General features: G+C 38.7%; 1 long non-coding RNA gene across 1 annotated transcript; it reads left to right on the top strand.

Annotated features, from left to right (window-relative positions):
• Positions 1-86,392: 86,392 nt before the first annotated feature.
• Positions 86,393-275,106, top strand: LOC142059515 (uncharacterized). The gene is made up of 3 exons (XR_012661390.1): positions 86,393-86,543; positions 192,825-192,908; positions 273,871-275,106. It is a non-coding gene; the product is annotated as an uncharacterized LOC142059515 (long non-coding RNA).
• The last annotated feature ends 13,252 nt before the right edge of the window (positions 275,107-288,358 follow it).

Here is a 288,358-nt window from a genome sequence, read left to right as displayed (position 1 = left end):
ACCTGGACAACGGAAAGAGGAATTGGTGGGAATTTATTTATCCTGGAATTGATGAATGCTCTTTCTATAGGGGATGGATTGATGAATGAGACCTACGAACTGGGAAGCATTGACTTGTGCAGTTGCACAGTTTAATCAAATGATAGAGCAGAAATAAAAGCGTCTGCCTTAAGGATTGCTGTTTGAGATCTTGTTGCCTTGAAATTGATGTAGGAGTGGGATGCTTTGTGTGCTAACTACAGTATTTAGAAACTGATGTTTAAATGTGTTGAGTACTTGTGGTGTGAATGAAAAGTGTGTAGTGTTTTCTCATAAAATTCAGCTTATTTTTCAGTGCAGTGCTGATAGGCAGTTCCACCACCCCCAATTGTTTTAGTTGTGATAGGTGTAATAGCTTAAGTTTCAAATGCTCCTTGAACATTATGAATGCCAAATGGCTTGGTTTGAGCAGTCATATTCTGTTTTTGTGTTTGGGAGTGGTTGAGAAGGCATCTAAATGCAAAATAATCAGGTGCAAAGTAGTACAGAAAGAAGGTTCTCTGAAAATGCTGTCAGAGAGTAAGAGATTTGAAGAAAGGAAGGAATAGGATAAATAGGATGCCCTCTCGTGGCCGTGTTCTGCTGTACAGAAATAGGTTAGTGTGAATTAAACTGGAAAAAAAAATGCCTTTGCTCTGAAATTTAATCACTGTGGAAAAACAGAGTTAAAACCAGGTAAGTTGTAGATGGATTTTATCCTGCAGTCTGAAAAAGAAGCCTCCTTCTCCATGGTTTAACTGAATGGTTGTTTACTTACAGAAGATGCTCAAAACTATAATTCTCTGATTCTAAGATGCTCAAAACCTTCTGGGGTGTAGTAAGTATAATGATGACAACTCTGATGGTTATTTTGAAGCAAGTCATTCATATTGCTGAACACAGGTGTATTCTCCAGGTCACTACAACTCTGCTATCCTCTATACCAAATTGAATCCTATTCTTTTCAGCAGAGCAATTTTTGAAGCTAGTAAAGCCTATGGTATATGGAATTATAAAATAGAGTGTTTTCTTCCCTGTCAGTTTTCTGGTTTGCTCTTGGGTAGTTTGCTTGCCTTGTGGTTTGGTATCTTCCTGTTTTCCACGTGAAAGGAGCTACTCCACATGTGTGTACTCTGTCATTATTCAAGTAGCTGATATATGACAGGCTCTGAACTTTGCAAAGTTTCTTCAAACTGAAAACAAATACCATCGAGAACTTTGTTTCCAAAAGTCCTGGACGGCGATTTTCAAAAGTGATTTAGAACCACTCTTAAGTTATTTCTTTAGAATCCCCTGACAAAAATAACCATTAAAAGTTTTTCTTCTGTTGAAAGTAAAAAAGAAGGCAGAGGCAGCCCCAGAGCTGTTCGGTTGCGAGGCTTTGCCCTGTGCCCCTCGGCTGGCCAGGGAGGGGGGATTTTTGCCTTCCGGGACAGTCCAGCAGCAGTGCTGTGAGGGGCAGGATGGCAGCGCGGCCAGGCCAGGGCAGGCAGGAGGCCGCTTGAAGGCAGGGCCCCCACTGCGGCCGGCTGTCACCTCCCAGCCGGTACCTCCGGCCCTGCAGCTGCTGGCTGGAAAGTCCTGAGGCCAAACTGGAGGGGAGGGTGGAGAAAGGCAACCTTCTCCTCCTCCTCCTCCTCCTCAGTGTGAATGGTGGGCTTGCGCCCCACAGTGGTGACCGAGGGCCTCGATGGCCGCCATCGCCTGCCTGCACCCGCAGCAGCATGTCCGATGGTCAGGGAGCGTGCCCCGCAAAGAGATGGCGGTTCCTGGGTGTGGAGGGCGTGTGGAGAACGTAAGTATGGCAACAAAATTGAGTCCTTCCTCTTGCTATGGTTTTGGTAAGGCCATATGACAATAGGATGATGGTCACCTGAACAGTGAAGCCATGGGGAACCTGAAAAGTTGTTGCCAAAACGTGACAGCACAAAGTGGGAGCTGGGCATGGGCAGCCCTCCTCCAGGTGGCCTGGCTCTGCCCAGCTGTGGCAGTGCCAGCCCCAGCCCTGCTGCCAGCCGCCATGGGCGAGGGGCGCCCTGAGACTCCCGGCCTGCGCCCGCCTCTCCTCACAGCATCATGCTGAGACCGGCACAGGACTTTGGGTACCGCTGCAGAGGTTGGCACAGCAATGTCAAAAAGCATAATGAGCAAAAAAGCAGAGGCCAACCCGGGTTTAATTTTTACGTGTGAAAATGGTAGTAAAATAATGTCTTAATCAAGGATGTTACAAAGTTGCTGGCATTTAGGTTGTGACAGTAAAGAAGTCATGGACTATGATTCCACGTGGAATGTGATTCTGTGAGTGGATGGTGGGCTAAGATGTATGTTCCTTTGGGTTGTATTTGCAGTCCTGTGTATTTGTGTTTGCTCGCTTACTGTGTGAGCAAAATCTTAGCAGCAATAAATGGTGATGAAATGTACAAACCGGCAATTTATCTGGAGAGGGAGGATCTCTTTTCCCTAACAGCAAATCCCCACAAGGTATTTCTTCTAAGTAACTTGCATACCACGCCCATCAACCTTTTACTTGATCCAGAAAGTCTGGATGCAGGTTGAGTTCATGTCCTGTGTTGATGTTGTACCCCAACTTCAAATGATTTTGTTTTTTAATTGCCTGAGAGTATGCTGTAGCTGTAGAGGGAGTAAACCACCATTGGCATACTTGGACAGAAAGTCATCAGCTTTTGTACAAATGTGTATTTCTCTATAAATATGGGTATAGATTTCATCCAACTTTGGCCATGATGAACGTATTTTGGTAGTTGTATGGAGAACTTGGAAACTGTCTGATCAGGAATGGGAATATGAATAGAATGTGCATGACATGCAACAACTACAGAATGTCGGATGTTGAGAACTGGAAACAGTCGGTGCAGGGAACAGTTTGCATGAGACCTCTAAAACTGAAATATATAAGGAGTCACTCTGAATACTGCTGATGTTGCACATCAAATTAAAATATGAAATTGGTTTGTGGTTAATTTGGGGATGGAAAGATGATGAATTAATAAATGGTTCATTGTGGATACTTCCAGCTCTAAATATATTGTGAGCAATTTACTGCTGTGGAATGGGAGATGCAGTGTTGATTACTTTTCTTTTTAAAACAGCATTCCGTTTCATCAGTACAGAATCCAGATCATGTTTTCTCAGTCCTATGTGCTTTTAAATAATGAATATAGATAGGATGAAACGTGGCTGTAGTTTTATGCTTATTTTCTTAAGCTTTCAATTTATTACGGAAACAGTCAAAATTTCTCTTCCTCTCCAGGCCTTTGAGCATCCTTAAGTGTAACATTTTATCAGTATGAAATGGTGTTAAAAGAGGAAATCAAAATAACTGGTGCAATCTTTGAAGATTGCAAGGCAGTTCCTCGAACTCTAGAAGCCCGAGGGTGAGCAGAGGGACCTGTCAGGAGCCAGCAGCTCCTGCAAGCAAGGCTGATGTGCAGCTGATGCGGCATGGGGCGTTGCCAGAAGCAATGACGGGAGATTTAAATGGCCCCTGGGGAGAGCGAGTGACCAGGATGGGCAAACAGGGCGTGGCGCGTCAGAAGGGCGTGGCACAGCAGTTTGCGCAGGCAGTTTGCAGAGGCAGGGTGAGCAGGAGGGATGCCGCAGCCCACTTTTAGGTCTACAGTTCAGGGAAGTGCTTTGGTCTCTGGCAAAACAGTGGGCACTTGCCTCAGAGGTAAAACCACTGCTCCTGCAGCGAAAGCCCCTGAGATGTCAGACGCATCCACCCAGACGGATCTGGTAAGAAAGGAAACATCAATACAGGCAGTGGGTTGCATCAAATGGCCAAACCCCTCTCCTGACGAAAAGGTAAGTACCTGCACGAGGTGTGTACGTGTTGATGACCTGTTACGTCAGGTGGCTGAACTGCAGGAAACGGTTAAGAGGCTGTGCAGTATTAGAGGAGCTGAGGCAGAGATAGACAGGTGGTGTCAGAATCATGTTCCTGTGGCAGACATCTCCAAGAATGAGGCACTGTGGACCCTGGTGACTCACAGAAGCAGGACTCCACATCAGCCTGCACCCTGCACCATCACAATTGGAAACAGATATGAAGCCTTAACGACTGAGGACACCCATGAGCAAGGTCTGCAAAGTCCCCTGCAAGGGCAATCTGTACCAGCAACGTACAGTGGACATCATAAAAAGAAATGACAAGTGCTCATGGTGGTGACTCACTGTTGAAGGGTACTGAGGCACCCATCAGCTGACCTGACAGGGAGTCACAAGAGGTATGCTGCCTTCCAGGAGCCAAGGTTCGAGACATGGCCAAGAGGGTGCCACAACTCATCAGGAGAACAGATTACTATCCACTACTACTATTTCATGTAAGCATGAATGACACTGAGAGCTGTAACCTGGGTAAAATCAAGGAAGACTCTTGAGCCCATGGGGAGCAAGTGAAGAACATTGGCGCCCAAGTGATTTTTCTCTTCCATTTTGCCAGTTCAAGGGAAGGGGGCAGCCAGAAACAGGCGCATAATGTATATCAACTCCTGGCTACGTGGCTGGTGCCACCGTGAGGGGTTTGGCTTTTATAACAATGGGGTGTTCTTCAATGACTACAACATGCTAGGGAGGGATGGAATCCACCTGTCCAAATGGGGTAAGAGAATTTTCAGCAGTAGGATGGCTAACCTGGTGAGGAAGGCTTTAAACTGAAGGACTTGGGGGGTGGGATCTATTGTGAAAATGCTCACACCAGCACATCCAACGGGGGAGTAAGTCAGGCCAAGCAATGCGGTGACAAAGGTTCCTTAGCTGTCTCCCATGATGTGAAACAAAGAGTAATCACCTCAAGTGTATGTATACAAGTGCACACAGTCTAGGTAACAAACAGGAGGAACTGGACCTCAGTGCCTACTCAGAAGGGTATGACATCATAGGAGTAACTGAAACATGGTGGGACAACTCAAATGACTGGGGGATCTCAATGGATGATTACAGGCTCTTTCATAAGGACAGGCAGGGTAGAAGAGGTGGAGGAGTCGCACTCTACATTAAGGAAAACCTTGAATGTATTGAAGTCAACTATGGGGATTGTGACTGCTCTATCAAATGCTTCTCGGTTAAAGTCAAAGGTGTCATCTCCAAGCAGGACCTCGCAGTGGGCATCTGCTATCGACCTCCTAACCACGATGCCGATGCCGATGAAGCGATACTTGGGGCACTAAAGCAAGCTTCTGGCCAACAGACCCTGGTCTTGATAGGTGACTGACTACCCAGACATCTGCTGGAAGAACAATACAGTAGCTTGCATGTCATCCACCAAGTTCCTGAAATGCGTAGAGGACTGTTTCCTGATACAAATGTTAGATGTACCAACCAGGGATGAGGCACTGCTGGACTTGCTATTCACAAAATGAGAAAACCTGCTTTGTAATATCTCGGTTAGTGATAGCCTTGGCTGCAGTCTAGAGAACAAGTCTTATGAGGAGCGGCTGAGGGATCTGGGGTGGTTTAGTGTGGAGAAGAGGAGGCTGAGGGGAGACCTTATCACTCTCTATAACTACCTGAAAGGAGGTTGTAGCGAGGCGGGGCTCGGTCTCTTCTCCCTAGTAACAAGCGATAGGATGAGAGGAAGTGGCCTCAAGCTGTGCTGGGGAAAGTTTAGGTTGGATATTAGGAAAGACTTCTTCACCAAAAGGGTTGTCAAACATTGGAACAGGCTGCCCAGGGAGGTGGTGGAGTCTCCATGCCTGGAGGTAGTTAAAAGAAGGGTAGACTTGGTGCTTGAGGATATGGTTTAGTGGTGGACTTGGCAGTGATAGGTTAGCAGTTGGACTCAATGATCTTAAGGATCTTTCCCAACGTTAACGATTCTATGATTCTATGACCACAATATTGTGGAGTTTGGGATCCTGCTCAGTGTGCTGAAGGTCAGCTCTAAGACAAGGGTTATAGATTTTAGATGAGCAAACTTCAGTTCACTCAGGGTTCAGTTGCAAGGGTTTCGATGGGAAGCTTCCATGGAAGACAAAGGAGCTAGTGAGTGCTGGGAGTTCTTCAAGAACTCTCTCTTGGAAGCACAAAGCCAATTTATCCCCTACAAAGGAAAGAGAAGTAAGTGGAGCAGGAGGCCCCCATGGCTCTACCATGACCTCCTGGGTCTACTCAAATCCAAAAGAGAAGCATACCAGAGATGGAGATGTGCAGGATTATCTGTTGAGAGCTACAAGGGCATTGCCAGAGTGTGCAGAGATGAACTTAGAAAAGCAAAAGCCCAGCTTGAATTGAAACTGGCCGTAGATGTCAAAAATAAGAAAGGTTTCTTCAGGTATGTCAACCATAACCAAAAACAGAAGGAAAACATAGGCCCACTGTTAAACAGAAAAAGAGAGTCCATCACCAACAATGCTGAAAAGGCAGAGGTCCTCAATACCTTCTTCACCTCTGTCTTTACCAGCACTGTTGGGTCCCAGGCTTTGGGAATGAAATTGCCGATTGATCCAAACACTGACCCACCATCAGTGAAGGAAGAGTTAGTATGTGAATTAATTCAGGAGCTTGACCCCTACAAATCAACGGGCCCTGATGCCATCCACCCGAGGGTGTTGAGAGAGCTGGCTGACATCATTGCAAGGCCACTCTCCATAATCTTTGAGAAGTCATGGAAAACAGGGAAAGTCCCAGAGGACTGGAGGAAGGCAAATGTTACCCCGATCTACAAGAAGGGCTGGAGGGAGGATCCGGGTAACTATAGGCCCATCAGCCTTACTTCAATCCCAGGGAAAGTTATGGAACGAATTTTCCTGGGGTCCATCACAAGTCAAATGAAGCACGTGATTGGGAAAAGCCAACATGGCTTCACTAAAGGCAGATTGTGCCTGACAAACCTGGTGGCCTTCTATGACAAAGTGACTTGCCTGGTTGACATGGGGTGGGCGGTGGACATTGTCTACCTGGACTTCTCCAAGGCCTTTGATACGGTCCCCCACAGCCTCCTCCTGGAGAAATTAATGCATTATGGCCTAGACAAATGGTCTGTGCAGTGGGTGAGGAACTGGCTGACAGGTCGCACCCAAAGGGTGGTGGTAAATAGCTCCTTTTCCAAGTACCAACCTGTCACAAGTGGAGTCCCCTGGGGATCAATATTGCACCCAACGTTATTCAATATCTGTATAAGTGATCTGGATACCGGCATCAAGTGTAGCCTGATGAAGTTTGCGGTTGACACCAAATTGAGTGGGGAAGTAGACACTCCAGAAGGGAGAGCTGCTCTGCAGGAAGATCTGGATAGGCTGGAAGAGTGGGCCAGCAAGAACCTTAGGAAGTTCAACAAGGAGAAGTGTAAGGTCTTGCACCTGGGAAAGCATAATCTGTGAGTGCAGCACAGACTGGGATGCACCTGGCTGGGAGCAGCTCTGTGGAAAGGGACCTGGGGGTCCTGGTGGACAGGAAGCTCAACATGAGCCAACAGCGTGCTGCTGTGGCCAAGAAGGCCAACAGGATGCCGGGTTGCATCAAAAAGGGCATCGGCAGCAGGGAGAAAGAAGTCATTATCCCACTCTACTCAGCGCTTGTCAGGCCACACCTGGAGTACTGTGTACAATTCTGGTCCCTGCTTTACAAAAAGGATGTGGGCAGGCTGGAAGGGGTGCAGAGAAGGGCCACCAAGATGATCAAAGGACTGGGAAGCCTGTCATGTGAGGATAGGCTGGGAGAACTGGGTTTGTTCAGCCTTGAGAAAAGGAGGCTTAGAGGGGATCTCATCACCATGTACCAGTACTTAAGGGGCGGCTACAAAGAAGACGGAGACTCCCTTTTTAAAAGGAGTCACATAGAGAGGACAGGGGGGAACGGGCACAAGTTGCTCTTGGGGAGATTCCGATTGGACACGAGGAAAATTTTTCACCGTGAGGACAGTCACCATTGGAATAATCTCCCCAGGGAAGTAGTTGACTCGGCCACATTGGACACCTTCAAGAGTTGTCTGGACAGGGTGCTGGGCCATCTTGTCTAGACTGTGCTCTTCCTAGAAAGGTTGGACTGGATGGTCTCTGAGGTCCCTTCCAACCTGTGATTCTGTAATTTCTCTCATCCCTATTTATTAAAAATAACTCTAAGGATAACTTTAAGTGCTTTGCCGATGATACTAAATCAAAATAGAAATATTTAGGAATAAAATTTACAAGGAAGGACAATGTGGGAGGAAGGGTAGTGGGGGTCTTTAGCAGAGCAGGCATGGGCCTATGGTACTGAGGACCCTGAGAGATGTATGAGAGAAGGAGAACCAGAGCCAAATGATGTTGCTGTCTGTGGACTGCATGAGGAGTCAGAGGGAGAAAAGGATGGTAGACTAAAGACGTGGTATGGCCTATGAAATGCATGGAGTAATCCTTTCACTTTTCTTAGAACTGGTAAAGGAGTTGACCTCAAGTGATGTGTTCACTTTTGGACACAGAACCTCAATAACAAGGAGGAAGCTCAAAACTAAACAACCTAGAGTGAGATAGATTGCAGAAGAGAAATCTGAAAGAAGAGAAGGATTTAATCAAATGGAAATATGATGACTGTGAAAAAGAATGAAATAATCTCTTCTTCTTTATGGTTAGGACAAGAAGTAAAAAAGTAAAAAAGACAGAAGTTGACTATTTAAGAAAAAATTTGCAGGAGTAAGCCTAGTGGAATGGTGGAATGAACTGGTGGGAGGGGATCTCAAGTCACAGGCCTTCAGTGTCTTTAGGAACAGGAGATACAAATATCTTCCTGGGAGCACTGGTTGATTTATTTTTTTTTTTCTTTTAAACAAGATGATAAAGAGGTGACTTCCAAGTCTCTCTCATCCTTTATTGTTTTTTGATTTTGTAGAAATATGTTCCTAATATCCATCACATATACTGCTGGCATGATTCACGGTAGTCTCCTGGCAAACTAGTTGTGAATTTGGAAGCTTACACTTCTTCAGAGTTTAAGTCATGTACAGCTAGCTATATGATGACTTCTCATCCATCAAAATGAAGCCACAGAAGGGCTGGGGTTTCTCTCAGTTCCCACTGGAGTGTGCAAATATAGATTTTGTTCCTGGGCTTCTGCCAAAAACCTCCTCAGGGAAAAATCTATACTATCTTAACCTGTTACCTTTCATTACTTCCTTCCCACTTCTCCGCCCCCCGCCCCATTTTCTCTCTTTCTAAATAAGTTGAAATATTTTTCTGTTAATCAATGACAGCTCAGGTGACTTAAAAATATTGGCATGTGTTTGGAGGTTTCTTTTCTAGACACAGATTTTAGAAGGTGGCTTATTGCATCTCTGATCCACTATTTTTAGCAATTTAAAAACTTATTTTAAACTTCTTATTTAAACTTGTTGCAAAGTTTGGCTTTTCCAGAATCCAAAGGGTGCCTGTGAGTTCATGTGCATTTTTTGTGTGTGTCTGCATATAAATACATATTTTTTTAGGGGATTCTCATAAATAAGTACATGGGGGGGAAAAAGCTTTATCTCTGGCTCTCAAGTCTTTCAAGTCAAAACTGGGCTGGAACGGTATGCTTTGCTCTGTGGGTACTGTTCTCTTTCCTTGGGCCCTCCTAAGTGTGAATTTACAGAATTTCTTTATGTGATTTTCCAGCAGTGTTCCCTGTAGGGAAAGTAGTTTTTGTAATGAAAACACTTCCTTCCAAGATGAGATTACAGTCTGTCCTGTTAAATATTGATCTAAATTTTCAAGCTGTTAGAGCATTTATCAATTCAGTTCCTATCCAATCTACTGGGAGGGGTATAGTTTATCTGCACAAAGGTAGCCAAAGATACTGGTCATTACCTTCTTGAGATGTTAGGAACAGAAAATGACTTTTGCCAGTAGAATTAGGTGCCTCTTACTAGACACTTGTAGCAGCTGTCTTTCCTATTGGCAAGTTTTCCGCAGTCTGACAGAATGCAAATATGCTGCTGTAACCCTGGTGAGCCAGCTCTGTAAATCACCTATTTGTTGGATGTATGGAAGAAAAGAACATAAAGCTTTGGTACTTTAATCTGGTACTTGACTGAATCTGGTCTTTTGGTAGCATTTTAACACAGAAGTGAGGGATTGGTTTGGGAAGAGGTCTCCCTTGGTAACTTTTCAACCTGGGTTGATTTCAACAACGTTTGAGAGGAATGTGGAAGTCTCCAGATTCTACAGATTTCATGACAACATATGACCAGGTGGAGGAAAGAGATCCTCCAAATGCTCCATCCCTAGGGAAATTTAAAGCATGTTCTGAAGACACTGAAGTTGATCAGAGATGAGATAAAAAAGCACAGACACCAGGCTGCTTCACTCTTGAACTTAGTTTTTTCTTTTTTCTCCACCAGTAGACATTTGTCCATAAAGGTAGTGCAACTAAGCGTTTCCAGATGCGTGCCGGTAGTCTCAGCTGATCTGCTCTGAAGAGTGTCTGTAGGGAAAGTAGGTGGGCAAGTTCCAAATTATTTTTTTTTTTTCACACGGCAGTCTGCTTTCTTGGTGCCAAGAGAAGAAGCAATTTCAAACAAATCTTGCTGGGAGTGTCAGCAAAGTATTTGCATTAAAAAATGATACATGCCACTCACCTAATGGACGCTAATAGTACAGGCAAATGAGCATGGCCCTTTCACAGCTGTGAACCAAACTATGAAAAGGCTTACCTGCACCCTGATTGATAATCCTGAACTCATTCCGACATGCAGTGTCTGTCAGGAAGCTCCAACTGAGAATAAGTTTCCTCTGTGATTTTACTGACCACTGAAATTGCCAGATGAGTGAAGAAATGTCAATTCAAAATAAGAGTGCCTAGAGGAAAATCTTTTTAGTAATTCAAGTTCTACAGACTTTTACAAGAAGTAGTGAAAGGAATTTTAACCTTAGCATTCTGATGAAATTCCAGACTCTGTAATTACATTGGCTCTGAACTAGACCTGCAGTTTTAATATAAAAAGCTGTTCTGCTTCAAGCTGTAGCCTGCCGTGCAGCTATGCTGCTCAGTGTCAAACAGGTGCTGGAGTTCACCTGAGAGATAAATGATAATAGAATGTGTATAATTTATACAGTGCTTTGTTGCATTTTTCAAAGCCCCTTCAGGATTCCTAAGGATAAAATACACAACAGAAAAGAGATACTATTTGAAGGGAGACTTTTTATCAAGCTGGTTGATGAGTTAACTTTTTGGGGATATTAAATTTTTATGTTTAATTGGGTGTCTTGCTAAAACTTAAAACATAAATACACAATACATATGATCAGTACATATATATACACCAATCCAGCATCCTAGAACTTAGGTCGACTCTCCTTGTAAAAGTAGATCAGCAAAAAGGTCTTACTGATTGAATAGAGAATCTGTGCTACTCATTTAGGAGTGATTGCCAACTTCTGTTTGCTGGTCAGGTGTGTATGTGCTCCCTCTGCACAATTATGTTGAATAGAAAGGCTTTAATCCTGTATTTTGGGAAAAGACAGTGGAAAAAAAGAGGTAAACTGCAGCTGGATGGTGTCAAGCATGTGCCATGTCTCATTAGTACTTTTGTAAATGCAGGCATTATCCAGGATCTGTCATTCTGTAGGCAGTGGTGTAAGAGGGCTGGTCTGCATGGTGGATTCCTGAAAGGCTGTTTGGCTTTACCAGATTTTTACAGGTTTTTTTGAGGGTTTTTCTTCAAGGAGCCAGTTTGTAGTTTATGGTGCAGCAGAGTTCGGAGATTTGCATTACTTTCTAAGTAAGGGTTTGCTCTTCTGTGAATAGGGATTTACAAACTGAACACTATTCCTAACACAGCAATGCACAGGTGTTACAACATTTATAGCCTGAGTTTTGCCTTTATACTGGATGTGAAACATTACAGACTGAATTAAATTCTTGTGTGTAACTCAAAAATTTCATGTTGCCATAGACTGATAGTGGCTTACTCTGTTGGTTCTTCTCTATGATGATAAGAATGATAATTTCAGTTTCCTACTTATGATTGTCTTTTTAATGTAAATATTTGTATATTTAGTCATGAAACTGCCAGATGAGATTAGACCCCACTGCCATAATGCCAGTGTGTGTACTCTGAGAGATGACCCCGTTACCAAAATGAACTGGACAAAGTCCTTTGACTAGACAGTGAAAAAAAGTCTTGTCTGTTCCTCACCAGAACCTCTGCTATTTCTCCTATTGCCAATTTTGATGCTACAAAGTCTACAGTACAGGACCATCTTTGAAATGGTTGTATTTAATTTGCATCTTGCCTCTCTGATTCTTGCACCAGCAGTATCATATCATTAAGTTACATTCTTACTGTTAATAGACCAAACCACTCATTCTTCGGCTAGCACATACAGAAGAAAATGCTAAGATTTTTTTTTTTTAAATAAACCCCAAACTGTAATTGAATGTAGAACTGGTTGAAGTGACTGGAAGGCAACTGCTGAATTTAATCAGGACTTTAATGTACATTATATATTAATGTAAATCGCACTCCTTCCTTAAAGTAATTCAGTATTCTGTTAATGCTTGTGTAAGAAACCACTGTGTGTGTTGGGGTGGGGAGGGGGAGAATCAACGATTTGAGTAGAACTCCTGACACTGTAAGATGCTACTCAGTGTGAAATGACAGCTTCAGCCTGCAGGTGATGATTTAGTGCTCAAGTAACTTGAAGGAGGGAGTATTTTCCAGTTTGCCTTGGGCACTGAGGACTTTTGTGCTTAATGCATCTTAGAAATTGTCTCTGCAGACTTTTAAGGGCTGCAAGGTCTTTCTAGGGGCTGCAATGCCTTACCCTTGCTATTCATTCCTGCCTTAAGGTAAACAGTGACTGAATGCTCCTTAAACTGCGAGGAATAATTCCGCTTTGATCAGACATAGCCCGAGCAGTGTGCTACTGCTCTGTTCTTCTGCTGACTGTTTCTAAATTGGGCTGCAAACTGAGAGAGGTACCTGGAGTTTGATCATTTGTATTTTATTAAAAACTTAACATAGTACAGGAGGCTGTGGTTAGAAGCCTCTAAATGAGAGAAATATGTTGCCAATATCAAATGAAATTCAAAATTCACATCAGTGACCACACTGAACTGTGACTTCTTGTCTTCCTCCTCCCATTCTTTTTTGCATCTAATTATGATACAGATCATCAGTGTCCAGGTCAGAAACTTCACTGAGAGCGCTGTCCCACTTTCTGCATACAACATAGCAGCCAGCCACCTCAGGGTGTAAAAATGAATCCCCAAGTGTTTGTTCCACAGTATCATATAAGATATTGTTGCCAATAGAAATATGCCATGTTGGAGGCCAGGTTGCTCATCTGGGAGTCCTGTACTTGTAGAGTTCTTTCATTTTCAAAGGCTACAATCAATCAGGATCTTATGTTCTGTCACACTTAGTCCTGATTACTGGCACCACAAATCCCTGCTCTGTTTGCCGCGTTTTAAAAGATGACCCATCCACAGCCAGTATCATATTGATTATTATTTTCAGGTTGACTCTTTAAGAGTTTCACAGCATTAACTTTTATAAATTTTGCAGATGACATTCTAAGCAAAAATGAACGGATCAGTGAGAATTACCATAATCCATAAAGATGTGAAACCATGTCATCTTAAAGAAGTGGGAAGAGGAAATGTCTAAGACTCAGACTTCTAGCTAAACAAAATGACCCTGTGTTTTAGTCTGAGCTATTTTAATTTTTAACTTTAGGAGCTAGCTGCCTGAAGGGTGATATGCTGTCAGGTTCAAAGTGACAGAGTTTGAAACGTAAGGAGTCCGTCAACCAATGGGATCTTTATTGTGGAAGATCGGAATTTGTGTTGATTCATTTTGTGACTGATTTAACCTAGAGATTCTTCTCTTCTTGTGTGATTCTAATATAGCCTAACACTGTTAATTGTTTAAATGTGAATGAGTGATTTTTTAAAGGCTATAGTATCCAACAGTGTCTTTGCCAGTCCTGGGAAGAATCTTGTGTATATCAAGGGAAACATTCCTACTTATTTTCTTTATATCAAGATTTGTTGTGGCCGTTTGGCTCCAGACTCCAGGAATATAATTTGTTTGCTGTTTAACTGATGGAGCAGGGAAAATGTGTGTGTTTCTCCAGGAGAGGGTGTCCCATCACTGCAGGCCAGAAAGATCTTACACACTCAGGGCTTTACACATGCTTTGGTCTACATTTTCCCATGCTATCTGTCAGCCAAAAACAGCTTGAAAAAGTGTAAAGACAGCAAATCTTAGTGAAGGAATAATGTGTTTGAAAAGGTTGTTGGAGAGACTATATGTATGGCTCTTTCACTTCACTTTCAGGAATATCCATACTGACGAGACCTGTTAATGAGCATAGAATGTAGCTTGAATGGACTGGGGGCAATTGTGCCTATCACAATTCTTTTTCCTTTTCTGTTTATGTTATGATCTATCCTATATGGTGTATTTCATTAATTCCTTACTGAAATGTAGCACCTGATTTGTAGGCCATGTTTCTGATCTTGTCTGATTTTGTTTTCAGTCACAAGGTGTGTTCTGTATAGCAACTACTATATTAAATACACCTACGCTGTGAAGTACCTTTATTTGATTTTAGCTTCCTCTTCAACATGAAAGCAAGATGCCTTTTTTACTCTTCTCTTCAAACAGTGACTCATTATTCAAATACATGGCAGCTTTAATGAAAATTTGCATGAGGCTGTAGAATTCAGTCTAGCTGATGGTTATGGAATGATTATGTGCAAAATTTATTTGGGACTTCAAGTTCTTTGTAATAGTTTCAGTTGTTATTGCTCTTCCAAAATCCTGGCAGCTGAATGAGAAAAAGAATAAGCAGAGAGAGGATCGATAGCAGGAAAAATAACTTCTAATATAAAATGACAGCTTGACAGTAAACATATTTGGCATGAATTGCAAGTGCAGCAAAGATTGGGAACTGTAATCTGATTTCCCCTCCCCCCCACCCCGATTCTCTACCATTCTTTTATAGAATGTCTTATATGTGCTAACACTATTTGTGTCACAGGAGCCTTAATATAATCAATATTTGCAAAAACATTGTCAGGATAGTTAGAAGTATCTCATGCCTCCTCAGTGGCATTTGCAATTAATTTTTGCAGTAGTAAATGTTAATTTTGGGGGAATCCACGTAAGTTCTACATCAGGGATGTCTTCTGTACTTGACTGAGCCAACTTATAAGAATAGGTAATCTGAAGACTTCTGTTCTTTGGTGCTCAGATGTCACAGAAGTAACTTAAGCTGGTATTATTAGAACAGAATCAAAGCTTTAGCCCTGACTTGGCTCATGAGTTGTAGCTGCAATTAAACCCACACTCAGACCTTCAACTCTTTTGATTTAAAGGGATAGCTGATGGCAGTGTATGTGTTGTGTTCAATTTCTACGTTGTGTACTTGGCAAATGTGTTTCAGTTGTTTATACAAATGTTGTATGTAGTGTCTGGGTTTTTCTCCTGCTAATTCTAGCTCTCTCTGCTAGACCTGATCCTTGCCCTCCTTGTGTCTTGAAATAGCCACCACACCTTGCATCATGTGTGAGCATGAACATAGCTCTTCATGGACTTCTGTGTTTTGGTTTTGGGTTTTTTTTTCTTTCCCCCCAGCCTTTGCACAGTGAGTCTCAAAGGACCATATGCAGAATGCAGCTTCTGAGATTCCTACAAAACAACCACTAATTCTTTCAGATATTTCCCACAACTGCAGAGCATTCATTTGAACCAAATCAACTTCACTGAAAACTAAAGAAATATTTAGTTCTGAAGCAATAAAAGGGTGATTTGTCTAACCTAAAATAGGATTAGAATTAGATGTGGGTTTGTGGCATGAGCCTGTTTTACGTGTGAAACTTAACATTTAATAGAATGCATGGCTGAGAGACTTACCTTGCTGTGGTATCAAACACATTCCTATGCTTCCATGTGTCCAATGGAAAAGATGACATTTGAGGAAAATCAATGCTTGGCTGTGTTCGCTGAAATTTCCTAATGGGCTTTAGTACCAGTTTTCTGAGAATGACTTGCAAATCCTGTGTATTATAATGATTCAGATCTTCATTCACAGCTAAACCAGACCCATCAATTGTAATGCTACATCTTAAGAAAATGGTCATGCCCTCTGCCCCCTGCCTGGCTCTTTGGATATGGATCACAGCTCCTGTATTTGGACTAATTTTAATTTCTTTGGTTGGTGGAACTGAAAGATCATCAGCCAACTCATTATGAGAACCATGATGATGTCTCTTCCAGAGGTTCATTAGCACTCTCTCAACAAGGTTCCCCAGCATGCCTGTACTCTTTGGAAGTTGCAATCAGACTGCATGTAGGTGTGTAGTATGTGTCTGTCAGCAACATGAATCAGGCTTTAACAATTGTGATTCTTCTCTGTGAAAAATGAGTATGAGATTGCTTTACTGCTTTATGTCACGCACACTTTATAGCACTAACAATGCTTGCTGCACATAAGGAGTGTGCATTGGCTCTTCTACTTGCTTAAACAGCCTGAAATGAGACAGTGTTAGTGTGCTTGCTCATGTCCAAAGTTATGCTGATTATTGTGCCAAGTTAGAGACATGAATGTCAAGCCATTCTACAAGCCTAGAAGGGATAATAGAAGTATTTATGAATGTTACAGTTTTAACTGTTACATTTTTTTAAGACCTCCACATCCTGGACTGATTTATGGATGTTCAGCTCTTTAAAAAAAAACAAAAACCAAACATTATATACAAAAGAAATTAAGGAAGCCAGAAGCTATGCATTCAAAGAACTATCTAAAAATAAGAAGTACAGCTATAAACTTTAATATCCCACTGAGCAAAGGAGAAGGTTTTTCTTGTCTGGTTACAGGAGTGAGTGCAGTTTTGCTGAAATGTAGTTCTCATTTTGCTTTGTACAGTCTCTATGGCGGTGACCACTATTTTTATTTTAGACATGGGCTTTTTAATTTCCTTATTTATGTTTTAATTTTCATCATAAGGAATGTATTGTAACTGTTCTCTGCATTCTGCATGTTTAAGTCTAAGGTCTGACATGCAACAGCCCTGGGTTGAGCTGTGGCAGTTGGAAATTCAGTACAGCTGACATGCAGTCCCCAAGTCTGTAAAGGAAGTTGAGTCACAAAAATACAAATTTCACAACAGAACAAATAAAAAAAAAGTTCATAGAGACCAGCTGGTGTTGTATTATACCCACATCCCACATCGTGACTGTTCTCTGTGATTGTCTGCATGCTTTGTATTTTTTGTACTATTTTGGCTGTATATTCTCAGCTGGTGTGGCAAGGATTCGAGGTTACATCACAGGGGCCCAGATGTGAAAGATTTATGTCTAGTCATGGCAGTACAGAAATGACAGAAGCGTGTGACAGAGCTGAAAGGCACCTTTTGGTAGCCTAAAAGTACAATGGCTATGAGATGGATTCTGGAAGTCAATTAGAAGAGAGAAAAGCAAGAGAGTGAGAAACTACTTGTTCCCCTCAAACAGTCCGTGTTTTTGCTGATTCTCCTGAAAGAGTTTCCATCTTGGAGAGAAAAATTCTAGCTATTCCATTAAGTGTCTACCAGCTGTGTGAGGAAAACCTGATGAAAGTTTTGCTTCTTTTCAGAAACGTGCTTTGTTAAATTACTCCTTTGTCATGCTGATAGTCATGGAAGCAGTGGTGTGTGTGAGGAGAAATGTGAAATTTAATGTTAGTGTTCTTGGAGTTAGAGTGTAGAAAGCAATGGAGGTTTTTGTCTGGCCAAGGTGTTCTGGCACTGTTGAGAGGTCTGAATTTCAGAGAGAACAAAAAATGACTTTGTTAACAACCACTGAAAATGAGATGTCAGAAATACAGTAAACAGTATGTGTACCATTTCAGGTTAAATTTAGAATCTCAGTCCAGCAGTTTTAGCCTAATATGTGAATTAAATTACACAAATATTTATTTTAAAATTCTTTATTGGCAACTTGTAAGAGGCCAAATTCTTGTGATCATCCAGAGAAGATGCAACTCTCAGAAAATACCCATCCTGTCTTTTTTTCTTTATTTAACATGCCTTCTTCCCAAGTTGATTTGAGTGGCCTTAAACAAGTTGTTTGATTAACAGAGCCTGAGATCTGGATAGATTTATGTTGCTGATATGCCTGCTTAGTCATGCAGAGAGACAGCAGTATGATAGTTTGTTAATTGTCTCCTGGAACCAGTTTCAAGCATTTTGTCAATGCCTGATTTCAGCCATTGGTCAGAGAAGATGATAGGAAAGGGTTAAAACATCAGCCTCTAATTAAATCTGTTGGAGTTTTGTTTCTGGCATTGTTTTGTACTTGCCGTGTGTCCCAAAGCAAATACCTGGGTCTCTTGGAGAGAGGTGTTGTAAGCAATGCTCTACAGCACCCTGATGGTGTTCTAGTGGGAACCAGTGGAGTTCTGAACTTTTCTTCAGAAATACTGGCCAAACTCTGTTTCTAGAACACTTCCATGTCCAAGCTGTGCATGGATAAATAAAGTGAGGTTTGTCCCAAAAGAATGCTGTGGAATTGATATATTTGAAATGCTGAGGTACTGCAGTGGTAAATCCTAGATAAAAACTGTATGTGTAACTGGGAAAGAACAGAGACTCTTACATAGACTTGCTGCTTCAAGGTACTTCCAAAGGGTAACTGCATTTCATGTTCTCCTCATTAGTCAAAATTTCCATGGCCTCCTTTCATTTATCTTATTCCATCTGTCATATGCAGCAATAGAACATTATTCTAGGAAAGTGTCCCCCCTTTAGCCTCTTCCATGAAATACAGCACAAAAGAATATCTTTAATGAGATATCAATTATAGAATATGTACAAAAAATGAAATACCATAGACCTTACGGAGCAGGCTTGCAGACATCTGTCACTGTTGTAAAGGGAAGTGACAAGACCCCACCTTGGCAAAAGCTTTGAGAGAAACATGCCAGGACCTTCTCTTATAATCTCCTCTTCCCAAAGAAAAACAAAGACTTTTGGTTGACAACGAACAAAAAAGTTCTGTTACAACATAAGCTAGGATACTTACCTTTTTAAATAAACACAATTTGTAATGTCCAAGTCAGCCAGGATGTAAATAAAGGAGTTTATTTGAACAGTGTCATGGTTCAGCCTCAGTTGGCAGCTAAACACCACGCAGCCATTCGCTCACTCCCCCCACCCTTGTGGGATGGGGAAGAGAATCGAAAGAGCAAAAGAACTTGTGGGTTGAGATAAGCACAGTTTAATAATTACAATAAAATAATTATAATAATGATTTTGAAAATAATGACTATAAAGATAATATAATAAAATGGAAAAGGAAAAAAAAAAATCAGAAACACAAATGATACAACCGCTCACCGCCTGCCGACCGACGCTGCCTGTCCCCGAGCTGCGATTGCTGCCTCCCTCCCCTGGCCAGCCCCTCCCAGGTAACATACTGGGCATGACGTTACATGATATGGAATATCCCTTTGGTCAGTTTGAATCCGCTCTCTTAGCTGTGCCCCCTCCCCTCCCGGCTTCTTGTGCGCCCGGCAGAGCATGGGAAGCTAGAAAAGTCCTTGACTAGTACAAGCACTACCCAGCAACAGCCAAAACACCTCTGTGTTATGTCAACATTGTTTCCATGCTAAGTCCAAAGCACAGCACTATGCCAGCTGCAGTGAAGAAAATTAACTCTATCCCAGCTAAAACCATGACACAGTCATGTTCCCCACTCTCTGCCACTTTCCACTTCTGCCATGGTGGTGGAAGGTAGATCCTTGCTTCTATGCTCAGTTTAAATCATTTCAGTTGTTTTGTGGACTGCAAAAAACCTCTTCCAAGTCTCCCTTGGTCTCTCAGAAGGCTTATTAATTTTCTGTACATTTCTTTCAGTGTGCATTTGTTTGGTCCCTGTTTAAGCTTTCCAGCTCTATACTGTGACTTTCACTCAGAAGGCCGGAAGGACGTGGCTGTTGCACTCCGTATGTGGTGACTGTGAGCTGGTAGGATGCTTATGGAGAAGTGATTCCCACCCCATGGGTCCTCGTACAGCTTTTGCCTGGCAATATGGTAGGGAACAGCTTCACTGGAGGGAAGGATGTGGGTAGCTCCAGTTGTTTTGATCTTTCTTTAGAAACCTGTTCATATCTGTGGTTATGCCCATCACTGTATTTGCAATACTTTTATTTCTGTTTATTCCATAGTGTAATCAGAACACAACTGAGTATTCCACAGTGAAAGTTAATGGTAACTGATGCAATTTGCAATATTTTCAGTATTCATATCCTTACCATCCTTTATCCAGCCTCGAGTTTGCTTTCTTAAACACCTGTGCACATTGAACAGAGGTATCCATTGATTCATAGGTTTTTGGGTTTTCTTTGTTTTTTCCTTCCTTAAGTGGTTACAGTTGCTTTAAAACCCAGCCATTTCTGTTGTTCAGATGTTGAACTGCATTAGGCAAGTGCAGGCTCCTAAAACATTCAGTCCTGAAAACTCCCCCAGAAACGTAAATTGCACTCTTAAATCCCTTCTCCCCTCTCCCTGCAAACTGTTGGTAGTCTCCTCTGGAGAAGGCAAAAAGATCAAAACCATATGAATGCTCTGGAGAGGGGAAAGGCACTCTGCCATTCAGAACTGGATCTAAAGCACCATTATGGGCTCATTCGAACTGCTGATTATCAGTGAAAGCTGAGCCTTGTACCAACTTGCTAAAGGTACTTTTAAGTCATTAACACATCATCATAATTCTGTAGTAGTCTGAAAGGGAGAAAATAAACCACAGAAATAGTTTTCCTTGACTGTAACTTGATCTAGTGAACGACAATATGTTCTGAATGCTGTTTGTGTAGCTCTCATTATGATTGTGGCCTTAGATAATTAGTTAATTAACAAGGCTATGGCAAAGCCTATGTCACTGCTTTCTTCATAAACTGCAAGTATTTCAGAGGTCAAGCCTGAATGGCAGAGTCAATGAGGTCTCTTTGAACTCATTTGCCCCTTACTTCTTCCATGATCTTTAAATCTGTATTCCATTACCTCCAAAACATTTGCTCAACATGACTGTATCTTAGTTAAGATGCATATTTCTGGGTTCAAATAACCTCTGCTGCCCTCTCTTCCTCTCTGTGGCCTTGATTGGGTTCCACTTCAATGCATTTCAAGCTCTCCAAGATGTGGAAGTAAAATCATGCTGTTTCTTCTTTTGTGATAATGGCTGGCTTCTTGGGTGTTTTCTGTCAGGTCTTCTAGTGTGTCTGTAGTCTTGATTGTCCTCATTCAGCTTTCCTGGTATTTATGAGTTTCTTTTTTCTGTTTAATTCAGTGACATGAGTAAAACAGCAGAAGAAAGACAGAACTTCTGCATGATGATATGGTTAGTGTTTGGAGTTTGATCTGCAATGACCATTATTCATACTCTTTTCTTAACCTGATGATAAGTGATTATGTAGTGCTGATATTGCCGCTAGATCTATCTCCTTTTTTCCATGACCACATGGTATTTTCCATGTGTTTTTTTTTTAATGAGAAACTTTTGTTTCCTGGTAGTTTGAGGGATTTTCGTCTTTTCTGCATTTGGGAAGTCAAACCGAATGGGTTCTCAATCTCCCTATCTTGCGTTGTTCCTTGGTCATTCTTCTTAGACTGAGACTGTGTTGTGTTTTTCATCTCTCAGTCCTCCTCCTGTGTGTTGTTACTTTCTGGGTGTAGGCATTGCATTCTCTTCCTCCTTGGATTTTCATTTGCCATCAGTCCCATTTGTGCCATATTGTCTGAGGACTGTCCTTTTCTTGCATTCCAGCTACATCTCTAGCTGCCCCTTCAAATGATCTTTCTTCCTCCTTTCTGTCTGAGGGCAGCACAGAGAACCCTCCCTTTTCTTTGCTTCTTTTCAGTGAATAATCTTGTCCCTGATTAATTTCATTGGTGCAAGAAGAATTCAGTGACTATCTCTATGCTGAAGACTATTAGATTGGCCCATTTCAGATCTGATTCCTTAGATTCAAATGAAATCTTCATTTGGTCTCTTAGATGTTGTGAATGTCTAGCCCATCAACTCAGTTTCAGGAGCTCTTATGTGTGTTTGTATGGGGGGAGAATTTGCTGCACCTTTTCATGCCTTGCCTGATTGCTGACAGAGCAAGGCCTGTGCAGACAACTGAAGTTGTCCATGTTGCTTCTGGTTTTTCATTGTTTCTATGGATTCTCCTGTTTGTTACAAGAACAATTTCTGCCTGTTAGTTACATTAGGTAGGGTGCTTGTGTGTGAACCTTCAGAGGGATCTCTGTGGAGTCAGTTGTATTTGTGCTGGATTTTGTACAAATTTTTAATGTGTGTTTCTCATGTCTTTTTGTACTCAGCAAGATGTATTCCATTGTATTACAGTATCTGGGGCGAAGTAATGTGAGCTCAGGGAGTGTTTCTTTATAACACTTCTGCTAAGAAAACAATGATCCTCCAATTTTCCAGGGTCTTTCATTCTCCTCAGAAGATCAGTTGCTGGAGTTTGACATATCCAACTTCCTTTTTAGCCCTTTAATACTGATATTATTGGTAGAAAATATGAGTTCTTTTTCATCTTACATAAACTGATTTTACACCTGTATATTCCCACTAGCATTGCTTTAATTTACTGTGAAGTGAATAAAATCAGAATCAGGACCACTGAATGTATAAAACATACTTGACTTTGCAGGTATGATTAGCTGTGAAATGTTTCATGGTAATTTTGAGTGCAAGATAGTATATAATGACACACTGTTTGATACTCTGGGAGAGCCAGGGTTGCAGAGCCCACAGGAGACAGGCAACAGAGCTCTGTAAAAATGAGAGAGGTGACAGAAGAGCAAGTGAGAAGAAGAGAGAGAGAGAATGTGAGGACGGATAGAAGAATGTGTAAATGGACTGATGAATGATGAGAGAATGTGCAGCTGAATTAAAGAATGTGTGAGCTGATAGATGGGAGACTGGGCAAGCAAATAGCAGAACCAAGTGCATTTAGGATATTAATAAATGTTCCAAAGTGCTATAAAGAGGAAAAGAGAGTGAGGGGATATAAATATTAAAGGCTTCAAAAGACAAAGGCATTCACAATTAGACTGGTAAACATTACAGCAAGATGACCCTTTCCAGGAGAACGTTATAGAGCAATTAAGGAGAAAGACAGCAATGGCTTATATGAAAAAGCTTGACGGAAACTTCTGAGTGACACCAGTGTGGCAGAGCAAATCTCCTAATAGAGTAGGCAGCAAAGCTGTAAAGGTTCTTGCATTTTCAAAACAAAATTTAGGATGTGAATACTAAAACAGCAATAAATTCAAATCATGCTGTAAGGATTCTCTTCTAAGACAACGGTTTTTGAAATATGTTCCTAAAAATGCTGTTCACCCCTATTACATGTACTTGCTATCTATATGGTCTGCTAAGAACTTTGTGAGACACAATTACTTCCCCTTCGCTTGTGCATGAGTACACACATCCACATATGCACTACTAGAAGACAGACTAAGCTGTTGAATGGCTCTACTGAGGACTCTATGAACCTTTCTAGGCTTGATTTTTTTCTATGGAATGAGATGTTATTTTAGCCTGTTTTAATTTTCTTGGATTAATAGTCTTCAAAAGAATCCATGTGAAAAAGAGGCACAAATAAAAGTCCATGCTATTTTATTAAACTTTGCTCACCATCAGGATGTTAAATAGGCTTTAATCATTTCATCTAGGAACTGAAGCTGGTGATCAACAAATGTATGATCTTGGTTCAGAATAAACATTGTGAACAAATTGTGCTCAAGGGAGATGCATGACTTGAATTATGGAAGTGGTGTAGAGGTCACACATGAGATATGTTAGCAAAGGTGATTAGTTTTGGTACAGTTCTTAATATTAAGTTAACTTCTAAGTAGAAAGTACAGAAATCTTATTCTCATAAACTCTAAGACTTCTTTCTAACTTAAAGCCTGGTATTGTCACACCTTCTGTGACTTCTGAAAAGTGCCTGTAAAATAGCTGAAACAGACTAGAAAAAAATCAGTGATTAGAGTAGTTGTCCTTGCTGATCTGACTGGAAGGGAGGAAGACGTTACAGGCACTCTGATTAATAACCTGTACATCTTCACTAGTCATGCAGACCTCTATGGGCATGGAAGATTAAAGGTCCTGGCAAGGTTAATAATGGTCCCAGGCCCTCACTTGGTTTTTATCCAATCTATTGACTCTGAAGGATTTCTAAGGAGTACACTGACACAATTGCAAGTCAGTACTGTGCTGAACTTTAGAGTTAAGTGACAGGGAGAAAGCAGCATGAACTCAAACACCCCAAACTCTTGTATTATCTATTTATTTTCTCAAAGAGAGGAAGCTAGCACTATCTGTTGGACGACCTAGTGTAGGTTTTTATACAAAATAAAATGGCAGAGATAGATGGAAGTCTTATTGTTTATTCCTGTTAATTCTTCTCTGAATACTTCTCTGTCATGCTTTTACTGGGGCTGGTGTTTTATGCTTAGTGGTGTCAGTTACTGAGAACTTTAGAATGACCTGGTGAGACTTCCACCCTTTTTCTGTTCACTTAAAACTGTGTAAGCTGCCCCTTAATCCACAGTTAGAAGTTTTTATGGTTGGTGGGATATTTAGTGAAGTGTTCCAGAGAAGACCACAGTATAATTTTTGTCTGAGAAGCTCTTTCCAGGTTCTAAGCACAGGAAATGCACTGATGCTACTATTTCAGGGCAAAGCTCTGCAGAAATCCTGAGAAACTTTGCAGGTCATAGAATAACCTAAAGAAACCAGTGACTCAAGGCCAGTCATGCCACGTATTATAACTTTCCTGGTATGTCTGTACTGTGCACTACAAGACAAAGCAGGAAACAAATGTTGGAAACCATGGAGTCAGAATAGTCACTGAGAAGCAAATGAGCCCAAGGTAAATTAGGACATCACTTAGAGTACTGTACTGCTGGGAACAGCAAACCTGGCAGACATCCTTCCTTTCAGAAGCTGTGGTAGGCTCATCAATAAACTTTACCTCTCTGTCTCCCATCTCCAGTGGTATCTAGCTTTGCTCGCCAGGACTCTATGTTCAGGACTGTACTGCAGTACAGTCATGTGCCTGTACAGTACCCTTGTCCTGTCTCTTCCCCCCAGTCCCCTGCAGCCATAAGAAAAACCCAGCCTTGTATTCTGGGGGCAGATATAATTTTCCTGTATCTGCTGAGAATCCTTGAGTCAGCTCTAGAGGCAGGTTAATTACAGCACAGCACCATGTTGACACAGACAGACTGCTGCTGGGAGCAAAAATTAAATCTGTGCATTGCACAACAGACACACGAGCTCTTGTAGAGCTCCAGTGTGTATCTGTGGAGTAGTGTTATGCTGTGCTGTTATTTCCTATCAGACACTGTGCTTGAGCTTTGGGTCAGCACAATTCCAGCCAGGACAACAGTCAAATAAATTCTGTCATCATGGAAACAGCCTAATTGTCTGTTAGGAACTATGTATTTATCTTCTGAACTCTCTGCAATACTATGTTGATCTTGTTTATGTTAGATTTTGCCAATAAGGCTTCCTTTAAGCTAACACTAGAGACTAACTATACTGCTCCCCACCAAGAGAGATGTGAAACTAGCTCATTTGGTAGGCCTGTGTTTCTTCTACACACCTGCAAAGCAGGGCAGTAGTCAGTAGCTAAAAAAATTATGATGGATAGCAGCAATTATAAACCAATAATATACGGGAAGCAGAAAAGATTGCAAAGAATTTCCTGCCATATGCATTTAGGAGGCATCTGGACTACATCTGGGAAAGCACACGCTCAGGGAACTGCAGCTCACTGAAGGCGCATGTCTGCGCTATCAAGAATAATGATAAAATGGTGCTAGACATGTTTACTTCTTTGTGTGTTGAGGAGAGGTAAGGAATACTCAATATGAAGCATTTCTCCAAACAGATGGAGTACAATACAACATTAATTGACTGAGAAGTAGGGGAGATCACCTTGCGAGCTGTTTGCTCACTTTATTGCTTAATCATATTCAAGATGATTGATAACATTCCTTAAAGAGTAGGGTACTGGGATTGCTATTAGCATAAGTGGTGACATGTAAATATGACCGACCTTAACATTTACATTTTAGCTTATTGGCCATAGGGACAAGCTGATGTGTAGGAATGCATTTTGCTAATGAGTCATTAAAAAAGAGGAGGAATGGAACCCATCTGAAAGGTGTGCCTGCTGATACACCAGAGCAGAGTAATTTATAAAAAAGATTCGGATGTCTGCTGGGAAAAGTGTAGAAGGAAGGAAAAAATTATTTCTTAGAGTATTTTCTAGTGCATGGGAATTTTTTAGGTGTAGGTTTCTGGGTTTGGGGTTTTGGGTGTGGGGTGTTTGCGGTTTTTTTTTCTCCCCTCTTTCCCTGATCAAATTTCAACTCTTCCTTAAAGTTACTAAGCTGATTTTCTTAACGGCTATTGGAAAGGCTGGACCAACTACTCTCTTTAGTTTATATGCATATTCCCATAACGATTGAAACAAATGATAGTTGTCTGTGTGGATATTTAAAAAGGAAAGAAAAAAAAAAGGGTTCCTAATCCTACTGAAATCTATTGAAACAAGCTCTTTTCCGCTAGTGGACAGTAGTGTCTTATCCTGGCCAACTTGTACTGCCCGTCAAAAGAGTTTGGAAATGGCTTGAAGATAGGATGCCGGTAAGATTTTCAAAAGCTTCAGTGCATCTGACTTCTGGTTGCCTTGAGGGTCACCGTAAGGTGCTTCTCCCATGGCCTTTTAAAATGTTAACCTTCAGGTAATAAACGTGACTTCATAAGTATAATGGGGCACAATCATGACTTGGCTTGTATCTTTTACACAGGCCCTAGGCTGATTCTTTATTCCATCAAAAACTTATCTATTCTGGAGGTTACTGTAAAATACATTACTTTTTGATCTTCCAAGGCCTGCTATTAGTCTCATATTTTCTTTTGTGTGTATAACTGCACAAAGCCTTATGCATGCAATAGAGAAGATGCTTGTTTGAAAGCAAATTTATTTTATTGGAGATGAGCAATAATAGGTATCCAGTGGATGTGTTACATGATGGATTATTCCAGAGCTTCAGACATACCTTGTGGGGATCTAAAACGCATGTATGAGATTGGGGGCAAAATGCTGTGTACTGCAGTTAATCCATACCTGTCAAGAAATATCATTGGCTACACAGCACAGGTCAACTGCTGGATCCTTTAATAACCAAGGTGTTACATCAAAACTAATTATATCCAGTCCTTTCTATTCTGTAAGTGTCCATACCTGGAAAGGATTTAGAATAATTATGGACCTAAGATCCATTTTGAAGCTGAAACTGAAAGACTTTCTGCTGTAAGAGTAATTATTTTACTAGGTCTCCCTTAGGAAAAAATATCTTTTACATCTGAAATCTTTCTTTCATGGTCTAGAAGATTAAGTTACCATTTTTTTTCCTTGCCAAACTAGCCCCTAATCACAACTGGTTTTTAGTCAAGCTGTCAGGCTTGATACAGCTTCTCAGTTGTAGCCTGTCTGTGGGATCGCATGGTTGAAGTTGACTGGTAGGTGTGCCTTATTACAAACCTCTGTGGTTCTTAGGAAGAGGTAATATGATTAAAAGCCCCTCCTTTTTTTTTTTCCTTGCTTCTCTGTGTGCTGTTTCCATTTGGTAGAGTGTTTGCAGGATTCGGTAGTCAGTTCCTACTGAGTGCTTGACTGCACCTGAATATAGGTCAGGAAAGTCAGGCTGTATTCACTTCTCCTGCCTCTGCAAATGGGTAGCTGGACAATAATATGTTACTTCTTTCTGACTCTTCTGTTGTTGGAAAAGCCAGGTGTAGGACCACACACATTTGAGGCGCCTAGAGATTTCTGTGAGGAGCATGAGCTAGTTATTCTAGCTCTGCTCCCTACTGACTTGATGCTCTTTCTGGAGACTAAACTGGAAGTTGGTGACTGCAGGTGTTGCAAGTCTGTCTGATCCATCCCAATTCCTTGTGGACTTTCTGCAGAGGCACCTGCAGATTCTAAGGGAGAACAGGATTCTTCCACAGGTATAGTCAGGTCCCCTTGGCCATAAAAAAGAAGGTGGCTGGTCATATCTAAACACAGATGTCAAGGGTACATCATGCCTGCTAACACTTTCCATACGGCCTGGAGAATTACACAAAAGAGGAGGAATCATTGCTAAAAAGAAATGCAAATATTAAAAAATAAATTTTTCTGATTAAAATTATCAGCACAATGGGATATGCGTAGTCACCTAGAGAACAGATGACTTATTGTCATCGTAAGTGGAAGCACTGCCTCTGTATACAGTAGAATTTTTTTTCCCTTTCTTATCTTTAGGCCTGCTAATTCTTGTGTACTGAGGAAATGGACTCCATATAAACTTGCTTGCAAGTGAAATAAAACACTTAAGGATGTTGATGGTTCATTATTTCCTTTCAAAGCTTTTCCAACTTTTTTGACTGTGTTTTTTTAAACTTTTTTTTTGTTTGTTTTGTCCACATTCTGTTGTCTTTCAGCTGTTGGCCGGATAGAAAAGCGGGTGTAATTGATTAGTGAAGTCGTCTCCCATTGTCTCAGTTTGTTCTGTATAAGTCCCATACATTGATATAGGCAAGACCTGACACAAACGTAGTAAGTGGCAATGCCGTCAAGTAGGCTTAAAAACTGGTAATTACTCATGGATGGCTGGGCTCATCTAATTGTTTATTCAGTGTATTTTACAGCAGCTTAACAATTACCAGTCTCACTGAACTTGGCAAACAGAAGAATTGCTTATTAATTTGGAATGATTTTCAATGGAAGAGTTATAGTGAAACAGTCTTAACTATGAGACACAATAAGAAGCGGTACTTTTTCCTCTAATGCATACTAGTGCATTGACGACAGTTTTTCCCATGCAAAATTCCGTCAAGGGAGAACAAATCTTCTCATTAACTGCTGATATCTAAAATGAGGCAATCAATAAGCAGAGAAAAGTTTTATTTGCCTGCTTTTTTTTTGTTAAAAGCCAATGTTATAAGAAAATAATTCCTCACAGACATGACATTTAAGAAACATGAAGTAAAAGACTTTACCACATACCTTTAATAACACAGAATTAGACTGACTTACTAGCTAGTTTGTCTTCTATTTGAAATTGCAGCCACCAACACAAAACACATCCACCTCTTGTCTGTGTTGAATGATTTAATTTCCATTACAGCTGCCCATTATATTCTGTGATTACATTTGTTGAAAATCACAAATTTCTATGATGGAGGTACACAGCAGTAATTAATACTGTTTTCTCAGATACTCAAAATAACCACTGTAATCTGTATTGGTGAAATGGAGACCATTCCTTGCAACAGTAACCCCTCTGGAATCAAAGTGTATGTTAAGTGCCCTGCACTCTATATGACTATAATGGCCTCAGTTTGGCTTTCATGCTAGAACGCTGTTCACCGTCTCCTATGAGCAGAGTGGTGCATAAGTCAAATACTCATCCTCTGGCACTCTGTGCTTACAGGCCAAAGAAGGCAGTGACTACAATAAAGTGGTCTTCATATTTTTGTTACCTTTTAACAGTCTAACTAACAGTAAGTCCAAGCAATGTTATTTGTTGCAGTACATGAAACAAGTTTTTGTGTAAATCTGGGTCCTCCAAAGTTCCTTGATTCTAATGGCTTTTTACATGATGAATATATTTCTATGGCAAATTCACTTGCAAGTTGTTTTGTTGTATAATCGTTATCCTTATTCCAACTTTATTAACAAAAGAATATTTGAGACACTGTGTTATCTCATTGTCTCCCATTCCTGCTACTAATAGGCTTTTATGTCCTGGTCCTAAACATACCTCAGTAGTCTGCAAGATCAAATGTACTCTGTCTGAGCTACATAACAAGGGGTGATGTCTTGGTCTTGCTGAGATAAAATAATAATAACAAAAAGAAAACAAACAACAAAACAGTAGCATTTTGTGTGACTATTGGTGGCCTGTCTATCAAAGGTTTTTCTTCAGCTAGTTACGTTTCTTCATGGGAATGCTATAAATAACTGCCTTAAGGAAGGATTCACAAACAGGTAAGAGTAAGTATGGGTTTCTGTAATGTTGGGAGACTGAATTGTAAGAGTTAAAATTGGACCTTTTGGAAGAATTCCATCTCTGATTCATGCAGTTGTTTAATTACTGGTTTGGGGAGTTTGATACATCTGTAGACAATATATAATGGAGTTCTTTTGTGAGACTTGTGAAAACGTAGACATTTGGCAGAAGGATCCAGAAAAATGAATGTTCCTGAAGAATGTTTGTGAAGGCAATTTCTGTTTGCCTGTTGGATCTCACATATAAAAGTAACATCATCATGTGTTAATGTGCATATCTTGTTGAAAAGAAAGGAGCTGAAAAATGTAGTTTGATCCTAGAATGGGTCTTGAGGGTCTTGTAGTTATTGTGCTTTAAATAAGCTCTAAAAAAGAACTGAGACTTCTCCATGAGTGAATTTCTTTTCTTTCCATCTCTTTCAAGCTGGGGGGATAAGCTTCTGAAGGGCAAGATTCACAGGCCCTAAATATGAAGCCACTAGACAAAAGGAGTAAAAAAGCCAGTCAGTGTCCTCTGTTGGCCTACAAGGATGAGTCTTTCAATGATAGAGCAAGCTCTGAACTCATTCTGGATACTTCAAACAAACAAAAGTAATGTGTCAGACAGAACAAGGGCAGAAATTTTTTTAGCCCAAGATCAGATTCAGAAACTGATGTGCAAATTAAATTGAACTATAGGAAGTGGTAGGAGGGCCTAACTGTAGCTATTGATACCATTTCTGCTAACAAAGACAAAAAAAAATCTCAAAGCCAAAACCTGATTACTTTTCTGAAGTGCCATTACTGGATCTGCAGATGACAATATTACTTCAGGAGACACAACGGCTAAGGATACCTTCCTCTGTGTTTTCACCTTTTATTCTATTTTGAAGAAAAAGCTGTTTGTTTTTTTATCATGAGCTCTGTGTGGCCTGTAAACAGCTTTTGATGTTGCGCAGAGGATTTCTGATAGATCCACTGCTTCAGCACATTGTAATCTTCTGGTGGATCTTCCTTTGCAGGTTTGAGTTCCTAGTCGCTTTCCTCTATTGCCCAGAAACAGCTCAGCCTTTGAATTCTGAGCTGTCAGCCACAAAAATGTCAGAAGGAAAGAACAGAAATCAGCTCTAAGTGTGTAGGGAAAAAAACCAGGTCAAACGGAGGAGACATCCAATGCCGGGTAGCTATTGCCTTGCAACCACTTTGATGAAGCCACACAAGGGTTGCTGACTGCAATAAGGACTCATGCGTAATGCATGAAGGGTGTCAAGTGAAAAGAAGCAAAGTGTGCAAATGGGCACATCCTCCAGAAATGCTTGAGGTGCTCTTTCTTCTTTTAGTTTCATCTGCTTGCTTTCTTCTATTATCTTTTGATGCTTTTTTTTTCTCACGTTCTAGTTTATAGCAATTGTAAAAGTTAACATCCACCTTTTCAAAAGTTTAATTAGCATTACAGCTTTGAACACACAGTTGATGAGACTCCAAGTTCAAATGATCCCCTGAAATGAGGGAGGCAAACAGCATAAAACAGAACATGAACATTTGAAAACTGGCAAGTCAGTCCCACACAATTCATTCTCAGAACATAAAGAAAAGCAATAAGAGGTAAATCTTCCATGCTCTTCAGTCATTAATTTAATATGGCCTCTCGCAGAAAGCTGTTAGAATTTGAACAACATAAATGACATTAAAAATTGTGAAACGTTTTAATATGTTGTCTCAAAGGGTAGAGAGGTAGTGTAACAGTATCTGAGAACATTTAACATTTCCTTTTTTGTATCTCTCTGAAGGCTCAAAGGTGAAAAAAAACCAGTTACATTTTTTTGTTGTTATTAAGAATTAATTCCACGTATTTTCAGCCATCTTTGCACACACATGTCTGTGGAACACAGAAAATAGGGAATGGGAATAGAAAGGCAACATTATTTTCCTTTTGCTTAGTTCCACAACTTTAAGCAAATCCCATTTCCATGTATCTATTCTAGGCTTTAATTTTTCTTTTCTCCCCCACTCCCCCACCCTGCACCGTAAGTTGTGCAGGGACTCTCTCACCTGGTGTTTGTATTTGTTAGTACATTGACCCAACAGAATGGGTTCTCCATTACTGTGGGGATCTCTACATGCATTTTTACTCCAGAAAAAACATCCCAGTTGCACTGATATTTTTCCCCGCCCTAAGTCAATATTAGGAAGTCCTTAAGTCCTGATCTTCCATCAGAGATTACTGTCAGCCTAGGCACAGTTGAATTTTGTTGTCTCTCAGATTTCACCCTTGTAATAATACATGTATACTATACCCATTTTTTCCAAATCAAACAACCAAATTTCAATGTTTAAATGGGCATTTTGTTACCATTGAATTGCACAGAACTTTAAAGCATCAAAACATGTCCCAACAATGATTTTTTTTTCATTTTTTGGTTAGCTCTGTCTTCAAGATCTGTGGTGGTGCTAGAAATGCAACCTGTGTGGTAATACGTGAGCTGAAATGTGTATCTATGAATTATCAGATCAACCTTTCATAAAGAGTGGAGGATTGTTTAGTGTTACAATAGAAGTATCTTGTTTCTTGGTTTGTTTCCTAGTTACTGGGACAGTGTTATGTTACAGGCTGTCCAAGTTCAGGGACCTTTCTGGTGGAGGCAAACCTTCAGGTGCTTTTTAAGCAATGTGTGCCTTTGATCTCAATTTTTTCTTGCTGCAGGTGTCTCTTCCGGCAGCTAATTTCTGATCACATTTTCCCCAATTCTTTCCTCCTACTTGCTGAGGATGTGATTCATCCCTGCTCTCTCGGGCTTAACCTAACTAAACTTCTAACATCTCCCTGTTGGGCAAGTGGCTAGATCAAAACAACCCATTGCTGGAACTGGTCTAGTAGAAAGCCCTGATAGCTGCATAGGATAAGGGACAATAGAAATCCACCATCCTTTTAGAAATGGCCACCCATCAGTAGAGCAAAAGAGCATGGAGCAAACTTGTTCCATGGATGTTCCCTCATAGCAGTTACTATATCAGCATACCTCATGAGCATTCTCAGCTATGACCCATTTTTCGTTCCTGTTGCTCTTCTGAATGACATTTACTACTGTTTCCCCTCCATGCTGCAGGGATATTTTTCTGTCACCGTGTTTCTGTAGCATTTTGTTGTTTTCTTTTCATTAAGGGCGAGGGGGCTGTTTCTTCTGCCATTAGCCATTCTGAGTTGTGTGACATGCTGTGAGGAGCCCGGTCCTAACCTTAAGAGTACACTCACTCCAATAAGCAAACCTAGCAACACATTTCCAGACCAGGAAGGACATGATACATTGTTATACTATATTTTATAAATCTAATGCATCTTAAATCTTCCATGGTATTGATTTCCTATAGTATACCTTTTTACATTAATGAACTAAAGTAATGCTGTCTATGAAAGCCTGACCCTTTTGAAGTAAGTGCAAAACCCCATACTAATCTCATTGGATTCACACTAACACCCTGGTTTTTAATTGGAATTATATAAATAATATTAGAATAAGAATTCACAAAATGCATATTTTGCAATCCTGCATTGGACTGCTGGTTTTCCAGTCCGGACAGCCCTCTCTGCTAGTAGTATGAGAAAAAGCACTTCAGAGACCTCAGCTGGGTTTCATGGCCTCTGTGGGGTGATACCAGCCACACCTTCAGCAGCACAGCCAGCAGAGCAGACTGGAGCTGTTATGCTTTTCTAAAAGAATGTGTAAACAGAACCAGCGGGTAGCTATGCAGTGTTTTTTGTGGTCTGTCATGAAATCATAAAGAGCTCTACTGCTTTGCCCTGACCGTGCAAAAGTCTCAGGGCCTGGGCCAAGAAGCTGTCTAAAGCTATAGTTAATGTGGTAACATAAGGGTTTAAACAAAACAAAGCTAAAGATACAATCAGTGGAGAATGTACAGTGTGGATAGTGGCTTGCAACTGATGAGCTCAGAAGGGGCCCAACGTTCCTGTCTTTTTAAAATCTTCTTAGCACACAACATAACTTTCAAGCAGGTGTTGCCATGCAACAAATAAGAGAAATGTCATGGATTTTATAACTTTAAGAATATTCTTTCTCTTCTTTCTTCAAAAGCACTATTAAAATTATTGGTGTTAGTTTCTGAAATAATACACTAAAGCAGATCTTACACCATTCTGTTCTTTTTTGAGGCCTGGTTTTGATTGTTTTCCCTGAAGCCAAAATGTTTAGTGGAGAAGTTGCTAGCTGTTTGGTTTAGCCTAACCCCCACCAATTTCCCTGCACAGAGAGGCATGGCTGTGCAGGCTTCTCCCTCTGTTTATTGTTCTTGCAAGTTGCTGATCAAATTGCTACCTGAGTTTTGAACTTGTGACTGTCGCTTCAGGAGGCATAGTCCTGAAGTAGTAGCTGCAAGCTCGAAAGATTTTAAAAAATGCATTTGAATATGAATACGGTTCAAGAAGTCACCTAACTGCTTTATGGGTCAGTGGAGACTTTGTAGATCGCATTTTATGGGAAGCCTCTGCTATTTGGTTCAACAGTAGTGTATACCAGTCTGCTTCCCACACTTTGAGTTCTGCTGCACTTTTCTTCATTTTGTTGTGAAATCAAAGGGTTTTTTTTCTGTTTTTAAGCTTTACTTTTGACAAAAAAAAAAAAAAAGAAAGAAGCGTGCACGTCTGCCTGCTTTATATGATTTTTGCTTTTTCCACATGTAAGGCCACTCTGACAGAGGTGGTCTTTTTTGTTTGTTAAGAAGCAAATGACTTCACCACAGTCATCTGTTATGTATGCCATGTGCTTAATAAGTAGATTTTGTATGAGACTCATGCTGTTTTCTTCTGCCTGCTCTTAGGCCTGCGAACAGCCTTTCTCAACCAAAGGAACATTTTTTTGTGTCCGCTTGCTAGCATTCAAATTGTTTTTGTAGATTAGAAATTAGAGAATAATCAAGCACACACAGAGCTCTAAAAGCCTCGTAGAATCATAAAATCATGGAATAGAATCATAGAATATTTTGAGTCAGAAGGGACCTTTAAAGGTCATCTAGTCCAACCCCCCTGAATAAGCAGGGACATCTGCAACTAGATGAGGTTGCTCAGAGCCCCATCCAACCTGACCTTGAAAGTTTCCAGGGATGGGGCATCTACCACCTCTCTGGGCAACCTGTGCCAGTGTTTCACCACCCTTACTGTAAAAAAATTTCTTCCTTGAATCTAGTCTAAATTTACCCTCCTTTATTTTAAAACCATTACCCCTTGTCCTGTCACAACAGGCCTTCCTAAAGAGATTGTCCCCATCCTTCCTATAGTCCCCCTTTAAGTACTAAAAGGCTGCAATTCCCGCAGCCTTCTCTTCTCCAGGCTGAACAACCCCAACTCTCTCAGCCTTTCCTTTTAGCATAGGTGTTCCAGCCCTCTGATCATTCTTGTGACCCTCCTCTGGACCCGCTTCAACAGGTCCATGTTGTTCCTGTGCTGAGGAGTCCAGAGCTGGACACACTACTCCAGATGGGGTCTCACCAGAGTGGAGTAGAGGAGCAAGATCACCTCCCTCAATCTGCTGGCCACGCTTCTAGGCAGTGAAGGTAGGAATCTATTACAGGAGGCCTTCTTAGGAAGCAATGCTGCTGGGCTAGCTCATGATTTAGACTGTTTTTTCAGGAATGAGGAGTAAGGGCGCCCAGAAGCTATAATGCATTGATGGGGTAGAAGGGATGAGTGCTCATTGTTTAGGTTTCCTGAAATGTGCAGCTCGTTGGGTTTTGTTGCTCAAAAGTGAAATCTGCCACTGCATGAAAGCCCTTGATTTGAAGTATCAATATTTTTGTCTGCAAAAAATTATTTTGCAATTCACTCCAGTCCTTTCCCACCTAATTCTCTTCTCCTTTTGCATTGCTATGATAGCACATGGAAACACCTGCAAACACACTAAACTAATGCAATCCGAGAGGAACTACAGGCTCAGTTCCACCATGCATTTTCACTGGATTTACAGTACAGTTGCTCCTTATTTAAATTCCTAGATAAAGTTCACACTGCCTGGCAGGAAGTGTAGCCAGGAGACATGCTGAGAGGACAATATTGTGAAGTGTTTCACAGCACTGGGTGAGGACAAGAGAGCAAGCACTGAGTGTGATCTCCTACACTGGTCTGATATGCAGGTGACTTCATTCATCTTTCTTGAACCATCCTGATTTATGTTCCCACTAAAAGCAATTAGAATGAAACTGGAGACTGCTCTGCTTCTCAGTGGGAGTCTGCGCCAGGATCTCCTCAGGAGGCAATGACTTCATGGGCTGTGTCAGCAGCTCTTACTTCTTCGATGCATTCCAGACTCTGTGTCTTGTGCATTTGTCAGGTGATGCAGAATATTTCAGCCACTTCTTGGATTGAAATGTACACTGGTTTTTGTGTGTTGTGTGCTGCTGCTGTTGTTTTTAACTATTTTGCACTAAAAAGTTTCAAAAGATTGCCAGAGGCAAGGTTCACAGTAGCCTCTATCTGAAGTGTAGAACTGGAATTGCCTGGACAGTAAAAGCCTTGATTCTAAAATCATTGAAGTGGGTTGTCTCTGGAGACATGGTATCACTAGTCAACTAGTCAGCAGTGCCTTCTCCCTGTTTCCCCCATCTTAAATAAATGGTTAGCACTGATTTTCCTTTAATCACTAGGTATGCCAGACATTAATTTCTGATATCTCTGTACATGCCTTGATTTATGTCATTTTGTCCTGAAAACAGCCTGGGATGCTTCTCATAGGACATTATCTGCCACAAACACCTGACTAAGTTTTATACGCTATGTGCTACTTGTCAGTGGACAGGTGTGAAGAAATGAGTGTGAATCAGGGATTTTTGGAAGGTATTTTGCTGTTGCTGGTAATGATGACAGTGGTAGAAAAGAAACTCAGAAGTTGCAGCTAAATTTGTAAGCCTATGTAATCATAGTATTCTGGTCCCAGCTACAAAATTACTGAATATTTTCTAAGTTATTTGAAAGAATTGCAATATAAGGAAGTAAAAAGCAATGAAAAGGTAATGTATGCAACAGAACTTATGTAATGTGTGCAAGGGCCTCCATATGTGCATAGCCTCCATATGTTTTGACTTTTTAATTTGAATACTGAAATAGAGATATGTATTGTGATCTTTAGGAAGTGGTTGATATGTTACACTATTTATGCCAAACTTCAGCTTGGCATGGTGCTGACTCTACATGATGTTAAACTTCAGGGAACACAGACGACAAACATTTCTCTCTTGCCCTCTGTCCACATTTCCTTCTGTCCCTCTTTTTTTATTTTTTTTTTTTTTACCAGTTCCAGATTGAGAGTTTGGTAGATTGGATTCTGGCCAGAGATTTGGAATTAATTGTAATACTTAAGCTTAAATTCTAGCTTCTGCTCTAGTATTTTAATACAATTTATATTCTTAAAAGGTGAGGACATGGTTTTTGGTACCACCACATCTGCTGAAAGTGAAGGGAGTGTGGTAAAATTATAAGAGAATTCTAGAAGAGGATAGACTTTTCCACATTTATTGGTTTTCTCTATGTAAAATGTGTTTGGAAATTTGCATATATGCAAAATCTTTTTCAGCTAGATTTATTTGTCCTATCAAGATGCTTTTCTTCTTTGTTTATCTGATAGTTTGAAGTACGAGGGAGTTTTCTCAGTGAATGCAGTAAAGCCAGAATTTCTCTTGAGTTCCATAAACTTGAAGAAATAAATGGTTAAATTCTAGAAATTAAACACCATGAGAATATACCAGTCACCCCCTCACTAACGAGTGCAGGGGCTGCATTCCTGCTTCACCGCTTTCACTACCTCAGAAATGAATCTCATCACTCCTCTGATGTGAAAACATGAGTCTCTTGGTTTCATTGAAAGTAGGATCAGACAAGAAGTCCTCTGAGTAGGACATCCATTAGCAATGCCTTTCTTCAGATACTGAAAACTAGCATATGTTATGATGCTAGTTGTTTTCTCCCATGCTGGGAGATGTCTGCATCTGTGCTTGAGGTGTTCTCTTTGATACTGCTGTCCAACCTCTCTAACAGTTAATAAAACTTTGAGGAAAAATCCTCATGATTTGGAAGTTCAGGAAAGTCTTACTTTTGTTGCGAAGTTCTGTGTTTTCCATTTGAAGCAAGCAGGCATTTATTTCTGGAAAGAGCCTGCACGCATCTGATACCACTGTGCTCCGTTTACCAGGCTCCTAGAGTCAACTGGAGTGTCTTAAGTCACAGTGGTCAATTACTGGCTATTTGTGCTCAGAGATTTTCTGTTGATTGATGTGCAATTTAGTAAAAGTAACTGCTACTGAAGTAGTAGTAGTTACCGCTTGATTCAGATGCTGATTCGCATGTCTGAGCCTGCAGGCATGCCTCAGTGTGCTGTTTTGCCTGCCTGCGCATGGCTCAGACAGCTGGATCCCAACCATTGCCATGGAATAAACTGGCATACCCAAAGCATGAAAGAGTTGTTAACACAAGCAAGAGTGCAGGCAAACCAGTTCCTGTGAACTGCAGAACTGATGAAACTCGATTTTCTCAAGATTTATGTCCTCTGTGGGACCTCTGGGGTAGAGTACCTGATATCTAATAGTGGGCTACGATCCCTTTTCCGGTCTCTTTCTCCTCAGAACACTAAATATATCTCTCCTCATTCCAGCTGTTTTTTGATGTCATTTAAAGAAATTAACACTATTTGGATTCCTGCCTTTTTGTCGAATTGAAAACTGGCCAATAAGTTCAGCACTTACTAGTGGAGAGGCAGGTAGACAAATATATCTAGAATATGATCACAGAAACCTTAATTTTTTTTAGGAAATTAGGCTAAGAATCATTTCTGCTTTGAATGAACCAGAACTGTTTGATGCAGGAAAATCTGCAATGGGATCTGCCCTGGATGTCATTATGAATGAACGTGCCAAGAGGAGGTAGAAATACATAAACTCAAAATGGAGAAGGAAAAGAGCCTCATATATTACTGGATGTAGCTGTCAGTTCCACAAAGTCAGTAATTTTTACTCATTGTTGTATGTTACACTATTACAAAGAGCACAACTATGCGGAAGGTGATTTGAGATTAAACTTGCTTTTCTGAATTGCCTGCAAGTAAGGCATAATGCAGGGCACTTTTCTGCAGGGTAAATGGATGCTTGCTTCTGGGTTTGGTATATGTTTTTGCAGGGTACTGAACCGTGGCAATCAGTTTAAGGATATTATATTTCTGGAAGTCACTTAGAAGTACATTTTCAAGCATATTTTTTTACCCCTGTGTTCATCCTGTCTCTTTAGACTTGGGGAGATATATATATGTATATACAGGTAGATAAAAACCTTTTTTATGCCATTCAGAGCAAATGAAAATCTAACTTTGCTTATCAAACCTCCTTCATTGCAGAAAACACCTTCAGGTGAACTAATTTTATCAGTGAACAAAAGCTCATGGCAGACCCCAAAGGCATTATGCTAATATGGCAATGCAGCTCTAAAATGACAAACCTTTTGCTTTGTGACTATTGTTTATTTCCCTCTCGTCATCCAAACAAATAGTAATAATGAAAGACTGAAGTAATCAGTTTGCTTTTTTGTGCATGCATGTGTGTGCATTTAAAGACTACCTGGTGTGTTTCTGAAATTCCCACACAAACAGCAAAATGAAATTTCTAATGTTCACCAAGACTATGTACCTTCTATGAAAGTTAATTCAGTTCTAGGAGGTAGAAAATGTAAGGCCCTTTGGGCAGGGTTTTCTTTTTTCCTGTGGTGATTTCTTAGATCCTTTGTGTTGTTTTCAAGGTTTGTTTAAAGAAGGTTTCTGCAATAGTAACAGAAACTGCATATTTCACTGTGTTATTATTTGCTTTAAGCTGCATGCTGACTGTGCTTTCTGAGTGATGATCTTATTCATAGGGTTTTAATTCCAGTCTAATCCTAACATGGGCTTGAGTAGCACTTCTTTGGGTAAAATCTGCTCCCCCCTTCTCCCACTTGATTTTTTTTACTTGCATCTTTTAATTTTCAATTAAGAGTTCTTTAGAGAGTAAGGACCTGGACTAAAGCCAGTTTAAAGCCATTGAAAGTTGTTTCCTTGACTGCAGTGGGCTTCGGATGAGAGTGTAAGTATATTAAGAAATATTTATTAATAGGTTGTACGTATACCACAGTCATCTAACCCAATAAAACCAGTGGCCACCTAGTCCATAGGAGACTGAAATACTAACCAAAGGGAATCTCAGCTGGCTGCAGGAGATATTTTTGCTTTTGTGGTCTACAAAGAGATAAAGCTTTTCTTGTTAACATCAATGTAGTCTAGTAAATATCGAAACATCATATTGGCAGTTTAATTACCTTGACACAACAGAACCTTTATCTACAAGTACTCATCACAGCAATATACCTATTGAAAGGAGACGCTTGTGCCTGCATCAAACCATTTGCTGTAATACATTGGTGAGTAATGCTTAAATTACTACCTGTCAGAAGATGAAACCTGTTAAATCTCTTGTAAATCAAATGGTATATTACAATAATAGGTTTAGCTATTTAGGGAAAAGATACATTAATCTACAACACGATGGAACCTTTCATTTTAGGTTTTATGAAAGACTAAATGTATAGGAGATAAAGATTTTAAAGAAATCACACTGGTTAGTAGCTCTTCAGAGGTCTCTAGCTGTTTGTTAAGAAGCATGTTATTCTGCCCATGATTCGCTAGGTGGCAGAACAAGATAACCTTGCTCAGACGGGTGGTAAGGGAATAGGGTAATTTCTAGGGAGAGAAACAAAAACCTGGAGTTACAGTGAAATGGAACAATTTGGGATAAAAGAAATAAGAAACTGAAAAAGAGACAGAAAGTTTGTTTCCCCTTGGTAAAAAAATTAACAAATTTAGATTCTTAAACTGCCATTCCAACAAGTACAATAGAGTAATGGCTAAATTGCAGATGCCAGAGTGTAGAAAAGTGGAGTCTTTATTTCTGAAAGACAATGGAGCACATTATAAAGCAAATAGCTTGACAGTAATTTCTCCTTGTCTGTTTTTAGTGAAGACCCATGTGTTTGAATAAGAACTTTCTTCATTGTCTCTAGCAGCTTCTCTTTCAGATAACTCAGTGTATTCATAACCTTAAAGCTGTGTTGCAAGAAAATGGATCATGAGAAAGAGAGATGGAAATGGCCCTTGGGGTCATATTTTTATCTCAGCAACACTAGTGTTAATCCAAAGTAAGCGTGAGCAGAGTGTCTACCCCATTATGTAATACAGTTCGTTCCCTTGTCAACAAAGCATCATTTCCTGTAGTGAATTTTCTAGCCATTTGTCTAGCATAGTTTTAAATGTCACTAAACAGCTCACTTTCTGGCACTTACTCTGGAAGGCTAGTCTACAGACAAAGAAAATGCCTGTGACATGTGTGACTTCACTCCAGGATCAAGTACCAGTAAAATGTGCTTTCTACAAAACACATTTTTTTCCCCTCAGTCCATGAACATATCACTGCACCTGTATCCCACTCTTCACCTTGTTATCAGAACTGCTGAGAGGAATGCAACTCTCTAAACGGCAAATAGCTTAGCTGCATCAGGATTGCAATACACACCAGAGCACACAACCCCAGACTCAGGCAATGATATTATACTGTGAGTGTCTTTGGCTTTTTGAAATTGAAAAAGTAACAATTTCACAAGGCTTCCACAGAAATCATCAAAAGTTTCATTATGCACTCTTCCAAAACTCTGATCCACTGCAGTCTGGTCTGATTCCAGATAAGAAAAGTGGGTAGAAAATTAAAGATAATTTTCTGTCATAAAAAGTCTTAAAGTAGTGCAGCTGAGAGAAAAGGCACCAGTTAAACAAACAGCAAGATATGAAGCTATGCCTATCAAACTGATTTTATGTACCGTGAAGCTCTTGGGCCAATAGTCTATATTCAGTAGCTTTTGTGTTCCTGGAGCATCTGTGTATAAGGTGGAATTTGTAAAGCTGCACAGGAGTTTTGTATTCCTGATTCCCGCAAAAATGAAACAGTAGTCAGCTATCACCATTCTTTACCAAATGCTTTTCAAAGTTGGCTGGAATGTTGAGTTTCATGGTATTTCTGAATGCTTCTGTTCCAGTTGGAAGTGTGACATTTATAGTATGGATTTATTTATTTTTAGACGTAATCAATATGGGAAGAAAGGAAAAAAAAATCACCATTTCCAAGTAGGCTTTATCTACATATAGCTATACAATACTCTTCTGTTTGTGAAAATCTCCTTTGTCTTCATACATGAATACTACCACATATTTTACATGGAAGAAACAGGAGATTTGCCTATAAATTGCTATTTTTCCTAATACATTCAATTCTTCTGGGCCATACATAGACTGAGATTTAGACCATAGGTAGGAAAGCAAGCAGTTCAAAGAAAAAGATTTCTATATTCTGAAAGAACAAGGTGATTTTAAAATAAAGATTGACATAAATATTATTGGAGACATTTTCTTCCAAACTGGCTTGTAACAGTTCATGTAGTTCAACCTGTCTGGTTTGAATCCCTGAAGGACCAAGATACAGCAGGATTGTACTAAGGGCTGACAAATGCAGCTTCATTCTTCCACTGGCTAAAATAGCCTTTTCCACCCTAGTAATTCATGGATGTCCTCAGTTCTGCAATGACAAGTAAATACATTCAGTAATTGAGCTTCTGGTTATATGTTCTTAATACTTTGCAAACCTGTTAGTCTGCTAGAGGATGTCTAGGCATTGGTGCAGATCTGTCTTACAGGTTGTAACCTTGAAAACATACTTCTGTTTATTAAACTTAAACGTTGGAAAACTCAGTTTTTTTTATCACTTTAGAAAAATGTGAATGAGTGGAGCTGAGTAACATTCTGGAGTAAAGACAAATGACCTGTGACACACCACACACACCCCCAAAGGTGGCCAAGGGGATTGTAATGGCAGAAAAGTCCTCAACACTTCTGGGTAGCCATACCTACAATTTTTATTTGGCTATCAAATGTATGTATAAAACACTGTAGAAGTCATAAATGCCCCAGAATAACCCAGCTCTGTCAGTGAAAAAAATTTTTTTAGTTATTTGAGAGAATTTGATGAGGCAATGGCAATCCAGCCCTGAGTTTAGACAGGTAGCTTGCTACTGAGGTGGCAAGAGATTTGTAAGCTTCCTAGCAGTCTGCTGCGTTGGGTGCAGTTAATGGGGTGGTGGGATTTTGGCATGCTTGCTCTCCTGCAAAGCAAATGAGTGTAAAATTTTTTGCCAATGCAAGGAACAGACTTGTAGAGGAGCTGAAGCAGAAAAGAAAAGAAAAACTAGAACACTTCTGAAGTGAAAACTTTGCACATCCCATTTGAATCTCAAATACCAAGAACAGGCTTAATGGCCTACGAAAAGTGTGTCCCAGATTGAAAGGAGAGGTTCTCATCTACATGTACTTCATGTTTATTTATAGTCAAATGCTTAAGTGGAAGTCAGAATTTGAGTTCAGAATATTGACCCTGTATGAGTAGTTATTTCTACACAAAATCACCAGTTGCTTCTATTTCTTTTGTATACGTGGATCTGAAAACTGTTCGGCTAACTTCTTTAACAGGAGGCTGTGCAGTACCATTTCTAATAAAAAAAAAATGCTTAACACACCCTTGCTTTAATTGTGACTAATTACTTGATAACTGTACTGTCATCCTCTTTTTGCTCTATTTTCCTGGATGTTTGTGGTATTACTGTTCATGGATAAAAGTGAATGTCAGAATGATGTATATTAATGTTTTGGTCTAGGCATGTTTCCACAAGTTATTCTGTTTATTTAGATATGTAACCTCAAGAGCAATGGACAATTTTTAACTGAATTAATAGAAAACAGTCAGAAGTACTGAAAATAGTTCCAATGCTGTGGCGGGAGTGATTTTGCTGTATGATAATTGACAGGAACTATAGGAGAAATTATACGGAATATTTGTTACAAAATGCACCATTATGCAAGACTGTTAGGTTATATTGATGTTCAGAAGTAGTTTATTTTTGTTCATAGGCCTACAAATGTTTCAGCTTCCTCAGATCCAACAGGGGCCACTTTTTAACATGCGGGGGAGTTTAAATTTTGTTCCACAAATTTAACAATGGACTTTTTTGTTGAATCTGGCTTATAGAAATGACTGTAGAGATCTGGCATATGAATAACTGTCATTTTTAAAAGAAGATGTAATTTGGGAAAGTCTTGGTCAAATTAAGACCAAATTTTTATAATATACTGAAGGCCTAATCCCTTATATGGCATAGCAGTTCTGAAGGTAATGGAATAAAATTTGTGAAATGTTGGTAGTAAGTTGTCTTGTAACTACCAAAAATTAAAAGGTTTAAAACTTTATTTCTCTGGAAATTTCTAATCTGATCAATTAATTATTTTAATTCAATAAAGGAGTTGTTTTATGATGATTAAATAATCAATCAGAAACCCAGCTAATAACTGTTACTTTTACTGCTACGCACCTACATGGATACCAGCATGCTTTGAAACATCAGTTCCGAACTGAGAATCTACTGCACTTTTTAGGATAGGCTGTCACTATTCTAATTGCCCAGTACACTGAAGTATAAACTCATGCTAAAGGTGAACAACAGGAAACTGAAGATTAAAGAACACAAAAACATAGAATTTTTTAAAAAATTATGTTGTCATTTTCCTCTGTAAGTTCTGTCTGCTCCCATATCTGGCAGGGCTTTTGAGTGACAGGGCTAATATGGTTCCAACTCCACCCTATCTGGGACCAGTCTTAAGATTTATGGGAATGTAATTACCTTTGAAACTTCCACACCCTTTCTGTACTTGGTTTAAATTAGTTAGCAGATTGAAAGACTATTGGCAGGAATAGACAGCACAGTCACACAAAATCTATTTCATGAAGAAGTCAGGCTCAAAAAAGCTAGCAAATTGACTTAAGCCAGTTTAAGAATGTAACCGAAAGATAGTTTATAGGCCTTAAAGTTAGAGGATATAAAATCTTTATCCTTTTCACTTGCTCTATTATCCAGCTTTTTTCCTAACAGAGCTTCCTTGTAGCTTGCTCTAGAGATTAACAAAAAGTTATCTCTGCTAGGATGTATCTGGCAACATGATCTAGCAGGAACATGGAGTATCTTGCTCCAGTTCCCCTCTGCTGTGAGGAAGCCACTTTACCTCGTTTTCTCCATTTGCAAAATGGTGATAATGGTTGTGATGTCCATTGTAAATATTTTATTTATGGCAAGTCCTTTTTAAACATCAAATATTGTATTGTTCATAGAGAAGGCTATGGAGCTCCATCCATCAGTATCTACAGTTTTTGAGAGGTTAAGAGACATGTTGTATGAATGTAGGCACAGAAAATCCTGAAGCTCCTTCTAAAATTTCTGTGCATAATTTTGTGATTTGATGGCAAAAGAAAACAAAAAAACGCCTAAGTGAGAGAGCAAATCTGGTAAATGCAGACTGCTGGCCACCTGGAGCTTACAGGGTCAGATTCTCTTGTTCTGGCTGGGTCAGGAATCCCCTGCCTTACTTTTTCTGTCTTGAAGTTCCAAAAGGCCACAATCCATCACTGATGTGCAAGACCTCTTCTACTTGAAGTCATGTAAAAGAAAGAATACAAGCTGCTGAAATGGCTGTCTTTATGGGGTTATACGTTGCCGTTGTTCACTGCTTGGTGATAGATTTGCTGTTTCCCCACCAGGGAAACCTCACAGTCTAAGACTCCCTTAGGCACACTGGCCTCCAGGTGGGGGAAAAAGTGGGACACTGACTATTTCCATCTTTGCAACCCTTCAGTAGTTTCTGATTTTCTTTTTGTTCACTCTCCAGGAGGTCACATGGTTGGAAAGAGAGAAAGAGAGTTTGCCTCACAGCTCTATTTAGAACTAAGCCTGGTTAGTAGAAATAGCATTCCTCAGAGTTGCAGGATAATGTAACATCATAAATAGAGCTATCAAGATTGTCAGGCAGCCTTTGTGGTTGTCAGAGCAGTGATGTTAAAAGAAAAGGGTTTTTTTTTGTTGTGGGTTTCTTTTTCCCCCCTAAATAGCTCTCCTCAAACTGTCAGGAGAGCACCTGGTGAAATGAAGCCTTGCTTTTGCTGTGTAGCTTTTGTTCCCAGAGATGGTTTAAGTAATAAATATGATGAAATAATTACATAGAAAAATAACAGCTTCATTTCCATCAGAACACTAAGGGGTGGTTGTGATTCTTCAAAATGTCTTGAACACTTGAGGAAATAATTACAGCGGGGCTACAGCTGAAATACTTCATGCAGTATCCCTATATCTGTGGATAGTAAAGGCTGTGTAGTACCTGAAAAAGCAGGGGGAGTGAAGGTTAGATGCTCATGCTAATTACTCTGGAAATGGTTGATTGGGAATGAATCACCTCTCATCTCATTAGTATTCAGCAGCACAACTGCTGGATAAAAAGGAAACAAACGCTTGCAATTGCAAGGAGAAGCGAAAAGGGCCAGTTTTTCTGTTGATGTAAATCAGGATGATTTTACAAGGAATTCCCTGGAGCTTGGAATGATTTATGCCTGCTGAGGACCTGGCCTTAAGGAAGCAGCTGGAACAAAGTTTAGTTCTTAAGGGGCTGTGATGTGTCCCTTGGATCTCTGCAAAACCAAGCACTGGGTTTTTGGCTGCTAGGGGCCTGTCCACATCTGTATCTGATTTATCAGTAAATAGATCATTTGGTTATTGTTTTCTACAAATGTGAGGGAGGAGGACCATAAGACTCTTCTTACATAATTTGCCTTACTGTTAAATCCCCAATCCTAGCCCCAGAGATATTTATTCTAAATTCTTCCAGCAGGAGGTGGTTGTGGCTAAAGAAACAGCAAAGGTAGAAACATGGTGCTTAATATAATTGCCATCTGTTTTTGCTTTATTGTCTCTACCGCAGGTTTTACATTTTATGAGGAAGATTCTTGCCCCTTCCACCCTTTTATGCTACCTCCTTCCTGCTGGCCACAGGATGTCAGGGGAATGCAAAGCTAGAAGAAATTTCAAGACCAGTGTTAGAGCTACTGTAATATCTCTGGAATAAAGGTACAGAAAATATTAGGATAAGTTTATTTCTCTATGACGCAGTTGCCTGCTGGTAGAGCAGGTTCCCAATACTAGGGACCTCTTTGCCTTCTACCCCTTGAATGGGTATGGAGGCCAGAAAAAGGTCTTGCTTTGTGGATGGAGCTTGTGCCTGATATTGTGAGTATCAATGAATGAATCTCTCACTGTGACCTGCTGCTCTTAGGCACAGTTTGGTGTGACCCAAAGAATTTGTAGTATGCTTAGAAGCAAGAGAAATCTTAACTCTTTCTTTTAATATTACTCTGTGGTACTTCTCTGTTTTCTTAAACTGACTCAGCAGTGAAGCCCTCTGGAAGTGTGTTTTGGGTGACTTCAAGTAGTTTTCCAGTTCCATAACAGCTATTCTCAATAGCCTAAAGACTAAGATCATTTGTGGACATTGTACACCATAGAGTGTTGCTATTGGCATAAGATACAGCAGTGGCATAAATCTGGTTTACAGAATCAAAGGTTGTAGTGAAGGACACAGAAGTATGGCAGGCCTCATTAGTGTCACAGGAGAAGTCTGTCTCTGCAAAATTTATGGTGATCAAGGTTTTGTTAGCACAATATGGAACACTTACTATACTAGGGTAAGACATTTTTTATGGATGTCTTCTTGATGAGGAGAGAGGTATGATATATGTGTACACTTCTGGAGGAATGGTCTTCTCATTTCATGAGTTCCAAGTAGTTTGTGTGTGACTCACAGAAGACAGACAGTTCTGCTCTTTTATGTCAGCTATGAAAAGGTTGAGAATAGCTCATACTCTCAGCTCAAATAGGCCTTATAGAGTAGCCACTAGCCTCTAAAGAGGGCAGTAGCCCACAAACTGGTAAATTAGAGATAGGTGAAGGCAGTTTAGTGCTTTGCACATTGGACAGTGAATGTGGAGCCCAAAAGCTTTTTACTGGGCTTTCTTATTTTCTCTAATAGACTTTTGTTTGCTGTCCCCATTCCACAAAATCAAACCTTGCTTTCTTTAAAAGTCACACGTAGTATAGCTAAGCACTGGAGATTTGTAGGTTTAGCAGTATTGTTGGAGACTAACACAAAAATGTCAGGAACTTAATAGCAGGCCTATATTAAGCAGACCTGTAAGTGATATGATGCCTAGGACAAACACTATGACCATTGGAATGCACAGCAACATCCTAAATAGAAACTGTTAAATTGGTAGAAAGGTGAATTAATTCAGGTGTCAACTGATATTCCAGGTTTCTGCTGTTAAGTTTTACCAATAGTAACTAGCTGTAATTTAGTATAAGGTACTGGAATGAAAGTAATAAGATATGAAGGCTCCTTTCCATCCTTTCAACACCCTTCATGCTAAGGTCAGTAAAGCAAGTGGGTTTGTAATTACGGCAGGGAGGTATAGGAGTGAATGTATTGTGGTCATGTTGATGTTTTGTTACTAATTTGATGAATCAAAGAGGCCTTTCTTAAAGAGTAGGAAATCCTTTCATGAGGATATATGTTCTTAATACAAGAGAGGTATTAGGGCATTTTCCTCATTCCTCCCCCTCTTTTCCTCCTCTCCTCTTGTCCATCCCCTGCCAAATTCTTGTATGCCATTTTTTTTTTGTCTGAAAACAACTTCCTTTTAATTCAAAATACTTATTTCAAGGACCACTTCCTCTGAGCTGAAGATCAGTGCATCTCCAAGAGGAAGAAGTCAGGCAGAGGAGCCAGGAGACCTGCATGGATGAGCAAAGAGCTTCTAGAGAAAATAATATAGAAGGAGGAGGTTCACAGTATGTGGAAAAAGGGACTGTCCACTTGGGAGGAATATAGGAATGTTGTCAGGGTATGCAGAGGTGCGACGAAGAAGGCCAAAGCCCACTTGGAATTAAATCTGGAAATGCATGTCAAAGACAACAAGAAGGGTTTCTTTAAATACATCGACAGTTAAAGGAAGACTAAGGATGCAGTAGACCCACTGCTGAACAAGGAAGGGGCCCTGGCAACACAGGATGCAGAGAAGGTGGAGTTACTGAATGCTGCCTTTGCCTCGGTCTTTACTGCTAAGGCTGGCCCTCAGGCATCTCAGCCCACAAAGAAGAGAGGACAAATTGGGACAAAGGAAGACTTACCATTGATTGAGAAGGATGGGGTCAGAGATCACCTGTGCAAACTGGACCCTCGCAAATCCATGGGCCCCAATAGGATGCACTCACAAGTGCTGAGGGAGCTGGCAGGTGCTGTCACTGAGCCATTCTCCATCATCTTTGAAAGGTCATGGAGGACAGGAGAGGTGCCTGAGGACTGGAGGACAGCCAATGTCACTCCAGTCTTCAAAAAGGGCAAGAAGGAGGACCTAGGGTACCATAGGCCAGTCAGCCTCACCTCCATCCCTGGAAAGGTGATGGAACAGTTTGTTCTGGAGGTCATCTCCAGGAAGTAGTCAACATGGATTCACCAAGGGAAGATCATGTTCGACCAACCTAATCGCCTTCTATGATGATTTGACTGGCTGGGTTGATGAAGGGAGAGCAGTGGATGTTGTTTACCTTGACTTCAGCAAGGCAGTTGACACTGTCTCCCATAATGTCCTCATAGGTAAGCTTAGGAAGTGTAGGTTGGATGAGTGGACAATGGGGTGGACAGATATCTGACTCAACAACAGAACTCAGAGGGTCATGATCAATGACGCAGGGTCTGGATGGAGGCCTGTAACCAGAAGTGTTCCCCAGGGGTCTGTGCTGGGTCCAGTCCTGTTCAACATATTCATCAATGACCTGGACAAAGGGCCAGAGTGTAACCTCAGCAAGTTCACTGATGATACCAGGCTGGGAGGAGTGGCTGATACACCAGAAGGCTGGGCTGCCATCCAGTGAGACCTGGACAGGCTGGAGAGCTGGGCCGAGGGGAACCTGATGGAATTCAACAAAAGCAAGTGCAAGGTCCTGCCTCTGGGGAAGGACAACCCCATGGACCTGTACAGGCTGGGGGCTGACCTGCTGGAAAGTGGCTCTGTAGAGAAGCACCTGGGAGTGCTGGTGGACAGTGAGTTGGCCATGAGCCAGCAATGTGTCCTTGTGGCCAAGAAGGCCAACGGTATCCTGGGATACATTAAAAAGAGTGTGGCCAGCAGATCGAGAGAGGTTATCCTCCCCCTCTACTCTGCCCTGATGAGACCACATTTGGAGTACTGTGTCCAGTTTCGGGGCCCCCAGTTTAAGAAGGACAGGGAACTGCTTGAGCAAGTCCAGCGGAGAGCTACCAAGGTGATCAGGGGACTGGAGCATCTCCCTTATCAGGAAAGGCTGAGACACCTGGGTTTGTTTAGCCTGGAGAAGAGAAGACTGAGGAAGGATTTCATAAATACCTATAAATATCTAAAAGGAGAGCATCAGGGTGATGGGACTAGGCTCTTTTCAATAGTGCCCAATGACAGGACAAGGGGCAATGGGTACAGCTTGGAACACAGGAAGTTCCAGCTAAACATGAGAGAAAACTTCTTTCCTGTGAGGGTGACAGAGCAGTGGAACAGGCTGCTCAGGGAGGGTGTGGAGTCTCCCTCCCTGGAGACATTCAAAACCCACCTGGATGTGTTCCTGTGCCCCCTGCTCTGGGTGTCCCTGATCAAGCAGTGGGGGTTGGACAAGATGATCTCCAGAGGTCTCTTCCAACCCCTACCATTCTGTGATTCTGTGATTTTTCTGAATGAATCCTTGATGCCAGTATAACCTTGATTTCCACCATTTGGGTTGGTTAACTTTTGAGAAAGGAATGGGAATTTGAAGGTGATTGAAGCATTTTAACTGGGCAGAGAAAGAAGAATCAATTTTAAGGGCTTTCAGAAGTAATTGAGCTGGTTTGCAGTTCAAAACACCTCCCACTTGATGACTCAATGGCATGAAAAACACCTGTTTCAGAGGAATACTACCTACTTGACTGCTGTGTAGGTTTTCTTTGCTGCTTGTAGAAATCATGGGTTTAGGTGCTGCACAGACAGAGTCTTTCTTTCTTTCAGATATTGCCATTGCAGCTGTAGAGCATTTGTGGTGTTCATCTGTGGCTGCAGAACAATGGTTTGTTCTAACATGCGTATGTAAGAGGAAGACAATTGCCTTACCATCAGGTGTGTCCACTTGTTTAATGCATATGTGCGCTTTCTTCAGACATGTATTTGCAAATACGTATTTGCATGAGGATCATTTTTTCCTTGGATGATATTTTTGTCCCATTTTATTTCTTGTCTATGGGAATGGATGTGCACAATGTGTGTGGAGAGGTGAAGTAACTGACATAAATGAAGGAGAATGGGTCTGGCCTGATCCTGTTGGAAGTGTTCATACAGATGTCATGCAGATGTGGAGAGGAGCTTCTCTAACCACTTACATGTCATGTCTACAAATAAGCAATATATGTGGCAAGACAGCAACCCACACAAGAGAACTTGAAAAACTAAAATGCTGTTTTAAAATGAATTGGGTCAATCTGCCTCTAAGAAGAGAGACTGCTCACACAGAATTGGCTAAAATATCAGATAAATTGTTCAGTGAAAATGTTTGCCCTGCTCTAGCCTTCTTTCCTTGAGCATGTAACTGCCATTAATGAATTTTTCTGAAAACTTAATACACATTTATCAATGAACATACTGCTTGAACCTGGGGTTTGTTCAGCAGGATGCGGTTTTAAGGCATGTCAGTTCTGGCCAGTTAGCTCTGCCCACTTCTCATCATAAGATAAAATTCTTATTCCTTTATTTATTAATCTGCACATTACATGCTGGTGCAAAACTGTCAGTTGTTCACCAATGAGAAACAAGGAGAAAAAAAGTTGACTGCAAATAGTGTTATTTTATTGACAGGGAAGCAGTGACTTGGATTCCCAACCTCTGCTATCCTTCTTTTCTTTTTTCTTTTCCCTTGTGGCTATGCACAACATCTACTGCCCCTTTAAGCTCCGCAGGGGAAATGATGAATGGTGGGTATGGAATTCACACTGGATACATGCTGCATCACAAAATAATAGAATGGTGGTGGTATGATGAATCGGATATCAGGGTGAAAATAGGGAGACCGAAAGGGGTTGGTCGTCTTTTGAGCTTGTACAGAAGGTGTGTGCTGTAATCATTAAGGTTTAGTATCTCAGTATTTAGGCACTATTGCCTTATAGATCAGACAGTTAGTGTTTTAGCTGTGGTATGCAGAGTAGGTGTCACAGTGCTGAAGCCAGGAATTAGCAAACTGGTGCCTGGTCAGTAGTCTGGGTCTGATCTAGTCAGTAGACTCTAAGTTAGTAAAGTAAATATACACATGTTCTTTCCCTGTTATGGTTAAATAGTAAGTAGCAGAGGGAAACTCAGTCCCTGTCACCTAGGTGCAATTGCATTACAAGTAAGTAGTGAAGCACATAATCTATTTTTTGTTTGTTTTTTTTTCTTGGTAGATCAGTTTGGTATTGTAGTAAAAACTGCAAGGACAGAAATAAAAATGTTGTAATTTTGCAAATATGTGGAAAACTAGAAACACTGGAACATTATACAGTTTAAGTTACTTTAAACCGACTCAGTATTTGTTGCTCAAGGATTTTGCTGAGCTTGTCAAAAAAAAGAAAAATGATGTTTAAAACCTTAACAGTGAAGCAGCTGGAAATTGGTAGGCAACGTAGTGGTTTCATACATACTGTGTCTTGTCACTTTAATGTTTTTTTTTTAATCAGAAATACCCTTTGAGTTCACCAAATCAATTTTGGAGTTCCAAACAAACTTAAACATGGCAAGGTCATCTTTTGTTGCTGTGATTCCAAAGAATGTTTTCCTACGCTTTAAATTAGTAGTGCATGTAATTAATGAATATGGTATGGGGTAGAAGGTATCCTTTGTTTTATTCCACTAAAAAGGGGAAACTCTTTGTAGTGGTTTTTTTTTTTTTTTTGGGGGGTGCTAATAAAACATCAGACTTTATAAATTTGTTAGGAGAATAAAAACTAGTCACTGAATGCAGCAAATTTTATGCTGCACTTGAAGAAACATTTAATGACTCTTGAGAAGGATGTGAAATGAAGCATGGTAGGGTGGTTAGCTCAACGGACTGAGTCAGGACTCTTTAGCCTCTATTTCAGAGTGACAGTAACTTTCTCCCTGACCTTGGGCCACTTGCTTGTGTGCATGAAATTAGGTACTTGGAGACTCTACTCCTTCAAGGTCATGTGTATTGATGGACTTTTGCAGTCACTCATGGCCCTGCAGGTATCAGTCCTCATGGCATCAATGTGCAGAAAGGTGTGTATTTTGTAGTGTTTCTTACTCTGTAACGAACTGCTACCAGCCAGTGCTACCCATGTCTGTATTACACTTTCAGCAGTGGGCAGTCGAATAAGCAGATGGCACCGCAGAGGAGGGGGAGAAAATATTAATACTAAGTTATAATAGGCTTAATGTCCTAAACTTTGCATAACTAAAATCTGGTTTTTATACCTATATATACCTACATATACTGCATATGTTTTATAGTTTCTGGGTTAGACTGAAAACCACTGGACTCAATTTGGAAGAAAAAAAATTCAACAAAATTCATTTTATTAGCTTTGGAAGGCTTCACATAGACTGCTTCACAGAGAAGACACCCTTTATAGCTGCGTGTCTGATCTAGGAGTTTTGAAAACAGTTCAGTCTTCCCATTACTTTCAATGAGGAGGGCTGAAGCCCCACATGCACGGTGGGATAGCTCTTTGTGCAGACAAAACAATATCAAGCTCTGGGATCCTAGTCTTGCTGTTTCACCATTAACTTAAATCTTGTAAACCCATCTGTGTGGGAGGAAATGGTACAACACCACTAAACTGACATTTCTGACCTGATGAGCTCCACATTTTACAGCAGTGGATCCCAAGCTAAAAGTTACACCAGTTATTTCAGATGTGTGAGAAATAGGCCAGAGGTAGTTGCTGAGAGGACAAATTCTGGTGCAGAGTGACTAGAGGCTATCCTCTGAAAAGGTAACAAATTATATGGCTGAGAGCACCACCCAGTTTAGTTCCCAGTTTGTGTGCTGGGAAGAGGGTGAGAGAAGAGAGAATGCTGAGAATTGCTGTTTTAGAGGAGGTACTGCATTTTCATCCTCTTGGTAGGGCATTCTGAAATTATGTCAAAGCCCAACAAAGATTGACAGTATTGACAGTAACTTGCAACAGCACCACCACCAAGCTTTCCGTTCTGACTCAAATGTTTTCATAACTGCAGCTCTTCCCGAGTCATAAGAAATGTGTAAAATATATGCATGGAAGGCCAGCATTTGAAAACACATAGAGAGAGCACCATAATTATCTGAAGATAAACTGCCAGATATTGTGATGGAGTGTTTTAAGTAGACTGAGTTCCTGAACTGACAAGCCTAGGTTGCTGATCCCATTTACATGAGCATAAAATATGAATGAATGCCTCCTGTCCAAACTTACACATCCAGAATTTTATTATTTCAGAAATGTGCCATAAGGTCCCCTGGGAAGGAACATGATTGAACTTTGTCCTGGGACAAAACACAAAGCATTATCAGCTCCTCTTTGAAAGGTTTCACTAATCTCAAGACTTCAGCATAGAGCTAAATTTAGAAGGTCTGGATGCCAGTGAAGGCAGTTCATGTTTTCTATAGAAAGTGACAAACAGAATATTCTCAATCACTCACCCAGGTCAGAGTTCAGCTTTCATCATCGCCTCTGGTCAGAGGCTGGATGACATCCTGAACAACTGGCTCCTTGTGCTTTATGATGCCAACTGACAGTGGAGTAGTTTATTATATGATCTACAGCCTCTAATTGTCTGGAGAGACATGGAGTTGATAATGTTTGATAAGCCAGTCATGATAAAAGAATAACTGCTACAGAAGAATGGAGCTGAAGAGGTGACAACACAGGACACAAATAGATGTTGTGTTTATTCTGAGTGCTCTAACTGTTTTTAAGTCTGACCTGGAGGTGCATGGTAAAAAGAATGAGAAAAAATAGAAACATCACTGGCACTCTATAGGTCCCTATCAAAAGGAAACCCAGTTTTTCTGGACTTTTAGGGAAAAGCACTGTGCTGAAATTGAATACTTAGAGTATTATCTTATGAATTAACTTTCCTAGTGTGAGCAAGCACATATGTGTATATATAAATCAGTAAGGAGAATCAACATTTGCATAGTATATGATGAACATGAACTAAATCTAATAACTACATAAAGTCGAAACTAAAGCAAAGATGTTGAATGTCTACTCCTCATTTACACTAAAGCCACATTCCTGTCCCAGAAGTATTGATGTCAAATTTAGTGCCAAACAACTTGTTTTCAGTGTCCTTTATAGCATCCTTGACTTTCTTGTTACTCACTTTGCCCCCTTGGTAGCAAGAGGTTATGTTGACTGCTCAGGAGACAAACTAAACATCCACAGGCCAGCAAAGAGCTTCCAGTAATTGTAACAACAGCCATAGCAGTCCCTGAGACACTTTTGCTATACTTGAGACAAACTGGTCTTCAGTTGTATGAAACCTGAGACTTTCATCAGTTGCCTGATAAGTTCAGAGGGCAGGTGTTCAACCAGAAGGACTTTTACTATTAAAGAAATACTATAAGAAGATTTCAGACTTTGTGGTGTTCTGGGCTGATCTTCAGTTTTGTAGGGGAACCCCTCAAAATATTATTTAAAAATCAAATATTACCTGTAAAATTAAAATCATGCTAAGAGTTGACAAATGGCTGTAAGCATAGAAATCCAGGTCTGTGCCCTTCTGTTTCTTAAGAGAAGAGGTAGTTTTTTCTCTGAGAAATATATTAGTTTTTAATTGTAAATCCTCCACAGTGGTTCAGAGATTCCTTTCCCCAGTATCTGGCATTACCCAATGGCTCTGACCTCTCATTGGGAAATCTGGCTACAAAGCAGAGAGGCATGGAGGGAGATCTAACTGGTAGTGTTTTCTGATTTACAGCTTGTCCCCATTAAAAATGCTTTGGGCAGGCAGGGTTATAACGAAAGAGAAAGAATGCTGCCATTCAGTGTAAGTATTGCTGAAGAATATCTCTGACAGAAAACAGGAGATTTTTAGCAATGATTTTGTGTGTCAGATTGGCAAGATTTAAAGCAATGTCATTACCAACAGTGAGCCTGAATGTGGTTTCTCTGAAATGAGGTTTTATCATTGCATTGAGTTGGATGAAAATTACACAGAAGAGCTGTTAAGGAGAAAGGAGGATCTGCAACTGAAACTGTTTAGTGGGAGTAAGATTTCTGCCCTCCTTTAGCAAGACGTGGATTTCATTGCATTGTTTGTGCAATATCAGTGAAGTAGGGTGAAATCCTGCTTTCTTCCACTAACGCTCATAAGACATTCAGAATGAACTATATCCTTTTATGTAGAGTAGAACTACCATTGAGGTCTGGGGATCAAAAATACAGAATACATGGACCAAAATAAATAAGTGATGATGAGTGCATTCTTAAATTCTACTCTTGAATATTTATTGAGCCTTTCCTCTAGATCTGAAGGTATATGCATTTGAACACAGGTCAGATGTCAGAGGTTTTTGTAAGTAGTAAAAGGTAGTAAAGGAGAATCATGACCCAAATTTTGGCTCTTTTTGTCATAGCTTGTGGGAAAGAAGGGCTCTGTAAACCTCAGACCTGCTTGAGCTCTCATGCAGATGCTGCATGACATAGCATAGCTGTGTTCCAAGAACTGCCTTGACTTGCTCAGTTTGCATGTGCAGGGAGAGAAAGGCTGTGCTTCAGAAGATGTAACTTTCACAGTAGTAAGCAATGTTAAGATTCTGGGAAACCTTCCTTTCCTGGACATCCAAAACAGACTGCTGTAACTCAAGGCTGCAAGAGTGTCTCCAGCTTCTGGATCAACCAACAGCCAGTGCTGAAGCATATGTCTGCACAATCCTCTCCAGACAGATGCAAGCTTACTCTGCCAAGAAGCCATTTCAGTGCATCAGCCTGGGTCTGATATTAAGCTAATAAGAGAGTCTGCTGAGAGGTAGCTTTATTAGTGAGAGAATTAGTGCACTAGGACTGCTTAACTTCCAGCAGGCTCAGAGATTCGTGAAACAACTTCACCTTTGTCTTCTAAAGCTACTTCTCCCCATTTATCTTCTGGGATTAAACTGACCTGTATCCTGAAAAGCGTATCAGCTGGTGTGTGTGTCCTGAGCAACTCTAGGCATTCCTGTTAACATTTCTTCTTTAAGTAGTTTTCATTCTTCCCCTCCCCTGCCCCCATCCGATTGTTTGCAATCTGAGAACTTTAAGATCGTAGCCAAGATCTTCACATTCTGAATTGTTGCTGTGAACAAACCTCAGGGACAAAAGATACTCTGTGCTTGGAAGGGCTGTTTTTTACATGCTTGTATTTTTTGAAAAATAAAAGAAAATGCAGAACAAACCCAATGGGATTCAGGGCAGAACTAAAACCAAAGACGTTCCCGTCTGAGAACATGAACAATAAACTTAAAGCAGGGTGATGTGCAGGTCCATATCATGGCAAACTTTTAGCCACTTACCAAACATTTTTAGCCACTGTTTGAGCCTAGCACTTGCAATGTCAGTTGCACTTCTTTCCCCAGTGAACTTAAAATATTTCACAAAGGCAGGGAAGTGTTATTCCTATTTTCTGCCTGATGCAGAGAGATGAAGGCTAAGGTTTTTCAAACTTGGGTCACCCATGGAAAATCTCCTGTGGGAGCTGTAGATGCTTAACATTTCAGATTTCTTCAGATGATGTTCAAGCCAAAAGCTGCTAACTTGCTTGAGCGTTAGAGCAGTTCTTTACTTGGGTGCTTCATAAATACACAGTGGAATAATTTGATTGAAGTTTGCTGTTCCAGTTCAACCACCTTCTCAACTGAGCTTCATTCCTTTCCTAGCAATGGCAAGTATTTCCATTATTGAACTACAAAAGGCTCTATGTGCCATCAGACTTAAAAAGTTGGTAAAATGGGAGATGCTTACATTAATGAAAATCACCTGGTAGCAATTAAAACAATACTTTCTAAGCAGAATAGCTGAACATGCCGTTGATTTAATGATCCTTGGCAGTGACTGTTTAGCTGGATTTACAGGAAGCTTCACATGACATTTCATTAGTATCACAGTGAATTAACTTTATAGTGGTGTAGTGCTTAATCCAATTTAGGCTTGGTATTATTAATGATACTACTAGGGAAATAGTTTTTAAGGCAATTAAACAGCAGTATGTAATGTTGCCAAGCATCACTACTGATATCCGATGGCATCAGAAAATAACACATTTTAAAAAGGGATTGAAAACGGAAAGATAGCACTTCCTGGTGATTTAATCCTTTGCACTTGGAAGGCTACCAAGCCACATAAAAATCCATTCTAGAAGATTGACTTTTGAGGGAGTGTAAGTAAATACATTCATCCTTCTGCTTGCTAGCAGCTTGAGCCACATGCAGAGCATGTGTTAACTCCAGCAAATGTTGCTTTGTTTAAAAAAGGGGGGAGTACTCTTGACTCCAGAGTCAAATATAAAGGCAGATTAGGACAAATCAAGGCTGTACAAACTGAATATTGTTAAATATTAGAACACCTAGGCTCAAGCTCATGCTGGTATAGGCTGCTACGATCTCACAACATTTGTGTAATGACTGCATACCTGTAGATATCTGAAGTCCAAAAATGATTAAATGCAGGGAGGAATAAAGCCTCATCAGCAGAGTGTATGGAGCGTGTGAGGCTCTGACTCATGATTTCTAGAGAGTCACTCTGAAGGAATGTAAAAGGCTACTGTTCATGGCTGTATGTCCTTCATGAACTTTGCTTTCCCTGCAAAAAGGTGGTAGTAAGGCTATGGTTTCTGTTCAGCAAGTACAGTTCACTGCTTCTACTAAGATGAGCTGAACTGATGCTGATTTCAGTTGATATGCTAAACAGTGAACTTCAGTACACAAAGATGCTGACACATTTTCCTGTCTGTCACTTTTTCAGCAATGACGGTACCTGAAAGCAGGTGGGTTGGGCAAGTTTGGACCAAAAGCTTCTTTAAGCACCCCACCTGAATTAAGAACTGAAGACCACAGTTGGATCTCCACCCTTCCCCTTGTTTTCAACTCTCTCCCTTTTTTCCAACTGATTCAACAATATGACCATCTTAAATCAGTCCCCTGGACAGCCAAAGCACTGAAGTGTCACCAGCTTCCCACATAAAATGGGTCCTTAATATTTATTTTCTCTGTTTCCCTCCCCTCCCCCTGCCCCCCCATTTTGTCCATGTAGGTAGCTCTGTAAAATCTATTTCAAACTTGGAAGTAAATAGTGACCTCAGAATTCAGGAGAATATCTTTGGAATAAAAAGATTTGGCTTCTTTACTTTCATCTATTAGCGTTGCACAGTATGAAGTGCATGTATAAGGCTCAGCCCAAAACTCACTGAAACTGGTTGAAATCCTTGCTGCTGATGTGAGTTTCTTGGGATCAGGAATGGGAACAGGTGGGGTTTTGTTGTTGTTCTTTTGTTTGGGGTTTTTTTTTCCCCTTTTAAATAATTCTAGAAACAATTTATATGAAGTAAAACAGGATGTGAAACTACAGGATGTCTTTGACCAAAATGCCTACTCACATCAGTTGCAATTTTGCCTAATACAGGACAGCACCCATAATTACCCATAACAGCAAGGAACAATGAATTGGACCAAGTGAGGAGACGAGTGCGTTTTAAGAGATCATAAAATTCCCATTTCCGGGCATCATTGTGTTAATACCCCATGACCAATAACCCATATAATCATACACAAAAGTATTATTAAACTATAATTTATGAGGTGGGCTGCATTGTATGGTGGGCTAGCTAATAGATCCTGCATTTGTATGTTGTCCTGGTTATGGTCTTTAATTTTGCTCACTGCCTCAGACTCTTCTATTTGGGTTCCAGGAAAAACACCCCAAAACATGATGGGTAAGTGTGTAAGACACTTTAATGTCACAGTTTTAAGCAACAAGCTATGGCTTCTCTTGAGACAGTTTCTTTTATCATCTTGTTGGGTTTAGGTTTGATTCAAATTCTGTTCCCTGTTACTGTTTGACATATAGCATGCTACAGATATGTTTAAGTGATACATTCATTCCAAGGACGATTTTTATGCTAATCCTATTGCTTGTTTCTCTCCTTGGTATTTATAGTAATGACAAAATACCTTTCATTTTATTTTATGGCATCAAAATGTAGTAGGGAAAGGAAATAACATGTCTGCACCCTCTATACTGTAGTGTTTTACTGCCTACACTGATGTGCCAAGGACATGTCATACCATTTAATTTTATTTCCATACAGTGGTTTTCCATATCACAAGTGGATGTGCCCTTCTCTGTTTTATTTTGTGTAGGCACACTAATTTGTGAGTGTGTGTTTTATTTATTTTTTTTTAAATTAAGGGACCAAATTTGCTTTTATTATTTAATATCAATATGCCCAAATACATCACTTCATGTGCTGTGACTTAAATCTAGTAGCTCATACTAACAGAAAGTTATATAACTGAAGTGACAGGTTCAAAACAAACAGTGGGAGTTATTCCCATAATGTGATGTTAAACTGTGGCACTCCCAACTGAAAGGTTCAGTGGCTACGAGAAACTACATGGTTTAAAAAGGAGATTGACTAAATTCATGGAAAAACAATTTCTCAAGAACAGCCAAAATGCAAAGGAAGTGCCTCAGACTGGAGAGTCCTTGCTGCGCAAATCACTGTGAGTGTTAGAAGATGTTTCGATACATGATTTCCCTTTTTCTGTACGGTTTTGTGGGCATCTATTGTGTTTTGGACTGATCCGATCTGTCAGCTCATATGATCTTACAGTTTTTATAATGTAGCTAGGCTGAAGAGGGAGAACGTGTGAAATGTATTTAAGCCAACATGAACAAAACTTACTGTTGGAGACTAATGAAACTGGTGGTTCTTCCCCTTCCCAGTTCAAAGGCCCTCTAAAATCTCATACAGGCTTTGCTTACCCTTGTTAGGCAAGTATGAAGTACAGTTATTTGAAGATTGTTGTGGTCTGTACTCACTTGTACTAATGTAATCGATGACATAAGCTCTAGACCTTAACAATGAACCCCCGAGGAGACTGAACGAAATACTTGGGGGGTGGAGTTTCTGCTCATGAAGTAATATTAAGGGGAGTGAATTTATGTACAAACTTCCAAGCAAGGGATTCTAGGAGGGCCTACTTCAACTCTGGACCGTGGAGATGCTCTCTTCTGCCCCCAACATACAGTGTGTGTTAATGAGGAGTTTGTTGTGGAGGGGTTATTTTGTAGAGAGAATAGGGGAAGTAAGGAACCTAACAAACCCCTGTAACCGACAGCATCTTAAGAGCCCATAAGCTTTGTTAAATTACCCTCTCTTATGCGTTAGGGCTGGGGGTATCCCTCCACATAAAAGGGCAGAATTTTACTTTCTAATCCCCCTTTCCTCAGATAAGCAAAGTCTACACAGCAAAAGGTTGACCCGAAGGGTGATCACAATTCTATAATGAGTTGTAAAATGTCTCGCTTTCCTTTGTACCTCTGAAAACACAGATTTTATTGGGATAAAACTTGTCATATTACAATTACAATCCTTGAGTGAGGTTAGATAAATATTTTATTAATAACGTTCAGTTAATGTATCAGTGGAGCACAATAACTGTATCTGATTTTATATCAAAGAAACACCACTTCCCATCTTTGTAAAATGCTTCCTTTCTTTTAAAGTCAGAACTTTCATGTTGAAGCATTGACTGACATACTGAACCCAAACTGTGCTGTTAAACCCCGCATATATGATCTGAGGATCCCACAGAAATGATCTGGAGGATGGAGCACCTCTCCCAAAAGGAAAGGCTGAGAGAGTTGGGGTTGTTCAGCCTGGAGAAGAGAAGGCTGCGGGAAGACCTTATTGCAGCCTTTTAGTACTTAAAGGGGGACTATAGGAAGGATGGGGGCAATCTCTTTAGCAAGGCCTGTTGTGACAGGACAAGGGGTAATGGTTTTAAACTAAAGGAGGATAGATTTAGACTGGATATAAGGCTAAAATAATTATTGTAAAAATAATTTTTTACAATTTATTTTTTACAATAAGGGTGGTGAAACACTGGCCCAGGTTGCCCAGAGATGTGGTAGATGTCCCATCCCAGGAAACATTCAAGGTCAGGTTGGATGGGGCTCTGAGCAGCCTGCTCACTGCAGGGGGGTTGGACTAGATGACCTCAAAAGGTCCCTTCCAACCCAAACCATTCTGCGATTCAGTGATTCTATTCTATATATGTGTTGATGTCACTGGAGGTATATGGGATGTATCTGAGGACTTGGACTCAGCAAATTATCCTCTTGTAACTTTAGTTCTCAGGTACACTAATTCCCCTGTACTTTTCCCAGGGAGGTCTGTGGTCTGTAGTTGATTTAAGGGTTGGAAATTGTTGCAGCCTGTTACCAATTTGGCCATGGAATTTATTAATATGGAATCCCTGAACAGTTACAGAATCCTAGAAATTACAGATGGGAAGGGACTATGAAATATCATTCAAATACACATGCCAAAGCAGGATTGTTTTGAGTAGTTAATTCTCCAGTGTTTTGTCCAGACGTATTTTGAAAAGCTGTTATGTGATGTTCAGTCAGTGCTAGGGAGTATTGTATTCCTTGACACTTAAGTATATGCTTCTTGAAATTTGTGGAAAAGCATGTATCCATGTAACACTTGTATTTTTCATATGGATGAGCCATTTTTCATGGCTCTTCAGGAAAACGAAACACTTTTCTGTACTAACGAACTTCTCCCAGGCACCAGTTGTAGGCTGTGAAAGTTAAATGATTTTTGAAACTGAGAGCCTTGGAATCTATTTACACTCAAATGATCATTTTCATAGAGTATTTTAAAGCCTCTATCTCAGAATCTGAGATTGTGATCCTTTCCTTAGGATCCTAATCCTAAAGATCCTAAACCTAAGGAAAATCCTAAAATCTTAACCCTTTGTCCTTCACAGTTTAGCGCAGACTTAAGAAATGCATATGGGGGGAAGAAGAGAGAGGTGTGGGCTACCTCTTCTTCCATAGCCTGTGTCTTGGTGGTAGAAGTGGATGCAGGACAGTAGAAGTGGATGTTTTATGTAGGATACTTTTTGGGAGTAGGAATAAAATTTCAGGGGAATACTCTTGCAGCTGTAATTCTGTTTGAATCCCATCTACCTCTGCAAGTTTTGTATGCCTAAATGATAACTTGGATTTAACGTTCTCTGTCATTGATGGTTCTGAGGCTGATATTGTCAAATTCACTAGTCTTGCTTTTGGTACAAAGACCAACAACTTCCTTCACCTAGCTAATATTGTCCCTCTACCATCAAAAGAGGAGCTCTAATTTTTTTCCTGGAATATATGTATTCCTTTTTTTGTCTGTTGGGTTATTCACAAAGGTGTTAAAAGTCCGATTTTAAACTTTGTGACAACCTGTCCTGTTACAATAGAACTCATCTTTGCGGGTACAATATTTTGCAAAGTAGCAGAAAAACCTTTTTAATTCTCTCCTTCTCTAAAACCAAATGTCAGTGCTCAGATGTTGATTTTTTTCATGTGCCAGGTTATTATGAGCTTCTGCTTCACGTGAGTTTTCTAGCTGTTCAGTTAACACAGAAAATGCTAGAAGACACAGGTGCTGTACATGGAATCAGTAAATTAATATGAAATTGTCTTAACTATTAAATACCATTGTCTTCAACTAGATTTTAGTTGGCTAATTGCTAAATGAATACACATAGCTGAACCCAAATATTTAATCAGGTAATATTAGTAAGATCACAGTCCCACAAAATAAGCATCAGATTTCTGCATTTGTCCATGGAATACCTGAATTACTGACTTTTGTGGTTTCAACTAGACTTATAATATGTAAGCCAGACATATTTTTATTGTATCAGTAGGTATTTCAATGGAAATGTGGCCTTTCTAAGGAAGCTTCGGTTGGTGAATAACTCGGTGGATGAATTTGGTGGAAAAAGTGTCATATATTAACTAGCTGGAATAATATATGTACATCTTTGCGCTGTATAAGAATGCATAAAAATAAATTGAAGACAATGAGATTTGGCAGATTATTTCAAGTGTTTCTTGCAGGGACAGCATGATTTGCTCATACTGCTTTTGACTTTGCTATTGACTGTTGTACATTCAAAAGCAGACCCAAAAATAACTATGCAGGAGCCTGTTCTTTTAAAATTTGCAAGATTGGTTGTATTGTTCCTTGTTTAAGAGAAACAAATTGTCTCAAATATTTAAAAAATTATTTAGAAGAGGAAGGATTGCTCTAGGGAACAGTTAGTGACTAAGTAGGTAAAGTAATTTTTTTGAGGATGTTGAAATAGGAAATGTTGCAAAATAGTTACTGTACTCTTTTGATTGACTCAGGCTTTTTTCTGATACAGGATGAGTTAAGAGGAATTAAGGTAGTGATTAGGTTCTTGCACATTGTCCATAGGAAGAGGCCAGTACCTAGTCCTCTGCGCAAATTCAGAGAGGACAAGAAAACTTGAACTCCTGAAGCCAGTGAACACTTGAGAACAGTGAGCCTGAAAAGAGGAGAATTGGTAGAGTTTTTATAGTTCAGGGAAGTCCTGAACTGAAGAGGCTAGGAGCAGAAGGAAAACATGGAAGCCTAGATAAGCACACTCAGTTCCTGACCTGAACGGAGACTGCTTACTTCAGCAGTTCCACTGATGTCTGGAAATCCCAGGACATGGAAGAGAGAAAAGATATTATGAAAAGGGCTTGCAGTAATTTCCTGGAGAGGTGGAATTTGCTCTGAGGTCTCATGGGTGTCTGTCATGGCCCAGGAGCAAAGGCACAAGCAGATTGTGCGCATGTAGGATCATCGCTGGGCATAATATACCCTGAGGCAGCTTTTATCCTGAGAATATATTCTACTTGAGTAGAGAAGGAACGGTATAAAGACATATTAAGCTGCATCATGTAAAAGAAGTTTGTTGTCTAGACCCTTATTTACTTGTCAGCCTGCTTGCACTATAGTGTGTTCAGAAACTAAATCTCTGAGACAAAATTCCCACTGGTGTCCCCAAAGTATAGGATCATTTTATCCAAGACTCAAACCCTTTGCATGGTGTTAAAAGTAAAACACATGTTGTATTTTACAACACAAAGCACAAGTTGTACAAGACCTCCTGGTCTCCTTGGATGCTGTAAGCTCCAATTTGGAGAGGAGAAGCTCTCAAAAGTGATAGCACCATCCTCTTACATCTCATGTATCTATTCTCCTTTCAAGAAGCAGGAACTAAACTGACCCTGACTGTAAACATATACAGTCCATACAGGTTCTGAGATCACCCCAAACTGGAAATTTTATAACTTAAGCATCAGGCCTGATGAACAATGTGGGGGAGAGGGAGAGAGAGAGGTGTTTCAGAATCGTACTTATTTCTATGCCTTTCCTAAATGCTGAATTTTTGCTCATTAAATGCACTGAGCTCTATGAAAATGCCGTTGAATAAGCTAATTGCTTGTAAAGAGAAAAGCTTGTGTATTCCTCTTTTCATTAGGGAGAGATGCTTGTTACAAAAATACTATAATTTGAAAGTGTGAAAAAATGGTCACTGTGGCTGAGGACTAGGCAAACAAAATCGGAAGATCAGTTTTTTTACACTGTTTTTGGGGTGACTGGGTTGAAGCATGACTTCTAATAAAGATGTTTTTGGATGATGACACAGAGAGTTATTGGAACTCAACAAGTCATTGTAGGCTTTTTTCACTACCTAAATAAATACCCTTATACCTGAAAGAGAGCAGAGCTTAGTTTCCCCTCAGATGTGTGGAACAAGGAATCTCTCAGGTATCACACTGACAGATGTTTGCTCTGAAATATGACACAAATATCCTGATGCTTTGGATACTTGGATAGAGCAAGGATTTTCTGCTATGAGTTACCTTTGTGGTAGATTGTAACAACATAAACTTTGTGCCTGGTTAGCTGTGCTGAACAAGAGTGTTTATAACTTAATCTATTTAAATTTCATGCTTTTCTGTTTTCTGGGTTCTACCAGTAAAATAAGCTTTTAGTTAAAATAACTTCCTAAAGTTAACTCCTTAAACTCCTGTGAAGTGGAGGTTGGTTAAAGTGAGGCTGTGTGTGTTGAGCCCCCCTACAAAGGTCATAGGGCATGAAAGATGCCACAGGAAGAGAACAAGTTTACTTCATAGTTTGGGATGCCTTGAGTTTAGAGCTAACCTTTTCTCAGCATTCTGGAGGGCACTGGGGAATATTTCCTGGTACATGTAGAATCATGGAAAGAGTTTCCATAGGCTACACTGGGCTAGAAGTGTCCGGTGTGGCTGCATGTGCTCAGTGGTCTCAAAGCCTCTGACCCAGGTGCTCCCTTTAAAACCTTTGCCCCTATGAAAGAGAAAGAGTAGCTGGTCATGGGTGGAAGGGGATTGCCTTTACTTTTCAGGCAGTTTTGAAAAAGGCTGTTTCCAAGCTGGTGTGGGTAGCGCTAGTTTAAGGCATATCTTCCTTTTCAGTGGAAGCTCGTAAGAGTTGCCTGCATGCTGTATCATTAAGATCTTTGTACAGCTTAAAGAGAAAGAGGCAAAGCAGAAACATTTCTAGTTTCTATACTCCTGGGAAGTCACAATGATTTACAGAAAGAGAGAAATACAGTTAATCACTGTTTGCAGGCTGACTTGCACGTACCCCACAAAAGCTTCCAAGAGACTGGAAAGGAAGTGCTGGCCTAGCTGAAATAAATGGCAGTGCTCCCACTGAGTTCAGTGGGGCCAGTGTTTTACCCAAAGAAAGCATAAAATAAGTGAGAGTATTGCCTGGGACTGAGAGGGAGGCGGGAAAATCAGAGTTCAAACACTTCCTATTCAGGTTCCCAAGCTCTAATTCTTAATTTATCAAAAACAAACAAAGGAACAATACAAAATACTGTTTCTAGTTACTCAAAGAATCTTTCTATTCAGTGAATTTACTAGTTTCACAATATTTACTCCCAAAAGTAATTCTCCCAGGCTTACAAAGGCATATGTCTGACTAAAAAAGAACAGTAATGGCAATAGCATGCCAGAGGCTGGAGAATACCCCATATGCACACATGCAAATCTGAGAATCACTCAGCATACTTCTGTAATGTTCATGAGAAAGGAAATTTTCAAAGTTCCTGAAGAGATGTTAATTAACTACTTCCTGGGACCCTGGCTTGCTCTTAAAAATCTCAATGTCAAAACTCCCACTGACTTGAACAATACAGTTCTAAGCCCTTTGAGATTACTGTTATTTAAGAGAGAACTGAAAATTTCTTACCTTGCAAGACCTAAGTTCAGGGCCTCACACTCCTCTGATTTCCCTAGAATAGCTGGTGACATAAATAACACCTGAAACAGCCTCGAGCTGCACTTCTCTGAGTGCTTTATGTGTTAGGGAAGTCATCAAATACAATAGGCAGCACAAAGTCCCTATAGTTATCTTCTGGCAGGTAAGCAAAGCATTTTTTAGACTAAGTATGTCAGTCTTTTCCCCCACCCTGCCCCCCACTCTCTTTTGCTTTAAACAATACACATTTTCTATTAAAGATGTGAGATCTTGACAGCTTGTTTAGCATTAATTACTCCTTATTACATTGCAGACAATCCAGAAGTGTGTGGTGGTATAAAGGCAAACAAAAATGAGGGAACCCACCCCTAAAGGTTTTAATTCTTGAAGTAGGATTTAAGTATCTAATCTAATTTTTGGAATTCAATCCATTTCATTTTTTAAGCCCAAATTTGTGACAGAAAGAGGTGCAAAGTGTAAGTACTTGGGAGTGTTTTGGCAGAGGTGCTCCTGAGAGCAAACTGAGGGTGTGGATGGAAAGGGTGAAAGACTGGCAAGGGCTAGTGTCACCAGAAGGAGCATGGTAACCCTTTCTTTTCATGGGGATGCTGTTGGTCGCTTCCGCCTCAGATCTGCTGGCTGCCCAAGTGCTGCAGATGCCATAGACCTTTATTCCCTTCTGGTTTTGGTGAGCCTGCTGTTGGTGGCTGTGCTGTACTCATTTTGGCTTTTGAGGATTTATGTCGCTGTTACAACAGTAACCAGTTACGGCTGGTTTGCTGTAAGGGTTGTGAGCTCATGCTTTCTTATATGTTTTTATGCCCAAACAAGGACAGACAGGGTGGGGAAAAAAAAAGGTGGGGGAAGAAAGAGAAAAAGAGGACTGAAAAAACCACAGGTATAGAAAGGACCATGGAACCTGCAGCTTCATAGAAAACAAAATGGTGCTTTTATTTATTTTTCAAGAAAATTCATTTTGGTTCAAAGCTAATCTTTCCACCTGATATGGACAAACACAGGGAACGTGCATTAACACATACTTGGGTTCCTTCATGTGAAAAGTTTAAATCAGAAAGATATTGGAAGGAGAGGAGAGCTCATTAGCTGTCACCTCGGTCTGCAAATAAAATACCAGATATGTAGAAGCTAAATCCCCCTTTCAGCATGTAAATTCTAGGAACAGCTTGTGCATTCCATAGGTCTAGCCACAAAGACTGAGGAGATCACAGCCAAACACTGATCTATACTCCACTGGCAGAGCCTCCAGTTTTGTTGCAGATGGGAATAGGAAATGGAAAACAGTTTGTCTCTAACAGAGACATTTTTTAATATGCAACTGGTAGCGAAACTAAGCTCTAGTAATAATAAGTTCCTATTGGAAGACAGATCTACAATCGATTCTGATAGGAAAAAAGTGTTAGTTCATGGTATTTTGCTAAGGTTTTAGAAGAAGCCCTGCAGGAAGGTCAAGCACCTGGATTATCTAATGTCTTTCTATGACTGGTTGAAGATTTTTAATTATCAAGAAATGGCTGATTTTGCAAAATACCTTCTGGCCAAGAAATGAAATAACAAAAAACAGCTGCATCATGTGTTTCATTTGGATTGCTCTACTGCAAAGCCCTAATTTTTTCCTGCACTGTTTTTAAACTACTATGCAATAGCCTTGGAGGGAAATAAAAAGATACTTCTTGTCTTTTTTTTGTCAAAAACTAATCACTCATCCTGGTAATTTCTTTGGTTGCCTTCCAATGTGAATTCAGCTGTGTCTTCATTGATTTAGGTAGTATTTCTGTTCTGATTGGTGCTCTCTGTACTTGGCATTTCCAAGAGTTTGGTGCATCTCAGGCCCTTTGCTTTGGCTTGCACAATTAAAGCATGAATGCTCTTGGGATTTAAATGATAACCAGGCTGATGGAAGCTGATTCTTTGTGGCCAACTGATCTTTCTGGGTGCTGAGAGCTGGCAGTCAGGAGAGGATCCTGGCTGCAGACCTTAGTTCCAAATAAGACTGATTTCTTGTCTTCCAGCATTAAAACCCAGAACATTGACTCACGAGGATCCTGAAAGTACAGACCTGTAAGCAACAGAGATTAAAAGAAGAACGGAAAAAACTGACAGTATTTAAACTGGTTCTGCCTGACCAACATGACCAAGAGGATTAAAAATAGTGTGATTAGTTTAAAAAGAGTTATAGGTGGATGACCAGCAATCTTAATTATTGGGAACCTTTTCTGAAATATGAGATTCCCTTACAGGCAACCTCTGTTTCACCACCAAAGTTAAAATACCGTGTCTGTAAATTTTTGTACCTTTAACCTTACCAATAAGCTCAGTTTCATTTTATGTTTCTATTCTTCCCCTTTCGTGCTGCCAAAGTGGTGAGGGAATATGCCTGTCTGTTGTGTCTGAGGTGAAAGGGTACATTGACACCTTGTTTCTTCCATCTGTTGTAGACCGTGACTTGCAGTCTCTCCCTCCCTGGATCTTGTTATCCTTCATGAAACAAATGCTGCAATACTGTACTAAAGTCTAAAAAATACATGTATTGCATGCTAGCAACTCTTCTCAAATTGCTGTCTATAATAAGCAATAATTATAAATAGTGATAATATTGTATATTTTTGTATTTTATCTATTACTGATTTCAAAGCATATCTGCAAAATATAGGCAAATATTACACTAGAGGAGACTTGGCAGAAACTGCAGTAGAGACAGGCAAATATTTCAAGCCTTTGCTAATTCCAGTGAGTAACTTTTCAATATCCCAGTATCAGTAGTGTATGTGAGGCTCATCAGACTACTTGAAAGTGGCACAGTGATTGGTGCTGGCCAGTCAGTTATTTTTCTTTCTTCAGGAGTCTTACAATAAGAGGTAGAGGACACGTGCTATTTAGTCCTTACACAGGCAAGTTGTAAGAATAGGCTGTCGTCGTACTGAACAAAGCAAAGGGGGAGCCTCCAGAATGCACTTCAGAGATAGGAAGATAATACAGGTGCTCTGACTTGGCCTTCAGAAAAAACTACCTTTTCCCCTTGAGTGCACAGTGAAGCAGGCTGCCTATCCTGGATTCCTAAATCATATGCCTGAAAGCACATATGTGAATACCGCTATCCCACATAGTGTTAGGGCTGGGATAAAGGTCAGCCTACATCCCATCTCCCAACTTTTACCAGTAAAAAGATTCTTTTTTTTTGAAGTGAGTTCCATCTTTTTCATTGTTTAAAGAAAAAAGAAAAGAAAAACCCAACCAGTGTCCTTCAAATTCAGCCCCTCAAAATGCCAGCTCTTCTGCTTTTTACTACCTTCTTATTGAAAGATAGTCCTGACAGTTGAGCAGCAAAGCTGTTTGTGGTGACCTACTGTTTGGTGAAGGATTTTAGTTACAGATCTCCTAGAGGGTAAAATACCCAGTTAATGGAATTCCATTAGTTCATACCAGCCGAGGATATGACTCTGTTACATGGTCTAACATTTTTTTATGATGTAAGCCATCTTTTACACATGTGGATTGTTCCATAATTTCCTCCACATCTGGTAATGTGAGGAAGGCAGGATGGTCCGATCACAGTTGCTGATCATAAACCCTGTGAGACTGGACACCCTGGCTGGAAAGTCCGAGCCATGATCTGCTCCTGAGTAGAAGTGTTCAGAGCAAGCCAAAGGAGCCAGAGGAATCAGAACCTGTGACGCTAAGCAGGTCATTGTCACGTGTTCTGCAAGTCCAAACCAGTGATTCCAACCCCGCTACTGGAAAGCCACAGGGTATTTTGTGTAAGAGAAACTGTGAATTCTGAGCACAGATTTCAGTAAGTAATCATACAATAAAGAGAGTTGTCTTGAGGTCTACTTTACTGCAATTCAGTTTCAATACCAGAGTTTCAGCAAATATATTTTCTGATTCTTTGGCTATTCCTTTCCTATTATATCCATGGGTGGAATAGGTTGGATGGGTAGATTTGTGATGACCTAAAATTTGTTTTGCTTGCTGCAATTCTTATACTTCCCCCCCCTCCCCCCGAATTTCCTATGCAGCATAACTGGTTGCTAACCACAAACACATACACATGTGTACACACACAGAAGAAGTTGTATGTATGACTCTATAGTCAAGAGCTTTTTAAAAGTAGGGCAGAAAGAACATCTATGGTTTTCACCAAGTTAGTTCTTTTTAAAACAACAGCTGTTTTGGAACATCTGCATCCATGTCATGTCAGCTGATTGAGTCACTGAAAATAGGTTTGGCTTGACTGACAGCAGCAGGCTTCCAGATAACATCAGTAACATCTGGAGTAGAGTACAATCAATGTTTCCATTGTGATGAGGTTTGGAGACTTTTTGCTAATCGCAGTCTGATGCTTGTTTAGCCAATATATCGTGCTTGGAGAGCTTTCATGTTTGTAGCATTACCGATTGATAAATTGCACTAATTTAGTCAACCTAAGCACCTTCATTAGGAGAATCCTGATAATTCTGAGGGGAAATATGGATGCCTTGTTCTTAAATATCCTATTGATCTTTTCTCCTAATGTTTGTATGCATGTATGCCACCTACTGTCGCAAACTCTTTGAACAATTCAGTAGCTGGAGAGTCTTCAGCCATGCTTTTGTCTAACTTTGCCAACAGGAAGAGTGTGTCTTCAGACAGCAAGGCCATACAAAAAGTTTTGAGTCTTGCACTTGGGCTTTCTAAATGCAGTACATTTAACATAATCCAGCTGAAGAAATTAGAAGAACTAAACAAGTGGAAATTCAAGGAAGAGGAAAGTGAACTGCTGCAGGCCTCCCTAAACAACAACAAAAAATATTTCTTATTAAGATTGGAAATGGGGAACTGTCACATTTCCCTGGTTTATGTGGCATAAATGGAGCAGTTTAAATGGGTTAGAGGTATTGTTTTTGACTGGGTGCAAATTCAGGCAAGTTTGTTGTGCTGTTTTACCCTAACTTCCAAGAAGCAGATGGTGGAATTGCATTTTCCCTGCAGCTTACTCCTCACACTTTACCTGTGTAATTATACCTGCCTGTTTTAGAATGTCTTGTGGCAAATGGACTGAAATCACTAATTAAAGGAAGGAGTTTTGTCCAATACTAAATATTTATATAAAGTGAAAATAAGCCTCTTGAGCGGAAAAGAAAGTAATGATACCTTGCTTATATTTATCTCTTAGGTGACCTGAATTTATTCACTGAGTGTTTGTATGTTACTGTCCTCTGAACTCAGTGAATCTGGCTTCGGGACTTTCCCTGTTGTCCCCAAATATACTTGGCTTCTGGCAGAAACACTTAAGCGGGATAAAGATGTTATTAGAAATGTGTCTTCACCAGGCTTTTTTGCTGCGATGGGTTTAGCCTCTCCTTTGCTTCTTATAGGTGCTGTGAGGCTTTCTTTTTTAAAAGCTAAGCTCTTACGGGCCTAGCTGATAAATTTTGTGTATGGACAGAGGATCCTTGATATCTAATTCATTATTCCAGATTGGGAACCTTGCCCTCAACAAACATATTTAATATACATAACAATGTCTCTTGGCTGTGTGCACTCCTGGCCCAGCTGCTTGAATGGCATGAAGCCTGCTCCTTAGGGCACAGGTTCTAAGTGATGATGAGTTTAATTTGGCGTGGTCTGTGACAGCATAAATACCATCACCTCTTCAAGAGGTACTTCCCATAAGCTATATCATTTCATCAGGTCCTTGAAACCACTAGAAGTTATTATACCTGTTGATACCTCATTCAGACTCTCTTGTAATAGTACTGGGAAAAGGAAAGACACAATTCAAAGCCATTTATTGAGGTTGGTAATATAGTTTATTTTTGTAGATGTCAGTTAAACAAGGTCCTTGCAGAGTATGACAGTACCAGGCAGGCAATGCAACAAGAATGTGATAATGACCTCGGGCGACAGAACTGCCCTAGAAAAATCCAGCAGTCTTCCCCATCACAAAATATGTTAGCTACTTATCTGTCACAACCATTACTTAGTGATTAAATTTGTTTCTTTTGAGTTATCGGCACAGGGCATACACTATACCTGTCCATATGTTGAAAGTGTATAGAATATGCTTGATTTGACCAAGCGTCATCTCTGAAGGCTGGACTGAGGAACAGTAGTCAACTGCATGTATTTACTCAATTCAAAATTCTAATCAATATTTTGCTGATGGAAAAGCTACTATTTCAGTAGATATGTCCTTTCTTGATAATTTCATGACAGGAATGAGATTTGAAGATGTTGGGAAATGCATAAGTAATTTCCCACACAGCTGGTACCATTATTTAGGAGATGTTAGAAACATTTAGAACTGGACTGTAACTCCTGGTGCAAGTATCTAGACTGATTTTGTTCGGGGCAGTTTCGTGTGTGATTTCAAATGTCACTGGTGAACTTTAGGTATATGAAACGTGTTGGTTCTCTGATTTAGCTCTTTTGCATTGGGTTGTCCTCTATAATAAAGAACAATACAGCTTCCTTCCTTCATGGCAGTAAGATTTCTGTCCTGCACTCATGACCACTCAGTATCTCAGAGTGTGCCCAATGTCCTAATTAAAATACCCAGGGTTACACAGTTCCCTTCACCCAAGAAACAAGCAGAGCTGCTATGAACTAGGTGCCCAAATTCCCATGACAACTTTGCACATTCCATCTGTGACATATATTGATAAAAGTGGCAAGGGGTACATGTGTTTTTGTTGCTCGCAGGTTATTTTCTGTGGGTACTGTATGTCTGTTTCTCTGGCTGGGCCAGGAGAAAAGCTACCGGCCTGGTGAAGTGCTTTGGGTTTATGTGGAGCTGTTGGGGGAGAGGGGAGGAAAGACTTCTGTCCTAGTGAGCAGTTGGGTACACTCAGCACAGGAACCTGCTGGAGCACAGACAGGAGCAGGTGGGAGTCAAACAGGCAGGGTCAAGAGAAGAGCAGGGGACAGATGCAGAGACACAGAGGGGATAGTGTAGAGTTTGTGCACCTCGGAAATTGCTGGCTTGCTATGAGAAGCAACAATAGAGAGTTATTTGCAAACCTTTCACCTGACTGTCATCCAGCAGAACAGCATTTTCTATTTAAAAAATACTTTTACCTTAATTTGCAACTGAGTAAAACAGATCTTTTGATACTGGAAAAACTGTAGGGCATTTCTGATGTAGCTGCTTTAATGGAAAAATGCAAGCAAATCTTCAAACTCCCCTTATACTTCTGGTAACTTTGCAGAGTCTGATGCACACTCTACCTTCAGTCCCATTTAATAATCCTGGTACATTAGTTTAGGCATTAGTTGCTTTTCACCCCACACAAATATATTGTGATGCTATTAGTTTTACTGCTTTTCTCAGTATTAAGTATGTGAAATATTTAAAAATCTATGAAGTCCTTCAAAGAATTGATAAAATTTAAATTGCAAGAACTTAAATTTATTTGGCCTGTGCATTCTCATGTTACATTGAAAACTGTGAACCCGCTGTTTCTTTGGGTGTTTTGTCATTTTTGTTTTGTTTTACTGTTTTTTTTGGGGGGGTGATTGTTTTTTTTTTGTTTGGGGTTTTGGGTTTGTTTTTTTTTTGGTTTGGGTTTTTTTTTTCAGTTAAGCCTTTTGAAAAAGTTAACAAAAATCTTCAGTGCGAAAACCAGATTTGGAGCTAAAGAAATAATGGATGATATATAAAACCTCAGACAATAAATTGGTTGTCAGTGATTTAGCAACAGGTTAGTGTTTCTACCTTACTGGTGCTCCTTAATTAGTCTTTGAAAATTGATAACATTTTAATGCAATTTTGATTGCCTTATTCTGGAGGTCAGTCTAATATTGTATTGCATGATGGCAAATTACTCTTCTCACAGTTAGGGGATATAATTAAAAGCACAAGACCACTGTTTTTTATTAAAGGAGCTGAAAAGAGTTTATTTTCTTACTAACTAAGAAAAATTGAATTTCATGGAAATAATTTTGGGGTTTTAGTTATGCTGTTTCTTAACCTCTTCTTTGCCATTAAACTACTTGTGTGTGACTGCTTAGAACAAAAAAGGTATCAGCAGACTAGATACATGCTGTTTCATCTGGGTGCCTTTTTAGCATCCTTCCTAGGAAATATATTGTGAACCAAGGTAGAGTGAATTTTACAGGACTCAACTGATAACACCAATCATCTGGGGACTCTACAAAATCTCTGCTTCTATCTCTAGCAGAGTTAAGTGATAAGTTCATAATTTCTGTCCATAGTAATGCAATAGTTTTACACAATTAAAATTTGTGCTGAAATACACTGACAGAGGAAGAAGTAGCTTGATTATTTCTGTAAGGATATACTCCCTCAACACTCCTGTCTTGTTCCATTCATTATTTTGTTTCTTCAAACAGCAGAGATGAGCACCAGGTCAAAGCCTAAGCAGAGCTTTCCTCTCCCAAACCTCCACTTTTTGAACACTGGCAATTAGCATCTCTTCCATGGTCCCAGCCCTTAGAGTGTGTGATTGCAGGAGAATCTCAACTTTTAGTGGACAAGTAAAACAAAAGAAACATCTTTTTAGCTGATATTGCCATAGGCGAAATGTAGCTTGAAATGTGATCCAAGCGGCTTAAGTACACATAGGGAAAAAGAGGAAATCCATACTATTTTAATTTTGTAAAATTCATGGTTCTTAAGCCATGTTTAGAATTCCTAGGGATCTGGCTCATGATTTGTGAATGCATCAGGCTGGCAGTACTATGTTGTTTTAAGTAACCCAGATCTCACTTACTCACACAATGTAGTTGCATATAACAGAGGGCTGTTTTCCTGCTCTGTTTTCTCCTCTTCTTTTGAGTTCTGATCTGGAGCTGGATTAAACTCATATTTTCCCGTGAAATAAGCACTCCACATCCTGGGGTGGAAAACTTACTAATAACGCACATTTTAAATGTAAAAAAGGAACTAAAATTTCTATCTGTATATATTTGTGTAAGCACTGTCATAAAAATTATTACAATGGCAAGACATATTTTATCCTATAAGTCACAAGTGGGTGTATAGTGAATTTTCTAATTAGAATAACATTTGTAATTTTATGAGATACTTGATCTGTTTCACATCAACTCCTTTGTAGCAGTGGAAAAGATCTCATTTGATTCAGGAACCATTGGATGAGGCTGCCAGGCTCAATATTTTTTCTTCCTCTCAGTGATAATTGTTTTCCCATGCAACTGAGATATTCCTTGCTGTTAAGCTCCAATTGGTCAGACCAGTGTGGAGGTGGGCAGGTTTCTTCCTTGGCCCATACAAAGGGGTGCTCCTTCTGCTAGCAAGGAGGGTGGATGGATGGATGCCTTAGACACGGCAACTCTGAGTGTTTGTTGGTTTCAGCACATGGGGCATTTCAAACTTGCCAAGCTGTATGCAAAGACTTAGGTCAGCCAACATCTCTGAACTGTTGTTTGAAGGTTAAAAAATACTTTAAAATGCTTTCCTGGGAGCAGAAATATTATAGTCTGTTTTGCTGCCGAAGTAGGTTTGGAGAGGAGCCAAAAAAATCCCTGTGGCTATAGACTGTATATGAATTGAGTTCAAAAGAGAGATCACTTGTTTTTGTGGACTGACAGGTATTTTCAGTTTTCTGCAGCATGATTTCATTACTCATAGTTACCCAGATTTATTTTGTCCTGCTGGAGGCACTTATTGGGCACAGGGGTAGATTTAATTTTAATAGAGGTTTGGACCTGTCTGTAGTTATAGTACTATTAGTCTGGGGTGGAGAAGGGGAATCAAACTCAGCTTGTTGATTTGCCTCTTGGCTGAAAGCTTATCAGAAGGGAAATAAATTTGCAGTAATAAAAGCTGTTCTTGACATTCCCTTATGCAGAGGAGGCAAAGGTGATGATTAAATGGAGGTTATGCATTAAAACTTCATAGCCAGAGGAGAGGAGGAAGGACAGAGCAGGATGCCTATCTGTCCCATTGGATGCTGCAAGCTTCTGGTATTTGGCTTTATTATGGACTCCAAAAAGTTCAAAGATCATTTTTCTGCTTCTAGTAGATAGGATATGTGGTGCCAACTTAAATTATTTATCGTTTTTGATGATTAGTTCAGTTGTGAGATTATTAAGGTGTTCATGGTTAGCCTTTACGCTCTGATTTGAATTTCTTTCCAGTCACTCAGGTTAAAAAAGACAGTAAGGTCAGCTGAAGATGTGGACTGGAACTGACTGGATTTTCCACTTGTTCTTGTGCTGAAGAGAAGAAAGTTTCCTTAGAAACGTTTTAATTTGCATCCAGACTACTTCTTAGCACCCCCCCCCCCCGCCCTTGTTTTCTTCCTTCCTTCTCAGATGGAGTTTTTTAGGATAATGAATGCAAACCTAGACTGGCTTAAAAGGGAAATAAAGACTGTGGTTATGCACATGTAACTAAGAGTTTTGTTCTCATAAAGACTACAACAAATACTTTAAAGAAAAATGAGCCGTGTTATCAGCATCCTGTGCAGTGTCATGTATTTGGTATCAGTAGAGTAACACTAAAGGTCATTTGACTGCATTGTGTCTATTGCCTGAATGAGGCCATGATAAGCCAGTGTAGAAGCTGATGATGCATGTGTGATACACGTGTGAGATACAACTGGCCTGAAAAAGAAGTGACTGGAATTCCTGTGTTAGTAATGGCCTGGAAAGGGAGAACAAGGTTACAATCTTTCACGTTGAAGAGTGCATTTGTGTATGCAGAAATGCAGCTCCTGAATGTTTTTCTTGCATGAGGGGTTATGTGTCTTTTGTTTTACAAGGCTGCACTTCTGTGCTTTTCACATTTCCAAGTTCTTTGTGCTATGTAATCCATTAAATGTAAATCAGTTAGGGTTACTTCTTGCTGTATCTGACAAAGCTGTATGAATTTTACAGGGATATTGATGAAAAGATGGGGCCTTAGGAAATAATTCTGGCCAAGGAGGGGCCCATTGGACTGTGTACTGCTTCAGCTCTTTGTCTAACCTACCTTTAAAGATTACCCATGATGGAGACTCCATAAACTTCTGAAGAAATGTGCTGTTCTGTCCCTGTGTTTAGAAGTCTTTGCCTTTTGTCTAATCCTTTAACTTACTGTTTTATACACAAACCACATAGAAAGTAGCATATTTCCTTCTGTTCAAGAGCCCTTTTGTGTACTTGGAGGTTATCGTTGCAACGTCTTTTCACCCTCTCTTCCAGAATAAACAACTCTGGTCTTTCAGTCATCCCTTGTTCTCTAGAAGTTAAAAGATAATGTACTATCTTGATGGGCCACATGGGAGGAGAAGGCTGCTGAGTGAAATTCCATGAGAAATGATTAACAGTCCAAGATATGCTAATGAAATACTTCATAACTTCATTAATATGAACAATAGTATGGTATCATCTAGATTCATGAAAGTTTGGATTCCTTCAGTGTGGTTGTGAGTGAAGTTGTTAAGTTAGTTTTACTGAAAATGAGTGTTTTAGCATCACAGAATCACAGAATCAGAGGTTGGAAGGGACCTCAGGGATCATCTAATCCAACCTTTCTGAGAAGAGCACAGTCTAGACAAGATGGCCCGGCACCCTTCCAGACGACTCTTGAAGGTGTCCAACGTGGCCGAGTCAACCACTTCCCTGGGGAGATTATTCCAATGGCTGACTGTTCTGACTGTGAAAAATTTTCCTCGTGTCCAATCGGAATCTCCCCAAGAGCAACTTGTGCCCATTCCCCCCTGTCCTCTCCATGTGACTCCTTTTAAAAAGGGAGTCTCCGTCTTCTTTGTAGCTGCCCCTTAAGTACTGGTGCGTGGTGCTGAGATCCCCTCTAAGCCTCCTTTTCTCAAGGCTGAACAGAGTTCTCCCAGCCTATCCCCATATGGCAGGCTTCCCAGTCCTTTGATCATCTTGGTGGCCCTTCTCTGCACCCCTTCCAGCCTGTCCACATCCTTTTTGTATAGCGGGGACCAGAACTGCACACAGTACTCCAGGTGTGGCCTGACAAGTGCTGAGTAGAGTAGGATAATGACTTCTTTCTCTCTGCTGGTGATGCCCTTTTTGATGCAACCCGGCATCCTGTTGGCCTTCTTGGCCACAGCAGCACGCTGTTCGCTCATGTTGAGCTTCCTGTCCATCAGGGCCCCCAGGTCACTTTCCACAGAGCTGCTCTCCAGCCAGGTGGCTCCCAGTCTGTGCTGCACTCCCAGATTATGTTTTCCCAGGTGCAAGACCTTACAATTCTCCTTGTTGAACTTGCTAATGTTCTTGCTGGCCCACTCTTCCAGCCTATCCAGATGTCCCTGCAGAGCAGCTCTCCCTTCTGGAGTGTCTACTTCCCCACTCAACTTGGTGTTGTCCGCAAGCTTCATCAGGCTACACTTGATGCCGTTATTCAGATCACTTATAAAGATATTGAATAACATTGGGCACAATATCAATCCCTGGGGGACTCCACTTGTGACAGGTTGACACTTGGAAAAGGAGCTATTTACCACCACCCTTTGGTTGCAGCCTGTCAGCCAATTCCCCGCCCTAATAAATTAAATAAATTATAAGAAAGAGACTGAAAGTGTACGTACTAGACGTAGCCTTAACTGTGCCAGCAAACAGCAGTACATGTGGCAATGGCTCAGTGTTCAGCTCACTGGGGCACCTCCATCTGCAAGCTGTAGAATGTCCAGGTTCTACTGGTGTTAGGAATGCCAGTCTCTCCTGTTATCATAATCTCCACCCAAAGCCTGTCTTTCTCCTTACTACCATGTTGATGCCATTGGTGATGCTAGGTTTTAAGTGTTAACTCTCCCTTTAGAGGGCAAATGAGACCACTTGAAATGCTCTGTTGGAGGCCACTAGTCGCTTCTTTTATTTTTGCATTAGCAGCTTGACTTGGACCTATTAGTCGCCAGTACTCTCCCTCCTCACAAGCTTTTTTCCAGTGTTATCAGTTATGTTAATGACGCAACATATGTATAAGTCCTTTTTTTGTTCTTATCTTGGGACAGTAAGATTGAGATTTTCCAGCATAGCATGAAAGTAAGTAGTGTAGTCTTGGTTCCCACCTGCTCCTTTGTCTCCTCAGCGCTCCCTTTCCCTCATCTTCATTTCCCTCTTCCCCCCACCCCTTTCTTTTCTTAACCACTTTTAATTGCTACTGTACAGCCTTCTGAGAATTCCCTGAATTTGAGAGGGATTTGACAGAGCCTTTTCATCAGGAGGTCTGCCAGAAGTGTATCAAGGATTCTTTTTCACCCCTTGAGACAGATGGAAGGACCAACACGAATAAAATTTGATGTCTTTAGAGAAAAGGAAGAAAAAAGAGCTTTTGCTGTATGAAACATTTTTCCCTTTACTACTTTTTCTTTTCTCTGTCCCACATGCATATGTGGGTAGGTAGGTAGAGCATGACCTTGGTATTTTCTCAGCCAAGAAGCAGCTGTCTCTGTAATCTATTTCACAACTACTTTGATGCTTCCACAGAAGGAGTGGAGAGTCTGGGAGAGGCATGGAGACCTTCCTTTCTGATAAAACGAAGAGGAAATGCTCACTGTTGTGCTCTTCAAGGGCTGCGCCAAGGGGCTGATCCGTTAGCTGATGCTTATCATATACACTGGAATTTCTTCACTTCTTTGAGTACAGGACTTTGCATTAACACGTTGTGTCCTTGTGGCTGGTAAGTCTGGCAGAAGCCTGCAAAGCTGGCTTCAGAGACAGAAATATTCTTTCTGAGGTGTCTCTTACCCCTCTTTATCATATGGTCTGCATCTATTCTGCTTAAGAAAAACGCCTTTGTTGCTTTTGCTGATAGGGTTGAACAGACTGCCTTCCTTTTGGAAAGGGCTTTGCTATCCTTTGTGAAGGCTTTTGGTCAAATAATGACCGTCAAATGTAGGGTTGGCCACAAAGCTCTGGTACTGCACTCAGTGCAGGTTTCTTCCATGTAGTGATGATGTATGTGACCAATCGAACTGTCCCATACAGAGAAGCCTGAAGCTGTGTTTCAAGCTTATTACTGGCTGCTGTCACTTGCATAAAGTAATGGGTTTGACTTGTCTCTCACAAAATGAATTTTAAGTAAGAAAAATGGTCCAAACTATTTGAATCTTATTCCCAGTGGGGTATATTTTTCTATGTTAATTCCTATTAAACTATCCACAGGCGATAGACAAAAGAATGAGAAACACATAAGGAGATTGATATAGAGCTATGTAGCTGTTCCTGTTATAATTGATTTAGAATAATTGAATCATTTTCCTGTAGAAATCTCTTCTTCCGCAGAATACTATTATACTCTGCAATACCTTTTGTTCCTTTAGTTAATAGAGCTATATAACAAATGGATATCTGCACTGGCAAATGCAGGCCATTTGAACCCTAAAATATTAATTTTAAATGTACCTATGGCTATTTTTAATAGTAATTTAACATGATCCTAAAAAGCACATGTTGAGATAATGAGATCCATAAATATTGGTTGGCATTATTGATTCACATGTATTGCTTCCGTAGATTACTTCCATTTTCCACATTTCTTCTCATTTCTATACTAATCAGGGGGGCTGGATTTTAAAGGTATTTATTTATACTGAGCCTTGCATAAATACAATAAAATAAAATTCTCCAGTGGGAACAGAATTAAACCAGGGTTTACCACTGTGGAAAAATTCAATCCTCAGTTTTTGTTAAAGATTAAGGGAAAGTGTTTAACTTCTTATATAAGCAGGGAGGAAGTAAATTCCCCCTTTTCAAAAAACTTGGTAGAATATTCCTTATTTTTTCAGTCTCTGCAGAAGAATCTTTCTCTAGGAAGTGGAAAGGCAGGGACATGCTCTAGGAATGAAAAATCATTTTCAGTAGAAACAAAGCAAACTGGTGTGGGCTTGTCCCAAATAACCTGTGTCTCAGCTTCTGTAAGTAGGTGAGGTCCTCTAGCAGCTATGTGCTACAGTCAGGACATTGGAGCTACTTTTATTGTGTTCCAATATGATATTCTGTTTTTCCTCTCTGTGTCATTCATCCAAGCAAAATTGGGGCCTTATGAAAACAATAAAGGAAAGATGGACCTCATCTACCCTGTGAACTTAAGGTGATTCGATTATACCCATTCATGTTTCTGCAGGGATGGTCATTTTCATGTCGGGTGTTTTTTTGTTACATATGAACCTTTCCCAAAGTGATTCTGAGATAATCAAAAGAAGACACACTGAAAGATCGCTCAGACAAGTGTCAACTTTAAAGCTTTTTTAAGATGCCTGTGGCAGATGTCCTGTATTAACAAAGTGCATCCTCTTTGGAAAAAGTGAGCATGTTCTTACCACGTGGTTCTTAAAAACTAGAAATCTACTATTGGATAACTACTCATAAAGAGAAAGTAGGTTGTACAGGAGTTCTGAATCACAGAATTAAGTGCTGTCATGTACAGTGTCATCATACATGCTTGTTACTCCCACCTTTCTACAGAAGAGCACTGCAGACAGAACAGGGATGGGAGAAACTGACATTTTTCCACACTTCTCATTGCTTTTCAAAAGCAAACCTGTTTGTCAGACTCTTGGGCTGGCTGGCTAGTGGATTAGGTTAAATTCTGTGGGGACCTTTATGTTTTAAAAGCATTTTCACATCATACAAGTTTTACATTCTCTCAATTAAATTCTGCTACAATTGTTTTAGAATGTATGACTACATAGAAAAAACACTGTCATTTTTTTTTACAAAAGTAATATATCTTGTGATGTTTTGAGCTTCCTAAAATTAGTATGTAAAAATATTATCGTTCTAAGCTACAGTGCAAATGCAGAAATGAGACTGAATTCTAAGCCAATGTGGTTTATGTCTTCTTTGTATAATCCGGGATTTTGTTTTGTTTCTCATGTTGTGTACACTCAACAAAATGGACCACGATCTCCACCCAGTAAGAATTGACTTGCATTGATGGTGGGACTAATACGATGGGCAGTGGGATGTATCATTTGCATTACACCCCTGCCTGCCAGTGTTTAAGTTTTTAATGTAAGGGGCTTAAGTTTCATATGGAATTAGCCTCCTTCTTGTTTGTCATCTGCTTTGAGATTGACAGGTTGAATTACATACAGTGCAAGTTTTCCATTCATGAAGCTTTTTCTCAACATGGTGAAAGAAAAGCATAGTGACAAATCTTATGTGGAAGAGATGACACGTCAGCATTTTGTTTTATTGGACATCGATGGTACAGTATATCACTAAAAGTGGTTTTAGAGCCTAGGAAACAGCACTATAGATCTCCTGGAGTCCTGTTGCCAGAAGTTGTATTAAAAAGCTTAACACTATGATGTGTAGCCTGGTGGTAGCAATGTAGCCAAGAATGACCTTTCCCGGAGATGAGGAAGCTGAGTGTCCCAGTGATACGGTGAATTTACTGAGGGAGGTATGTTGCCTATTTGCTGTCCTCCTGAAACCAAATTGTAGAGTGTCAGGAGGAAGACTTACACATTCAGGCTTTCCTTCTTTTCAAAGTAATTATCCAGAGGTAGAACAATTTATGTGCTATTGTCCACCTCTCCTTCCCTCCCTCTCCCATTTTGAGCAATGTGAAATACAAGTTCTATTTTTCTGTTTATCATCCATGTTTTAAAAACTAAGCTATGGAAGGTGAATGTAAACATGTACTAAGATTTCAACTAAATAATGGTTGGGTTTGTCAGTATCAGAAAGAAAGGGTTTATTGTGCTTTATTAGTATTACAAGTTAGTTGGCAAAATATGCTCTTATGCAGCTATAGATGCAAAATTAGTCTATACCAGTGAAGTAAATTGTTCTAGATTTATACTTAAACCTCTGGTAGAAGGGGATAATTAGCACTTATTTAAAGATTTTTAAAATGAAATTTAAAAATAAATACTGCACTTAAAATATTGTTTACATGCAGGTTTTAAAAGTTACTTAATACTGTATGAAATTTTAAATGTTTACATATGAAAGACTGCTCATATTTCAGAATGCTTGTCCATGAAGAAGTAATGAATAAACGCATACAGGTTTGGAAGAGTATGAATAACTTCATAGTTCAAGTCTTGGTTTAAAAAATGAATGGGAAGCCTACTTAGCTTCCTAAGAATCATGCTCCATTTGCTTCTAAATGGACCTAGTATTTCTTAGTAATTTGGGGCCAGATTTTTCAAAATATGTAGTCACCTGAAAAAAAATACAGGCTTTTCAGAAGTTCTATGTTTCACACTCCTGACCATATGTATCTAACTTGAGTACTTTTGTACTCCTTCAAGATATCTATTGGTATCACTAGGCATTTGGGGTCTATCCTTAGTGTCTGTGAAACCCGATTTTTAGCTACGTCTAAAAACATCACCTAGCGTCTGCTCTGGAGATTCTACCTATTGCAAATGCAAGCCATAAGATTTATTTCCAAACAACCTTTTTTTGCATTCTAAGCCATATAAAAAGAAGTAGGAAGTGTGCTTTTCCTTTTTAAATGTGTCATGAATATAGCTATGCTCTGGTCCTATACTGCTTCACTGAAATCAAATTGCTGCTGTTTCTCATGCCCTTGCCCATGGAAGCATGAGTTTTGGTAACAATTAGAGATGAACAGTTCCCTTACACACCAAGCTTTTAGGTGTTAGGCATTACCCACTGTTTCTGTTGGATTTACAAATCACTTCATTTTTCAGAAATGGATGGGAATGCTCTTAAATGGGGTGGAAAAGTTCTATTTTATGTCCTTTGTTTCCATTTAAAGCTTAAAAAGGGTACAGGTACAAGAAGTAAAAGGTCATGGCAAAAAAGTTAATAAAACCTACTCCGGTTTCTCAATTAAAACATTACACCAATGCAAAAAGTTTTAGTGATTTCTTTTCCGGTGGTATTGTTTTTTAATTTCTGTGCTGGTGTTTCCCCTCTAATAGGAATGTGTTCCTGCTTACACACAAATGTAATTTTTATATGCTTTCATACAGCACTTCAAAAACCATCCTGATTTTTAAGGCAGCTGTCTTAAGAATTGTGACTCTTGTTTCCCATGTGCTCGTGTATCTCTTTGTACAGGGGACAACATAACTACAACATAATTGGAAAACATTTGAATCAAAAAATATGGCTTTATTCCCAATAACTGCTGTGACTCCTACTCACAAGTCAGTGACTATAGCTAGAATTACTGCTCTACATATTTCAACACTTCATCTCTACTTTTAATTTATTTCTACATTGGGTAGGCAAAAACAGTATTTCTATTCAGAGAACAAAAACCTCACATCCATAGTTCAAATCTACCTCTAATCATTGGAGAAATGTGAACTCTGATGTATAGTGGTGCTATTAATAATATTTGAATGTGCACCGGGACTTTTTCAGCAATGATCTGTGTTTGCAGGTGGCTGAGTGCACTGTTTTAACCAGGTATTCAACATGTTTTTATTGTCTTATTACCCAGAAAACAGAATAGGAAACAGCCATGAGAAAGCTACTTTTCTAAAAAGAAAACCAACCAACCAACAAAACTCCAACCCAAAACCACCAACAAAACCCCCTTCCATTCAGTAGAAGAAACATTTATGAAGTATTGTGGCTGGTATTCCAGCTTTTCATACAGAAACCAGCAGCAGCATAATTCCATTTACATGGTTCCATCTGTTGTCCTCCCTGTCTCTTAAAGTTTCATACAAGCTTTGAAATGCATATTTTTAGGTTACAGGACTGAGGTGTTGTTCTTGCTACAATAGTATTGTTTCTCCTCAGTTGAAATGCCATAGTCAATTGTGCCATAACAAGTCTAAATCCTTAGATATGGGGACTTTAGCCATATGGAACACAGACTCAGCCTTTCATTTCTGTGGATATAAGTAAGGCTTTAGCATGGGAAGAGAACATGTCTATGGGATAGACACAGCCATAGCTGTACTCTGTATTCATGCTGTGTTCTATATCCTTCTCTGTCTGTCCTACAAACTGGAAACATGTGGTAATCATGTCTGTGGATTGTTATTGCTGTATTCTCTAATTCTGTTTTATTTGTAATTTTAGATGGACTCAAAGCCCTAGTCCCAGATTTACAGCAACATGGTGTGCTGTTGATTTCTCACAAAGAAGCCGTCAAAAACCAGCTCTGAGAAGCTTCTGCTGTGAAAGAAGTGACGTGTTTGCAACTCAGAAGCTAAGGAAGCTGCCAAAAACCATAAGGTAACATTTTAAATGAAAACACACAATTTTTTTCCTGAAGATGGCTGTATGCTGGGCAGACTCTCAGCGAGACAGCTTAGGAAAGAGTGTGTTTCCCCTGCAGCGAAAAGACTGCTACTAACTCTGAGCACTTTTACCACATCAAGTCAACAGTTTTCTTTCTTATAAATCCATTTATAACTTGGGGAGTGGAGAGAGGTTTTTTTCTGTTCTGCTGAAGGCATGGAAAAGCAGCGGGAACAGTTCAAAGACTTGCTAAATTCCTTGAAGTTTAATGGAATCAAAAGGATTCCTAAGAGATGGGACATACAAGCAACTGGTCGGGAGAGCTGTAGTTGTTTGCGGTCATCACAGGTATGATGACTGTGAGGTACAAAGCACCACCTATGAAATGTATCACCTCTCTTCTGTACTGGAAGCGGGACTGTGAAATAGCCAGTTTCACTGTTGTGAGGGGTTGTGCCTGTGGTCCAAAGGCCATAAGTGCTACAGCTTTGCCTAGAAAATGTCAGCTTAGATCTTCTGTTAGAAGAGAAGTAGTAGGAGCCTAGGTATTATTCCTTCAGCCATAAATTTCTGTGTGGAGAGAGTGTGTGTCTGTGCAAAACTCTTATGGAAGCTCTTGCTCTTAGGGAGTTGAGGTGTCTTTTATGCATTTTATACAGGAGAATGATGCAGGAAAATTATTTTGGTGTGCTGGCCTTGCTTCACAGGTCAGTGTGGCAGTAAGGTGAGGGTGCTGCCACTTCTCCAGCTCAAGCTATTCTGGGGACTTTGCGGTCTTAGCAGCATACGAAAGATTCAACCACTAAGAAAACACATATTGTGGAATATGGAAGTTGATATGATATGGAAGGTCTTCACTTTTATACCACCCTGACATGGATCACTTGGTCTTTGCCAGAATCAATTTAATTGTGACCTCTTTTGAAAGGCGTGGTGCATCTTTTGGAGAAAGTTGAAGATGCAACAGCCATGGGTAGTCACTGTCTTCATAGAGATAAGGGATTCACATAGAGATAATGTTAAAAAGATTTAAAAATAATTGCCTGCAGCAATTGTAAGGACATTTATTTGACAGTTTTCCCTAAAATTGTCTGTGTGATTACCCATTTTACAGATGCAGTTTCTGGTCCAACATTAGTGCTGTCACAATCAATTGACTACAATGAATGAGGTAGCTAGAGTGTTATTTAGACTGTACAAATAAGGCAGTTAGCCTTCTAGCTGCTAAGATTAACCCTTGAAAAATGGCATGAGTACAAAAATGCAGGTAGAAATATTTTGTTGCATGACTCTCATCTCTATGCTTGCTTATTCCTTTTCTTGTCCTCCCTCCTCCTTCCAAGACAGAAACCTACACATAAGGCTTGGCTGAGGCACAGCTGAAGACTTGAATTTAAAATAAGTAAAAAATAAACTGCTGATTAATTCACTGCAGCCTTTGTGCATGAGCAAGGTGTTGTGTTTCATGTTATGAGGTCTAATCACTGATCCCTGAGGAAATCACACCTTGTCTGTTCTTCACTTTCAAACCATTAATGTTTTACCAATCCTGAGTGAATACATAAACCTCTGGAACATTTTGAGTGTGGTGCATTTTAACATTGGGGTTTTTGTATGTAAAAGAATATAGATGTTTCTTTGTCTTCTGTGTGAAGTGCTAAGATCTGGTCTAGGTATTTACAGCAGAGGAAATCTTGTGGAGTTGTTTCCATTTCTGCTTTGAAATGTAGTTTGTAAGAAGGAGATACTTGCTCATACTTTACAACTTGTTAGTTAGGGTACTGTCCTGGGTGTGGGACAGCCAGAATAATATCACTGTAAATCATGTGCAAAGAGACCTTGCCAAGAATTGGGCAGAGCAGTCTTGCAGCCTTCCATGTTCACAAGGCCACACACGTTCTTATTTTATTCCTATGCATAATGGAAACCTCAAGATGTGACTCAAAATGGAATAGCAATTTTATTGACTCCAGGCAGTATCTCCATGCCCCTTAAGTCACTTCATACTTCTGTCACTTATTATGATATATGTGGCCTTGATTTGTGAGGGCAGCTGTTTTGTTAAATGCCCCAATTTTTCATTCCTTTTAATAACTATTGAACTGTGAGAAGGTACGGTGTAGGAAAAGAAAGCTAAGGAGGGAGGCATTTAAATGAAAATTCCACAAGAACATAGTCTCTTCCCTTAGCAAGAAAATACTTGTGAAAATGAACAAAATATGTTTTGGAATCTTATTTGGAATTAATATTATTTTCCTGCTGAGATGTTTAAATTAAATTTTTCACCTTCATAACTCTATATGCTTATATGATTTAAGGAGATCTAGAATTAGTGGCTATGGTTTTTGATAGATGTGTATTAATCATAATTTAAAGAATTCAGAGGTTTTGCAGACATGAGCATCACCTATAACACATGAGCATTCTAAGGATCATCTATGAAGAATTCAGTTATTTTTTCACTTCATGTAAGAGAGATGATAGGCTGGGGGTTATCAACATCTTTACTTTCCTATGAACAATAGTTCAGGAAGAGAAATGAATGAGTTAACTGAAGTGCATAAGTTGCTATTATGGAATCATGTTCTGTTTTGGGGATCAAACTACACTGAATGTATTACTGAACAATAGATTTGCTGTATAAACAATCCAGGTATGCTGACTTCTCTGGTCATTTCACATAGTATTATAGAACAGAGCTGTTGTTTTTCTTAACCCCACCTTTTAGATTCTGTTCAGTCTTAGGAAGTCAGGAATCACCAGTTTCTTTGATGCTTCTTTATTACTTTCCATACTTTCTTGATATTTCCATGCTAGAATTGTGTCCATCTCTTCATCTTTGAACTCATAAAAATGGACAAAATGTCTGGATTCTCATCTTACAGTCATTCTAAGTATGTATAGCACTTTTGACTTGATTATAATTGTTTCTCATTTACTCTAGTGCAATGGTGATTGGAACTAGGCTCCCAAACCCAGGTCTGTTAAACTTACAGCTGTGGTATATCTGTGAAGGTAAAGAAGCTGGCTTGTTGTATATGTTTGAAACAGTTCTTTTTCTTGCCAAAACCTTCACCCATGGTCAGGATGTATAAAGTACGATCAAATAAAAAAAATTTGTTTTGGATGCTTTGAACACATTTGAAGACCAGGCCCTGCCCATATTGATTTAGGCACCTAGATTCCGTGGTTGGTTTTGGCAGCTCTCTGAGAGGCAGATGGTTGTATAATGGAGTTCTTGTGTAAGATGGTGCTGATAACTGGTCCAAGAGGGTTAATCCTCCCTCTAAAAACCACTCACTGCTTTACTCATACAAGTACGTTGCTGGCTGCCTCTTCGGGTGCCCATTGTGAAGACATGTCAGCACTCCAATGGGCATTGATGTTTCAGGGGACTGTGTTCTGCTGCCACAGGACTTCAGTTGAAGGGATGCTGTGAACCTGACTTCTAGCAACCAAAGTCTGAAAGCAAAGTCTGATTTCTGAGCAACAACTTCCGTTTTATTTAAAAGCAATTCTTTCTTGTGCCAAGTCTCCTGTGTCCCTTGCATCTAGAAGTGTCAGAAGTTTAGGTATGTATAAATCAGGCACTACATTGTGCCTGTCATTTATTGTGGAAAAGGTTCATTTTAAATCCTCTTATATCTACTCTTCCTTAATAAACAAAACAAAAACCAGGTGCGATAGATTTGGCAGTAGACAGCAAGAATTTAAAATTCCTGAACAGAGAAAAAATATATCTTAAGGTACAATATTTGCTTTCAAATACTAATACTACTGCTAATAATAAACATTTTGGGTTTATATTGCCTTTTTCATCAGTAGTTCTCAAAGCACTTTTTATAAATAAGTTTGGCATTACTGTACTGTCTTGACAGTGGGAAAACATATGGACACCATAAGATCTGGCACCAAGATGACTTAATAGCTGGGTGGCAATTAGAGCCTAGCACCCTCTTCAAGACTGAAATGTTTTTCTTCTTTTCTTTCTCTTGGTAGCTTTGGATTGCCAGTATATTTATTTAGGAGATGGTAACCTGACTTCACTGACATTAATGTCAAAATGCTTAGAGAAGGATGTTATTTTTGGAGTAAAGTCCACTTGTACCTTGAGATGCCAAGACATTTGCAGGCCAAAGAATTCATCGGGCCATTTAAGTACAAATGCAGAGAGGCTGGTTTTACGCAGCATTGTGAGAATTAACTGCATTACTATTTTCAGCTGGAGCTGTTTATTGCTACCTTCTCCTAAAGAGCAAGCTTACTTTTAAGAATTGGAAACATTCTGATGGGAACTGTTCTGCTTCTGAAAATGTTGTCTGGCGTAATAAATATTTGGGTATGAAGGATAGAGGTAGATCTATCATAATTGCTTTAATAAAATGTGGACACAAGCAGACTTTTTAATCCATTATTTACTCAGTAGATGGTATCTAATTATTTAGGCAATTTTTAAAGTCAGTAATAGGCTTAACTAATTGCAGACTATATTTTGACTCATGCCAAACTCTCTTTTGTCTGAGTAATATATGAGAAACTTTGACTCTTTCATGGGTAAAATACCTTTCTGTTGTCAGTGACAGCTTTCCTAATTTAGTCACTTAGAATTCAGGGGTGGGGAGGGGAAGAATAATTAAATATGGTGCTCTTTACAATGGTCTTTTTACTGGTTCATTTCATGCTGTTTCTATCAACTTCTGGAAGCCGTATGGGGAATCCAAAGCTTCAGAAGCCTATTGGGCAGCTTTGTGTCCTGACTAACATTCCTTCTTTCAGTTAAAAAGATATTTACACAGGCTGCAAATGATCATACTCTTATTACTACTAATGAAACGCAGTTATCAGTATATTGACTTGGGCTCAAATAATTAACTCTTTCCTTTCCTTGAAATTTTTTGTGCATGTAAAAGTAGGCTGTGAGCTGATTATTCAAACATGTCAAATAGGCTTAACGTACTTTTGAGCAAGAACAATCTTGTAGTCCTTGATGCTACAGAGACTAGTCTCAGGACTGCCTTAAATTGCTCCTAATTGGTTCCATATAGAACAATTCCTAGTATCAAAGCAATTCTGAATTAGGGTAAATTTATTGTGTGATATAATAACAGCTTTAATGATAAGGGTGTTCTGCTGCATATCTCTATAAAGACAAACAAAGAGATCAATACTTAGCCCAATGTTATTCAATAATTCAATAATTCAAAAATTCAATAAGCAATCTGGATAACGGCATCAAGTGTAGCCTGATGAAGCTTGCGGACAACACCAAGTTGAGTGGGGAAGTAGACACTCCAGAAGGGAGAGCTGCTCTGCAGGGACATCTGGATAGGCTGGAAGAGTGGGCCAGCAAGAACATTAGCAAGTTCAACAAGGAGAATTGTAAGGTCTTGCACCTGGGAAAACATAATCTGGGAGTGCAGCACAGACTGGGAGCCACCTGGCTGGAGAGCAGCTCTGTGGAAAGGGACCTGGGGGCCCTGATGGACAGGAAGCTCAACATGAGCGAACAGTGTGCTGCTGTGGCCAAGAAGGCCAACAGGATGCCGGGTTGCATCAAAAAGGGCATCACCAGCAGAGAGAAAGAAGTCATTATCCCACTCTACTCAGCACTTGTCAGGCCACACCTGGAGTACTGTGTGCAGTTCTGGTCCCCGCTATACAAAAAGGATGTGGACAGGCTGGAAGGGGTGCAGAGAAGGGCCACCAAGATGATCAAAGGACTGGGAAGCCTGCCATATGGGGATAGGCTGGGAGAACTCTGTTCAGCCTTGAGAAAAGGAGGCTTAGAGGGGATCTCAGCACCACGCACCAGTACTTAAGGGGCAGCTACAAAGAAGACGGAGACTCCCTTTTTAAAAGGAGTCACATGGAGAGGACAAGGGGGAATGGGCACAAGTTGCTCTTGGGGAGATTCCGATTGGACAAAAGAGGAAAATTTTTCACAGTCAGAACAGTCAGCCATTGGAATAATCTCCCCAGGGAAGTGGTTGACTCGGCCACGTTGGACACCTTCAAGAGTTGCCTGGACAGGGTGCCGGGCCATCTTGTCTAGACTGTGCTCTTCTCAGAAAGGTTGGATTAGATGATCCCTGAGGTCCCTTCCAACCTCTGATTCTGTGATTCTGTGATTCTAGGACAAACATTTGTCCTAGCAGTGAGCTTAGATCTGTGTTTTTCCCACGTTTTCAGACATTTGGAATATTACTTCCAGATTTGACCTGTTAAAGTTGTGGTGGACAGGCAGGTTTTGTCTACATATTTGAGCCATAGAACCACACAGATCTGCACCCAGGATCATTAGAGCCCAGAGTTTTGTTTCAGACCTGTTGCTGTTTAATGTTTTCTAGTTTATTAATTGCAGAAGATGCATCTGTGCTGAACATAGACAACTGCTATACATAAGAGTTTTGTCACAATTCAGATAATTGCAACTACCTGAAAATGTTTCTCAGGACTCTACGGTAGGAAAATACTTTTAGCAGTTAATTCTACCTCCACCCCCTCCTTTTTATTAACTTTTTTTTTTTTTAATATGGAACATGCATGTGGGCTGACAAGTTTTATTTCAGCTGTAACCCCATGTAACAGAAAAAGAGCTGAGATATGAACACATAATGATTGCTTTTACAGTGGAAATCTTGACAGAACTTTAGGTCTGGTATAGTGGCACTAGGAGAATGTTCCTATAGCTGTTTTTATTAGATGGTAAAGAATAATCAAATTCTGATTACAAAAAAGTTTTATGAAAGGGTAACTCCTATGGCTGAGGTAAAAAACCAGGAGTATCATTGTCAGCTGGATTTCTTTTGTATTCCAAAATAATTTTATATGGATCAGGAACAAAGGTGAAAACAACAGGAGCAACTGAAGAGCCTGACCTATTGTAGGGGAATAATGATACATGTGCACACATCTGTCATCCAGAGGATTGTTTCATCACCCCAAAATCAAGGGGAACTTGGCTGCAAAATCAGTTTCTTTTCTCCTGCCCTCTTATTTCTAGTGTTCATTTGGAAGATTTAAAATCAATTCTGCATGTATTCAACAGCCTTAGAGCAATAATAATCCAAATCCAGGCTCCAAATCAATTTGTGGTCATTTAGAAAAGGGGAAAAAAAAAGTAAGAAGGGTGTATTTGGTGTTTTTTCTTCTTTTTCTTCCCCATATAGACAGAACATTGGTTAGGGAGCTTGTAACAGCACCTACCTGCAACCTTAGTCTGACTATCAAACTGCGTGTGTCTTGGTATTTTAGAACCATCTATAAATCTTGTGTCTCAAGACTCCTCCTTGAACCTGACAGAGAGTAGCATTGCGTAAAGTCATCGCTAGACGTCTCTTACAGTAAACGGATAAGCAGAAGTAGGTGGTAGAGTTGCGATGACTGTGTGTAATAGAGTGAGACTCTGCCAGGCTCCTCCTCTGTTTGTAGACTTGAAATGGTAAGGATTCCCCCTCAGCACTAGGAAAATGGTTCCAGTGCCTAGTTTTCCCAACTGCTAATTTAAAAAGAAAATAAATGTTTTATTTCTAGGGAAACCTGTCTCGTTCAGCTTGCAGCTTTCATTTCTTCCTAGCTTTTTGTGATTAATACCTGGTATTGGACTTCTTTCCCTGTTATTACATGCTCTTAACTATCTCCTGATTAATGAGATGCATGGAATTTGTCAAACGTCTCACTGTAAGATAAGGCCTTCTTATTTTTTAATGTCATATTCATTAAATGACTACTAGAATGGACATAATATTTTCTTGAAAGGTCTTGCCCTGTAGTGAGTGCACAGGACTTGTGGACTTGCACTTTGTATTGAGCCTAGGATGTGCAAGTGTTGTGGTTTAACCCTAGCCAGCAACTAAGCACCACACAGCCGCTCACTCACTCCTTCCCACTGGGATGGGGAGGAGAATCAGAAGAGTAAAATTGAGAAAACTCGTGGGTTGAGATGAAGACAGTTTAATAGTTAAAGCAAAAGCTGCACATGCAAGCAAAGCAAAAAAATGAATTCATTACTTTCCATCAGCAGGCAGGTGTTCAACTGTCTCCAGGAAAGCAGTGCTCCATCACACGTAACGGTTACTTGGGAAGACAAAACGCTTTATATGCTGAGCATGACGTCATATGGTGTGGAATATCCCTTGGGTCACTTAGGGTCAGCTGTCCCAGCTGTGTCCCCTCCCAACTCCTTGCGCACCCCCAGCCTGCTCGCTGGTCGGTTAGGGTGAGAGACAGAAAAGGCCTTGACTCTGTGCAAGCAGTGCTCAGCAGTAACGGAAACATCCCTGTATTATCAACACTGTTTTCAGCAGAAGCCCGAAACATATTCACATACAAGCTACTAGGGAAAAAATTAACTCTATCCCAGGCAAAACCCACACAGCAAGCTGTAAAGGTGTCATTCCAAAGTTCATTCTAAGCAGTAGCTCTCTTGAATTTAGACATTGAAGAAAGCTGCTGCTTTCTACCAAACTTCCTTGAATAATCTCTGAGTGATGTGCTGAAAAGGGTAAAGCAAATGTAGAAAATAAAACTCTGAATGGAAGAACTGAGCAGTCAGAAGTCTCATCAGAGCTGTACAGAAGGGTTAAATATAGCTTCAATTTTATTTTGTAAGCACTATTGACCAGCAAAAGGAGGTAGTCAGAGGTTAGCCTAACTTATGGCAGCAGTAGATTCTTAAGCAGCTTGAAATCTGCAATATATTTTGCTAGTTCTGGTAGAGTAGACTAATTATGAAACCATACGGGAGACATCAGAATGCTGTGTGGCCACATATATTTGACATGGAGTGATGTCTTTTAAACAGAATTTAAAAAAATACTGAAAATTCAGAAGACTTCATTTCATCAGTCATAGATCAATCTCACTGTGGTAAGTGGGAAGAGATGTTGCTAACCTAAAAAAAGAAAATAGACTGCTTCTGCACTCTCAAAGACACTACTGAAAAACTTCCGAGTAATGAGACAAAGTTGATAGACTTTGACAGGGAAAGGAAAGAATTCAGTCAAGACTGAAGTGTGTGACAGTGGGACAGTTGCTCAGCTAGGTTAGTGAAGGACTCACTTGAAATAAATAAATAAATCCTTATACTAGATGACGTATTACTCATTAGTAGTCTTTTTTTTTTGCTTTTTTGTTAGGTTTGCTCACCCCAAACATGCTCCCAAAAATAAATTAATTAGTTTTCTGTATGTTTAGTAGAAGTTACAATAACATACCCCACTAATTTTATCTGTAAAATTATGAAGCACTTCACAGTAGCTATGATTTCTCAACATGGACTTAATTTTCTCATCCATATTATTTTTCTCATCAAGAAATACAGGTCTGACCAAGGAATGGAGCTATAAAGCTATGTTGGCTGGCATTATTAATCTTTAATTATTTTTCACTTGCATTTATTATCAGCTTTTCCATGGTTTTCCTGAGAGGTCATATCAACCTACATCAAATTGTTATTTGTTCATTCTCCATTCATTTATGATTCTAAAACATTTTTGGTTGCTTTCTTCCTCTCCTTCCCTTTTTCCCCCTCTTCTCTGGAATTTGTCATGTTCCAAAAATTGCCAGACTTAACAATAATGCTTTAAATTTCCACAGGCTATTCTTTTATTTTGCTTTAGAGGGAAAAATTATTCTATAGAGTTAAGAACGCTGAGTTAATTTTAAGCATCTTTCATATTCACCAGCAAAATGGAAAACAATGCTTAGCCATAAAGTGGGAGTACAATGCCTTGGGTTTGACCTTATACTAATAGAAAGATTTGCCTTTTCCTAATCTTAATTTCTGTTTGATTTTTCTGTACCAATATCAGATCTGTACCTTTGAAGGCTAACAGTGATAATGAGGAAGATCATCAATACAGAAAACCAGGAGGGTTTTGCAAGCCATTCCACTGTGTGATCATATAAGGACTGATTTCCAAACTTGAAGATCAGAGCTAAGACTGCTGACAAATAATATTGTTGCAGGGTAAAACAGCGTAAGTGAACTCAAAATTGAGCCTAATTCATATGACTGTCACATGACAATGAAAGGTTTGAAACATTCTAAATTTAAATGAATTCCTAATTGCTGTATGTGTATTTTTAACAGAGGGTAAAACTGTTAAATGTGAGAACTAGAGTTTCAGATTTCATGTTGTCTAACAGCTGGCTAAAGTTCTTGGACCGACACAAAATCATCCATGATAACATATAAACTGAAGCAAAGTATAATCAACTTAATTTTTTTCTGTTATAAGTAACTTATCTAAGGCTCCTTGTAAATACTGTATGGCATATTTTACTATCTTGAGTGATGGCTATATTGGTGTAGCAGCTTTTAGGAACCTTTGGGGGTTTTTTGGATAAAGTTTCTCAAGGCCCTTCAAACAACTATCATTCACATAATCCTTGTTGTCTTTAAGTTATGATAACATTCCTTCTTGTCACATCACACAGATGGTAATGAAAGGGAAAGATTAACCACCTGGTTACCAACGTCCATTTACTACTAAATGATAATAACTGCAAATCAAAGTGAAAGGTATTGCGCACTTTAGGTTGGTACATCACAGCAGCGACTTCACTTGACAGATATGCCCATTATCACCTTAATCCTCAGAAGAGTGTGAGCATGAGAAAACTTGTTCAATCCGTAGTTAAGCAGTAATGGTGGTTACTGTATTTTCTCATTGCAGTAGACTTGTTTTCATTAACATTCTAGCTTGATTTTTTCCCCATTCAGCCTACTCTTGTTTGATTGACACTAGCTTTGTAGCTTCTCAGAAGATGGGTTGTATCTAAGCATTCAATTTAGCCCTGCAAATGGGTTCCTTCTTACCTTTATTTTTCATTCAGTACAACTTTTTGAGAGTTGTGTTTCTTTTCTACAGTATTTTCTGAGACTTAAACCTTTAAGACCAACAATATTATTACATCAGTCAAGTGCCAGCAGGAAAGTATCTTAAAAACGGAGGGAAAAAAGTAGTCTATAATCCACCTTGACTAATGTTTGTCAGACCAAAGAAAAGGAAAATTTAGCAAATAGAATTTTTTAAGGACTGGGCAGGAGGGAGGAAGGGGGATATTTAATAAAGATCAGGAAATTCAGAAGAGCTTGGAAAAGTGTTTTTTTCCAGATGTTGTAATGTGAGGAGGCTACATGGTAAGTTTATTTGCAGAAATTCCTCTCACACTGATTTCTGTGTTTTGGAAAGAACTTGTTTTGGAATTTGTTTCCATAAACATCTTGATTTAAATATTTCACATATATCAATGGCAAATTTGTTGGAAGAAGAATAACGTAGAGGCGGTTATGAAAACTAAATTTGAATGTTATATTAAACATGACCTTTTTCCTTCTCTCCTGTCCTTTCATAGAGGTGGGCAGATGCCCTTGAAGGCTCTGGTATTTGTCAGGGTCATGCGGATAAAACAAAAGGTGGGGCTAAGTCTTAAGATGAATCCTTTCAAGGAGCTGTATGTGGAAGGGGGACCATTAACTCTTCTGGGAAGGAATGCAGGAGTAGCAATACCTGCCCTGGCCTTTTGGGGAGTTTTGTAACATTAGAATGAGATAAGGGGAGGGAGAGAGGGATAGAAAGACCAGGCCTTGAACAGACCCAAGGATGCTGAAATGAAATGGCTTGGGCTGGTATTAAGGCTCTTTAACTCTGCAGCTGAGTGTTCCTGGAATGGGAAATTTAGAGAATCATAGTTACCATCTGCTCTAAGTATTGCTTCAGAAACTTTGTGTAATGAATAGGGCTGCTGGTGAAAGGTGCCTGCTGTGGGTCTGGTTGCAGAACATAATGACAAAAGAATTACGGGCAGCCCTGTCAGACATCCCTGATTTGTACAGCCTGTATGTTCTGTCTAAATTATCTCTAGGATTTTCTTGGCAGTGCAATTCTGTGTTGTTGCCTGCTCACTATAAGCCTTCTAGTACACAGGTATCAGGCCTCACTTCAAAACAAGAAATGGGAAGTTCCACAAATTTCACTTGCTGTGAAAATGTTAAGTTGTATATTACATTGTCAAACATTATGACTTCACAAAATTAAACAAAAGATAATATGATATGATATATCCCTTTTATAGAAATTAAGATACCATATCTTGTATTTTTTCTCCCAATCCTCTATTTTTATAACACTTATATTATCATAATGGTCCAGAATATTTTTATTAAATTAAATGTTTTATATGGTAAGATCTCTTGTCTCCAAGGTATTTATTTTAATAATTTAAGCAGTAGCCATATGGTGAAATTATTTTCAAAATTATTTTATGTTTGTTTAAATTACTCTAATGATTACTGTTTGGAGTAAGTAGCATAGTACACAGCAGTAGACACTATGCTTTTATCTGAGGATATATAAAGGCACAGGCTATGTTGTTTTATTTGAAAAATGGTGTGTAATTATGGAAATAAAGAAAACGTTAGAACAGATGAGGCAGTGTCACTTGTACTCACTCAGCCTTTGTGTTTTGAGAAACTGGGTTTCTCAGAGCATAAATTCTTTATGTGTGAAATTGTGAGCCTTCTTCCACAGGATGGTCCTGCTTTCTATTTTTTTCAAAGAAAAGAAAAATGCAGAAATCTTCCCTACAAGGTGGACTTTCCAGCATGTTCAATCCTTGAATACTTTACAAGTTTTCTAACACAAAACAAATAAAACCCCACCAAAACAAAACAAAAAGTCAAACCCCAAATCAAGTAACAAACAAACCCCCAAACCCCAAACCAAACCAAAAATGCCTACTTCCAGGACATTTCTTCCCAAAGAGGTATTGTGACATGTCTCATTTTTATGAAACAGGCCAAGAGTTTCTATTTATGTCTTTAGCTAGTCTTGGCCTTGAAGGCATATTGTGGCATAAGATATATTTGATAAGTATTATTTTATGTTTCTTATTCACTGCTTACTATAAATGTCCTTGATGTCAGGCGGCTACTAACTGAAAAACTTGGCTCTTAGAAAGCTGTGTACTCCCTCAGGAAGCACTGTGCTTTTAAAGCAAATGCCCCTACCATCTGTGGCTGGCCTATCTTATGACAGGATGGTGGCACACCTTTCTGAAGAAGTCTAAGTAGTTGTAGGAAGCATGGTTTGGTCAACTTCTCTCTATTTATAGGTAAGGACAGCACAATCCTAACTATTCTGAGAGGTATGGAGGACTTTAGTCAGTATTCTTCAAATAATTAGACAGAATAAAATCAGAGTTTCTTTTTAATTCCTAATTGAGAGCTGTAATTCTGAGAGATGAAATGTTGTTGTGGGAAATAATCTTGTAAAGTATGGGGAAAGGATCCAAAAATTTAAAACCCTGTCCTGAAACCAGTTTTTGAATCCCAAAAGACCATTGCTGTTGAATAAACAGTTGTGAAAGAACTGGGTGGGAGATCTTATGCTTTTGAGAAGTCTTAGACGCTGAGCCCTAAAAATCACGTAGCAGTCTTCTCGTATTATGTTCTGTATCCTCAGATAATTAATGTTGTCCAGCATAGATCTCATGAAATGGTATAAAATTTGTGCAATATCCAAAGGATTTTGATTTACTCTGTTTGAAAATCCTACATAGGCTTGTCCTAATTACAGCTACTGTGTCCACATTTTCAGTGTTCCTTAGAATTAATTTTTAAAAATGCTACCAAGAAGTTGCTCACCTTTTACTATTTGATCTCTGGTAGCATCTGAAGGCCCTTTGAAAGACGCTGGGTAAATGCATAATAACAGACCTGATTAAAAAAAGGTTCATTTTTGTGTTTTCACATTGAGTAGAACTGCTTTGCTGAAACAAAACTGTTTCTCAGCATCAAGATGGGATGCTGGTGATGGGAAAGGGAGAGCCAGAAAAAGTCACAATCCAGTTATTAAGATATTCACTAGAGATGTGGCATAAGCCAAGCTCAGGTTTCAAGGCTCAAATCAGATGTTACTTAAACTTCCATCTTCCATGTGCTGCCCGAGTGCCATAACCACTAGGCTATTATGGGGCATACAAGTGTGTCTTTCTGGCCTTTATACAACTTTGCAATGAGCTCAGTTCTATCTTGAGAGAGCAAAGGAAGTGGTAAGTTTTCATTATTCCCCCTGTCTCCCCTGCCAATGGAATTGTTGTTTTCTAGGCAGCCAATTCCCTGATTACTCTCCTATTGAGAGATTCAGTAACTTGTCAAAGGTCTGTTGTATAGGCAGGAACAGAGCCAAGCTATGTGTGCCAGTGCAGAGTGTTAAGCCCACAGCAATTCCTCTTTCATTCCTGTTTGTCTTTTGCTGTACAATGTGGTGTGTCTGATCAACTAAGGTGTACAGTACTGTGCATATTTTCTGAATTAGTAATAAAACTTTTATATTAAGAATGATTGTTTTTACAGTTATAAAATTTGCTTTTTTTCCTGTAAGTATATCAGCATAAAATCCAAGCATTCTTGTGGAACTGATAATTCCATGCAGATCAGTGAAATTAATGTGTTCCTGAAAACTCATAATATGTTTTTGTATTGGCAGACATTTGCATTACCTGGGTATAGTACTGAACCTATTCTCCAGAACAAAACCAGACTCCAGACTTCAGTCATGAAATAGTCATATTTAAACGGGAGACAGGGCTCAAAATGCCCCCATCTTATCTCAATACTTCTCAGTACAATTTGTACTTTCATTGTTTGCTCTTATTTAATAAGAAACCTTCCTAAATCCTAAGACTTGAATAAATGAATATTTAATTTAAGTAGAATGGTAAACTATCAGAGTTTGTGTATGCCTGGGGTTATCCACTGGTTACTATAGCTCTGAAAGTTCACTGTGAAGCACAGATTAAACTACCAAGCATTTATTTAAATGTTATGGCCTGCCCAGTAGAGTCATCAGGCAGCTGGAGGGATAGACTTAGATGTATTTAGTTTCTGCTAAGAAACACAGCAAAAATCTACATAGCAATTCTTTACCTGTGTGATAGAAGTGGAGCCTCAGAATTTGTGTTTTCGAAGAGAAATGGGTCATACGCAGTTCATTTGCAGTTCTCCTTTGAGGTACAGTTCTCTGATGTGATTACTGTTAGCAGCGTAATACCTCAGCTTCCTCTGTTACTGTAAAAGCAGCACGTAAAATCAAGGAGAAATATTATCTGTCTCAGTCAAAATGATTGTTGGGGTGAGAGGTTTCTTCTGGAGAGGTGTAGGGCGAGAGCATGTTGCGCTTTAGTTCCTCCATGAAAGTAATTTCAGGCCTCTGTTGTTCTGATAGCACCCTTTCCAAAAGGGTGCCAAAAATCCTTCACCAATTCCTTCACCAGGCCTGCTGAACAGAGGAGTGGAAAGAGGAGGTGGACCCATGTAAAGGGCTGGAAAATATTATTCTTCATAAAAAGGGCCAGACTGACAAAGTCTTGAATGTATTACAGCTTGCTTCTGGGAAGGTAAAACAGCAGGGGAAGGTACAAGGGCAAGCTGCCTCTGGGACAGGTGTCATGTTAACACCACAATTGCTTTACAGTTGAAACGCAGCCATCTCTTGTTTCTTCTAAACACTTAGGGAAAAGTAGTAAGTACAGACTATGGGATGGAGAACTCATTTTGGAATTCCTGGAGGAATTTGCTCATGAAAAAAAGATTATCTAAGCTGCATTTAGCTAACCCATCAGAATGTCTTCTGTAAACCAAGTTTTGACCATAGTTTCCTTAAACACTGTGCTGGTATGCCCCTCTAACACACACTACTTCTGTAGTGCCTTTTTTTTTGTTGTTGTTAAAATGACAAAAAAAATCTATGAAGACTAGCGTGATGTTACACTTTTTACTTGTTCATCTGGTCACATGAATTTTAAAGAATTTTTTTCACAGTTAAAATATTACTTGTTTTGAAACAACATTCTTGGAGGGATTTTGATAATGATTCTTAAAAATATTTATAAAACCAGACATTTAAGAATCATTTTTTGATGACTGAGATCTTAATAAAAATTTCTTCTCAATGCATCAGTATTCACTGAAAAATATTTAGAAGAAAACGAATATTTGATTGTGGTAATACATTTATGCATTTTTACTGGGAGACATCTCGATGTAGGTTGACTGTTGCTTTTTAGGAACATGTATTTCAAAAGCTTTTACTTACAATTGGATAAGGGCTTATCTTTTCCTTAATTTGTTTTCCATATGTTATAATTTGTCCAGACAAAGATGGAGATGATGTACAATTTAGGCACTAATTTGACTGTAGTATTTAAACTTGTCCTGAGGATAAATTTTTTGGTGGGCTTGGTTAGCCCATATAATTTAAGACATTGTATTTCAGACCAAAGTTTGCCTCTTTCTATGAATTTCTCCTAAGAATTGTAGAAGTAAAGCAAATCCCTTTTGTGGGGATCAAATAACTCTTTCCTTGTTCATATGAGAAATATCATATCCTTTATAGAAAAGTTATAAAAAGCATATTTAGCTGCTGAGTGGATTAATCCTTTATGGTTTCTATTCACCATGTAAAATAGTGTAATTACAATCCCCCTGATTAAACTAGAATAATTCCCTGGAATTAAAATGTACTATTTCTTTTGTATTTTATCTTCATTTTTAATTTAGGTTAATCTGTAAATGGAACACCATTTTGAAAAGAAAGCTCCTAGGTTTGTTGCGAAATCACTCATTTATAATTGTCAGATCAAAAAAGAAAAAACCAATAACATCTGTTTTGAAATTCTTAGAATCTGCACCAGTTTTCTCATAGTTTAGGGGTCTCGGAGTCCTTTTGAGTAAACTTACTATTAATAACAAATGAAAATATGCCCACTTTTCTTTAGATGAACTGGCAGAGAGTCTGGATTCTGTGTACAAAGTATATAATCTTAAATGATGCATTATTACCTGAATTTTAAATTATAAGGCACTTCATCCTATGCCAGATGAACAGCTACTGTACATTGCATCAAATGAGGAAACTGAAGTAAAGCTCAGGACTTTGTAAGAAAACTTGATCCCTGGCTTTTTGTTGTTGTTTAAATGTAATAATGTAATTTACTTCAGAAATCTTTCTCCACTCCTCAACCTCTGCCAATCAGGTGGTATGATTAAAGATTCTACCCTATTTTGTTTTCTTGTATGTGAATCAAAGGTGGCACAGTGTAATCAGCAGAACCTGGCTGGGAGGTAAATCCCCTTCGAGGACTGGTGTTTCTACACTGTCGCTGCTTCTCGGTGAGATTACAGGAGAATGATGTTTTGGATGGTTGGTCAACCTTAACAGGTCTGTGGTACAGCTGGTTACAGAATCTACTGCAGAACCTGAGCATTTCTGTTTAATTCTGAACACGGAGACAAACCTGAGATACTGTATCTGAAACCTGATTTTAACTCGCTATGGTTTCATACGCATGTCAATATTCTCTCCTCTGTAATGGTAATCCATAGCTAAAGAAAAGGTAAATTTATATGGAAAATTTTTTATCAAAACACAAACTTTTCTTTCCTAGGCTTGCATCCTCAGATTGTATTTATTGGCTTTAATTGGATATTATTGCATACTGCATTCTAGGCTGAATGTTTTTTGCTACTATCTGCCTCTGTATTTGCTTTTCAAATTCAATTTTCTCTACCAAAGAGAGTGAGGAGGCTATTTAACACAATATTTATTCAGAATACTGATTATATAGCATCGCCTACCCCCTCCCATCTTTGAGACACTTAATTCCCTGATGAACTATACCAGTAATAAGAATCATAAACTGTGTCAGTAATAGACAGCTGAGCTGATAGGCTTCATATATGGAAAAATACCTTCTTTCAAGTGCTTTCATCATGATAGACACAGAAATTAAGACTGAAATTAAAAAGAAGAACCTCAGGGATATTTTCTTTTTTAAAAAATGCCTCCTTACATGACTCGGTTTAGTTATTTTAGCACTATAAATAATGTATTGTTTGTTGTAAACAGCTTACTAATTGATGTTAATGGGAAGTAACTGTATTGCAAATAGTTCACACTATGGTACTACGTTAACATCTACCCTCTGGCTACAAAATTTATTGGTGTGCTGGGCCAGTGTTATGCACTCAAATGTTAGTTGGTACTTCAAATATAGACACTGAACACAGGGATGAAAAAGTGTGCAGGTTTTTTCATTCCCTGCTTCTCTAAGCAAAATTCTTCTCTGACAATATTTAACACTACCAGGAAATGCTGTTAAAATGTAGGATCATTGCAGAAAGTATAATTTCCCACTTATGCTGACATTGTGATCTACAGTGGACAGTGTCATAAGTAAGTAAGATTAGTTCAACAGTATATAACAGGTGGCTCCAGTGCAGGCTAAAAATCCTCCCAATATGCTAGACCCCTTTTCCTGCAGAAGAAAACCCTTTCCAGTCATCTTCTAAAGAATGTTTTAATGAAAATTTGGTTCCTTCTGGCTTTTTCATGGGTATGGAAGGGGAGAAAGTGTGTAAAGATCTCATCATCTTCTAGCTAATTTATTGCTCCAACAGAAGTGAGGTGCATATGGGTTCTTTCCTCCATATTTCCTGGAAGGAATATGTTGTCCATTGCAATGATTTTGGAGAGGGCAAAGCTGTAATTTCACTATAACTTCCTCCTGAGTGGGGGTGACAAGCCAGTGACTGAAAAAAGTCTGAAGTTGACTTTTGGTCAAAAAGGTTCTCTTACACTCTAAAGAGTGATCCTGCTATATCCACAATTCCCCTAGCTCCATACAACTATATGCTTCACAGTTTTCTGGGTTGCTCAGTCCAGATCCAAGGGATTTACCATTTGACAGACAGCAGCTGTTTCCATGCTTCATGGAGAATCTGAAACATAGGAGAATTCCAGGATGTACTCTACAAGCAAATAATGGTCTGCTCAGGCAGGCGTTTGCCCGTTGAAGGCAGTGCTAAGTGCTTCCTGAGATGAGTTGTCTTGGTGAAGGAAAGGTCACTGCTTCCAGAACTCAGCACTGTCTCTTGCTTGATGCACAGCAGTCATTTCTTGAAACAAACTTCTGTATTTTGAAAGGTTTCCCCGCTTAGTTCTGCTGCACCATTATAAGGAAAGCACAAATTCCGCTCCTATTAGGCAGAACGCTGCCAGGGTACAGTTTAGTGGTACAGTTGTACGGTTACGGAGTAGTTTGTAGCTGAACATTGAATACCTTTGTTTGTACTTAGGTCAGATTCACTATGTGGAAATAGAACATTTATACTATCAAAGAGTCTGTTTTTATATTTTCCATTAATTAGACCTTAATGTTGCTTTCTGCCATTCTGTATTTCCTAGTGCTGACATAATAATGGATTCAGTATGGTTCCAACAGGGAAAATAACATACCTACTATTTTATGAACTCCTTTAGAATTATTATATATTTATTTTCTATGGTTTTCAGGCTACTGTCGCCCTGATTTTTCTTGTTTACTTGTAAAAACGAAGTAGCAGTATTGCAAATTTTTACCTTTATGCCTTAATTATGGTGTATATTGTTTTATGTCTTTGAGCTCTTCTAGTTAGGGAGGAAGTTAACTGTGGTGGTGAAAACTTGTGCCAAGTGCACTTGACAGCTTAATAATTTTCAGTTGATGTCCTCAGATTCTGATATGCATTTTTGTTCTCCTGTCTAATTATAGCACTGGAAGAAAAGTGTACAATATTTTGCCACAATAGCTTGATGATGAAGGAGGAGGATACTATAGAGCAGCAGGAGCTCTGTCTTACTTTTTTGAGTAAATCACAAAATATCTCTGTTGTATGTTGTCACAGAAGAGAATCTGAGTCTCTCTTTTAATACTTGATAAGGAACTTCTCTAAAATGAGGAAACAATTTAATCTTGGTTATATTTTCTCACTATAGAGTTGCTGCATAATCTTGTTTGGCGGTTTTCCTAGCTGCAGGTTTACAGAGTTAGTGTACGCATCCTCATGCGCTACCATCTTAGCTTACAGCTGAATGCTATTTTTCTTTTGTTAGATTTTGAGTAACAAATCAGTAAACACGCTAAAATGTCTGTACCAAAGGCCCATTCCACAGCTTCTCCACTTTTGACTTTATGCTTAATAGGTACAACCCAAGGAGAAAATACAAGTAAATGATGCAATCCCTGTGCAGAAATTAAGACAGGAAGGATGTTTGAAGGATGAATGCCAAATACTCTTTTTAACTGTTTAGTTTACTCTTCAGCTACTGGCGAGTTGAAGAGAGGAAATTAGCTGGAACTAAAGGATGATTTGAAAAAAAGACTCACCTGCTGAAGGTCACGTAAGAAGAAGTTTAGACAGAAGCATCTTGTTTAATACAAATTGTATCTATCCACACTAATCCATGTGGATAACACACTTAGGATTCTCACTGACAGGAGGTCATACGCCATCTGTATTTGATTGAATAACATTGTATCAAAGTCAACATGCACAGGGCCTACCAGAAGTTATCAGAATTATCATTTCAATTAAACAGATGGCTGAGGAATCAAATGAAGAGCCTTTGAGTGATGGGTACAGAATCAATAATGTCTTTCTGGGCTTTATTGATTTATCTTTGTCCAGGCGGTAGAATTGATTTATGTCTCCAGCTTTATTTTGATAAGTCAATGATAGCTCAACTATTCCTAAATTAATGTCTTCTTTTTGTGGGGCTTACATATTTTTTTTTCCTTCTGGTGAAGAGAGAGAATTTTACATCAAGCCAAACTGATTTTGCTAAGTAATTCTGTGGCTAACAGGGTATCATAAATCAAGCAGAAGGATGGTCTCTGTAGTTCACATGGGATGGATGACTTAGAATTGTGGAAAAGGCATTTATTTATTTAACCAGTCAGATGGTATTGCATTTTTCCTCTTTGTGCTAACAGACCAGTTGACATTTGTAAGCAGACAGGATTCTTGCTGTGAAGAATGCAGTAATGTGAGGATTGTAATGTCTTTCCACAAATAACAGTTGAAAAAGAGGAGAAAAATGTGTCTGTGTGTGAAAGAAGGAGAAGAAGGGCAGTCCGATTCCACAAATAAGCTGCTTCTACCATATGGTGCGTTCCAAAAGTATGTGAAGTGGCATAACATGTGGAATTCATAATCTTGCGTTTATCAGAGCCTGGTGTGGTACTAGCTTGCCTTTTACAAACCTAGATCCTAGTCGCGGTTTTGTTGCTGTTAGAAATGTCCATATTAGTGAAAGTTGGTTTTGTTTTGTTTTGTTTTCCCCCTTGGCTCATTGGAATATCGATAATGGTTTTACAAGCAATGTAAGGAATGTTCACAGCTGCTTGCTTGCTTTTTTCTTTTAAAGTATATGCCCTTTAAAGTTCCTAGGAATAGTTATGTTTTTTCTTTTAAAACATGCAGATGTGAAAAATACCAGCAATACCTTACCCCTCCCCCGCCGATCTCCTGTCTACCATTTTTCAGTACCAAACCCAGGTAGATTGCTCAGTAAAATCTGAGTAAGTGGAACCTGTGGCCAGATCTGATGGTAAATGAACATGGGAGCTGCTGAGGCAACAAGGAATTATGGTTGACACTTAAATTTTTATTGGTTTAGTAATTAGATTAAAGTAGCTCTTACAGGGTGTAGCCAAGCTGTACTTTCCTGTTAACACATGCTTTAAAAAACATGGTGCAACCTTGTACAATCTCATGTAGACCTTCTCATAATTTATGCTTTTGACAGTCTTCATATATCAAGAAGAACATGGCTACAAGTTTTTTCAACTATTTAAATCTGCATATATTTTTTTTTAGAAATGGAGAGGGAAAAGTAGTAGTGAAATGCAGTGTGTTTGGAAGGAACATCAGGACATCTGGATTGTAATTCGAGCACTGCCTGACTTGAATATACAGGTAAATGACTTAATTTCTCTTGTCTTCATCGGTGACTAAAAGGATAAGTAGGTCCAGAATTGCTAACTCCTACGTGGTTTTGTTCTTTTTTTTTTTTTAAGTCTCTCTAATTTTGGTGGTAGTTTAGGGTCTGAATTCCTTTGGCATATAGGTCCATATCTGTAATTACCTTTATCAGGGAGAGCTTTGTGGTTTAATTTGTGCCAGATTTGTTGAAGGTCATAAATTCAAAGCACTGTTATTACTGGGTAGGCAGAATAGAACTTTTACATTTTAAAAAAATCTACTTTTGAAGAGGGGGAAAAGCTAATTATGTGATTGATCTTAAAAGACATAATAAAGGAGAAACAATACATGAACAAACTAAAAAAAAAAAGGTTTATTGAAATGAGGAGATTAGAAGAAAAAGCACTTTGTCAACCAAAATGCATGGTTCTTCATGAAAGTTAAACCACTGTATCTTATGATTGATTATTCATCATAATTATCATTATTAAGTGGCATTTGAGGCTTGTGTAACTTAATATTCCAGATTAGCTTTTCTGTGAAAACATAAACAGATAACTCTAATCAGAAGCATCTAAAGTCAACATAAACATCGTAGATCAAACAGCATTTTGTTTCAGCATTTAGTGCCTTGTTACTGTTAAATGTTGAATGTTTATATACTGGATGCATAATTTCATTGCTATTTGGGGCAATAAATATGTACACACATACAAGAAAGTCTTCAAAGTTTTGGTCTTAACAGACGAAATTAAAGACAGTACAGATTCTTTAAAGGTAGATATTACCTAAACAGATCTTGCTGTTTTTTTGTTTTGTTTTTTTTTTTTTTTTTAATCTGTATTTTCATGTATTTACTGCTCAGTCAAGTCCATGATCTGAAAATAGTGCCTTCTTCTGGAGTCTTAGAATGCTAAGCAATAAAAGGCATTTAAAGATCAATTTGAAAAATGAAGTCCATTTGGGAGGTTTGAAAAGATACATTAAAGAGATTTACCGTGCAAGTAAAACAATTGTGAAAAACACTTTTTTATTACAGCACTATGGGATGGTCAGTCATTTTTAACTTAGGTAATGTAGTAAAGTTATGTAGAAACACAATAAGAAAAGGAGATAAAAGCATTCCAACTGTCATTCCAACATTATCACTTCAATCAGATTTCAAGCACAATGTAAGGATGCTGAACTACAGTTCAGCGTGTCAAGCCATTGTCTGGCATTAGCATCTGCATAGCTGCTATTGTTTTACCGAAGCAGCTGCCATTCAAACCTGTGATGGAGTAGGTGGCAGGCATTCCATAGTTACAGTTGCATTGTGCTACACAAAAGAGACCTACTGGGATAACTCCCCCCACGTTTTTTTTTTTAACTTTGCTAGAATTTAATACAAGAAATCTTTTATCTGAAATATTGGACAGGCTGATAAGCAGGATCCTGGAGATGAAAACTACAATACAGAAATATCTATAGATAAAAAGATCTGTGTGACAGAGTATAAATGTACAAGTTGTACTTCTCATCATTTCTGCTGGCGGGTGGACGTAAGCCATTTAAACTGGAAATCTCCTCTGGTTCTCTACAGCGATATTTCATTCATATGTGATTCTTGCGTTATGCATGAAGGAATTAATTTTGTTCACCTTGAGAGAGAAATAATATGTTCTTGTAATCTTCTGTATTCAGACTATCAGAGAGAAAGACAATACAGATAGTTCAGAGGATAGCAGATGTAGGCCTGAATCAAGCTGAATGGTCAGTGTTTAGCAGTCAGCATGAGGTAGCTGTTAGGCTAATGGGAAATAAGTTGCCAATCTCAACTGAATCCTTAAAATATTGCAGCTTTAATTGCAATATTCATTAGAAGTAAAAGGAAACTCCAAAGTGAAAAAAAGTGAACAGAGGGGATCCATTTCTCCCCTCTGAATCTCTTTCTCACAGAAAGGATGATGTTTCTGTAGGAGAACTAAGTACTTAGACCATGCATTGAAGATCTGAAGTCCTCCCACTGTTCACACTATTGATGGCAGCGTGTATGATGAAGACTGAGTGGTCTAACACCCTGTGCTAGAACCTCTCTGAGAATATCAGAGAATAGTTGAAACAAGTTTTCCGTCAAAGTTTTAGCATGAAGTTAGAGGAGGTCCAGCACATTGAGAAAACATCTACACCTCTAGGACATGTATCCATGCCTCTGTGGAGCCTTCCTAAACTACCTGACAGTTCCATTTGTCCTAGGACAAGTCTCAGGAAAAGCTACCATACTTGTGATGGCTCAGCGACTTTTCCTTTGTCTTTGGTGACAGTCTCCATGAACCTAGTTAAGCTTGTGTTGCTCAGGTAGCCTTTAATATAGTCCTTAATACCTATTTTGTGTAGGAAGGACAAGTACTGAAAGGATATAAATTCTTTCGTATGCCTACTGTAATTTTAAAACAGCATTTCAGATGAAAAATCTACTGTGAGGGAAGACTGCTATATTTAAGTTTGACCAGGACAATGCTGGAAGTAGTACAGAAGGAAAAAAAAAAAAGAAGGTTGTTTGCCAAACTGTCTATCAAGCTTTTTTGCATTCTGCTGCTCTTGTCTTGTCTGGAATTTCTACTAGCACTGTTGGTTTAACACATTCTTCCCTCCCTCATTGCTTTTTATCTTTGCTTGTGTTCAGAGCTAGAAAACTCCAGCCTTTAATTGTCTCCAAGCTTTCTACCTTTATATGTTTTTTCCACTTTCTTATTTGCAGTGCTGTTGCTTTTACTGTACTGCAGAACCCCAAACACACAAAACAACCCAAACTGCACTGCTCTGACTGAGGACAAATTACAGTTTTTACTGCTGTAATCCTAAAGTTTGTGACCGTAATGGGAATAATAGTACTTGGTCCTGTGTGAGGAGGAATTCCATGTCATACACATGATCCAAAGTAAAACACAACTTCAAAATCTCACTAATGCTACATTTGCCAGATGCAGTGTGGGATGGGCTTCCTTCTTCTTGCCATGCATAAGCAAGGACTGTGGGACCAATGCCATGTTTTGCAGTAGCCTGGAGGTAAAGGGGTCTAGGTGGTTTTGTTTCTTTTTTTCTTTTTTATCAGTTCGTCTGCACTAAATAACTGTTCCTTCTTGTAAAAAGGTTACTTAGTGGAAGTAAAAGGCAATGGGCACAAATTGAAATACAGGCAATTCAACATTAGCATAAGAAAAACATTTTTACTGTGAAGTGTGGTCAAACACTGGAACAGAACTGAGGTTTCCATATGTGTGGCTACTCAAAACATGACTGGACGTAGTCCTGAGCAACCTGTTGTAGTGGACCTTGCTCTGAGCACAGGGGTTGGTTGGAATGAATGATGTTCCAAGGTCCCTTCAGTGTCTGATTCTGTGACAAGCAGAATCAGGAAGGATTTTCATTTTCCCTACTGCATGATCCATTTAAGTCAACTTTAATTTTCCACTGAATTCGGTGCCTTTAGGAAGCTAAGCTTCCACTTCAGCTTTGTGCCTAGCTGACCACAGTGGACTGTTAGGTAATGTCTGTTTCCTTTAATGTCTTCCAGAAATGGAAGGAACAGATAATATCCACAGATAGTCTCTGAGAACATATAATAGCAATTAAATAACTATTTTTCTCTGAAAAGTCAAAGAACTTGCAAGACGGTATTTTCTTTCTTTTCTATTATTAATGCAACAGGAAGGCACAGTGCTCTTCCGTGTCTCCCCACTAATTCTTTTCCAAGAATTTAGCTGGAAGAGGATGGTTCATTAGCAATGACTGTGAGACAGCAAAGCATGTATTGCAGTGTTTCTTTATCCCAACTTTTGTAAAAGGCAGAATGTTGAGGATTTTCACCTTGGAAAGTAAAGGCTGCAATGCATTTCAAGTTGAAGTCCAGGATTTATAAGTGCATTATCAGAACAGTTCTTGATAAAATGTTAATAATTTGAAAAATAGGGCAATCTCAAACAAAAAAATATTGCCTGTCATTCCAGGATTTCTTCCTGGATTGATATCTTCAGATGGTTCAAATATTGGATAAATTCTTATTTAAACATACAGCTGCAGCTATGTGCTTAGTTAGTAGGTACCAAGGGACCTATTGAATTGGCAATCAAAGGTAGACAGGAGAGATTACATTATGCCTAAGCCTTGTTATTAAGGTTAAAATGAGATAAATGGAATATTGCGATTTTCATTTACAGCCCTTTCAATCCTGTTTCGTGAAAGGAAAATGTGTTTGTGGCTTAAATTTGAAATTTTTAATGTAAAGAAAAGTGATCTGTGCAGAAATTCTAGCATCAAGGGTTTGCTGACTTTACTATAAGCCAAAGGAAAAGAATAAGACAAAAAACATTAAACAAATTGTTGCCAAACCGCTTGAATTCTATGATTATAGAATCGTATTCTCAGATCTGAGTAGCTCCAATGTTATCTGCAGCTCTAACAAGGTGACAAGTGATGGGAGAAATAGCTAACTACCTCCTATATCGGGGGTGGTACTAGCAAAGTATATTGCTGCTATAGGGCCACTTGCATATTTTCACAATTTTTACATATACCATTATGTTTCAGAACATTTTCGTGTTTCTTATCAGTCCAAATGGAAAGATGGTGTTTTGTTTGTTTGTTTCCCCCCTCCTAGTGACAGTTTTGTCCTTTGGTTTCTATTGGGCACTTGTAGCATTTTAGCACTTCTAACATGTAAGCTCACCTGTTTTGGGGAGGTTTCATGGCAAGGCAGAGATTTTTATAAAGGTCTACAGGCTGGTATGTGCCATTTTTTAGATTACTGCCAATTTGATAATATTTGCTCACTAAAGAAGGATATTAGAAGGGTCAATTATGTCAGCTGTAATTGCTAATGTAATTTCAGTGTGAAGAGAATGCACAGAGACATGAGGCATCGTAAACAATATTAGCCTTTACTGCAAGGAATTGTATTGCTCCATTTATGGTACAGTCTTAATTTTCAAGGTCATACGTTTTGTCAGCCTCTTGAAATACTCATATACACATACACATACATGCACAGAGAAGTTTTAAACATGTATCATTATGACTGCTACAGAGTCTGTGTCAATATTTATAATGTAGGTGTTTCTTTATAAAAGGTGTCACCAAACTAAAGCTAAGGAGTATCACCCTAGTCCGGTGCATGTGATTGATTGGCATGCCAAATGACATGCAAGCAGGACTACAGCCTATATTATAGCTTGACAGAATGTGTGCTGTGCATGCTGTGTATTTTTAATTAGGCTGAAAGGCAGTCATCAGCACATGAGCTGCTGTTCTGTAAAGTCATTGGTAGTCTGGAAACTGATAAAATATAATGCTGCTTTTTATAGCTGTCAAATAACAGAAGAAAAACAAGGAAATTCAGAAGACCTTAGCAAAATATAAATTCTAAGGTGCTACCTCTACCTCGGTTTCACTGGGAAAGTCAAAAATAAAAAAAACCACAATGGAACCTTTGGCAGTGAGATGAGATGTGGAGTAATGCAGAATAATGCATATAAGAAAGTACCATTTGTACAAATACAGCTTTGAATCAATTTTAACTTCATGTGGGAAGGACATGAGTATTTCTATAGGCAACTTGTTGTACCATAAAAACTGGCAAGAGTCTAGGCTGATACAAACATATAAAATGGGGATAAAAGCATAAAATATGATGGCGTATTTATATGGCAGTGTACTAGATCTTGCTTTGAATAATGTGCTCAGTGATGCATTCTTTGCCAAGACCCTGAGGTGGAAGGTGGAAAAAAGAATGGATCTGAATGGAAGTGTGTGTCTCTGTTGCTGCTGGTTTCTCAGTTACCTGTTCCCATGCAGAGCAGCAGCACGCCAAGCCTGTGGTATGGTCCAGCATTGCATAATCACAGAGCCATTTCCTGGCTGCATTACCCTGACTGGAGGTGTAGTTCTTTCTGGCCTGTTTCTTCCACTTTTACAGAAGCTTGAAATAGTAATAGAACTGGGTAGTGGTCAGAGTGCAGCAGAGAGCAGGTCCTCCAAGAAGCAGTGCTGGTGGTAGAGCAAAGATAGGGAAGAAGAGTGAGGGAAAACATGGTAGAGAACTATATGAACAGCCAAGGCTGTCCGGCAGTTCTTTTTGCCATGCTCTGTAACAGAATAGTGGGTAAATACAAGATGCAGTAGAAGGGATGAAGGAACCAGGATTACTTGCTTACTCTTTGAAGCATACTTAGTGTGCTTTTCAGAAAGGTCCAGGAAGGATTTGTACTTGTATATCCATAGGTATCATCAGGTTTTTGTGGTTTAGCTGATATTACGAAGAACAGTTGTGCAGCTTTCTTGCATTGGAGTGGTGAGCTTGCTTCTTTCAGAAGCATTTTGAAAAACACCCAGGCCTGCAGTGGTTGAATGATTCATCTTCTGCTATAGCCAGTACCAAGTTCTGTGCATTTGAGTTGAACTGACATGCTTTTCCTACTCTGTGTCTTCATCTGGACATACAACCCAGTGATATTGCTGATATTCTTTCTAACCAAGTAGGAAACAGAAAAGAACAATGCAGAAGGATTATTTATTAAAAGGATGTTATCAAAACAAGGCAGGAGAAGAACTTCTATAAGCTGAGAGCTCTCTTCCTGCTGCCCACTTACTGTTCTAATGCAAGTGGTTTGGAAGCTAAATACAGAGTGTATCCAGGTACAGCGTTTTGTAACTGATAGACTTACTGTTGGTAGCTAGCCAGCAGGTGGCAAACACAATACTGTTTTTATAAACACAGCTGGGTTTTCAGACTTTGTGGATGCCTGCATCTTGATAAGGCCAGGCTCAGCCATTTATTTCAGTGCCTGAATCAGATATGCAGGATATATATATATGTGTGTGTATATATATGTGTGTGTGTGTGTATATTTAATTTTTAAGAATTCCCTAGCTTTACTGAATGCCATCTAGGCAGGTGTTTGGTGCAGTAGTTTGAGAATGGCTTCCCTTTTTGATCTCTAGTCCTTGCTCTTACAAAGTCATTCAGACAGACTTGAAGATATCAGCTTTTTCTTTTAACAGTGCATCCTGTATTTTGAAAGGGTTAATATGGGCTGCTGTGCTAAGGCCTTCCACAGCAAGCTAGATTCATTGCTGTAAGTGTATTTTTGGTGACTTGCAGGCAAGTAACCGATCAGGGATTATATTTCTGATTATCCCCTTGATTTAGTTAGAATAAAAGCACCGGTGACATTGCCAATGACCCAGATGTTTGAAAAAGCTGTAGATTAAGATATTGAGGCCTGTACCTCCAAATCCCACAATATTACATTAACACACATTCAGAAGCTGCAGAATTGGATTTAAATCCAGCTCTTGAACCCCCTTCATAATCTCATTTCGTACTTGGAGTGGTGAAAAGAACAGTAATGCAGCTGCCACAAGAGTGACTATGTGAGCGTTTTTCACATTAGAAGGGCTTTTAATAAAGTAAAAGTGCTTTAAGTGCATAAGCATTTTTACTTACTTTTTTGCAGCCTTGATAACAATGAAAAAATTTCAAGGTGTTGTAACTCACTGTGGGCTGGAGATCGGTGGGAAAGGCGTATGGTCTCTGACTCAGTGTAGTACAAGCTTCACATATTAAGGCCTCATTAAAGATTTATGATGTTTACATCGTTCATGGTTACTTTCAATTTTTGTTGCACATATGACTGTCAGATGGCATTACAGATGAAGATCAAGAGCGAGAGCAGTGATTTCATCAATCTCAATTTTGATCCTAGATGCTTCCTTAACAAAGAAGAAGAAAAGGTGAGGGAAATAATAACTACATGTATTTATAAAGAAATGCTGAAGTGGGTTACTATGTCATGTATTTAAGTTCCTCAGCAAGGGTCATTAATAAATGTAAATGCAATAGCTTACATCCAAGTCCGTTTTGCAGTGATGCAGGCTTGGCACACTTCTTGTAACTTTGATGAATGGGCACCAGCGTAAGAGAATGGCCTCTTAGCAGTATGCACTACAGGCATGCTCCTGGAGCAAAAGCAACTGCTAAATCAGATAGTGCTTCATTGTGACTTACGTTGCTGATTTACCTCCTGATGGTAGAATTAGAAAATGGGGTTTCCAGTACAGGTGATCCTTTTCAATGCTAATTTACCATCTGCTAGGAACAGGTGGTGTTTCCCTTTGAACATGTTTCTATTGTACATAAATGAAGTGATGAATTTCCATTCCAGGACATTTTGTTCAAAGAAAAGTTAATAATCTGCATATTTTTCAATGAGTGCGGGAACCTGCCAAAGAATTAGAGCCAAAGTGGAGAAATAGCTCATTTACAGTCGCTGATTTACTTGAAACATAGGAGATTAGTTTTGAGAATCTGGAAGGGGAATTTCCTAGTATTACCGTTGGTTTCCTCCCCTGCCCATGCTCCAGATGTGGTAGTTATTAAAATTTTTTTTTTTTGAGTTCTGTATCCTAAAATAAAATGCTGAGAACAAGATCATGATTTAGGCCACTTTTCATCTGAAAAAAGAGACAACTCTGTTACAGGCTGTTGTTTTACTGGTAGACAGTAGATGGAAGGCAGAAGTCAGGATTAAAGATCAGCTGTGTAGTTACGGGTTACAAAGCCTGTAAGAACAGGAAGAATTATCTGTGAACTGTGAACAGCTAAGGCCAACTGCCCAAAGTCAGGTCTTGCTAAATCTAGTAGCTTTTTGAACAGATTGCCTTTTCAGCAGATCATGGCCATTATGGGTCATTTCCAATAGCTACTGAAGGGACTAGTTTTTCCCCTCTTTGGAAGACCTTGGAAAGAACAGAATAAAGCAAAGCAACATGCATTGCTGTGCTAAATCGTGCTTGATTTATGAGCACTTTCCTCTGTTTGAAATAGAGGGCTAATCTGTGTTCAACAGAGAGATAAATTAGAAAGAATTTGTATACATGCAGGAGTTACAAGGAGACTTCTTACTTCTCCATGGGCACTCGGACAGTTTGGGCAGAGGGCTGGGCTATGTGCTCAGTCTGGTGAGCATCTCAGGAGTGTATGTATAGCGTAGAAGTCTTGTTTGGCTTTGCCCTATCCTGATACTATTTTTTTTTTCTTCTACACTTCTCAAGTGTTGAGATGCAGCTACTGGGAGCATGCTCTAGCTGCAGCTGATCTGAGGGGCCACAATGACACCTCAGGAGCATATCCTTTATTGTGGCTGTGCCCTCTTTCCTTCCAGAGGAGAGCAAGGGGGTGTTGCCTGTGTATTGAATCTGTGCCTTGGCAATTCATTCTTTAACTCACTTCTTTCTAACATAGATTTCCTCTTCAGTGAACAGAGGTCAGAAGTGAAGATATGAATGATGAAAAAGCAAAGCTAGTAGTGCAGCTCCTTCATTCTTTCTGAGTATCATTTTGGATTAAATCTAATGTTTTGCTTGTTACCGAGGCATAGTATTTGTACTAAACAAAAGCTGTGAACTGCTGGAAGTTGTCTTACCGATTCAGACTATGACACGGGTAGTTGCCTCTAAAGAACAGTATACAAGAGATCTCAATAGACAGAGGTGGCAAAATTTACTCCCATAATGGTTGTGTCCTGGTCTATACTACTCAGACAACAGCTTAAGGCCTGAAAAAAGAGATTATTTTTCTTAGTGTTGGCTGTCATAACTGTTGATATCCCTGTTGAGGAGTAAATGATCAATTAAGTGGTAAGAAGACAAGGTAATTGTTTTAGCAGACATAGAAAGATATGCATTAAGCTTGAAAGTGGTCTACCATTAGTTTGAAAAATGCAGTTTTCTTAAGAGATGTCCTCCCCACTCAGGAATGTTAAAATATGGAGATTTTAAACCACTGGTAGAGAAATCTAGTATTTCTCTGGATTAAAAGTTAAAATAGATATTATTTGAAGGACTGCTTCTTTTTATTTTTATTTTATTTGTGTCACCTTTGACATTACAGTAACAGTACATCTAATCAAATTTCTGATTAATGCCTACAGATAGGAGTATTAGGGAGCTGTTTTTAAAGGGACAGGGCTTCTGGTGCTCCTATAAAGAGCCTTTCTGCCCATGATATCAGCAGTCAGTGTGACCTGAAAGGATTTTTCTAGTCTGCAACTCCACTTCTGTGGGCTGACGTGAAGGGACAATATACTTGGTACATATTATAAATCTGGCCTTCTCATTTTGGAAGAAATGAGCTTCAGAGGTTGTGCTGCCGTGAAGGTAGAACTGCAGTCTCCTGCTGGAATGTTTAGTGAGCCAGACTTGTGCCAGCTGCTCAAGGGCAAACAATCCAGTTCTAAACCAATTATATCCCAAAATAAGACCACTATTAATGACTTTGCCTAGGCATTTAAAGGCAAATTCTAATCTGAATTAAATCTGCAGCAGTCAAAATTTACATTAGCTTCTTTTTTTTTTAAATTGGGATTTTTTCTTCATGCAGGGAGTTGATGAGACTCTTAACACTTGTATCAGGACCACTGGTGCAGATGGAAATGTTGTATTGTGTGGTTTAGTTTTAAATGTTTAATCCTGTGTATATGGGAGGGATTTGTTTTTAATAAAAATGTTACTGACTTCTACACTTCCCCTTCCCTTATTTTTTTTTTTCAGTATTACAGATGGTTTTAGTATTGTATAATTTTTGAGTTGACAATTAAATCTTTAATAGCCTACCAAAATCTATTGCTCGCTTCTAATTCTTTCAGTCTGGGTATTTGTCCTGCACTACTTATCCAACTTTCCTTCATGAAAGCATTTTCATAAGTTTCAATTTAATTCATTGGCAGAGAATTTAATTTGGTGTTTACATCAATTTATTAAATAAAAAACTGCATGATGATTAAAAATAGTTTAACTCTTTCTTACCTGAGTTGGAAGTATAAAACCCCCACTATGTATGGGAAGTTCCACCCATTTCAGATATATTTTCCCAGAGTTGTTGCTAATTCCTCAGAATATATCACTGTGTGTGTAGTTGTATTATATCTACTGAATACACTGCATAACCCCAGACAGTGGTTTCAGGGTGAAGATTACAGTCTCCCATGGTGATGGAGATATTGTAACTGTGCAGTTTTCTGTCATAATGGAATCCATACTTTAAAATGCTGTAAACACATAAGACCCTACTGTGCCTTTCTCTAAACAGTATGGCAGAATTTATTTTTTAATTCTTCCAAGGTGAAATGGAAAAATCTTGTCTAAAATTAAAGAATAAGGTCTAGAGCTGCTGTTACCAGGATACTAAGGGAAACACATTCTCTCATTCAAGTAGCATCAATTAAGTCTGATGAGACGTCATAATGAAGTGCAGTTACATTTCTGTTTATGACCACTGTTCTACAACTTCAGTATCTGAATGACCACTATTGATTGATTAAATAAATGTAAAACAAATCCATTTGCTGTCAGATTTTTTAAATAGAAATCAGCAGTGCAACTGAAATGCTCAACAGCTGCTCTTGCCTGAAGTGGTGTGTACTAATGTCTTCGCCTGGGCACTTTGAATCACTTTCTTGCAAAATACAGTAGCATCACCTGAAAAACTTGATTGGAAGGAATTTTAATTTCTGTGGGACCTTCAGACTTTTCCAGATGTGGCTTATGCTATGTGAGAACTTACAGAAGCAGATGACTTTTGAAACCCAGAGCATGAATTCCTACTGTCTTAGAACTGTACTTTAACTTGTGTAGTTTGTGGGTCTTGGAGAGATGTTCTCAAACTTAGTGCTCAGGAGCCTGCAAACTCAGGAGCTATGCAAACCTGTGGAGAGCAGTGGTGAACAAAGGTAGCCAAGGGAGATGCTTAAATTCCTTTCATGTGTATCTTTATAAGAAGTTAGTTGGAGGTTAAAATCTTAAGCGAGACAGAAATATAATGAAATCACAACCGTGGAATTCAGGAGGGCAGACTTCGTGTTCTTCAAAGATCTGTTTGTCAAGATGTCAGGGGTGACTGCCCTGGAGGGCAAAGAGGCCCAGAAGAGCTGGTCAGTCTTCACGGGCTACCTGCTGAAGACATAAGAACAGTCTATTGCAGTTGCAGAAAGTGAAGCAAGTGTAGCAGAAGGTCAACATGGATGGACGGGGAACCCCTGGTAGAGCTTGGACACAGAAAGTAAAGGTTTAGAAGGTGGAAGCGGGGATGGGTTACCTAGGAAGAATATAGAGCCATTGCCTGCAGACGCAGAGGTGGAGATAGGAAATCCAGAGCTTGACTTGGAGTTGGACTGAACAAGGAATGTGAAGGGTGTTAAGAAGTACTTCTGCAAGTGTATTGGCACCAAAAATAAGATTGGGGAAAATGTGGTTCAGCTGCTCACTGGGGCAGGAGACCTAATGACCAAAGACATGGAAAAGGCTGAGGTACTCAATGATTTTTTCGCCTTGGTTTTCACTGCAGTTTTATGCTGCCTGGTCTTTGAGGTCCCAGAGCCTCCTAGCAGAGTCTGTGGGAGCAAAAGATTACGTATTGAAGCATAAGATTGAGTTAGGGAAGTCTTAAGTTAGCCAGATGTACTGAAATTCATGGGACAATGTGTAGTTTGTCCCATGACCATGATGTGACCCAGGTCACATCTGCGGGTGCTGAAGGAGCTACTCAGTGTCACTGTGAGACCACTATAATTTTTTTAAAAGGTCACAGTGGTTGACAGATTCCTAATTGTTTTCTTTTTGATATATCATTTTTCTCTAAACTTTCCAAAGGCTGCATTTGAGGATAAAACCAAGCCAATGTTTAATTGACTGTGTTATCAGTTTTTTTCCCCTTATTTTTCATTCACAGCTTCTGAACTGTATATATTGCTCTTTTTTATTAATGGATTCCGTTTACAGAAAAAATGTTGTTTTCTTTCAGAAGAGGAGAAATTAAGAAAAATAGAAACAAGTTCATTTTAAAAAATCTGGAGTTGGGATAAAAAGTTTGAGTATACAGCTACTGCTTGCAAAATATATATTTATATTAGCAAGGATAGGTGCAAATCTATTAAGAGTTTAATATTTACAGAAAACTCAGTGCAAGCCTAAATTGGAGACTGTTGAAGTTATCAGGAGCTTCTCCATTGACTCTAATGGGATTTGAATCAAGCCGTTTGTGTTTCTGGGATTCCACTGCAGGGCTGGCTAAGGTCATGTGCTCATAAACTCAGATTATTTGTTTTTCTTTCTCTTTGTTTGTTTGTTTCTATTTCATATCTGAGTTATTCCTTCTGTCTGGAGATCTAAACTTGTAGTGGTGGAGTACAGTCTCAGCAGTTGTGTTGTTAATCTCATCTTAAGGGTGCTATAGAGCGGTTGCTGTGTCAGGTCACAGATGATCTCTTCATCTGCCATGTTTGACAGTTACTGCAGTTTATTTTTCATGGGGATCTAGATATGGCCTTTATTCTTTGCAGAGACTTATGCTTTTAAAGATGTTCATTTAAATGCTGTCTTGTACTTTGGGTATTTGAAGTGGATCTGTACCAACTGAAGTCATAAAAAGGTTCAGTGAAAAGGGTGGGGTTTTTTTCTATATAGCAAATATTACTGATGAAGGATTCAATTTCCTGGCCTGTTACTGACAACATTTTATTAAACACTTAGCTACCTGAGGAAAATACCGTTGCTCCAGTGCCATTACACTTGTACTGACATGTGTGCAGAAAGCTTCACAGCTTATTTAGTACAAGCCCATTTTACTTTGCTGGCTATTGAGCCTTTCTGTTCAGCTTTAAAGCACAGGTCTGTTTCTTTCAGTTCCAGAAGAGTGTGTTAATATTGGTCTGAAAGCTCTAGATCTAAAAATGTTATGTTATAGACATTGTATTAAATTGTTAACAAGCAGGAGTGTAGTAGACAAGGAATGCCATCCTCTCCTGTCTCACAGGAATGTTTGGCTCACTCTGAAATCCATGATACAGAGCATTAAAATATATGGCTAATTTTTAACATTTACCTTACTCTTTTCTATACTTACATTCCTTAGCATAGTTCAGAAAAACTGCTAACGAAGGAGTCAGTAAATTTTTAAATATTGTAAGTAGGAAAAATTGAAGTTAAGTGACTTCTTCACGTGCTTGCAATTCGGCTGGGCTAGATGCTTTAATCTGTCTTTGCAACATCAATGAAAGTAGTGTGTGCTATCTATTTTCAGTTGGTATGTTTCTGATTGCTTCAGTTTTGATGAATTGGCACTGTCTGAGGGGAAACACTGGCTTTTGAGTGGCCACCTCTGCAAAATTTCAAGCTGGTTTTACATTACAAATTGGTCATGATAAGAATCAGAAAATCAACACAAATTTCATGTGGCTACGTTGTAAAAAGGAAAAGATCAATTATACTCATTATCCAAAAATACATCTGAAATGTATTGTTGTTGGGTGTAACTTGTCTTAAAAATAACTTGGTTATTAGCTGAGCTGCAATAACTGACTGTGTGCTCTGCCCATTATAAAAGAAGGTGTATAGCCCAGGCCATTGTTGAAAGAGAGTGTGTGTGTAGTGTGTTGCCACAATGTAGCTGACAAATTGTGGCAACTTGATAGCATCTGATTTTTCTTTAGGTATATTACTGAATTCTTTCAGTCCCTGCCATTATGTTGTTCCTCCCCGCCCCCCCCCCCTCCCCCCCCATTAGTTTCCCATTGTCGGGTTTAATTAAATGCAAAAGGATTTCTTTTTTTCTTCTCTTCTTTTATGAATCATGTGTGTTTGTATGCAATAGATGGAGAGAAAGGAAGGAGGTAGGCATATGCAGCATTAATGGTTATTGTGATGCACTATTGCTATTTTCAGAATGTGAACCTGAATATATGACTTTAATTTAAAGGCTCAATTATCCAAGACAGTGGGATTAGCTCAAAGAATTGAAATGGAACACATGGAAAAGTCAGGCAGTCCATCTCAGGTAAACTAACATCAAAAGAAAGGCAGCAATTCCAGTCAGTTTGGAGTTGCAACTGCAAGTAGTGCAATTGTTAATTGCTACAGTCAGCGGTACTGGTTTAGTATAGCGGTGTGTTAACAAGTTAAATTGTCCACACCAAGACTTGACAGCTGTGAATCCTAGAGCTGTTTTCTGAGGTGTAACTTCCATTTACAGTACTTCTCTAAATTTCTAGGTTATAAGGAAATGCTTCTGCTGCTTACATTTATATTCCTTGAAGTGAGCAATAAAAAATAATAAAAGGAAGGATGGTCTGATTCCCCTCTAATTGATTTAAGACACCACCAAAGCAAAGGCTGCAGAAAATTGCACAGGGTCTTGTGAGGTTTGTCGTTTAAAGAATGAGGGGAAAAAATCCTGCTGAGCAGAAGACGTCTCTGGGGAGCCTGGGTTTAACATATGGGGTAAGTAGTCTGAATGCTGTAGAGCAGAGTGAAAAGCGTGGTCTTCCACAGTGGTGGTATGTTTTGTCTTTGATGTCTGCCTTGTTGGGGAAAGTATCTTCCAGATATATTATGAATGGGGCAGTGATAGAGGGAAGAATACTCAGTTGTAGTTATATCCCTGTTTTCTGTTAACAGGTCAGAGTGTCAAGAACATGGGTCCAGTGGGAGAAATGGGGAACCTAGGTGGTTCTCTCACCCTCTCTGGTGCTATAATCCACTACATCCAGGCTTTCTGGGACTTGCCACCCCAGTTTCCACTCACCACATGCAGTTGTCTGTAGCAAAGCAGAATCTATAGCGGACCAAAATCTGGACTTTCAGATTTTCAGGAAGATGACAGATTTGCAGGAAATGTTAAGGCCTGAAAACTGGGTTTGGTCCAAATTGCTTTGGCAGCACTTTATACCAGCTCTTAATATCCATTCACACTGAGCTGCACAGCACTGGTGGAGCAGGTGGTGATGCTGGTATGGGATATAGCAAAGCTGCTACATCTTGTGTTGTAAGAGTCAGTGATTCTCCTCCATAAAACACTTTACAGAGAGGAAAGTGAAATTAGCAGACTGGCTAATTGCTCAGAGGGTATAGCAGTGGGGGGCACCAATCAAGGGCCACTAATGCTGAACAGGCAGGCGCTGGAGTACAATTAACAGAGCTCTTGTTACTGCAGAGCACAGAAATTGGCTACTGACAGAAGGAGAGAGAAAGGGAAGAGAAATGGTGAGAATATCCAGAAAAGGGAAACTCAGAGTGAAGACGAAGGAAAGCTCTGGGTTTCCAAGTTCCTTCAAGTCTGACCTTTACTGTTGCTTTTAAGCTTTGTCTTTATTTGTTAGGTCATGATTTCAAGGAGGGAATAACTGTTGTTTGTCTGTTAGGCTATGTGCAGAGTCCTTTCTTCTTCTTGTCCCTCTCCATCCCCCTATCGCAGATGTATGTATGTATTCTTTAACAAGATAAATTCATGTTTCCTGCCTTAACTGCACTTTTCTAGATTTGAGTATCTAAGAGTATCTTTGCTTAGAAATCTGATAAATGCAATTTAGAGTTGTAGAGTTCCTTTAAGTCAAATAAAAAATCTTCAGTCAGACTTAGGAAATAAGTTTATAGTGAATGAAATCCTAAATGTATGATGAAATGGATAAAATAAAGGGAATTGAGCTTCTCTTTATCTGTAGAATCTAGGTTACAAGCAAAAATGTTCATTCCTAAATAGGCAAATGTGAACACCATTTCAAACTAGGAAGATCAGGAAAAAACCAATACTGCTACTGCTCTTTAGCTAGGTTTAGCTTTTGTCTTGCTTCTCTGCACACCTTTACAGGCCAATAATTTCCACTAAATTAGCTTTCCTATCAATTAATGTCCATTACCAGGATAATAGCTTTTTTTATTCATTATAATTTGGCTGTGGAAGCCACCTGCCAGATTTTTAATGGCTTGGTCTGACAGAGGAATACACTGAATATATTTGACTCATTCATGTTGTTTAATTCGCTTGCTCTACTGTTTCTGTTTTCTTCCTCATTAATCTTATAAGTCTTTGTAGAAATAGCAGTCTTGTCAAAAAAAGAAAAGAAAAAGGAAAAGGAAAGGGCAGCGTAGCAGTCCTAACTGTCATATACTGAATATACATGTGCTTCAGTACTTGGTATACCATGACAGGAAATAAGGAGCCTGGGAAATGGGTATTACCTGTACCAATAAGACCACTGCTGACATAATGAATCAATTTGTTTGCTTTAAATTTTGTAAAGCTTGTTTGGTTGATTTATAGCTAGTTCCTTATTATTACCTGTAGCCTTGGAGAAAGAACTGACTTGCTTGGATAATGTCTAGTAAAGCTGCACTGAGGAATATATGCACTACTTGTAAAACTGCCTGAAAAAGGTCCAATGATGGAAACTTGTCCTCCTCTTGTATTTGGATCTATGACCTTCAGAACATGTAGCTAGTGACATTTGTGATAAAACAGCATTTTTGAGAGACTGAGAGTCTCAAAAGTTTTCGAGCCTACATGTCCATTTCTCTGACAAAAGCAGGTGGCCAGGGATAACTCCTTTGTTTCTGTTTGTATAAACAAACATCTGATATAAAGATCCACTGATTTCATTTTGACAAAGAAACCATCTTTTTGGACAAGAAGTGTTGCAGGGACTTTGCACTGATGATGTTTCTGAAAAACACTAGTGTATGAAGATGCTAGCTTCCTTTACTGAAGAACTCTCCAAATGCAAAATATATTAATTTAGTTGCATTAGTCTGTGATGGCCAGGACTTTCTCATGAACAAGCTAAAAGGTAAATCTGTGAATCCAGTGATATCGCAGATCCTTAATGTGTGTGTGTTTATACGTACATATGTACTGCATATATGTACTTTCTAATATGTTCTGTCAACATAATCTTACTCCTCTTGCCCAGCATCAAAATTTCAGTGATTGTTGAAATTGAAAATGCTTCCATGTCACTTTCTTATCCACTCTTTGTTGGATTTTGCATTTTATTTTATTTTATTTATTTTATTTTATTTATTTATTTAATTTAATTTAATTTAATTTAATTTTATTTTATTTTATTTTATTTTATTTTATTTTATTTTATTTTATTTTATTTTATTTTATTTTATTTTATTTTATTTTATTTTATTTTATTTTACTTTATTTTATTTTATTTTCAAACTGCTAACACCACTTCTAATGCATTGGATTAATCTGTTTGCTTTCTAAAGAGTTTTGATTCTGTGCATTTGTAATTTGAGGAAGCAGGAAAAAAAGCTATGAATAACCAATCATACACATTTGTAGGAATTCTGTAAATCTGTGTTTCATACTGATGGCAATACACCATTGTAGTTGTGATGAAGAGGGATTTGGGAAATTCAGCCTTAAATTCAAAGGGGCAGAGACTTTAACTCCCAAGGAATACTGTGATGGCTTAGAAACTATGCCTTCTTGGGGGAGTGTGGGGATTGGGTCTTTTTTTTTTTTTTTTTTTTTGGGGGGGGGGGTGGGGAATGAGACAGAAATTCAGACAACCTGTGGCAAGTAAATCTACTTGTCCCTGTAACACAGGCCAGGAGATATTACTGTCAGCACCAGGAGCTCAGGGAGGTAGAAGGCTCTTTCATCTGTGTATTGCTCATGCTCAGGCCCCAGAGCCTCAGAGCCAGTTCCCTATCCAGTTGTCACGCACCTGTAAAGAGCCAGGTACAACTTGGGGCAGCCCACAGGAAAACCCTCTTCAGTTCTTCTTTGTGAACTAGTTTTCTTCCATCCTCATTTCTTTATCTATATTGCAGAGCCCCATTTTGATGTACTGGCAGGGACTCTCTGTGTGTGTAGAACAAAGTGTAAGAAGTTTGGCATAATCCTAAGAAGGTGATATAGAATTGCCAGAAAAATGGAAATGGGATAGGAAAAAGAGGGAGGGAGAGAGAAAAGGAAGGTCAGGCTATAGGAGACAGTTTAAGGTGATCTGAGGCTGTCTTTTTCCTGCAGCTGGTGTATCCTGGTAGAAAACGAAGCTGAAATCAGTTAATAATGCTCCTAAGAATCTAACCTATTACTTAGAGTGAAACCTAATTAATGAATACCAGTTAATTAAGTACAATACTGCAATGTCAGAGGTTTAAAATTTACTCTTCATGCCTGCACTATATGGCAAAATTTTACCAAAACTGTTCTTCACAGATGCTGAGAAATTGATACAGGTCACGTACACCATCTAAGAAGAGGGGATTAAAGAACTTGCAGCATGGCTGAGTCAGTACTGTATGTGACCTGCTGCATAGAATCTGCCTGGGAGCAGACTGAGAAAAAGTAGAGATGCTTATGTAGAGCAGAGATACAGCTCTTGAATAGCAGCACTCTATTAGCCTTGATAGCTGTAAAGAAAGGGAAAAGTATGTTGGCAGAAGCAGGCAAGGAACATTTCTCTGTATGATACCCGATGAAGCTGCCTGTTTTCTTTGGCTATTGTTTCAGGGAAGATTAAACTGGCAACTCCTATGCTCAGAAAAAGAACATTTGCTGGGAAACCAGGACCTGGGGGAATTTGCTAAATGATAGAAGTCATATTTCTTATGTCATTCTGGTGTCTTCAAGTAGAATTGCAGTCAGTCATTTGGCATGTCTGAAAATAGAACATCTTCCTCCAAATGCACATGACTTGACTTTGTAATATGGAAGAGAATTAGTGCATATCAATCAGTGTTCCACTGCAACTTCCATGTAGCTTCCCTAGTTCTTCAGTGGAAAAGGCAGGAGAAACACTTGTTAAATTCCAGTGGAAAGCCGAGGTTTTTTGTTATCCTCTGACTAGAGTAATAAATTGTAGTGGAAAGAGCAAATAGAGATAAGGCATTCAGTGAGCAATATGTGCCAAAAAGAGCAAAGTGATACCAGTAAAATTTGGTTTAAGCATTATCCCTGGATGTAATTTCAGTGACTTTCAGTGTGTATTGCAACATTTCCTAGATAATTCCTTTTATCGATTGCAGAGTAGAAGATCTTTTCACATGTTACCAGTCACATAGTATTTGACCTCATCATCAGACTCCCAACTGTATTTATAGTGCTGCTGTTTGCTTTTGCAGTTTTTTGTAGCTGATCTGTAAACATGGCTGAAAGAAGTGTTTTGTGAATGCTAGAGAGTTACTGATGGCACTGGGGTATTACTGGGTGCAGATGTCAAAGTGAGAGGTCATTGGCATAAAGGAAATTAATGTGTGTAAATGAAAGCAATTAGAAGGTGAATCATGGGAATAACATTTTCTTCCCTTGCTCTGGTGATGAAAGACCTGTGCTTATTTACAGATCTTGTAACTTATAATACGCTCGTCCTTCAGTCTCAGCACTAAAAGCTGTTGTAGCCCAAGTAAGTTGCTCCGACTTAACGTTGTTTTTACTTTAGTCCTTTGTCTGCTTTTAATGAACTTGTACATCTCTCGCACATTCCTTGACCTGCTCAGTGAAGGCATTTAAAGTGATAGATTTGCAATGGTTTATTCTTGAATAAATATTCAACCAATAATGCTGAGGATAGATAATAACAAGAATATACTGTCACTGTATATGACAATACAACAAATAATTTCAAAAAGTAAAGCTGAAATATTCAATAAAAGCCACATAAGCATAAATGAGTTGCTGGTAAACATCATCTTTTCTTTCCTCTTTTTTACCTTGGTGGTAGGTTTTATCAAGTCTTTTCCCAAGGATAAGAAGAGGGGGAAAAAAAAAAATCTAAGTTGCTTCTTTTCCTCAGTTAAAATGAGCTGAGACTGTTTCTTATCAGTATTCTGCTGAGGCACCCAAGCCTGATCATTTCTTTCTTTAACAAATGATTGATCTGGACCTGAGAATTGAGGGAACCTCGTAAAGTGCTAAAGCAAACAAATGGAGGTAGAGGCATTGGTTGTGCTCTGCTGCAGTGATTATTAAGCAAGTGCTTTTTATCCTTAAGACACTTCTAGCTTTTGAATTGAAAAAAGGTTTATATAGGTTTGAATCATTAAAACCTTTATTTACTTTCAATTAGCGGTGTGCTGAACAGTTGGAAGAGAAGTTCTGGAATGGAAAACTTGGTGCATTTGCATATTGGGATGGTGGTAACTGGCAGATTGGGATGGTGGTAACTGGCAGCTTGTATGCCAGGTTTTCAGGGGACTTTTATGAGAACTGTAACTGTAAGAGCTATGATTTCTAGGTAGAGATTTTGGGTAACATATGTGAAGCTCTTGTGTTATACCTTTGTTCTTGATGAAGCACTGAACAGCACATCCTCTAGTTCATGGATGCACTCACTGTAGCTGAGCAATGTGTCCTGTTGCAATAACCTTCAATGCTTGGCTGTCAAGAGCAGAAGCAGTCATGGCTTTCAGACCTGTTAATTTGAAGGACTTGCTTTAGGCATTATTAAAGTGGGAAGTTGCTGAGGAGAACAAGTGGTAGCAACCTAGCTACTTTTCCTACTCCTGGCAGTTGGAAAGCCATGTTGTCCTACAAAAGCTACCCTGCAGTTGTAGCCAGAATAGACTGGGGAAGGAGGGACACTGAGCAGTCTTTTGAAAGATCTGGCATGGCTTTCCTACAAAGTTCAATTTATATTACACTAAGGAAGAGTCAAAACCAAGAATTCTATGCTTCTGTGTAAAGTTTGAAGGAAAATTCTTGGGTTTTCTTCTTCTGTAATAGAATGCTGTGTAATATCTATGAAAGACTTCAATAATGTAGATGTGGTCAACCTGTCCAAAGGTGAAATTAAGCAGTGGGTGGATAAGCTTATTCTTACCTTATCAACTTAAATTAGTGTTTAACTGTAGACTGCAAAAATGCCTGACACTTTTTGAAAATGCCCTTTCTTTCTTGGTAATTCCAAGACTAGAGAGACTAGTCTGTGTTTGCTGACCTTGCATAATTGATGAGATCAGTTATGGATTTAAGTTTTATAGAAGTAAACCAATATAGGAAAATGTGAATTGGGAAGTTAAGGACCATGTCAGGTTTGAATACAAATGACTGCTTTCTTTTCACTACAAGTGAATTATATAACTGGAACTGGAGAGAGGTAAGACTTTTCCCCATCACTTTGAAGGAAAGGGAGGTGAATCCGGTTTTGTGGGCATAGCAACTTCTTGAAAATGGAACTGATTCGTTTGCTGTCATTGTTATTTGCACCAGAATAACCTAGACAGGTGTCATGGTTTTACCCTGGCCAGCAACTAAGCACCACACAGTCACTCGCTTGCTCCCTCCTGGCAGGATGGGGGAGAGAATTGGAAGTGTAAAAGTGAGAAAATTTGTGGGTTTAGGTAAAGACAGTTTAAGTAAAGCAAAAGCCATGCATGCAAGCAAAGCAAAACAAGGAATTGGTTCCCTACTTCCCATGGGCAGGCAGGTGTTCAGCCATCCAGAAAGCAGAGCTCCATCACACATAATGGTTACTTGGGAAGACAAACACCATCACTCCTAACATCCCCCCCTTCCTCCTTCTTCCCGCAGCTGAGCATGACATATGGTATGGAAAATCCCTTTGGTCAGTTGGGGTCAGCTGTCCCCTCCCAACTTCTTGTGCACCCCCAGCCTGCTTGCTGGTGGGTTGGGGTGAGGGGCAGAAAAGGCCTTGACTCTGTGTCAGCACTGCTCAGCAATAACAAAAACATCCCTGTATTATCAACACTGCTTTCAACACAAGCCTGAAACATAGCCCCATACTAGTTTTTATGAAGAAAATTAGCTCTATCCTAACCAAAACGAGTACAACTGAGTAAAATGTGGCCAGTAGATTCAGAGAGATGAGAAGACAGAGAGAAAGAGGAGATATATTTAGCATGTGTAAGAAAGGATTGAATCACATTAATATAGTAACTACAGAGGAAAAGAAGGCAAGATAAACATTAGCAAATGAAAAACTTACGAACAAAGATATGAAATGTTTCTTCAGGTTCAAGGTGCTTTTTTTCCCTCTGTGTTCTTATAACGATTTTACTTGCATATATAAAGTGCATCCTTTCAATATGCTTAATATAAATGCCAAAACCATGAAATATACATTGGCGACCACAGTAAAGCATCTGGTCTTATTTATGTGCAGCATAAGAGAAGTCCTTCCAGTGTACTTGAACTGCAGGTAAGGTAAACTGTGTGAAACTGGGTACAAAAGCAAAACTGTTGTAGAGTTTTCATTCTTAAAAAGGAGCAAAAAGTCTGCAATACAGCAATGGACTGATTTGCTTCTGCAGTTCATATGGCATCTTGATGTATTGTAAATATTTAAATAATTAATACTCATGGATTTCATCCTGAAATATGAAGCTTCCAATTAAATCCTGAGTCTGACTCCTGCTTCAGGAAGGGTTACGAGAAGGTATTTCTTATGTGATCTTACAATCTCTTAATAAGTAATCATTAAAAATAAAGGGGCTAAATCCATGTTCTCATCAGGATTTTAATATCTGCAACAATGTTATTGCCAGTCTGTGGTGAATTCCAAGGCTTAAGAACTAGAAGGTAAAAATATTTTACGCTAATCCTTCTTTTTAGTTCTTAGCATATAAAAAAGCAGCATAACAAGTAATTGGTATCAAAACTTATTCTTGAATTTAAAGATCATTTTTCTTCACTTCTGAACATCAGCCCAGTCTTGTTAGGCCACTTGAATAACATAACAATCACCAGCCAGTCAAGTCATTGAATTCAGATGACTCCCTCAGTCTGAAGAGATCACTGCAGATGTTTTTCTAATAATTGCAGTCATGTTTTATAAAGCAGAGGATATTCTGGCAGAAATAAACTAGAACTTAAAATATTGGCAGTCTTTTCCACTGAGGACAAGCAGAATATCATGTGTCCACTAAAATAACTAGCCAAATAAACATACTTAATTTTGCTGTTCAGGGTGTCGTTCATCATTTTAATGATCACAGAATCACAGAATGGTAGGGGTTGGAAGGGACCTCTGAAGACCATCTTGTCCAAACCCTATACTTGGAGCAGGTACACCTCAAGCAGGGTGCACAGCACTGTGCCCAGGCAGGTTTTGAACATTTCCAGAGAAGAAGACTCCGCAGCCTTTCTGGGCAGCCTGTAACACTGCTCTGTCACCCCCAAGTAAAGAAGATTTTCCTTATATTCAGGTGGAACTTCCTGTGTTCCAACTTGTGCCCATTGCCCCTTGTCCTGTCATTGGGCACCTCTGAAAATAGTCCAGTCCCATCCTCTTGACACCCACCCTTTAGTTATTTGTAAGCAACGATGAGATCCCTCCTCAGACTTCTCTTCTCCAGGTTAAACAATCTCAGGTCTCTCAGCCTTTCCTCACAAGAGAGATGTTCCAGTCCCCTGATCATCTTTGCAGCTCTCTGCTGGACTTTCTCCAGTAGCTCCCTGTCTTGGGGCCGTTCTTGGACACAAGGACATCAACTTGCTCTCCACCAGCTCTCCCAGGTCCTTCTCAGCAGAGCTGCTTTCCAGCAGGTCAGCCCCCAGCCTGCACTGGTGCATGGGTTTATTCCTGCCTGGGTGCAGGACCTTGCACTTGCTTTTTCTGAATTTCATAAGGTTCCTATTTGCCGAGCTCTGCAGCCTGTCCAGGTCTCACTGAATGACAGCACAGCCTTCTGGTGTAGCAGCCACTCGTCCCAGCTTGGTATGATTGGTGAGCTTGCCGAGAGTATACTCTGTCTGTCCAGCTCATGGATGAATATATTGAAGAGGAATGGACCTGGTACAGACCCCTGGGGAACACCGCTAGTGACAGGCCTCCAACCAGGCTCTACGCCATTGGTCATGACCCTCTGAGCTCTGTTGTTAGGCCAGTTCTCTGTCCACCTCACTGTCCACTCATCCAACCTACACTTCCTAAGCTTACCTATGAGGACATTATGGGAGACAGTGTCGAATGCCTTACTGAAGTCAAGGTAAACAACATCCACTGCTCTCCCTTCATCGACCCAGCCAGTCCCATCATCATAGAAGGCTATTAGGTTGGTCGAACATGATCTTCCCTTGGTGAATCCATGTTGACTGCTTCTGATACCCTTCTTTTCCTCTACATGCCTGGAGATGATCTCCAGAACAAACTGTTCCATCACCTTTCCAGGGATGGAGGTGAGGCTGACTGGCCTATGGTACCCTAGGTCCTCCTTCTTGCCCTTTTTGAAGACTGGAGTGACATTGGCTGTCCTCCAGTCCTCAGGCACCTCCCCTGTCCTCCATGACCTTTCAAAGATGATGGAGAGTGGCTCAGTGACAGCACCTGCCAGCTCCCTCAGGACTTGTGAGTGCATCCTATTGGGGTCCGTGGATTTGTGAGGATCCAGTTTGCCTAAATGATGTCTCTAACACAATCCTTCTCAACCATGGGGGTATTCCTGGGGGCTGGGATGCCTGAAAGCCAGTCTCAGAAGTAAAGACTGAAGCAAAGCTGGCCTTCTCTGCATCCTGCATCACCAGGGCACCCACCTCGTTCAGCAGCGGGCCCACAGTTTCCCTGGTCTTTCTTTTACTGCTGATGTATTTGAAGAAGCCCTTCTTGTTATCCTTGACATTCCTTGCCAGATTAAGTTCCAAGTGGGCCTTGGCCTTCCTCATTGCATCTCTGCACACCCTGACAACATTCCTATATTCCTCCCAAGTGGCCAGTCCCTTTTTCCACATACTGTAAACCTCCTTCTTCATTTTTAGTTTTTCTAGAAGCTCTTTGGTTATCCACATGGGTCTCCTGGTTCCTTTGTTTGTCTTCTTCCTCACAGGGATGCACCAACCTTGAGCTTGGAGGAAGGGGTACTTGAATATTGACCAGCTCTCTTGGACTCCCCTACCTTCTAGAGCCCTAACCCATGGGATTCCTCCAAGCAGGTCTTTGAAGAGGCCAAAGTTAGGTCTCCTGAAGCCCAGGGTTGTAATCCTACTTGGTGCCCTACTTCTACCGCACAGGATCCTGAGCTCCACCATCTCATGGTCACTGCAGCCAAGGCTACCCCCAACCCTCACATCCTCAACCAGACCTTCTTTGTTTGTTAGTATAAGGTCCAACAGCACATCTTACCTCATTAGCTCCTCCACCATCTGTGTCAAAAAGTTATCCTCAATCCTCTGCAGGAACCTCCTGGATCGTGCTGATGATGAGGGAGTTGATTTCTATAGATAAACATTTTTCTATAAGAATTTTAATTCAGGGAGCTTTTTCATTCAACTTATATTCTTTTATTGAGAACCATACCTAGCAGTCATATCAACTGCAACAAGAATTTAAACTGACAGCCGTCATTTTTTTCTGCCTCTTCTTTATATTTCTTGAAATATTAAAACCAGATGAATTAAAGCTTTGCTTTATGAAGTCAGTCACTGTTTTCCTGACTATTACACTTAAAGCAGTAAATGTAAGCTTTATAAATTTATTTGCCAGAAAAAGCGGAGATAGCCATGAGAACTGTTTCCCAAGACAGTGCGCTACAAAACTATGTGAATATGAGTTGGTGGCAAGAAGTAACAATAAATGGTGGCAAGATATTTTAACTCTTGTACTATTTTTTTTTTAAATTTTGTTTATTAGATTGGCTGGATTCTCAAAGCAGTTGTGTTGCTTTTTTCCATTTAAATTCTTTTCTCTCCTCCTGAGAAGCCTGAAGGCTTTCACAAGCATTAATGACACAAACCTCAGCACAGTTCTGTCACTGTAATACTGTTCACAGGGAGAATTAAAGCATAGGATAAGTTAAGGTCAGACCCACAATGAGAGCCCAAGTTATTTTACTTTTTCTGCTAAGCTTTAATCTCTTGACATTCTTGGGTTTACAGTTTTGCTATTCACTTCCTAACTATTAAAAAGGCAAAAAAAGGTTGATGCTATTAAATCTTTCTTTTCCCTTCTACATTTCATTCCTTTCTCTGTTATGGTTATGAATGTCCTTTTCCTTTCTATTGCCAAGCCTTGACACCCTGTTGTACAATTTTCTTCTTCTTCTAAAATCTACCCTAAAACTAGACAGAGGAAAATTCTGCTGAGTTTTTCTCCCCAGCAGATGAAAAATCATTGCTTTCCAGTCGTAGTCTTAACAACTGTTGTTCTTTGTGCTGTAGTTTTCCCTCTGCTTTTGTAGCCTAAAATGTAGGCCCCGATCAGATTTCACTCGCTTCTCGCTTCCAAAGCCCTTTAACATACCAGCTCAAACTGTCCCTTTTCTCTTACTCATCTGTCACTTTCAGATCTCTTCACTGGCACTGGTGTTTGTGCTCTATTACGATTCTATGTAGCTCTGTCTTGTCTGAAACTTTTTCTTAAATTTTTGGTTCAGCCTTCTTCCTTCTCTGCTCTGTTTGGCATCACGCCACACTCTGGACACCACGCTGTAATTCACATTGCTGCATTTCTTTGGAACACACTCTGTTGCTGTTACTGTCCTGCAGAATCACTCCTTTAGTGAAATTCATTTGCCTAGCCTGCACTAGTAACAACTTTTTCCCACCTGTCCCTTAAATTGTTTTCAGTTCGATAATGAAGGCTGGATTTAGCTGTTTTTCACTCGTACAATAACACATGAGGAAACCCATTCAACTGTTGTCCTCGATATTCCTCAGCAGGAGTCACCTCAGTCCTGCAATATACTGTAAAGACCATTTTGCAAAGTGCTTTGCGCAGAGGCTGTGAGGAAAGTACATTGTAATCTCATGCTATTTTCTGTACAGCTTCAAAGCAAAATAAAAAGATGACAAGGAAGGTATTGGTACACAGCTGAATTTTCAGGGGTTTAATGAAAATAGTGTTTGAAGGCTCTAGGATGAGAATGCCATGAAAATAAATACAGTCTGCACGGTGCTTATCATAGTAACATCTTTTGAGCTACTATTTGTATGACTCCAAATATGAAAACATGTACCATTCTGAAGAAATTATATGCACTTTAGGTAGATGGGCTCTTCTTAAGACTTCCAGTCAAATAAATCCCAGAATGAATTCACTTAATTGGAAATAATATGGTTCTGGTCATGACTGGATTAAACATTGAGGGAATTAATACTGATCTGCTGGTGGAAATGAAAGTAGAAGTCAGATTCATCATACAATGATGAACTTTTGAGGACTGCATATGTTGGAGGGTCAGTAAAAGTATTTTAATATAATTTTACGAGTGAATGAGTTTTATGTATTGTTTTATACTTACATGTATAGCATATGTTAAATAGCCATTTAGGCTGCTTGCATGCCTTTGCAATAAGCAAAAAATATTACTTCTACAAGTAAATTTTTGAACCTTCACTAAGGAAAACTGTTAAACTGTCAGCCAAGAAAAGAGATCAACTTATTAGTGCCAGCCATCCCACCGGTTTTACTTCACTGTTCCTAGTACAGGGCAGACCTAAGAAAACAAGTCTACTGATCATAGAGTCATAAATACACATTCTAAAGCTATTTAAAAGCCAATTCTAAAGCTATTTGAAAGCCAATTCTAATCAGTTATTAGAAGTATTCCTGGGAATAAGAAGCTTAAATATAGCCAACTAAAGAAAATACACAAATAATCTTCTAAACTGAAAGACAAGCAATAAATGAAAGGATAAGCTCGAGTTTAACTGGAGATCACATCATAAAGGATTGATAAAACCAAGGGAGGAGAAGTTTCAAGCAATCCTGCCAGTACAGGATATCTCTTGCTGTTGCACAACTAAAGTAATTGTATTTTTAAGTTAGTAAGGGTTCTGCATGCTGTCAACAAGCAAGTGTTTAAATAAGCCTCCTGGGAATGGCTACTACCCGCCTTCCCTACTCTGTGGCATGGAAAAAGTACTCCTAAAAAAAGATTAAAATCCCCTATGTAACCTTAAATACTGTATTTTGTGTAAAATTGCATTTTATATTTTATTTATTTAATAAATTTATGTTTTATATAAACAAATGCATCTTAGTAATTTTACAGTTTTGCACCAAGTTCAGCAATGCAAATGGGCTGTGTTAGTCATGATTTATCTATTAGGTAGCAGAAATTATGGAGCAGGAGAATCCTTAGCTGGCTGAAACTCAGTCCCAACAAAGTGGGAAGATACTTCGAAGCTGCAGAGAGAAGGACAGCATTTTTATTTCCAAGCAGTGTTTTTGTGATGAATATCAGCCAGTTGTTGTATATCAGGCGCAGGATGGCATGCTATGTGCTGCTTCCTGAAAAGTAGCAAAGTATTTCTTTAGCTGAGATGGTTTAGTTTGTCCAGTACTTAATTGCCTGCTCTTCATCTGTAGAGAGCATGCTGCTTGTTTGGTCAGAGTTACCGAGCTGTCCTGAGGGGAGATGTTATTGCTCTCTACAACTACCTCAAGGAGGCTGTAGCGAGGTGGGTGTTGGTCTCTTCTCCCAGGTCACTAGCAATAGGATGAAAGGAAATGGCCTCAAGTTGCACCAGGGGAGATTTAGATTGGATATTAGGGAAAATATCTTCATTGAAAGGGTGTTCAGGCATTGGAAGAGGCTGCCCAGAGAGGTGGTGGAGTCACCATCGCTGGTGGTGTTCAAAAAATGTGTAGATGTGGCACTTCAGGGCATGGTTTAGGAGGCCTGGTGCTGTTGGGTTGATGGTTGGACTTGATGATCCTAGAGGTCTTTTCCAGCCTTAATGATTCTATGATTCTATTCTATGATCTCTGCACAGCATTGTGTTTTGCCACAAAAGCACTTTCTTAACTACTTTAGAAATTTTTATGCACTCTAAATTGGTGCATATTACTACAGGAGTGGAGGTATGCCAAAGGCTATCAGCAGAGATTCATTCTGTAGCACTTTTGTTTTCTATATAGCATCAAGTCATGTATTTATAAGGCAAAATGTAAACAAACACACCCCACCCTCAACGCCCACTAACAATAACACCTAGTTATCTCCTAATTTGCGACTAAACCCACTGAATTGTTATCCATAAAGCAATATTTGAATCGTCTTCAGTATGGCAATATGACAGAATTGTTTAGGGATGCACTAGTGTTGTTTCAGATGGTCATCCTTCCTGTGCAGTTTTGAAACCAACTACTCTTCACACATTCTTGATGCAGTGTCTGCTTTAAGTCTCTGTGAGATTAAAGATGCATTTCATAAGTTCTGACTGACAGTACAGAGCTGATAAAGCAGCCAGGATGCCAAATTGCAGGATTACCTTAGTTATTTTATATGTTACAGGGAGTTGGAAGTGGCCAGAAATATTGTTTGATCAGTCGTCTTCTTTTATCAAAAATAATAGCACAGCTGCCGTAAGTGGTTTCAGATTGCTTTAAGAACTGATTTCAAGGAGAAACACTAAGGAAGTAAGGTTTTCAAACAAATTACCAGGAATGTCCTGAAAATGCAGTTACAGTTCACATACTTTTATTAGACTAACTGAATAAAATTAGCAGAACAGCTTTCAGACTACAAGACTCACTTCTTCAAGTCAATACTGTGGTAAATACAGGGGATCTCCTGATAAAAAAGGCAGGTGCTCTCCTGAAGTTATCTCAGACAGACACTGTTCTTCAGGCATGCGCTTGCTATACTATATGATTCCGTTTCAGGTTTTCATTCTTTGGGGTGAGTGGGTCAGGAATTTCAATCCTTTGGTTTGGATCAGGTTCAGGTCAGTGAAAACTTTAAGTGACCTGACCCAGCTGTGAACCAAAGATAGTCCCAGAAGTTTCCCTTGAGATGGAAACTGGACTCCTGATGATGTTTATCTACTGGTGACACAGTATAGCTTTCTAGATAACGTATGACATTTTGGGGTGCTCATGATCACAAACCCTTGTTTGGGTAAAAAGAGGACTTTGGACTTTTTACTGAATTTTATAAAGTTGCTAGTTGCATTGTCATTTACTTTTAGTTCACTTCAATGGATCTGGGAATCTGTAATTTTTACAATGTGTTCCAAGGCTTTTATCTCTGCGTGATCTATTCTTAGATGTTTTTTATTTTCACAGCTAATTTGCAGATTCTCAGAGTATAAACTTACTATCCAGGACCACAATACCATATGGCTTTATGGTTTCATTGATTAGTTTCAGCTTATTACCCTTAATTTATTAGGAAAAAAAGGAAAGTTCTTATATTCCATAGGTCATATAATTGGGATCAAAACATCAAGGATAAACGCTGCTGCTGCCTTATGAGAAAAACCAAGCCAAGGATTGTGTGTGCATATACTGTGTCCACTATTGTGTGGTCCAGCTTAGCCTGAACAAAACTAGCTTCCTCTTTTCTTGCTCTGTTGTTTTTTGCCACTTACCCTGATCCATACCTGAGTAGTAAGATTATCTTCAAGAATCTCCTGAAATAATCCGCATGTACTATGATGTAGAAGGATGAGTGAGGAGCTATTAAAAATACAGGTAATGTTATTCAAGACTGTACACATCAAGAACTTTGATACCTGTAAAGCTTCTCCTTGCCAAAGAGATCATGGTACCTGAAAGGCTGAGTACCTCTCTATCCTCATCATAACTTTAACTATTGCTACCAAAATTACTATGATAAAGGAAAAATGCACCAAAATGCTTAACCATATTTTTTTCCCCAGTTAATCCCCGAACTCTGATTCTTAATTTCTTATTAATAATAGCTGGAGTGTGTCTAGCAGCCTCTGTTGGTGTGAGATTTTTTTTCAGTTGTGTGGTTGGTTGTTTGGGTTTTTTTAGGACAACTATTTATTTGCACTTGTCTTGTGTAGCCAGTTAAATTGGTTTACTAACAGAATTGCCCTGTTGTGCACGTAGCACTGACCTGCAGCTCTGCCCACTCTGTAGAGCGCTGAGTGCCACTAGCAAACTTTACTGGAATTATCCCTTTATCTCCCACTGGAATGGATATTGTGTTTCATTCCCAGGCTTGAGGATATTGCAGGAGATGAACCTTCATTTCCTCTACACAACTTGACTCTTTCTTCCTCCCCATCCATCTGCGTACGCTCAGTTTTCCATGGAAGGCTGGTGATGCAGACTCCTCTGATGTGGAAGATGCTTCCAGCTCTTCTAAGTCAAAACAGTGAAGAAGTAGAGGTTGGTATTGTGTAAGTCACACTTCATCTTCATTTGTGGCTGTAGATAGTGGCAAATCAGCATTTACCTCCTGCCTTCCAGCCCCTGCCCCGAGCCCATTGCAAAGAAATCCCCCATGGTGAAAGCCGTAACAGCATGTGGGGGAGAGAAATCAAGGTAAAACATGACACCAAGGCTCCCCTGTGTTTAAAGAAATTAAGAGAAGCATGAGGGCATAAAGGGGTATGTTTTATTTCTTAATGAGATTATTTTTTGCAAAGCTTGCCTTACCATGAAGTCCAAAGATTGATAGGCCTTATCATGGTTAACCTAGTTTGTAACCTCTTTCCCTTTAAATTCATCCAGATCAGACATTAATAATAGGACCTTTAAGATAAATAGAGATGGATATTTTATTAAGATAAATAAGATGGATGTTTCAGGGCCTAACACTGCAGAACAGGTTCCATTTTGGAATGCAGCATGGTTTGAATCTGTTCTTTCAAATGAATGCTCTCTTCCGGTTATTGTCACAGTGGTTTAGTAAGCATTAAATTAAGGAATGAAGGCACTTTGGGTGATAAATAGGAAGAGCTGGTGGGTCTGATGGGAGATACGTGAAATTGTACCTTCTCACAATGTATATTTTTTAATAGGCCAAAGACAACCCAGAAAAACTAGCGTGCAGTGAAACAGGAGAGGTGTTTTGAGAAATGCACTCTCCTGCCCCATGTGCCTAGCTGTAGTCCTGCTAATGGGTTCTTCTGCTGCTGCTTGTAACTAACAAACTAAACTCAGAATTACTGGATTTCTAACCTGATTTCAGAGCATTCATTTTGTGAAAAAAAAAAAAAACAACAACAAAACAAAAAACCCCAAAAAACTCTGGGGAATATGTAAGTAAAGACTTAGCTGTATAAATTGTTGTTGGGATGTTGTGGATTTACTTTATGATATTTCTTATTTCTGAGCAGCTGCAAGTATGAAACATACCTCTGCCCAGAGGCCAGTCTTTCCTGCTCTAGTACAAAGCCTGCTTCAACTCAATGTGCAAATACTGTGTTTGTATGTACTCCGAGTCCTTTTTGGCTGCTTGGACAGTATAGTTACTAGATTTGTAAGATTTTTTTTTAAGGCGCTGCAAGAATTTTGATAATCAAGTATACTCTCTTATGTGCTGTGCACTGGTTGATTTTATCCAATTAAGACCTACAGTATAAATTTTGGCTGAATTAAGCCTATTAAAAAGACATCCAATCATAGCTGGAAGACATCATTCAGTGGAGGTAGTTTCTTCTACTACTTTCCCATTCAAACTGTTAACAATTTTTGTCTTTAATACTGAATTTGTCTGGCTTCTGCTTCCAGCCATTTGTTCCCCAGTTATACCTTTCTACTAGATTAAGGAACCCATAAGGCCAGGATTTTCTCCACTATGATTGTCATCTCTCAAACTTTTAGACAAACGAAATAAGTGGTGGAGCATTTTGTCTTTTACTGTGAGTTGTTTTGGGTTTTTGCCGGCCTCTCATCCGTGGTTTTATTGACATTTCTTTCTTTGCAATGTTTATTTATTTTATTATCAAAATTACTACACAGAGCATCTTGATGTTTATTACTTTTTGAAAATATGTTGATCTGCCAAAATTAAATAATCAAATGCATGTATCATATACCCAAACCAGAGAAATGACGACATTCCAGATGTATGAGGTTAATGTGTTTGAAGCTGGAGGCTGGTGTTCTTGGAAATTATATAACCTTTCTATGTTCCAGAGCAAGAAAAATGAATCTCATTCTCAAATTCTTCAGAACCTTTTTCGGACATCACTTTGTGAGCCAGATTCTCAACTGGGATAAGTCAGTGTAGGTCTGAAGTCAGTAGCTCTGACTTCAGCACCCAGCTGAAGACCTGAAGCATACATGTAAGATATGGAGGAAATTAATATTTTTTGCATTGACTTTTTAAAGATAATTATCATGATACTTTTTTTTAATTAGTAAAATTTAATACTGTCTGATTCTTGTTCCAGAAACAGACTGACATTATATCAGTAAAATATCTGGCAGCCAGTCTCAAACAGATCTACCAAGTAAATTGTTGCTCAGTGTAACTCTAAACTACTGTGACCTGTGATTTTGCAGTAGAATGATGCCCTGGTAACAGGCTTGGTATTTGTCTGATGCAGCCACCCAGCCAGAGGGAGAAAACTGATATGAGTTTCTTTGTGAAGCTGTTCAAACCTGAACAGCTTTGTATGAACAGTTTTGTATGTCAACTTAACCCCTGTAGATTATAGTCTTCCACTAAAAGAAAAACTTTTGTGATCTTCCATAGATTGTTCTTCATTATAATTTCACATACTATTTGCTGCAAAGCAACACTATCTAAAGGGAAATACTCTACATGCCCCTATTCTATCTGTTATCCAGTATTATTCCCATGTGTGCTGAATTAATTGTATGACATAGTTGCTGGGGCACTTTCCATACATATGTCTGGTTTGAAAATCTATTGTAATAGGAAATGACAAAAGGAGTTTTTGGTGTTAGTTTTATTTTGTTGAAGTCAGACTGAAGGAGACTGAAGGGATTTTTGTGTGTGTTCTATATGTATGTTTTAGCATTGTTGGAAGCCCTGAGTGCTTTTAGACTTCAGCCATAAAAGTGTATTTTCTTCACCTAATTGCACTGACCTAAAACCTCTGTGTATAGAGTGGCTGAATCTGGCAGATGGCTCTTCCCCTGAAATGTGCTTGGACTGACTTGGACCCACACAAGTTTGGAGCCTCATGTTTAAGTTTTATAAGAGGTGAGAGTGAAAATTGCTGTCTTTTTGGTTATTCTCCATGATCAATAAATAACTGAGACTTCACGAACCACTGGGGTATGCTCTGGGCTGGATGAGAGTTAAATAAAATGACTGTGTTTTTGTAGCTTGTTCAACTTAGCTTCATCAGCATCCTGAATGTTTAAATTGAATCTTTCTACACTTAATTCATTATCATTAGGTAATCCAACAAACCAGAAAAAGTCAGTCAAGTTTGATACCTCTTCCCAGGGGACCTACAACAAAAGTCTCAGGGCAGTAGGCTATATTACATCATAGCTTGTTGTGCTGAAAGTGAACTTCTCTCAGAAGCTACATTCCTAATTTCAAATTCAAGCACAGGAATTGGTATTTCAGGTTTTCTTTTTGACATTATCTTATATATTCAGTTTCCTGATCAATTCTTACTGGGAGGGCAGGGGTTGAGGTATATGGTATGTAATAGATTAATAGATTAGGGTTTGAGTTAAAGCCCTGTGGAATCAATGAAAAAAGTCACCTCAGTTTGGATAAATTGTGGATGAGGCCTTGATGTCCACACAGCTGGAGGAGAAGAAAGTTAAGGATATTGTATTCTGATGTAAATATGAAGAATATTGTTCCTTGGCTGGCATAACAGCAGTTCATGTAGCATAGCTCTGTCCAGGTATGTGGCCAGTCAGTTGTAGGATCAATTAAACTGAGCATAATTTGAAATCTAAAGCTTTCAAAATTCAGAAGAAGATCTGGATGTTCTTTCTGACTGATTATTGTGGGACTGACCTCCCAGATTCTGCAGACAGCTCTGTCAGTCTGTATTACCCATTGATGGTACCTGTCTTCTTAACTCCAAGGGGATTACATTGAGGGTTTCTGAAGTTTAAAAAAAAAAATTAAAAGCCCATACATGAGGATGTAGAAGAATTTAATTCTCTGAAAACTGGGCACAGTAAGGGAACATGTGATAGTATACATACTAAAAGAATGCATAAATTTTTTGTTTTGAATACTGAATGTTACATGTATGTAAAAAACCTTCAAAACTTCTGCCTTATCTTCTACATAAGATAATGGAAAGAAAAAATCTCCTCTTTACAAGGTGATCCACAAGTGCTGGGAAGATTTACTCCAAATTTTAGATGGATAGCATTTTCACCAATAAAACTCTTTTTTGTAGTTCTGTATTACAAATTTGGCAACTCTAACTGCTTGTAACAAATTACATTATTTATCTATCTTTAATGTGGGTTAGGTGGCTCATTTTTTTAACTACTCCTTGAATAAGAGTTTTTTAGAGTTTAGTAATACAATCTGGGATGAGCTGTGGAGTTTCTGGAAAGAAGATATTTTTGTTTTTTAAAACAAACCACACATAGTATATATAAAGATGTTAAAATAAGTGGAACCTGTTTGTTCCATTATTTATAATGTGGATGGCCACTGAGTCATGGTTCTGCTCCCCTGTGGGGCCATTTAAAACAGAAATAAAAAGGGGTACATGATAAATGTTATAAAGTGATATGTGAAAGTGATAGATTCAAAAGCTTATTTCCTCCTGTTGGCGTGCAAATAGTTATATTTTTACACAGTGCATTCATTTGAGTATTTATGAAGAGGGGATTCATAAAGGAATTCTTGGCTTTTGAAAAAACTGGGCAGGAGGCAAGGCAGGAAAGGATTCTTGAACCTGCTCAAGATGAATAGTTGTTTGAATCCAAAGGACTTTGTGTAGTGTAGTGTAATGTTTTTGTCCATCTGCCTACTCTTTCTGGGATGGAAGAAGTAATGTTGTAATCCGGCCTTAGTCCCAACTATGATGCTGCCGTTACCTGTTTTATTTGACATATCTCTCTTTCTCCACTATACATTTTAATTAAGAGAGCTTTACTATGTATTCGTCACCATAACACACTGGTTGCTCTCTAATTAAAGAAACTGACCTCTGACCTCTTGGATAACAAAGTTAACACATAAGTTCATGCCTTGAACATCCAGTTTCTAGAGATATGCTTCTGAACTGCTGGCTACAGGTCGGGGTCAGTGTGAGGAGGGCTTGGAAGAAGACTGCTGGGTACAGTTATCTCAACAATGTAATCTCTGTCCATAAGGCTGCAAACCCATCCCCAAAGTGGGACATCAGTGAAACACTCTATTTGCCATGAAATTATTTTACATTCTCTAGATTATTTTCCTGGAAGACTGATGTCCGTCTCCATTTTACTGTAGAACCTTATTCTCCGTAGCCTTCACCAAAGGCAAAATCTCAGTGAAGTGATGATGAGTAACAAATGTCATATATTTGATTAACTTTTTATAACTTTACTTTTTCACAGCTGAATATGAAAGAATAATAAAATACATATGTGTTTGCAGAGTCTGGAATGTCATATATCTAAATTGTGTGAAAAAATATTATTGTTTTGAAAGTGTTTCAGAAATCCTGTTTTATTGGCAATACTTTTTGTGATATTTATAGAGAACGCGGGTATATAGAAACACTATTGGAACTCCTGACATTCTGTGAGAATGCACTTGTTCCTAGTATCTCCACTAAAACATTTCAGCAAGAGCAGCAGAAGTGCAACTTCTGTTACTTCAACAACACATTGTGATAGACAATACCACCAGTAGAGACCAGTTTTGTTACATTATTGAGCCTGAAGTCAATATAGCAGTACTAGAACGAGTCAACAATTTCATTCTGTTACTCTGCCAGAATCGTTATAGTGACAACTATATTTCAAGGACAGAAGGTTTCATGTACCCTTAGCTGTTTCCACAGCTATGTATAACTGATGTAAGCGTAAAATCTGTAGACTTAAGATTGGTGTTCTGTTCTTAGCTGCATTCATTCCTTCTTTGCTAAAGTAAGAAAAATTGGTCAGTGACAACCTGGAGCTGTTTAACTATCATATATCTCCAATGTACTTAAGCATAGACTACGATTTTTCTAGAAAAATATTTGTCTGTATATACTAGCAAAAAATATTTGCTGAAACTCATTTTCCTGATTGAAAGTATAAAATTTTTTTTTTTGCAAATCAGTTACTACAAAGTACTATAAGTATTGGCAATATTCAATTTATTACTGTGTGTAAGGCATAAGTGGTAATAAGAAAGTCTTCTGGTTTTCTAACTGGACAAAAGTAGGATAGTCTTGTGAGTAAGGCTACAGCAAGACTAGAACTTGGACCTTTTGCATTCAGAGCCCTGAATGTGCCATATAATCATGTTTAGTTTCAGTTCTTTTGGCTTTTAAGATCCTAAGCTTTCTGGAGAAAGGGTTGTTTCAACTCTCTCAGATACAGTGAGGCCTATTGTAATTTTGAGATGCTAGTGCAATATTACTGAATGAGAACTGCCCAGAGCTCAAAAGTAAAAGGAAAATATTAAAATTAATCAAAAGCAGTGATTGGTACAAAGAAAGTTGATGTCAGGTGAATACCAGGTCTTTGGACTTTTACTTTTATTTTTTTCTAAAGGCATCCTGTTCACAGCCTGAATGGAGGGCTTCACAAGGCACACCAATGAAAAACTCAGTGACTTTTGAGCATGGAGGGTATTCACATATCTGGAATATTTGTCAATTGTTATTATAAAAGTAGGCTGACCATTTCACAACTAGGTAGGTGAATTTTAATGTATACCTCTGTGTTCCTATGTTGTGCCATTTACATTTTTAAAATTCTTTTTTAATTAGGAGAGTTTGACACTTTTTTCCATCCTGTATCTTGGATGCAAATTTGCCTTCATGACACACAGAAATACTGAAATGACTGAGAGACATGCAAGAAAGCCATAGAGAGATCATGCAGTATAGGAAGTGGCTTTCATCCCTGAGACAAGGGGATGCATTTAGTTAACTAAATTCCTCTAGGTCCAACTCAAAGTCTAAGCTTCCTGTCCATCAGCATGAACTAATGGAGTGAAGGTTGTAAAATACTCCCATTACATGCAGATGAAACATACCCTTGTTCAGAGCAATCTAGACATTTCTGTCTCTTTTCTTTTCCCTCTAGACATAGATTAAGCATATTTGGTAAAACTGGGTTTTTTATTAAGGATATTACTAGATCAGCATATTTATTTTTTTTTGCTTGCTAAAAAGAAAATGCATTTTCCCTTCAAATAAAAATACTTTTTGTTTTATAATTTTGCAAGCTCACCAAGAAATATATGTACTTGTGGATATATAAGCTAAACGTATCTAGAAAATATGTGCAAAGTATTTACTGCTCATGTAGAAATGCTTCGCCTGCCTCCTAGTAAAACAAAGGCATTTTTCAGTTTTCTGTGCTGCATGATGTAAAAGTATGAGTTTATAATAAAGCAGAATAAAAGCCAAAAATCAGCTGCTGTAGTTGAGAACACGTTGGGCTATATATATTGAGGTAGAAACAATTCAGAAGAAGTAAAGGATTTGGAAGTTTGGTCATAAATATTACACCCATGTAGTACATTGCAATCTTTTTGCAGTACAACATGAACACGAGTGTATGAATTATATGTAATTTATATTCTGGGGCTTCCTTCTGGAATAGCTGGAGTTACTAAATTCTGCTTACAGTTATAAGAGTTTACAATGCTCACACAAAGCAGGTGTGAGGCTCCACTGGCTACAGGATTTGCTGTGTGTACTGTTCACTCCTACCTAGGACTCACAATGTCTTTCCCCTGGGTCTTGCAATGGCACTATTATCAACGCGCGGTACAAAGGCCTCTGTAGAATTAATAGAAACATAATCTATTTGCAGTAAGCTAAAAAGGTATTATTTTTAAAAATTATTCACCATAAATGGTGTTAATTTAGTTTGTCCTTGGTTATGTCTGTGGTATTTTGATTTTGGGGGAATGAGAAGGCCCGATATTGAGTGATTTATTTACAAAAGAATTGCTTTCCTTTTAATGGACACTTGCTATGCAAGAGATGGAGAAACTACACCCTTTATAAGGATAATGTTTTCCATCTACTGAGAATACATTTCCCCAAATTTATTTTAAGAAAGGAGTTTTGTGTGATTGATAAGGTATATGCAGAGTCTGTGCACAGACCCCCTTGTCTCTACAAGAAAATCTAAATGAGGCCAGAACCTAGGGTGTAATAATATTTCTTGGACTGTAAACTGTAGCTTCTGTAACAAATGGGAGGTTACTACTAGGTCATGAAGTCTCTCAGAAACCTCATAGCTGAGTCATGTAAGCTAATAGAAGAAAGCCTTTAACCTACCAAACAGCATTAGGCAGGTACCTTATTAAGTAACCTTGTCTAAACAGTTGTGAAGTACACTTAGAAGAAATGTTGTCAGAAATATATGTGCCAGAAACGGTTACATGATCTTATAAATGCTCTGAAAACCCTGAAGTACTACATTTCATTTACATTTTCTTTCATTCTCCTGTAATGAGACTCTTTTGTTAAGACATCTTTAACAAGGAGTAGGGGAAAGAGCTGTTGTATTATTATGAAGAGTTAATTCACTATGTTTTTTACATCCCCTGCTATGAAATATTAATTCTAGTGTTGAAGTCATTTAAGACCCTGCACTGTAACAAAAAAAAATTGCTGTAAATGTAAAAAAAAAGAAAAGTTAATTTAATTGGAAAATACCAAATTCAATCCATTAAATTTCAGTCATTTCAGTTAAATTTGATATCTGCAAGGACTGAGGGGAGTAGACTGACTTAGGTCTAGCAATGATTCATATGTGATAGCTAATAGAATGAATATCAAGAGAGCTTTAGGAAAAAAAATGAAACCATTTCTAACTAAAAGGTAAGGAAAAAAGAAAAAGCTTTTGATTGACACCATCAGGCCACATATTGAAAAAGAAATAAAACAACTCTTTCAGAAGAAAAGTTGAAAGTTACTCATTTGGAAGTATCAAAGGGAAGCTGCACAGAGATGTGTGCAGCCTGTGATGCAAAACTGTTTCCTTCTATTTCATCTTCTGATACAGTTGCAGGACTACTGTTGGTAGAGGCCTTCCATCAGAGCCAGGCATGAGCTCTGTGTGTCTGCGTTGCCGCAGTCTTTATCAGTAATCATTGGAATCTCTTGTGCTGGAAAGAGTAACTGTGAAAATAATCCATTCTTTATTTTGCATTTTTCAGACAATTGAGATAAAAATGTTGAAGTCAACTACATGGTAGAAAACAATTGCCCCTGGTGTCCTGTGATAGGACGTGTGGGAATGGTTCAAAACTGCAGGGGAGTTTTCAACTGGACATTAGGAAGCATGTTTTTAGCTAGAGGGTTGTCAAACACTGGAACAGGCTTCCTAGAGATGGTGGTTGATGTCCAAAGCTTGCCAGTGTATTTGGACAGTGGCCTTAATAACATGCTTTAACTTTCGGTCAGCCCTGAAGTTGTCAGGCAGTTGGACTAGATGATTGCTGTAGGTCCCTTCCAACTGTATTGTATTCTAGTCAAAATAGTGAATGGTGCCTTCTCTGTGTGTAACTTCTTCACTCACTGAAAAGCTTATTCCTATAGTTGGGCCTGAGGCTGTATGGGCTTCATACAGCAGCCCATCAACATTATGAGTATCTTTTATATTAATGAGGAGTTTCCTAGCATTAATGCTACCTGTGAATGTGCTGTTGGTGAAATATTACCCCATCACCCCCACAATAACCTTCTGCTCCATGAAGAGTTTTCTGAATTGCAACACAGCAAGAGTTTATTTCCTGCCATTTTGTCTGAATGTCTCAGGTTATTGTTGTGATGTGAGCCATTATTACTGCTCTCCCTGAAGAAATCCTCAGAGCTGTTCCTCTCATTTCTGCTGACAACTGCTTTGTTAGGAAGGGCTTTCTCTGTCCAAGCGGAACACCCAGACTGTGTTCTGAAATCCAGAAGAAAGGAGGGTGCAAAACACTTGAAAAATCTTACTAAAGCTTTCTGAGCATTAGTACTGCTTTTATAGATAAATGCACCTATACTTTTATTATTTGCTTGTCTGTATAGCAACTAGTGTTGCTATATCCTGATTGGGAAGCATCCCTTTGTGCTAAATTTGTTAAATTTGCAAAAGATTAGAGGAAATGTCTTTGGGAAATGCATATAGTCTTGTGTTTTACAAATTATAGACTGCATATGGTGGCAACTGGCAATAAATTCAGACTTTTAATAAATCCAAGCCATACAAAACTTGCAGTTAATAGGAAATGCTCTCATGAGATACTATTACACAGCTTCCTTCGAAATACAGTGCTTCCTTCAAAACACAATGCTTCCTCCAAAATGACAAGGTGTGCATTTACTGCTTTTTCATTGAAACAGTTCCCAGTAGGTTTTAACACAGTCTTTCAGCTAATTGTAAAGATAGTAAACCTGATTCTCTTCTGAGTATGTCAGAATAAAACCCAGGAGTAACTCCACCTAAAGTCAGGAGATTGCCTTGGTAAAAATTGTTGTGACAGAAGAAGAAATGCAAGTAAAATATAGACATAAATATACATTATTTGGGATAGCACTCAGAGTGTAACTAAATAAGAAACCCCTGCCTTGGGATATATGACCACATCAGGAGTTATGATTGGCTAGCTTTGGCTGGATCATATGTAACTGAGAACAGAGCAATGCTAAAAACTCTTACACTGAAAAATTCAAAGCAAATAACAATGATTAGGCTTGTGTGTCATATCTAAATGTAGTAAAAATGGGTTGTTTTTTTCAATTAAGCCAAAATTAAACAGTTTGTGTGACATGACTTCCAGATAAAATTTAGATGAATGAAAGAATTGATTTAAGTAATCCTTTGTCTTACATATGTGCATAAATTAAGGCATGATGAAATCTTTTGGTAATTCATTCTAGCCATGAAAATGTTTCTCTTTGTTTCTTTCTGGAGAGAGATCAGAAAAGAGTTATTTCACAGGAATAAGGATTTCATATTGGACCACACAGTAAACTGAGAGTTATATAAAAACAAACCCAACATGTAGACCATTTTGTATTTCCATGTAACGATATCAGACTTGTTTGTCCCATGCATGTGGAAGGTGTCCATTGGACATTTTGCTGCTGTTGAAATGGATAGATTTATGTCCGCTGGACAATGAATGGAGTTCTCGTGCTGAGAATTCTGCACAAACCTTTGTAGTGATCTAGTGATCTGGTCATGTTTTTGAAGTAGACAGAATGATGGGCAGAGCCACTTTTGCCCCACATTTTTGTGTTTTTGTGTAGATGGCCTTGCTATGGATACTATGTTCTGGCTTCCTGGGTGCTTTAAATACCTATTATTATATCCAAAGATGACTAGATAAAGCTACCATTCAAGTTTGTCTGCTGCTAGGAGGGACATGAAGAGTTGTATCTGCAGTGGCTAATATGACTTCATTCCTCTAGTGAATTTTTAATTTATTTATTTTTTTAAAAAAATATTTCCTTCAAAAAGACACCAAAGGAGTCCTCTGAGGCCTTTTAACTGCTAAAGCAAAAATTTTATATCATAATTCCTGTTGGCTTGGAGATACAAGCCAAACTAAAGAAAGAGATGAAGAATTCGGAACCCGAGACTGGTGGACAAGAGCAAAGAATACGTTACAAATAAGCAAAAATAAATAGTGTTGGTAAATACAGTTTTATGCTTGCTTTCTCATGTCCCTAAAAATGTTTTTTGTACGATATGTTAAAATGTGGGATTGAGTGTCATTGTTTTCCAGGTTCAATAGTTTTAGATTGCCAGTAAAAAAATAAAAACAAACAAAACCCCCACTAGTTTTAACATTTGAAATCTCTGTAAAAACCATTTATGACATGAAAATACAGGCTAATTCCATTTTTTGCTTCATTCTAAAGGGGAGAATTGAAGGTACAGGTATTCTTCAGCCTTCATGGTTTGCAAAGATTACTGAAAAGAAGATGACAGTTTCAGTTGTGGATGAGAGGTGCTCAGGAGGAACAGGAGGTTGGAGGTATAGATATGTAAGGTCATGGAAGGTAGAAATGTTACGTGCACTAAACCCAGTTTCTCTACTGAGTGCAAAATTTTTAATATCAACATCAAGTGCTCATGGCTGTTTGAGATGATTTGGCGATCCCTTCCTGTGTCAGATAGTCGCATTCACTATTATAACTTTTGACAGTGTTCTCAGACCACTGAATGACTCTGTAATCCTCACTTGCTTTATTGGAAATTAGAGGAGAATCCACTGTAAAGAATAATTCTTTAAATGAAGGTGTTGATTTTACTTATTTTTCAAGGGAGAGTTATGAATTTAAGTGGTAAAATAAGGCATATAATGACAAATGCTTGAAATGGATGCTTGAAAAGGTGAAATTGGCACAAATGTTACAGTCAGAGGCATTGTAGAAGTGATGCAGAGGTAGTGTACTACAACAGTACTCACACGAGACCCATAGTTCAGCAATGTCTTTGATACAACTTCCTTTTCCATCTATCACTTAAGAGATTTGCAGTTTTGTCTGGTTTAGTCATTATTCACCGAACAGTTCTCACTAAATAGTTCTGCTCACAGAATTGGTAGCTCAGCTGTGAAGAATATGTGTTTGCCGTTTCTAAGGTTCAGGCTCTTTGGATTGCACACACCACACAGACAATACAAATTTGCTTCTGGACAGCACCAAGGTAATGTTTCAAGAACCAAGCCTTGGGCAGAATTCTTATTTTTACAAATAGCAAGTTAAGATATTTGCAGGTATTTTCCAGTATGGATTAATCTTTATAATTCTGTTGCTACTGGGAAACTTTCTCTGCTGCAATGTCCATGGAAAGTGATCAAATAAGTATATTCAGAACTGGAAGAAATAAACTGGAAAACTTGTTTCAGCACTTGACCACAATTCATTGTTGGTAAGTCTTTTATAAAAAAGTGGCATGATTTTGTGGCTTGCTTTGGTTGCTCAAAAAACACCCCTAAGGTTTAAAGCAGCTGGAGCTCTTTATCAGATTCATAAACGATTTTACCTAGAAAAGCACACAGGAAAACAGCTATGGAACTTCTGTTTTTCAGGCTGTGTTTCACAGGGACCTATAGATATAACACCCAAATGCCAGATGATATCCCACTATTTCCTTCCTTGGGTCTTTGGAGATTTTATTCATGTCTGTGTAAGCTCCAAGTTCAGGTTCCTCCTCCCTTTATGGAGGAAAGGTAGACTTTGGCCTCTTCTAGCTTGTTTGGCGAGGTCGGAGTCATGCTACTGTTTTAATTCCATGTGTCCAAAGTTCCTTTCCTTAAAAGTATTTTTGACCCTGAATGATTTTTAATTTTATTTATTGATTTTTTCCAAGTTAGTTGAAAACATTTAAAATTCTTTTTAGTTTCAACAAGCACAAAATAATATCAAATATATTTCTTCCTTTAGTTCTGATGCTGCACTTATTCCATACTCTACTCTCTCTGACTTGAGCTGACTGACCAGTTCTTCACTTTGAGCAAGACTTTTTCCAATAGATCACCAACATCCATTCTTCCTGTCTCTGTCTCTAGCTAGTCTGCAGTATGAGTGTGTGTCTGAATTGCCAAACACAAATAAATCATGTCTTAAGGTCATCTTTATTACTTGCTTCTGCTTTCTTAGGAAGTGCGTCATCAGTCAGTGTTTGTGAGCCTGCATCCCTGTCATCCTTGTGGCTGTCTTGTGACTAGTGTTAATGCTATAGGCAGGGAAGAAGAGTGCCTGGATTTAGAAAGGCAAAGGGTAAAGTAATGAAGGAGAGCTGGTACAGATTCTGCTGATGGAGTGGAAAGAGACTTAAGCAAGTAGCAGGAGTGTTGTCAGATCAGTGACGTCCTTGCAGTTTTTCCACTCGCTCTCTGCTAAAGATATTGTACTTGAAATAAGCCCAAGGCAAAGTGATAGTGGTGCTGAGAAAGCATGCTGTGTTAATGGGCATTTTACACTGCTTTTCTTTGTCCCTGGTTTTTTTTCTTTTGTATGTTATGAACTGACTCTGTATATAAGTATTTCTTAAATTCTGTACAGTTCCTGATACAGCATTGGTTTACTCCCGGGAAGACTGTGTTTTAACATCAGACAGGTGATAACCACCGTGTGAACATTAGGTGCACAGTTGTTAAATTGCCCAAAGGCCAATGAGAAATTTGGTTCCTTTTTACTTTTGGATCTAGACAATCTGGAGAAGCATCCTTATTGTGGAGATGCCTAACAGCACAAGTCTCACTCCTAGACTGCAGAACTGGTATATGTAGAAGAGGTAACTGGCTGTATCTCATTGTATCCGTGATCACACTCCATGATGCCAAAATGAATAGCTTCATTGAATCTTAGAAAATATCATTTGCCTTTTAAAAATGTGCATGTGTGGATAGAGTTGCAGTACTCGCCTTCCTTTCAGTCTCCTCTTGCATCACCTCAGACTATGTTTTGTCAGCTGTTCATAAGTCTACAGAAATTTGGGCTCAGCCAGTGCTGTGATAAGAGATGGTAAAAGAAAACTCATATGGGAAGCAGCACAGGTGATTTTGAGGCTTCTTCCCTGAATCGATTCTCATTCACTCCTCCTTATACTGATACTAACTAGCACTTTTCTCTTAATTTTTTAATAAGCCATAAAACCCATCTGGAATATTGCAAGTTTTCAATTATTATTTTCTTTAATTTCCAATTCATTTATTTTATTGGCTCTTATCCCTGTTTTCTGTTCAATTACCATGAATTGTCTGTTAAACCCTCATTGCATTTGTTTTTGCAAGGCATGAAATATTACTATTACATTTCTATTGCATGAATATTTGAGGAAACTAAGAACAATTAACTTCGGTTAGGAGAAGCACCAAAAGACTTGGAAAATATTCTAAACCTTGTCTAACTTGGCTAAAATTCTTGTGCCCAGCTGAATTCTTACCCTGTGGAAAAATCTTGTTATGAAATTACAGAGCTAGGTAGAAAAATCTCAAGAGAGGAAGCTGCTCTGAGATCTTTCTTTTAGGTCTTGTTCCTAATCAAGATGTATATACAATCTTTTCCAGGTATTTTGGCACTTGGCTTGATGATCATTGCCAGAACCCAGAACTTCATGAAAACGAATAACAAAAATAAACTGTGTTAATTGGACAAACCACAGTGTTCAAATCTGTCTGATTTAAGGCTTGGAAAAGAGTTCATTTTTATTTCCAGAATTTCCCTTCTCTGTTTTGTGGCCTACTCTTCTAAGATTTATTTACAGAGATAGTTTTAACTTTTTCTACCACAGATAACAGAGTGATGCTGATTCAGTTACCATGTATTTTAATAGATGAATACCCTAATGTTCATCAAAATTATTTGGACCATCTTTAGGTGTCAAAAACAGTACTTACAGAGGTAGCAATTATGGATGTATTGAGAGTGACTGAATAATGGTCACAGTATTGTTTGAATAGTGACTTCTTGCTTCCTGACCCATTAGCATCCACATTTCAGGCATGAAGAGAGGTTTCTGAAGTCGTAGTAAAAAGAGGGACTTCTGGCTGACATTCCCCTCAAAGCTTATTCTACTTTGAGTGCATTTTTAATGACTGTGTTCAACTGGAAAGAGAAACTGTGTAAAGCTTGATGTCACGACTTATTTAGTGTCAGTTCAGGAGCACATAGAAGGAATTCCGTATGAGCAGAAGTCTCAGTGTGTAGTTCCTACTGATAATAAAATTAAGGTAAAAGAAAACTGATACTGAGCAAGAATGTCAAACTGAAACAGAAATGGTAAAAATCCACATTTCTGCATAAACTATTCTGGGAAGTTAGTAGTATCTTACTTGTCTCTGAAATTGTTGTGAAGCATTTGTTACCAGCTGGGATGGGTTCCTTTTGGGGTCCATTAATTTCACCCAGTAAAAATTTGGCTCAGAAGAAGATGAAGAAAATAGCTTGGGAAAAATACAAATTATGAATAAGCTATCACTTATTCTTACACAGTAGTTGTGTGTATTCTGATCCTGCATAGGAAAGTTGCAACTAATGAACATTTTGCTTTAATAGGGTGTAAATCTTATCTTAGCATTTAGGTTAGTTATTCTTTGTAAAATAATACAAAATGTGCTACAACATGTCTAAAAGAAATAGTTTAAAGTTATTAACTTGATTCCGTAACCCAGTATTAAATATTACTGAAATTATGTCAAGGATTCTGGAGTTTTTGTTTTTCATTACATGGAGAAGGGCTTGTGCCTGCAGAAAGGGAGTTTCTTTTCTTACCAGACTCTATCATATTAGTCAATTGAACTCAGAGACAGCAGTTGAAAACACTACTAAAGGCTCAATTTTAACATCAGAATTAAAGAATACTTAGGGGGACAAATATTCTGCGAGACCATTTCATTCTGGCTGTGCCATGTAAAATGGAGAGTACAGTTTAGCCTAAATGGTTGTAAAATTTTCTTACCTGTTCCAACCTCACAGTATAATTCTTCAAAGGATTTTAATTCAACCATGTGCAAAATCTTAATGAAGGAAATTTCAAATATGGTTTGAAAGACTATTTCTTAACAAAATCCTGCAAAAAAAAAAAGTATCTGTCATCTTTAGAAATGAGCATGTGTCCTTGAAATGGGCTTAATCTTAGTTGTTTTTTAAAAATGCTCTTTTGATCAGATTTACTTACTTTAAGAGGTATAAAGGCAAGATACTGACCTGCTGTATCTCATCGAAATGTCACTGAAGTTGACTACTCTTATTTTCAGCAGGTGAGCATCTTGACCTGTCCCCTCACCTTAAGATTTAACTTCAGATTTAGGGATGCATATTTTCTTTGTTTCAATGGGGTACACTTAAATATAGCCTTCAGCAACCTTCAGAAATTAATATCTTTTGGCTTTTATTGCTCTTTCTGTTTTTGAGCATGTAGTAATTTTTATCCCTTCTTCAGTCAAGATATTTTGACTTTCAGCAGTATGACTTTCCACAATCAAAGCTGTGCACCAAGTTTCTAGTATGCCTGTTGTTAACCTACCTGTTGCCCAAGTAGTCGGCATGCCTTGTCTCCAACACCCAGCAAGGCAGTGTTCGGAGAACGAAGGTATTCAGTTCACAACCCTGTCTTGATTGCAGTTTCTGTTTTACCTCCCTCTTTTAAAGATCCCTTATCAAAGTTATTTAGTCTCTTTCCAAGTTTGTTCCTGAGCCTGTAAGCACTTATACACCTGAGTATTTTTATCATACAACTAGCACTGCTGACTCAGATCAACATGACTGCAGCGGGAGTGCTTAGAGAGGAAGAAAGAGTGCATGTGTTCAACTTCTGGCAGACTCATAATTTATAGAGTCAGCATTTATACTGCGTATTTTAGAAGGCACAGTTGCTAAGAATGTGAAGTACTTCAGGTGCCTATTGATAGTACTGAATGTGCAGTCAGATCGGGCTGACTCCCATATGGGTCTCACAAAAGCACTATTTCCATCTTCAGGCACTTTTCAAAATCTGACAGTCTCCTTTCTTTAAAGACCTCAAAATGTCAGAAAGAGCAGGAGAATGTCAGGCTGAGTAAAGCAATGGGACAGAGTGCATGTGTGTAACTCTGTGTACAAAAGTGATGAACTGCAGATGTTTAGAGCTGACATCAGGGCAGTGTCACAGCTGCCTTCATTCCTCTGAACCAACCAGATGTTATATCCTTCTCTGTCTTTTTCTCTCATCCTACAACTTAGTTTTTCACCACTGTCTAGTTCTGTGCTTGAATTGGAGGACCATATTTTTGTGTTCTATTTAACAGGGATACTGTTTTCTGATAATTCAGAATATTGTGTTAGAGGGTGGGGTTTTTTGCACCTTGATTACTACACATTGTGCAAAGGAAATCTCACCTTTCTTCCTGTTCAAAGTAATTGAAGAGAACCTCTTAAGCAGAAAGTGATAGAATCCGTTACACACAGGATGTTAGGAAAGCTTACATGTACTAATCCAGGAGAAACTACTCTGAATGAGAGATTTGTATATGTGAAATGGATGATAAAATCAGTAATATAATGCATCCAAGTATAAATGAGAGCAGCTGATTTGGAAGAAAAACTAAGCAAGATTCATGTTGACCCAACTTTTGGTCACAAGGTGGAAAATGCTTAAGTTACTGTGTTTTAACAAGGTACTACCAACAGGTCAGTCCAAATAATTCCTCTGCACATGTGCTCTTAGCCAACTCTCAGTTGTGAAACAGGCCATGTTAGATTGAATGATCATAAAATGTACTCTTAAAAGTTGTTTTCTTTGCAAAGAGTGTGGGTTAACAGCACACTTGACTAACTGCTATGACTCAACTACAGATGATGACTTGTTAAACTAGAGTAACTCAACAAATTTCAGTTCTGTCTGTACATCCAAGTCTTCTGTGATGATACGGAAATAACAACACATGGAAATACAGGATGGTCAGAACTAAATTTCTAGATTTAATTTGGAACTTTGATAAACTTCACAAGAAACTTAGGTGAAAGTCATAATCAGCACCAGCCATTTTAGTCATATTGATTATACGAACTGTGATCACAGAGTTACTGCATTTATCTTTCTTTATTGCATTAGCACACTTCTAAGCTGTCTTCTGTCTTTAATATTTGCTAGGAATATATTTTACTGATTACATTGTAGAAATGCTTACATTCTATGTATGTCCCAAATTGTTATTTACTGTTGGTGCCTTTCTCACAATGTACCACGAAACTATCTATTCAGGATGCTCTGTGCTTCACCTGTGTATCCTAATGACATCAGCAGTCAACTTTCTCTAGTGCTCTTGGGAAGGGTTCACTTGGTGCTGGACTTGTCTCACAAGGCCTGACAGAAAGCTCCTTGTTCCTTTTGCAGAGGAAGGTTTCCCACTGACTACAGCTGCTCCCAGTGAGCTCATAATCAGATATAGCAAAATGAGTGAAACTACATGAACAGGAAAATATTTCTGATTGTATATGAGGGTAACAGAAACTGGCCCCAAGAGGCAATGAGAATGTTAATCTCCAGTTATTTGTAAAGTTATGTCTGCTGGGTTTTTTTAATCCAAAAGTTGAGAATTTTAGGCCAGTTACATCAATTGGCAGAGGGATGTCCTCAGTTCTGCTGCACCAGTAGTACATACATTTCTAGGCTGCTAAGATCTTTAGTTAGCATATCTCCATCCTTAAATCAGAAGACCACTTTGTCTATGGCTGTAAAACTCCTCACTGTACTAGACAGTGCCAGTCCAGTGGAAGCAATTTAGGGGTTGAATTTTTAATATATTTTCTTGAAATTATTTCAGAGGCCACCGGCATGCAGTCATCTAATAGTTTTCCTGTATGACAGTAGCAGTTCTGTTCTGCAGATGTAGAACTGATTTTCCTGGAATATTTTTCAGGCTTAAAGTGTACATTTGATGGTCTTTTTTAGATATGTATGTGGTTTTTATAAAAGTCAGTGTATTGTCTGCATTCACCTTAAATCTATTTAAAAGCATACAGTGATACAAAAGCATATTTTACATCAGTGATTGAGTTCCAAAATATTTTTCTCTTTAGATTTTGAAACACAACTGATTGCTTGATAATATCTGAATCCTACATAAAGTATGTTCTAGACCTGTGAGTAAAGGCAATTGGGATTTATAAAGCCTCCTGCTTACTCCATACATAACTCTCACTAAATTGCAGTTGATACTTTTTTGTCTTTTTCTTCTGGAGGGAAAAACTAAGATTTGTGGTAAGAAAACATGGAAATGCTTTTTGTATTACAAGGAAGCCTTCAGTCATGATTTAACCCCAGCCAGCAACTAAGGACTACACAGCCACTCACTCACTCCACCCCCTGCCATGATGGGATGCAGGACAGAATCGGAAAGGCAAAAATAAGAAAACTCATGGGTTGAGATAAGGACAGTTTAATAATCGAAATAAAATAATGATGACAATGATGATAATAATAATTATAATGATTTGTAATTAGAAGGAAAACAAAAAAACAGAGAGAGAGGAACAAAACTGAGGAAAAACAAGTGATGCAACCACTCACCATCCGCCAACCAACACTGAGCCCATCCGCAAGCGGCAATCGCTGCCCCAGGCCATCACCCTCTGGTTTATATACTGAGCATGACATCATATGGCATGGAATATCACTTTGGCCAGTTTGGGTCAGCCATCCTGGCTAAGCTCCCTCCGAGCTTCTTGTGCACCTTGTAGAGCACGGGAAGCTGAAAAGTCCTTGGCTTAGTGTAAGCACTGCTTAGCAACAACTAAAACATCATTGTGTTATCAACATTATTCTCACACTACATCCAAAATGCAGCACTGTTCTAGCTACAAGGAAGAAAATAAATTCTATCCCAGCTGAAACTGGGACAACTTCCCACTCTGCACAGCGGTGGTATTTCTGTCTTATTGATTCCTGAAGTTCATCAAAGCGTAGCAGGTTTTGAGAAGCACAGCAATGAGGAGTGGAAGATACAGTATTTAGAGTGCTGACAGTTTAGTTAAGGACACGCTTGCATCATCAGCTGAAGACAGTTGTACTCTTCTTCCACCCATGTTTGAAGCCCTCTAGTTTAAACTAACAGGTGTGGAAGCTGGGTAGCTTCGTTAGCACAGAACGGTTAAAATAGCATAGTGCTGAGCCTGAACTAATAAAACTCACAAAAAGTCCAGATAACGTTAGTTCAGGCCTAGTGACATTCTAGTGTGATTTCGTTCCTTTGGAGTAGATGTGGCTTATGCCAGTTGTGGCAGAGCTGGCACGTGCCACATGTGACTATGTACACCCACACGTGCACGGCCTAACATGTTAAAGTCAGGGAGAAAGAAAAAGTCAATTTCTGTATATAACTGCTCTGGCAAACCAGTCCACCTTGCATCTGTGTAAGAACCCAGCAAGAGTTACCTTAAAAATTCAATTTAGTTTCCAATTTTAGTTATCCCAGTAGATGATGAGAAATGTATATATTTGTGGATGAATGGGAAATGTAATGGACTACAGTAATAGTATCTCCAAGTTCTGTTTTTGGTAATAAATATGCAACTTTAAGAAAACAGCATCTGTTAAGAACCACTGCTGCCACTCTGAAGCTGCATTGAAGACAGGCCTGGATGAACCCTCAGACTGACTTAAATTTTGTAGCTAAGGTTTGCATTTTCTTTAAAGTTAGATTCCCATTCCCCATGTCAAGGTTATCTTAGTTGATAGCCTTTGAAACCGTCAGACCACTTACCAATGGATGGATGTTCAGAAGTTTGACAGTCTCTGCATTGATCCTACTCTTGCATGAAAATAGCTTTATCAAGCCTATAATTAGAAACGAAATAGTCTTAAATGGTTTCCACACAGCTTGACTTTCAAAGAGGTTCCAGTTTCACATAACTTCATATAAACAGAGAACCAGAAGATATAACCAGATACCACAGTTCCTGCTTACTAATTGCCATAAAGCAGAGCCATCTGCTTTATACAAAGCCTAGGTCAGGTAATCCTTCTAAACTGTGACCTTTGGGGCTCCATGGAACTTGTTCTTGATTAAATAAAGCCTTCTTAGGAAGTTATTGGGACACTTGGTGCAGGTTCAGTATGAGTAGAGAATGTAACTGATTGGATTCCCGTATAATCTTAAGCAGACAGTTCTACACTAGTTTATATTTTGAACTTTTTTTTCTTAACAGTGTTAATCTTTCATAGCAATTCAAGGTACAAATAATTTATTTCAGTTTTTAAAATGATTCTTCATAAAAGATAAATTAGATGACAAATGAATGATTTAAACATAAAATCATGACAGTTAAAGGCAAAGTGAAGTGACTGAATGTTTCATCAGCCTAAACTAAGCTCAGATTCTGAGCTGGGGTAAACGGCGTGCATCCTCCATTTTGTGCAGTTGCCTGACCCTTTTTTAGAGAGCATGTGTCACAGTGCAATGGGGTAGCAAACAAGAATGGAGCAAAATAAATATAGTTGCAGCTAAGCAAATACACTAGAATGCTTGTAATTCCTTACAACTATTTCATTACTAGCAAAGCTCACATCATAGATGTTTTCAAGTTTGTCTCTTTTCCATCATATACTTTATTTGAACGTTTGAGCCATTAAATGAAAATAGTTACTGTGATTAAATAATTGGCTCTTCTGCTCTAGTTTTCTTTTGGCATTGGTGACTGTTATTTTTGGCTGTCTATCTTTGGTAGGCAACTGCCAATTGTTCACTGCCAGGTTAAAAATAGAAGTATTATTGCCAAAGCAAATAATACGTTATTTTACAGTTACACAGAGCTTTCCAGCTGAGGATCACAACATATTTTGTAACCACTAATGAGTTTAGCCACTTACCACCCACTGAACATTTGTGTTCTTGCCTTAGTGATGAGAAAGATAAGGTATATTCTGCAGCAGGATGACTTACCTTTTCCAGGGGCTGATGTAAGTTAACACCAGCTTCCTAGAGAAGCTGGCGGCTCATGGCTTGGACGGGTGTACTCTTTGATGGGTAAAAAAATGGCTAGATGGCCGAGCCCAGAGAGTTGTGGTGAATGGATATAAATCCATTTGGCAGCTGGTCACGAGCGGGGTTCCCCAGGGCTCAGTGTTGGGGCCAGTCTTTTTTAATATCTTTATCAGTGATCTGGATGAGGGGATTGAGTGCACCATCAGTCAGTTTGCAGATGACACCTAGTTGGGCAGAAGTGTCAATCTGCTCAAGGGTAGGAATGCTCTGCAGAGGGACCTGGACAGGCTGGATTGGTGGGCTAAGGTCAATTGTATGAGGTTCAACAAGGCCAAGTGCCAAGTCCTGAACTTGGGTCACAACAACCCTATGCAATGTTATGCACTTGAGGAAGAGTGGCTGGAAAGCTGCCTGGCGGAGAAGGACTTGGAGATGCTGGTCAACAGCCAGCTGAACATGAGCCAGCAGTGTGCCCAGGTGGCCAAGAAGACCAACAGCACCCTGGCTTGTCTCAGGAACAGTGTGGCCAGCAGGAGCAGGGAAGTGATCGTGCCCCTGTACTCGGCACTGGTGAGGCTGCACCTTGAATACTGTGTTCAGTTTTGGGCTCCTCAGTGCAAGAAGGACATTGAGGTGCTGGATTGTGTCTAGAGAAGGGCAACGAAGGTGGTGAAGGGTTTGGAGAGCAGGTCTTATGAGGAGTGGCTGAGGGAGCTGGGTTTGTTTAGTGTGGAGAAGAGGAGGCTGAGGGGAGACCTTATTGCCTTCTACAACTACCTGAAAGGAGGTTGTAGTGAGGTGGGTGTTGGTCTGTTCTCCCAAGTTACTAGCGCTAGAACAAGAGGAAACAGCTTCAAGCTGCATCAGGGGAGGTTAAATTGGATATTAGGAAAAATTTCCTCACTGAAAGAGTGGTCAGGCGTTGGAACAGGCTGCCCAGAGAGGTGGTAGAGTCACCATCCCTAGAGGTATTTAAAAGACATGTAGATGTGGCACTTCAGGGCATGGTTTAGGAGACATGGTAGTGTTGGGTTGACAGTTGGACTTGATGACCCTAGAGGTCTTTTCCAACCTTAATGATTCTATGATTCTATGATTGATGGAAGACACCAGAATGTGCCACTCACTAGAAGTGGATGTTCTCATACAAATTGAGAGAGCCTGGTCTACCAAGCCACACAACTGTGCAAAGGCTGGAGTAGCTCTGCTCTGTTCATGAAATCCTGCTCTTACAGGAGACAAAGAAAAGCTGAATTGTAGGCTTTCTTCTCAAAGAAAATTTATCCATTCACAGGGAGTTGCATTAATGAAATAGATTGATATTTTGAGACTAAGTGTATTTTGAATTTTGATAGTTCCCTTCTGATTTTGGGAAGGGGAAAATCAAGAGAGGAAGTCAATCATGGCAGATGACCCAATTATCTTGATTGTTTAAACTTCATTATGGTATTACTGTTCCTCTCAACAACTGACACAGTAAGATGTCCTCATATTGACTGTGGTCTGCATAGCTACTTTGCATTCTTAAGAAAATTTTGTGAAGTGGTGCAGTGGAGAAGAGTTTCTTACTGAACTAGGTGGTTCCCTCATGTCTGAGGACTATTCTCTTCTGGTTTTAACTCATCTCTTTGAAAAATCTCTTTGAACATATGTCTGAACATTACCCCCAAAGTCTGTGGCATTTTCACACCTATGAATATGCTCCTTAGAATTGTAGTGACACAAAGGTCTAGCTCTGCACTCCACATTTCTGTTCAGGTGATGGTTTTTCCTTTCCTAGCTGCAGTGTATGATAGAGCCAGTCAAAATCATGAAGGGATATTGGTATTTGGGGAAGTGTGACTCTGGTTCTAGGTTTTGTTCCTCATTTGTAGGCCAATATAAAGATACAATGATAGTATACATTTCTTTGTTCTCAGTTGCTGCAGGGAGTGATATGATTGGTCGTATAATGGTCTTGTATTGGTTGCCAAGCGAAAAGTTCTTCATCTCTGTACATGTTTCAAATTGTGGAGACTGTTTTTATGGTGGGAATCACCTTACATACACCTGATCACTTTGTGTAAAGCACCCAGTAACTTAAGTGGCCACTAAGTGCAGAACTTTGCTGGATTGCACTCTATCATTTTAGTAAATAAAGAGGCATCTGAGATCTGATATCTAATATATTCTGCGAGCACAGCAGCAGTTGGGGGCAAACAGAGGCAGTTTTCCTTGAAATTCAAGTACAGTAGCTCAGAGAAATCCATCTGTATATATTTAGGGAATCTGAAATTACCTGAATGCCTGGTAATTTTTTTGTAATTATCTTAGAAATTAATTATGATATTTCACAGATAATTCTCTAGTCCCTTCTTTCCTACCTTGAGAAAACTTACTAAAAATCTCTTGCCTATTTTATTCCTTGTTGGGATTTAAAAAATCCCCCAAACACACAAACTAAAAATCTTGCTTTGAAAGATCTTATTGGAAAGTGTGTGCGTGTGTTTTAAAAGACTCCACGTTTAAAGACAAGCAAGGGAGTGATGAAATTTACAACAGCTTCACTGAAAAATATTCCATCACTCAGATCAAAAGTGGGCAAAAAGCACAGAAATATTTGGAAGAAACAGCAGTGCCAGAGCACAATTTTATCTCTTTTGGGAAAGCAGCTCCTTCTCTCTGACATGGACTCAAAATGTAGGGTATTCTGTAAGTGGATCTGCTCATTCAGATCATTCCCTACAGTGACTTTTTCATGGGAACAATGAATAGTGTAGTTATTTGGGAGAAGTATTTCTTTTGATCTAACAAGAAATCTCTCTCTTAGGCAGTCACACAATTGCTAAATAGCAGTTGACTTTAACTCCTGAGTGCTTATTTCCAAATATTCAATATAGAATGGCAAGAATAACATGGGAAAATGAACTTAATTTTTTATTGATATGTTGATTTTGTGTAACTAAAGAGATGCAGAACACTAAATTGCCAGTGAAAACCAATGCTGAACAGTCACTTCTACTTTGAAAATCTCTCTTTAGTTATAGAGAAGAGACAAAGCTAAACAGTATGTCTCCAGAATACTATCTTCAAATTCCAGAAATGGGAAAATTGGATAAGCCCTGGTATTTGGACACCCCTGACTCCTCCTGGCTTAACTTTTTTTCTGGCAACTGCAAATGACTGGGATGATCCTCTCCCAGCCCTCCTGGATCTCAGTGTTGTAGGAATCACAGCTGGTTTCAGCACGGACCCCTGCATTAGAACTTTCTTTACTTGACAGGCTGTATTTGGCAGCCTGAGAGTAATATGGTTTCTTTATTTGATTTTGCATTTGATTGATAGCTTTTAATGCAATTTATTTTCTTTCTTGTGGTGTAGTGGTAGTGTTTGCTGATGATAGCAATATCAATCTGTTCCTCTTGTCAGCTATGGCTCATTTATAGAATTTTTAAAATAATTTTTGAATGAATGCTGATTGCTGCCATCTCAATGGTATATTAATTTTTAATTTCTAGCAGCTCTGAAGAATATGGTAAAACATTGTAGCTGGATCAGGGTACAGTTGCAGACAAAAAACTTCACAGTCTTGCAGGTGTACCATGCAGTTACGACTTTTGCACTCGCAGTTACACGACTTTGGAGGAACATGCATATACCTCTGTGCTACACTGCATAGCGGCATATAATGCAATTACTGGCTTGTTCAGGACTTTCCTCCATGTTCTGTTGCTTGCTGTAGGCCCTGCCTGAGCTTCCATAACCTACAAGGCAGGGTAGGTTTTGCTGTGCATGCAGAGTACCCATTACTTCTTAGTTAATCACTGTACCTCAACTGGCTTGGGTCTGCAGGTGTTTGCTACTTGAATATGTTGTGTTGTTTTGAATGCCAGCTTTCTTAGCTCCAGGCAGAGGAACACTTAAATAATTTGCGCTAAGGGAGTTTTTCCAGTTGGAAATTTGAAGTTCTGTGAAGCCAGTTTGTGATCTATACTAAGGGTCTTATGATGTGACAGGACAATCTTAGAAAGATTTCTGGCAACATTACATATTTTTATTTCACAATATTTTTTCCAGTAGGAAGTGTTTAATATTTTTTTCTCTAATGGAAAGGTTGTATCTTCATACCCCTTTTTCTTGTTTCCTCTCAGGCCCCCTTCCCCATTTCTGCTAAGAATCAAGGGTCGGCCACTGGCCCCAGAGATAATTTTGACCACAAGGTCCATTTATGGGAAAATGTAGTGAGAGAATCTGAGTGCATCCATTTATGTTTTAAATGGTCTGATTTTCTTTCTTTGCTCATTTGGCAAATTCTGTGACTTCCTGTCTACCCAGAATAGTAACTTTTTTCTGGTGGTGTTCTTCAAGAGTCTAAAGATATTGTCCTGAACAGCTTTTTGATTGTATTGGTAGTTCTATTGGAGGATCCCAGGCATTAGTTGAATTTCTGAACTGCAGAAATTCTGCCGATCAATGCAAGGTCAGTGCTGCAGTGTACTTATCAACAGTCCAACGGGAGGGACCAGAAAGATTTCTGAAACTGATGACCAAGCTGAAGACAGTAAGAGAATTTTCCCCTGAATACTGAGGGATCAGTGAAATAAGTGTGAAAGGTACTTCCTTTAGAACAAAATAGGATTTATGAGAGGCTGATCTGAATTGTGGAAGTTGATGTGCAATCACGGCTTCTTCAGAAGTTACATTACCACATCTTTCTAATAATATATGTGCATGTATGTTTGCCTAGCTTTAGAAGAAGAAAGAAAAAGGAGTCTCTTGGACTGATTCAAATGGGTTCTTCTATCTGTAGCCCTGTGATTTTTGATGGAAAGGCTTCAAATCCAAGCTCCACAGCTTCTTCCATTGTTAAGTTCTCACTGCTATGCTGTTGTCTGGATGTCAGAGCCTGGTTTTCAATGGAAACTCCTGTGGTTGAACCTCATCTATCTTACTTTCTTATGCAGATCCAGCACTTTTGTCATCATAGGAGATAGGCGGAAAACTCTTTCTTGAGTTTGGCTAGACTGAAAATATCATGGATTTTTTTTAGTCTGAATTCCCAGATGTTCCCATTGCATGTTAAAAAACACAGTCACATGAAAGCAATGTTGATTTCTTTAACTGGGCCTTTCTATGTGTTCCCCAATACTGGTTGCATGCTAGGAATACAAACTTAGCAATATGTCAGTCAAAAGTGATGCAAGTTAGGTGGTGGTGCAAATGAACAAATAATTTCTGCTTAAATGAAAAAGGACACTGTTTTGAACCTTACCGAGGAAAACAATGAAGCGGAGTAAAGTGAGGCCTGTAGGCAACCTGATTCAGTAAGTCATTATTTAACTTAGCAGAGAAGCCAAATACGTTACTTTATAGAAGCTGATAAAAGAATTATGAAAATCTTACTGTATATGTGTGGTTTATTGCTGAATCCCAGTGAAATTAAGGCACTTTGATAAGATCCCTAAATGAATAACCATAACAAAGCACAGAACGTTATTAGCTGCCTGTAATCTCTCAAGCACTTTTGTTTGACTTCAAGAGCTTTGTCTGCTACCTGTGTGCCAGCTTTTTTACCTGTAAAAACATGTCTGCCCCTGCTGCTTTGTAAATGGCTCCTAGGAAGAGAAGTCTTCCTAATGGGCATGGAAAGCTTTTTGGAGGTTCACGCTACAGCGTTATTCATTCTAATTATATCTGACATTTTACAAGCTTTATGTTCATTGTCTGATGGGCAAAACATCAAAAATAATTAGGCCAAATGATCACACAAACCCCACCAGAAAGCTTTTTCAGGGCACGGTAGCTGCTTTTTATTAATAATTATCCTCATTAAACTTTAGAAAACTATATTATAATCTCATTGCCCGCTCATCTTTACTGAACTCCTAAAATCAGGTGAGGATTTGAATTTTCTTATGAGATGAACAAAGTTTACATTTGAAAAAAACTTTCAAATACCACACATTCCTTCCTACCAACCCCTTTTGTTTCTCATAGAAAACAGCTATAGGTTTTCCATTTTGCCAGGAGAGGTCACTCTTTCTCCTTTCTCTTGCCTGGTTCAGGCTATAGTACCATAAGAAATCCTCTTTCCTTACTAGAGTACGTTGGCATATTCCTTGAAGTACCGTTTGGATGCTGTCTGTTATACATGATGAGCGCTGTGCTTGAAGGATTAGTAACATTTGCTTGGTAGCAATATGGAAGAGTCTTAAAGAATTTTGTGGCAAATTTTAATGTATCTCCAGGTTTCCATCAACCATCTGGTATAATTCTAACAAAAGCCCATAGTTCTCTCAAGTTCTGTTACAGAATTATAAATGGAGGTTTTAAAAGTAGAAACCAGAGAAGATACCACTTAATTAAATTGTACAAATTTTAAAGGAATTTTGGGAAACCCTTATGTTTTAAATTCATGTATTAGTGACAGTCTTCTGTGGTGTCTAATATGGGGATAATAATACATCTCAGTAGAAATTGGTAAGAATCGTTCAACCAACTGCAATTTGAGCAAACCCAAGCCAAAACTGAGTTCTCAAGAATATCTTATCATTAGATTTATGATGAAAAAATCCTTATGACTGAGTTCTCACTGGAGCAAGAGCTAGGAAATCCTCAGGATATGGTTTCTGATTAACAACCTGAGCAGGTATGAAAAAGAAAACACATTGATAATCAAACATTTCTTTCATTCCTATGGAAAATAAAATTAAATGACTCGGATAAAATAAGATCATATGCAGACCCTCATGCCGCAATTCAAACCTAACATGAACCAATGTCTGAAGTTTAAAAAGAAGTTTTCTATGTCCTTGCCTTTTATTTTTTTTCCCCATTTTTGCACTCCTACATCCCCAGTGATGTAGAAACAGGAAAAAATACCCCAACATCCCAAAACCAGAACACTCCAAAACTGGCTAGTCACACAATATTGCATGATTTCTGCTGGATTGGCAAGTTCCCAAAACCAGGCTGTCTCATGAGGTTATTGGTTCAATTTTGCAGACTTAGGAAATTTAGAACTGCATCCAAATGGTGGAGTTGTTATTTACACTTATCTGTGTGTGTGTGATGTACATAACTCTCCTATTCCTATTTGTATCTTTTCTATATGGTAAAAGATGGAAAAAAGAGCAACAGAGCCTAGTGCAAGCATGTCTGTATCAGCATTCAAATGCTTCTTTGGCTTCTTACCTAAAAATTTAGGATTCTAAAAAAAATGGAAAAGTTAGATTTTATTAGTGTTTTTCAAAGGACTTGCTACTTTCTTCTTTGAGTTGTTGTTCCTCAGTATTGCCAGCTTTCATGCCATGATGTATTCTGTGAGCAAATGGATCTGACGGTTGTGAGACCTGCTAGTAACACATGTAATGTTAACCACAGAATACCACTGGGGCATGAATTTCTATGTATCTGCCTTAAATGTTCCTGCTCAACAGAAGAAAAATGAAGCATATATTAAAATGCTGGGAAAGGAAAAAGATTTTAAGGCATATGGGAAATGTGTATGAATCATACTTGAATTTGAATTATTTAGGAAAATCTCTTGTTGTTGTTTGCACCTTTAAATAAGAGAAGAGCTAAGCTCATGAAGTGCCTCCAAGTAACACTAAGGGCACTCTCCTCTCTCTATGCCACCATTTTGTTGTTGAGGGAGAAGATTATCAAAAGAAACCTGAAAGAACTCCATCAAATCTAGTTCCTAGCAAACCAGAGCTGTAGCAAGCTGTCTCTCTGCCAGAGGTGTGAACAACAGGAACATGTCCCTTTGAACACATAAACCATCTGTTCTGTACTCAACAGGCAGGCTCCTCATCATAAAAGTCAAAGTGCCTATATTGTTATATCCCTTACTCTCTACAGGGATATATAAATATTCAGCTTGAGAGTCAGAATAATTCTGCACAGAAAACACATGTTTGAACAGTGAACTGGCTTCTCTATTACCCCTTTATTGACCTTTAACTTCTGCTTTCCTGCTACCTATCTATGGGAAACAGATAACTACTTTGTGGCCAGATCTATACACTATAATCCATATCTGTTTCATAAGACACAGAGGAACATACCCGTGTTTAAGTTAGAGTGGAAAGCTGTGCAAGAAAGAGAAGTATCTGTTTTTCAATACATTCCATTGTGTTCTCGAAAAACCTACCCTGTAAATTGCTCAATAGGATGCATGGGAATATCCTACCTTTCCTAGTGTAGGATCTGTTAGAATTGTAGCCTGCCTTTACTACATTTATTGCTAAAGCCTAAAAAGCTTCCTCTTCATTTATTTATATGTTACTTCAGGAAATCTTGCTAAAAGGGTCCTTTCATCATTGGGTAAACTGATAGTCTAATTCCTGCAGTACTGGGGACAGGTTTTGGGGACTGGGGCAATTAAAAGAGCAGGCTGGTGAGGTGTTAACTGAGCCCCTTTCTGCAGGTTATTTCAACGTGATAGTTCACTGCAGGTTGAGTTCTTTGTTTACATACTTTACTTTGCAATGTTAGAATATGTTTCTAATCCTTGTGGATGTATGGCATCTTCCAATTTAAAAAAAAAGGTATATTAGCTTCATTTTTGTAATGGCCCAGTATATGTGTATTGTTGTAGTCCCTCCAGGCAGTAAATCCTCTTACAGGAGAAATCTTACAGTTTTGTTAACATATTGTGCTGAAGACTTGCTTTGTTTTTCTTTTAAGGAACATCTTAACCTTCCATGGCTGCATTTCAGGAAATAGCTCTCTTTGCTGCAAGGCCTGAAGTCAGAAGTGTTGCTTCCTATTACCACATCTTGCTGCTGCAATAAAAATCCCCAGGCCTTCTACGAAACAGCTCCTATCTATGTGCAAATGCTCTGAGCTGTTCTGCAGTCCTTACCTTGCACATATGCAAGTTGCTGTTAAAAGAAAACATTTGTACTGGGTGGCCGTTGCAATGAAAAGTCGGACTGACATATACAGCATACACAATATTGCTTCAGTCCATCTGATTGCCTCTGGCTACTTTCTTCCACTGCACTTGTTTAAAACTGAACTAAACTTTCTTTGGGAAAATATTTTTCCTTCCTAATATTAGTGAATTATGGCTTTTAAGAAAAAAACAAGACACTCAGTTCCCTGAAAACCAGGGAAAAAAATAATGTAAGAACTTTATTCATACATGTGTCTTGAAGCAATGTAAGAGGGAGTGTAATTCTCATTATTCTCATTTAATAGATTTGTGTGTGAACCTTGTAATTGTCATGCAGTGGAGATAAATGTTAAACTCACTTACCTACATCATAAAAAATAATAATAATAAAAAAGACAGCTTTTCTCTATTAGAAGATGAATATGCAGATTTGTAAATGTGTTTGAATTACATTTAAACATTACATTAATTGAATAACTTTGTCACTGGAAGACTGGAAGGAAAAATTAGAAAGGTGCGAAAACCCAGAATAGTTCTACTTCAGGCATGTTATGTAAAAGTAATGTAGCTTCTACAAAACCCAGATGAATGAGTGACATTCTTGTTAATATTTATTCTGATTTTCCTTCAGCAATAATATTGTTGTAGTCTTAAGAAAACCCAACAGAACTAAAGAGATGTTGCTATCTGAAGTTATGATCAAATAATAATAAATAAATATGTAAGAAAACACGTGATATATTCATCTGAAGGATTATAATATAGCTTTATTCACATCAGTACAACTGCAACAATCTATATCAGCTGACAATTGGGTCCACAGAATTTGATAAACTGTGCCTAATATTGAAATTTATTGGTTTTAATCTTTAAAAATAGAGCATTTGTTTCCAGTTACAGAGAGCTGTGAGATACGTGTAAGCCTCTCAAGTCAGTAAGTTGCATGTTGAAAGTTTACCTTTAACTCTATTCCAACTGTGAATGGGTATTGCCTGAAAAACTGAACTTACCCTGAAGTAAGGTGAATATTCAGTAATTTTTATGGTGTACAGTAATAAAATAGCATCCAATATTAAAGCTGTGAAATACATTAATCAAACTACCTGTTAGCTTTGTATATAGTTGCTAGTATAATTGCCAATGTATCACGGGTGTGTTCCAAATGCTCGCTTAAATCAGCGAGTCAGTGGATAGACAGCAAGGGTCCTCAGGAGATATGCTGAACTTGTGAATTACTGGTGAATGAGCGGTTTATTTTTTGTCTGCTTTCCAGAATTGAGTATTTCAGGGAAATATAACTTACTTACTGTAGCTTTTCTTGAAATAAAGCTGTACAAGATCAACTTTGAGCTTGTATAGGAAGGCTGAGATGTAAGGTAGCATCTCACTGCAGTGACATTTTATTTTTGTGCAACCAGAGAAGGAACTCATACAGCTAAGAGAAAACCAGGCTTCAACTCCTTGCCAGCTTACTTTGGGTATGTGCCTGAGACATTGCCCAATAGTTTAGTAGTAGGAGTGAGATTTTGCTACTGATTTTTTTTTTATCATGTTCAATCTGATTTTAATGTATTTTATGAAACAGGTTTAGTGAGAAATATAGGAAGCACTCCGCTATAATTCAGCTATACTGATTCTCTTGAACCATTATTCAGCAGTTTTCATACAAACAAAAAAAACCCTACAACCATACAGTTGTCTGTTTTGGTAGATTTTACTCCTTTTGTTTATTGTTTGTTTTTCCATTACTGTCTAATAGCAACAGCTGATCTTTTTCATATTGGCATAGATAATTTTAAAAATGGAGGCAGAAAAATAGGCAAGGTAAGAAGCTTTTTCATAGTAGTACTATCAAAGACTGTGAAATATTTGTGAAATAATTTCTTACAAGGTAAACACTCCTGTAAGTAAGCATTTTGAGTGAGATATTCTTATCAATAGAAGGGTAAATAATCAACAATTTAAAGGGGTTGGGTTTTTTTTTTTTGTACAAACATCACTAGGATTATCTTGGAAAGATAAAATATATATTTAAAATCTGAATGAAAGGTTTCATGACTGGCAGACATTCTAAGAAATGTAGAGCCCCAGACTGAGCAGTAACTAATCATTGTTTTTGAAAATGGCAATCCAAATGATCTACTATCAGAAGGAATTCCATCTTTTCTGAAAATTCATTTTTTTTTCTCTTTTAATTTGCCTCTGATGAAATGTTTCAAATGAAACTAATTTTGTGAGGAGAGGTGACAGCATGAGATAGTAGGATAATTTTGGAACAGTCTGAAAAGTGAAGTAACATAAATATGTGGATGAACTGCAAATGAAGGAATATATGAAACATGAAAGGCAGAAATATATGCTGCAATTATAAACATAGGCAGAAAATAGGGATACAAACAATTAAGAGAAAGAAATGTTAGATGCAGAAAACAATGCAGTGGGTGGTGAGACTTATATGTGTTGCATGGTTGATTTCAGCTGCCTTCCTACTGTTCTGATGAGATTGACTGTGAAAATTCATTGTGTTCAAATGCACTCAGAAATTCTCATTTCTTTTCTAGATCTGTACTGTATATGGCAATAGGGAGAAAAAAAACCCAGACAAACCAACAGCTTTTATTTTTTACCAGAGCTGCACAAAATGGTTTATTGCACAAGATAAAACCCCAAGTTTCAATCTGCATTGTTACAGGAAAATAAAATTATTTTTCCAACACATTTCCACATTGTTTTCTTTTCACCTGTTTTGTACTTGTTGTCTGCTTGAGTTACAAGTAAATAGAACAGACCAGCCTTAACCTATCCTTGAATGTTTTCCTCATTATATTACAGTTGATTCATACAGTTGTGTCTTGCTTATGTTTCTCTGAAAACTGTTTGCCCCTGTTTTCTTTAGTTGCAATTTTGTATTATTGAATGTGAACCTTAAATGTATTCTATAAAAACAAAAAATAGACTGACAACATTCTGGCTCAGAAAACTCAGCTTCTTGGGTTTAACATCATCCCAGGAGTAATATAAAAGTATATAAAGATATAGAATAAATGTATATTATTAATTATAATTAATAGCATTAATTATCATTATGATATACAATAATAGTATTACATATAAAATTATATATACATAATCTAATAATGATATAATACATAATAATGGTGCTGCACCTTTGGACATGTCCCACTTACCAGGTCTTAAATCCTCTGCCTGGTTACTCTTCAGATGCATGGTCAGACCCACAAAAATGTTGTTTATATTTGGCAATGTTTGAAGGAATCTCTGCTAAAACTTGGGAGTTCCTCTGTATGTGATAAAGTTAAAAATATAGGTGATTACAAAGTCATGTGGAATGTGGTATTGAGGCATGTAATATCCTCTGTAAGAGTCAGGTGACAATCAGGCCCCCTCTGTCTTAAATTTTCTGCAAAACATAAACAGGAAACACTATATGGTTTAAGTTATGGTCTCTAAATCTATATAGACTGCTACAATTAGACTGCCTTTCAAACTAATCGTTTGAATAGAAATGTTTTGGGATCAAGAGAGGCTACCTTTTTGAGAGGTGTTCTGTAGTCAATTTTTGAGGCTTTGTGCAGAAATAAGGATATAAGAATGACTGTTCTTGGTTACAAGTGGTCAGGCATGATGAGTTTAGCGGTCCTTTCTGTCCTCATAATCTGTGGGTCCATTTGATCAACTTTCCGAGGATACATATTTTTCCCAGGTTAATCATTCTGTTTATGAAACAATGGTTATTGGTCACTATCTCTTGGTTTTTGTTACTAAGGGTAACTGTGTTTGCAAAGTAGTGCAATCTTTGATTAAAAACTATATCATAGAATCTAGAGGGACTACTGTGCATTTTTAGTTGATTAATAGAATGAATACAGATTTTAGGAGAAAGTAAATCTAAAACCATGTGATAAATTTGTAATGCATCCCAAGATCATTTTACTTTCCAAATGAATATCTAACTGTGACCTTCTGGATGTTTTTGCTGCGTCTGAGCCTTCAATAACAAGAAAAGTTGAGAGCTCCTATTCTCACTCCCATGTCTGCTCTTGAGAACTGTAGCACTGTCTTTTCTTGCATCCCTCCGTCAGGTATCTGAAGGTAGGTCTGATGGTTACAATGAGGTATTTTTGATGAAAGCAATCCCCTTTTGTTTAGGAATGATATGAATGTAAATAAGCTTGTGACTTGGTGGTTATACTGTCTCCTCACACTTAGACTGGATTGTGCTGAACATAGCCGAAAGCACAATTGAAATCAATGGGATGAAGTAACAGGACTACCCATGGTCAGTAAAAATGGCAGAGATTGGCCCTGGTGGGGAGATTTCCTAAAAAACATTGTATAAGATAGGAGGAGGCATTTGCTGAAGAGAAAAATGAGAATATTTCTCTAAACCATTTTTGTGTCATATTGGGGAAGTCTGTTACGCCTGCAAAAAGCACTGCTTGTTTTATGGAAGCAAGTCTGACTCACTGCAAAGGGAAAACAAAAGGTCGAGGGCAAGTTGTGCTTACCATTACCTCTGCCAGCAACTTGAGCATTATCAGCACTCAGGGTGCAGCGGATGCTCATGCTGAGGGAAGCTGGGCAGGCCTGGTGCTTGCCAGGTAATTTGAGAAGACTGTGGCAAAACACAGTTGAAGGAAATAACTACAACTGAAGGAAATTAGTACAACCTGAAAACCTCTGCCTGGCTTTTGTTCTACATCATCTCAATGTGAATCCCATTTCCCTCCCTAAGGTGTGGAGCTGACAGAAATTAACTTAGATTTACTGCAGTGAGGTCAACACCAGAATCAGGCCTGTTTCCTAATCTGAGTTCAGAGTTGGAAAGGGAAAAGTGCAGGGAAATATTTGTGACTGGATTCTGACTTTTCTGGCTAGTGATGCTGGCACAGGGACAAGGGGAGTGGCTGAATCAGAATAAGAAATATGAGACAGGATTGGGAATTCAGGCAGGATTAATTCTGGAGACCTCCAAGGCTCCATGGTAGAACAGCAGCCTGACTAGCCTTGCAAATGATGCAATTTAAGTTTCCTTTGGGAAATCAGCTTTGAGTTCTCAGACTTCGTTTGGGAAGCTGGAGTGTTAGCCAGTACTACCAACTGCCCCATTGCTCTACTTCCAGGTGACTGCAGCACTGTCAGCAACATCTGCAGAGACCTGCTCAGCACTGTTGCTTCTGACCATGCTCTGCGCATCCCAGGGAAGTCACCTGTTTTTCAGAGGGAGGTTTCCTGTTCTGATTTATACTTCCATGTGCATTTTTCCTTTAAAGTAAACTACCCTGCTTGGCTGGGTAGGTGTGCTCAGAATTTGAAAGCGAATCTGGTGGGTATGAAAAGGTGAGGGAAAACAGCACAAGAGAAATTAAATACTGTCTACCATTCACCCCAAAACAAAGAGAAGTCAGTTATTCTGAGAGCAGAAGAGTTCATGAAGCCTGATTCATTGTATATTTTTACCTCATAGTTGATGTCTCTAGTGTTTGTTGAAATGAGATAGCATGCTCAAAACTTAATGAGGAGATAGAAGGATTGAACAGAACTTCAGAAAGACAGGCATAGACACACACTTATGCACATACTGTGATCACATGAGTCTTGTTTACCTGAAACAAATGAAATTAAACTCCAGAGGAACGAGGAGGAGCAAAGAAGAAATAACTTTGATCTTTCTAGCAATATAAAAACAATCTCTCTTCTAGCAGATCTGTCTGAATATTTGAGACACAGTCTCCCAATCACATCCCCCAACATGAAATAGAAGTGGTGGGAAGTGCAACTGCAAGATAGCAGAGAGCACATATCTCCTTTCCCCACTCTCTCGCCAAACACAGCAGTTAATTCTCCTGGCTTCCACACAGAGGTTTCTTGATCTTCTAGTCCTCCACCACCACTAGCAGAGACATCCTCTGTCTTTCCTAACCTGTGATATTTGCAGCTGTGTTGAAGGAGAGCATAAATCCTCCACTCAGGAAGAGTGATGTAGATAGCAATGGTATGGATAGCTTCTGCTTTAAATCTTTGGAAGCCATCTTCTGCAAGCTGCTTCCTTCCTGCTCCTCATGATTCAGAGAGGTTTTGTGGGCCAAATGATTTTTGGCACTGTGATTTCCCTGCTGACACTGCTTCAGTTCAGGAGTCACCCTGAAGTCCAAACAGTGAAGTGTGAGCATGTAAGACTAGTTGTCAGGGCAGTAGATTTGATGAGAACTCTCAGATCTTGGCTGGGGAGAGTGCCCTGGCGTTGCTACAGATGGGGAATGAGGACTTTTACAGGGTTGGCCTTGAGCTAAAAGGAACAGAAAATTTTGGACTGTACAGTTGTGTAAATAAACTTATCTCTTCAGTTTTATTGTCATGGTTAAACAAATGTAAAAATTGATTTGGTATAAAACACAGATAAAGACTTTGCTCGACTTACTTTGAAGCTAATGATGAAAACGCCATCAAATTCAGCAGCCCACACTTAGCTAATATTTAAGCTACACTTAAATATAAGCCACACTTAAATAATTTACACTGGGATGGTAGAGAGTTCTTCTGTTCCCTCGAGGGCAAGTAAGGGAGAATCACAGGAGGATTAAAGGTTGGAGCCAAGTGATGCCAGGCTACCAGTAAAGAACCACCAGGAATGAACAGTCCTTGTATGGGGCAGTAGAAAAGGAGCTGAGTGTGAGCACAGCAGAGAGGCAACTGTGGGCATAGGTAGCAGAGCTTCAGGTAACAGAGGCACTGAAAGCAGATTTTAATGAACTAAATGTCACCGCTATTGTGAGTTGAAATGGGCTCGAAAGAGTTAATCATAGTTGACTTATTCTGAGTTTATTCCAGTGTAGCTTTTCCAGGAGCAGCCCAGGCAGGTGCTAGGGTCATCTCTGATACTGCTCGCAGCTGGAGATTAGCTCTTCCAAAGATGCCCTGGCTCAGCACCTTGTGTAAATACTTCCAAATCGTTTTAATCAACATGTCAGTTAGTTGATCCACTTGTATTTTCGCTCCTGCCTGGTGGTGCTGCCCTAGGAGAGGGATAACGACATTGCCAGTTTGGATTGAAAGAAGGCCTCTGGAATGCTTTTGTAAAACAGAATTCTGTTGAAGTAGTTTATTTTGGATTGCAAATCTGAGATATTCATTTCTGTCTCTGCCTCTTCTATGATGAGGAGAGGCCCAGATCTCAAAATATTTCCAGAAGGGATTAAACTGAAATTGGTATGACTGTGAAATATTTTGCATAGATAAAACTACGCACTTTAACAAAAATACACTTACAAGCTCTACTAGCTGGAGTGCATTTTCCTAAATAATTAGCTTCTAACTGTTGAATTTATTATTGATTTCATGATATGATTAATTTTGATACTTTATAGGAGTGTATCTAGGATCATTTAAACATTTTTCATTTTTCTTTCTGTTTATAAATTGTTCCTATGCATATATTAAAAATTCATATTTAATATTTGCTGGAAAGTATTGATAAATAAATTATTGATGTCTTAAAAGAAAAAATATTATTTCTAATTTAATGGTTAAATTTTCTCAAAGTGAGATTTATTTTTTATTTTTTTATACTGCTGATTTAATTCTTAGTTCTTTATTCACCTTGGACTATAACATAACACTTGTCAGGAAATACTGGATGAAATTCTGATCTCCCAAAGGGATTTATAATCATCCAGCTTCATTATCTTCAGTGATATTTTGTTGCTATGGCTGGGGCAAATATTACTCTAGACTTTTCTTTAAGGCTGGTTTGTGTTATTTATATGTGATGCTGTTGTGTGTATTTTAAAAAAGGGGTGAGTTAATGGTGGAATGCTATTGACTTTCTCCAGCTAATCATATTTTAAGACCTGACAATAATTGTGTCCATTTTAGATGCTGGTATTAAAAAAGTTCCTATCTTTATGCCTAAATGTAGCTGTGACTCTTTCAAGGTTAGTGGATGTGTTCAGCACAATGTTTCCACAGCAAGCTTGAAAGCACCAGTTTGAAAACAGCTTAGGATCAGCCTCCGCAACCTTTAGTCCTAGGTAGTCATGTTTTACCCTGTGATTTCTTCCTTTTTATTTAAATAATGGTGGCAAAATTGCCACCACACTGCAGTAAAAGAAAATAGGTTTGAAAATGAAACAAGAAGTGCAGAACGCTTCAGGTATTTGAGGGTTTTAAACATTCAAAATAAGATTTCACAAAACACAAAAATTACTGTGTAAAGTAAGTCTACTTTCTACTAAAAGTGGCAACATAAAAAAGACACAAAAACGAGAGTAAAACTATCTCAGAAGACTAGCATTATTGGTATTTGCTTTCAGCTCTTCTCAGCAGACCTGCTTGGCTAATCTGGTGGCATCATTTGTGACACTTAACCATGGGGCCTAAAATAGCAGTTTGCCACCCACCTTGAGCAGGTTGGTTCTGAAGTGTTTGAAGGCAAAACAAAAAAGTACCCTGCCGTTAGTGGCAAGCTGGAATTTTATATCCACTTGTTTTTGACAGTTATAGTTGAAGCTGTCACTTACTATGTTTTTTCAGAGCCTTTAGAATGTATCTTTTTACATGTTAACATGAATACATTAAAGTGGAAAAAATCCCTGCAGCTTTACTGGGTGCTAGTTGACACATGAAGACCTCTGTATTCAATGCACACACAGAACACATGTGATTAAAATTGCAATTATAGCTCTGTTGTTAAGCATTTGAAAGCCTAAATTGAAGGGGATTGGTAATCTTTTATATCCCTAGCATTTCCCATTTCCATACAGTCCAGCCCAGCATCTATGCAATCTTTGATTGGAGCTCTGAAGAAAGTGAGGCAGCAAATATTTTACAGCTGTTCTTGTGATGAAAAGCACAAAATATTTTAACTTCCATCACACTAAAATGAATGGTCGCCAAACCAGGTTTTTTTTTTTTCTTTTTTCTTCTTTTTTTCCAGATGTCCTTTTGTAAATCCAATGGACTAGAAAACCTCTCATATGAGAAGAAGCTGAGATAGCTGGCGTGGTTTAGCCCAGAAAAGAGAAGGCTCAGGGCAGAATCTTGTCAGTTTTTTATAGATATCTGATGGAAGGTTGTGTAGAAGATGGAGCTAAACTATTCTCTGTGGTGCCCAGCAACAAGGCAAGAGGCAATGGGCACAAACTAAAACACAGGACACAGGAAATTCTGTCTGAAGATAAAAAAGCCACGTTTTTACTGCGACGGTGGTTGAACATAGGACAGGTTGCCCAGAGGGGTAGTAGAGTCTCCATCCTTGGAGATATTCAAAACACAACTGGACAAGGTGCTGAGAAACCTGCTGTAGCTGACCCTGCTTGAGCAGGAGGGTTGTACTAGATGATTTCTAGAAGTCCCTTCAAAACTCAACTGTTCTGTGGTTCTGGGAAATGTGGACAGGGTACCCCGGTTTTGTAGCTAGGTTTGAAAATTGTCAGCATGGCTTCTTTTATATAGGACTGGAGACTATTTCCTGAGTCATCAGATTCTTTAAGTTTGCCACTAACACAGACCCTGTAGCATGAAATTCTATTTTTAAAACTGTATCATGACCTCCATTTCATAAAGCATTCCTTTATAAAGAGGGAGGCCTTTTGCCTATGGTATACTATGTGTTTATTTTCTTGGAATTTTCACATGTGTGAAAGTCAGTTGTGTTATTTTCCCTTGCTGGGCTGCAGATGAGCGGTAAAGGGTAGGCTGGCAATTAGCCTTGTGCTGGTTGCTGTAAACTGGATCAAGTGGACTTCTCTGGAAGGGAAGGGAGATTGTTTTTCCCAGGAGCTATAGAGGATGGGAAAAACAGCCAACAGGAAGAGCAGGGCTTTGCTGAGAGTAGTGATGAGATGGTCCCACAGTTCTAACGGTCTTGGATTTAGACGGTTTTAGTGATGGTTCTTCAGAGTCTATTGTCACCCAGAAAATTACAGAAGTTACTGGACTAGAAGACAAGTCAAGAGGAAAGGGACATATTAGTCCAGGAGTAGATCCTTTTCAAATCTCCTCCCTCCCACCCACCCCCCCACCCACCCCCCAAAAGTTTGTTCTAACCTATGTTCAAATAAGTTTAACTTTCAAAACTCGAAAGCCTTTCAGGTTCCCTGACTTTCATAAAAAGGTGGAGGCCTTCTTCCACAGCCATCATAACAGTCCTAAATTTCTTTTGAACCATACAGAGTCTTGCCTAAATTCACATCTTAGCCCACACCAATGTATAGCTTAAGTAGCTCTTGATTCTTACTATTCTCTTCTCTTCTTTTGTCTACTTTCATTCATACTCTCATGTAACCAAACAAGCCAGTCTTTAGCTTCCTTTCGTTGTGCCTCCTTTCTGTGCAGAGCAGGGAATACGGTGTGCACTGTACACTAGGGGATCCTTGTATATAACAGCAATAAAGTAGGAAGCAGAACACACAGCAACAAGGTTTATGATTTTTAAAAGCTTCCTAAAATGAAGCACGTCAATACCCAAAAGAGCAACTTCAGCAATCAAAAAGTACTTAAGCCTTCATCTTAAATTTCTATAAAGAACATCTTTTAACACTTGTTTTTAATGTTTGGCTTCAGTCAAATCACATAAATAGACCTTTGTTGGGACTCTGCTTTAGCAAGGCCTAAGGAAAGCTTCTTTACTTAATTCTGTCATTGTGAACAGTGCTAATGGCTCTGTTGCGTTTTGGGTAGGATTGTCAAGTGTACACAGCACTGGTCTCCCCTTGTTCTGCGAACAGTGAATCTTCCACATACTTTATAAGCACTGTCTGTCATTACAATAGCTTTCAGAAAACAGCTGTGCCCTTCTTTCTATGTATTTCTGCTTATTCAGCAACTGTGGTGTGGAACTTTCCAATTTTCTACTTCCAGTTAAGTCCTGATACTGTGTTCATTTTACTTAGTCAAGGTAATAACTTTGTAATACTGTGAATACAGCTGTAACATTATTGGCTACAAAGGTAATTGAAAAGTGTTTTTCATGAAAATAGTATACTTCCTAATTTCCTTTGGCTATCTCTTAAATACAGTGGAGAAGGAACTCCTCACTCTTGCTGGTCATTATAACCTAGGGTCTGAAAACTGGCCTGAGAAGACTGCAGTGCTGTCCAATAATTACATGGCAAAATTACATATCTCCATGCATTATAGTCTTGTCTTCTAACATACAATAGACTATTGCATTTTAATGGAAACATTAATGAGATTTTGTAATTAACGTTGCAACACCTGCTCAGTTAGTGCATTTATGATTCTTCATTTTTCACAGTCAGTTTTATCATTTGTCCTTACAGAGAGAACTTCTGAACACATGTACAATTACTACTGTTTACTCTGTTTACTGTTTTTAAAATTATTTTCCTTTTTTCTTTCTTCTCAGTCTCAACATTTATCTCCTTACTTTTATATGCAGTTCAATCTGCTTAAATACAAGCATAGTCCAAAAATAGACCTGTTCAAGAATACTTTCGTGCATACCAGTCTCATGGTTTAGCTATAAAGTTGAATGACTGTGCTTTCTTCAGTTTGTGTCAGGGCTATATATTGAGAAACCCCTTTTAAACTAGGGTATAATGTGTAGAGGAAATAAATTTACTCACATGAAAGACGTATACTAAGAGGTCTTCACTATTAATTTACCAAGCAGAAGATTTTAATTGGAAGGAGTCACAAGAGCTTGTGCTGATTCTACCTTGCATTTTGGAAGATAGCCAAAATAGATTATTTTAAAAATGCATTTATGGGAGAAATTTTTACAATCCCTGAGAAACTTCTAATTTCTTTTGGTCAGCTTTTCAAGGAGCAGATACAACAATGCAATCCTTAGGAACTGCATCAGGCAGACAGAGTGAGTGGTTAGAGACTAACAAGATGCTGTGTGTGGAGGAAGAGAAGGCGGCTATTCTTTGAAAGAAAAGTTATGTGACTCACTCCCCCACTGTCACTTTCATATGATTATTTAGCATATAGGAAAGGGTTAAATTTTCTTGCAACTATTTCATACAGCATTAATTGCTGTCCATAAATTTCCTGCTTTAAAACATCAGATCTGCTCAAAAAGGCATCCCTGAGATCTGTGCAATTAAAGATAACTGCTTTTTGAGTTATACAGAAATAAATGAAGCTTTATTTCTTTCCAGAGCATGATGAGTAATGACATTACTGGACGTGGTGACCTGTGTTTGTGTGTGAGGACTTTGGAATGAGTTGATATGAAGAACTGTAAAGTGCTGTGCAATGCTGCAGATCATTGCTGACTGGGTCAGGGTGGTGTATATGAGAATGGTGTGGCTGGGCCCTGAAGCAAAAACAAAGCCCAAACAGATGGTAATGAACTTGTGTTGAATGGTGCTAGTTAAAATTCTGCATGCTGTCCGGGGAGGGAACTTGCTGGTTGTATGTGTTGATGTAGGTTTTGCTTTACCATTCTATATTCCTGACTTTAAACACTGTATTTAATTTCTTTTGAGCATGCTGGTTTTTGGCACTTTAAATATTTGAACACTGAGAGCTCCCCACAGGGTGAATTTCTAAGTTCATTTTGAAGTATTGTAGGAATTGCAAAAGAAACAGCATTGCTGAAGCTGGACGTGGTCTGATAGTGCCACAACCTTGGAGTTTCCCCTTTGGAAGCTTACCTGAGAAGGGGTTCTCAGAAAGAGAATGTCCCAAATGTAGGTTAGAGGCTTAGAGGATGTAGGGATCTGTGATTCCTCCAGGAGTTCATATCTAAACTAATGGTATCTCATTACAAAAATGTACTAAAACATTATCATCACGACATACAACAAATTATATCAGGCATTTTCTTTGTCACACTTGAGCTTACCTCTGGATGACTAAGATGGGATGAAATAAATGTTACCTGAATGATAAGCACTTCATAGCACCCAACGCTGTAGTTTACCTGGGTAAAACATTTTGCCTTTGCATGTGGATTCATATCAAGTTAAGGAAATATTCAGCTAAGTGCCAGCTGAAATGATTGTGAATATATTTGACCAATCATTGTGGAAAAGACCAGACTGGGGTCATCATATGGTTAATGAAGTATAATGTATAGCTAGCTCTGGCCACTACTTTGTAGACTCTTGTTAAGAGATTTGGCTCTGCTATATTGAAACTAGCGTTGGGAAATTGTTTCTGGAGTTTAGATGTGGGGTTTAGATATGGTTTGAGAATCCATGTGTACCTACTGAGACTGTCAAAAACAATTTTTAAAATCAAATTTAAACACTTAAAATGCCAGTTTAAAAGTCAGTGTAAACAAAGCTCTTTCCTCCTTCTGCAATAACATTGTTAATGAAGGAACTGTTAGAAAAAGACCACTGCAGCATGATGATCATAGCTCTGCATGACATGATTGTTAACAAAGTGATATTTTATTAATGTTTCTCCAGTTCAGCTTCTGTGATTTTTTTACACTTTTGGATTTTGTGTACTGTGATTTGGTTAATTTTCAGAATAGATTTTGTACCCCAAGAATCACAATGTACTGAGTCTTGGTTTAAGAGGACAATTTCTTATAACAGGTTTTCATGTAATAGCTGCAATGCGAGTAGTGTTTATTTCTACACTATTTCAGTAGTTCAAGGACATCAGAACTTCCTGCCAGTGGTTTCTTTCTTGCATGATCTGAGATGGCAGTTTGATTTTTGTCCTGTTGGCAGAGCCTCACTTTGTTAGAAAAGGTAAGCACCAGATGATGCTGTTAAACTGGAAGGGGGCGTGCAAGAAGAGAGACAGCTATTTGAACACTTATAAGGGAGATGAAATGCATTGCTCTGACCTAATGGATTGCTGAAATTCCTAAGGATATTACATTTACAGATTAAAAGTAGCTTTTATTTTCAAAATTGTCTGGATGCCTGCTCTCCCTTCCCACTGATATTTTGCTTTTTTATCCCCGAGTTTATTTATTGTCCCCCATTAGGGCAGTATTCTATTTTCAACAGATAACTTTAATGTTTAAAGAAACAAAAGTATGAAAAAACTGACACAGACAAAGGTATCTAGTATGTAGGTCACAAGAAGTGTCTACATATAGGCTTCCCCTCAGAAAAAAAATGTATGAAGGTGCATCTGCTTATCTTTACAACCAGTTTGATTGAACTCAGCCTACAGGAGCTTAATCCACACTCACCTGACCTGAAGCAAATGACAAGTACCACCAAAAGCTAACTGAAGCCCAAGGACAGATCATTTCTATTTGCAAATTGTTCTATACAGAAATGCAGGACTTCTGCAGAGATAATGGGGAAAAAGTCTTATTCTCAATTTTGACAAAATATTTATTCATGTAAAAAATGTTGTGTTTTGGAGGAAGTTGAAAATGTTGAGTAGATTTAATTTTGCTGCAACTATTTCGTACATTAATTGCTATCCATAAATTTCCTACCTTAACATGTCAGAATTACTCAAAAAAGCATTAGCTGGAGCAATATAATTTAAGGTGATTACCTTTCTGAACTGTGCAAAGATAATTAACCCCAGGAAGAAATGGTATTTTTTGTGCTTATGTGTACATATCCTGGTTATCCGTGTTATAACTTTTTGTAATCTGTATTTGTACTGCTGTGTTTATAGAAGTATATTGATTTGTAGGATTTGTTTTACTGTGTTGGATGAAAGTGTAATGAAAGAACAATTTTAGGTATGATTCAAAACCTCCCAAAATCAATGTGAATCTTTCTATTTACTTTAGTGGGCTTTGAATCATCTTAAAAAATGTGGTAACATAAAAAGTTTTGTTTCAGACTGTCTTCATAGACAGACTTTCAGCATGCTGTCTGATAATCTATTATTTTCAAAATTGCCAAGGTTACTTTTCTGCTGGAAGTGACCAGTTGCAAAGCTCCTTTGTTCATTTCTAAGGTTAGACTAGCTGTGCTCTGTCTGCCCCGCCCCCAAAGTGTTTGAAAAGTGGGCCAGTGTGAAAACACTGCTTGAAAGTATTTCTCATTTCAAATCCAAAAAGTTAAGAGCAGGATTTATAGAACTAGCTGTAAAGGGAAATGAGAGCTGCCTTTTCAACTCTGAAATAGTAGGTTAAAAAGCAAAATTATTTTTGACCCATTCCTAAAAGAAATTATAAACTGTTTTATTTCATTAGATCATTGATCTATCTGGTTGATCTTCTGAAGCCCCAGGAAAAGCAAGCTTAAACCAGTATAATGGGCAAGCATTCAATAATATGATTTCCTAACCCTAGGCATATAGTGGCAGCAGGCATTCGTCTTCTAAGCATGAACGCTGATGTAGTAGTCTTATAAATTATTCTTCTAGATAGTTTAATCACAGACATCTTTTAATCCTGCCAACTTTCCTGTCTCTGAGATAGCTTGTGACATTGAGGAATACAATCAATCTATATACAACTTGAACGCACGACTAGGAAGGAATGGAGGAGGTTAATAGAAGGAAAATTCTTTGCTGCAAGATTTTTCTTGCGTGAAGGCTGAATAATCATGACCTAATTAAGTGAAAAGGAGGTGTCTGCTCTTTTTTTTTTAAAAAAAAAACAACTGTGTATTAATAGGTTCTTGTCTGAACTCTGATTTTAAAAGACTGAATAAGATTGTGTGAGCCTCTGTGTGCCTTTGATCAGGCTATAGTTGCCCTCTGGAAATGGGAATGCCAACATGGTGAATGAAAAATTGGAACAACTCTCTAATCCTGCCCCATCTCAAGGATAAATTATTTTCCTCCTAAATCTCCTTTACTCTTACTCCTCATCTTCGATAACAGTTATTTTTGACAGAAGTCATAATCTGTTGAAAATGTGTTTATGGCATGAAATGAACTGTAGAGTTTGACCTAACAAATGCCTCTCAGTCTGAGTAACTAAACATAAGAGATTATTTCCATTGTTAGTCGCAGACCTAGTCTTCTGCATAAAGTTAATGGACATTGCATGGATTGAGGCCTAAATATGTGAGACCTTTATGCCTAATGTTTCATTAAGTTGATTTATTGTTTCTGTTAAGCATAGGTAATGATTTAATGGCTATATTTTTAAAGACTTCATTTCCTCACAGAAAAGTACTGAGGATTTAATTATTTTTCTGAAGTGTCTTTAAATAATATGAAACAGTGATTTGGAAAAACTAACATTAATGTCTCCAAATATTTTTTTATTTCAACTGATTACTGACATTTCCTAATGGATTTATCACTAACTTAATGTTTACTTTGTCACCTCTAAAGAATCAGAGGTTATGGATGCAGAAAAAGAAAAAGACAATTGGGCAGTCAAAATAGTGGAGGATTTTAATAACAATTTGGTATTTAAAAATATAGAGCACATAAAGGTTTGCCTAATCTGCATTCTTTTTCTAAGCATGCAACTTTTTGTGTGATTTCCCATATGTTAGAGCAGAATCTGTACTCCTTCCATCACTAAATTATCCTTTTTTTACAGTTTATTTATTTATTTATTAGTTATTTTATTTATTCTGAAGGAATTTGGGTTCAGTTCATATGAGTCAAGCTCAACAGAATTGTGAATGATTCTTTGTTATGCATGATCATTCATTTTAATTCCTGCACGAGGATATCTGTTCTTGATCCTTGCACCTTTACCTCCAATAAGAATCATCACCACCAATTCCAAACACATCATTCTTATTTACAGGTGATATACATTTGTAAAAATTGTTTTAACACTCTCTTACTTTCTGAATACAGAGGGCCAAAATTCTGCCTTAGTGTGTGTGGTTTGCTTCCACTTTGCATTGTGTTTCTGTGAGGGGAAGTTAGGGTAAAATTAACTCCAAAATTACTTCTCAGTGAAGAAAGATACACATTCCTGTCCATTGCTGCTACATAAAGCATGATGAGCATTTTAATTCTGAAATGGCTGGATTATATAGCATGAAAAGATGTACATTATAATATGATGGGGTGAAACTCCAGATTCATAAACTTATAAATTCAATCCTTCCAAATTTATAAAATTTAATTATTGTGGCTTTGGAAGAACAGAACAGAGGTGTGCAGAATTTGCTTTATTTGATGTTCATGAATGGTTGAAACTTACCTACTGGAAGTGGCTTTTGGCAGGAACATGGCAGGAACATGGACTTTCTTTTATAGTAAAAATATTTGAAAGAGAAAATGAAATCAGGGAGCTGGAAAGAAAACTAAAATACTTTCACCTCCCACTGCTGGAGTTAGGTTTCCTCATTCTTTACAGCTATGTGTCACATCTCACTTGATGTAACAGCATTAGTGCATCCTAGGATATTTAGTCTGCACTCAGGCTGGATCAAGAGGCTGAGGCATCCACGACCACCAAGAGTTTTTATTCAACTCCTAGAACAAAATGTTTCATTTCACCTCCAATTCTTTCTCCTGCAGCTGTGTCCAGGGAGTGATTACAAAGGAAGCTGTAAAAGCAGTTGAAGGAGAGTGGCGGGGACTGGGGCTGGGACGGGGATTGTGGCTTTTTAATTTTCCCAAGCCTTCTAGGCTCTTAACTGTTACTCTGTGTGAATGTGATTGCCCAAACACCTTCCATGAGACAGCTTGTCATCACTTTCATTTAATGGAGAGAAATACTCTCTTCTCCAGTGAAAATATTGATAAAGTATTTATTTTTTTCCTTTCTTTGACATCACTTACAGAAATAAAGCTGATTTTCCTTTATTGTTATGATCTATTTCTTCTTCCACCCCTTTTCTCACAAGTCAGTAAGGAATGTACTATTGCTCTGTCTCCCATCCTCAGACGCACTAACCTGCATGTTCAGGTCAAATATACTGACGTTCCCTGAAAGGGAGGTCCTTGGTTATGTTTGTAGTGAGGGGCGTATTTGAAGTGGTCAAGTTATAACCTTTTCTGTACATATGTAAAAGGCAATTCTAAAATACTTCAATTAAGATCTGATACTTTTCACTGCAATGAATATTAAGACTGATACTGTTCTATGTTAAACTGACTTTAAAATTGAAATCCTTTTTGTTGAATGAAAGTCTTTTTCCTTTATAGAAGGCCTTGATTCCATCATTTTACTGAATAGACTAAACCAATGTTTTACTGTCAGGTTTTCGTATGACAGAGACCATCAAACAATGAACTGTTTGGTACTTCTCCCTTAAAACTTTAGTCTTGTCAGATTTACCTAAGCATTCAGTGAATCCCAAATCAGTAGACCATATACAGATTCAAAAGTAGACCCTCAGAATGCATCTGTCCTGATGGTTTGCCCTTCATGCTAGAGATCCTCAAAGTTAAATAACCCATATGAAAATAATTCATACCAGCAAGCATCTAGCATTTATGTAAATAAAAGCCTGACTTCCTAAAGCTGGGTCTAGATGTTTAAGTGGTTTATTTTTTGCTAATCTACTTATGAATAAGAAAGTGTTCGCTTTTTGTTTGCCAGTTACAGCTGTGCTCCCTATCACCCTGTGTTGCTGCCGTTACATAGCAGTAGTGACTGCTTGTGTGATTAAAACTTGAGTATTAATTCAATTCTTAATCTTCTTTGCATGGTTCATTACATCCAGCTAGCAGCTCACTGGCAGATTATCTTGTGGCATATTATAAAATCGTGGTGTCCTGAATATGAGATTCAGATGTTCTAGGGGAAATTCTGGACCTGTTTAAACCCATGAAATTCCTATTAATTTGAAGAAGACCAGAAAGTCCTACTGAGTTTTGTTCCAGGCTCTCCTGAGACCTTGTGTGTTTTTTGGCAAGTCATATTGCCTCCTGTTTCTCCATCTGTAAAAAATGAAGAAAATTGTATTTACTTTCTTCTTGAAATACTATGAGAAATTTATATAAAGAAAATTGAATAGGCAAATTCAATAGCATTTGTTCCTTTTAAAATATATTTTATCTCTTTTTCCAAAGGTTGAAGTGTGTGTGCTTGTATTCCTTATATAATCTGTCTGTAAAGATTATATCCATCCCTTTATTCAAAGCTGTTTATCTGTGGTCCCTCATGTGAACATTTTTTTCCGGTGTTCTGTGACTTTCTTAATTATCTTTAGGTAAAGCGTTGTGAATTCCTGTTACTTGAAATAATCTGACCACAGTAACACAGCAGCCTTTTACATCACACGCAGGGTGGCTTTTACCTGCATCCACTCTAGTAATTAACATGTAAATCTCTTTGCATCTGGTCAACAGCAGGAATTGCCATGTCAAATGTCTAAGCAAACAGTAGGGGCAATTATTGGCATGGAAGAGTCTAGGAGTGTTGCCAGAAAAGGAAAAGTACAATTCCTTCTTCAAAAGCAGCAACAGTGAGTGATGGGCAGAAGCAATTTCTTAACTGCCATCCATTCACTAATTAATGCCACAATAGAAGAATATGGGATTAAATGCTCATTCCTGAAATTTATTTCCAACTATGCATATAAATGTTGATCCTGAATATTTTAGCTCCTATTTCCATTTTCTGTGTTGTTGTATCAAATTTATGCCAATGATACAGTATATCTGTTATGAGCAATGGTTCTTCTGAATGCTTGGGAATATGAAGGTGCATAACTATTTGAGGATGGGAAGGAAGTCGATGACTCAGAACTACCCCCATGGCCAGCTGGTTGAAGACCCTGCCATATCGTCTTATCAGAGTGTTTGGTAGTTCAGATGGTATTCAAGTTGCTGACTGATGCACTAAGTGATAATGATGGTTTGCAGAGAAATTTCTGACCCCATCATAATGATTTTCTGATAGGCACTTCTTTGATAAATTGCCTGGTCTTAACCTGTAGTGTGAGTTTTGTCAAAGCTGACAGCAGGAATGAGCGATCTTGACGTTGCTGAATGACTTACATGATACTATAGTTCTTTCTTCAATATATCCAAGATTCACAGCTTTGATTTTAATGTGTGTGCACATGTGTATATTTAAAATTATTGGAAACTTTTTGTAAGTATTATTTTACTTTTGTGCTATGTGATAAATGCCAGAAATTATCTGTGCAGTCCACCTCTTTGCTAAGACTGCCTGGAAAAAATGCCATGAACTGACTCACATGTTATGGTCCACAACAAAAAATTGCTAGTGCTATTGAATATACAATTGTAGGATCTGAAAAAAATTATTCTTGAGTACCATCTGTAGGCATTTTCTAGCTGACTTCTTTCTTTTATTCAGCTGGAATCTTCCCTGAGGTTTTGAGCATTCATCCTCCACCTTGGTACTGGTTCTAAATGAACACTGATTTTCGTTTATTGAGTTATCCTTATTTACTGAAGCTACTTTTGCATGTTTTTCTCCTTCCTGAGAAGTTGCTCTGAAGAAAGAGTGAAATAGTCCTTTGAATTAAAGAGTTTTTCCTAGGATGTGTTGGAAAAATTAGGACCTTCACAAGAAAGGGGAAAAAAAGGAACTAAATTGAGCTTCTGTCATTAAAAAGGAACGTCTCACCTGAGTGTGAAAACAGAAGGCATCTCATTGTGTCTCCTACTTCCTCTTCACTTCACTGGTGCAGGGCCGGAGGCTTGCTGTGAACAAATTAGTTTAATTAATTACAAGCATCAGAGTCCCAGCCAGACCAAATGCCAGGGGCTGGTATTCATCTTGGACTGTGAGGAAATGGCCTATAATCCAGTCTTTTCCTGCTGATCTAAGCCAGCCATGATTCACTTTGTCTTCCAGGGATTGTGTGAAAAAGGCCTGACAACTGCAGCTCCATCATCCAGTTTGACTCTTGAGCACTTCATATTTACTGGGTATCTATCTCATGCAGTGAGTGAATGCTGGCAATGAAAACTAAAGTTGAACTGTTCTGCTTAGTCATATTTTTGTGGCTGAAGGGTTCAGTGGTCTTCAGTGGAATTTGTGAGTGATTGCTCTCTGCTGGTTTGTAACACTTCTTGCAGCACAGAAAGATCTTTGGTGGCTTTGATTTCACTCACTTTCATTTATTGTATGTTTTTGCTTTCCAGTTAACTCAGTCTGAAAACACCTGAGACAATTCTAACCATTAATTGCAATGGAAAATTGAGATACCCCACATTTTTACAAGCTTTAAATCCAAAAACCTGAAAACTTTAAGATAAACTCTGTTTTCCATCACTTATAAATTCCAGTATTATGGGGGGGGTTTCTTTATTTTTGAACATATCTATCATGTTTATCTCCTAATACAATTATAAAGACTTGAAATTTTACAAAGAAAGCAGAGGCAAAGTGATCATTAGGCAAAAATAACCCTATATTGTTAGTTAAAGTTAAAGCTTTAAATTATAAAGGTAAAGCTTTTTAAGACAGATACTTGCTACACCTATAATATTGAAAAAAGATAAGATTTATCATGGTGTGAAGTTTGTGTATTTTAAGAAATGGTTTCTAAAGGGCCAGAAGAAGGATAATTATTGCTGTAGAAGAAGGAGCCTCAGGAAGGTTTCGGTTCGTTCCCTGAGGTTTGAGTAAACTGCTGTTGAAGGATGTAGGCTAGGGGGGGTCTTATGTTCTTAATAAGAAGGTTGGTCCTGAAGAAGACAGGAGCAAAACTGAACTGCAGCAGAGGAGACACCAAGATAGAATTTATGTAGAAGGTTGATATTTCTGACACTTACTTTGCATTTTCTTTATCTGTCAAAGGTTAAACCAGCTCAGCTATCTACCTGCTGATGGAGTCCAGCACTTGAAAGAAACTTAAAAGAGAGGATGAAGAACATTGGTCAGGTAAGCAAGAACTAACTTACCTAGCTTCCAGTGGCCTGTTGGTTTTGGCATCTTTGCTGCAAATTAGACTGAGGGATTTACCACATGAGTCAAGCTGAATGGAAACAGAGTTGTCAGACATTCTGCCCTGTAGTCTATCCTTCAGATTTTGAAACTGAGTTTAGCTGCAGCATTGGGGAATGAGTTTACCAAAATTATTAATAGCATAACATAACAAAGGCCGGGTTTATGCAGGTTATCTTTACCATAACGGCACAAAAAAGTTAGCATCCCTTTGCAGTACTCTATAAAAAACTGCTAACATAAACATTAGCACATGGAATACTCAGTAAGCAGCAGCAGAAATCTGAATTAACTCTGGTCAAAATGATTTAAGGCATTAGGACTTTCTCCGACAATGGAGGAAGCAAAACAGAAAGTAATGCTGTCATTACGTCTGACAGGAAATAGGAAAAGCTGAAACACCTGATGAGAGATAATCAAAATGCTTGAATTAATAAATGAATGGATGTTTAAAAAAATTACTATATCATCTGCAATTTTATTTTCTGAACCAACACTTCACTGTTAAGCTAAAGTGTTTGCATTACTCAATGGCTTTGTAATTGTCCTTAAAAAGATTTAGGTGAACACCGCTTTTCTCAATATTTATATAATTTTCATCATGACATATGTCTGTCTTGCAGCCTCTAATGCTGACCCTTTACAAAGCACTTGTGAGGTCTGTGTTGCTGTCCTACTTCTACAGGGAAATTGAACTATAGAGAGATATAGACAACTGTCCTGAATTTTAAGTTCTTAAGTGGGAACTCTGGGTAAATCTCTAACAAGATCTTTCAGCTTTATTTAGTTCTAACAAGTCTAAAAACTTTATCAAGTTATGAAACCAAAAATAGAATCTACAAGATCTTCCATTTCAGGTTAGTGCTCTGGTTAGGTTATTTGTCTCAGCACGATAGAGATAATTATGCAATCTCGATGGTGTTACTATTGTGGAGAGAAATATTTAAGAAAGTGTGCATTCAGGTTTGTGAAGAAAATTCCACAGTTGTTCCACTGACAACGGTGACTGTAAAGTTGTGACTTAAGGATATTTTTGGAATCTAAGAGAAAATTCTACATTCTGCATGATATAAATTTTGAAAGGATGTAAAATAGACATACTGACAGTTACCTTCCACTGTTTCTTTTTTTAATGCCTCTCCTTTTCACAAGAATAGCACAACTATCCTAAGAACTTGTGAGCATTTGGCCAACAGGTTCGGAGGGGATTCAACAACCTTTGGCTCATTACGAATAGATAGAAGGGTCTTTGTATCAGCAGAATCTTGAGACCTTCTGAACAGAGATTTTTTTTGCCCCTCAGTTCTACTTTACTGCTCTTATTTTTCTGGACAGCTGTCCACAGCCATCTAAAATTTTATTAGACAAAATGCTGGAGGGAGAGTTAACATGCAAATATGTGAACAAGGATGATATCTTTTGGGTTTATTTCTGGTAACCCCTATGTAAATAAAATTCTGCTCAATTCTTAAATAATATTTTGATTTTTTTGCATTTGCTGATATTAGAAGAGCACAAAAATCTTTGTGTTTTGTTTCTTATATATTTTTAGTGGCTTGGTGTTTTCATAAATCTCAGCCTACAGGAATTGGACTCACAAATGCTATTAACTTTTAGTAGATTGTTGGCCCCTTCAATCCCAAAGGAGATCTTAAGACAGAGAATTTTGTAGTAGAGTACAAATACAGACAATAGCATTGTCTATGTTGTTCTTGTTATCATTGATGGAAATAAAGTTTCAGGAGATGATCATTAGAAATAAGCAATATGAGAAGGGGCGAAAGGATTCTTTATCACAACGTGCTAGTGTAGCCACCTCCCCACTAAAAGGAAATCCTGTAGAAAGTGCTCCCATACTACTGTGAAATGCATCCAAGAATTGTTGATTATTGCTAAAGGATGTGGACAAACGAAATAACTAGAAACAGTTCCTGGGAGATCCACACAAATTCGAGTTTTAATTTTAAAGACATAAATACTTACAGATAACTTTCAAATCCACTTACTGTGTTATGTTTCCAACTGATACCTGGAAGGCAACCCAGGTAAGCTGCTGAATTGCACTAGCTGCTGCAAATACCACTGGAAAATGCAGCTTAAGAGCATTTTTACTATTTTACTATTGGTACAAGCATAAAAAATTTAAATGAGTTTTTGTGTATTTTCATATCATGTTGGCTTCAATACTTCATATTTTACTAATAAAGCCCCAGCGTAGTCAGGTCTTTAAAAACTGTGTGTGTGTCTATAATGATGGTACACTGATATATTTACGTGTACCTCATCCAAGCACTGAATCTGAGAAAACGTAAACAGGAAACGCAGCAACTTCTCATGTTTTCTGAAGGATTCCATGAGGATATACAAAAACTTACACCAGTTTTGTTGCTTGTCTATGTATTTTTAATTCCCGCCACTATTTCTCCCTTCCTGTGGATTCTCATATGGTATAAATTAGTAGTGCACTATTGTTTTCAAATGTTATACCAAGTAGCTTCTTCTTATGATCTGTCCCTTGATGTTTCCTTTGTTTATATGTTTTTAGTTCTGTTGGCCAAGTTTTGATGAAATTTTAGTGCTGTGCAGTTATTATATGCCATTTATGATCCTATAATCTGACAAGCTGAATGTTTGACACACATCTTAAAAAGTGAATACAGGAAAATTAGGAGGGAAAGGAAAACATGTTCTACTAATCATTAAAATCAATGGTTATTCTTAAGTGTTATAAAATCTCATCTTTTACAGTTAATACTGGGAGGTTTTTCAGAATTTGTTCGAGTTCAATACTTTTGATATGGAATTATTTGAGCCCTCCTAGTTATACAATAGGATTCTTTTGTTTAACTTGTGTTCAATATATAAAATATTGTATTAACATAAGTGAAGATTTTAAGAAAACATTGCTGTTCATGGTTTCTCTTTTACCAGATTCTCCATGCAGCACAACTGTTTCCAGTTTCATAAAGATTTAGTATGGTTTTGATTTACCGTTTTCTATCCTTAGCACAGGGAGGATGCCTGCTTTCTGGGAAGGTAAAGAAAAAAAACCTCTTACCTTTGATAATACTGAACATTCCCATATATGATGCATAATTAAGGGGTCAGAAGAAAGAAACACCACCCACAGGCTTTCCATAGAATTGCTTAGGTGAACGCAATGTCAAGTAAATGAGGGAGAAACATATTTTTAGGAAAGGAAAGAAAAAAAAACCGGGGGTGTTTCTCAGTGGTCTTCTGTTTTCCAAGATCTCATTTTTGGCAGAGGCAGGACCCAGTTTTCTTCATAGCTTGTCTGTATGTTTACACATCAACTTCTGTAAGTGACAACTGGAGGAACTAGGAACTGGTCCATACTGATGGACCAGATTTTTTTCTACTAGGTAAAGAAAATTGTTTGCAGTTGCAGGACTGATTGGCTGGCTCATGGCAGCTCTGAACACATTTTTTGGTATTCTGGGCCAGAGACTAGACACTAGAGTTCAACATGGCAAGTAATTTAGGTACTGGAGAAACTAGTCAGCTTCCCAGTAACAAATAAAAATTACACATAACTTCAGATAAGTGGTCTTCCGTTTCTGTTTTATAGACCACAGTGGTCCATAGGCTACTTCTAAGGGATCTGATAATAACTGAGACAAGTAATTCTATTGCTATTTGAAGTGATTTTTGAACACAACTCAAAGATGTTGTAGGACTTCTGTGTAGCTGTAGGGCTCTATGTTAAGTTTATTCTCACTGGCTTCAGAATGGGAGGGTGTATGTAGGTCTTAAAAAAGACTATTAATTCTTGGCTTCTTGTTGTGAGTGATACTGTGTACCAGAAAAATAAGTGATTAGCTGAATTTTTATTACTAAAAGTCATCTTCTATTCCACTTGCTTTTCTCAGGATGTGAGAGTTTTAGGGTTTTCTCAGGATGTGAGAGTTTTAGGGGTTTAGTTCCTAAAATTTCAGGAATATAGTGTTGTTAGAACATGGAATGGCTTATATGTACAGGGCAAGATACTGCCAATAAAGGTAAAGACATGAGAATCACAAGAGTTAAAATCAGAGAACTGCATGTTTCAGTTCTGGTACTGTTTTTCCAATAGAGGTTTGCCAGCAGAGTTTTTACCTGCATTCATATTTTATAACACAGAAACATTCCACAGAACTGTAGTTTTGGAGGAAAACGAGCCTGTCCATAGTACAAAGTTAGCCCTGGGGCACCAAATATTTGGCAGTTAAATTGCTGAGAAATTCATCTCTTAACTTCTTTCCTCTGTTTACTGTCAATCCCATGCTAAAGATAAAGTGCTGGGGGCTTAAAGAATTTGGTGTTGAAGTTCTTTTTACTCCCTTTCTCAACAAAGGGTCTTGTAAAATAAGGGGAGATACCCTGTTGTGCATAAAATCTAATGCTGAATTGGTTAATATGTGAATCATAATAAACTGGTGGTTTTAAGTGGGTCTTACTTCAGGGATCAAGCTGGGAATCCAGTTTAATATGGAACTTTTCTCAGGAATGTCCCTGTTGGTCTCACTCCTATAGCACTTGGGTGATAGATTGTATTTTTCCAGCATAAGTGTATTTTCTTTTAATAAGGCAGTTCTGGTTTAATTCTAGAGGAATGTAACCATGCAGACTAGAGTGTAAATTTGGACTGACTAGAGTAAATGTGTTTCAGCTACAATATCATGAGAAGAGTCTGTTCTGTGCCATCTACTCATTAGCATGGAATATCTCAGTGCACAGAACATTAGTCAAATGTGAATGTGAGAATAGTAGAATTGTGATTTATGATCTTTCAGGACTGTTGGGAATGGCATTTCCTAACTGTATGTAGGCAGATGGGATACATACTCTAGAAAAGCAGGGTATGTTTCACTGATAGTGTTGAAATCCTTGTTGGCTGGGCTGCAAAAAAACTGACAAGAGACTGAAAGAAACAAAAACTATTTTCCAGGAAATTGGTAATTCTTTCTCTGCCCTTAGTAGTGCTCCTGAGCCAGATTACCCTCATTGCCCTTCATCTGCCCACCACATAGTACTTTGGCTCAGAAAGGTGTTGTGACAAGACCCATCTGTAAAGAAGACACATTGTCTTCTCTGGAACTTCATAGGGCAGAACTGATGGGAAAGACAAAACGTGCCAACTCTATGTACATCCATTAGTTTCACAAATGAACTCACTCCTTCCACTTGGTATGTTACCCATGACCCATCAGATAAACTGGTAATAGTGATTTCTTTTGTTACCTCCTCCTCCTTCCTCTCCCAAGTTTAACATGAAATGATTTTTTTTTCCCCAGTAACTGAAATTCCACAATTTTTTGCAGCTGTTTAAGGTGTCAAGTGATTCTATGTCAAGAAACTATTGCACAGGTGATGAGGGTTGACAGGGTAGGCTTCCCAATAGGGTATTCTAATCTCTTTTCTATATATGTAAGGTGTCTTTGAGAAAAAGGAAGAAAGAAAAAAGGCCTCCTTGAAACTAAAATTTTCTGAAAGTTCGTGTTTCAGAAAGAGTCCTAATTAATTCCAGGACTTTGAGGATTTTCGTCAGTTTTTCTGGGGAGTGTGTTTCATAGCTTTTTCATTAGAAAATGAAGTTATTTTCATAAGCTTTCTAGCTGACTCTTAATTTCCTACTTAAAGTTTTGGCACAGCGTTACATGCATGCCACCAAAGGAAAATATGTATTCCTAAATATATTGCCACAACATACTATGTATATAATACTTTGTATCATGTTTTAAGGTGAGTTCTGTTGGCTATATATCAGTACCCTTAAGCTCTGGGAATATTCGTTATAAAGGCCATTGCCCTGGAATGATACAATCCTGCATCCCAGAGTACTTTAAAGTGGGATGATAAACCAATGAATTTTATTTATAGGCAGTTGCTGCACACCTTTACATTTTATCAGTCATTCACAACAAGAAGAAAAATCAGAATGAGAGAAAGTAAAGACTGAGATAGATCATATGCAAGCAGAATAAATCATGAGAGCTTGTACTGTCAGACCCATACAATCAAGAAAATATTATGAAGCTAGTTTGAAAAGTATAGGACATTTCTTTAAAAACAGGGTTTATCTTCTTGTTTTTCTTCTTTTGGGAGAGAGGATGATGGAAAAGAGATTTCTTCAGAAGGGGATTCTTGCACACTGTTCCTATTTATCTCCAAGCAATCCACAAAAGCTAATACCACAGCAAGAGTCAGAACAGAAGCTAAACTTACTATTCTGAGTCTGTCTCTGGAGGTTTTTTCCCCTTTCCATTGCCTACAGAGGGAGACAACTGAGACTCACTGTGTTAAACTAAAGGTAAGCTGTATGAATGAGTCATATAATTAGTCTGACGAAAGCTTAGATTCTCAGATGGTCTCTTGACTCCAGGTCAAAATTCACAGAAAAAATTCAATTGCAATGTTGATGTAATACTAAAACCATAATACATAACTAAAGAATAAGTCCGTCCATCCTTAGGTTTTTAAAGAATTAATCTAAAGGTGGTATTCAGCTTAGAAAGTCCATCAATGTTTGCTGCTGAAACTGGGAGAATATAATCTATACACATCCTAATCTTATGGTTTACTGTGATTATCCATTATGGGAAACTTGAAGACAGTGTGGGCTGGATGGACCTTGGTCTGAAAAAGTGGCAATATTTTTTGATTCTTATGGTGTGGCAATGTGAAGAGAAACATGAAGTGTTACCATTTTCAAAAGTTTTTATAACTTCTGAAATTTTAGATAATTAGTGCCACTAAAACTCTTGGTGCCATGAACTAGATCTCGTGCTTATTTCAATCATCTTGAAAGGGATGGACAGGCAGGTTGGAAAATCAGCAGCTACAATAAATGTATAAGAATTATTTCCCCCTGCAAGAACTTTTTATGTTCAGTATTATGATTCTATAATTCATATGTCCATTCTATAAATCCATACTGCTGTTCATAATTATATACTTGAGATAATATTAATTCATGGTCTGATGTGTGAAATCATTAAAGTATTTGCCTGCATGTATATTAAGAATAATACCCAAATGCAAGTAAAGCAGCTTCATGTTACAAAAACATGATATGAAAGAAGTATCACCTTTAGATATTTTTGAACTCTTACAGTGAATGCTGTGGATTCAGATGCAGAATTATACATATGCAGGATGAAACTGTTTTTACAAATCTACCACAGCTATGTCTCATCTTGTTACAAGTGTGTACTCGTGGTAATGCTGCACAAGTCAATGGTGTAACTCTGGAGTCATACTGACAGAATATGAAAACAATACCAAGTAGACTATAGGCTAGTTATTATGACTGCTATAAATGAGACCAGAATTAGGCCCATGCTCTTTTAAAACCATTGCAACATGTAATAGTGATGGCTTGAGTTACTCTCTTACAGCAATTTTATTACACTTTAATTCTGAAATGAAATCAACCATCACTTTACTCATCATGAGAAAAATCAAAGCCAGGGATATCCACCATCACAGGCTTCCTTGTAATGTAAGCTCATGGGTCACTTTTGCTTTATACTGGTTTTATGAAATGATTTCCCTACTTGTGCAGATAATACAACAAGATTCTGCTAAGTTAAGTACCTCTATGTTTGTTGGAAGGGAGAAAGTGTTTGTCACCTAAAGCTGTTATGATTGCCTAAATTTTGGGACACTACAAATGCTTAAGTAAGTATTACGTGGACAGCTCAAGAGGCCTCAAGTTCAGGCATTTACTAAAAAGTTTTCATTACCAGACCTGAATCTCAGCTACTCTCCTATACTTTACACACTACATTTATACCAGCAAAACAGTGTATATACCTTGGTTCTGACTTTCCGGTGTGTTGGTACTCTTTTCACATCAATTTGAATGTCTGCAGAAGATCACAGGGAAATTACGGGTTGCATTTCAGTCCTACCTGAAAACTGTGAAAAGTCCTTAAGCTGTTAAAAAATAGTTGTGCATGTGTTCAGCACAGAAATTTACTCAACAGCATTCAAGGCACTAACAGTCACCTGGGGTGGTAGAAAAATTTTTGCTCTAGGGGGAAAGGCAGAAAGGAGATGTACCAGTCAAAAAGTGCACTTTGACACAACTAGAGCTAAACTCATTAGAGTAGTACAAGCAACGGTATAGTGCCTTAGGTAAAGGAGGTGAGGATTCTGACTTATGAATTACTATTTGTCCAGCTTTGATATCACTGTAATGATGCCCTACTGCCCCCTTGAAGAGATTCATCATGTCAGGAGGTCCCTTTAGCAGCATTTCCAGCTTTTAGTATGCTACATGGCTTTTAGCTCATATATAAGAATAATGCAAGGTGTTTGACAGATAAAGACTCATGTTGCCTCTTTTGGGGACCCTCCTGCTGACAGTCGTTGCAGATGGGACAGTTTCCACATATAGATCACATTTCTGGGATTTGCTGCTCTAGCTGTCTGACAGAATTGAAGAGTGCAGCTCTCAAGGTCATTCCAGAGTCTCCTGTTTCATTTCAGATTTTTATTTTATTTAGTGGGCTTGGATGTTTGTGAAAGCAATTTTTATGTGCTGAGGATTTTTCTGAGTTTCATTACCTGACAGGGTCTCAGTTTCATTTCTTCGAACACTTGTGGTATTATACTTTAAATCCTTACCTTAGCCCTGATGGCAATGGGGACACTCAGGTCCCTCTATCTTATGTCATATTATTTTACAGGAACATGAATCTCTGTGCTGAAACCAAATAGGGGGACATGTCTACATTGCAGCGTGGGACAGGCATAACACCAAATGGGATGAAACATACTCTCCCAGGCTTTGCCCAGAGCCACAGTTTGGGGCTTTTGGAACTGCAACAGGGAATGACAGTCAGGTACCATGGGGAATGCTGGTAAATCTGTACTTGGACCCAATGTTTTTGACATAGCTCAGTCAGTTCCAGCAATCCCTTCAAGGATTGGATTGACTCATCTGTCCCTTTACACATGTATGACTTCACGGCCGCTCAAACTAGAACTGTGTATGTAGAAACATTTGGGTTCCGTTTTGAAAATAGCACAATGTGCAGTGAAACTCAGACTTTGCTGCTGTTACAGGAAACAGTATGGTATGTGGAACTTCCCTGTAATACATGGGAAAATTTGTTGGACTGCACTAGGAGTAAGATGCAAGGATACAATGGATATGGTGTCTTTTCCTTCCTAGTTCTGTCTTAAGAACACTCACAAGGGATGTGGGAAGTCAAAGTTCAGTCTTTTTTCTTTCCGACAAGTGGGAGCCTTACTTTCAGGTCTTCTCTATTTAAGTAAAAATTAAAGTTGAACTTGGATGAACACCAAACTATTGAGCAAAATGCAGGACTGCTGTATTTCTGTCAGTGATATAAATCTAATTTTATTTTCCTGTCAAAATCTTTAACTGAATGCAAATTCAAGGTGAATCTGTGGATAATTCTTAAGTTGAACAAAGTGACATTTTTCAGCAATCTTGGGGAGAGAAAATGATCCCGGTCTGTTTTACTCTGTTTTACATTTTGTCTGCTCTATTTTTCAGGGGAAAATCACCAGAACAATTGTATATTTGTGTACTTTGTTATATAGCCTTTATTTTTTCATCATGCAAACTGTGACAATGTGCTGTCTTTATAGATGTGGATTTGAGTCAACTATAAAGGCTGAAATAGGTTGGAGTATGCAGATAGCACTGAGACTTTGGATCAAAATTAGACGTGATTGGCTGGACTGGAAGGAACTGTTCTACATACATAAACAACTACTTATAGTTTCTAATAGGTGAATCTCTTTTTTCACAATGGAAGTCTATGAATAAGCAGTGAATAGAGAAAGTAATTAAAATTTATTTGAACTGATTCAGTCCTTACTCCTGTTTACAATTGCATGCTCAGCTGTATTTTCACAAGGAGTGCAGTTTGAAGGCAGTATGAAGACTCCCATTTCTAAATCGTCCTTACAGGTACTAGGAGGGAACCCTGCAAAGAGGAACCATCTTTTTTGTTGTTGTTGTTTTTCTTTCAATTTTCTGTCATTCTTTTTTCTGCATAGATTCTGCCTAAAGACAGATTTAAGTATGTTGAATTTACTGTGAGGTAGGCAAAGCTACTGTGTTCCTTAGCTTTTCTCTCCCTGGAAATTAAGTCTGTTCAGGGAGCAACTAATCTTCTTTTCTGGATACTAATAATACATAGAAATTCCTCTCGTATTCATGACAGAGTGAATGAGCAGGGGTCTGTGAACAGACTTGTATCATGCTGTACAATTAGAGTGATTGTCTTTCTCTCTACTGGTTCAAAAACAGTCCCAAACCCTCCAGGTTGATTTGGAACTGATCACAATACTTGGCACAAACCCAAAATATTTTCAGTTTTAGGGGCTAGTTTTGGGCCATCTGGAAAAAGAGCGATCTCCCCTCTCTTTTAAAGATGTCAAGATACAATCCCTGAAATGCCCTGCGGTGTAGAACTGCAGCAGCACCAACAGGGTCAGTGATCTTCTGGAGATGTATGAACTTGAGCTGGCAGCAACATAGGAATGTCTCCTAAATAAAAAGACCAGTCTAATACATGCACTGAGGCTGTCTGGTGCAGGAAGTTATGGACTTTAATTTTCAGAATTAAATACAGTCTTACATGCTCTATTGTGGATAAAAAGAAACAAAGCATTTTCTTCCCGACAGTTCTCTAATTATTCTAATTGGAAAAGGAAGCAGCTTTTGTGAAGGATAACATAAACACCTGAGAGTGCACTTAACACAAGTAGGACTGAAAAGATGCCAACTCATTCTCAAGTGTACACTTGTTGTCCTCTGAATAGAAGTTAGCCTTGAAATTTGCATAGCAAAAGGTGAGTGCCAGCACCAGAGTGGAATACATTTAATTAAAGACAATAGCAAAGTAAATGATACTATATTTTTTTTCTTTTTTTTTTTTTCTTTTTCTTTGCTTGATTATGAGCTACTTGTTTTGGGATGAGATGAACAGAGCAGAGTTTGTTGTTTAGCTCACAAGGGCATAAAGGGAGGGATAGATGAGAACTTTTGGATGTTTCAAGTAATAGCTGGATTCCCCCATGCTGCCATCTGGATTGTAACTCATATGTTGGAGATAGATGCATCCTCATGATAGCACTCCAACAATGAAAAAGTGTTTGCCAGAATAGCTCATGTTCGTTCTCATAATAGGGCCATGTAAGAAGTCTCAAGGAAATTCTCCTGTAATTAAGAAGGATTCCAGTTTAAATTAAATGGTGCTAGTAAAAACTTGCTTGAATATTAAGCCTGGTTTTACCAGTGGGTGTTTTTTGGTTTGCTGCTGGTCCCCACCTTCTTTTGCCCACCTGAAAGGTACATGCCTAGTGTCCTCTTTCCCATTTCTATTGTACTGAATATCATTTCATATGAGGAAATGTTCAAAATCAGACACTTAAAGGAGAGTGGGAAGGAGATTTGTAGCAGAGTATGTGTATTAATATCCATTATTAAAAATGTCTTAAAATTTCCATTGGTTTTTACTGTTGGTCATTATTTGGCCAGAATTTAAAAAATATTTCCATTAATTAGAGTAAACTTGTCTTTAAGTATTGGGCCTTCAGGATCTAATATTTTTACATAACATTATCAAGGTATAGAGCTGTGTGGAGCTTCTCAAATTCAGTCTTACAGAATTTGTCTAGGAAAGTTACCATGTTTAATTTTTAAGGATATTTGATTATTTTCTCCACAATAATCACAGCAACATATGCTTCTAAGCCCCACAGTATTTCCTCAAATATACAGTACAATTGAAGTCTCACAGGTCAGTGTGTTACCTCAAATACTGTAATCAGCACAGTCAGTAACCTGGAGTTAAAATATCTGTAAAGGATGTAGAAGTCAGCAAGAATGTTTTTCAGGTCTCTAAAGATTAAGTAATATGCTTGTGCAGATATCCTGTGAAATATAGTGTTGCTTTTGTTCTTTGAGAGGTAGCGTTTGATGCAGTTCATGTTTGATGCAGTTTCTGTTGCAGAGCCTTTTGGGGTTAAACAGGGACAGCTTGGGGTGCTGTTTGCAGTCAGGAGTCTGTTAAATGCCAAGGAAATTCAGGATTGTTGATCCTTTTCTTGTTGATATTAAGATGCAGAAATGAATGCTAGAACTATACCAGTAGAGAAAAGGCTTAGTTAAGGCTTCTGTTAGTTCCTGCTGAGAGGCTGAATGTCATAAAATCATTGCAGCAACTAACATTAAACAGGAGACTGATCCCTGCCAGGCTTAATGTCCATTATACCTGGCCTAAGAGTGTCTCCCAGTGGTACTTGTGCAGAAGGTCTGCTGTCAGGTGTCCTTGTCTCTGTTGAATGTACTTGAATGTGGCTTCATTTTTATCTTGGGTTTAACAAATTGGTGAAACGAGGCCAGTGCACCATGTGACATACTTCACCATAGCTCTTTTTGGCAGAGCTTGTTGGTGCAAAGTAAATGAATTGCTTTTTTAATTTTTCTCCTACAGAAAAATATTGAAGAAAATCCTTTAAGAAACAAGGAAGCTTGAGAGACAGAAGAAATGAATAATTCTTTACAAATCTATAAGGAGCTTGTTTCTGATGATGACTTCACTGCTTAGGGTTTGAGTGTTGATTCTCAACTGTAGATGAACTTCTGACTGTGCATTCTTTAAGGGTGTGTGAACTACATTAATATTTGCCCTTGTTCCAGTCTCTGTAGGCTCACGAAAGAGCTTGCCAAGTTCATCTAGACTGCACACTTTGCTCTTGTGATCTTGCAGTGCTTTCTGGAAAAACCCTGGAGGGTTAACACATCATTTGGAGATGTAAGCTCATAAGGTTTTGTTTCAGAATCCATGAAGAAAAATAGATAAAGAGCAAGCTCTGCTTGGGAGGGAATATCCTGATGTGATTGATAAATCTGCATGGATTAATCTATTAAATTCTGATTTATAGAATAAATTATGTTGAGCACCTATATTACTTTACTGATTCAAAAGTCTTGAAATTTTTATGAAAACCAGCAATCCATCATAACATTGAATTACGTGCCAGTGATGCATAGCAGTGTCTCTCAAAATGCTTGATTTTTATTCATCATTTTTGTTAGTAAAATTCATGTTACCTAATATCCTTCTTAGAAAAATATGTTAATACAGATATACATGATGAACAGAATACATCACTAACGTTCTCTATTTTTTGTTAGGGCACATAAGGTTTACTAAGGTTTCGAATTATTCAGTCTGAAGCAACTGCCTATCTGCTTAGGAAATTTCTATTTTTAAAAGCATGGATCTTTGATCACTCATATTCTTAAACCAGGAACCTGTTTCTAACACTGTATCTTACAAGTGATTGTTATTGCTAGCAACTGTCAGAATGAAGGACCGAAAGTTCAAGCAGAGGTTGAGGTTTTTGGACATCGGCCATTGTGTGCGTCCCCTAGTAATGCTGCAGAGGTATCAAAAATGGAGTTTTGGAATGAACTCATTGTGTTGTGGTCGTCTTCAAATAGAAACAGATCTTGTGGGTATAACAGCACTGTTAATGTTTTTTGAAAAAGGCCTTTCTTGTACCAGCAAGAATTTCCCCTCTCTGAAAAGCAGAGTCATAACTGCAGCTATTTTCAGTATTAAGTGTGTCTCTTCATACAGGATCTCTTGGGTAATATTATATCTCCATTATATTTGAAAGGCTTAGATGGGAAAAGACTTACTTCTGGTAAGTCCTAACCTACATAAACTGCAAGAATATTTTGCTAAAGTGACTGGGTATTCTCTGTGAGAGCTTTAAGCACTCAGTGACAGCTACACTTTTGCTGTCTGTTTTAAAGCCAGTTCATATTGAAGAGTATTTTGCATCAGAAAAAAATGTATCATTAACACTTGAAGAATGGCTGCGCATATACAGAACTCAGAGAGCTGAGATAACAATGCAACACAGAAAGGGCCATACTGTACAAGGTGAATGAGACTAGAGGCTAGGACAAGAGAACAGGGAAGAAATTAATAGAAGAAAAGCATCATGTCAGTGGCTGGATCAGAGTTGGTGCAGGATTATTAAAATTCGATGCTAGTATGAAGAAACTACCATGTACCGGTCCTTCTAGAAGATGTAAGGCTTTTCTCTGTGGGTCTAATGTTTCTTGGAGTTGTTTTTACTACAGCACATTTTAACAAATGAAGGTAATTGATTTCCTGGTCCAGGTCCCGAACTATTCCATTCTGCTCTGAGTGTTTACACAATGCCTATCACTGTGACAACTTAATATCCATCACTTTTAAATTTGTAATGAGGATGTAGATGCTGTAGAAACTAAATCTACACTGCACAAAATCTCACTGATATATCACTGGATCACGATTAATTGGATCTTATATTTACAAATAGAGTCAGCAATATGAATCAGCAGCCTTTATTCTTATTTTATTACATTATTATTATTTTATTACATTAACATCTATGCATCTGCAACTGAGATCACAATTCCAGTGTGGTAGATATGTAGAGTGAGATAGTGTCTGTGCCCAAAGAAAATACTGGTTAAAGAAGGGGTAGAAGAGGGAATAGACATATTATTGAAGAAATTATTGAAGACCGGTAGGTTTTATATTGTCTTACTGTATGCCTCAAGCATTTTTTGATAATGAAGACCACATACAGTGAAATCTGTTATGTTCTCATTGTTACAAGAGCTGAAAATATCTTTCAGTACATTTTGTGGATTAAATATACCTGTACGGATGACGCAGTTTGGAAAAGAGAAATAGCACACCAAAAAGGAAATTATTTTCCTTCGTGGTAGTTATGTTATACACATACACTGTTTCAGTGCAAGTCTAGGTACGTCCAGATAAATCAAGTAACTAAACTTGATACCAGTTCTCTCAATTTTCTGATGTCCCTACACAAGCACATGGGGAATGTTTAAAGAATGATACCATGTACAGGGACTGTGTGACTAAGTGCTTCTCTGTGAGGGCCTTATTTCAGAGGAAAGTGTAGAAATCAATTTGCCTGACCAAAGATCTGAAAAGTAAGAAAGATATTTAGGTCAATCAGCAGAAGTGGCATAGGAAATTACGTCTTTAGATCCTTACGTCTTTAGCAACAAAGTATAAGGCTTAGATTTCCTTTTAATAGCAAACTAATAGGAATTCTATTGCTTGGTTCCTCATTATGTAGAAATGGAGAGAATAAAGCAGATCAAATCAGCAAGAAAGCAGAATTACTTGATTAAGTTCTATATTTTAATAACTTGTGGTCTTGAGGCTCATTGCAAAGGTCACTGAAATCAGAGGAACACCACTGAATTTGGAGCAGGCTCTTGTGCATTATTTTATTACTGTCTATTCTTTTACCCGTGCACTTAACATTGCCGTTTAGTTCTGCCTCTTAACTGGTTGTTTCACATAGACATTCTATATATCACCTACAAGTAGAAATCTGGCAGCTGAATTTGTAGAGTAATTTTAACGATCAGGCCCTAAATCAGTGTGCATTTAGCACACACTGCTGGCTGACTCAAAGCAGCAATGTATGGCAGCCGTATTCTGCAGCTGTATGGTGTTTACTGACACTAGATTCACAGCACAGCTTTCTCTGATGGGATTTTTCTCTTTCTTCTTCTGTGGAGGACTCAATTCTTCCTTTAAAGAGGCTAAGACCAATTACAGTAAGGTTCAGGCCAAATCATCTTGAAACAGCTCCTGTTTTTTCAGTGACAGTAGGAATAATTTAAAATGAGCAATGCCATTTCACCTTACATATCGGTATAATCCTTCAAGTAGTGCCTAATCCACTGGCTTGAGTGAAGAAACCTACACCTCCTCATATCAATGGTGAATACATTTCATTTCTGTATACTTGAATAAACAATGGCATAGGAGTGGATATATGTTTTATATAGATAATATTGCTCCATTTGTACAGTCCTTACATATAGAACTCCTGATATGGTTCAGGGTGTCTGCCTACAGCGGTGTGACCTGAAGTAACCTGTTCATTATGATGGCCACATCCCAATGTTAGTGTCAACAAAGAAAGATAGCTCCTGTTGTATCAGCAAGGTATTTTACTGACCACTGTTTAAAAATTGTAAAGGTATTGTAAAAATTGTAAAGGGATTGGGGAAAAGTGCACCTAATGGCAAGCCTGTGATCTCCAAATTCCTTAAGCAGGCAGCTGATGGGACAGGCAACTCATGAGGGAACTAAGCAAGGAGAGTGCATGTATGTAGCAGGTGTCAGAGTGAGGAAGGCTGGATGGTAGGAGAGGGAGATGGAATAGCATTCGGAAGTGCATTAGACTCTCATCCAATGAAGCAGTTCCCTCCTGATGATTGGACTGGATGATTTTTATTCCAAGGGGCTAATGAGTTCTAGCATAACTAGCAGGCTAACAGTTCTATCATAGAGCTCTTCCTCAGTTCTCACCTGAGTAACAGGAACTGCTATGTAACTTTCTCTGCATACATTAAAAACAGAAAGAAACCAAACCCCAGACATCATTACCTTAGCTGCATTGTAAAGAGTATTTTCAGGTGCCTGTGTATGCCTGTTGTTACAAGGTCAGGGTAACAGATTGAAAAAAAAAACCATAGACCTGTTACTTGCAGACTTTTTTAGAATGAAATTAAGTAAAGGGTAAGGCATGTATTCCTATGGGCAATGACTGTAGGAATGCAACTGTTCTTTAACACTGTGGTTCAGTATACAGAATCAGACTGTCAAAGCAGCATCAAATTTACCACTTCACTGATATTTCTGAAATCACTCACACAGCTTGGGTATCAATTCACTTTGCTTAGCAAACACTGGGATTTTCTTTTCCTAGGTGATTTGTTTTTTACTCCACATGTGCCTTCCCAAAACTATATTCTTAACTATGACTTGAAAAACTGAAAGGGCTTATTGATACTTAAAATTACACAAAACGTCACTTCATTATATGTATCAATTATATGCTGGCAGTTTTAATAAGCTGGTATTTTATCCATGCACACTTTTATATATGTACAATTGCAACATACACATCTGGTTAAGAGATTCTGCTTGAGTAACCCCAGCTAATGCAAATCTGGGGCACTTACAAAACGAAATCAGGATCACCGAGCCAGTTTTGAAAAAATCCCTAAATAACACATATTCTGAGAAATTTTGTTTTACAAAATAAACAACTTGGAGCTTCTATTTTTGCTCTTAACTGTTCTTCACTGATGTGTCATATTTTGAAAATCACAACTGTTAAGCAGGCAGTAAAACAACTGTGTTGAGTAACTGCCTGTCAGTGTCCAGCTCCCTCTGCTCTCTTCTTGAGTGTCAGCAAAAAGTTTGAATTTGCACCCTTTGGAGATAATTTCAGTTCCCTGTTGGTGCTTGAGAGCTAAGGACGGCCATTACTGAAAATGGAATCACATTCATGGGCCCAGCTGTCTAATGCACTTACCTGTTTCCAAGGTCTAAAAAGGCTGGTTTTTTATTCTCCCCTAGCTCTGCAAAATGAGGATCATGTAACGGTTTGTGAAAGCTAAAATGATAGTGTGGGTCTTTTAATTTCTTTCCACGTTATGTTTTTCTGAAAGCGCACTTTAAAGCAATCCATAAAGCCTAATGGGCAGTGCTTTAAACTCATCTGTTGTATGGTTACTACATTGATCATAGCCTTGCACCTCCCAGCTGGGGACCGAGCTGTTAAGAAAGAATTTAAATATGATATTCCTGAAATTAACAAAGCAACTGAATTATGTTTTAAAAGGGATGCAAGGAAATAAAATTTTTGTACATCTTTGTGGTCGGGAGGAAGGGAAGTATTAGGGCTTTGTTCTCTTCCCTGAGCTAGTATCACTTATGTGTAATTCCACTGTAGTCAGTGATGTAAAATTGGAATGAAAAAGGAAGCCTGCCCTTCACCTGTGTCTTTAGAGCAGGAAGGAGCAAAGTGAGACTGATCCCACAAAGGAGTAAATTCTATGTTGTGGGCAAGAAGCCACAGTCTTCCTGCTATCTTCAAACAAGATGTTCTCATTCTTCACCAAGAGGTGCAGTGTGAGGTTGTGTTCTCACAAGTGCAAAGTTCAAGAAGCAGAGAGAGAATCTAGTTGTTGAGCTTTAAAAAACTGCAACCTTATCATCTCAGGCTGAATTGATGCAGTGCTGCGGAAAAAATACAACACTCAGATGAATGAATGTTAACTGGAATGTGTCATCATATTCTGAGCGCTTTTCAGGGATGAATAAACATCCCACGGGAACAGGAAATTCCTAGAAGAGAACATCATGATCATATGGGAATGGATTGAGGTTGTAAGGTTACATTGGAATTTTAAGTGCACAGGTAATATCGTTCCCTGGATTTCAGGCCATTCCTGTTAAAATGGTTGTCTGTGGAAAAAAAAGATTTTTAAGAATATTGAGATCACTGTTAATTTAAGGAAGGTTCCTCCCCAAAAAAAGTAGAGCTATGAAGGATAAATGAATCTTTTCCTAAAGTTACCAGCCAACAACCAGATTTCATACAGTGATTCATAGCTGAGCCTGAATGCAAATATAAGGGGGATATTCTACATTGTATATATAAGTGATCCTGTAAAAATGCTCCTTTGTAAATGATTATTTATTGTTGGCTACTAGAAATGATGATTTGTGGCACTTCCCAAAGATTGAGCCTGTTCTTCCATGTACCCACAAAAAAAAAAAAAAGTAATGGACATTTGTGTCTATACATTACACTACATGTGTCATCTTTGAAAGATACTGTGTTATAAGGTTTTGCTGATTATGTCTGTCACATCAATTCCTTGATTACTGATATTTTTTAGTATGTCAACAGTGTCCCTCAAACTGAAAGAACAAGTGTAATAGCAATCAACAAAATGCTGTAAATCTCCCAGAATACCCAGAAAAAGACCTTTTCAAGTTAGTTTCTGTAAAGGATAGTAGGAAACTAGGTGTGGGGAAAATAGCTCAGGGACAAATAACTTCTGAGGGTGATATATATGCGATGCTGTACACTCAAATATGAGCTTTTCTTCATCTGGTCCTGATGAGTGACTTCAGCTACCCAGACATCTGCTGGAAGAACAATATGGCAGCACACATGTCATCCACCAGGTTCCTGGAATGCAGAGAGTACTGTTTCCTGATACAAATGTTAGATGTGCCAACCAGGAATGAGGCACTGCTGGACTTGCTATTCACAAATCAAGAAAGCCTGCTTTGTAATACCTTGGTTAGTGATAGCCTTGGCTGCAGTGACCACAATATTGTGGAGTTTGGGATCCTGCTGAGTGTGCTGAAGGTCAGCTCTAAGACAAGGATTCTGGATTTTAGAAGAGCAAACTTCAGCTCACTCAGGGCTTCAGCTGGGAGGGATTCGATGGGAAGCTTCCATGGAACATAAAGGAGCTAGTGAGTGCTGGGAGTTCTTCAAGAACTCTCTCTTGGAAGCACAAAGCCAATTTATCCCCTACAAAGGAAAGGTAAGTAAGTGGAGCAGGAGGCCCCCATGGCTCAACCATGACCTCTTGGGTCTACTCAAATCCAAAAGAGAAGCATACCAGATATGGAGATGTGGAGGATTATCTGTCGAGAGCTACAAAGGCATAGCCAGGGAGTGCAGAGATGCAGTTAGAAAAGCAAAAGCCCAACTTGAATTGAAACTGGCTATAGATGTCAAAAATAACAAGAAAGGTTTCTTCAGGTATGTCAACCAGAAGCAGAAACAGAAGGAAACATAGGCCCACTGTTAAACGGAAAAGGTGAATCAATCACCAACGATGCTGAAAAGGCAGAGGTCCTCAACACCTTCTTCACCTCTGTCTTTACCAGCACTGTTGGGTCCCAGGCTTTGGGAACAAAACTGCCGATTGATCCACCATCAGTGAAGGAAGAGTTAGTATGAGAATTATTACAGGAGCTTGACCACTACAAATTGATGTGCCCTGACGCTATCCACCCAAGGGTGTTGAGAGAGCCGGCTGATGTCTTCGCAAGGCCACTCTCCATAATCTTCGAGAAGTTGTGGAGAACCGGGGATGTCCCAGAGGACTGGAAGAAGGCAAATGTTACCCTGATCTACAAGAAAGGCTCGAGGGAGGGTCCAGGTAACTATAGGCCCATCAGCCTTACTTCAATCCCTAGGAAAGTCATGGAACAAATCCTTCTGGGGTCCATCACAAGTCAAATGAAGTACGTAATTGGGAAAAGCCAACATGGCTTCACTAAAGGCAGATCATGCTTGACAAACCTGGTGGCCTTCTATGACAAAGTGACTTGCCTGGTTGACATGGGACAGGTGGTGGACATTGTCTACCTGGACTTCTCCAAGGCCTTTGATATGGTCCCCCACAGTCTCCTCCTGGAGAAATTAATGCGTTATAGCCTAGACAAGTCATCTGTGCAGTGGGTGGGGAACTGGTTGACAGGCTGCACCCTAAATAGCTCCTTTTCCAAGTGGCAACCTAATAAAAGTGGAGTCCCCCAGGGATCGATACTGTGCCCAATGTTATTCAATATCTTTATAAGTGATCTGGATAATGGGATCAAGTGTAGCCTGATGAAGTTTGCTGATGACACCAAATTGAGTGGGGAAGTAGACACTCCAGAAGGGAGAGCTGCTCTGCAGGGACATCTGGATAGGCTGGAAGAGGGGGCCAGCAAGAACCTTAGGAAGTTCAACAAGGACAAGTGTAAGGTCTTGCACCGGGCAAAACATAATCCGGGAGTGCAGCACAGACTGGGAGCCACCTGGCTGGAGAGCAGCTCTGTGGAAAGGGACCTGGGGGTCCTGGTGGACAGAAAGCTTAACATGAGTGAACAGTGTGCTACTGCAGCCAAGAAAGCCAACAGGATGCTGGTTTGCATCAAAAAGGGCATCACCGGCAGAGATACAGAAGTCATTATCCCACTCTACTCAGCTTTTGTCAGGCCACACCTGGAGTACTGTGTACAGTTCTGGTCCCCGCTACACAAAAAGGATGTGGACAGGCTGGAAGGGGTGCAGAGAAGGGCCAAGATCAAAGGATCAAAGGACTGGGAAGCTGCCATATGAGGATAGGCTGGGAGAACTGGGTTTGTTCAGCCTTGAGAAAAGGAGGCTTAGAGGGGATCTCATCACCATGTACCAGTACTTAAGGGGTAGCTACAAAGAAGATGGAGAGTCCCTTTTTACAAGGAGTCACATGGAGAGGACAAGGGGGAATGGACACAAGTTGCTCTTGGGGAGATTCCGATTGGACATGAGAAGGAAATTTTTCACAGTGAGGCCAGTCAACCATTGGAATAATCTCCCCAGGGAAGTGGTTGACTCGGCCATGTTGGACACTTTCAAGATTCGGCTGGACAGGGTGCTGGGCCATCTTGTCTAGACTGTGCTCCTCCTAGAAAGGTTGGACTAGACGATCCCTGAGGTCCCTTCCAACCTGTGATTCTGTGATTCTGTGATGTCTACAACAATTTTGCTGACTTGCTGAGAGGTGTTGGTGAAGCAGGATAATAGACCTTCGCTGCTGGAGAAAAAACTACTTGTCATAATGTGGTAAACTGTTCAACAACTCTTTTTTACAGGTGGGGGGACTCCTATCATTTGTATTTCAAGTGAGCATAAGGCATGCCTATATTCCATTTCCTTTCATTTTATTCTGCGAGATACAGTAAGGGCCTTAGTGAAAATGAAAATCAAAGCCTCATGAGCCTTGAGTATCCCTTTTATTAAAGTCATTTCAAATCATTGTGGTTTCAAATACTTTTTGTTGTATACAAAAGTTCTTGTGCTAAATAACTGGCATATTTAACATGTCAATTGTTTTGGAGGAATCGTGAACTTAGAGATATCAGAATAATGCAGAGGTGTATATATGACTATTAAACTGTCATGAAAAAGGTTATTGAATATCCACAGTAACTGCTGTAGAAACAAATTCTCCACTCCAAACTTCTCCAGATATGTATGTCAGGCACTACAAGCTAAACTCAGAAGGTTTTCCTGTCAGGTAAAATGAGCAGGCTGTGATGTTGAGAGGCTGGGTGTGAGAGGATTTATCAGCTGCTTAGGGCAAGAGGAAGTTAACTTGTGTAGTTACCAAGAACTGAAAATGGGATAAAAGCTCAGGATAGGAGATTAGGTGCTTTGGACATGTAGGAATTAACTGTTTGTACTTTAGAGAAGAGGAAATAGAGAATTAGAACTTGGAAGAAGATAGTGGTTGGAAGTAGATTAAATAGCCTAAACAAATTAGGTGCCTTTCTATGCCTGGAGGAAGAGCAGAAGAGAGAGACTCCAGTAGATATATTTCCATACTGAATAAGGACTTGGCTATGCCAAGTCCAAAATTGCTTACCAAATTTGCCTGGGAGGATAGAGGATTTAGGAGAGGTGGTTTTGGAACCTAATTCTTATGTGCCTTGGAGAATCTGATAAAAAGCCTTTGAAGTTCCCTGGCGCTGCTGTAGTGAAAACGATGAAAATTGATCCTGCGTATTCCAGCAACCCTTGTGTGTGAGTTGTGTTTTAATTAGTTTCCATTTAGCTTTTTTACATTGTCCTTCTTCTAGTCTGCCTTATCCTTGGAGCAGGGATTCTTAGAGGACCCCATGCTGGAGAGTTAGCTCTAGCCTCTTTGTTACCCTGTAGGGTTTGCTGGCCTTTTAAATTCTTTTTTTTACTTCGTTCTGGAAAACTGTATATCTGCAAGGTCCAGAAGAAATGAAGCTGTAGTGTGCCATGTTCATTGGCAGATAATCTCCTCTCTGGAAGATCTGTAGTGCATATGGCAGGTATTCAGTTTGCTATATCTACTGTGATGTACTGGTGTGTTCCCTCTTTCATTTTTTTTCAAGAGTGGGAAGAAGTCCTGCAGCCTGTTACGTAGGTTGGGACAGGTGTGAGGTACTACACACTTAGTGGAGCCTAAGCTCCTGCTACAAGGGAGGGAGAAAAGGGGGCCATGCCCAGCTGAGAAGAACTTTACCTGTATGTTTTAATATTATAATAGCATCTAGAGGCTGCTGCCTTGGAAAGCTGACAGGTGCTTCATATCCAGAGTAGAAACAGAAGGGCCAGCTTTGAAAGTGCTTACAAATGGTTAAGACAAAGAAAGTGGTGGCTCCATGAGCTGGTCTGAGAAACACCAAAGAAGCAAGCAGGGTAGTTTCAATTAAGAATAATATGAAGTGGTCACAAACAGCAGCTGCCTGACTCACTGCTGCCATTCTGTACTGATCACAGAGTGATGGAGGCTGGAGGTGGAGGGTGAGTGGAAGAGAGTTACACTTTCTTCCTGCTTCCCCCAGTCACTCTCAGGAGCTATTGTAATGTAGCTGGTAGGGTATAATCATTGCTAATAAGAACTGGGAAACATTATTCCTTCACCTTTATCCCACTTCCTCCTGCCAACACTTAAGGGCAGCTCTGCTCCACCTCAGGTAGCAACTTCAGTTCTTTGGCATGGGAAGTATCTTACATTGCCATAAATAAATCCAGGTTATTGTAGCGCTCTTTTTTCTGAGGATCTCCAGACATCCTATGAATATCAATTAATGTTCTTGACAGCCTTGCAAGATAGACTAACTAATTTCATTTTACAGGTAGAAAAAATGAGGCCCATGGAGAATGAAGTTCTGATTTTTCCAGTGGTACTGGAATACATCGTAGAAGGATAGGTGCCTGGCATTGCTGAAAATCCAACAATAAGTGATTGGTCCAAGGCCACACATCAAGTTGGTGGCAGTGAGGAGAAGAAATCCAATCCTGGTTCTTGGTCTTTTGAGAAAACCACCAGATGACACTTAAAAAGCACTTCTGGGGGTGAAAAGTACTATATAATTATTACTTCCAGTATAAATATTTTCCTTTTAAAGTAAAGCTTTTCTTTTTTATTACCACTGACTTTATTAAGCCCATGTGATTGTCTTTGTTTAAGCTGTTTCAGTGTGGATCATTGAAACCATGTAAAACATTCAGCGTCTGCATGCAAAATTTATGTAGTTAAAATACATTATCCACTATATTGAAACATTTTCTTGTAACAATATTGTCTCTGCAATTCACATAAACTTCAAACAAAACAAGACAACCCTTAAAAATAGCAACCCATGTATGAGCATCCCTGAGAAATGAAAACTCTTGTTACTTATATTAGGGCGGATGAATCCTGGACTGTGTCATGCCCAACTTTAATCTCAACATTTCCTTGTATAGCTTTTTTATTGCAAAAATTTAAACACAGCCTGAAGTGAAACTTCCTCCTGTACGGCAACATCTATAAGTGGTGCCAGTTCATGGCAGTGAAGTGTTTGGTGCCATGTTTGTACCTGTGGACTTTAGTTACTGGACAAGGCATATGGCAGGATAGGAAAGAGGGGAGGGCAAACCAATAGCCAGTGTATGAAAGTCAGTACATCAGGGGAAATCCATTAATAATGCAAATGTGGAACAGAAAACAAGAACAGAGGTAACAGCTAAAAGCATAAAAGATAAAGGCAGATGGTCAAGAAATCTTCAGGTTTCGGTCATAAGGTAGTACCTTCAGTATATTATTTATACCTATTTAGAGACCAGCAAGGTGATACTGCAAAAGCCAGGAAATACAAAGAGGCTGAAAATCAATAATTGTTATAGCTTTAAGTGTTCATTCAACATATATGTAAACTCTTTGTTATTAGAAAACCAATGATTTATAGAAGTACTATTTAGACAATGATAAAATGTTAGCAGATGAAGATAACTGTACCAGTAGAGTAGGGTGTTGCCTGAAATGCTGTCTGATATTGAATCAACTCCCTTCATGTTCTCCCCCACCCGAAAAAAACCCTTTATAATTATTATTGGAGTAAATTAATCCACTGCTTTGATTGATACCAGATCTTGGCTTGGTTCCAGGAAACAGAATCCTGAAAAGAAAAAAGATATAGCAACGAAAGACGAAAACAGATGTCTCAGAGTTGCATACAGAATCACAGAATAGAATCATAGAATCATTTAGGTTGGAAAAGACCCTTAAGATCATAAAGTCCAACCATAAACCTAGCACCGCCACCACTAAACCATGTCCCTAAGCGCTACAACTACACATCTTTTTTAAATACCTCCAGGGATTGTGACTCCGCCACTTCCCAGGGCAGCTTGTTTGAAAGCTTGACAACCCTTTCAGTGAAGAAATTTTTCCTAGTATCCCATCCCATCTCATCCAGTATCTTAACCTCCCCTGGTGCAACCTGAGGCCATTTCCTCTTGTCCTTTCATTTATTACCTGGGAAAAAGACCAACACCCACCTCACTACAGCCTCCTTTCAGGTAGTTGTAGAGGGCAATAAGGTCTCCCCTCTGCTTCCTCTTCTCCACACTAAACAACTGCAGCTTCCTCAGCCATTCCTCATAACACCTGCTCTCCGGACCCTTCACCACCTTCGTTGCCCTTCTCTAGACACAATCCAGCAACTGAGTGTCTTTTAGTGAGGGACCCAAAACTGAACACAATATTCAAGGTGCAGCCTCACCAGCGCTGAGTACAGGGGCATGATCACTTCCCTGCTCCTGCTGGCCACGTTATTCCTGATATAAGCCAAGATGCTTTTGGCCTTCTTGGCCACTTGGGCACGCTGCTGACTCATGTTCAGGTGGCTGTCAACCAACACCCCCAGGTCTTTTCCTCCAGGCAGCTTTCCAGCCACTCTTCCCCAAGCCTGTAGTGTCTCATGGGGTTGTTGTCACCCAAGTTCAGGACCCGGCACTTGGCCTTGTTGAACCTTATACAGTTGGCCTTGGCCCATCGATCCAGCCTGTCCAGGTCCCTCTGTAAAGTCTTCCTACCCTCAAGAAGATCCACACTCCTGCCCAATTTGGTGTCATCTGCACACTGACTGAGGGTGTTACTCCATCCCCTCATCCAGGGCATTGATAAAGATATTAAACAGGTCCCAGTACTGAGCCCTGGGGAACACCACTTGCGACCAGTTACCAACTGGATTTGACTCCATTCACCACAACTCTCCGGGCCTGGCCATCCAGCCAGTTTTTTATCCAGCAAAGTGTATGCACATCCAAGCCATGAGCAGCCAGTTTATCCAGGAGGGTGCTGTGGGAAACAGCGTCAAAGGCTTTACTAAAGTCTAGGCAGTCAACAGCTACAGCCTTTCCCTCATCCCCTAAGTAAATCACATTGTCATAGGAGGAGATCAGGTTCGTCAAGCAGGACCTGCCTTATATAAACCCATGCTGACTGGTCCTGATCATCTGGTTGTCCTGTACATGCCATGTGATGGCACTCAGGGTCATCTGCTTTACAACCTTCCCCACCACCGAGGTCAGACCAACGGGTCTGTAGATCCCCAGATACTCGTTCCAGCCCTTCTTGTATATGCTCATCACATTTGCTAACTTCCAGTCAACTGAGACCTTCCTGGTTAGCCAGGACTGCTGATAAAGGATTGAAAGTGTCTTGGGAGCAGTTCTGCCAGCTCCCTCAGTACTCTTGGGTGGATCCCATCCAGCTCCACAGACTCATGGGTGTTTGCTTGGTTCTTATAAACAGGGGGCAGTGTCAGGAGGAACAGATTCTGTATGGAAGCAGTAAGCGTAAATAAGGGTAACAAATGGTTTCAGGGCAGTCTTTGCTGAATTGCATTCACACCTGCTGATGCTTTATTGCCAAGCATGGATCGCACTTATAACGTTATTTTCCTTTGATGAAAAGTCTTGTGAAATAGCTATAAACTATGTCCCACTGTGCTAGCCTGTATTTTTAGCCATATAATGTCCCTTTGGAACAGAGGTTGAGTAAAGTATATAGTTTTTAAATGACAACGGGTTTTTTCCATTTTCCAGTGGCGTGACTGGCCAAAAGAGACGCTCTGAGACTGTTAAAGTTCTGTTTGCTTTGGTTTGAAATTAACCAGTTTTATGATGAACTTCTTTCCCTTGCTCAGGTTAATCAATTGCTGATTTCTTTTAACTGACTCCTTACATTGCATTTAGTCTTCTTGATAATCTGCAATCAGAAAACAGTGTTTGTTTTTAAATATGATACGAGAAGAAAGACTATAATGTAAAAAAAGAGACTGTATAATTTTATAAAGATGATTCCAATCAGAGCTTTGGGAAAACTATCCCTTTGACCTCTGCAAAGCATAATTTACTGCAAAATATAATGTTGATTATTGCTTTCCAGATTGTCTGTCATGTAGTATTCAAGAAGTGGCAATTGTTCAGGAAAGAAGGCAACAATCCTTTTTGAAGCTCAGATAGAAATTTCAAATAGATATTTACTGAAAATCGGTATGCAGTCACAATGAATCTTTTTTAAAAAGACAACACTCTCAGTGTAAACCAAAACATCAGTGTAACTGTTCATGCAGGCAAATTTTTAAAGTGAAAAAGTACACAATTCAAGATATACCGGTGCTGCATGTACGCTGTACTTTTGAATAGTTTTACCTTATTCTAAAGAGGGAGAAAAAAAAAAATCATACTTTTTTTCTGTTTTCACTCATTCTAAGCTTTCAGTCGGGTAGGTTTGTGACCTGAATATCTTCTTTCACTTATTGTGTGGTCTTATGAATTTTACTGTGTATGCTTTTGAGAATGTTATAATTTAGGCCTTGTCAGCTATGTGCCACTTCTTCATGGAAGTGACTTGCTTATCTAAAATATGCATTATTCTTTTTTTATTAGGCCATAGAATATATATTTTCTGAGAATATTGGAGGTCTTTAAGTATCAATCCTGCTTCAAGCAGGAAGACCTCTGTTTTCGTATTTCCTTGTAGGAAATAAAAAGTAGACAGAGTTATAACATTATATTAAAGAAAACTCACTCTGATCTCATATCAGTTTTTACCTACTTGAAATCAAGTTTTCTGTTGACTGTCATCCCCATTTGGCTGCATTTTTATAAACTATGGGTGCTGGCTTGCAACATCCCTCTAATCCTGTCTTTAAAAATAGCAGAATTGCTAGTACTCTTTGTAGCAGAAACAAAAGGGCTTCTCTTTCTATTGCTGGCAGTGCTGTTTCTAGCTCAAGCCATTTCACCATAGAGTACTTGAACTTTCTTAGTCTGCTAATATGTGCATTGAGTAGTTTTTTGGGGTGTTTTTCCCTTTCCTTTCTTAAGGTATTTATGATCAAGTTTCCATTACTGGGCACAGCAGGGGCTGGGAAATAATAGATAGTGAGAAAGCTTGAATAAAAGACTTTAAAGGAGGCTCTGGGGAGCGTACTTCAGGGCTACCTCCACAACACTACATAGAATCAAAGATTCTTAAATTCAGCTCAGACCCTGCTGCCTCCACTTTGGCTTCTGGAGGGCCACTGGAGTTTGTTCTTCTCATTCTTGCAGTATTCTAGCTCATAAGTATGTTCATAAATACATGTGCCACTGCAGCTGGATCAGGCATTATACCCTCTGGAGGACTCCAGCTATTTTGGTGTGATCATGTGTTCCTATACTGCATTTATCAATACTCTGAGTCCCAGGAAGGCATTATAAATTGGCTTTATGCAAACATACAGCATCAGTGCTGGCACCTTTTGATTTCAGTTGACCTATAATGGAAGTAGACTACATTCATGTGACACACTCCTTTACCTTGGAAACCTTGTTTAGAACTGAGCTAGCTCTCTGTGGACATAGTTTGTCTCTCTAGCAGGGCTAACTTGCAACCAAGACAACTGCCCATCAATTCTTTAGTTAACTATATGAGCTAGTGAAAAGTGCTTGGACAGAAAGCTGTAAAATATCTCTTCATGTGCCATGCTGAAATGGGGTGAGCCATAATTTATGGTGCATTTATAAAGAAGGCTTTGAAATCTGCCTCTGAGAACTTGAACCTTGGGCAGGTTGGTTATGCTGAGACCAATCAGTTTGGGTGGTGTCAGAGTTCCCAAATATATTTTCCTTAAGTGTTTATTACCAAATTGAGGTGTGGGAGGGTAGCAAGACTTGAGATTTTGACCTGTGGGAAGAAGAGGGAGCAATCACAGGAAGTGACCAAGAGACATGAGTTGACTTTTAGGTACTGGAATATTTGGAGCACCAATTTGTTTTGTTCTGGTTTTAATTATTTTCCAGTCTTGAAAGAGTTGCTTTGCCAAAGACTTCTGAAGAAAGAGAACATAGCAGAGTTCACTGGAGAACCAGATAAGAGAAGGAGAGGTACTTTTAGTTAAGTAATGGTATGAACAGATTCAGAAGTTCCTTGGTTTTAATTTTGGGCACTTGCATCACTCATATGTTTGTACCCAATGTCCATTCTGTTTTTCTTGGTGTCATGGGGTAGGTACTACATCTATATGAGCTGTGCTTTGAAATGCACTACCTATATGTTCTTCCTTATACTTTCTGGGACTTGATACTCCTGGGCTGATGCTGCTGCCCACTGATAAGCCGTACCAGCTTCTCATTGAATTATGCGTTTAAATTTGAAATTGGTGTGGTATGTGACATTTTAAAAAGTATTAAAAGTATTAATAAACAAGTAGGGAAGTTACCCTGCTCTAATTCCACCACTGTACTTATGTCAGTGTACCTGTACTTTTCATTCTGGCAGCCATAGTAAGAAGATGTGTCAAAGTAGGTACTCTCATATGGGAAAGGCACTAACCATGTTAATACTTTTATGTATGGCATTCATGCTAGATTAACAACTTCAGGCAGAGTAGTGACTTTAAGTGAAATAATTATTTTCCTGCCAAAACTAAGTGAAAAAGAGGGTTTAGATAGACTAGAAGGTCAGTAGGATCTACCTGAGCATCATTCTGAGAATGAGAATTTTGGCCATGAGGCTACAATTTAAACTGCATACAAGCATACTGCATACAAGCACATTACCATGTTGCTTGTATTCAGGATTGTCACGTGCATCCAGATAATGATTCACTTTAAAGATATTCAGATTCTATAGGAAGAGTATTAGAAGTGTGGAGATGGAAAGATAATAAAAATTTTGTTGTGTTTTTAGTTTGCCTATTGCTCTCAGAGGAATGAAATGAAAAAGAATTCTTCTTGCGGATAGCCTTTAGATCAGTTTCTGTTCTTTCCTAAGTGGAATTAATGTGTTATTCTCTGTTTCCAAGGAATTCTTTTGATCCTAACTCTTGAGTTGAAGTTTATACAATGCAACTTCTATCTAAGCAATATTTCCTATTGATCTTTTAATGATACTATTAGTTTCTTTCATTCCCTTAATAGAAATTTTAGCAGTAATAAAAGATAGAATCAGGCAGTAATTAGAACTGTGATTAGTTATAACATGTGTTTCTTTACCAAAAGAAAAACCCAATAAAATGTAAATTAAAATAATGAAACTATGTCTTGCTATCTTGAATTATATTAGAACATCTACTTTCTCTCCCTTCTAAGGATTAATATAGGCTTTAAAAAGCAAATGCTTTTATTATGCAAATGCAAATCACATTGCAATAAGTGTATTACTTTGCAAATTGCTCTTTCTCCCCCACAAAAAATACAAAAAATGAAATGACTATGTGAGAGGATGTGAATGTTTGTGCTCTCAGGTTTTAAGCCCACAAACATTCATGTCAATAACCCTTGCTAATTAAAGAGGTCACATGGGTTTCTGTGACTCTAGTCATGTGTAAAACTGAATATGAGGCAGAATATGGATTTGCATAGGCAAGCTTGGGTTTTTTAATTAAGCAATGGAATCATGTTTTTGGTCCCTGTCCAAAGTGATCTCAAAAGCTCCCATCTCTGTAGAACTAAGCACATTATGATAGGTGGTAGCTGCCACCCCATTATCTCCGTTCTGAGGAATTTCACAGCGTCTTGTGCGATTGTATTCATGATCATCAGGTCACGCACAGAGGTATTTTTGGTGCCTGCATTACATGACCAGATCTTGTGACTCTTCTTCATTTGATATGACTATTCAGAGAAAACTGAAAGCTTTCTGAAACTAAAAGCAATTGTCAGGGTATAGATTTTCCATAGATCTCTTAGCAGCTGTTCTTAGTCATCATTTCCTGGATCTTTTGATTAGAGTAGCTGCCTCCAAAAATTAGCTAGCCAGGGCAAAGCTTGACTGTGCTAAACAGTGATCACATTCAGGCACAACCTCTTAAGTTTATTCTTGTTGGTGTAGAAAAATGCTCTGTGATCAGGAGTTGGGAGGAACCTGTACAAAGGTGGTACTTGTACACAGACACACTGGGCCATGCATTCCAGCCAGGTTCCTTTGGGCAGGAGTGACAAACCCAGCTATGGCACAGTACTTGGTCTCTCTTCTCATCTTGGAGCTCACAAGGCACATAGGTAATTAACTGTCTGCTTCTGGCAGGTGGGAGATCTCAGCATAGGGGAAATCTCATGGCACAGTGCTGGAAAATGAGTCAAGCTATCAGGAACTGAGACAGGAGCTAATTTGTGTGGGCGTCACAGTTTGTAAAAATGCTTTTGAAGCTGCATAGAATGGCCTGCCAGCTCATTCACACAAAGTAAATCAAGAGAGGAAGAAGCTTGGAAAATATGAGTTAGGGGAAAAAAGATGGGAATGATGGTGGATCAATGTTCTCCTCTTTCTCTTCCCCCCAGAACAGTAAATACTGAAATTCCATATAGCCACAGTTACTGAAACAGCCTACTCTGCTGCATATTTGGGCCATAATCTCTGCACTGTCAGCCAGAGAATCCTGCTATGTGCTTACAAAGAACAGAATTTAAGTTTTGAGGCTGCACAGCGACATACTCAGGTGAGGGTATGCAGCCAATCTCTTTAACTTTTTGTTTCTTAGTCAGTGGAAATGTCAGCATTATCATAACTTACTAGCACAGTTTGGGCAGGCAGATTGTTGGATTTGTGCCTGCTTTCATCAGCTCCATAACCTCCTCAGCAAAGCACCTTACAGCATAGGCTTGCTGTAACATCTCTTGTTAGAATCAATTATTTTTGCAACACCTGACCACAGTATCTTTCACATACTTGTGTAAAAGTCTCAGTTGCTGTGAGCAGGTCTCCCATTTTGCCCTTTGCTAGGCTGTGTGCTGCTGCTGCTCTGACCTTTCTTCTTTTCTAGTTAAGTGCATGTAATGTTACTGAATACCCTGGAAAGCAGCACTAAAATACCACACTTGCTCTAGTAGTACCCACAGGTATATGTAAAAATATCATGGTACAGATACCTGAGTAAAACTGGAATCTGCTCCTTTTTTTCCCTGTATACCACTGGTGAATTCCTGTACATTAGAAAAATGTGCAGTTTGGTTAGGGCCTATTTTCTTGTTCTTTTAGCATCTTAAAAAAACCAACGAACTGCATAAAGAAAAATAGGTGTCCTGTGGTCTGGCTGTACTTTTATTAAAGCTTTTTAACTTCTGTAGGGTTTGCTACTGTTTGGATGGGAGGTAACAGGGGAAACAGGGGGTGGTTTGAACTAATTAGTTTCCTTGCACTCCCAGGCCCTTAGCCAGGTTCCTGTAAGTTTGAGCATAAAGTTTTATGGCTTATGTTTCGCTCTTTATGGGAAGAAACACCATGGGGAGCTACACTTCAAAGAATCAAGGTCCCTTTTATGCCCTTTGAACTGTACTGGTAAACCTTCAGACAGGTTATACAGTGTCACCGCTGCTCAAGAGCTCTCCTTGAACCACTTTTTTGCTCTGGCTTTTTAAGGGAACTGTAGGTCTTTGGGATGAAATTGAGAAGAGAGAAAATAGGACCTTATTAGAAATTGTGAATTCCTATAGATGTGTGTGAGCAAGATGCAATGCCCTGCATAAAGCAGTGTGCTGCTTCTTACTCACAAGTACTTCTCATGTACCTGTTCTTCTGTGGGAGTTTTGAAGATTGCTGCTACTGCATTCTCTCTTCAGCCCAAAATCTGGCTGATGCTGGTAGGAATATAGATGTAGGGCTGGGTATGCCAGTGGGAAAGGACTCCTGGGTTTGGTTGAAACGTTCACATAAGTCAGAGCGTGTCTTTAGGAAAATGATATTGTAATACTGTATTAGTACATGTACTTTCTGATAAATATATACATAACATAATTGTGCACATACTTCAGCTCACAAACTTATTAAAATAGAACTCTTGATTTGTACCATGGTTTGCACGCTGCAATTCACAAACCTAATGTCTAGTCATTCACTAATGGGGATTTTCCTCACAAAGGTGTTGTGGAGAGAAAGATGCAAGGAACAAACCAGTGTGTAATGCCCAACTGGCATATGGTATGCCCTGCATTAAGAAACTTAATGATACTGTTCCGTCCCCAAAGGAAAATGCTAGGTTTAGAAACTGTACAGCAAGGCCAAGACACTGTGAGCAAATGCTGCATGCTTATCAGCAGGCCTCTGCAAAAGCGTGGTTTCCCTGGAGAAGCATTACCTGCACTGTGGTTCGCATTTCCTTCTTTGACTGGGTTTCTCCTTGATCCCTCTGCTCATTCATGCGAGATCCTATCTGACCCCTCCTTTGCATGGTCAGCAAGGTAAATGCAACACCTGAAGTGATATTTTTCAGCAGCTGCTATATGAAATATACATCCTACTAAAGGAATGGACAACCTACTAAATCCCATCCTACTGTGGGATTTATAAGCCTAATTTATTTATTTGCTTCTAAAGATACTCCTTAACTGGCTGCTTACTTTAAAGGAGAGCTGTTAATTTTGTCAGTTTTAAACATCCTACTCCTATCTTATGTGTTTAGTAAATTGAAAGTAATTAAGATTAGTTGGTTTAAAAAATCCCTTTCCTATCTGTGCAGCAGAGGTCGTGCCATTAATAACACAGTAACGAATTAAACACCACCTATTAAAATGTGGTTTTTAATCATCAAACAAGCTGTTTTCTGAGATGTGAGACATGAGACATCCTGGAGAAATGCTGGTGAGAAATTCTGCTAGTGATGTTTTAGATATGTCATAAATACAGTGGACATTTATGTGTGTCTGTACATATTTTGTTTTCATATGACATAGCAGGAAAATGTTGTCTTTATCCAAGTGTACAAGTGCTTTTTTTGACTACTTTTGTTCAAGAGCTGCTTCTTTGATGTGGATAGTTTGCCCAGGGATTAGAAGTGCAGGCTTGTAAAATACATGAAGAATGACCAAAGGGAGGCATTCACAGCCAAAGAAATAAAAGAATTAAAGAAGCTATAAAATATATTTTAGTATGCCTTTTCCAGAACCTTGGTTGCAGAATCTAGCCCTCTTGGTATTCATAAATTATCTCAATGGACAGCTCTAATAGCCATTATGTGTGTGACAGACATGTACCTTTTCCAGCCCAGACTGTTTTTGAACTAAAACTACCAACCCTATGCCAAACAGAAATGCTGGTTATGATACACTGGTCACAAAAGTAATTTTTCTGGTGATTATAACCATCAGAATAGGTTTGCATTTTTTTCAGATAAACAGCAATTTTTCTTTATTTTCACTTCTTTTTTTTTTTTTTTTTCCAGTCGGCATCTTGGTTACCTTAACACACTGTACCAGTCTGCATTTTGTTTAAATGCACACAGACTGATCTGGGAAAGTAGCCTGGCCTAATACAGACGGAGAGGGAAAGGGGGTGGGAAGAGAGTGAGCAATCTGAAGGTTCCTTAATCCCCTCTGTTACTGGCTTTCATAGTATTTCATAGCATTTCATTTCGTATAATGAATGCAAGACCAAGGCCAAATGGTCTGAGTAATATGATCAGATTCTTAACAGAGAATTTCTCTGTGTTTTATGACTTTCCAGGACTCACAATGTAGACAGTGGGAAATCCAGGCACTGAGCAGAGGAAGGGCCTCAAATTTGAGATCTAAATAGGACACAACTGGGAATCTTTATGAGAAAAAAAAACAGAAAGAGAAATAATTAAGCTTCTTTGAACAGTTTGTACCTCAAATGGCAACTTCTTCACTACCCCCTACACTTCTGTTCATGCAGAAATGTCAGTTATTGAATTTCCTTTGATCCCAAAGGACTTTTCTGATTGATTATCTCATAACCTGGAATGACACTCAATAATGCATCACTGTAGTCTGATGTGTGCCAAATTTCTTAAAATATAAAATAGCACCAGGTGATGTGTCAAAGGTTTTGATGTGACTTTTGTTGGCCTAGTGTGACAAGAATATCCATTAAGCAGTTAAATAAACAGCTTATTGAAAAAGCTGTGTCCTTATGAGCAATTTGCTGAAAGTAATGAGCATTACTTTCCTGAAAGAAATGAGCAGGTATCTAAACTCTGCCAGCAATTTGAATTGTTTTCTTGCCTACTGATTTGTTGATATGATCTTACCTATCATGCTGTTTACACTAATAAATGCAGTGTGGCACTGGGAAATGCGATGACCTTGTAAAGTGAAAAATCTGGAAACAACATGTGAAAATTCTCAGGGAGAATTTCTTTCCCCGGTTTTTCTGTGGCTTCTCTCACGCAATTGCATTTCCTTCTTTTCTAAATGGTCTGGGAGAATAAGTGTAGAAAAGAAAGTGAAATTGTTCTCTTACCAGCAGACTGTGATTTCACTAGGCTCCTAGTTGCAAAAATTTGTCTATCAGCTCTTAATTGGTGACTGATATTAGAGACTGATTAATGCTTATCATGGATGATAGATGTGCCACACACCTTGTTGTAATAGTGTGAGTGCCCATAAACAGCTATCTCCTGTCAGCTGTATCCCAGACACTGCAAAAGGATCTCTTCCAAAGTACTGCACAGTATTTTACTTTCACCATTGACAAAAGAAGGTACTGGAGATAGTGATCAATGTTGTATAGATCAGTGCTTAATAGCTGGAGTCTTGCACCTGCCAAACTTCAAGAACTTGACAGAAACAGGATTCATACAGGTTGTGTATTGCTTCTCCCTACAGCCTTGGAAATAGACCTGAAAGGTCAAATGGCAATGACACTCTGAAATTTGCTGGCCAAAGTATATAACAGCTCATCTATTCCCAGATTCTAAGCTCTTACCTTTCTTGTAATGGAGAAACCATGTAAAGGAACTGAGTTTGGGTCAGGTGTGTATTAAAAGACCCATAGCAAATCAGGAACAGTGAAACATGTCTCACCCCTGACATGTCTGAGAAGGCTGAAGCTTTTTTGTGATACTGTAGTTTTCTTCTTCTTAGGAAATCCAGGCATGCGTGGAGCTATTAGTGAAGAAACTTGGTTTAAGTTGCACATTTTTTACTTCACCATTAGTAGCTGAGTTGGATGGCAGTCTATTTCTACCACGGGTACCATCATATTGTAAACAAAGCACTGTCCTTCCTGTGTAATGTGCTGGTTGATAATCACTCAGCCCAAATCCCTAGTGACCGGTGTACAACGTGAAATAAAAAAATCCAGCTGGCTCTTATAAAAGCAGTTTCCGCCTGGAAGTCAAGCTTCTTCATTCATACTTGGGTATCTAAACAATATTTCTTTCAAGAGGATCTGAATATGTACTACTCTCATTAAAATCAGTGGGAACTCAACGTGTCTGAAAATCATGCAGCTTTATTATTTATGTACCTAGCTTGAGATTTAAATACCTAACTTCAGGGTTTGAAAATTGTAATAACTGTTTTCTTCAAATAGTGAGGTATGCTGCAGAAAATTGTTCTCTCTTACAGGAGTCCTGCTGTCTGCAGGTAAGAGTTAGGATATTTGAACTCAAAGCCTTTAGCTTCTCTAGTGATTGGCAGCTAAAAAAAAAAATCTATCTTGTCTTCAGTGGAATTTAAGCATAGGCTTAGCTTTAAGCCTCTTCTGAGGTGTTTTATCAAATGGAGATGTAATACTGAATCCAGGTCTTATATAGGCAGATAGAGTCCTAAAGCTTTGTTTCTGTGGCCTGCTGAGAATATTTTGCAACATCCTAGATGCAATTTCCTCTCCAGTACATCTGATTTAGTGCTTTTATTTTCTTCTAACCCTTCATACATTAGCATTCTAACAAAATTAAAACCCAAGACAACAAATCCAGGGGCATTATTATTTTCCCAGGTTTGTGCTCATTACTTTCTTCTCCTCTGTGTGTGAAGTCGCCTTGAAAACCATTTAAGTTAGGATTCCTTCATTATTGCACATCCTTTGGGTAAAGTCATTCAGAGGCATAGCACCTTGGAGGTGAGTTTGGCTGGTAGGCAGATGTTAAAAATCTGGGGTTTCTTGGATGTTTTTAGAAAGCTGTGTGGCTTGCAGTGCTCTTAGAGACTGGGAGATGCTTTGGAGTGAAAAAAACTCAAAGAAACTTCCACCAAGGATCATCTGCCAAAAGAATTTGTTTTCTGTCTGTTTATTTGTAATGTCACTGTTCTTATACAAATAAATTTCAATGACTTTCACGCAGGAAATTCTGAACCAGTAGGCAATTTGAATAATTTTCTTCAGCTGGCCTTTGGATGTTGCATTCTTTTTAGTGTGATTGGTCACAGTGCACTTCAGGTCTGCTTTCAACTTTGTAAAAGTAAGGTAAACGTTTCCCGGTTATGTATTAAGGGTTTACACTTGAGAGTGAATATATGTGGAAATGATAGGTTGAATGATCATTGTTTAAGGATTTGCACTTCCAAATCCCTAATGTTATAGTAATGTTATTTCTGTCAGAACAGGTTATCTGGATGGATATATGAAATGTCCAAATCTCAGTGAACCAAGGAACCTAGAGAGTGACTGCCTTTAAGATTTGATTTATATAAGTTCAGTTTGTACAAAGTTTTGGATCCTGCATACACAGAGGAGGACCTGGCAGCTGCAATGGATGATTCAGTACAGATAAAATTCTGTAGAGCCTCCTGTGGAATTGCTTCCATTTGTTCTATCCTATGAGGCTACAGGAAGGCTTTTTTTTTACCATTTCACGTGGAGTATTGACTCTGACAAAGAATCACAGTTTATTTCAGGATATGTTTCTCTCATACCCCGTTTTCTTCAGCCTCACATGAGTACTGTAATAGATTGACATGATAAAGTAAATTTTGCCATGGATCTTCAGACATTTTTATCTGAAGCATTCTGACCTGAACAGCTTTGCAAAGGATCATAGGCTATTTGAACTACCTCTAGCCTAAATGTTACATGTTAATTTGAATCTATTATGCTGAAAGGTAGGATCATACCAATCATACAGCAGGTTGTCCTAAGTCAGCCATACACAAGGAGCTGTAAGACCAGTACCAAAATACATACCTGGCTGCTATAGAGCCATATGGCAGTGAAACCATTCAGGGACAACTAGACTGCAAAATGTTTTCTCAGTGTAATCACTTCGTAGGGATTACTGAGCTCTCCAGAATTTCATGTTTCTATGGCATGGGTGCAGTGGCAATGTTTACTGGGGCCTGGTGCACAAAGGAGTGTAGGAATAGCCAGGAAGATTAATGCCCTGTTGCAAATTGGAGTGATTTAACAAGCGATAATCTCTCAAGCAGTACTGGAGCAAGCATGGTGAGAAAACTGTGAGCCTGAGGGCATCATAAGAGTTGATCTTTGTTAATAATTAAAGGCAAGACTCTTACTTCCACTCCTGTGTCTTCATGCCTTGAGGTATTATGGAAGAAAGCCCTCAGAAAAAATATCTGGTTGCAGAAACAAAGAGGTTTTGTAGATGAACAGAAACTGGCAACGGAATTTGTGTGAACAACCATCAGAAATGCTCTAGATGATAGATTCTCTTCCTAATTCTTGTGTGTTTAGGTATCATGAAAGAGATCCCAGGATACTTCTTGAGAAACAGTATCATAGACATCTTGGAAAATAAGCATTAATATTTCAGAAAAGCCTTTACAAGTGTCTAAAATAAAAGTAAAAATATAAAAGTGTGACAAAAGTTTAATGCGTAGAAATAATTAAATGATAAATATACCTGCATGTGCACGTCTTAGGTTAGTTTTCCCATGTAGGTCCTGTGGCATGCAGCACCATGGGATCTGAGCATTTCCCAAACTTATGAAATGTTCCTGTAAAGCTATTCTTTGTTAATGATGAGAGGTGCCTCCCCTTCCTTCTCCAGGTCACAACAGCCCCATGCAATGCTACAGGCTTGGGGAAGAGTGGCTGGAAAGCTGCCTGGCAGAGAAGGACCTGGGAGTGTTGGTCAACAACCATCTGAACATGAGCCAGCTGTGTGCCCAGGTGGCCAAGAAGGCCAACAGCATCCTGGCTTGTATCAGGAATAGTGTGGCCAGCAGGAGCAGGGAAGTGATTGAGCCCCTGTACTCTGGCACTGGTGAGGCTGCACCTTGAATATTGTGTTCAGTTTTGGGTCCCTCACTAAAAGACACTCAGTTGCTGGATTGTGTCTAGAGAAGGGCAACGAAGGTGGTGAAGGGTCCAGAGAGCAGGTCTTATGAGGAGCGGCTGATGGAGCTGCAGTTGTTTAGTGTGGAGGAGGCAGAGGGGAGACCTTATTGCCCTCTACAACTACCTGAAAGGAGGTTGTAGTGAGGTCGGTGTTGGTCTCTTCTCACAGGTCACTAGCGATAGGACTAGAAGAAATGGCCTCAAGCTGCATCAGGGGAAGTTTAGAATGGGTATTCAGAAAAATTTCTTTATTGAAAGAGTGGTCAGGCATTGGAACAGGCTGCCCAGAGAGGTGGTGGAGTCACCATCCCTGGTGGTGTTCAGAAAAAGTGTAGATGTGGCACTTCAGCACTTGGTTTAGGAGGCATTGTGGTGTTGGGTTGAACAGTTGGTCTTGATGATCCTAGAGGTCTTTTCCAACCTTAATGATTCTATGATTCTCTGCCTGTGTCTGAACCAGAGAGGATTTCCTTTTGGAAGCCTGTTTCAGATTCATGGGCTGGAAATACAGCATTGATGGGATGTACTGTAGTAGCCTTCAGTAGCACAGAAGGCGGCTGACTTTGAGCTCCAAACTAAAACTAGGTTTTAATATCTGGAAATGAGCCTACCTAAGTGAGGAGAAGTCTTGTTAAAAAGAAAGAGTTGTCAGTACACTGATTAATTTGGCTGTTTTAAACTACAATGTCCTAAGCCTCTCACATGATAAATGATACAATACCACCCCGCTCTACTGCGAAAACAAATGTATGTGTCAGCTGTTCTCAGTGTCTGACAGGGTCTCTCTGTGTCTTGTCTCTTGTTGCATCTAACTGAGCCTCAGTTAATCTTCCTGCTTAAGTGGTGAATCAAGGAGAATAGAATCGGAATTTACTGTTGTTGTATGTAAAATATGTATATGTTTCTCCATTATAGAACACTGTATAACAATTTTCCTATAATGTTAGAAACTAACATAGACATGGAGAGGGATCATCATGTTTCTCTCTGTCAGAATGTTAATACCCATTGACTACACTAATTTAATATATGAAGCTTCTGTTGTTTAAAGGATAAAGGCCATTAGGAACCTTTTCCACTTTTTAAGGTAATTAATAATAGAGATGTATTTATTTCTGTACAGTAAATACTGAATATGATGTGACAATTATACTGAAGTGATGCTTCAATACATAAAGCAAACAAACAAAAATTCTGGCAAGACATGATGGGGAACCAGATGTTTAAGTTGTTATCTTGGAGACTGCAGCTCTAAGGAACTACCCACTTAGATCCCAAATGATATACTTTGCTTAGATTTTTTTAAAAAACAATACACATTAGTGTATTCTACATGGTATTACATATTCTAAAACACTTCTACAGCAACATTATTGTCATGGGTACATTATTGTTAAAGCATACCCTTTTGCGTTATCAAAACAGCCAGTATCAAAACAGTACTCCAACCTAGGCTGCACACATTTGAATTTCAAAAGTAACCTTACTCTGATCCCCCGCAAATGACTCCAGAGCCCTCTGTTATTGTGGGAGCTGACCTCAAGATTGTGGCTTGTTAGATTTCAAGGGGTTTCTGCTTTTATTGAGATTAATCGAACAGCTTTTTGTGGTGTTGTTTTTAACTTTTCTTTCCAGTCTTTGTCATCTAACATTGTGCTTGCACCTCTTCATTAATAGAATAATCTTATTCTTTTTCAAATTTAGCTTGTGTGCTTTGCAAATTGCTTAGGAGATCATATTTTTCCTTTCAAAGCTATAAACTGAGGAATGAGGAAGCAAACTGATTTTCTAACTGCTTTTGTCACCATTAAGACACACAGTCCTTCCCAGACAGAAACATAAATATATTCAGTGCATATCAACATTCAGTCTAGGTTCATAGCGCAATCTCCAGTGCTCACAGTCGTCCAAAATATGTGGGCTCAGAATAATCTCCATTTAAATTTTGTTATTTTGTTGCAGAAAGGGTATGCATGATGATGTGGAATCAATCTCAGAATATTTTTTGTTTGATCTGGCTTCTAGTCCAGTTGTTACAGAGGTGATAGTTGCTATTGCTGAGAGATGTAGAACGGAAAGATCTTAATAAAAAAAAGTTCACTGTAATGAAGAGATCAGAATGTTGCTGGTGTTCTTATGATTGGTGTGAAGGCTAAGGATTTAGGACAGAAGGTTGATTTGTCACTCTGACACACACTTCCTGACCTTTGACAAACCTCTGAGCTGTAAGTCCCATCTATAAAATGGAAACAGTAACACCTCTGCATGAAAGGTAGGTGTTCTGGACACATAATTATGAAGCAGCTGGCTGAAGATAAATAAACTACAGAAACATCTTAAATAATGGAAACACCTCCTTTACATAATGAGGATGTCTTAAAATATACAAATATTAGAAGAGTATGATGATATTATAAATTATTGATTTATTACACTCAGTATTTGTGTTATGTATTCAGTCTGGTTCAAGAAACTGACCAAATCCAGTTATCATTAATTGTATTTGTATTCTTCTTAGGTTAAAATATTTAATCTTTCTCAGCTTAGAATAGTGTACCTATGTTAGCTTTTATGTCAGGTTCCTGCCTTGGGGAAATTTTTATGGACAAGCTACAGATCTAGTACTAAAGGTTCACCATGAAAATGCTGACACGAACTAAAGTCTTGTAGCAGTGGTGTAATAGCCATGAATTCATATGAAGCACTATTTCCCTTAGATGCGTCATAAAACCAAAAATGTCTGAAAGCTGGTATTTTAAATAGTCTTTAAAATAGCAAAAACTGCTGATTTGCTTTTTGTCATGATCATAGCTACTCTATTGACAGCCCTATTTCACCTTTATTTTAGTGTCTGAAAGATTTGTCACCACTCATTTCAGCAGTTCTCTCAGCAGATGCCTTACCTACAGGATTTTTTTCCTTGTGAGTAGAAACAAAAAGTCTAAGATCAAGACACAGTTCATGGCCTGCACTCCTATGGGCTCTTGGTGTACATCAGACTTGACCTTCCAACATCTGGCATGGTCACTTTCATGAAATATCCAGTGAATGTGCTCTGGGTTTCTGCATTAAATTAAGCAGAACTTATGCTGGGTCCTGTATGATAAAAGTGCATTGAGTCCTTATGAATGTCTCATCCTTTGCAAAGCTGGGTAGTTGTATAAGGCCACATGTAAGCTCCCCCCAAAAGCAGAATGTGGACAGAAGGACCCAAAAACTTGTAACAAAGAGACGGGAAATTTTATTTTCTGTTTAAGCATCTATATCAGCTATACTTAATGACTCATTTAAGAAAAGACAGCCATGATAAGGAGCTAATTATAATACTGCCCCACTTTCTCAATATCATCAGTGATACTGTGGCCATTGTCTGCTTTCCTGCTTTCCCTGGTGAGCTATAACCCTATTCACATTCAAATAATTCTTCCCTTATAGCACCATTTTGTCCAGTATAGCTTGTCATGTAGTTCAGGAGAACTATTTGCAGTCGTTCAATATGGTGGATTGCTCCCCAAGGCCACATTTGAACAGGGACCTTGTGAAAAAACACTGGAGACTTGTATAGATGGTACATCCTGTGGGAAAAGAATTTGAAAAGCAAGTGAACAGATTATCAGGGTCAAGTGATGCTGGACATGCAGGCAATGCATAAAGTTTGCATATTACAGTAAATTTAGAACTCTCTGATAGACATGAGAATTTTTCCACAGTAGCAGCTTTGCTATGAAGATTTATTTAGCATTTGCCTCATGAACAGCTTGTGCCTATTTTTGCATGCAACCATCTGAGACTTTATGTAGCTGTAACCAAACTTACTAAAGGTATTGAACAGAACATCAATTCAGGGATTATAGTTCTTCTGTGAACTACCACTACAAAGAATAACCAGACCATCAGTTCTAGCTTTTCATGGCATGTAATATTACAACAGGCTGCATGTGTGCCTTTCTGGTAGGAAGAAATTTGGTGTATCAGGACAGTTGAATTTACTCTGCTGTAATAGATGTATCTGTTATGTTTACAGGCAGTCTGCTGAGTTATCTAGAAAAATAGATTAAACCCTTTGAGTGTAATTCTGGCTGGTTTTATATCTGTACAAATGACAAATAAGTAAATAGAAACAAACCTATGCGTGCCATCTGTGTAAAATGCCAAACCTCAGAAAAGATAAATGACTGGATAATATGGAAAAATATAAAACCATGTGGTTTTACATGTAAGGGAACACACATCATTTTCAATAGCCCTTTCCCTGAGACAAACCAAGTTAATTCCTCTGTATATTCAGGAAATGTGTAGAATTCCAGACAGATTAAATTGAGAAACTAAACTATACCAAAATAAAGTGGTCACAGTGAAAACACCTGGAGATGAAATCTTACAGACTTTCATTTGACTCCATCCCCATGCTATCATAAAATTCGGATGTGCAAAGTTTTCTCTTGCAGGGTTTGTATGCTGTTATTGATGTCCTGAAACATAAAGCCTCATAAATTTAACCTGCAAGCAAAGACTCACAGGTCCTGATTTGCTTGCAAGGCTTGACTTCATAGACTTGCAGAGGTGCTAATTCCTCGTGCTTAACACTGATGACTCTGGCGGTCACCTCTTTATCCTATTTGGGGATTCTCTAACAAAGAGAAAACCTAGGCACTAATGGCTAGGTCTCCCCAGTGACTGTTGAAGACGACCATATGGTAAATACGTGAAACAAAGGTCTGGAACAAGTAGAAATTTTGACCACCTGAAATGGGGTGTTGGACAGAGAAGAGGTGGTTCTGTAGTTTTTGAAGGATTAACCTCCTACTTCTCAGTCTTTGGAATGAGGGCTTTACTTGATATCTTATGAAGTGCTCGAACTAATATCAAGTGACCTCACCAGGTCAGAACTGAACATTCAGATTTTTGTAAGGTGCACTAACTGCCCCTTTACCCGTAGCATCACGTATCAGATAGGTGCAGCCTCACATTCCAAAGCAGTGGACTCCAGTCTGATCCTTTTGACGCTATGGAACATAAATCTTGTTGCTTCTTTTTCTTTTTTTTTCTGTTTTGCTTCTGTTCTATAACCTGCTTTAGGCTCGAGAACAAAACTTGGGCACAGTACTACAGCTGAAGCCTCACCAGGGCTGAAGGGGAGCAAAGGCTAGATAACATAATATTTTTAGAATATATTCCTGTTTATACATCCCAGTGTGACTGTGTCCGTAATAAGGGTGACTCATATTCTACTTTCTACTAGCCATGGCCCCTTCACTGTATTTATAGTATAGCTCTTCATCCTTCCCTTGTCCAGCTGACTATTCCTGCATAAATGTTACAGCCTTACATCCATTCTCATTATAGACTTTTCTTAATTCCCTGTGTACCTGCACAGGATAAGGATACAACTTAGCCCTAATGAACACTTATAAATATTTTCTTACACATTTCCCTTAAGTGCAAAACAGTAAATCTTCAAAGTCCAACAGGCTGGCACATCATGACCAGGAATTCCCTGGGAACTAATGCAACTGCTGTTGTGCCTGCTGTTCAGCCTTAGCAATTTATGCAAAAAAGGGGTACATTCCTACACATTTTCTTCATACTGCAAATAGGCTGAAGTCATACTGTAAAAAGCACCCCATTTAGACACAGTCATAGTCATATGCAAATCTCACTGTAATAACCTGATCCCAATGAAGAACTGATGTACTAAAATGCAGGGCAGATATCCTGATATTTCAGAATTAGGAGCTTTGTAAGACCTATATACACAGAAAAGATCTAAAGAGACTAATACTTTTTTAAGTAATACAAAGAGCACCTGTTGGCAGGTTGTCCTCTACTGGTGGTACAATTTTTTAAGTAAATGGTGCAGGATAGTTCACAGAAGCTATATAAGCATAGTATTTTCCTATCCTTCTGTGGACTTCACAATTCTGAAATAAAGCTAGCTATGAAAAGTAATTAATTTCCACAGGTGATAACTGCACTTTTTAAACTCAGGCTCCCTCATTATGTCCTGTCTCCAGAACTATACTTAGAAGATTATACAATACCAGTTTAATATGATAATCCATTTGGTTTTGTGTTACTTATTTTGTATTCTTCCATCTTTGTGGTTTGAATATGGACCTAACAGAACTGTTACTTTTACTTTATCTAGATGGCAAGTACATTGATAAGCAATGGAAATGACATAGTAACTCACATTAACAGGACTACATAATTTCCTGATAACTCCAATTATCTTCTGTCATCCCTGTAATGTAATTAAAATGTTTAATTGTTTTCTTTAGATAAGAAAAGTTATAAAACCTATAACACTTTGTGTGCACTTAATGACCAGCTGGTGTTAATAGCCCAAAGCCGCTAGTTATCAAGCCTTTCAAGCAATCATTGATTTCAAAGAAATGTCCTATGTCTGAAGTACTCACTATTCTCTTGGACTTTAGCCATATTAGATCTTGCAATCAATTGATCCCACAAATAACACTGATGCAATTTATTTTACCCTGACCTGAGTCTACCAGTGGAGATCTACAGTGTGAATCAGGTTATGTCATGTCACTGAGTATGATAATCTAATGTGATGTGCCTCCATGGGATGAGTGTAAGAATTATGTGGCCATTGTGTACTGGTGTTGACAGAGGTATACTTAATGTGAAACAGTCCAAAGATCAACCAAAAGGAGAGAATTGGGAAGACCATGATTTTTCTGTCCATCTTGTTGTTATTACAGTGTTATTACAGTGGCAGGAGACATATGTATTGCTGTACCTCCAACACTTGGAAAGAGGAAAAAATATTGAAGGAATTGAGTTGGTTTGTATTAAGAATATTGGTACAGCCATAAAAGAAAATTAATATACTATTCTTCTACAAGAAAGTTCACCACTGTTTAAAGGCTTCTGCTCCTTGTCTTTTTAGAATCTTAAAACCTGTATTAATATGAGGGTAGGGGTCAACACTGCCTGTGAATGTGTTTGCCCCTAGCTTCTATCACAAGGGACCATGTTAGTTGCTTAAAACTTATGTTAACTTTTACTTGTGTTGACTTAAAGTTTTCAATGCTTAATTCCTTCCTCGATGAATTTTCATATTCATCTCCTTGGGATATAAATGTAAAATCTGGGGCAAGATCTAAACTGGACTAGCTTTTGGAAAGTAGTTTATAGTGTTTTGTAAATTAAAAATCTGTGTTCTATGTAGTATCATGTATTTTCTTTTGTCTATTGTCTAGTCTATAATACTCAAGTCTGTTGTCTTTTCAATATGCAGTTTGTATTAGGCAGCACAGCAGAGAAGGTTTCCTGAATTAAAAGCTTGGGATATGAATAGACCTGTTGAATAGCGAGATACTGGGCTATGAAATCTGCAAATATTTTGTCTTGCCATCTTCAGTCTGGTGGTTTTCTTGATATATGCCAGTTTAGCCTCGATGCTTATTTGCTTACCTTACACATTGTTAGTGTCTTCCACTTTCAGCTGTCTTTTATGGTTTGCGGTTGCCTATAGATAAGGCCCCAGGGAATCAGCAGGAGTTGATTAGACACCCCTGAAAACAGCATATAAGCAGGTCCTAGCTTATATCTATCTTCCACTGGTGCTTATTTTACCAGTACAATGAAACCTGGTTATATAATCTCCAGTCATCTTCTAAGTACTTCAGAAAGTCATGTGTAGGATGGTGTAGTAGAGATGAAGTAAACTGTTTTATGAGTAGTGTAAATCACCAGACAGGTTCTGATTCTTATTTGTAGTAACTTGCTTTGAAAAAAAGGTGTATAACATACAGATTTTCACTTTTAATCAACAGTCCATCCTGCAACTTCTCAAATGTTCATAATAAATATAACCTATACTTCCAATATGCCCTGTATTGAAATAGAATTAATATCTCTTTTATCATGATATGAAAAATGTACAAATTATATTAATTTTACTAGCTCTGTTTAACAATATATATCTTTTTACAACACTTGTCTATAATGTCCTGTAAAGAAATGTTAAATTCTGCATTATTATGATAAAACCTAAGCACCACAACTTGGTTAACAGCTATATTGTGCTAAGTGCCAATAAACACTGAAAGATCCCACCATAAGAGCATACAATCCCGATAGACCAGGCAGGTAATGAGTCTAGAAAATAACAGGCTGCTTTATGGGGCAGGGCAGCAGCATTTAATGTCATTATTAAAAAATAAAGTCACATGAACAATCTAATGGCATTTAGTAGGAATCTCTGGTTGGCGTGTGCAAGTGAAAATAATTTACTGGAAACTTTTATCCCTGCTCTGGAAGTCTATAGGAAGGTTGGAAAATATATGGAAAGAATACAATTACCTAGCAAACATTGTGGGATTTTATTGTAATTTCTTTAGGGATCTATTGGTTCCATTCCTTTAAAGTCCTGTGAGACTCTTATAAAGTGAAAATTAGGTTCTTATGATTTACTGTGCTATTCAAGCCTTTTGATGTATCTATATTCTGGTAGTTAAATTGTCATTGTATAAATGTGGGCCTCAGTCCTGTAATTAGATTCATGCTGGTGAACCCTTCTGCCTACTTGGAGCTAGGGTTAATTCATGGAGCAGTTAGCAGTTCTGGCATATCTCATATTCCACTAGAGTGGTTGTATCAATAAGGTGCCTAGTATAGATGCTGACTTCTGATGGCAATGATTGAAGTAAGCCATGAAAAATAACATTTGTTCTGGGGTCTCATGCTGATGTTTCTCTGCTAGCTTCTCATTGCCTCACTGTAATTCATAATTTTAAGTATGTCACCTACAATATTGAGTTCTATTTGTATGTGTCATGCTTACAGAAGGCTTGCAGATGGAGAATCTGTGAAATCTTCTCTCTCTTATTTTTGAGTTCTCTACAATTGCACCAGCTTGTCTGTTTAATTGAGATCCAGAGAGCAGCAGCTTATTAAAGTGGATGAAATTCCTGAACAGACAGGTGCTGGCAGAGGTCCAGGTCTGTGCACTCTATTGTATTAAGCTGTCCCTGCAGAGAAATAACTCACTTTTCAAAATGGGAAGTGTTGTTGCACACAGGCATATTCCTCTAGCCTGGATATTTGGTTTGTTCTGTCCATTAATAAATATAGATTTTCCTTTGAACATTGTCAATTTGTTGGTTCAGCTTCTACATGACATTGAAGAAGTCTGGGTGCCAGTTGATTTGTTCTGATGATTAATTAGCAATACAAGGAAACAGTCAATTTGAACTACATAATTAAAAAAAAAAAAACATTCTGACTGGAAGTAACAAACTGTAGAGCTACAAGAAGTGTTGTATTTTAAGATAATCACAGGCTCCATAGTCCTCCCAACATGTCTAGTTGATGGCCTTGAGCTACAGAGGATAAGAAAGAAAGGAGGGGAGAAAATATCTCCTAGGCTGTCTGTCTGCGGCATTCCTAGCAGCCTCTGTCAGGGGAGAGCAACTTGCAGATTTTCAGCTGTAAGGTTCTCTGGCTAGTGTCTCTTCTGGCGTCTGATGTTTGGTGTCCTCAGACTGCAAGAGGAGGTTTATCTCTGCCAGACAGACAAGGATGGCTGATATTCAAAATATGAACTCTTATGGAGTTTGGAGTGCCAAAACTGTCACCTACAGTGTAGAAAAGATTAGGCAGTTATTCTATAATGAAGGATAGAATTATTATTTTTCTTTCTTAATCACTGAGTGATGAATCTAACTGAGAATCAGAAGTTGCTTCCAGAGAGCATTTTGGCCCATCTGTCTTTGTGTAGTCACATGAAGTAAAGCAGGACCCAACAGCCGTTCAGCCTTACCTGCAGACTCAGATGCTCTCTTGGCACTGTAGCATCCAGTTTGATGGGCCAGTTGCAGTGCTGGTTCCACAGGCACATCTGATACACTGCTGTGTCTTTCATTCTTAGTTGATCTTATGAAGCCCTCCTGATTCCCCCTAATGACATGCCAGCTAGCTGAGTTAACCCCAGTGGCTGTGGTACTTGAGAGTGCAACTCTGCAGTGACAATACTGAAATCTCTCTTCACTCCACCTTGCAGAAAAATCCCTTCAGGAAGACACAGTAATAGGGTGCAGAACAGCTCTGAAGAAATGAAAGAGAATAAATATTTTCTAAAACAGACACTGGAAATTACACAGGATGAAAACAGCATGTTGCAGTGAACTAATAGACATTAAATGGTTTAGATAAAATAGCGCTTAAAATGAAATAGACAGACAGTGGTTTAAGAATTTGTGATTCACAGACTAGCAATGAAGTTGAATCCTTGGGTATCACCAATGGGAAATGTCTCCTCTGTCAATAGTATGACAAATACATATAGTAGTTCCATCTTATCCCACCCCCAGCAAAACTACATATACAGGTTTAATTTAATGTCAGGCTTTCAGAGATTCAGAATGAAGACTTATGGGACTTTTGTACAAATCAAAACCATTCAGAGCTCTCTGGGTATCTTCTGAGCTCTGTGTGTGTGTACAAGATTAGATTCCTGAATATGAACTTTACCTTGTTGAGTACACTTTTTATCTTATTAGCTAATGGAATTTCTGTCTCTTCTGCCATCTGTTCATATATCAAAGGTTAGGATTCTTTAATTTGCTTACAACACAAAACAATCTCTTTCACAGAGCTGCCAAGCAAACATATTTCTAAGACATACTTGCCTTGCTTAAGTAATGAAAAAAAATTAGCTTGTGAAATTATCACTCATAATACATGCAAGGTATGCATGTATCCACTGTTACTATGTGCCTCTTACATTGCTACATGCAAGTCATTTCCATAATCGTTAAAGGCAGCAATAATAGCGGTGTAGTAGTATGCAAAGATAGTACACAAGGATGTCACTTAGGAGCGAGCCCTGTTGTGCTGTTGCAAGATACAATATAAGCATACAGAGAAACTCAGTCTGTATCCCAAAGCTTTTGAACCTGAACAGCTAATTGGACAAAAATGGGAGTAAGGTGTGCAAAAAGCGAATCAAATGCAGTGTGTACATGATTTGCAATTAGATACTTGAAGTGTTACATATTTTATCCATTTGCTAAACTAAGCTCTTGACTTTGGCAGTCACTCAAAACATTTCTTATGTTTCACTGGTACATTTTAGGAGTACAAAAATCTGTTTGCATAGATATATATTATATCTCATAATTAAGGTTATATTGCTACTGCTTTTGTCAGAGTATTTATGTAAATGTGTTACATTGCTCTATCGCAGCATAGTATGATCAGGTTAATACTGCTTGTTGACTTATAAGGTACTTGCATTTTCTTTCCTTTTCAAGGGTGGTATATACTAGATTCCCTTTAAAGTTAGATATTTTGAAATATCTCATGAGTCATGAATGATAGACACTATAATATCTATTTGTGCCAGCTTATCTGCCAGCCTAATTAGTTTAGAACAGAATCTATAGCAGACTGGGGCTGACAAATCTCTAATCTCCTTCAATATTATACCCTACCTTTAATTTATTTAGTTGAAGTTACTGAGACCCAAAATCAAAACTTTCAAGAGGGTCCATTTAAACTTAGATCTGTGTAGTTCTACATGATTATATGGTACCCTTCAATGCAGGCAACACTACTGGGATAGAAAAGGTAGAATTTGAAGGAAAAGTCTCAAAAATGGAAAACTGAAACTTTCCAGGTTTCAGTAGGGAAGGCAGTTATTATGAGAGCATGAACAGTATTGTTTTGACTGATACGTTGTCAAAAAAATCAGCTGGGCAGGAAACATTTTTAAATGACTGGAAAATAAGACTAGGAAGGTGCTTCAAAAGTCAGTTAAAGGCTGGAGTATAGAATAATTTTTTTTAGGTTGGGGAAGATGGATAAGCCACCTTGCAGTAAAATGTCTGCTTTTCTTCAGCACTGTGGTAATTTGTTATGGAGCTTTTCGTGTCATTATTCTGAAGGCCCACTCCATCCCAAGTCATTCTTTGCTCTTAAGATGGAGAAAACTATTGCAGACTTTCAATATTCTAGTTCTAGTTTTTTCTTGACAGGTAAAGGCTTGCAAAGGCTTACTTGGAAGGTTGCATGACTGACCTTTTTATTAACCTTTTGCACATATGTAATATGCAAGGTTTACTGTGGCATTTGCAGCAATAGTATGCAAAAAGTCTCTTCATTTGTAATGAAAATAAATATTCCGATGCTGATATGTTCTCAGGTTTTGACTAAATGAGACTGTAGATAAACACATCTTAACCATACAGAAAAAGTAATTCTTTGCTGGTTCCAGGTGGATTCTTGGTCTTGTAAACACTGGCTTTCTCTTATCGAATCCCTTCAGAATAAAGAGGTATGGGGAAGGAGGGAGCACTAGAAGGTGATATCTAAGGACAAGAAGCATTGCTGTCAAGCATTGTTTGGGTCTGGAGTGTAGGTGCCCAGGGAGGAGAGGAGGAGAGTAGCAGGAGGTAGATAGGGAAATGGATTGTTGATATTACAGAACATGGTGATGGAGGAGAGTGCACGGCTTGAATCATACAATAACACATTTCCTGGGATGCCAGGTTTCTAACGTGTGTGCTCTTTCCACAGTGCACATAATATTAATCTATAAATCATTTAAAAATATGCCTAACTGTCTAAACAAACCTGTGATCTGATAAAAAGGTCCTGACTTTGCTTCAATAACAATGCCAATGTCATCCCCATTTTCCATAAAGCTCTCCCCTTTATGCAGTTTTCTTATATGAGTTGGGAAAGCTCCCAGTTCCTGTCAGGAATGCCACTGCTCTGCCCTTAAACTGCCTCTTGACAATACAAATTTTCTAGAACATATGTGAAAAAAAGCAGCGTGACACTGTCTGGGCAGGTGAACTGCTGTGATTATTACTCCTGCTATTTCTTCAACCTAACCTGCCTGTCTCTGTCATCTACCTTCATCTCTTGTGGCTTCCAGGTGGTTTATCTTTTGGGAAAAGTGTATCTATCTTCAGCTGACAGCCCAAGATCACTCTAAATGTCACTTGTTTGCTTTTATGTCTTTGGTCTTGATGGATGTGTTTGAATTAGTCTGAAGGCATACTGTCAGGTAGTGTTCTTTATCTCATTTTGTAGTAGCATTATCCTCTTTAGGTGCATCGCAAGTGCTGTGTCCTAGGGCAAGAGGGAGGGAGCCAGGGCATGAGGACAACAGGATGTGGAAAGGACTCTTCTATATATTTGATTGAGGACTGAGACTGTGTGTTGTACAGCACACATACTTTGGAGCTGCTGCAGTCTGTCAGAGAAACCTCTATCACTACTGCAACTGCTGCAGGTTTCTGCTCTGTTGTGTTATTCAGTCCTAATTACAGACAACAGAACTGAGCCTCAGTACTGAATTTGCAAACCTTTGTGAAGTTTAACCATCTCTAGTTTTTCCAACATTTAAAATAATGTCTTTTTTTCCTTCTTCTTCTTCTTACCTGGCTATTGCTTCAAAAACAATTCTGCTGCTACTGTCTTCATTAATATGCATACAGTGCAATGTAAATGGCTCTTGAGGCCTCCCCTTGGTAGATGATTTAATGTGGCAGTTATGAAAGCTGCTCAGACTGTGCTCGATTAGCATAATAATGAAGCCTCTGCAGCAGTGTTATCATCCTCAAAGGAAATAGCCTGAGTGGTCACAGCTCCTTTAACAAGTACCACTTTAGGATAAAAAGCAAAGGACTCTGTTTGAAATGGTAGATTGGAATATGCAAAATGGGAGGGAGTTGTTTGTTGTCTTTGCTGTGCAGGGAGACAGAGGAGAAAGCGACATCATCCACAGGCTGTGAGCAGGCAGAGACGCAGGGCAGCCATTTGAGCCAGGCACCATGCACCTCCTGGCACTCGGTACCCTGGCAGTACAGGAGACTTTCACTTTGTTTTAAAAGTCAAGCTAATAAAGAAACTCAACTCTCTTTTAATCCTTCATCTCCTGTATTCAGCCTCTAACACAGCAACAAGGACTGGCTTATTTCCCAGCCTCTGGGAACCTGGAAAATCAGCAATGTTGTGTTTCAAGGCTGTATGTTTAGGTTTTGATTTTTGTGGCTTGTTAACAGATTAGGGATTTATGACAAGACTGACAGGTGGCTGAGAGAAATCTTTATGACTGAAGTGAAAAGATGACTTTTCAGGTAATAACAACAGAAAATATAAGTAGCACCACCTGCAATATTACTATTTTAAAAGTATATTCTGAAGAAGAAACAGATGAATATGCAGAGGTGAAATTTTAGGGGTTTGGAAGACTTGAAAGAATGAGGACAGCTTTCTCTGCCCTTCCTATGGAGCAAAGTGGGCAGAGGGAAATGGTGTCTTATTCCCCATGGAGGGAATATCTCCCATGTTTGCTGGGTGCAGAGGATTCAGTGAAGAGGGCTGAAGCACTACTGGGCTGGCTCTCCCTGAGGCTGCTGCCCCTATGGCAATAATGGTTTAACAACTACAGTTTACAACTGACTTCATGGAGCTGCTAATTTAATATCTTTTTAATATGGCAAGCCAAGCCAACAACATTCAGAGGTTGTTTTACATCCTACTCAGCCATTCTTCTGCAGAGGTCACAACTTCCAGGGAAAAGACAGTGAGAAACCTGATCCATCTTTGCCCTGTCATCACCTAGCAGTTGATGAATCCAAATTTAATGGATATATGGACAGATACAAGTACAGAGTAGTTCAGGTGGGAACTGGGACCCAGCCCTGAGCTTAATGGGGCTCCTGGACCAACATGCAGAGGGTGTGCAGGCGGAGTCAGTCCCACAGCTGAAGCTCCAGGAAACCAAAGCAAACTGTTCAGTTGATTCTCCCCTGTTGGATGTAAAATTGTTCCTATTGCCAGCTTCTGGAAAATAGGAAGTTGCCTGAAACTTATGTTTCTCAGTGACCCTTGATCTTCGTGAGTTCTGTGAAGGCATTACTTTTTACCCATACACATTAGTCTTCTGTTTTCCTCTTGCACAAAGGTTTTTGATTTGCTACCCAAGGAGGGATGGGGAGAATAACACCAGAGATAAGGGTGTTTCATGCATCATTCTTAGATTTCTTCTTTGCGATAGATTTCTGCAGAGGTTAAGGTCTTCTGAGGAATTCCTTTTTGATAATTTTCAAAGATTTTTTTCAAAGAAAGGAAATCTGTTTTGCAGTATAATGTAATGAATGGATATAACAGCAGTTAGTAAAACCTTAAAACATTCCAATAACTCTAGTTTACAAAGTAAATGTTATTAAGTCTTTGAACAAAAAATCCCCAATACTAGTCTGTTCCTCAGCTCAAAGGTACCTCGGTAGAAACAGATAAGAAAGGAAAATAAATCAATGGACATCCTGCTTGATCTCAAATGTTTTGAATATTAAAAATTACTTCACATGATATATCCATGTGCTCCTCTATGCTGGTAAATAATTTGCCTTGTTTCCAAGCATAGGATTGCTCTTCATCCCAAAGCTTTACTTCACCAAATGACTGAGGGATAGAGAGAATCCAACCCTGCTCCCATTGAAGAAGTGGGAACTTAGTTCCTGTCTTTCAAGAGCTCCCTGAAAGAATTATCTCCATGGAAGAACTTAGTTGTCCCTGGAAAGGGGAGTGTACAAGGAAGGTGATGGGAGAGGGAGGAAGCTTTGAATGTCTTTAGAATTTATCTTTGCATACCATAAATGTATGCAAAATATTGAGGTTTCAATTAATGATTGAAATCCAAGTAAACAGTTTTTTTTTCATACATTGTATGTATACATTCTTCAGTGACTAGAAATCCTATCACTTCATCTTCATTCCAAAGTGTGCACGTCTCATATCTCGTTGCCCTTCATGGCATTGCCCTAAGCACACCTTCTGGGTGTTATAGGCTCTCTGCTTTTAATTTGCTGACACCACTCTTACCCTGATTATGTTAATTACATGTACTTTTGTGACCTCTCGCTCTTTTTGCCTTCCTTCTTTTCCTTGCAAACGTCCATTGAGAGGGTTTAGTCACATCACATCTTTTTCCCCTGTTCTCTGACAGTTTTTTGTTTTGGCTGTTAGAACAGAAATAAAGAAGATTTTGACAGCTTAGGGAATGACCTGTCCTGTTTTTGGTTTCCAGGGAAATGAGTTTCATAGTTTGGTGGTACTGGCTGGCAACTCTGACCTTGGGACTCTGCTGGTTTAATCCTTGTATAATTCCATTGTGCACAATACAGTTAGTTTTAGTATGCATAAGTATGCATCAGTTCAGAATCAGACACGCTGTCTTCCTGGGCTTTAAGGTTGACTGCCTTTAGTTATTACACACCTTTACAGGAAGGTAGAAAGGAAAGATGCAGTGAGCATGACCTAATCCATTCTTCCACATGGGGAGTAGGGACAGAGGGAAAAACTCTTTCCCTCGGCCCATCAAGGATTCAGGTAGTCATCAGCTGAGAACTTTTGCCACTCCTGTTGTTCATTCACTATATCAATTACAACAAATTAAAAAACAATTAGGCAACTTAATAGAATAAAACCCATCAAGGCTATCAAAGGCCGTCAGCAGCTTTATCAAGAAGTTGCCAAACTGCAACTCCAGGAGCCTATGGAGTGTCCTGGGGAAATACTGCTGCCTTTCTCCTGCTGTCCATGGGTGGAGACCTGTGCAGTTGACAGCCATTGAGACTAGGGCAGCCACTCCTGCATGTGGTATGAGAAGGGCATGGGTGAAAATGAATGAGGAATCCTGTCTGAGCAAACACTCTGGACTTCTGTTCCCCTTTAAAAGGAAGACAGACTGGAAGAGAAACATGCTGAATCAAAGAATAAAGAAAAAAGGAAAAGAAAAGAGGAGGTGAAAAAACCTCTGAAAAAACTGAAAAAACTTTTTTTATGAAGTGTTTTGTGCTTCAGAGGCAACAAAATTTGAAAACACCCAGGGAATGTGGAATACTGTAACTACTGCCTGTGACTGATGTTTCTCAGAGTGGCTTTTGACTTTATAAAGGGCTCAGTATGCACTGCGAGAGGCTTTCTGGAATCACTGCATTGCCAGACTTTCCTAGCAGGGCCACAGCATACTCCAGTAAAAAGGGCTTTGCTGGTATGGCTCACACCAGTTCTTTGAGAAAATGAGGGTAAAGAACTAAACCCCATGTAATTAGGCATCACTCCCTATTCAGTATGGTTGCAGTAGGAAAGTTTCAAAATGAGGCCTTCCTTGTGCTCTCATTATCTGCTTGCTGTTGTTACCAGTTTGTCCAACATTTAGTTTGAAGGTGCTTCTATCTTTACTTAGGATTTGCAAAGCACTCATGTAAGATGGCTGGCTATCTACAAATACTAGGATAGAAGAGCTCTAGTAATAACAGATGCCTGTGTTATATTTACGGTAGACTAATATCCAGTGAAACACATTGTTAATTGTCCGAGCCAAGCCCTACTTTGTGGAATGTGTCTGACACCGGTACTGTGGGCTGGTGCCACTGCCTTCTGCTGGCTTTGTAATGTTGGAAAGTGCTTTCTTATCCTCTTATTCTGTACTTCTCTCATCTGCACACAGTCTAGGCATTTATGGTTTACTCTATTGTTGGTAATATTATGGAAAAAGGGTTTTGCAGCTCTCTGGAAATGAAAGGCTCTTATGCATTAGGTGTAATGGGCATGTAGTGCACACTGAAAAGTGAACCTCTCAGGTGATAAGGCCTGTCATTTCAGATTGAAGAGAAAATAGCTAGAATCATGAAAGGCATTTGGTGGTTTCTGTTCCTGCCCTTGCAAGTGAATAGAGAGTAGGAGGGCTTCCTACTAAGCAGATGAAGTTATTACTCTTTTAGAGCTGAAGAAATTGGAGTCAATAATCCTGACTCAAAGACTTTTGCCACCATTTTTGGTGGAGGATGGATTCTCCTGAAAGCCTGTTCAACACTGTCATAGTAACCTTAACAATTAGCATGGTCAAGAAGGTAAGTTTTTGCCTCTGATCTCATTGATTTACTCAATGTGTTGGCCAAACCAGGGTGTGTTGTGTATTGCCACACCTATAAACCCATGTAATCACTATACATTGTTACCTTTCAATCCATAGGATGCTAGCACAACTCGCAGTGAAGTCACCTGCAAAGAAGACTCCCCTGGCCTGAAGTGCATATTGCCAGGAAAAATATGGTAGCATTGATGTCTCTGTCTGCGACAGTCATTCATGCAGGAGACACACATGTATAAGTGTATAAGGCTTACTCGTGTATGTTTATTACTGAACTTTAACCTAATTCTAGGTTCAAGGAGGAAAAAAAGAAGGGCCTTCTACACTCATATTTCCCACCCAACGGACTATCTTACTTATGTAGGGCTATTGCTTTTTAGGCGTGTTCCAGCTCCTAGTAAATAGTTGTGATTCTTTTTCTTCTGGCCCATCTAGGAAGAGAGAGTAGAAAAAGATGCATTTTATGTTACCTTTTTATTTCTTTTTAATAATGGACTTAAGCTGAAAAATATGCAGTGCTACTTACTTTTGGTAATGCTTCATTTCTATTGAAAGGCAATATTACTGTGTCGACAAATCAGTGTTTGTTTGTGCTGTTTAACAGTGCTATGCAACTGTTTTATGTGTTTACAGGATATCAGACATGAACTACTCTTCATGTTATGTGCAATAAAAAAAGTTATTTTGGACACTCCAGAAATTAAGTGCTACCAGCCTCATTGTATTCTACTGTGCTTTTCAGGGGGGGAATGCCTTGCTTCTAATGAGAAGCTAAAGAGGACTGTGAATACTAAAAAGCAGCATGGCCAGATAGAGTTAAACATTCAGGGTGAGACATTAACTTAAACCACATGTGAAAGGCAGCTGTTTCTGCTGAGGCTTTCATCAGTCTGTACTGGGAAGATTGGTGGGTTTTAATATGTGGTCTCAAGCAGAGCCAATAGAAATATGTGGAAAATGTGTGTGAAATCAGTGTGTATCCATGGGGGGTCTGTGGTGTTTCGTGTAGCATTTTATCTGTGTTAATATAAATAACAGTGATAATATCTATCTCATGACAAGATGCCTTTATTTCCCAGGCATACATAAAAAAGAGTGATCAAATAAATAGATCTGGCAAATGACAGTAACCTGTGCCTACATGTTAAGTCATGTCCGGTTTTTTTCTTTAGTTGATCAGAACAAGCAGAAAGAGGAAACCATGAACCAAAAATCCTCTGCCGAAAAATATAAGACATCTGAGACTGGCTGGTCACAAATCCATTGCAGACTGATGTTTCTGACTCAAACTCTTAATGCCACTTAACATTTAGGCGCTAAGGGTGACTGTGGATCAAAGAGCTACTGAATCACAGATGCTAAAAGAGAAATTGCTGTGCCTGTGAGCAGGGATGAGCAGATACTTGAAAGCTGATCTGTTAAAAGAGTATGTTGTGTAAATTAATCCAAAGGAGAAGTTAAGGGATAGGGAAAGTCTGCTACTAGCCATGAGGAGAGCCAAACTTTCCTTGGCATGGGAGCTGAAGGTACTGGTGAAGTTTAGTGGATTGTGCTCAAATACGTTTCTGACAAAATGGTGGCTGGACACTGTACAGATGTCATACTGCCCTAATTAACTACATGTGCAGCTGTTACAGAAGTGAAGCTGGGATCCTTGGGGCCTTGCAGGCAAAGCCTTCATAAAGGTGTGCTAAAGAAAAGCCTTCCGCTTACTATGCCAGGAGGAGATGTGATAAGCCTTTCCCAGCTGGAAATCACTCCTGTACATGTGTGCACAATGATAACGTACCAAATTCACTAACAACAGTAGAGCCGACCTTGAACAGGAAGGGAAGAGATCCAGATTCACTGAAGTTCTGCCCTTGCGCGTAGACATAATAGGATCTGGTAGACATAAAGGACAGCTTTAGAGTAGTTTTTCACTTAATACAAAGACCGCTTGAGTAAAGGGAGAGAAATAGGAAACCAAAGGAGGTGGTGGAGGCTTATTAAGTGTGAATTTTTTTTTAACCCCTGATAAGTGATAAAAGTGACTCAGACTTTATCAGCTCCCTGTAAGTTTCAGAAATGGGAAAGGAAGTAAAAAATAGCAAAGAGGCAAAGGCTCATTTTGTAATGACAGTCTCTGAGAGGCGGATTTTGTTTGAACAGACTTATAACCAGAGAGCAAATGGAGAAGAGGTCAGGGAACAAAACTCAGTTGACTCCATACAGGAAAAGTTGGAGGGAAGAACTGAAAGATAAACATGGTTACAGCTCAAGCAGAATAAAGTGTGGTTTACTGAAAAAGGTGGGGGAATGACCGTGTGGATTCTTGGTTTCAACTAATACCTCAGCAAATTGCAGAGGAGCAAAACGCTGATGCGCTGTTAAATAAAATAGAAGAGAATATCTTGTAAAGTGCATGTCAATCCTTAGTGAAGCACTGTATTATAGTGCCAAATTATTAATCTGTGTAACAGGAGTACCCACACCCCATTTCCTTGTAGGCACTGGAAATAAAAGAAAAAACCCAACAGTCCACAAACCTATTCTGCCTATATTGGAGGGAAAGAATTCCCTTTTGGGTGCAGATACTGTAATAGTTGCTGTAACAGCAGGTCCAAAAGGAGAGGAGATTTCATTGAGGACTTCCAAATACAATCTGGAGATGCTATTAAATCAATGTTAGCACAAGCACATGCAATCACTTGGAGAAAGAGCAGTTTCACCTACTGAATATCCTCAAATGAGCATTTGATACATGAAACTTGTCTGGCCCTGGCACGCAGGCTTGCCTAAGGGGATGTGCTGTAACACAGCAGCCAGAAGCTTGGCACCCATGTGAGATCTTCACTTTGGCAGCCCTCAAAAGCAGTGCAGACTGATGTTTCTTAACCTCAGAAAATCAACAGCAACAGTCGTGAACAGCATCAAACAGAAGCTCTCCTTTCCACCAAACATGCTGTGAAAAGACTTAACAGGAACTAAAGAGCTTCCTGCAGGGGGCTGTCTAATGCCCATCAAAGTAATCTCCTGAAGGGTAAAGGAAAATGAGGGAAGGTTTATTGCTACCTCTGATTTTTTTTTCCCCCAGTCATGCTTTTGGCAGAAAAATAAGATCAGTTCTAACAGCTTTCTCTCTGAGCCTCACTGCTAGTGCTAGCCCTCTTCCCTGGTACTTTTAGCACTAGAGCATAAAAGCTCTCATTTGTCTACAGTGTAGTTTGTGTTTTTCTGGTGTGTGTGGAGTAGTGTCATTTTTTCGCATGGGCCACAGGAGAAAAAAAATAGCCACAGTGTGATTACATGCAAAGTTCTTTTCGAGCAAACTTTCTTCCTTTAGTTCAAACCTCTCTACAGAGGTCATTAAACTGAACTAGAATTGTAAATGGGACTGGATAAATAACTTGATAGAATTAATGTATAGATTATCTTTGGCTTTTTACTTCCCTTACAAATTGTTCTGGGAATAGACTGGTTGTTTATCTCAGGCATTTAAATGTGTCTGTTCAGAATCTTCAAGGAAATTTAATGCATTCATCATAAATTCAGTGCACAAATTTTCAGGTTTGCATTGTATACCTGGAAACATCATCTATTTATATTTTTCAATTGAATGAATTTGGCTGCTTCAAATCACATTTCCACTGCAAATATTATCAATTTACTTTTCAGATCTGTTCTCCAGTATTCATTTAAAGGTACTTGTTTCAGAAGTATTTGTGCTAGTTAAACTGGTTGCTAGAATATTTGTGGAAAGCAAATATGGGGTGGTGAGTAAGACTGGCCAGAAAAAAAGTTAGTTTAGTCAGAAACTCAGATGAATGTTGACAGAACGTTGTTTATTGTTCTGTGTGCACTAGTTTGTTTTTTTTTAAAGTAATTAGTTAATGGCAGACATCAGCTAATTTGTTTATTGGTAGAAACACTATGTAGAGGCCCTTCCTTCCAGATTACAAATTAAAAAACAGCAGGAACATATTCTGAAATAACACAACTTTACAGTATAATTGCTGAAGATTTTACAGAGGGCAAGAGTCATGTACGATGTAGCAGTAATAAGATACTTGGCTTTGTATATTCATTTACTTGCTTTCACCACCTTTTTCCAGTACTTCAAAATTATGGTAGAAGTGTTCTTTTATGCTGAAAAGAATAGAGATAGTAGTGATCTGTCTTCTGAGCTGGGTACCACACAACTGGGATAATAGTCTTAATTTCCTAAGACTGATTACAGCTTCCACCCTAAACTGTTTTATCAGAAATAGTGTGGCCAGAGGAGTAGGGAAGTGATCATCCCCCTTTACTTGGCACCAGTGAGGCCACACCTTCGATACTGTGTTCAGTTTTGCTCCTCACTAAAAGAAAGACGTTGAGGTGCTGAAGCGTGTGTCCAAGGAAGTGCAATGAAGCTGGTGAAGGGTCTGGAGCACAAGTCTTATAAGAAGCAGCTGAGGGAGATGGGGGTGTTTACTGTGGAGAAGAGAAGGCTGAGGGGAGACCTTATCGCTCTCTACAACTACCTGAAAGTTGGTTGTAGCGAGGTGGGTGTTGGTCTTTTTCCCAGGTAATAAATGAAAGGACAAGAGAAAATGGCCTCAGGTTGCACCAGGGGAGGTTAATAGACTGGATGAGTTGGGATACTAGGAAAAATTTCTTCATTGAAAGGGTTGTCAAGCTTTGGAACAGGCTGCCCTGGGAAGTGGTGGAGTCACCGTCCCTGCGGGTATTCACAAGACTTGTAAATGTGGTGCTTAGGGACATGGTTTATTGGTGGGCTTGGCAGTGTTACATTTATGGTTGGACTCAATGATCTTAAAAGTCCTTTCCAAATGAAATGACTCTAAGATTCTTTTGAAACTGTTCTTATCTTCTAGATCCTTCAGACCCTGTGTCTGGTGGTATGTGTAGTAAAATCCCTCAGCTCTGATTACAAATGAAGAGACGTGGTAAGGAATGCAACTCAGACAACTGTAGCATAGGGCATGGAAGAATTCATGGACAGTAAGAAGAACGAGTGGTTCTAGGGTAATTTTGGAGATGCTTCTTACTAAAGCTCCCTAATTTTCTATCCTCTGTAAGTTAATATAATAATGGTCAAGCAAGAGGTATTTTTTATATATATTAATGTTTTGGCTGTTAAAATTAAACTTATTTTTCAATTTTGTATCCCAATGCTGGCAGCAGACCTTCTAGGGTGCTCCTAAAATAATAAATTGATAAAAGTCCTAATAGGAGGAACTCAACAGGAAAAAACCAAAATTAATTAGCTTGCTGAGACATGGCTAACATCATTGAGTTTATATATGTTTCATTAAACTGAGACTTGACAGCTTTATGAGGAAACAGTGGGGTTTGCAGTGTATGAAGAACCTGTAATACTGCCAAGACTGATCAGGTCCTGTGCCATACAGCCTATTTAATAGACAAATATTTGCACAGTGAAAATGTCATTTTAAATGACTGGTTTGATAATCCCTTAAGCTTTAAATGATCTGCAAAGTCTGGAAATTCTACCCTGGTGTTTTAAATCTAGAGGAACATTAGGTAATCAAAGCAAATAAAAAAGATGGATTAAGCTTTTTTCCTAAATTAGCGATTTTTTGGTGACTCCTGCTGCTTCTTTTACCCATCAGTTTTCTGCCATGTTTCTTGGGGAACATAGCTGGAATTGGACTGATGTCTGTTCTCTCTATTGCAGGTCCAATTTCCGTTCTGCATGCACATTCAGTTTGCAGGATAGTTACATGGATCCATATTTGTGCTTAGGCTGTTCTAAATATTTTCATATTCAAACTTGCCTTGCCTGCCTGAAAAATGAGTATTAGCAATGAATAAAATCAAGCCTATTTTCATAGTTTTGGATTTTTTTATTGCCTCCTGCAATATGAAGGACCTTATTAGCTCCTGTTTGTGCGGTGACAAGTTAGTGAGTCCATTAGAATATGTCAGTAAGTTAATCAGCTATTTGTGATTATCAGAATGATGCACCAGATTCTTGCAATGTGTTTATCCCACTGAAACCTCACAATCTTGGTAATTTAGTATGGAGAACCAAGGCTATGTATAGCACATGCATCTGACTGTAGCCAACATAGCAGATAGAGGAGGTTAATGAGTAAATCTAGTTCTGCTTGAATGCATTTTCAAAAGATGAAATCAGTTTCTGATTCCCTCTTGTTCCAGCTGCTGTATAATGCAAAACTTGAATTTTCCCTAACAGAACTGGGACTGAGACCTTTCATTTCATCACTCCATTTTCAGTCTTTACTTCTCTGATCCATGACCTTATCTTGTTTTTTGCCCCTCTTCTCCCCAAAATTCAGTGGCCAGTTTGATTTTGCAAAGAAAGAGAGATCACAACATAGGAGTTCTATATGATACTGCTTATTTGAGAATGCAGAACTGAAAAAGCTGATAGTGAACTAGAGAAGTAGGGGAGCAAAGGTAAAATATTCCAAGAAATAAAAGGTTAAAGACATGACAGCAATAACACAAAAAAAAGGATAAATACAGCACCTATTTTCCTCTCCCATAATTGTATTTAACAGAGAGGTTAGGACATAGCAGATGATTTAGTAAATATCACAAAGACAATCAGAATAAAATGGTTATAGATTTAAATAATAGCAAAGCTACTCAGGTTCTGTTTCAAAATAGTATAATGTGTCACTAGGTACATGTTTCCCTTAAACTATATATTTAAAAAAAAGCTAAATTTCATAAATTCTCAAAAGTAAATTTGCATATGACAAAGCAATGTTTGGCAAAGTGAATGATCGGATTCATGGACAGATGCCATCCACAGAATTTTAACATTAATTGCACCACAACAACGTGTCAAGACTGGGCAAAGAATTTACTGGGGTGAGAAGCAGGAAGGAAAAAAAAAATATTGAAAATTGCATTAATGGAAACAGCAGGCAGGTGGCAATAACCAAATAGCTTTAATTGTCCAAGGAGCTCATGGGAATAAATTTGCTGTGATTATTACCCACATGTTGTAAGGAAGAAATAGCAAATTAAACAGAATGACACAAATGGTAGTAAACTATACCATAGGAATCCCATAGAGAACTCACAGCAGTTCTGTCCTCAAGGACACACTGTTTTAGGTCATTTTGTCCTGGAGAAAAAAAGAGTAGAGATGCCAGTCAGGCAATGAAACACAGTTATTATTAGTGCATACCTGCAGCCTAGCCTAGTAAACCAGATGTATTTTGGTTTTGGGTAGATTAGAAAACTTACAGATCCACAGTGCAGTGGATTGATTTCTCCTTTAGAACTCCCTTGACAATTTTTAATAGCTTACCCTGAAAGAGGGTGTTGCTATTAGCTTCCCTTCGTACCCATACAAAGAGATCACAGATCTAGAGACCACCTGTCTCTAGACTTATTTGACCTAACAGATTGATAGTCTTCCCATCCCACAAAGTTTTCAGCATTTTAAAAGAAAAAAGTATGTGTCTAACTGAAATTTAACTGAGATCTGCTGAGATTTTGAAAGAAGGTTTATTCAGAGCAGCTAGTGTGCAGCTAACTCACTTCATTCACAGAGGACATTGGTGATCCAGCTTTGAGCTCTTGGTTTGCACAACTCAGAGTTGCATGAGGAACTCAGAGTGGGACTTAGCTGACTAAACATAGGCACTTAGTGCCATTGGATCTGCCTTGAACTCTCTCATATGACTTCCACTATCACTCCAGCTGGACACTCCAGGTCTGCAGTTGTCTCTGTTACATCTGCAGGAAAGATGCCTTATACCAAGGGATTTGAAATGGCACTAAAGTCCCATATTTAGGCAGCTGAATGCTGTCCCAGCCTTCTGTATGCTATATGGATGTCCCAATCAACATATTGTATGCTCTTCAATAGGCTACAGTTGCCTACAACAGGCTAGGGATTAATACCTCAAAGTATTTGCTGTTGGCATGGCTCTATTCCGTATAAATAAATATCCCTTGACAAAAGAAGGGCTGGCTTCCCAGATGAAAGGTGGAGTATTTGCTGGGGACGTGAGAGACTTCGGGGTTTAAATTCCTGGTCTGAATCAGGCAGACCAGGTCTGAAGCTGGATCTTCCACATCCTCAGGAAGTGCCTTAATCATTAGGCCTTCAGCTAATCAGAGGCCCTGAGTTAATTTGTGCCAGACCTTAATTATTTGAAAGTAATGTATTTCTGCAGAGAAGCTTTGATTTTTAAAGAAATGGCATTTCTAAAATGAAAAATCATTTTCAATGAAAGAATCCTAACTAATTAGGACATTGATTGCTATGGGTATCGCAGACAGGATATTCCCTCTTCTTTCAAAGGGGAATATTCAGGAATCAAGGACTCAGTTTGTGTTTGAAATAAAAGAATATTAATGACTGGATCTCAAGAGAGAGACTTTTAGAATAGTTTAAAATGGTTGGGATGCCCAACTAGAAAATCCCATGCTGCATCACCAGACTAATTTCACAATTCAGCTTTGGGTACTTAGATATCACAGATGCCAGGCTTGCTGGCTCCACATTATTGTTTATTTGCTGGTTTCTCTCCCTGGCACTTCCCTGCATTTTCCACAGGGTAACAGCAAAATATATTCCAGTGAAGCATCTCTACAACAACCTTCAGCAAGAGGACTTAAATGATGATGTAAAATCTGCATAATTTAAAACTAATCCTAATTTATATCTGTGAAGTATTAATTGAAATCTGTAAAACATATGTGTTACTTAGTTTTCCTGACAAGATACTAGCAGACAAACTAAAAAGCACACATTAACACTGAACTCTAATCTTTAGTGTAATGGGATTGATTTATAGATTCGGCTCAGCATATAGATTTTGGAAAACTTTTAGAGTCTGCACTGGGAGCATATTTAGACACTTTAAATGTATTCTGCAGTTTTGATTTATGACACTGCTAACTTAAAAAAATTTACAGTAGTTTGGGAAATAAACTTCATATACCACATATCTCAAGTAACTCATGCAACTCTTTCCTCCCCCTTTTTAATATAAAAATGAACCAGAACAAATCAAACACCTTCCTCTCTGTGTTTCATTACCTTTTAAAGTCAGTATTATAAGCTAAACATGTCCAGTGGTATTCTCTTATAAAACTTCACATGAATTTTCTGCACTAAAGAAACATTTCTTAATTATAGCTACCACCTCTGACAACTATCCATCATTCTTTAATAAGTGATAGCATGTGATTTACAGAATATATCGTAATGAATTTAGAAGTGAAGTACTTGAACTATGTATAAATTGCCTAGTTTTGTATACCTTAGCAATTTTACATACTTAGTATCACAGGTTACTCAACATTTACAAGCAGTAAGAAATATGCTAGTGTATGTGAATAATAAGAGCATTAGGCACAAATAGCTTTCTCCGTGTTTGTGTCTAGAAACGCCTTTGTTGTGATAGCAAAACTATGATTTGGAATTAACTTTGTGCTTTTACAATTGCCAATTCTAAAAAGAGAACAGAATTTAGGGGTTAAGAAAATGTTTTGGTTCTATCTGCAGGAATAAGGGCAGACTTTCATTATTGTCTTTTTTTAGTCATGTGTGTTAACTTTTCTAATACATAGCCCAAATCCCAGTATGAGCACAAAGATACTTGACTGGTGTAATGAGATTTGCACAAGAAGAGAACTTGGTTCACCATAATGCTTTCTTAAGTATATGTAGCATTTCTGCAGAATCCTCTGTTTCACAACTGTTGTGATGCAGGAATGAACAGTTGCAGTCATACCATAACATCATCTGTATTGGAGACTGCCCAAAATAAGAGTCTGGGATTCAACTAGCAAGTATCAATAACTTGGAAAAAGAGTTATGTGGAAGTCTTGCCTTTGCGAGAGTCTAAATGACGTCACAGATTCTCCAAACTACCTATTAATATTCTTTTCCTGTGGGACTTACTGAACATGTTAATTGTCAGCATGTGCTGTTGAACTAGAACTTTTTTGACCCAAAGGGCAGCAAATAAAAATACATCTAGGTGTTGCCTGGTAAAACAATGCCTAGGCCAGGGTAACACAACTTCTTCTGTAGCACCAGCCAAGTGAAGATCTGTTCTGCTGTCTTTTAGGATTATTAAAATATTTGGTGTTGAGCTTTGAGGGAGTGGTAGTGGATAGCTGTTAAATCACCAGCACTTTGTATTTATAAGAATATGTTTACAACAGACCTGTACAATTCTAAAACTGTAATGTATTGATGTGTGTTAGCAGAAGACCAACCAGTGCCTCACGGCTAAAGTTGTTAAGTGCTATTGCAATATAAATAATAAGGTAGGGATTATTGACCACTTGATTGTCTAACATTGTCCATTATCCTCTTCCAGCCTCAAGAAAGGCTGAAATAATGTTCCATATCCAAAATACTCACCTGCTTCTGTTGTTTTAATGGTAGAGGCCAACATCAAAATTTCAGGGCTCAAAAGCAGTGAGGAGTTGAGGTGCAATGTTAAATCTTATTTTTTTCTTTTAGGAAGCAGCAGCAGCAGTAGAGCATTAACACACTACCTTTAAGAGAAAGAGAAAAACTTTAATTTTCTAACTGTGGCAACATAGAGACTTTGCTATATGTTGTGCATTTCAAAGGTGTACTCAAGTGTGTCCCCACACCCTGTAATAACTAGCAAGACTGAACATTCTATACCTCAGCTCCACTGAAGTAGGATAAGAACAGGGACATTTTTATCTTGGGTGGCTGCAGTCTCTGCTGAAGTTCAGATATCAGAAGGAAGAAGCTGCCAATCTCCAAAACAGAAATGATCAGGATCCCAATGACAAAGGAGTTGATGAGGTTACATTTAGATACGTGTAAGGAGAGGGAAATAACTACTGGGGCAGCCTGAGCTGGGACTGGCTGGACAAGGAAACTGGATTGGAAGGAACTGTGGTGCTCAGAACAAGATGCCTGAGTAGATGAGCTTGGAAATAGATAAGCACAAAAAAATAAGACTGTGGTGAGGTATGAGAGGCAGGAAAGGGTTCTGTCTGAAGGAGAGGCCTGCACTGTCTCTCTGATTAACTACTGCATGAAAATCCATGCCCCTATAATAGGAGTAGGTGAAACGTGCACTGGCCTCCCTACTGCTTCCAAACTGAGCGGTTTGATCATGGAAATTTAGTGTATGAACACTGTGGATGGATGTATTTGTGTATATGTGTCTGACACACAGATTATCACAGTAACAGCCAAGAATTACTTTTCAGTAATAAAGCTTTCTTGTTAAATCCTTTAACTTTTCAAGCTTAATGTTCTCATGGCTGGCATAGTATTATTTCACAGGAGTGACCTTTGGGAATTGATTAATTCCTTTAAAACCCATTACCTTTTTAAAACCAAGCTTTAACAGTCTGAAACAAAAGTAAAATGCATCTGATGCTGACAACAGGTATTCTGTGCTATGCAGTTTTTATTTAAAACTGTTAGTAGTACTTTGTTTTTAAATATATAATTGAATTTTCTGATTCTGTTCAGGGAAAGGAAAGCTTAAATTCATAGCATTTAGCAATCACAATTATGAAGTGTTTCATGTAAAAAATATAGCATGGATTTGTGCTGTTAATGCTGTAAAAGCATTTATGCTTTATATATGTGTATATAAAATTATGACAGTAATCACATGAATATAAATTAAAAGTAAACCAATGCGAAGCATGATGGGTAGATAAAATTCAGACAAGTATCTTTTGATAAAGCAATGTAGGAAAATATCATCCAAGATAATCAGAGATATGTGTTCTTAGGAAATAATCAGAAATACATCTTATATTAACTGAGACTCTGACTGCTTATAAAAAGGCAGTGAAAACTGATTTGCTTGATAGTGTTGAAATGGAATTGACTTACACAGTTGGAATGCATAGAAGGTATAGGTCAGTGACAGTTAGGCTGCATCCTACATAAATCAAGCTCTGTGTGTGTAACATTATGGGATGAATGTCCAACTCAGTCCTGTAATCCTGATACAGCTAGATATAGGAATATTTAGTGCCTAATTAAAGATACCAACTGGCTGCTCTGTGCCGTTATATACAATGCTGGTCTTCCCAGGGCTGTCAGTATAATGTAGTGGTGTTGAGCAGGGCTGTCAGTATAATGTAGTGGTGTTGAGCAAAGCAGTGTAGGGTGCCTAAGAGAATTCAGTCTGGAGAATTTGAAGGTTGAATGTAAAATTAATTCATTATTTTTCGCAGATGTAATTGTGTTCATAAATGGTAAGGAGAAAATTAGAAATGCTAAGTCCTGACATGATTTCAGAAGAAATTTTCATCTTTACATCTTTATTTACTTCTTTCAGTAAAACTTAGCTGGAAATGCTTGGAAGAAAATTAGACATAGTTAACTGCTAATCATTGTGTTTATATGCTAACAAAAAACATTTTCCTGTGATCTGTTCATCAAATTCATATATCATATGGCTCTTGGAAAATCAGACTTTCTCATAAAAAATGCTGCTAGTAGCTTGAACTTCTATGTGGGCCATATTTGATTTGAATAAAGTCACATTTAGGAATTGTTTGACCCATTATGACTGGAACATGGATATTTATCTTAAGAAAAGGCATGACAGAAGGAAGACGTGGTTGGATTCAGTAATATAGTCCTCTAATGAGATGAGATGTTGTGCTTTACTTTATGTGCACCTTTGCCTGAGGTATATGTTTCTTCAAACCCACAAACTTAAAATGCGTCATATAAAAAATATTATGCTCTGGTTGCAGAAGGTCTGGCAAGCAGTGCCTGAAGTGAATCGAGACTCTTAATTCTTCCCAATACATACAGATAACAATAAGTTTCATTCTGTAACATGCATAGTAGTCTACTGCCCTAGGGCCTAAGTCCGATATCATTGATGTCTGGTGTAACCTTGAAAAATACTCTATTAGGAAATACATTGTGGGAGGAAGAATGTAAATGATTAACACCTTGTTTCACACCCGTTTAACATCTTTTAGGGTTGCTTGCAAGATTTTTATTTCATAGGAAATAATCTGCTCCTGTTTATAATTTCAAGTAAAGAATAATAACCTTCATCATATGATCATTTCCACTACAGTTTGCTGAGGTATCACAAATAAGGAGCTTTGACAGTGAGCAACTAGAGTTGCTCTAGTTTTTACTAAAGTTTGAGAGTCTTTCATAAAAATAAATGTTCTAGAATTAATTCTTAATTATTACTTACAGTTTACGCTAAATGGAGAAAGGAAATAAATACAGAAATTATGATTCAGATCTTTTTTTTCCAGGATATCTCAGCAGGCCTTTGAAAAAAAGTTGGCGCAGACATTCAGAAATCCACAATCTGTATGTAATACATACATACAAAGCCTACATTTGTTCCCTTTTTCAAAAGGCTGAAGATTTATCTTGAGGAAATCCTTGACTAACTTGGAAAACTTCCAAAATATTTTGCAAGGTGTGTTTGAATTCTTTGTCTACATCCAGTCAAGACAGCTTTGGGAATTATGAACAGAAAATGAGCTCTTCATACCAATCTGAGTTGGTTAAGAAATACAGAAATATTCAGCCTTAATATCCAGATGAGATAAATATTTAGTAATAATAATACGAATAGGGAGAAGGAGAAAAAATAGCTTAAATTCAAGAATTTTGAGATGTTTTACTATCTTATTTCCATGTTAGAATTTTCATATTTTTGCTTGATGCAGCAGCGAGCAGTGTGTAACAGAAATAAATAGATTGTGCTTATTGCCTAGGCTGGCGGTTATTATATAATCTCTAATGCATTTCCCCTGAGCAACCTGAGATTTAGTATAATTTTAGTATAAATGCATTATGGGAAGTGAAGGGCAGTTACATGTCCCAATTCCTTCTGGGAACTGAGGGTAAAAGCAGTGAAACTACAAGTCCTTTCAAGGTGAAGTCAAATGGAAAAGATTTAAAGCAAAACATTTTGATTTTATTTGGAGTAATACATGTTTGAATTTCACTTAACTGTAATAGTGGTTTAGAATTTGAAAAGTGGTAGCTAGGTAGAGGAAAGAAGCCCAAATTATTGCCCAGAGAGAAGATGGCAGAAAGAATTCAGCCATTTTATATTTTGTTTGGCAGCAGTAAAGGACACAAACCTATAAGGAACTAAGTTTTGTTAGTTCTGCTGCACATAGAAAAACACTGTGCTGAGCTGAGAGGTGTTTTCTTGTGCTACCAATGTTCTGCTGTTTACTGAGCATAAAAGGCTGTAAAAATGAGGATTTTCCTAATATTTTTCTATTTTTACCATGCTTTTCTCATATATGTAAATATTATTTTATACTTTTTTCTACCTCTATTTTTAAATTCCAATACTACTCTACTTTTAAGGAAAAATTAGACCAAGATATTCCACCTAAAGTGTAAAAGCTTTCTAAAGTTACTAATGAAGAAATGACAGCTGAAGATGAAGGAATAAAGGGGAAATGTAGGCTACAGATTTGCCGGTGCTCTTTTCAGTACTATTACTGGCTAAAGAACTTTCATGCCATTCATATGACAGCTAATAGATGATTTGGGAAATAAACTGTTTTACAAATATCTCAACATTTTATTGGAACACTTATTTTCTGTATATATGTCAGTAAAGTCCTGATCTTTTTCAATGCAAGTACCTCTGCCAAATGAAGTAAACAGGTGACCTAGCTGACTGTGTACAACTAATAGTACAATTAACAGTAACTGATTTGTTGTGCTGTAAAAGCTATGTATATCATTTCAGGATATGCTCCCTGAGGTTTTAAAATGTGTTCACATGATAAATATGCATTTCCTGTAAGGATAGTTAAAATGTCACTGCTTTAAAATCCTGGGACCTTCAGGGTGGGAAGCAAATACTCTGAAACCCATTGGAAAGTTGGCAATATTTAATCAGTAGAGGAAAAAGCTCCCATTTCTAGGTCTGCTGAGTGGCATAATATTGATTTTTAAACACAGTGCTCAATCTTTTTTGTTCAGCATTTGGGGCCAGTGTAACTTGGGGAGGGAAATGTAAAAGAGGATGTTGGTGGGGAGGAGGAAACCTGTTAAGGTGTCAAAATAAACCTAAGCATCTTGCAGCTCTTGGGTGTTCGACATGTTCAAAATACTTCTGGCAGAAATGGATTAATAGGTAGAATACAAAGTCAAAAGTGTCTGGTAAGTACAATTCATTAGTTGCCTCTGATTTTTATTGCATGGATAGCATTTCCATGCAGGGAGCTGTCTGCACTGTCATCTTAAAGGATTTCTGCTGTCAATCCCTAGTGGACCCTAGGGAAAGGACAGTGCTACATCCCAGACTTTGGACTAGGTATCCTGACAGCATCCCTGTGTGAGTTCCTGTAAGGTGATGTGGATGAATTGTATGGGTTAATGTGGTGTTGCCCAAAGGAGTTAAGGTAGAAGAATAGCCTCAGACTCAAGTGTGCAACCTGTTATGTGTTTCCACCTTTCTGCATTTTTGTTCCTTTCTGCTTCTTCTACATTGTACTTATTTATCTTTCCATGACTGTGCCAGTTTTACATATCCTCTGATATTCACATTGCTGTTCTTTCAAAGATTTGCTTCATTTCTCATTATCTCCCTTTTAGACTAAGATGGTTTGGTGATTCTTTTAACAGTCAATAAAATGTTGGATTGAATTTAGTCTTAAAAATTAAATTATAAATATACTGCCAAATTAAATCATATATGTGGTGTCTGGTCAAACAAGACATTTCCTTCAATGTTACTTTTGTTATTTACTTTGGTGAAAATATGACCAAAAGAAATATCCAAATAGTTTTGGTAACACAATAATTTTTGGGTTTTTTTTACTGGTTTTGGCTTATCTAACAAGCCGCAGAGAAGTAATTATCCAGATCTATCACCAACCTTCTATTTACTGTCTGATGCCATGGTGCAATCCCTTTTTAAAAAGCTTAATTTAGAAGAAATACAACCAAAGAACAAGTAGGCTGTCTCATCCATGAAGGGTGATTATGATTCTTCAATTTCCTTGGAGAACAAAAAGACTAATCTTTGCTTCTCACTCTGGCCTGCAGCCTTTTTGAGTTATGGATCTTTCATAACCGCGGAAGGAACTTAGCACTCACCCTTCATGGGTGAAATAGCCTATTCATATTCAGGAACGGGTAGCAAACAATTATAAATGGATTTAAAGAGATGCCAAGATTATAGTCCAGAAATATCAGTTACTATAAACTGGTTTTAGTTTATTCCTCCCCCTCTCCTTGTATTTCATATACAGGATCTAGCAGTGGCACCTAAGGATGAAGTGGACAAGTTACTGTAGTACATTTCAGCTGTATCTGACTGAGATCACATTTTGCATCACTACAGTCAGTGTGAGGTAACTTAGAGTAGGTTGCCTGTGATTGACAGAGAAATAAAGTACTCTGCGGCACCTGAATTGCCATGAATCACAGTGCTTTAATGGCACTACAGTTTGTGCTTCCCTTTATACCATACCCTATTGCAATATTTATGGTAATGTGAGGATGGTGAGACGAAGATATGCCCTTACTCTACAACCAATCATGAAAACGTAACAACACATCTCTCATGTTCCATCGTGCCACTGACAGCACCGGAGTCCTCTTCAAGTTCCACTTTCCCTGAGAACTCCTTTTGAGGGGACAACTGTTCTTGAGCAGTATTCTTTCACTGCAAATGAGAACTAGAAAATACAGCCTAGATTCACCTGGTCCAACTTCAGGCCCCTAACAGAGCCCTACTCACAGTCACTGAAGAGAGATGAATAATCTGCTCTTTCTGGTGATTATATCCTAAACTGGATGTCTCTATTAGCTGACTACAGTCACCAGAGTGAATCTCGTCATATGAAATCCACCATCTTAAGTTCAAAATTAAAGAAGATTGGCCTGAAAGTTGAATTTTTAGCTAGGGATAATTAACATTCAAATAGCACCTGCATGGAGTAGATTAGAGTCAACCTGTCATCTTTCTCAACTGCTTACAAAAGAGAACATTATTACTAGGGCACCAAGTAAAATAGTCTGAGGCTTCTTTATGATACATTTTGCAGCAGCACTGTGTAAGAATGAAAACAGATGGAATTGAGTGCATGGTAGCAGTGTGAGGCACCCAGTGACAGTGTAGTTACTGAGTTACTTCTTCAAGACAAAAGAAGGCAAAGAACAAGAATCTGGGTACAGAAAGTGAAGTTGCCAGAAGATAAAATGGTGGCAAAGGTGTTTCTGTCAGGACATGAAAAAACACACCTGGAATAGCACTATCCCTATTTTTGCTAATTTACACATAGTATATTCTGCAAATGACATTCTGCTCTACATCAGTAGTAAAGAGATACTATTTTTCCTGCTCTGTTTCCTCTTCCCCACTATGGGATTAAAAACGCTAAGAGGAGGATCAGAAGAAGAAAGATGAGGAGCTGTGCTTGACTCTTTAACCCTGTCTGAAAACCCCATAGTACATTATGACTATTCTTGCAAAAACCACAAACTGGTTTCTGAAAACACAGAGTGGATAATAATCTTGCAAAAGCAAGTTCTCTCTAAATACCTTGTTGTACTAGCTGTGAAGCACACCCATTTGTTTCAGCAGTACAATAATACCACTACAGAAGAACATCTTGACTACTGAAGCTCTCTAGAAGGGAAGTATGCCTGACTCTCAGCAGGGAAGGAAGCCTGAAGGGCCTCTTTCAGCAACTGTTAACTTGAAGCTTTAAAAGAGCAGCTGGCAGGCCCATGAGCTCCTTAATGACTGTTTTGCTTGATATTTCACAGGTTGGCTTTTGTGTACTACAAAGCTTTTGGCCTGCTTTAAAAGTTAACTCTTTATATCTTGCTGAAGCAATTCTATACCTCTGTTGTGTGTCTTGTGTTTGCATATATACATATATATTTGTATTTATATGGACCCATGTGTATATTTGCAAATATGCATAAATATATATACACATATCTGTGTATTTTTATGCATATAGGTGCATCTACATAAATTTATTTCATTTTTCTTTTCAATTAATTTTCGTCTCTCTTTTCTGCATTGTGAAGTAGACCACCTACATGCATGTTTGGAATGGCTCTCAGTCCGTTGCCACTATAATACTGAGGTGGTAAAAGTGCACTACTTATTAATAGGTTTAAGCAACTGTCTTTGTTGTGCTCCTGGGCCTAATTCTTGGCATCAGCAGTTTGCTGAAACTCTGCTAAAATTGTACATCGACTTTCCTGGAGCATTTTACATGCTCTGAGGGTTTGGCCTAAAAGGCTTGTGGCTGTAACTGTGGACTACAATACACAAAAATCCTCAGGGCATGTCTGATAACTGAAACAACAGAAGGGTTTTTTGGTCCTTTCTCCTCCTTTTTCAGGCATTACTGTGTGAACATCTCAAAGCAGGTTCCTTGTGTGTACCTCTTCCCCATGGTGCATGAGAATGCTAAGTCACGAAAATCAAGAGAGCCTCTTCCAGCCACCACTTCAGGGAGCAGAGTCATGGCATAGGAATAGGAGATACAGTTCAGTCATGAGGGTAGCAGAATTCAGTGTTTGATTTTCTCTTCAAAAAAGATAGGGAATCCAGGAGGACTCTCTTACTGCAGATGAGGCGATATCAAGCAAAGGAAACTTCATTCTTCCCTGGGAATGACTGTAAGCTTTTCCATACATGGTGAGCGTCAACCAAAGGTGGCACTAGGGGATTACAACTAAATCTTTAAATACACCACTGTGTTCTGCATTCTGACTCTGTAGTTGTCTTCTCTCCTTGACTCCTTTCCCTCCACACTTCTTCAGGTGATATTCTCTAAAAATGGAAAGAAAAATCTTGTCAATTTGATGCAGGCTGGAGATACAGAGGTAGGAATGGGGATGGGGATGGAAAGCTGATGTTAATCTCTTTATTTATTAATACTGAAGGGACATGTACTTACTATGTGTCTATCTGTGCATGGTAGTGTTAATTCTGGTAAGAAATGTATCTGGATTAAATTCCAGTTCCAAAAATCCTTCAGGAATGAGCTATGTTAAGATAGCAGTAATTTCTCCTCCTCTACATCATATCTGTCAAGCTTAAAATCCCTCCAGTCCTCTTGTGCTCCAATTCCATGTATATTGAGGAGACTTCGGAAAACACTTCATTTTCACCAGTTGGCTTCGACAGCTGACTGTTGCCTGTGTCTTTCAAAAGTTCTTTCAGCTCCTTTATGCTATCTGTCTTTAAGGTGGGATTGAATCCTGGAGAACAGGGTATACGTTGCTGCTGAAAACACTTGTGGGAGCTGCTAAACTGCTAATCTCTGTGTAAAATTAACCTGGAAACTGTGGGTGATGCAGCAGTCTACTTAAACAGGGTATGCTTCCTGTGGGATTGTAAGGAAGTCAGTTGTTCTCTCTCCCTGCTTCAGTTCCCTGTCTAAGCAGTAATTCTTTCTACTTCATGAGCTGTTAGGACAATAAATCAATTCTCTTACATGCTGCAGATCTGGGTGACATATGAATATCTAGACATTCTATTGAGTCTGCCCCACATCCTTGTGGGGTTGTCATCTTCTGTTATTCAGGGCCTGTTACTGCCTGCTCAGCAAAGGTTTTAAAGTAGAATGGTTTGTAAGTGAAGTGCCCAAACTGTTTCAGATCAGCTTTGCCCTGTGTATCTCTGGGATATCTGGTCTTCTCAGGTTCCTAGGTTTTAATTATGTTTCTGACACAGATCTGAATGAAGCCATCACCTCTAGTTTTTAGAACTGCTTTATAGCTCGAGATAACGAGTTTGCTATTTTAAAAGGACCACTGAAGTCAATGGATCTTGGACACCTTGGGTCTGTTAGGGAACTCACTGAAGAAATATTTGTGTCTTCTGATGAGTAAATTTAATCCTGAATGACTTTTCCTCAGGTTTCCTAATAGTAAAAGAGAGGTAATTTTATTTACCTGTCAACAAGATTGTTGAAAGCCATGACTAAATAATATATGTGAAGCATTACTAATTTTAATCCATATGAAACGTGTTTTGTGTATCAGCACCATGTTAAAAAACTGACAAATTAGATTGACTCAAGAAGTGTGTCATGTTTATTGAACAATATAAAATCACCTTCATGTGTGTCACCCTCTTCCAGTACTCTCCCCCCACTTTGTGGTTTTACTTGTGTCCTTGAAAATAATGTAACAGATGAGTGCTGCTTGCATCAGAGCACAGCAGACTACCTTATGCTATGTAGCAGCAGAGAGGTGTGAACACAGATTTACTAATGGCTTGGTATGCCATCTTGAGCTTTGACAAATACTTCTTCTGAGGTGCATTTCATTGTGTAACTCCAACATACACAAAAATGCATCATTAAATTTTTAAAGAGGGCAAGGCATCATGTTCTCTACCTGTGATACCTGTGTTCCCTCTCTCCTCTACTTGGGACTTTGTTCATTACCATACTTGTTTCTGTCAAGAATTCATAGGCACAAAGGGTTGATATACTGCATGTGAAGTAGTGATTGCATCTATTAAAAAAATATATGGGATTCTGTTCTCTGCCCTCAGTACATGTTCTAGAGGTGCTTGCACACTGCCAGGATCTTACTGAAATGTAGGCAGCATGACATCTCGGTGTGTGCAGTGCGAGAGGAATTTCTGATGAGCTGGGTAAGAGGAAAGACTCCATCATATTGTGGGGAAAAAAGCCAGCCCTCCAAAAAGAGTGTGAGAGCATGGAAAATTTGGGGTTTGTATAGGTCTCTTCTTCCCTCCTTCCCTCTCTCCCTCCCTCCCCAGCTTTTTATTTGTTTAAAGAATTTGTATGGTATGTGTGAATAATACTAGTAAAGCCCTCCCCCCCTGCCATGTGCTAATGACACAGTTTAAATCACTACCATGTGCTATGTCCTCTGTTCTGTTTACCAGGCCACTGTAAATACATGCTAGTAATAAGGGCCTAATATAAACTCAGAAAAGCAAAGAAGATATTCAGGCCTGATCTTGAATTTTAGTTCTGGTATAATACAGATCATTTTGTCTTTCCTGTATCATAGGGCGTGGAAAGGCTGAATGTCTAAAATGCTGAGGGAAATACCATTTTTAAAGAGAGCTGAAGAGATAATTTTCTGATGTAAATGGGAGTGCAGGTTCCCTAGTTGACTTGGGTTTCCTAGGTCTCTGCAACTAACAGGCCGTTGCTGTCATGGTCAGGATGAAAATGCTGCAGACCTGCTGTTTGTATCCTTCTCCTGCCTTTCTGTGAAGTGAAATAGGCCCAGAGGGAGAGCCTGATTCCTTGCCTGCCCCAGGCTGAGCAGCAGAGCTGTGGCCTCCCCACTGCGAGAAGATGCTTGGCTTCTTGCAGACAAAGAAAATAATTTGTAAAGGTCTCCAAGAGCAAAGTAGTGAGGACAGTTGTCACTTCACCTCTGCTCGGTGCTGATCATTACTGCAGCTTTTATACTATTAGAAAAGGGTGCAATGTTGGTGTTTAAGAACACAACTCTCTCTGCAGAGTTTCAGAGGGAAAGTATGTGGGGGGCCTGGCATATGTGGTAGGATTAGGCCATACAAAATTCAGATACTGCATGTGAGTGTGTTTTCTGTGTCCCTTTATATCCCTTTTGATATTGGAGGTAGATATCCCATTTCTTCTTATTTTATTCAACAAATGGGTAAAACAAGATAAAGTTTTCTGAGGATGCATGTGGCTCTGTAGTCGACAGGGAGACAAAATTAAAGCTAAACTACATTGCGGTTTTCCCTGTAAACTCAAGTTTTCTGGAAGTATATGTTATTAATCCCTCATTTTTTTAGGCCATCAGATATTTAAAAAGCACATATGTACCTCAGGAATACCTTTCACTCCTTTTTGTGCCATTCTGATTTTTTTATATATATATATATATCTCTATCTCAATAAGACAGACTGTTTCAGTTCCCTTTCAAGAGCTGTTGTAGAGTCAGATTTGCCACGATCTTCTGATCCAAAGCCCTCTGATGTCAATAAACTGAAACGTTCTTATATTTCAAGGGTCTTTGGATAAGGCCCCAAGTTACTGAAGGACAAAGCTTGATAATGTCAGTTCTTGGCTCTTTTAAGATTAAGTTGTCCTTACAAAGGACTCTCTAGTAAACATGTGCTTCTTCAGTAGAAAACCTCCACTGACAGGAGACATATTCAGCATTTATAATAATACAAGGATTTTGTTGTATAATGTCCACCACTTTTACATCCCAAGTTTTCTGGTACTCTTCCACTACATAATGCAAAGCTAAAGATGGAAAGGAAGAAGTTCTCCATTTGCTGATCTTCTGAAATTGTTAATGTTCTTCTTCATGTGCCTTTGGATTTTTTAGCTGCTATTGACTTGAAAAAGTTGGTACTCTAAATTGGAGGGATATGGTCAGCTACTAGGGGAAGATGATGGAGTTTCTGCTTTCTGATAGGATTAGGAGATCAGAACTGAGGACTTTAAATGACAGACTATGGGGGAAGCGAAGAGACAGTGTAGGATGTGAGCTAGTTGGGGGAAGAAAAGCAAAATGTTTAACTGTGCAGTTTGGATCTGGTATTTTAATAACTCTTCCTTCTTGAATCAGAGAAACTAAGATTTGTTGGCTGTCTACCAATGTTGTCTTATCATATTCCCACTACATAACTGCATGTATATTCCCATCACATAATTACATGTATGGCATTATAATGAAATGCTTCCAGGCTTGTTCTCTAGGGCAAATGTATAGTCCATATGAATAATATAGTTCATGCTGAATACTGACTCACGTATATGAGTTCCTCCCTAAGCATTGCACGGATGATATTAATAACTCCTAGAAAAATGAAGAAAAAATATTACAGAAACTACTGATAGTACAAATAGGTTTTAAGAACATTAATGCATTTAATCTGATTTCTTTCTCATAAATTTTTGTTTAGAAAACAAAAAAAAACCACCACCCCCATCCCCTGCCCCACGACAACAAAAAAAACCCTGAGTTAAAACTTGCGATTTTTTATGTGAACAGGTTTGGTTGAATGAAATGTTCAGAAGGAAAAGTTTTCAAGGTCCAAAAGTAGAGAGAAATGTAGTAAAAAACAATAAGATCACTCTAGAATATCTGGTAAGTCAAGACATTCTTCCAGATGGTGTTGTAAGATACCTTCTTCCAAATATTCCTTTTTAGCATGGAAAATTTGGCCTTTGACCTTTTACAGATCAAGTGAGTCCACTCACCAACACAGTTTCAGGGAGAGAAGCTGTTTCCTGTGGAGCTTTTTGAGTTAATATAAATAATTTACATGTGAAGGGGATGGAGAAAGGCTAATCCTGTAACCAGTTAGTTGTGGAGCTTCTTAGACATGTAAGTGCTCAAATGAGGATTCATTTCTTTCTCTCATGAATTACATGCTATTCAGGAAAGTATTCCTGGGAATATCTTTGAATCATTACATTTTCATAGCAAAATAGGATTAAAATATTTTTGAAATATCAGTGTTCTTGATAGTGTAAAACCTTTGCCTGATCAGCTCTACCTTCTAAAGATTTCCCTTTTTTACACTTTGACTCAAAACCAGGGGAGAATTTAAAAATAAAAAAAATCCATACAAAACTACACTAAGCCAGACTAAAATACAGGCAGAATTTAATAAGAGACAGTTTCTATAGGAAGCAGCAATTTTCCTTTCCTTGGAATTTAGGGTGGAGTTTTGAAATACTTAATTATGCTGAGCTGTAATGTTTTCTATAAATAAACAGTACATTCTCCTCTCTTCCCTCTTACCCCTAGGCTCACATTCTTTCTTTTGTCTCCTAGGGAAGAAGAGAGGAAGGAGGAGAGGGAAACTTCTCAAGGTTAAGATTTTCTCTCAAGAATTTACTCTCAGTTTATATACTATTATTTTACCCTATATACTGTAATCTGCATAGTTTGGCCTAGCCTGTGTGTAGAGCAAGTAATATTGGCACCTGTTGTTCCTTTACACAGTTATATCACCTTTTGTATCTAGGCAAGATGATCTTGTTACATGTTATCCAATGCTTGTTGACCAATAAATACATTTTAAAGAGTCCACACAGTCTTTGAGAATAGGGCTTCTGAGGCATGTGGGGCTGGGAAAAGAGGTGTTTTACCTCTTGGTTCAACCTGATGGAGTTTTGCACATGCACGCACGCACAGTGGTAAATGCAGAGTATTCTCAGCCCCTGACTTCTCACAGTCTACAAGACTCCCAGTCTGTCATGGTTTTAGCTGGGATAGAGTTAATTTTCTTCACTGCAGCTGGCACAGTGCTGTGCTTTGGACGTAGTATCAAAACAATCTTGATAACACACCAATGTTTTGGTTGTTGCTGGGTAGTGCTTTTCTAGCTTCCCATGCTCTGCGGGCGCACAAGAAGCCGGGAGGGGAGGGGGCGCAGCCAAGAGAGCGGATTCAAACTGGCCAAAGGGATATTCCATATCATGTAATGTCATGCCCAGTGTGTTACCTGGGAGGGGCTGGCCAGGGGAGGGAAGCGGCAATCACTGCTCAGGGACAGGCAGCATCAGTCGGCGGGTGGTGAGTGGTGGTATCATTTTTATTTCTTTTTTTTTCCCTTCTCCTTTTTATTATATTATCATTATTGTTATTATTATCATAATCGTTATTATAACTATAATTATTATTTTATTGTAACTATTAAACTGTTCTTATCTCAACCCACAAGTTGTTGTTTTGTGCTTTTGTTCTTCCGATTCTCATCCGCCATCCCACAGGGGTGGGGGGAGTGAGCGAGCGGCTGAGTGGTGTTTAGTTGCCAACTAAGGCTGAACCATGACACAGTCTTTCCTAACCTCAGGTCAACTTCAAATTCTAGTTGCAAAAGAGAAGCTTAGGTAACTGCCTGGAGTTTTTATGATGGTGATATAGCTAAATCATTACAGATGAATTTCATAGGCTGTGTGATAAAACTTATGCCATCTTATGATGTCAGGCAATGGCTAGCTCTCTCATCTTGTTCATTTCTGCAGTAAGTTCCCAACTGATTTTTCCTGACGTAGGGACTACAGTCAAAACTATGAATAGCCTTACATACTTACATGCCCGTATTATCATATTGTCAGAGCATGCTACAGTTAAACTCCAATGGTTAGGTAAATATTTCTATCCTCATTTTACATCTGAGAGAAAGAAGCAAAGGGATGAAGGTTTATATCTTCAAAATGTGATAGGTGACTAATTAGTACTGATTTGGGCTGGTACCTTTGAAGATTTGACTTAAAATGCTTTTCTATAGTCCTACATCAAGTCTGTAGTGGATCAAGGTTTTGTGAACTTTCTTGTTGACATTGCTTTCCTTTTATCAGGAGAAAGACTGAATGAGCATGAAAATGACCCAGAGTCAAACTACTACCCAGAATAAAGTCTACTTTGGAACTTCAGCATGGTGATTATTACCCACATTGCTTGTATTGGCTGTGGTAGAAGAGAAGTAAGAGGCTGTGTCTTCCATTGCTCTCTGTCCGGCACCTTTCTCCCGTTACTATGTACTTAATAGAGATCACAATAACTGCTGCCCACTTGCTTTTGGTGAATATGTCATAACATATTTTCCTGTATAAATTAATTTCTCCTCAGAATTTGAAAGTTGAATTGAAGTGTCATAGGCCTGAACACTATGTAAATGCTCAAACCTATTAAAATGATGATTTAATTAAAAAAAATTTTTGAAACAAATAAATTTCCCTGGATGCCAATTGCTAAATACAGTAATTCTCTGAGTCCTGTCCCACTTCAGCGTACACTTGTCTTTGTATGGAGGGAACATGGGAAATAAAGTCCTTTTAAAATACTATATTTCTGACTAAAAGTAAAAGTTTAACATTTTCTCCCAACCTACCTTTTTGACTACAAATAATTCTTTGTGTGCTTATGTTTTGTTAGGGCTGGAGAAGAAATAGGACCAAAATTAGCATTACTTTTAAGCTAGGATTATAAGGAAAGCATACCTTCAAATGCCTTGGTTTGTTACAAGAATGATTTTTTTTTTTTGTTTGCCATCTGATTATGGCTTTAAGGAGCATACATTCCTGTAGAGTCTGAGATGACTGTAAATGCAAATTGTTATTTATACTTCAAGGCAATTTTATGTCCTTAAAATTCAGCTATTTGTGTTTTCTTCCTTATAGAAATTACATCTGAATGGCCACGGTAAATTATTCCAACATGTATTCATCTTAGTTTATTTTAGTGCCTCTTTCAAAAGCAAGTAAGAATAAGGTTTGCTTTTCTGGTGTTGGTAAAATATACAACTCATTGTCTCTTTCAGGCAACTGAGGCTCACATTCAAGATTAAACAATTATTTTAAATGCCTTACAACGCAGTCTGGTAACATGGTGGATGTCCTCAGGGTCAGTTAAATTCTTTAGAATGACCAAGTCCCCAGCAATTGTGCTGTATGTACAGGATCAAGACCAAAAATTAGTTTTGTTTCCCAGTTAGATAAATGTTAACCTACCATCCTAATAAAGGGTGGGTGGGGGGTGGAGGGAGCCACCCTATACCTATTACTGGAAGATTCAGTCTGCACGATGAAGAGAGCGTGGATACCCAGACTAACCTTTAGCATTTTGTTCTCAAGAGAGAAACAGGCAGAACACTGCCACGATGTTTGGAAAAGGTGCTTTGTTCAGACTGAAATGTGAAGAAGCTGCAGGTCTCTCAATTTGGCAAGAATTGTCTGGACATTCAGAATCTAAGGGAAAATATGAATCAAAATATGAACCCATTAATCTGATTGAAACACTCTGATGTTGCCTTTGAACAAAGATTCAGATATTGTCACATTTCTTTTAGAATCAGCACAGTTTGAGGTCTTGTGGAACTTCTGATTTTACAAGATAAGAGGTAAGGCACATTAGCTACTTTGGGAGCAAAAGCAAGCTTTGGAACTGTAGCATAAAAAATATAAAGTTTAGATATGGTAAAGACATTTTCTTTTGAAAGCCAGCTATAGTTCAGTAAAAGACTCATGCTGAACCTGAAATTTTGACTGTTCTATGTGTCACTCCATTAAAGTTTATGTGAGCATGAAGGCTAAGCCTGTCTAAAATTATTTATTAGATGGAGGTCAAGAGCACTGAAGAAGATTAGAAGGACCAGAATTCATGAGAATAGCCAAATCTAGTATTATTGAATTTGGCTGTTTCTTCTAGGAACAATACAGTGCTAATCTCAGGAAACCCTAAAATGCATGTAGGAGGAGAAATACTATGCTAGCTTCTACTTGCTGTTGCTTACAGCTGGATGCTAATATTAAGTATGTTATTAAAAAGTGAAACAAGGCATAGGCCAAGCCCTGGGCTGGCAAGATATACGGAAGTGATGTATGAATCAGTCATAGTTATTGTGTAAGGAAGAGAAAATTCTTCAAAGGCCAAAGGGCACTCTCTCCTTTCATTTTGCTGCTTTCTTAAAGGCAGGGCTCTGGAATGAGGGTTATGGGATTTTTAATATAGCTGCTGTGTTGTGCTAAATGCTATAATGTGTTAAATGCAAGTTTTTAATCTTTTTGTTCTGTATTATTTGAAAGCTAATACAAGCATCCAGAGTAAGCAGCTGCATGTCAGTTCAGGGTCCTGGTCTCATGGTTATCCAAATTGGGAAGCCAGTGAGAGCTTATTAAGACTCAGATATGATTTGAGTTTCATTTCTAAATGGGTTAGTTGTGCAGTACCCCCAGTCTCCTGGTGTAGACATAGCTCATAATAATTCTACACTGTAAGTGCTGTTACAGCAACACTACTAGAAATAGGCCATTCTGTATGTGATGTGGCCCTAGTGTAGTTAAATGAAGTGAGATGGAAGTGAAGAAACATGTGAGAAAACAGGAAATGTATTTCTCCTTTCCCAAAGGACATTCATGTGTTTTCAGTATTCTAGGCTAAAGAAGACAGTAAACAGAGGGTATCTAGAAAAGTCTCAGTGAGAGACTCTACAGAATGTATCTTCTCTGTAATCAGATACAATATCCCTAAGGATAAAATGCCAGCTTCCTTTTCATGGATGGAACAGCTGTTAAATTTTTGCAGTAACCAAAAAACAACTGTAGTCTTGATATTCAAGGCATTAACTCCATGCTTTGATTGTATTATCCCACCTTGCACCTGGTTCAAGTTCATCTGTATAGGAAAAGGATGCTTAAGAGAATAGTTGAATGACCCTTTTCCTTTTCCTAAAAGCAGCCAGCATGGCCACTGTGAAAGGGCACTGAAATACAATAGATACTCCCTGTAGGAGACCTGGGGCTTCTGTGGCATGGAGCGTGCATATGTCTGGTGACCAAAATTCTCAAACAAAAGTGATTCTCTTGCAAGTGTGATCAGTTCTCTTTTTCTTATGCCATTTTAGTTTGGATAGTATTCTGTACCACAAACATTAAAACTAAAAATGCATAAATGCATAAATGTTTCTCTTTTGTCTAGAAGTATGCGCTACTACTCAGCATCCTTTGGAAACAGGTGGCTGCTCTACCCCCAAGACAGGGCTGGCAGACTTGGAACTGACAAGGAAAAGGCAGCTCACAGTTATTTATAAAGGCCATCTTGGCTGCTGTCAGTATTGCTTCAGCAGGGACTTTCTGGAGCCTGCTTCTATAAATATATAACAATTCAATTGTGTAATTGCCATTACCAATGTGAATTCAATTTGTCTATACTTTTCTACCATAGCATTAGGTCTTAGAATCTTGAAATGGTATACATTCTTTTAATGAACACCGATCTCTCCAGATCTTGAGAGGCAGAAATTAAGTCATCATAAGCAGATGGGGTATGGAATAAAGTGAAAAATGGAAGTAATTTTCAGGAAACTTGTTTTGCTTTTAATCCAATGTTGTTTCTGCTGATTAATTTCCTGTGATCACCTGATCTGCTAAAATTAAATTAGAGTTCTGATTCCAGGAACTTTTGAGTCAGACTATTTGCACTTGCTAAAAGTATCACGGTGTTGTAACCGAAAAAGAGACTGCTATTGGGGATGGGATGAGATGGGGTGGATTGGGAAAATCATTGCATACTATCTAGCCATGTGTTTCTTCCACTGAACTGCAATAATCACTGCAAAAACTGGAAAGGGAGCCTAATCTTGCTTAATCTTTCTCCTTTCAACAAGAGGACCAGAATGATTTTGTTGCGGTAACTTTGAGCTAGACAGGCACTACTGCCTTATTTTTGGTGAGCAGTGATTGGAATCCCAATACCAAAGCATTTAAAGCATAAGCTGGCTTCCAACTCACCTTAAACACTTACCATTATTAATAGCTGTTAGTAGCTTATATAAAGTCTCTTACATTTCCTTTAGTTCATGTAGAATTGTTGTTGTATGCTCTGTTGACAGCTTGCCGGCGTGCTTCACTGGCAGGGACAGGACAGGACAGGACAGGAAATACTATTCTTGCACTTAACGCTGTGTACAAGAATAGCTAAATGGCATGTCTTCAAATGTGTGTACAAAGGGTGGATCTGTGAGAAAAAAGGCAGCGCACATCCACACAATGTTGTGTTGCATGAATTCTACTACAGGCAAATTACTAGTGAAAGACATTCACTGGTATGAATCAACCTGAGGAAAGGGAACAGAAGGGAAGTGTAAGGCCCAGACCCATTATTGTGTGTTAGATGTTTACAGTAAGTAATGAGGGATATTCTAGACTCCAGGGACAGCAGTACATGAGCTCTGGCAATGTCTTGTGGGTTGGATAAAGAAAGGAGTCTTCCCCACTATATTTCTTATCATTACCTTGCCAGGTTGCTTGGATGCTTCAGCATTTGTCTGTGAGAGTAAGCTCTTCTGCAGACAAAAAATAATTGAAACAGTAGAGAATTTTCCCTAAGAGTTCAGTACAAGGCTTACTCTTGTTCTGATTGATTTGTGTGGCAGCCTGCCTTAGTTTTACAAATACAAATCCAGACTTGTATTCAGTACAGTTAATCTCTGTTTCTTCTTTTCAGATGGACTTACCAGAGTTTATAACTGTCTTCAGATCTGTGCAGGATCACATCCGTAGTCACTTCTCCATGTTGATACTGGCATTGTTTCAAATATATTGAATACCTGAGTAAACAGCCCTGAAAAATATACGTGCGTATGTATATATTCAAGATTATATTAGTTTGGCCGTTGGCCAAATGCCAAAGTACAACCGCTGTCTTAGATAAAGATCAATCTGTGATAGTCACTAGCTTTAGGCAAACTGTTTCCTTAAGAGCTTAGACCAGCTGTAGTTCTTTGGATTGTCGTATTCACTTGATTGAATAACCACTGATTTTAATAGGACTGATAGTACGGGAAGACATCTTAGAGTCAGGGTATTACATAGACTGTTTTAGTTAAGTGGCATATCCTGTACACTTAAATAAAAAATTACTTCAGACTGAGAGGGTGGAAGGGTAACTCACCCCAATTTCAGCCCTCTGTTGGATTTAGAGCAAGTTAAGAGTGATGTCTTCTATTGGCTAGCAATTAATTTCTTTTCTCTCTCCCACAGCCTCATCCATAATAGCGAGCAGGATCTCCTGTTTTGGCATTGATTCTTTAGTGTTCTAAAGTTTGTAGTAGGTTTAGGCTTAGTACTGCAATAGCACTCAGTAGACAGTGTGACCCCATGTGAAACTCTGTTACTTTGACTACACTATGTGATGCATTGCTAGAATGCTTCTTTCCCATCATCCTTACAAAGGGGAAGAAAATGATGAAATGCTGTCTCCTCTCTCCTTTTTGGAATCTGTCTGAGAAAGCTGCTTACATGTTGTTAGCCTGTGGCCCACAGTGCTGCTTTTAGTACCTCTCAGATGTACCACATCATGCCTTTTTGGAGCTGATGTTGATCACTGTGATCTGTGCCGTTCAGCTTCATTGGAACTATAATTAAGCCCTTCTGTTATAAACCAAATACTCTGAAAATAATTTTCTTCATTTACTGCGCCTGCCAGGGGAGAGCTCCTGCAACCTTTAATGATGCAGGTAATCCTATTACTGCCAACAGAAATACTCCATTATAGAAAGGCTGCAGAAACATAACTAGAACTCACTGAAAAATTTTCCAGGAAGCTTTTGCCCCCTCTACACCAACATTTATACTTTGTAGAAACATACTGAACTTTAGGGCCAAGGTTAGTTATTCTCCTGACCAGAAAAGAGATCAGTGTTCAGAATTGCCAGTAGCACAGGTTAAAGCATTTTCACAGGAACATGGAGATGCAGCTTCAGATGTTTACTTCAGAAAAAAACCCTACCCACAGCAAATGCTATAAGCATTGGGTACTGCCAATTCTGAGAAAGTCTATTCACCTTTCCACTCCCCAACCCCAAACTAAAACATTTAGTTTTCATTCTACCACAGAGCAAAGCATCAAGGTCTTTTTATAGACGAAATTCTGGTTTCCAGTGAGATCAAACTATACCTTCGTCCTGATCTCAATATACTCTTTTCCCAGGTGACAAGATGTCAGTAGGTGCTTAAAATACTAAGGTGCTAGGGACTTCTTTTCGAAAGCCATGAGAAAATGTCATCAGCTTTGTTCTACATTCACAAATCTGGATCCTGGTCGTGATGGGAAGGTAAATGGAGACTCTGATTTTCATTTTTACACTTTCATACTATGTTCATTTATATCTGTTAGGTCTGCTCCTACTATAGCTGATTTGAATTCTAAAAAGTGTTAGATATTTATTTTTGTAAAGCTGTGCCATTCATCTTTAATATAATTGTGTAATTTATTCTGTTAATACCAGCTGCTATGTTTGGCACAGGTCACCTGGAGTGTCTGGAACACTATATTAATTTTTCTTTGAACCAATTAGCTAATTCTAAAAATCCACCAAAGTCAGAGCGCTCCACCTCCACAGTCAGGGAATGTTTATTTTTGTCCATGTTCCTGAACATGTTCTTAGATTTTGACAGAAGAACCCAGTGGGAGGTGGACTTTCATTTTGCTGGGACTTATTTATTTATTGTTTATTTTCTCCAGAGTTGTTTTGGCAACCCCAGAGTGCCCACAGGTGACACTTTTCAGAGGGAGTTATGCACAGTGTGGAGGATTTATCTCATCTAATATCTGCCTGAGAACACTGGATCTAATTGGCTTATGGAAGTTTGGAAGCTAAATTTATGTCTTACATGTATGTAATGTGTCAGTCACAACTGATCTTGGCAGCACTGTCTTTTTAATCTTCCTCTCTATGAGGCTTATGATACGTGGTTGGTATCCAGCTGTTGATCTCAGAGCCTCCTTATGAGAGCGTCTTCATCTGTTCTTTGTCACACAGAATTGTGTGGTTATGGGGACATTTCTGCATCATGATTTTCTGGGAGTGGCCACTTAGATTTTGCAAAACAAAACAGCTGCTGCCTTGAAGAGCATGCTTTTCAGCTGGTTGGTGCCTGCCATTTCTCCTCTCTCTCTTATGTGAAATCTCCTAGGATAGGTTTTTTACTGCTGAGGTAACAGTTTGAATGTTTTGTGTTTCCATTTTCTGGCAAACTTGGCTTAACATTCCCCAACCTGCCCATGGTCTCACAGAAAGCAGGGGCAAGATTTGGAATTGCATAGAGGTTTGTACAAGTTGGGGCTAGTTCACTCTGAGACAGCAGGAAAGAAAAAATCTGGAACAGGTGTGATGGCCTCAGGAAACAAAATAGTTGAAGCACAGTGTAGTACAACTGTGATTTTTCCTAAGCTGTGATTTTATATTTTTTTCAAGCCACGGATAGTGGCATAGGTCTTGTCTCTTTCCAGCCCACTCTCCAATTATTTTGTTCTTAACCCACAGGAGAATATATTGTTTTAGCAGCTGTCCAAAAATATTCAACTAGAAAACTAAGATAAAACATGACATTTAAAAATGCAAATTTTACTAGAAGGCTGTACTTTAAATACTGAAAGACATTTTCCCTAGCTGAGGAATTTCCAGGAGGTACAGTAAATGCAGGCCTCTGGCAAGAGTATTCAGACTAGGTTACCACTCTGCCGTAAAATGAGAGCTCCTGATCTCAGAAAAACCTGTTTTCCCCTTGTAAAACTGTTAGGTATTTATTAAGAGTAGACAATAATGTAAGACAGTTTTGACTAACTGGGTGCATTACTGAATGTGATAATTAGGCCATGGATTGTCAGAGGCTAATATAGTAGCTAAAGGAAAAATGGTTTCATGTCTCCATCTGGATCATAGAGAAAATATGAAATCCTGCTGCTTCTTCTGAAGAATCAAATTCACTATAGGTGCTCACCTAACATGCAACTAGTTAGAAGAGTGCTTGAGCAGGGTCATTTGAGGTGTCCCATGAGAGGGCTCCCAAGGAACATAGTTCTAGCTCACAGCATGTCTTATTGAACATTTTCTAAATGATCAGACTTCCACAAAAGGTTGAACAGTGGGTTCATGGTCCATAAAGATCCTGTTTGATCAGCAGTGGTTCACTAGTTCAGGTCCAATCCCCATGGAGATTAACTTGAAATTGGTTTGTAGTTCTGGGAAAACTTAGCACAACTCGGTGTACTCTAAATCAGTAATCAACTAATGTTGCTACTTCAAACGTACAAATCCTTCTTAATAGATCGAAACCCCTGCTATTTAGTTTTGGACATTAACAGCTGTCTTATCTCTAATGCACTACTGTGAGCAGATCCATAGCCAGAGGTTCATGCTAATTAGAAAAGGATATTTCATGTGTATGTGTATTAGTTTCAACTTTGTGTTTAACCTCCCTGGATTTCTCAATGCTGATGTCAAAAAAGCGCTTCTTTTAGCCTAACCTCTTGAAACTACTTCTCCTAATATTTATCCTCATGTTATATTGCACACAATCCCATTCCTTTAGCAAGAAATTAATATGAGGCTGTGTCACCAAACCCTGAGGTCCGTCACTGTTACAACTGATTGTTAATTTAAAGCATGTTTTATTCCTCAAATGATCTCTTTTGAAGAGAATCTCTCTGCCAGAGTTGTGTACTGCTTTGTTTTCAAAGTAATCATCTACAGTCCAGATCTCCTTTGGGAGGGGAAAAACAAACAAACGAAAATGAAAAGCCAAAATAAAGAGCTGGAGCCAAACCCTTTCAAATTAATGAGTTAAAGACTTTAGACTTTTGTATTGTTAACCGATGTCAAGTCATTAAGCTGCTTCCCATGCTTTTCTTTCCCCCTTGTTATTTAAAGCCTCTTTTTTCTTTTTAGGATCAGTTTTTACAAGTCTGATTTTTTTCATCTTCGTCAGAGATAGTATGTTAAAGTTATTAGGCCAGCTCAGACTGAATAGTTTTTTAGGCTTTTTTCTCCTCCCAGTCCTGTACAAAAAAAGGCAGTGAGCATGAGATCATGCCCTTTTAAGGAAAGAGTAATCTTTTTCCCAGTTCTAACAAATTTCAAACACATTTGGACAGAAAAGATCACATTTCTGTGCTGTAGGTAGATGGCTCCAGCATTATTCATATGATTCTTTGTATATGTCTGTAGCAGCCCTTTAACAAGAGCAGTGAGCCAGCTCTGAAATACAATAACACTCAAGGCCAGCCTTTTATGTTTGTTTACTCATTTTTATGAGCCTTCCTCAGTTATTTGATTCACAGGGCTGAAGCATGCCAGACGACAGCTCAAGAAATTCATCGGACTTTTTAAAAGAGAGGCCTGCTCTGTTGACCTTGCAGTACCAAGATATTAGAGCTTTCTTACAGAACTTAAAATTTGTAGTTTTTTACCACATGACTGGTTAAAGACAGAACATCTCAGCTGCTGTGTATACCAGCCTATCTGCAGAGATTTTAGTAGGTCTCCACTAGAATAGATGTGTTGAAGATCTGTTCCAGAGAGCACAATTATCCTGTCTTGTGCACTGTTCAGGTTAAGAAAAATGAGGCAAGATGAGCAAATGAAATGGACAGCTAGTTATGGCATGTTAGGCAGAAGCAGCAGCATGCATCACTGTAGTAGAAGAGTTCTTGGGGACTGTATAAGAAGTCACAGACAGAGAAATGGACAAGGTGAGGAGGCAGCTTTTGTGGTCTTTGCCTTCATCAGTGCTATATGGTATGGAAGACTACACTAAAGATTGTTTCAGGTTTCCCAGTTGCATATTCCTTGTGGGATATGAGCTCTGCAAATATCTCATCATACCAGATGCTGAATATTGCACAGGTGAGCAAGATGTAGTCTGTAAACAATAGCTAGATGAAAGAAATTTACTTTATGACGTAAAGACTGTGCAAGTGAGGGTCACATGGGGGTCAATGGCTATCAAGCCTAATTCTGCTGATCATAGAAAAAAGAATTAACAGGGACATAAATTAACCATTGGAACATTTTCACCATTGCTTCATTTCTTGCATCATGATAGTCTTTCTGAAACGCTAAACATAAATAAATGTTGTAAACCATACTAACAACTATTCTTACTGCAGCAATTATTTATCTGTAATTTTCTGACTTTCATTATGAAGAAGATTAGACAGGTACAACCTGATCTAGCTGAAATAACCCTAGTTTTGAACTCACTTGTATAGATATTTAATTAGAAATATGTATGTAAATCACTCTTTTCAATGAACATGTACCCAGTAAAGTAAGTGTTGACTCTTCAGTCTTCTGAGTATTTAAAAACTAAGCAGACAGGGTGCAGTTAATGCACTTATCCTTTGGGTCTAGAGCCTTCTTTTTATATGTATGTGTATAGTTCCGTGAACAAAGGGGTTGAATCATCCAGGTGCCACCGTAGTAGAAATAATTAATACTTAGAGGGTAAGCATGGTTTTTCCTCCCATAAATTGATCAAATTTTCATGCCCTGATTGCCTAGAGTGGCTCACTTCAGCAACCTTGCAGAATTTGCTATGGTTTTGAATTATTCTAAAACATCCTTATATATTTCTAATCCTTACAGCTTTCACACATATGGAATTAGTTACAGATCTAATGTCCCATTGATACCATTGAAAATAATTTTCTGACAGCTTTAAAAGATAAGAGATCAGAGTTTCAAGTATTTTCCCACTGCTAATTCTAATTTAAGTATCATTTCTACTGAAAAGTAAACCTTTTGGGCTTAAAATATGACTGAAAAGTAACAGATAATAAATATGCATATTGTAGGTGTGGTGAACATCTCTACAAGTAAGAGGTAAGAGAGTAGTTTTATACTAGTTTACAAGGACTCATTAACATGAGGCCCTAAAATGTGCAAAAGGAATGTCCATTGAATGATATGTTCCTACTTTTTTTCTTATTTTAAGGACCTATGAATCCAGTCCTACTCTAGTAGTGGCCTAAATGTATATCTGCCAATGATGCCGAGGTCTTCTAGGCTATGTTTTTAGAAGATATACTTTTTAAGTTTATATATATATATACACACACACACACACACATACACGTACGTATATCAGAAATGCTTTCAAAGAAAAAAAATCCGGGGGTTTTGAAAGCCAGTCCCTGTGGAGTTTTACATAGCCTGATTTATGAGGGACTGCATGAGAGGAGATGGGGTTCCTTCTTAGGGAGGAGCACTGTGGAAAATTACAATTTTTATTCATGTTGTTAAAAAAGTGGAAGAATTAGATTTTTACTATATGTCTCCATGGATTTTTTTTAAAAGAATATACAGGTAGTTTCTGTCAAATCAGAAAACATGATTTCTGTATTGATTTCTCTCTAAAATTTGTTTTAAACAAAAGGATTGTCTACCAGTTTTATTCCTTTCTCTATTAAAACAGTTTCTACAAAGCAATGCATTAGTACAATCAAGCTGAACATGCCAGCAGGTTGCAAGCTCATCTGCACAATGATGCCTCCCAGCTAAGTTAAACACAGTGCTGTCCATAATGTTATTTACAATGCTTTCACCTTTGGCTAGTGTCTCTGAATTTTAAGGAGGAAAACAGTGTGTCCTAACAGTTCTGATTTAGTTCCTGGGTTAGATTTGTAAAAGATTTGGTGGGCTTTTGAAGGATACCAAAATAAATAGTTCGTCTTAGAATACAAGGTCATTTATTCAAATATATTTGAAATGATCCTAAGATACATGGAGACTTAGACAAAATAACCTCGGTGCTGCTAGCAGTTATTGTTGAAAGTCAGTATGGAGTATAGACTAATTAATAAAAAAAAAATGAATAAGGTAAATTTGAGGCCTATCTTTGAAATAGTAAAAAGGAGAAAATTCAGGGGAATTTTAAAGCGGTCAGCTTAATGGTAACTTCTTGAAAAGCACTAAAACTAATAACCAAACAGAATATTTGTGAATTGTGTCAAAACCAGCTTGGATTTAAGATTGTCAAATCCTTTCTGCAGGTATCATGCCTTATGCATAAGAAAGAAACCACAAGTGTCACATATCTTGTAATCGGTGAGTTCTGTATCTCGTGATGCCCTCCTAAGCAAGCTAGAGAGCCAGAGTTCTGAGAGGCTGCTCTAGAATCAACACAAAATCTGCCAGATAGCTGTTTCCTATATGGCAATTATTGGTGGTTAACTGTCTCAGTACTAGTGGGGGTTTCATAATGTTCTGTCTTATTTTCTGGGTTCGTTTCATTTTATTTTTTAATTGACAATTGAACAAGAATATTGACTTACAAAATTGGTAGATGAGTTGATACTTTGAAACAAGTACTCCAGTACCCCAAAGTGTACTTTGTAGGTCTTGATAGGCTTCAAAGTGATCTTAATAAAGGTTAGACAAGTTCTGCTTTTTGAAGTCCTGTAATGACTGAAATGGCCTATAAAAATCTCTGTACTTCTGTGTCCTGGCATACTTATATTCAGCCAGATTGACAAACTGAGAGATGAGATCTTTGGCATCATCTGGAAGCAGCTAAAATGAAGAAATTGTTCCGGTTTGTTACAAAGTCCCAGTGTAGGCAATGAAGCAGTGAGCAATGAGCAGGGCATATTTTCCTAGAACAGTTCTGTGCATCATTATGGAGAAGTGCACATGACTTAAACAAAGACAGATGAAACTCTGATTATATGCTGGAATTTGGTACACTGTATGTTTTGTACAATGCAGTTTTGCACTGTGCTCTAGTTTTTTTGGTTTTGATTTGAAATGTAGGATATGCTTTTCTGCTACTTCCCAGATAGCCCACAGGCAGTAAAATTAGAAGTGGCCAACATGCAAAAAACCATACTGTAATTAAAAGCTGTTCCCTCTCGATTTCTTCTGCTGATTTCAGTAAGAAAAATGTTAAGAATAAACTCTTGAGCAAAGCTGATTTTTAATTTTTTTTTTCAATCTTTAAAGGTACAAAAATCTTAATTTGTCATTGACAGCAGT

This window comes from Phalacrocorax aristotelis, chromosome 7 (genome assembly GCF_949628215.1).
Source record: "Phalacrocorax aristotelis chromosome 7, bGulAri2.1, whole genome shotgun sequence".
Classification (NCBI taxonomy): domain Eukaryota; kingdom Metazoa; phylum Chordata; class Aves; order Suliformes; family Phalacrocoracidae; genus Phalacrocorax; species Phalacrocorax aristotelis.
The sequence above is the reverse complement of the archived record's forward strand: the minus strand, read 5'-3'. Positions and strand labels throughout refer to the sequence as shown.